Source organism: Rhinoderma darwinii, assembly GCF_050947455.1.
Source record: "Rhinoderma darwinii isolate aRhiDar2 chromosome 5 unlocalized genomic scaffold, aRhiDar2.hap1 SUPER_5_unloc_2, whole genome shotgun sequence".
NCBI lineage: Eukaryota > Metazoa > Chordata > Amphibia > Anura > Rhinodermatidae > Rhinoderma > Rhinoderma darwinii.
The window spans coordinates 1,676,748-1,914,891 of NW_027461776.1; the positions used below are offsets into that span (position 1 = coordinate 1,676,748).

The following is a 238,144-nucleotide window of genomic DNA, read 5'->3' on the forward strand; positions in this document are numbered from 1 at the left end:
TGTGTATGTATGTATGGTACAGGGGGTGTGTATGTATGGTACAGGGGGTGTGTATGTATGTATGGTACAGGGGGTGTGTATGTATGTATGGTACAGGGGGTGTGTATGTATGTATGGTACAGGGGGTTTGTATGTATGGTACAGGGGGTGTGTATGTATGTATGGTACAGGGGGTGTGTGTGTATGTATGGTACAGGGGGTGTGTGTGTATGTATGGTACAGGGGGTGTGTGTGTATGTATGGTACAGGGGGTGTGTGTGTATGTATGGTACAGGGGGTGTGTATATATATATGTATGGTACAGGGGGTGTGTATATATATGGTACAGGGGGTGTGTGTGTATATATATATATGTATGGTACAGGGGGTGTGTATATGTATGTATGGTACAGGGTGTGTGTGTGTGTGTGTGTGTGTGTGTGTATGGTACAGGGGGTGTGTGTGTGAGTGTGTGTCTATATATATATATATATGTGTGTGTGTATATGGTACAAGTGGTGACGTGGTGGTGTCGGGTGGTCTTGATGACTGGTATCGGTAGTGACGTGGTGGTGATGGGTGGTCTTGATGACTGGTATCGGTAGTGACGTGGTGGTGGAGGGTGGTCTTGATGACTGGTATGGGTAGTGACGTGGTGGGTGGTCTTGATGACTGGTATGAGTAGTGACGTGGTGGATGGTCTTGACTGGTATCGGTAGTGACGTGGTGGTGGGTGGTCTTGTTGACTGGTATGGGTAGTGACGTGGTGGTGGGTGGTCTTCATGACTGGTATCGTTAGTGACGTGGTGGTGGGTGGTCTTGATGACTGGTATCAGTAGTGACGTGGTGTCGGGTGGTCTTGATGACTGGTATCAGTTGTGATGTGGTGCTGGTGGGTGGTCTTGATGACTGGTATCAGTAGTGACGTGGTGGTGGGTGGTCTTGATGACTGGTATCGGTAGTGACGTGGTGTCGGGTGGTCTTGATTGGTATGAGTAGTGACGTGGTGGGTGGTCTTGATGACTGGTATCAGTAGTGATGTGGTGCTGGTGGGTGGTCTTGATGACTGGTATCAGTAGTGACGTGGTGCTGGTGGGTGGTCTTGATGACTGGTATCAGTAGTGACGTGGTGCTGGTGGGTGGTCTTGATGACTGGTATGGGTAGTGACGTGGTGCTGGTGGGTGGTCTTGATGACTGGTATGGGTAGTGACGTGGTGCTGGTGGGTGGTCTTGATGACTGGTATCAGTAGTGACGTGGTGGTGGGTGGTCTTGATGACTGGTATCAGTAGTGATGTGGTGCTGGTGGGTGGTCTTGATGACTGGTATGGGTAGTGACGTGCTGGTGGGTGGTCTTGATGACTGGTATGGGTAGTGACGTGGTGGTGGGTGGTCTTGATGACTGGTATCAGTAGTGACGTGGTGGTGGGTGGGCTTGATGACTGGTATCAGTAGTGACGTGGTGGCCTTGATGACTGGTATCAGTAGTGACGTGGTGGTGGGTGGTCTTGATGACTGGTATCAGTAGTGACGTGGTGGTGGGTGGTCTTGATGACTGGTATCAGTAGTGACGTGGTGGTGGGTGGTCTTGATGACTGGTATCAGTAGTGACGTGGTGGTGGGTGGTCTTGATGACTGGTATCAGTAGTGACGTGGTGTCGGGTGGTCTTGATGACTGGTATCAGTAGTGACGTGGTGTCGGGTGGTCTTGATGACTGGTATCAGTGACGTGGTGGTGGGTGGTCTTGATGACTGGTATCAGTGGTGTCGGGTGGTCTTGATGACTGGTATCAGTAGTGACGTGGTGGTGGGTGGTCTTGATGACTGGTATCAGTAGTGACGTTGGGTGGTCTTGATGACTGGTATCAGTAGTGACGTGCTGGTGGGTGGTCTTGATGACTGGTATCAGTAGTGACGTGGTGGTGGGTGGTCTTGATGACTGGTATCTGTAGTGACATGGTGGTGGTGGGTGGTCTTGATGACTGGTATCAGTAGTGACATGGTGGTGGTGGGTGGTCTTGATTACTGGTATCAGTAGTGACATGGTGGTGGTGGGTGGTCTTGATGACTGGTATCAGTAGTGACATGGTGGTGGTGGGTGGTCTTGATGACTGGTATCAGTAGTGACGGTGGGTGGGCCTGATGACTGGTATCAGTAGTGACATGGTGGTGGTGGGTGGTCTTGATGACTGGTATCAGTAGTGACATGGTGGTGGTGGGTGGTCTTGATGACTGGTATCAGTAGTGACGTGGTGGTGGGTGGTCTTGATGACTGGTATCAATAGTGACGGTGGGTGGTCTTGATGACTGGTATCAGTAGTGACGGTGGGTGGTCTTGATGACTGGTATCAGTAGTGACGGTGGGTGGTCTTGATGACTGGTATCAGTAGTGACGGTGGGTGGTCTTGATGACTGGTATCAGTAGTGACGTGGTGGTGGGTGGTCTTGATGACTGGTATCAGTAGTGACGTGGTGGTGGGTGGGCTTGATGACTGGTATCAGTAGTGACGTGGTGGTGGGTGGTCTTGATGACTGGTATCAGTAGTGACGTGGTGGTGGGTGGTCTTGATGACTGGTATCAGTAGTGACGTGGTGGTGGGTGGTCTTGATGACTGGTATCAGTAGTGACGTGGTGGTGGGTGGTCTTGATGACTGGTATCAGTAGTGACGTGGTGGTGGGTGGTCTTGATGACTGGTATCAGTAGTGACGTGGTGTCGGGTGGTCTTGATGACTGGTATCAGTAGTGACGTGGTGTCGGGTGGTCTTGATGACTGGTATCAGTGACGTGGTGGTGGGTGGTCTTGATGACTGGTATCAGTGGTGTCGGGTGGTCTTGATGACTGGTATCAGTAGTGACGTGGTGGTGGGTGGTCTTGATGACTGGTATCAGTAGTGACGTGGTGGTGGGTGGTCTTGATGACTGGTATCAGTAGTGACGTGCTGGTGGGTGGTCTTGATGACTGGTATCAGTAGTGACGTGCTGGTGGGTGGTCTTGATGACTGGTATCTGTAGTGACATGGTGGTGGTGGGTGGTCTTGATGACTGGTATCAGTAGTGACATGGTGGTGGTGGGTGGTCTTGATGACTGGTATCAGTAGTGACATGGTGGTGGTGGGTGGTCTTGATGACTGGTATCAGTAGTGACGGTGGGTGGGCCTGATGACTGGTATCAGTAGTGACATGGTGGTGGTGGGTGGTCTTGATGACTGGTATCAGTAGTGACATGGTGGTGGTGGGTGGTCTTGATGACTGGTATCAGTAGTGACGTGGTGGTGGGTGGTCTTGATGACTGGTATCAATAGTGACGGTGGGTGGTCTTGATGACTGGTATCAGTAGTGACGGTGGGTGGTCTTGATGACTGGTATCAGTAGTGACGGTGGGTGGTCTTGATGACTGGTATCAGTAGTGACGGTGGGTGGTCTTGATGACTGGTATCAGTAGTGACGTGGTGGTGGTGGGTGGTCTTGATGACTGGTATCAGTAGTGACATGGTGGTGGTGGGTGGTCTTGATGACTGGTATCAGTAGTGACATGGTGGTGGTGGGTGGTCTTGATGACTGGTATCAGTAGTGACGTGGTGGTGGGTGGTCTTGATGACTGGTATCAGTAGTGACATGGTGGTGGTGGGTGGTCTTGATGACTGGTATCAGTAGTGACATGGTGGTGGTGGGTGGTCTTGATGACTGGTATCAGTAGTGACGTGGTGGTGGGTGGTCTTGATGACTGGTATCAGTAGTGACATGGTGGTGGTGGGTGGTCTTGATGACTGGTATCAGTAGTGACGGTGGGTGGTCTTGATGACTGGTATCAGTAGTGACGTGGTGGTGGGTGGTCTTGATGACTGGTATCAGTGACGTGGTGGTGGGTGGTCTTGATGACTGGTATCAGTAGTTACGTGGTGGTGGGTGGTCTTGATGACTGGTATCAGTAGTGACGGTGGTGGTGGGTGGTCTTGATGACTGGTATCAGTAGTGACATGGTGGTGGGTGGTCTTGATGACTGGTATCAGTAGTGACATGGTGGTGGGTGGTCTTGATGACTGGTATCAGTAGTGACATGGTGGTGGTGGGTGGTCTTGATGACTGGTATCAGTAGTGACATGGTGGTGGTGGGTGGTCTTGATGACTGGTATCAGTAGTGACATGGTGGTGGTGGGTGGTCTTGATGACTGGTATCAGTAGTGACATGGTGGTGGTGGGTGGTCTTGATGACTGGTATCAGTAGTGACGGTGGGTGGGCCTGATGACTGGTATCAGTAGTGACATGGTGGTGGTGGGTGGTCTTGATGACTGGTATCAGTAGTGACGTGGTGGTGGGTGGTCTTGATGACTGGTATCAGTAGTGACGTGGTGGTGGGTGGTCTTGATGACTGGTATCAGTAGTGACATGGTGGTGGTGGGTGGTCTTGATGACTGGTATCAGTAGTGACGGGTGGTCTTGATGACTGGTATCAGTAGTGAGTGGTGGTGGGTGGTCTTGATGACTGGTATCAGTGACGTGGTGGTGGGTGGTCTTGATGACTGGTATCAGTAGTTACGTGGTGGTGGGTGGTCTTGATGACTGGTATCAGTAGTGACGGTGGTGGTGGGTGGTCTTGATGACTGGTATCAGTAGTGACATGGTGGTGGGTGGTCTTGATGACTGGTATCAGTAGTGACATGGTGGTGGTGGGTGTCTTGATGACTGTATCAGTAGTGACATGGTTGGTGGGTGGTCTTGATGACTGGTATCAGTAGTGACATGGTGGTGGTGGGTGGTCTTGATGACTGGTATCAGTAGTGAGGGTGGGGTGGGACCTGAGACTGGTATCAGTAGTGACATGGTGGTGGTGGGTGGTCTTGATGACTGGTATCAGTAGTGACATGGTGGTGGTGGGTGGTCTTGATGACTGGTATCAGTAGTGACATGGTGGTGGTGGGTGGTCTTGATGACTGGTATCAGTAGTGACATGTGGTGGGTGGTCTTGATGCCTGGTATCAGGACTAGTGACGGTGGGTGGTCTTGATGACTGGTATCAGTAGTGACGGTGGTTGGTCTTGATGACTGGTATCAGTAGTGACGTGGTGGTGGGTGGTCTTGATGCCTGGTATCAGTAGTGACGTGGTGGTGGGTGGTCTTGATGACTGGTATCAGTAGTGACGGTGGGTGGTCTTGATGACGGGTATCAGTAGTGACGGTGGGTGGTCTTGATGGCCTGGTATCAGTAGTGACGGTGGGTGGTCTTGATGCCTGGTATCAGTAGTGACGGTGGTGGGTGGTCTTGATGACTGGTATCAGTAGTGACGTGGTGGTGGTGTGGTCTTGATGACTGGTATCAGTAGTGACTGGTGGTGGTGGTGGTCTTGATGACTGGTATCAGTAGTGACGGTGGTGGTGGGTGGTCTTGATGACTGGTATCAGTAGTGACATGGTGGTGGGTGGTCTTGATGACTGGTATCAGTAGTGACATGGTGGTGGTGGGTGGTCTTGATGACTGGTATCAGTAGTGACATGGTGGTGGTGGGTGGTCTTGATGACTGGTATCAGTAGTGACATGGTGGTGGTGGGTGGTCTTGATGACTGGTATCAGTAGTGACATGGTGGTGGTGGGTGGTCTTGATGACTGGTATCAGTAGTGACATGGTGGTGGGTGGTCTTGATGACTGGTATCAGTAGTGACAGTGGTGGTGGGTGGTCTTGATGACTGGTATCAGTAGTGACATGGTGGTGGGTGGTCTTGATGACTGGTATCAGTAGTGACATGGTGGTGGTGGGTGGTCTTGATGACTGGTATCAGTAGTGACATGGTGGTGGTGGGTGGTCTTGATGACTGGTATCAGTAGTGACATGGTGGTGGTGGGTGGTCTTGATGACTGGTATCAGTAGTGACGGTGGGTGGGCCTGATGACTGGTATCAGTAGTGACATGGTGGTGGTGGGTGGTCTTGATGACTGGTATCAGTAGTGACGTGGTGGTGGGTGGTCTTGATGACTGGTATCAGTAGTGACATGGTGGTGGTGGGTGGTCTTGATGACTGGTATCAGTAGTGACGGTGGGTGGTCTTGATGACTGGTATCAGTAGTGACGTGGTGGTGGGTGGTCTTGATGACTGGTATCAGTGACGTGGTGGTGGGTGGTCTTGATGACTGGTATCAGTAGTTACGTGGTGGTGGGTGGTCTTGATGACTGGTATCAGTAGTGACGGTGGTGGTGGGTGGTCTTGATGACTGGTATCAGTAGTGACATGGTGGTGGGTGGTCTTGATGACTGGTATCAGTAGTGACATGGTGGTGGTGGGTGGTCTTGATGACTCGTATCAGTAGTGACATGGTGGTGGTGGGTGGTCTTGATGACTGGTATCAGTAGTGACATGGTGGTGGTGGGTGGTCTTGATGACTGGTATCAGTAGTGACATGGTGGTGGTGGGTGGTCTTGATGACTGGTATCAGTAGTGAGGGTGGGTGGGCCTGATGACTGGTATCAGTAGTGACATGGTGGTGGTGGGTGGTCTTGATGACTGGTATCAGTAGTGACATGGTGGTGGTGGGTGGTCTTGATGACTGGTATCAGTAGTGACATGGTGGTGGTGGGTGGTCTTGATGACTGGTATCAGTAGTGACGGTGGGTGGTCTTGATGCCTGGTATCAGTAGTGACGGTGGGTGGTCTTGATGCCTGGTATCAGTAGTGACGGTGGTTGGTCTTGATGACTGGTATCAGTAGTGACGTGGTGGTGGGTGGTCTTGATGACTGGTATCAGTAGTGACGTGGTGGTGGGTGGTCTTGATGACTGGTATCAGTAGTGACGGTGGGTGGTCTTGATGACGGGTATCGGTAGTGACGGTGGGTGGTCTTGATGCCTGGTATCAGTAGTGACGGTGGGTGGTCTTGATGACTGGTATCAGTAGTGACATGGTGGTGGGTGGTCTTGATGACTGGTATCAGTAGTGACATGGTGGTGGGTGGTCTTGATGACTGGTATGGGTAGTGACGTGGTGGTGGGTGGTCTTGATGACTGGTATCAGTAGTGACGTGGTGGTGGGTGGTCTTGATGACTGGTATCAGTAGTGACGTGGTGGTGGGTGGTCTTGATGACTGGTATCAGTAGTGACATGGTGGTGGTGGGTGGTCTTGATGACTGGTATGGGTAGTGACGTGGTTTATTATCTCTTTACAGTGTGACCTCCATGGCCCTGATTGAAGGTGTCGGTGATGAGGTTACTGTACTTTGTGCGTCACTTTTTCTGCTGTCTGTGATTGTCTTGGCTTGGATTTCAACCCACACTGAAAGGAGGTCGTCTCCGGGGTCGTCTCCGGGAGAGAGTTCATCTGCTAGACATGGAGAGGAGCAGAATCTGGGACCCCTGTCGGCCGGCGCGCAGCTCCCTGGCAGTATCGATGATTCTCATGCAGCTTCTTCCTCGAATATCCGGACGTGTCCCATCAATCCTGAGCGCAGCCGCACATCAGAAGACCCCTCCCCGAGTAATGTCACCCCGAGTAACGACCCCTCCACCAGCTCCGACACCCCCACTGTCAGGCACAGACCCCCGACCCAGGACGGCCCCGCAGAAAGTCACCCCACAATAACGCTGCGACTAAAGTTCATGAATGAAACGGAGCGTGCGATGACGGTGCGGCTGACGGACTCCGTCCTGGACATTAAGAGGTAAGAGAGCGGCTATTGTCCCACCGCGGCCCTCCAACGGGTCATCAACGCCTTTCTATCAGTAATTAGGGATTGTGTCATGTATGTGGGGGCAGGAGTTATCCAGCTACATCCTAGGCTGCTGCACACAAGAGCACTCCTCCTGTACCTCCTCCTCACTGCCCCACGTGATAAGCTGCACACAAGAGCACTCCTCCTGTAGCTCCCCCTCACTGCCCCCACGTGATATGCTGCACACGAGAGCACTCCTCCTGTACCTCCCCCTCACTGCCCCCACGTGATAAGCTGCACACAAGAGCGCTCCTCCTGTACCTCTCCCTCACTGCCCCCACGTGATATGCTGCACACGAGAGCACTCCTCCTGTACCTCTCCCTCACTGCCCCCACGTGATATGCTGCACACGAGAGCACTCCTCCTGTACCTCCCCCTCACTGCCCCCACGTGATATGCTGCACACGAGAGCACTCCTCCTGTACCTCCCCCTCACTGCCCCCACGTGATATGCTGCACACGAGAGCACTCCTCCTGTACCTCCCCCTCACTGTTCCCACGTGATATGCTGCACACGAGAGCACTCCTCCTGTACCTCCCCCTCACTGCCCCCACGTGATATGCTGCACACGAGAGCACTCCTCCTGTACCTCCCCCTCACTGCCCCCACGTGATATGCTGCACACAAGAGCGCTCCTCCTGTACCTCCTCCTCACTGCCCCCACGTGATATGCTGCACACGAGCGCTCCTCCTGTACCTCCCCCTCACTGCCCCCACGTGATATGCTGCACACGAGCGCTCCTCCTGTACCTCCCCCTCACTGCTCCCACGTGATATGCTGCACACGAGAGCACTCCTCCTGTATCTCCCCCTCACTGCTCCCACGTGATATGCTGCACACGAGAGCACTCCTCCTGTATCTCCCCCTCACTGCTCCCACGTGATATGCTGCACACGAGCGCTCCTCCTGTACCTCCCCCTCACTGCTCCCACGTGATATGCTGCACACGAGAGCACTCCTCCTGTACCTCCCCCTCACTGCCCCCACGTGATATGCTGCACACGAGAGCAGTCCTCCTGTACCTCCCCCTCACTGCCCCCACGTGATATGCTGCACACGAGAGCACTCCTCCTGTACCTCCCCCTCACTGTTCCCACGTGATATGCTGCACACGAGAGCACTCCTCCTGTACCTCCCCCTCACTGCCCCCACGTGATATGCTGCACACGAGAGCACTCCTCCTGTACCTCCCCCTCACTGCCCCCACGTGATATGCTGCACACAAGAGCGCTCCTCCTGTACCTCCTCCTCACTGCCCCCACGTGATATGCTGCACACGAGCGCTCCTCCTGTACCTCCCCCTCACTGCCCCCACGTGATATGCTTCACACGAGAGCACTCCTCCTGTAGCTCCCCCTCACTGCCCCCACGTGATATGCTGCACACGAGAGCGCTCCTCCTGTACCTCCCCCTCACTGCCCCCACGTGATATGCTGCACACGAGAGCGCTCCTGTACCTCCCCCTCACTGCTCCCACGTGATATGCTGCACACGAGCGCTCCTCCTGTACCTCCCCCTCACTGCTCCCACGTGATATGCTGCACACAAGAGCACTCCTCCCGTACCTCCCCCTCACTGCCCCCACGTGATATGCTGCACACGAGAGCACTCCTCCCGTACCTCCCCCTCACTGCCCCCACGTGATATGCTGCACACAAGAGCGCTCCTCCTGTACCTCCCCCTCACTGCCCCCACGTGATATGCTGCACACAAGAGCGCTCCTCCTGTACCTCCTCCTCACTGCCCCCACGTGATATGCTGCACACAAGAGCACTCCTCCTGTACCTCCCCCTCACTGCTCCCACGTGATATGCTGCACACAAGAGCACTCCTCCCGTACCTCCCCCTCACTGCCCCCACGTGATATGCTGCACACGAGAGCACTCCTCCCGTACCTCCCCCTCACTGCCCCCACGTGATATGCTGCACACGAGAGCACTCCTCCCGTACCTCCCCCTCACTGCTCCCACGTGATATGCTGCACACGAGAGCACTCCTCCTGTACCTCCCCCTCACTGCTCCCACGTGATATGCTGCACACAAGAGCGCTCCTCCTGTATCTCCCCCTCACTGCCCCCACGTGATATGCTGCACACGAGAGCACTCCTCCTGTATCTCCCCCTCACTGCCCCCACGTGATATGCTGCACACGAGAGCGCTCCTCCTGTACCTCCCCCTCACTGCTCCCACGTGATATGCTGCACACAAGAGCACTCCTCCTGTACCTCCCCCTCACTGCCCCCACGTGATATGCTGCACACGAGAGCAGTCCTCCTGTACCTCCCCCTCACTGCCCCCACGTGATATGCTGCACACAAGAGCACTCCTCCTGTACCTCCCCCTCACTGCCCCCACGTGATATGCTGCACACGAGAGCAGTCCTCCTGTACCTCCCCCTCACTGCTCCCACGTGATATGCTGCACACAAGAGCGCTCCTCCTGTACCTCCTCCTCACTGCCCCCACGTGATATGCTGCACACGAGCGCTCCTCCTGTACCTCCCCCTCACTGCCCCCACGTGATATGCTTCACACGAGAGCACTCCTCCTGTAGCTCCCCCTCACTGCCCCCACGTGATATGCTGCACACGAGAGCGCTCCTCCTGTACCTCCCCCTCACTGCCCCCACGTGATATGCTGCACACGAGAGCGCTCCTGTACCTCCCCCTCACTGCTCCCACGTGATATGCTGCACACGAGCGCTCCTCCTGTACCTCCCCCTCACTGCTCCCACGTGATATGCTGCACACAAGAGCACTCCTCCCGTACCTCCCCCTCACTGCCCCCACGTGATATGCTGCACACGAGAGCACTCCTCCCGTACCTCCCCCTCACTGCCCCCACGTGATATGCTGCACACAAGAGCGCTCCTCCTGTACCTCCCCCTCACTGCCCCCACGTGATATGCTGCACACAAGAGCGCTCCTCCTGTACCTCCTCCTCACTGCCCCCACGTGATATGCTGCACACAAGAGCACTCCTCCTGTACCTCCCCCTCACTGCTCCCACGTGATATGCTGCACACAAGAGCACTCCTCCCGTACCTCCCCCTCACTGCCCCCACGTGATATGCTGCACACGAGAGCACTCCTCCCGTACCTCCCCCTCACTGCCCCCACGTGATATGCTGCACACGAGAGCACTCCTCCCGTACCTCCCCCTCACTGCTCCCACGTGATATGCTGCACACGAGAGCACTCCTCCTGTACCTCCCCCTCACTGCTCCCACGTGATATGCTGCACACAAGAGCGCTCCTCCTGTATCTCCCCCTCACTGCCCCCACGTGATATGCTGCACACGAGAGCACTCCTCCTGTATCTCCCCCTCACTGCCCCCACGTGATATGCTGCACACGAGAGCGCTCCTCCTGTACCTCCCCCTCACTGCTCCCACGTGATATGCTGCACACAAGAGCACTCCTCCTGTACCTCCCCCTCACTGCCCCCACGTGATATGCTGCACACAAGAGCACTCCTCCTGTACCTCCCCCTCACTGCCCCCACGTGATATGCTGCACACGAGAGCACTCCTCCTGTATCTCCCCCTCACTGCCCCCACGTGATATGCTGCACACGAGAGCACTCCTCCTGTACCTCCCCCTCACTGCCCCCACGTGATATGCTGCACACGAGAGCACTCCTCCTGTACCTCCCCCTCACTGCCCCCACGTTATGATATGCTGCACACGAGAGCACTCCTCCTGTACCTCCCCCTCACTGCCCCCACGTGATATGCTGCACACGAGAGCACTCCTCCTGTACCTCCCCCTCACTGCCCCCACGTGATATGCTGCACACAAGAGCACTCCTCCTGTACCTCCCCCTCACTGCCCCCACGTGATATGCTGCACACAAGAGCACTCCTCCTGTATCTCCCCCTCACTGCTCCCACGTGATATGCTGCACACGAGCGCTCCTCCTGTACCTCCCCCTCACTGCTCCCACGTGATATGCTGCACACGAGAGCGCTCCTCCTGTACCTCCCCCTCACTGCCCCCACGTGATATGCTGCACACGAGAGCACTCCTCCTGTACCTCCCCCTCACTGCCCCCACGTGATATGCTGCACACGAGAGCACTCCTCCTGTACCTCCCCCTCACTGCTCCCACGTGATATGCTGCACACGAGAGCACTCCTCCTGTACCTCCCCCTCACTGCCCCCACGTGATATGCTGCACACGAGAGCACTCCTCCTGTAGCTCCCCCTCACTGCCCCCACGTGATATGCTGCACACAAGAGCGCTCCTCCTGTACCTGCCCCCACGTGATATGCTGCACACGAGAGCACTCCTCCTGTACCTCCCCCTCACTGCCCCCACGTGATATGCTGCACACAAGAGCACTCCTCCTGTACCTCCCCCTCACTGCCCCCACGTGATATGCTGCACACGAGAGCACTCCTCCTGTATCTCCCCCTCACTGCCCCCACGTGATATGCTGCACACGAGAGCACTCCTCCTGTACCTCCCCCTCACTGCCCCCACGTGATATGCTGCACACGAGAGCACTCCTCCTGTACCTCCCCCTCACTGCCCCCACGTTATGATATGCTGCACACGAGAGCACTCCTCCTGTACCTCCCCCTCACTGCCCCCACGTGATATGCTGCACACGAGAGCACTCCTCCTGTACCTCCCCCTCACTGCCCCCACGTGATATGCTGCACACGAGAGCACTCCTCCTGTATCTCCCCCTCACTGCCCCCACGTGATATGCTGCACACGAGAGCACTCCTCCTGTACCTCCCCCTCACTGCCCCCACGTGATATGCTGCACACGAGAGCACTCCTCCTGTACCTCCCCCTCACTGCCCCCACGTTATGATATGCTGCACACGAGAGCACTCCTCCTGTACCTCCCCCTCACTGCCCCCACGTGATATGCTGCACACGAGAGCACTCCTCCTGTACCTCCCCCTCACTGCCCCCACGTGATATGCTGCACACAAGAGCACTCCTCCTGTACCTCCCCCTCACTGCCCCCACGTGATAAGCTGCACACAAGAGCACTCCTCCTGTATCTCCCCCTCACTGCTCCCACGTGATATGCTGCACACAAGAGCACTCCTCCTGTATCTCCCCCTCACTGCTCCCACGTGATATGCTGCACACGAGCGCTCCTCCTGTACCTCCCCCTCACTGCTCCCACGTGATATGCTGCACACGAGAGCGCTCCTCCTGTACCTCCCCCTCACTGCCCCCACGTGATATGCTGCACACGAGAGCACTCCTCCTGTACCTCCCCCTCACTGCCCCCACGTTATGATATGCTGCTTCCGTATCTCCAGTAGAAGTGATTGTCCGTTACTGGTGGAGTGGACCTCGCTGAGCTTTGCTGTTTTTGTAAGTTCTGACAATCTAATCCGGAAGCAGCAGGAGCCGAGAGATGCAGAGTCGGGTTTAGGGGGCCTCGTTCTAGAGGTGGGACCCCCAGTGGTGAGAGCCGCATCTATCGGACGCCATAAAACTCCAAAAGTGACCGCAGCGTCATCCAAACATAGTAGTAGAGGATAACCCAATGTAACCAGATCCTATCGCAGCAAGTAACGGGCGTCCCCCGATCCTGCGGACCGCCGATGAGTGACCGTTCTGGTGTTACGGGACGTCCACAATTCCCTATTAAACGCTCCTCTAGACTTCATTCCCTGCGCACCGGACGCGCCTCCACCTGTTCCCTCAAATGTGAGCGGCGGGATCCGGCTCTGTTTGGCCTTGTTCACATGGCGCTGGAAAAACCTGAGTGTGAACGCGCCCATAAATTCTAGTGTTTCTGTAAAGCGCTGTTTAGGATCCAGGCGTTTTTCACGTGTTTTGTGTGCAGGTTTCGGTGCGTAGTTAGGACCCCCATTGGCTGTAGGAGTTGGGCGTGTCTTGTGTGCGGGTTTCGGCGCGTAGTTAGGACCCCCATTGGCTGTAGGAGTTGGGCGTGTTTCGGCGTGTAGTTAGGACCCCCATTGGCTGTAGGAGTTGGGCGTGTTTTGTGTGCGGGTTTCGGCGTGTAGTTAGGACCCCCATTGGCTTTAGGAGTTAGGCGTGTTTCGGCACATAGTTAGGACTCCCATTGGCTGTAGGAGTTGGGCGTGTTTCGGCGTGTAGTTAGGACCCCCATTGGCTGTAGGAGTTGGGCGTGTTTCGGCGTGTAGTTAGGACCCCCATTGGCTGTAGGAGTTGGGCGTGTTTTGTGTGCGGGTTTCGGCGCGTAGTTGGGACCCCCATTGGCTGTAGGAGTTGGGCGTGTTTTGTGTGCGGGTTTCGGCGTGTAGTTAGGACCCCCATTGGCTGTAGGAGTTGGGCGTGTTTTGTGTGCGGGTTTCGGCGCGTAGTTGGGACCCCCATTGGCTGTAGGAGTTGGGCGTGTTTTGTGTGCTGGTTTCGGCGCGTAGTTGGGACCCCCATTGGCTGTAGGAGTTGGGGGTGTTTTGTGTGCGGGTTTCGGCGCGTAGTTGGGACCCCCATTGGCTGTAGGAGTTGGGCGTGTTTTGTGTGCGGGGTCGGCGCGTATTTAGGACCCCCTTTGGCTGTAGGAGTTGGGCGTGTTTCGGCGTGTAGTTAGGACCCCCATTGGCTGTAGGAGTTGGGCGTGTTTTCTGCGCGGGTTTCGGTGCGTAGTTAGGACCCCCATTGGCTGTAGGAGTTGGCCGTGTTTCGGCGCGTAGTTAGGAACCCCATTGGCTGTAGGAGTTGGGCGTGTTTCGGCGCGTAGTTAGGACCCCCATTGGCTGTAGGAGTTGGGCGTGTTTTGTGCGCGGGTTTCGGCGCGTAGTTAGGACCCCCATTGGCTGTAGGAGTTGGGCATGTTTCGGCGTGTAGTTAGGATCCCCATTGGCTATAGGAGTTGGGTGTGTTTTGTGTGCCGCTTTCGGCGCGTAGTTAGGACCCCCATTGGCTGTAGGAGTTGGGCGTGTTTTGTGCGTGGGTTTCGGCGCGTAGTTAGGACCCCCATTGGCTGTAGGAGTTGGGCGTGTTTCGGCGTGTAGTTAGGACCCCCATTGGCTGTAGGAGTTGGGCGTGTTTTGTGCGCGGGTTTCGGTGCGTAGTTAGGACCCCCATTGGCTGTAGGAGTTGGGCGTGTTTCGGCACATAGTTAGGACCCCCATTGGCTGTAGGAGTTGGGCGTGTTTTGTGCGCAGGTTTCGGCGTGTAGTTAGGGCCCCCATTGGCTGTTGGAGTTGGGCGTGCTTTGTGTGCGGGTTTCGGCGCGTAGTTAGGACCCCCATTGGCTGTAGGAGCTGGGCATGTTTCAGCGTGTAGTTAGGACCCCCACTGGCTGTAGGAGTTGGGCGTGTTTTGTGTGCGGGTTTCGGCGCGTAATTAGGACCCCCATTGGCTGTAGGAGTTGGGCGTGTTTTGTGCGCGGGTTTCGGCGTGTAGTTTGGACCCCCATTCGCTTTAGGAGTTGGGCGTATTTCGGCGTGTAGTTAGGACCCCCATTGGCTGTAGGAGTTGGGCGTGTTTCGGCGTGTAGTTAGGACCCCCATTGGCTGTAGGAGTTGGGCGTGTTTTGTGTGCGGGTTTCGGCGCGTAGTTAGTTCCCCCATTGGCTGTAGGAGTTGGGCGTGTTTTGTGCGCGGGTTTCGGCGCGTAGTTAGGACCCCCATTGGCTTTAGGAGTTAGGCGTGTTTTGTGTGCAGGTTTCGGCGCGTAGTTAGGACCCCTATTGGCTGTAGGAGTTGGGCGTGTTTTGTGTGCGGGTTTCGGTACGTAGTTAGGACCCCCATTGGCTGTAGGAGTTTGCCGTGTTTCGGCGTATAGTTAGGACCCCCATTGGCTGTAGGAGTTGGGCGTGTTTTGTGCGCGGGTTTCGGTACGTAGTTAGGACCCCCATTGGCTGTAGGAGTTGGGCGTGTTTCGGCGCGTAGTTAGGAACCCCATTGGCTGTAGGAGTTGGGCGTGTTTCGGCGTGTAGTTAGGACCCCCATTGGCTGTAGGAGTTGGGGCGTGTTTTGTGCGCGGGTTTCGGCGTGTAGTTAGGACCCCCATTGGCTGTAGGAGTTGGGCATGCTTTGCGTGCGGGTTTCGGCGCGTAGTTAGGACCCCCATTGGCTGTAGGAGTTGGGCATGTTTCGGCGTGTAGTTAGGACCCCCATTGGCTGTAGGAGTTGGGTGTGTTTTGTGTGCGGGTTTCAGCGCGTAGTTAGGACCCCCATTGGCTGTAGGAGTTGGGCGTGTTTTGTGCGCGGGTTTCGGCGTGTAGTTAGGACCCCCATTGGCTATAGGAGTTGGGCGTGTTTCGGCGTGTAGTCAGGACCCCCATTGGCTGTAGGAGTTGGGCGTGTTTCGGCGCGTAGTTAGGACCCCCATTGGCTGTAGGAGTTGGGCGTGTTTCGGCGTGTAGTTAGGACCCCCATTGGCTGTAGGAGTTGGGCGTGTTTTGTGTGCGGGTTTCGGCGCGTAGTTAGGACCCCCATTGGCTGTAGGAGTTGGGCGTGTTTTGTGCGCGCGTTTCGGCGTGTAGTTAGGACCCCCATTGGCTTTAGGAGTTGGGCGTGTTTCGGCGTGTTGTTAGGACCCCCATTGGCTGTAGGAGTTGGGCGTGTTTTGTGTGCGGGTTTCGGCGCGTAGTTAGGACCCCCATTGGCTGTAGGAGTTGGCCGTGTTTTGTGTGCGGGTTTCGGCGCGTAGTTGGGACCCCCATTGGCTGTAGGAGTTGGGCGTGTTTTGTGTGCGTGTTTCGGCGTGTAGTTAGGACCCCCATTGGCTGTAGGAGTTGGGCGTGTTTTGTGCGCGGGTTTCGGCGTGTAGTTAGGACCCCCATTGGCTTTAGGAGTTGGGCGTGTTTCGGCGTGTAGTTATGACCCCCATTGGCTGTAGGAGTTGGGCGTGTTTCGGCGCGTAGTTAGGACCCCCATTGGCTGTAGGAGTTGGGCGTGTTTTGTGTGCGGGTTTCGGCGCGTAGTTAGGACCCCCATTGGCTTTAGGAGTTGGGCGTGTTTTTGGCGTGTAGTTAGGACCCCCAGTGGCTGTAGGAGTTGGGCGTGTTTTGTGTGCAGGTTTCGGCGTGTAGTTAGGACCCCCATTGGCTGTAGGAGTTGGGCGTGTTTTGTGCGCGGGTTTCGGCGCGTAGTTAGGACCCCCATTGGCTTTAGGAGTTGGGCGTGTTTTTGGCGTGTAGTTAGGACCCCCAGTGGCTGTAGGAGTTGGGCGTGTTTTGTGTGCAGGTTTCGGCGTGTAGTTAGGACCCCCATTGGCTTTAGGAGTTGGGCGTGTTTTTGGCGCGTAGTTAGGACCCCCATTGGCTGTAGGAGTTGGGCGTGTTTTGTGTGCGCGTTTCGGCGTGTAGTTAGGACCCCCATTGGCTGTAGGAGTTGGGCGCGTTTCGGCGTGTAGTCAGGACCCCCATTGGCTGTAGGAGTTGGGCGTGTTTCGGCGCGTAGTTAGGAACCCCATTTGCTGTAGGAGTTGGGCGTGTTTCGGCGTGTAGTTAGGACCCCCATTGGCTGTAGGAGTTGGGCGTGTTTTGTGTGCGGGTTTCGGCGCGTAGTTAGGACCCCCATTGGCTGTAGGAGTTGGGCGTGTTTTGTGTGCGCGTTTCGGCGTGTAGTTTGGACCCCCATTGGCTGTAGGAGATGGGCGTGCTCTGACTTGACCTGGCGCTTCTTTTGTTACACGACGCGTTCTTAAACCCGCGCATCAAAGAACCGCGGCACATGCGCTACAGTGCGCTTTCCCGTTTAAGTCAATGGGAGTCTTAAACAAAAAATGTGACTACCTGCCGTGTGAACAAGGCCTTACTTGTCCCAACACGTTTCTTCAAGGCTTAGCCAATGGATCTGCGGGAGGCGGAGCTGGGAGCGCAGCGGGATTTAAGGAACCCCTTAGAGGATGTTCTTTACCTGATATTGACAAAAAGACAAGTTTGTGTCAGCGGCTCACAGCAGCGCTATAACCACGGGCCACAATGTGTGATGACATCATCGTCTAAGCTGCCCCTGGTGCCATGTGATGTCATCTTGCTGCCTCCCGATCACCACTGGGGCGGGCCCGGCCACGGGGTTGCCTGGAAACAAGGGAAGCTTGCTGCCCGGTGCCTCTGTGGCGTCATCAGTAAGAAGCGGGGCGCAGCGGCAGTCTATAGACTGATCCTCTGTGGGGGGGGGGGGGGATCTGCTGAGCTGCGGTGTTACACGGGGAGCGCGAGGTCATGGACATCAGAGGAGTGTAGGAAATCGGTGACGTCTCCACCCGGCGATCTGCAGGATCGGGTGTGACGGCCGTTTCTTGCTGTGAGGAGGTTCTTACGTTGTATCCTCTGTGCCGTCCTCCCGCTTGTTTGGATATCGCTGCGGTCCCTTTTGTGCTTTTTATCATTAACCCCTTCTCTCTCCAGACGTTTCTCGTTTCTTCATTTTCGCTTTTTCCTCCCCACCTTCCAATCTCCTTTTTATATTTTCCGTTGATCGCCGGATCAGGGCTCGTTTGTCTGCGGGACGAGTTGTAGATTTTCACAGCACCATTTATTGTACCATAGAATGTAGGGGGAAACTGGGAAGAATACACGGTAGAGATTAGGAAGGGGTTAAAAGTGGTTGGTGAAGGGGGGAGGGGACGGAGGGTGATGTAGGACGTCCGGTGAAACACTTGGGATTTATAATCAGACCTCCGTTACTTCCGGTCTAGTCCTGTTGACAGCTCTGGCGCAGGGTCCTGAGCAGTGTTGTTAGTCGGCCTCTCCTGGTATAAGGATTACATTCTGAGCATGAGCTGGACACTGCAGGAGTGCTGCCCCATTGTAGTGATGAACGTTCATCATTTATTACATCACCGCTCTGGCCCCTTCTTATAATGTGAGGGTCACCACTAGTCCCCTGCAGAGGTATTGACTGAGTGGTCCCGTTCTCCCTGGGGGTGGTCCCGTTCTCCCTGGGGGTGGTCCCGTTCTCCCTGGGGGTGGTCCCGTTCTCCCTGGGGGTGGTCCCGTTCTCCCTGGGGGTGGTCCCGTTCTCCCTGGGGGTGGTCCCGTTCTCCCTGGGGGTGGTCCCGTTCTCCCTGGCTGTTTTATAACTTCTTGTCTTCCCTGGTTTTTAGGAGTCAGTTTCCGGGCCAGGAGCCTCGTGTTCGCCTCATTTACCAGGGGCAGCTCCTCCGCGATGATTGTCAGACTGTGGCGTCGCTCCGGCTCCCTGACGGCTGTGTTCTTCATTGTCACCTCTCCCAGCATACCGCAGCCCCTGGGGGTCCTGAACCGTCACAAGACTCTGTAAACATTGGCAGCCTGATGGTCCCGTTGTTCCTGCTCCTGCTGGGCGTGCTGTGGTACTGCCAGTTTGAGTACCCCCAAGTGTTTAATGCGACTGCCACCACATGTCTGGGGGTCCTGACCCTCTTTGTGGTGGTCCTTGTGTTCTCCTCGTACCGTAGATAATCCTGCTCTCACCACATGGTTTACCATACAAAGAGGACAGAGCCGCGTCATCACCTGTGGGGGCCTCGACATCACCTGTGGGGGCCTCGACATCACCTGTGGGGGCCGCTCGCCATCAGGAGGGGACCGTGACGACCTCAACTGAAGCCGCCGCGTCCTGGACCTCCCGCGGTGATCGTTGATGTGTTCAGGAGGATTGGAGAGTACACGCTGCCCGGGGGACCTCTACTGCAGGGGTCAGACCGCCGGTGTGTGGAGGGGGAGCTACTGGATGTCAGAGAGCAGGAATAGACCACGTCCACCATACAGCGCTGCAGGGCTCGTCACAGGGTCCTCCGAGGCAATAACCGGACGGCCGCTGCTTTTGTGTATGAGATATTGGCGGTTTTCTGTGTTGTTGACATTCGTGATCTGATGATAAAACGCTCGTTCATCTAAGTAAAGTATGACGGCCGCTGCGCTCACGGGGCTGCCTCTCATTTCTTGCTAATAACACATATGTAGCAGAGCTGGACGTGTCTTTGTATAATTCTGAGTGCAGATGACTGTTGTTTTCCCGCTGGCCCATGTTACTGTGTGAACAAGTCCGTGTGCGCCCAGTTCATTCACACGTGGTGGTTGTGGTGGGATTAGACCCTTAAAGGCCACGTGCACCTTCAAATATGCGGTTTAGTTTTTTTAGTCAGTTTTGTGTGATTTTAAACCTCTCTTACAGCGTACCCGCAATGACACGGCCTTTCACCACCATTCCCCCGCTGCCGCTATCCTGCAGATACTTCCTCCTAGGTCCGGCCGTTCTACATGTCCGGCAGTAAGGCTCTGTTCACACGCGCTGACCATAAACATCTCACAATACGCAGCTGGTTTCAAGTGAAAACGGTTCCTGATTTGCAGACGTTTTTCGCGGCGTATTTTTCGGACGTTATTGGATTTATTCTTCAATGAAAAACTCCTCTAAAAACGTCCCAAGCAGTGACCTGCGCTTCTTTTTCGCGGGCGTCTTTTTATGCGCTGCTTTTTTAAAACGACGCGTAGAATTAAGCCACGTGGGAACAGAACGCCGTAAAACCAATTGCAAGCGGTGAGCAGATGTTTGGAGGCGTAAACGGCCGTATTACACTGAGAACCGTGCGTGTGAACAAACCCTAAATGTGAAGTCTTCTCTCGCTGCTTCATGAAACGGGCGACACTTCCTGTGACATCAGCGCCGGGAACTGAGGCCAGAGCTGAGCCCTTATATCCCAGCATGCTTTGCTTTTAATTCATGCACGAGCAAATCAGCTCAGCCAATCAGGTTACAGAATCTCCTCCTGCAATCTCTCCACGGCATATAACATGTATAGACATATTCTGCAAGGCAAGAGACAGACCAGCACTGGATCCCTGCATCGTGCTGATGTATAGCGGGTGTGTGTGTGTACAGTGTGTGTGTGTGTGTACAGTGTGTGTGTGTGTGTATACAGTGTGTGTACAGTGTGTGTACAGTGTGTGTGTGTGTGTACATATCATATATGGAAAGAGGAATCTTGCAGCTCCAGTGTGAAGAAATGGTGGTTTATTCAGTCAAACACAAAGTGACGTTTCCCTCCTACAATACGAGCTTTATCAGGGACACGTCAGATGCTGCAACATATACAGGGCAGAGGCTCATTTACAGAATTATGTATACACACACACACACACACACTGTACACACGCACACATGCTGCAAGATTCCTCTTTCCATATATGATATGTACACACACACACACACACACACACATACACTGTATACACACACACACACTGTACACACACACACACACACACACTGTACACACACACACTGTACACACACACACACACTGTACACACACACACACGCTGCAAGATTCCTCTTTCCATATATGATATGTACACACACACACTGTACACACACACACTGTATACACACACACACTGTACACACGCACACACGCTGCAAGATTCCTCTTTCCATATATGATATGTACACACACACACACACACACACACACTGTACACACACACACACACTGTATACACACACACACACACACACACTGTACACTCGCACACGCACACACGCTGCAAGATTCCTCTTTCCATATATGATCTTCCATCCTAGGATCAGGACCACTTGCTGGGCACCCGTACAACAGTGTTTCGTGAGTGCTGCTTCTCCCTCTCCCAAAATCCAGAACCTTTTTTTTTTTCCGTTGATCGCCGGATCAGGGCTCGTTTTTTGCGGGACAAGTTGTAGATTTTTATGGCACCATTTATTGTACCATAGAATGTACTGGGATGCTGAAATAAAAATATTTGTGGGGTGGCATAGGAAAAAAAACAGCGACTCCTCAATCTTTTGGGTGGTTTCCCTGTTTCCAGTCACTGAAATGCTGCGGTCACTATTTACCGTGGCATTTAACAGGTTAAACCAGTGGGAACGCGCTGAAGTGACGGCTATAACACCCAGCTGATAGGCTTGTTCTATGAAGAGGGCTCAGCCTGTGACCCCATCCCACGTCCCCCTCCCCTATATATATCGGGAAGGGGATATACGCGTGTTAAACGGTTTTTATTTGTTACTAATGGTTTTTTTGTGTTTGATTTTTATACGGGTTCGGTTGTTGGTTTACTTCAGAGTCGAGGACTTTTTCCATGAAAGTGTTTGTTTGCGGGGGGGGGGGGGGGGGGGGAGACTTTATTTCAATAAAATATTTTTTGTGTGTGTCTGTTTTTAAGACTTTATTACTACCGCCTTAGTAAGAGCTACCGGCTGATTGACGGCGTCCATTACTAAGGCGGGGCTTAATGTTATGCCGGTGAAAATGCTAACACTAACCCCCATTATTACCCCAGTGCCACCAAGAGTGCCAGAAAGAACCGGGTACGATCCAGTAACTGATCATCTGTAGTGATGGTCAGGCACCGGGGCGGCCACAGGCTGGTATTATTAGGCTGGGAAGGTCCAAATACCATGGTAATGCCAGGCTGCTGCTATTATGTTGTATCTGGCTGGTTATGGAAAATGGGGGGACTCCCACATCGTTATTTTTAAAAATAAATGACTGAAAAAAAAAAAAAAACCTTGTGGGAGTCCCCCCATTTTCCATAACCAGCCAGATACAACATAGCAGCAGCCTGGCATTACCATGGTGTTTGGACCTTCCCAGCCTAATAATACCAGCCTGCAGCCGCCCCGGTGCCTGACCATCACTACAGACGGTTGGGTACTGGATTGTACCTGACTTTTCCCAGTACCCCTGGTGGCGATGGGGGGGGGGGTTAGTGGTTTCACCGGCTAACACTAAGCCCTGCCTTAGTAATGGACACAGTAATGGCTACTGTCTGATTGACAAAGGCAGTGGTAATAAAGTTTTTAAAAAGAACAGACAGAAAAAATATTTTATTGAACTAAAACCCGCCCCCCCCCCCCCACGCGACCGTCCTTAACCATTTTATTATTAAAAAAAAAAAAACGTCATTGAAGGAGTCCTCAAATCCAAAGTACTCCGAAAACCAAACCTATAAAAAATTAGTAGTCAAAAGAGTTGGAAATAGCGTAGTCGACGACACAACTCCATCCTGAGGGATTTCATCAAAAAAAATATACCACACAGTAGACGTCTTTTTAACATAAGAGACTTTAGGTGACTGATGCCACTTTGTGGCATCCTTTACAGGTTAACCGTATACCTCTGGGAGCTCCCGACATCATTGTCCATATAAGGACCGTGATGTCAGGGGTTTCCTCATTTGCAAATCCCCAGGGAGTGAGCTAAAAGAGACTCTGCCCCAGGACTCTGGCCCTGGGAAAGCTCCTGGAGTCCCTGTCCATGTATGTTAGGAGCGGAGCAGGAGTCCCAGGCAGGGCTCTGGGGTTGCCCCTGGCATCGTTGGCTATATATATATAGATAGATAGATAGACACTAGACACAGACAGACCGACATGTTAGAGCCAGCGCCTCTACTATCGCTCTGCCCGGGACTTGGACATCACTATCCATATATGAACAGTGATGTCGGGAGCGGTGGTGTGAATAGGGCCTGCAGTGAGGAGGCTCGGGCATGTCGGCCTCTGTTCTGCATAGCGTCTGATGTTGCTGGCTATGGATTCCAACGTAGAAGAGACCGAGGCGCAGCAAAAGGGGGAAGAAGATTACAGCACAGCAGGCTGACGCTCGCAGAAAGGTAAGTGGAATATATTGAAACGTTTTTGATCTTTACAGGTAAACTTTAAATTGACTCTTATTGGAAAAAAAAAGTTTTACGTTTGAAGATTCTGCTTCTGTGCATCGTGTGCGTCTCAAAACCGCGGCCGTCATTTCAGTGGCGTTATAAATGTATACGTGATCGATAACCGCTGGATCCTGTGTCAGAAACACGTGACCCGCTCTCAGCCGTGCCGTCAGGCTTGCTGGCCTTACGGATTTGGCTCTGATCGCCATATACAGCTTCTATTTATCCAGAATACGAAGAAGCCGGATCTAAAAATAATAAGAATTAATTAAAAAGTTGTATTAAATCCCATAATAAGTTGTATTATTAAAACAAAAATCTGTGCAAAGGTTTATATCGGCTATAAAGGGAACCGGCCCCCAGCATTTCACCCTGCACGGGCCGCTGCTGCTAAACGTTCATTGGCGGCGTCCCCTCTCCGAAACTTCTCTCACCGTAAATAACCATTTGCAAACATTTTGTGCCTTTTGAGGTAATAATCCGCCAGTCTTGTTCGTTCCTCTTTTTATGCCCTCCTACCGCCTAAAAGTGGGCCGCCCCAAATTCAGAAATCTTGTCCTGTACGGTGCGACACCCTTCCTGGCCGGGCCTCAATTCTAGTTACGCACCAGAACAAGTACATCGATGCGTAAGCGCAAGATTTCGTGTGTGCGGGTACAGGTGAGGAGCTGTAAATCAAAAGTGGGGAGGGGTAACTCTGAAAGGCTTGTGTAATGAAGATATGAATACTATAGGAACAGAGCAACTTAGAAGATAATTATGGGTTATATAGAAATGATTATTCACCCACCACCACCAGGTGTCGCTGGTCTAATAGGTGAAATGCTGGTGACAGGTTCCCTTTAAGGTTCGCCTCTATGTTTGGTGTATAGGTCGGAATGGTCACCCCCCCCCGTATACATCTTATGTTAGTTTCATTAGCCCAGACTGTTACAGTTTATTAGTTCAAAATTCTAAATCTAAAATCTGCAACAATTATACCTCTAAAAATGAGCTGACACTGCTGACCCCGCCTGCTAATGATAATGAGATGACCGTGCTGACCCCGCCTGCTAATGATAATGAGATGACACTGCTGACCCCGCCTGCTAATGATAATGAGCTGACACTGCTGACCCTGCCTGATAATGAGATGACACTGCTGACCCCGCCTGCTAATGATAATGAGATAAAACTGCTGACCCTGCCTGATAATGAGATGACCGTGCTGACCCCGCCTGATAATGATAATGAGATGACACTGCTGACCCTGCCTGATAATGAGATGACACTGCTGACCCCGCCTGCTAATGATAATGAGCTGACACTGCTGACCCCGCCCGCTAATGATAATGAGCTGACACAGCTGACCCCGCCCGCTAATGATAATGAGATGACACTGCTGACCCCGCCTGCTAATGATAATGAGCTGACACTGCTGACCCTGCCTGATAATGAGATGACACTGCTGACCCCGCCTGCTAATGATAATGAGATAAAACTGCTGACCCCGCCTGATAATGAGATGACCGTGCTGACCCCGCCTGCTAATGATAATGAGATGACACTGCTGACCCTGCCTGATAATGAGATGACACTGCTGACCCCGCCTGCTAATGATAATGAGATGACACTGCTGACCCCGCCTGATAATGAGATGACCGTGCTGACCCCGCCTGCTAATGATAATGAGATGACACTGCTGACCCTGCCTGATAATGAGATGACCGTGCTGACCCCGCCTGCTAATGATAATGAGATGACCGTGCTGACCCCGCCTGCTAATGATAATGAGATGACACTGCTGACCCCGCCTGATAATGAGATGACCGTGCTGACCCCGCCTGCTAATGATAATGAGCTGACACTGCTGACCCCGCCCGCTAATGATAATGAGCTGACACTGCTGACCCCGCCTGCTAATGATAATGAGCTGACACTGCTGACCCCGCCCGCTAATGATAATGAGATGACACTGCTGACCCCGTCCACTAATAATGAGCTGACACTGCTGACCACCGCCCACTAATGATAATGAGATGACACTGCTGACCCCGCCCGCTAATGATAATGAGCTGACACTGCTGACCCCGCCTGATAATGAGATGACCGTGCTGACCCCGCCCGCTAATGATAATGAGCTGACACTGCTGACCCGCCCTCTAATGATAATAAGCTGACACTGCTGACCCCGCCCTCTAATGATAATGAGCTGACACTGCTGACCCCGCCTGCTAATGATAATGAGATGACCGTGCTCACCCCGCCCGCTAATGATAATGAGCTGACACTGCTGACCCGCCCGCTAATGATGAGATGACACTGCTGACCCCGCACGCTAATGATAATGAGCTGACACTGCTGACCCCGCCCGCTAATGATAATGATATGGCACTGCTGATCCCGCCCGCTAATGATAATGACATGACTACTGACCCCGTCCTCTAATGATAATGAGATAAAACTGCTGATCCCGTCCTCTAATGAGAAAGAGATGACTACTAACCCGTCCCCTAATAATAATGAGATGACTACTGACCGCATCCTCGAATGAGATGACTACTGACCCCTTCCTCTGATAATGAGATGACTACTGACCCTGCCCTCTAATGATAATGAGATGACTACTTAACCTGCCTTCTAATGGTAATGAAATGGCTACTGACCCCGCCCTCTGATGATAATGAGATGACTACTGACCCCACCCTCTGATGATAATGAGATGACTACTGACCCCGCCCTCTAATAATAATGAGATGACTACTGACCCCGCCCTCTGATGATAATGAGATGACTACTGACCCCGCCCTCTGATGATAATGAGATGACTACTGACCCTGCCCTCTAATGATAATGAGATGACTACTTAACCTGCCTTTTAATGGTAATGAAATGGCTACTGACCCCGCCCTCTGATGATAATGAGATGACTACTGGCCCCACCCTCTGATGATAATGAGATGACTACTGACCCCGCCCTCTAATAATAATGAGATGACTACTGACCCCGCCCTCTGATAATGAGATGACTACTGACCCCGCCCTCTAATAATAGTGAGACGACTACTGACCCGCCCTCTAAAAATAAGATGACTACTGACCCCGCCCTCTGATGATAATGAGATGACACTGCACAGTATAATGATATCTAGTACCTCACACTACACTGTATAATGATATCTAGTACCTCACACTGCACTGTATAATGATATCTAGTACCTCACACTACACTGTATAATGATATCTAGTACTTCACACTACACTGTATAATGATATCTAGTACCTCACACTACACTGTATAATGATATCTAGTACCTCACACTACACTGTATAATGATATCTAGTATCTCAGGCTACACTGTATAATGATATCTAGTACCTCACACTACACTGTATAATGATATCTAGTACCTCACACTACACTGTATAATGATATCTAGTACCTCACACTGCTACACTGTATAATGATATCTAGTACCTCACACTACGCTGTATAATGATATCTAGTACCTCACACTACACTGTATAATGATATCTAGTACCTCACACTACACCGTATAATGATATCTAGTACCTCACACTACACTGTATAATGATATCTAGTACCTCACACTACGCTGTATAATGATATCTAGTACCTCACACTACACTGTATAATGATATCTAGTACCTCACACTACACTGTATAATGATATCTAGTACCTCACACTACACTGTATAATGATATCTAGTACCTCACACTACACTGTATAATGATATCTAGTACTTCACACTACACTGTATAATGATATCTAGTACCTCACACTACACTGTATAATGATATCTAGTACCTCACACTGCACTGTATAATGATATCTAGTATCTCAGGCTACACTGTATAATGATATCTAGTACCTCACACTACACTGTATAATGATATCTAGTACCTCACACTACACTGTATAATGATATCTAGTACCTCACACTACACTGTATAATGATATCTAGTACCTCACACTGCTACACTGTATAATGATATCTAGTACCTCACACTGCACTGTATAATGATATCTAGTACCTCACACTACACTGTATAATGATATCTAGTACCTCACACTGCACTGTATAATGATATCTAGTATCTCAGGCTACACTGTATAATGATATCTAGTACCTCACACTACACTGTATAATGATATCTAGTACCTCACACTACACTGTATAATGATATCTAGTACCTCACACTGCACTGTATAATGATATCTAGTACCTCACACTACACTGTATAATGATATCTAGTACCTCACACTACACTGTATAATGATATCTAGTACCTCACACTACACTGTATAATGATATCTAGTACCTCACACTACACTGTATAATGATATCTAGTACCTCACACTACACTGTATAATGATATCTATTACCTCACACTACACTGCATAATGATATCTAGTACCTCACACTACACTGTATAATGATATCTAGTACTTCACACTACACTGTATAATGATATCTAGTACCTCACACTACACTGTATAATGATATCTAGTACCTCACACTACACTGTATAATGATATCTAGTGCCTCACACTGCACCGTATAATGATATCTAGTACCTCACACTACACTGTATAATGATATCTAGTACTTCACACTACACTGTATAATGATATCTAGTACCTCACACTACACCGTATAATGATATCTAGTACCTCACACTACACTGTATAATGATATCTAGTACCTCACACTACGCTGTATAATGATATCTAGTACCTCACACTACACTGTATAATGATATCTAGTACCTCACACTACGCTGTATAATGATATCTAGTACCTCACACTGCACTGTATAATGATATCTAGTACTTCACACTACACTGTATAATGATATCTAGTACTTCACACTACACTGTATAATGATATCTAGTACCTCACACTGCACTGTATAATGATATCTAGTACCTCACACTACACTGTATAATGATATCTAGTACCTCACACTACACCGTATAATGTTATCTAGTACCTCACACTACACCGTATAATGATATCTAGTACCTCACACTGCTCCACTGTATAATGATATCTAGTGCCTCACACTACACTGTATAATGATATCTAGTACCTCACACTACACTGTATAATGATATCTAGTACCTCACACTACGCTGTATAATGATATCTAGTACCTCACACTGCACTGTATAATGATATCTAGTACCTCACACTACACTGTATAATGATATCTAGTACCTCACACTACACTGTATAATGATATCTAGTACCTCACACTACACTGTATAATGATATCTAGTACCTCACACTGCACTGTATAATGATATCTAGTACTTCACACTACACTGTATAATGATATCTAGTACCTCACACTACACTGTATAATGATATCTAGTACCTCACACTGCACTGTATAATGATATCTAGTACCTCACACTACACCGTATAATGATATCTAGTACCTCACACTACACTGTATAATGATATCTAGTACCTCGCACTGCTACACTGTATAATGATATCTAGTACCTCACACTACACTGTATAATGATATCTAGTACCTCACACTACACTGTATAATGATATCTAGTACCTCACACTACACTGTATAATGATATCTAGTACCTCACACTACACTGTATGATGATATCTAGTACCTCACACTACACTGTATAATGATATCTAGTACCTCACACTACACTGTATAATGTTATCTAGTACATCACACTACACTGTATAATGATATCTAGTACCTCACACTACACTGTATAATGATATCTAGTACCTCACACTACACTGTATAATGATATCTAGTACCTCACACTACACTGTATAATGATATCTAGTACCTCACACTACACTGTATAATGATATCTAGTACCTCACACTACGCTGTATAATGATATCTAGTACCTCACACTGCACTGTATAATGATATCTAGTACCTCACACTACACTGTATAATGATATCTAGTACCTCACACTACACTGTATAATGATATCTAGTACCTCACACTACACTGTATAATGATATCTAGTACTTCACACTGCACTGTATAATGATATCTAGTACCTCACACTACACTGTATAATGTTATCTAGTACATCACACTACACTGTATAATGATATCTAGTACCTCACACTACACTGTATAATGATATCTAGTACCTCACACTACACTGTATAATGATATCTAGTACCTCACACTACACTGTATAATGATATCTAGTACCTCACACTGCACTGTATAATGATATCTAGTACCTCACACTACACTGTATAATGATATCTAGTACCTCACACTACACTGTATAATGATATCTAGTACCTCACACTACACTGTATAATGATATCTAGTACCTCACACTACACTGTATAATGATATCTAGTACCTCACACTACACTGTATAATGATATCTATTACCTCACACTACACTGCATAATGATATCTAGTACCTCACACTACACTGTATAATGATATCTAGTACTTCACACTACACTGTATAATGATATCTAGTACCTCACACTACACTGTATAATGATATCTAGTACCTCACACTACACTGTATAATGATATCTAGTGCCTCACACTGCACCGTATAATGATATCTAGTACCTCACACTACACTGTATAATGATATCTAGTACTTCACACTACACTGTATAATGATATCTAGTACCTCACACTACACCGTATAATGATATCTAGTACCTCACACTACACTGTATAATGATATCTAGTACCTCACACTACGCTGTATAATGATATCTAGTACCTCACACTACACTGTATAATGATATCTAGTACCTCACACTACGCTGTATAATGATATCTAGTACCTCACACTGCACTGTATAATGATATCTAGTACTTCACACTACACTGTATAATGATATCTAGTACTTCACACTACACTGTATAATGATATCTAGTACCTCACACTGCACTGTATAATGATATCTAGTACCTCACACTACACTGTATAATGATATCTAGTACCTCACACTACACCGTATAATGTTATCTAGTACCTCACACTACACCGTATAATGATATCTAGTACCTCACACTGCTCCACTGTATAATGATATCTAGTGCCTCACACTACACTGTATAATGATATCTAGTACCTCACACTACACTGTATAATGATATCTAGTACCTCACACTACGCTGTATAATGATATCTAGTACCTCACACTGCACTGTATAATGATATCTAGTACCTCACACTACACTGTATAATGATATCTAGTACCTCACACTACACTGTATAATGATATCTAGTACCTCACACTACACTGTATAATGATATCTAGTACCTCACACTGCACTGTATAATGATATCTAGTACCTCACACTACACTGTATAATGATATCTAGTACCTCACACTACACTGTATAATGATATCTATTACCTCACACTGCACTGTATAATGATATCTAGTACTTCACACTACACTGTATAATGATATCTAGTACCTCACACTACACTGTATAATGATATCTAGTACCTCACACTGCACTGTATAATGATATCTAGTACCTCACACTACACCGTATAATGATATCTAGTACCTCACACTACACTGTATAATGATATCTAGTACCTCGCACTGCTACACTGTATAATGATATCTAGTACCTCACACTACACTGTATAATGATATCTAGTACCTCACACTACACTGTATAATGATATCTAGTACCTCACACTACACTGTATAATGATATCTAGTACCTCACACTACACTGTATGATGATATCTAGTACCTCACACTACACTGTATAATGATATCTAGTACCTCACACTACACTGTATAATGTTATCTAGTACATCACACTACACTGTATAATGATATCTAGTACCTCACACTACACTGTATAATGATATCTAGTACCTCACACTACACTGTATAATGATATCTAGTACCTCACACTACACTGTATAATGATATCTAGTACCTCACACTACACTGTATAATGATATCTAGTACCTCACACTACGCTGTATAATGATATCTAGTACCTCACACTGCACTGTATAATGATATCTAGTACCTCACACTACACTGTATAATGATATCTAGTACCTCACACTACACTGTATAATGATATCTAGTACCTCACACTACACTGTATAATGATATCTAGTACTTCACACTGCACTGTATAATGATATCTAGTACCTCACACTACACTGTATAATGTTATCTAGTACATCACACTACACTGTATAATGATATCTAGTACCTCACACTACACTGTATAATGATATCTAGTACCTCACACTACACTGTATAATGATATCTAGTACCTCACACTACACTGTATAATGATATCTAGTACCTCACACTGCACTGTATAATGATATCTAGTACCTCACACTACACTGTATAATGATATCTAGTACCTCACACTGCTACACTGTATAATGATATCTAGTACCTCACACTACACTGTATAATGATATCTAGTACCTCACACTACACTGTATAATGATATCTAGTACTTCACACTGCACTGTATAATGATATCTAGTACCTCACACTACACTGTATAATGTTATCTAGTACATCACACTACACTGTATAATGATATCTAGTACCTCACACTACACTGTATAATGATATCTAGTACCTCACACTACACTGTATAATGATATCTAGTACCTCACACTACACTGTATAATGATATCTAGTACCTCACACTGCACTGTATAATGATATCTAGTACCTCACACTCCACAGTATAATGATATCTAGTACCTCACACTGCTACACTGTATAATGATATCTAGTACCTCACACTATACTGTATAATGATATCTAGTACCTCACACTCCACTGTATAATGATATCTAGTACCTCACACTGCTACACTGTATGATATCTAGTACCTCACACTACACTGTATAATGATATCTAATACCTCACACTACACTGTATAATGATATCTAGTACCTCACACTGCTACACTGTATAATGATATCTAGTACCTCACACTATACTGTATAATGATATCTAGTACCTCACACTACACTGTATAATGATATCTAGTACCTCACACTACACTGTATAATGATATCTAGTACCTCACACTGCACTGTATAATGATATCTAGTACCTCACACTACACTGTATAATGATATCTAGTACCTCACACTGCACTGTATAATGATATCTAGTACCTCACACTGCTACACTGTATAATGATATCTAGTACCTCACACTGCTACACTGTATAATGTTATCTAGTACCTCACACTACACTGTATAATGATATCTAGTACCTCACACTACGCTGTATAATGATATCTAGTACCTCACACTACACTGTATAATGATATCTAGTACCTCACACTACGCTGTATAATGATATCTAGTACCTCACACTGCACTGTATAATGATATCTAGTACTTCACACTACACTGTATAATGATATCTAGTACTTCACACTACACTGTATAATGATATCTAGTACCTCACACTGCACTGTATAATGATATCTAGTACCTCACACTACACTGTATAATGATATCTAGTACCTCACACTACACCGTATAATGATATCTAGTACCTCACACTACACCGTATAATGATATCTAGTACCTCACACTGCTCCACTGTATAATGATATCTAGTGCCTCACACTACACTGTATAATGATATCTAGTACCTCACACTACACTGTATAATGATATCTAGTACCTCACACTACGCTGTATAATGATATCTAGTACCTCACACTGCACTGTATAATGATATCTAGTACCTCACACTACACTGTATAATGATATCTAGTACCTCACACTACACTGTATAATGATATCTAGTACCTCACACTACACTGTATAATGATATCTAGTACCTCACACTGCACTGTATAATGATATCTAGTACTTCACACTACACTGTATAATGATATCTAGTACCTCACACTACACTGTATAATGATATCTAGTACCTCACACTGCACTGTATAATGATATCTAGTACCTCACACTACACCGTATAATGATATCTAGTACCTCACACTACACTGTATAATGATATCTAGTACCTCGCACTGCTACACTGTATAATGATATCTAGTACCTCACACTACACTGTATAATGATATCTAGTACCTCACACTACACTGTATAATGATATCTAGTACCTCACACTACACTGTATAATGATATCTAGTACCTCACACTACACTGTATGATGATATCTAGTACCTCACACTACACTGTATAATGATATCTAGTACCTCACACTACACTGTATAATGTTATCTAGTACATCACACTACACTGTATAATGATATCTAGTACCTCACACTACACTGTATAATGATATCTAGTACCTCACACTACACTGTATAATGATATCTAGTACCTCACACTACACTGTATAATGATATCTAGTACCTCACACTACACTGTATAATGATATCTAGTACCTCACACTACGCTGTATAATGATATCTAGTACCTCACACTGCACTGTATAATGATATCTAGTACCTCACACTACACTGTATAATGATATCTAGTACCTCACACTACACTGTATAATGATATCTAGTACCTCACACTACACTGTATAATGATATCTAGTACTTCACACTGCACTGTATAATGATATCTAGTACCTCACACTACACTGTATAATGTTATCTAGTACATCACACTACACTGTATAATGATATCTAGTACCTCACACTACACTGTATAATGATATCTAGTACCTCACACTACACTGTATAATGATATCTAGTACCTCACACTACACTGTATAATGATATCTAGTACCTCACACTGCACTGTATAATGATATCTAGTACCTCACACTCCACAGTATAATGATATCTAGTACCTCACACTGCTACACTGTATAATGATATCTAGTACCTCACACTCCACTGTATAATGATATCTAGTACCTCACACTGCTACACTGTATGATATCTAGTACCTCACACTACACTGTATAATGATATCTAATACCTCACACTACACTGTATAATGATATCTAGTACCTCACACTGCTACACTGTATAATGATATCTAGTACCTCACACTATACTGTATAATGATATCTAGTACCTCACACTACACTGTATAATGATATCTAGTACCTCACACTACACCGTATAATGATATCTAGTACCTCACACTACACTGTATAATGATATCTAGTACTTCACACTACACCGTATAATGATATCTAGTACCTCACACTACACTGTATAATGATATCTAGTACCTCACACTACACTGTATAATGATATCTAGTACTTCACACTACACTGTATAATGATATCTAGTACTTCACACTACACTGTATAATGATATCTAGTACCTCACACTACACTGTATAATGATATCTAGTACCTCAAACTGCTACATGGTATAATGATATCTAGTACCTCACACTGCACTGTATAATGATATCTAGTACCTCACACTATACTGTATAATGATATCTAGTACCTCACACTACACTGTATAATGATATCTAGTACCTCACACTAGACTGTATAATGATATCTAGTACCTCACACTGCACTGTATAATGATATCTAGTACCTCACACTACACTGTATGATGATATCTAGTGCCTCACACTACACTGTATAATGATATCTAGTACCTCACACTATACTGTATAATGATATCTAGTACCTCACACTACACTGTATAATGATATCTAGTACCTCACACTACACTGTATAATGATATCTAGTACCTCACACTACACTGTATAATGATATCTAGTACCTCACACTGCACTGTATAATGATATCTAGTACCTCACACTACGCTGTATAATGATATCTAGTACCTCACAGTACACTGTATAATGATATCTAGTACCTCACACTACACTGTATGATGATATCTAGTACCTCACACTACACTGTATAATGATATTTAGTACCTCACACTACACTGTATAATGATATCTAGTACCTCACACTGCACTGTATAATGATATCTAGTACTTCACACTACACTGTATAATGATATCTAGTACCTCACACTACACTGTATAATGATATCTAGTACTTCACACTACACTGTATAATGATATCTAGTACCTCACACTACACCTTATAATGATATCTAGTACCTCACACTACACTGTATAATGATATCTAGTACCTCACACTACACTGTATAATGATATCTAGTACCTCACACTGCTACACTGTATAATGATATCTAGTACCTCACACTACACCTTATAATGATATCTAGTACCTCACACTGCACTGTATAATGATATCTAGTACCTCACACTGCACTGTATAATGATATCTAGTACCTCACACTACACTGTATAATGATATCTAGTACCTCACACTACACTGTATAATGATATCTAGTACCTCACACTGCTACACTGTATAATGATATCTAGTACCTCGCACTGTATAATGATATCTAGTACCTCACACTACACTGTATAATGATATCTAGTACCTCACACTACACTGTATAATGATATCTAGTACCTCACACTACACTGTATAATGATATCTAGTACCTCACACTACACTGTATAATGATATCTAGTACCTCACACTGCACTGTATAATGATATCTAGTACCTCACACTACACTGTATAATGATATCTAGTACCTCACACTGCACTGTATAATGATATCTAGTACCTCACACTACACTGTATAATGATATCTAGTACCTCACACTACACTGTATAATGATATCTAGTACCTCACACTACACTGTATAATGATATCTAGTACCTCACACTACACTGTATAATGATATCTAGTACCTCACACTGCTACTGTATAATGATATCTAGTACTTCACACTACACTGTATGATGATATCTAGTACCTCACACTACGCTGTATAATGATATCTAGTACCTCACACTACACTGTATAATGATATCTAGTACCTCACACTACACTGTATAATGATATCTAGTACCTCACACTGCTACACTGTATAATGATATCTAGTACCTCACACTACACTGTATAATGATATCTAGTACCTCACACTACACTGTATAATGATATCTAGTACCTCACACTACACTGTATAATGATATCTAGTACCTCACACTACACTGTATAATGATATCTAGTACCTCACACTACACTGCATAGTGATATCTAGTACCTCACACTACACTGTATAATGATATCTAGTACCTCACACTGCACTGTATAATGATATCTAGTACCTCACACTACACTGTATAATGATATCTAGTACCTCACACTGCACTGTATAATGATATCTAGTACCTCACACTGCACTGTATAATGATATCTAGTACCTCACACTACACTGTATAATGATATCTAGTACCTCACACTGCACTGTATAATGATATCTAGTACCTCACACTACACTGTATAATGATATCTAGTACCTCACACTACACTGTATAATGATATCTAGTACCTCACACTACACCGTATAATGATATCTAGTACCTCACACTACACTGTATAATGATATCTAGTACCTCACACTGCTACACTGTATAATGATATCTAGTACCTCACACTACGCTGTATAATGATATCTAGTACCTCACACTACACTGTATAATGATATCTAGTACCTCACACTGCACTGTATAATGATATCTAGTACCTCACACTGCACTGTATAATGATATCTAGTACCTCACACTACACTGTATAATGATATCTAGTACCTCACACTACACTGTATAATGATATCTAGTACCTCACACTGCACTGTATAATGATATCTAGTACCTCACACTGCACTGTATAATGATATCTAGTACCTCACACTACACTGTATAATGATATCTAGTACCTCACACTACACTGTATAATGATATCTAGTACCTCACACTACACTGTATAATGATATCTAGTACCTCACACTACACTGTATAATGATATCTAGTACCTCACACTACACTGTATAATGATATCTAGTACCTCACACTACACTGTATAATGATATCTAGTACCTCACACTACACTGTATAATGATATCTAGTACCTCACACTGCTACACTGTATAATGATATCTAGTACCTCACACTACACTGTATAATGATATCTAGTACCTCACACTACACTGTATAATGATATCTAGTACCTCACACTACACTGTATAATGATATCTAGTACCTCACACTACACTGTATAATGATATCTAGTACCTAACACTACACTGTATGATGATATCTAGTACCTCACACTACACCGTATAATGATATCTAGTACCTCACACTACACTGTATAATGATATCTAGTACCTCACACTGCACTGTATAATGATATCTAGTACCTCACACTATACTGTATAATGATATCTAGTACCTCACACTGCACTGTATAATGATATCTAGTACCTCACACTACACTGTATAATGATATCTAGTACCTCACACTACACTGTATAATGATATCTAGTACCTCACACTACACTGTATAATGATATCTAGTACCTCACACTGCACTGTATAATGATATCTAGTACCTCACACTACACTGTATAATGATATCTAGTACCTCACACTACACTGTATAATGATATCTAGTACCTCACACTATACTGTATAATGATATCTAGTACCTCACACTATACTGTATAATGATATCTAGTACCTCACACTACACTGTATAATGATATCTAGTACCTCACACTATACTGTATAATGATATCTAGTACCTCACACTACACTGTATAATGATATCTAGTGCCTCACACTACACTGTATAATGATATCTAGTACCTCACACTACACTGTATAATGATATCTAGTACCTCACACTACACTGTATAATGATATCTAGTACCTCACACTGCTACACTGTATAATGATATCTAGTACCTCACACTACACTGTATAATGATATCTAGTACCTCACACTGCTACACTGTATAATGATATCTAGTACCTCACACTGCTACACTGTATAATGTTATCTAGTACACCCCCCGGCATGATTTAATAATAGTACTTTTGTCTACACATATAATTGCCTTTGTCAGACATGGATATTTTTATTTGCTATTTTTGGTTATATACTTCTACTGTATACAACGACTTCACAATTTGAACAGTTTCCTTCTATGACAGATAAAACCGACATTTAGAATTGGGGTAATGCAAAATTAAGGAACACGCGGATCTGCGATTGTCAAACTAAGTAATACATTCTAAAGCGCATGAGACCTCGGGGAGAAAGGTCTGAGGATCTCAGTAGTTGCCCGGCGTCTTTATCCGGGGTAACTTGCTGCTTTCTTGTGGTAACCACAGTTTCTGAGGCAGAATAATGGTCGGTGGGCGCAGTATGGAGCTCTGATATTGGGTGTCACATCTGTGTAATAATACTGACCACCTTTATACTGATCCTGCTGCTAATATATTCCACTGTCCCCGTACGTGTGGAGGCAGCTCATTGGAGCACTGTATTCTTACTGCAGTAATGTACAGAACAGAAACTTCCAGCTGAGGCCGAGTGCTGGCAGCAAATAATATCCAGGGACTGTGGCGTGCTTCACCCTACAACAACAGGAGTCCAATATAACTAAATGTAACAGTAATGTCTCTAACAGATGTCACTGGCAAGTTTATTGTCTGTATCTAAATAAACAGATGCATCCAGGACAGCTCCGCCTCTGCAGAACGGAATCTACTGTATGCCCCTCCCACGAGGAGCACAACACTTCCTGCTCCTGATATTGCTTCTATGTTTGATTGCAGGGAGATTGAAATTCCATATGTGAGTCTGCCATGTAGAGGCTGCACGCTGTTCTGGTTATGACCATGTTATCCAAGGGACAGGGATACACTTATACCGGCATCGGCATCTCATTATATTCATCAACCCCCTCCTGCTCATCAAATATCGGCTGCACATCATTAGCATCCAACTGTGGAGACAGAAGCAACAATAAAGTATAGACACATCCTGACTATCATCATCTGTTATCTCACCTATCACCCTTTATTATACTGTATTACCTCTGACCCTGCTGTACACTGGGGAATTATACCTCACCTGTGATCTTATATTACACTGTATACTGGGGGAATTATACCTCACCTGTTACCTCACCTGCCACCCTGTATTATACTGTATATAGTGATATATTCTATACTGGGATATTACACCTCTCCTGTTATCTCACCTGTCACCCTGTATTATACTGTATATAGTGATATATTCTATACTGGGATATTACACCTCACCTGTTATCTCACCTGTAATCCTGTATTATACTGTATATAGTGATATATTCTATACTGGGATATTACACCTCACCTGTTATCTCACCTGTCACCCTGTATTATACTGTATATAGTGATATATTCTATGCTGGGATATTACACCTCACCTGTTATCTCACCTGTCACCCTGTATTATACTGTATATAGTGATATATTCTATACTGGGATATTACACCTCTCCTGTCACCCTGTATTATACTGTATATAGTGATATATTCTATACTGGGATATTACACCTCTCCTGTCACCCTGTATTATACTGTATATAGTGATATATTCTATACTGGGATATTACACCTCTCCTGTTATCTCACCTGTCACCCTGTATTATACTGTATATAGTGATATATTCTATACTGGGATATTACACCTCTCCTGTTATCTCACCTGTCATCCTGTATTATACTGTATATAGTGATATATTCTATACTGGGATATTACACCTCACCTGTTATCTCACCTGTAATCCTGTATTATACTGTATATAGTAATATATTCTATACTGGGATATTACACCTCACCTGTTATCTCACCTGTCACCCTGTATTATACTGTATATAGTGATATATTCTATACTGGGATATTACACCTCACCTGTTATCTCACCTGTAATCCTGTATTATACTGTATATAGTGATATATTCTATACTGGGATATTACACCTCACCTGTTATCTCACCTGTCACCCTGTATTATACTGTATATAGTGATATATTCTATACTGGGATATTACACCTCACCTGTTATCTCATCTGTCACCCTGTATTATACTGTATATAGTGATATATTCTATACTGGGATATTACACCTCTCCTGTCACCCTGTATTATACTGTATATAGTGATATATTCTATACTGGGATATTACACCTCACCTGTTATCTCACCTGTAATCCTGTATTATACTGTATATAGTAATATATTCTATACTGGGATATTACACCTCACCTGTTATCTCACCTGTCACCCTGTATTATACTGTATATAGTGATATATTCTATACTGGGATATTACACCTCACCTGTTATCTCACCTGTAATCCTGTATTATACTGTATATAGTGATATATTCTATACTGGGATATTACACCTCACCTGTTATCTCACCTGTAATCCTGTATTATACTGTATATAGTAATATATTCTATACTGGGATATTACACCTCACCTGTTATCTCACCTGTCACCCTGTATTATACTGTATATAGTGATATATTCTATACTGGGATATTACACCTCACCTGTTATCTCACCTGTCACCCTGTATTATACTGTATATAGTGATATATTCTATACTGGAATATTACACCTCACCTGTTATCTCACCTGTCACCCTGTATTATACTGTATATAGTGATATATTCTATACTGGGATATTACACCTCACCTGTTATCTCACCTGTCACCCTGTATTATACTGTATATAGTGATATATTCTATACTGGGATATTACACCTCACCTGTTATCTCACCTGTCACCCTGTATTATACTGTATATAGTGATATATTCTATACTGGGATATTACATCTCTCCTGTTATCTCACCTGTCACCCTGTATTATACTGTATATAGTGATATATTCTATACTGGGATATTACACCTCTCCTGTTATCTCACCTGTCATCCTGTATTATACTGTATATAGTGATATATTCTATACTGGGATATTACACCTCTCCTGTTATCTCACCTGTCACCCTGTATTATACTGTATATAGTGATATATTCTATACTGGGATATTACACCTCTCCTGTTATCTCACCTGTCATCCTGTATTATACTGTATATAGTGATATATTCTATACTGGGATATTACACCTCTCCTGTTATCTCACCTGTCATCCTGTATTATACTGTATATAGTGATATATTCTATACTGGGATATTACACCTCACCTGTTATCTCACCTGTAAGCCTGTATTATACTGTATATAGTGATATATTCTATACTGGGATATTACACCTCACCTGTTATCTCACCTGTCACCCTGTATTATACTGTATATAGTGATATATTCTATACTGGGATATTACACCTCACCTGTTATCTCACCTGTCACCCTGTATTATACTGTATATAGTGATATATTCTATACTGGGATATTACACCTCACCTGTTATCTCACCTGTAATCCTGTATTATACTGTATATAGTAATATATTCTATACTGGGATATTACACCTCACCTGTTATCTCACCTGTCACCCTGTATTATACTGTATATAGTGATATATTCTATACTGGGATATTACACCTCACCTGTTATCTCACCTGTCACCCTGTATTATACTGTATATAGTGATATATTCTATACTGGGATATTACATCTCACCTGTTATCTCACCTGTAATCCTGTATTATACTGTATATAGTGATATATTCTATACTGGGATATTACACCTCACCTGTTATCTCACCTGTCACCCTGTATTATACTGTATATAGTGATATATTCTATACTGGGATATTACACCTCACCTGTTATCTCACCTGTCACCCTGTATTATACTGTATATAGTGATATATTCTATACTGGGATATTACACCTCTCCTGTCACCCTGTATTATACTGTATATAGTGATATATTCTATACTGGGATATTACACCTCACCTGTTATCTCACCTGTCACCCTGTATTATACTGTATATAGTGATATATTCTATACTGGGATATTACACCTCACCTGTTATCTCACCTGTAATCCTGTAGTATACTGTATATAGTGATATATTCTATACTGGGATATTACACCTCACCTGTTATCTCACCTGTAATCCTGTATTATACTGTATATAGTAATATATTCTATACTGGGATATTACACCTCACCTGTTATCTCACCTGTCACCCTGTATTATACTGTATATAGTGATATATTCTATACTGGGATATTACACCTCACCTGTTATCTCACCTGTCACCCTGTATTATACTGTATATAGTGATATATTCTATACTGGGATATTACACCTCACCTGTTATCTCACCTGTCACCCTGTATTATACTGTATATAGTGATATATTCTATACTGGGATATTACATCTCTCCTGTTATCTCACCTGTCATCCTGTATTATACTGTATATAGTGATATATTCTATACTGGGATATTACACCTCACCTGTTATCTCACCTGTAATCCTGTATTATACTGTATATAGTGATATATTCTATACTGGGATATTACACCTCACCTGTTATCTCACCTGTCACCCTGTATTATACTGTATATAGTGATATATTCTATACTGGGATATTACACCTCACCTGTTATCTCACCTGTCACCCTGTATTATACTGTATATAGTGATATATTCTATACTGGGATATTACACCTCACCTGTTATCTCACCTGTCACCCTGTATTATACTGTATATAGTGATATATTCTATACTGGGATATTACACCTCACCTGTTATCTCACCTGTAATCCTGTATTATACTGTATATAGTGATATATTCTATACTGGGATATTACACCTCACCTGTTATCTCACCTGTCACCCTGTATTATACTGTATATAGTGATATATTCTATACTGGGATATTACACCTCACCTGTTATCTCACCTGTCACCCTGTATTATACTGTATATAGTGATATATTCTATACTGGGATATTACACCTCACCTGTTATCTCACCTGTCACCCTGTATTATACTGTATATAGTGATATATTCTATACTGGGATATTACACCTCTCCTGTTATCTCACCTGTAATCCTGTATTATACAGTATATAGTGATATATTCTATACTGGGATATTACACCTCTCCTGTTATCTCACCTGTCACCCTGTATTATACTGTATATAGTGATATATTCTACACTGGGATATTACACCTCACCTGTTATCTCACCTGTAATCCTGTATTATACTGTATATAGTGATATATTCTATACTGGGATATTACACCTCACCTGTTATCTCACCTGTCACCCTGTATTATACTGTATATAGTGATATATTCTATGCTGGGATATTACACCTCTCCTGTTATCTCACCTGTAATCCTGTATTATACTGTATATAGTGATATATTCTATACTGGGATATTACACCTCACCTGTTATATCACCTGTCACCCTGTATTATACTGTATATAGTGATATATTCTATACTGGGATATTACACCTCACCTGTTATCTCACCTGTCACCCTGTATTATACTGTATATAGTGATATATTCTATACTGGTATATTACACCTCACCTGTTATCTCACCTGTCACCCTGTATTATACTGTATATAGTGATATATTCTATACTGGGATATTACACCTCTCCTGTTATCTCACCTGTAATCCTGTATTATACTGTATATATTGATATATTCTATGCTGGGATATTACACCTCTCCTGTTATCTCACCTGTCACCCTGTATTATACTGTATATAGTGATATATTCTATACTGGTATATTACACCTCACCTGTTATCTCACCTGTAATCCTGTATTATACTGTATATAGTGATATATTCTATGCTGGGATATTACACCTCACCTGTTATCTCACCTGTCACCCTGTATTATACTGTATATAGTGATATATTCTATACTGGGATATTACACCTCTCCTGTTATCTCACCTGTCACCCTGTATTATTCTGTATATAGTGATATATTCTATACTGGGATATTACACTTCACCTGTCACCCTGTATTATACTGTATATAGTGATATATTCTATACTGGGATATTACACCTCACCTGTTATCTCACCTGTCACCCTGTATTATACTGTATATAGTGATATATTTTATACTGGGATATTACACCTCACCTGTTATCTCACCTGTAATCCTGTATTATACTGTATATAGTGATATATTCTATGCTGGGATATTACACCTCTCCTGTTATCTCACCTGTCACCCTGTATTATACTGTATATAGTGATATATTCTATACTGGTATATTACACCTCACCTGTTATCTCACCTGTAATCCTGTATTATACTGTATATAGTGATATATTCTATGCTGGGATATTACACCTCACCTGTTATCTCACCTGTCACCCTGTATTATACTGTATATAGTGATATATTCTATACTGGGATATTACACCTCTCCTGTTATCTCACCTGTCACCCTGTATTATACTGTATATAGTGATATATTCTATACTGGGATATTACACTTCACCTGTCACCCTGTATTATACTGTATATAGTGATATATTCTATACTGGGATATTACACCTCACCTGTTATCTCACCTGTCACCCTGTATTATACTGTATATAGTGATATATTCTATACTGGGATATTACACCTCACCTGTTATCTCTCCTGTCACCCTGTATTATACTGTATATAGTGATATATTCTATACTGGGATATTACACCTCACCTGTTATCTCACCTGTAATCCTGTATTATACTGTATATAGTGATATATTCTATACTGGGATATTACACCTCACCTGTTATCTCACCTGTAATCCTGTATTATACTGTATATAGTGATATATTCTATACTGGGATATTACACCTCACCTGTTATCTCACCTGTCACCCTGTATTATACTGTATATAGTGATATATTCTATGCTGGGATATTACACCTCTCCTGTTATCTCACCTGTCACCCTGTATTATACTGTATATAGTGATATATTCTATACTGGGATATTACACCTCACCTGTTATCTCACCTGTCACCCTGTATTATACTGTATATAGTGATATATTCTATACTGGGATATTACACCTCTCCTGTTATCTCACCTGTCATCCTGTATTATACTGTATATAGTGATATATTCTATACTGGGATATTACACCTCACCTGTTATCTCTCCTGTCACCCTGTATTATACTGTATATAGTGATATATTCTATACTGGGATATTACACCTCACCTGTTATCTCTCCTGTCACCCTGTATTATACTGTATATAGTGATATATTCTATACTGGGATATTACACCTCACCTGTTATCTCTCCTGTCACCCTGTATTATACTGTATATAGTGATATATTCTATACTGGGATATTACACCTCACCTGTTATCTCACCTGTAATCCTGTATTATACTGTATATAGTGATATATTCTATACTGGGATATTACACCTCACCTGTTATCTCACCTGTCACCCTGTATTATACTGTATATAGTGATATATTCTATGCTGGGATATTACACCTCTCCTGTTATCTCACCTGTCACCCTGTATTATACTGTATATAGTGATATATTCTATACTGGGATATTACACCTCTCCTGTTATCTCACCTGTCATCCTGTATTATACTGTATATAGTGATATATTCTATACTGGGATATTACACCTCACCTGTTATCTCACCTGTAATCCTGTATTATACTGTATATAGTAATATATTCTATACTGGGATATTACACCTCACCTGTTATCTCACCTGTCACCCTGTATTATACTGTATATAGTGATATATTCTATGCTGGGATATTACACCTCACCTGTTATCTCACCTGTAATCCTGTATTATACTGTATATAGTGATATATTCTATGCTGGGATATTACACCTCACCTGTTATCTCACCTGTCACCCTGTATTATACTGTATATAGTGATATATTCTATACTGGTATATTACACCTCACCTGTTATCTCACCTGTCACCCTGTATTATACTGTATATAGTGATATATTCTATACTGGTATATTACACCTCTCCTGTTATCTCACCTGTCACCCTGTATTATACTGTATATAGTGATATATTCTATACTGGGATATTACACCTCACCTGTTATCTCACCTGTAATCCTGTATTATACTGTATATAGTGATATATTCTATACTGGGATATTACACCTCACCTGTTATCTCACCTGTCACCCTGTATTATACTGTATATAGTGATATATTCTATACTGGGATATTACACCTCACCTGTTATCTCACCTGTCACCCTGTATTATACTGTATATAGTGATATATTCTATACTCGGATATTACACCTCTCCTGTCACCCTGTATTATACTGTATATAGTGATATATTCTATACTGGGATATTACACCTCACCTGTTATCTCACCTGTAATCCTGTATTATACTGTATATAGTGATATATTCTATACTGGGATATTACACCTCACCTGTTATCTCACCTGTAATCCTGTATTATACTGTATATAGTAATATATTCTATACTGGGATATTACACCTCAACTGTTATCTCACCTGTCACCCTGTATTATACTGTATATAGTGATATATTCTATACTGGGATATTACACCTCACCTGTTATCTCACCTGTCACCCTGTATTATACTGTATATAGTGATATATTCTATACTGGAATATTACACCTCACCTGTTATCTCACCTGTCACCCTGTATTATACTGTATATAGTGATATATTCTATACTGGGATATTACACCTCACCTGTTATCTCACCTGTCACCCTGTATTATACTGTATATAGTGATATATTCTATACTGGGATATTACACCTCACCTGTTATCTCACCTGTCACCCTGTATTATACTGTATATAGTGATATATTCTATACTGGGATATTACATCTCTCCTGTTATCTCACCTGTCACCCTGTATTATACTGTATATAGTGATATATTCTATACTGGGATATTACACCTCTCCTGTTATCTCACCTGTCATCCTGTATTATACTGTATATAGTGATATATTCTATACTGGGATATTACACCTCACCTGTTATCTCACCTGTAAGCCTGTATTATACTGTATATAGTGATATATTCTATACTGGGATATTACACCTCACCTGTTATCTCACCTGTCACCCTGTATTATACTGTATATAGTGATATATTCTATACTGGGATATTACACCTCACCTGTTATCTCACCTGTCACCCTGTATTATACTGTATATAGTAATATATTCTATACTGGGATATTACACCTCACCTGTTATCTCACCTGTCACCCTGTATTATACTGTATATAGTGATATATTCTATACTGGGATATTACACCTCACCTGTTATCTCACCTGTAATCCTGTATTATACTGTATATAGTGATATATTCTATACTGGGATATTACACCTCACCTGTTATCTCACCTGTCACCCTGTATTATACTGTATATAGTGATATATTCTATACTGGGATATTACACCTCACCTGTTATCTCACCTGTCACCCTGTATTATACTGTATATAGTGATATATTCTATACTGGGATATTACACCTCTCCTGTCACCCTGTATTATACTGTATATAGTGATATATTCTATACTGGGATATTACACCTCACCTGTTATCTCACCTGTAATCCTGTATTATACTGTATATAGTAATATATTCTATACTGGGATATTACACCTCACCTGTTATCTCACCTGTCACCCTGTATTATACTGTATATAGTGATATATTCTATACTGGGATATTACACCTCACCTGTAATCCTGTATTATACTGTATATAGTGATATATTCTATACTGGGATATTACACCTCACCTGTTATCTCACCTGTAATCCTGTATTATACTGTATATAGTAATATATTCTATACTGGGATATTACACCTCACCTGTCACCCTGTATTATACTGTATATAGTGATATATTCTATACTGGGATATTACACCTCACCTGTTATCTCACCTGTCACCCTGTATTATACTGTATATAGTGATATATTCTATACTGGGATATTACACCTCACCTGTTATCTCACCTGTCACCCTGTATTATACTGTATATAGTGATATATTCTATACTGGGATATTACATCTCTCCTGTTATCTCACCTGTCATCCTGTATTATACTGTATATAGTGATATATTCTATACTGGGATATTACACCTCACCTGTTATCTCACCTGTAATCCTGTATTATACTGTATATAGTGATATATTCTATACTGGGATATTACACCTCACCTGTTATCTCACCTGTCACCCTGTATTATACTGTATATAGTGATATATTCTATACTGGGATATTACACCTCACCTGTTATCTCACCTGTCACCCTGTATTATACTGTATATAGTGATATATTCTATACTGGGATATTACACCTCACCTGTTATCTCACCTGTCACCCTGTATTATACTGTATATAGTGATATATTCTATACTGGGATATTACACCTCACCTGTTATCTCACCTGTAATCCTGTATTATACAGTATATAGTGATATATTCTATACTGGGATATTACACCTCACCTGTTATCTCACCTGTCACCCTGTATTATACTGTATATAGTGATATATTCTATACTGGGATATTACACCTCACCTGTTATCTCACCTGTCACCCTGTATTATACTGTATATAGTGATATATTCTATACTGGGATATTACACCTCACCTGTTATCTCACCTGTCACCCTGTATTATACTGTATATAGTGATATATTCTATACTGGGATATTACACCTCACCTGTTATCTCACCTGTCACCCTGTATTATACTGTATATAGTGATATATTCTATACTCGGATATTACACCTCTCCTGTCACCCTGTATTATACTGTATATAGTGATATATTCTATACTGGGATATTACACCTCACCTGTTATCTCACCTGTAATCCTGTATTATACTGTATATAGTAATATATTCTATACTGGGATATTACACCTCACCTGTTATCTCACCTGTCACCCTGTATTATACTGTATATAGTGATATATTCTATACTGGGATATTACACCTCACCTGTTATCTCACCTGTAATCCTGTATTATACTGTATATAGTGATATATTCTATACTGGGATATTACACCTCACCTGTTATCTCACCTGTAATCCTGTATTATACTGTATATAGTAATATATTCTATACTGGGATATTACACCTCAACTGTTATCTCACCTGTCACCCTGTATTATACTGTATATAGTGATATATTCTATACTGGGATATTACACCTCACCTGTTATCTCACCTGTCACCCTGTATTATACTGTATATAGTGATATATTCTATACTGGAATATTACACCTCACCTGTTATCTCACCTGTCACCCTGTATTATACTGTATATAGTGATATATTCTATACTGGGATATTACACCTCACCTGTTATCTCACCTGTCACCCTGTATTATACTGTATATAGTGATATATTCTATACTGGGATATTACACCTCACCTGTTATCTCACCTGTCACCCTGTATTATACTGTATATAGTGATATATTCTATACTGGGATATTACATCTCTCCTGTTATCTCACCTGTCACCCTGTATTATACTGTATATAGTGATATATTCTATACTGGGATATTACACCTCTCCTGTTATCTCACCTGTCATCCTGTATTATACTGTATATAGTGATATATTCTATACTGGGATATTACACCTCACCTGTTATCTCACCTGTAAGCCTGTATTATACTGTATATAGTGATATATTCTATACTGGGATATTACACCTCACCTGTTATCTCACCTGTCACCCTGTATTATACTGTATATAGTGATATATTCTATACTGGGATATTACACCTCACCTGTTATCTCACCTGTCACCCTGTATTATACTGTATATAGTAATATATTCTATACTGGGATATTACACCTCACCTGTTATCTCACCTGTCACCCTGTATTATACTGTATATAGTGATATATTCTATACTGGGATATTACACCTCACCTGTTATCTCACCTGTAATCCTGTATTATACTGTATATAGTGATATATTCTATACTGGGATATTACACCTCACCTGTTATCTCACCTGTCACCCTGTATTATACTGTATATAGTGATATATTCTATACTGGGATATTACACCTCACCTGTTATCTCACCTGTCACCCTGTATTATACTGTATATAGTGATATATTCTATACTGGGATATTACACCTCTCCTGTCACCCTGTATTATACTGTATATAGTGATATATTCTATACTGGGATATTACACCTCACCTGTTATCTCACCTGTAATCCTGTATTATACTGTATATAGTAATATATTCTATACTGGGATATTACACCTCACCTGTTATCTCACCTGTCACCCTGTATTATACTGTATATAGTGATATATTCTATACTGGGATATTACACCTCACCTGTTATCTCACCTGTAATCCTGTATTATACTGTATATAGTGATATATTCTATACTGGGATATTACACCTCACCTGTTATCTCACCTGTAATCCTGTATTATACTGTATATAGTAATATATTCTATACTGGGATATTACACCTCACCTGTCACCCTGTATTATACTGTATATAGTGATATATTCTATACTGGGATATTACACCTCACCTGTTATCTCACCTGTCACCCTGTATTATACTGTATATAGTGATATATTCTATACTGGGATATTACACCTCACCTGTTATCTCACCTGTCACCCTGTATTATACTGTATATAGTGATATATTCTATACTGGGATATTACATCTCTCCTGTTATCTCACCTGTCATCCTGTATTATACTGTATATAGTGATATATTCTATACTGGGATATTACACCTCACCTGTTATCTCACCTGTAATCCTGTATTATACTGTATATAGTGATATATTCTATACTGGGATATTACACCTCACCTGTTATCTCACCTGTCACCCTGTATTATACTGTATATAGTGATATATTCTATACTGGGATATTACACCTCACCTGTTATCTCACCTGTCACCCTGTATTATACTGTATATAGTGATATATTCTATACTGGGATATTACACCTCACCTGTTATCTCACCTGTCACCCTGTATTATACTGTATATAGTGATATATTCTATACTGGGATATTACACCTCACCTGTTATCTCACCTGTAATCCTGTATTATACAGTATATAGTGATATATTCTATACTGGGATATTACACCTCACCTGTTATCTCACCTGTCACCCTGTATTATACTGTATATAGTGATATATTCTATACTGGGATATTACACCTCACCTGTTATCTCACCTGTCACCCTGTATTATACTGTATATAGTGATATATTCTATACTGGGATATTACACCTCACCTGTTATCTCACCTGTCACCCTGTATTATACTGTATATAGTGATATATTCTATACTGGGATATTACACCTCTCCTGTTATCTCACCTGTAATCCTGTATTATACAGTATATAGTGATATATTCTATACTGGGATATTACACCTCTCCTGTTATCTCACCTGTCACCCTGTATTATACTGTATATAGTGATATATTCTACACTGGGATATTACACCTCACCTGTTATCTCACCTGTAATCCTGTATTATACTGTATATAGTGATATATTCTATACTGGGATATTACACCTCACCTGTTATCTCACCTGTCACCCTGTATTATACTGTATATAGTTATATATTCTATGCTGGGATATTACACCTCTCCTGTTATCTCACCTGTAATCCTGTATTATACTGTATATAGTGATATATTCTATACTGGGATATTACACCTCACCTGTTATATCACCTGTCACCCTGTATTATACTGTATATAGTGATATATTCTATACTGGGATATTACACCTCACCTGTTATCTCACCTGTCACCCTGTATTATACTGTATATAGTGATATATTCTATACTGGGATATTACACCTCACCTGTTATCTCACCTGTAATCCTGTATTATACTGTATATAGTGATATATTCTATACTGGGATATTACACCTCTCCTGTTATCTCACCAGTCACCCTGTATTATACTGTATATAGTGATATATTCTATACTGGGATATTACACCTCACCTGTTATCTCACCTGTAATCCTGTATTATACTGTATATAGTGATATATTTTATACTGGGATATTACACCTCACCTGTTATCTCACCTGTAATCCTGTATTATACTGTATATAGTGATATATTCTATGCTGGGATATTACACCTCTCCTGTTATCTCACCTGTCACCCTGTATTATACTGTATATAGTGATATATTCTATACTGGTATATTACACCTCACCTGTTATCTCACCTGTAATCCTGTATTATACTGTATATAGTGATATATTCTATGCTGGGATATTACACCTCACCTGTTATCTCACCTGTCACCCTGTATTATACTGTATATAGTGATATATTCTATACTGGGATATTACACCTCTCCTGTTATCTCACCTGTCACCCTGTATTATACTGTATATAGTGATATATTCTATACTGGGATATTACACTTCACCTGTCACCCTGTATTATACTGTATATAGTGATATATTCTATACTGGGATATTACACCTCACCTGTTATCTCTCCTGTCACCCTGTATTATACTGTATATAGTGATATATTCTATACTGGGATATTACACCTCACCTGTTATCTCACCTGTAATCCTGTATTATACTGTATATAGTGATATATTCTATACTGGGATATTACACCTCTCCTGTTATCTCTCCTGTCACCCTGTATTATACTGTATATAGTGATATATTCTATACTGGGATATTACACCTCACCTGTTATCTCACCTGTCACCCTGTATTATACTGTATATAGTGATATATTCTATACTATGATATTACACCTCACCTGTTATCGCACCTGTCACCCTGTATTATACTGTATATAGTGATATATTCTATACTATGATATTACACCTCACCTGTTATCGCACCTGTCACCCTGTATTATACTGTATATAGTGATATATTCTATACTGGGATATTACACCTCTCCTGTTATCTCACCTGTAATCCTGTATTATACTGTATATAGTGATATATTCTATACTGGGATATTACACCTCACCTGTTATCTCACCTGTCACCCTGTATTACACTGTATATAGTGATATATTCTATACTGGGATATTACACCTCACCTGTTATCTCACCTGTCACCCTGTATTATACTGTATATAGTGATATATTCTATACTGGGATATTATACCTCACCTGTTATCTCACCTGTAATCCTGTATTATACTGTATATAGTGATATATTCTATACTGGGATATTACACCTCCTGTTATCTCACCTGTCACCCTGTATTATACTGTATATAGTGATATATTCTATACTGGGATATTACACCTCACCTGTTATCTCACCTGTCACCCTGTATTATACTGTATATAGTGATATATTCTATACTGGGATATTACACCTCACCTGTTATCTCACCTGTCACCCTGTATTATACTGTATATAGTGATATATTCTATACTGGGATATTACACCTCACCTGTTATCTCACCTGTCACCCTGTATTATACTGTATATAGTGATATATTCTATACTGGTATATTACACCTCACCTGTTATCTCACCTGTCACCCTGTATTATACTGTATATAGTGATATATTCTATACTGGGATATTACATCTCTCCTGTTATCTCACCTGTCATCCTGTATTATACTGTATATAGTGATATATTCTATACTGGGATATTACACCTCACCTGTTATCTCACCTGTAATCCTGTATTATACTGTATATAGTGATATATTCTATACTGGGATATTACACCTCACCTGTTATCTCACCTGTCACCCTGTATTATACTGTATATAGTGATATATTCTATACTGGGATATTACACCTCACCTGTTATCTCACCTGTCACCCTGTATTATACTGTATATAGTGATATATTCTATACTGGGATATTACACCTCACCTGTTATCTCACCTGTCACCCTGTATTATACTGTATATAGTGATATATTCTATACTGGGATATTACACCTCACCTGTTATCTCACCTGTAATCCTGTATTATACTGTATATAGTGATATATTCTATACTGGGATATTACATCTCACCTGTTATCTCACCTGTCACCCTGTATTATACTGTATATAGTGATATATTCTATACTGGGATATTACACCTCACCTGTTATCTCACCTGTCACCCTGTATTATACTGTATATAGTGATATATTCTATACTGGGATATTACACCTCACCTGTTATCTCACGTGTCACCCTGTATTATACTGTATATAGTGATATATTCTATACTGGGATATTACACCTCACCTGTTATCTCACCTGTCACCCTGTATTATACTGTATATAGTGATATATTCTATACTGGGATATTACACCTCTCCTGTTATCTCACCTGTAATCCTGTATTATACAGTATATAGTGATATATTCTATACTGGGATATTACACCTCTCCTGTTATCTCACCTGTCACCCTGTATTATACTGTATATAGTGATATATTCTATGCTGGGATATTACACCTCTCCTGTTATCTCACCTGTAATCCTGTATTATACTGTATATAGTGATATATTCTATACTGGGATATTACACCTCACCTGTTATCTCACCTGTCACCCTGTATTATACTGTATATAGTGATATATTCTATGCTGGGATATTACACCTCTCCTGTTATCTCACCTGTAATCCTGTATTATACTGTATATAGTGATATATTCTATACTGGGATATTACACCTCTCCTGTTATCTCACCTGTAATCCTGTATTATACTGTATATAGTGATATCTTCTATACTGGGATATTACACCTCACCTGTTATCTCACCTGTCACCCTGTATTATACTGTATATAGTGATATATTCTATACTGGGATATTACACCTCTCCTGTTATCTCACCTGTCACCCTGTATTATACTGTATATAGTGATATATTCTACACTGGGATATTACACCTCACCTGTTATCTCACCTGTAATCCTGTATTATACTGTATATAGTGATATATTCTATACTGGGATATTACACCTCACCTGTTATCTCACCTGTCACCCTGTATTATACTGTATATAGTGATATATTCTATACTGGGATATTACACCTCTCCTGTTATCTCACCTGTAATCCTGTATTATACTGTATATAGTGATATATTCTATGCTGGGATATTACACCTCTCCTGTTATCTCACCTGTAATCCTGTATTATACTGTATATAGTGATATATTCTATACTGGGATATTACACCTCTCCTGTTATCTCACCTGTAATCCTGTATTATACTGTATATAGTGATATCTTCTATACTGGGATATTACACCTCACCTGTTATCTCACCTGTTATCTCACCTGTAATCCTGTATTATACTGTATATAGTGATATATTCTATACTGGGATATTACACCTCTCCTGTTATCTCACCTGTAATCCTGTATTATACTGTATATAGTGATATATTCTATACTGGGATATTACACCTCTCCTGTTATCTCACCTGTAATCCTGTATTATACTGTATATAGTGATATCTTCTATACTGGGATATTACACCTCACCTGTTATCTCACCTGTAATCCTGTATTATACTGTATATAGTGATATATTCTATGCTGGGATATTACACCTCTCCTGTTATCTCACCTGTCACCCTGTATTATACTGTATATAGTGATATATTCTATACTGGTATATTACACCTCACCTGTTATCTCACCTGTAATCCTGTATTATACTGTATATAGTGATATATTCTATGCTGGGATATTACACCTCACCTGTTATCTCACCTGTCACCCTGTATTATACTGTATATAGTGATATATTCTATACTGGGATATTACACCTCTCCTGTTATCTCACCTGTCACCCTGTATTATACTGTATATAGTGATATATTCTATACTGGGATATTACACTTCACCTGTCACCCTGTATTATACTGTATATAGTGATATATTCTATACTGGGATATTACACCTCACCTGTTATCTCACCTGTCACCCTGTATTATACTGTATATAGTGATATATTTTATACTGGGATATTACACCTCACCTGTTATCTCACCTGTAATCCTGTATTATACTGTATATAGTGATATATTCTATGCTGGGATATTACACCTCTCCTGTTATCTCACCTGTCACCCTGTATTATACTGTATATAGTGATATATTCTATACTGGTATATTACACCTCACCTGTTATCTCACCTGTAATCCTGTATTATACTGTATATAGTGATATATTCTATGCTGGGATATTACACCTCACCTGTTATCTCACCTGTCACCCTGTATTATACTGTATATAGTGATATATTCTATACTGGGATATTACACCTCTCCTGTTATCTCACCTGTCACCCTGTATTATACTGTATATAGTGATATATTCTATACTGGGATATTACACTTCACCTGTCACCCTGTATTATACTGTATATAGTGATATATTCTATACTGGGATATTACACCTCACCTGTTATCTCACCTGTCACCCTGTATTATACTGTATATAGTGATATATTCTATACTGGGATATTACACCTCACCTGTTATCTCTCCTGTCACCCTGTATTATACTGTATATAGTGATATATTCTATACTGGGATATTACACCTCACCTGTTATCTCACCTGTAATCCTGTATTATACTGTATATAGTGATATATTCTATACTGGGATATTACACCTCACCTGTTATCTCACCTGTAATCCTGTATTATACTGTATATAGTGATATATTCTATACTGGGATATTACACCTCACCTGTTATCTCACCTGTCACCCTGTATTATACTGTATATAGTGATATATTCTATGCTGGGATATTACACCTCTCCTGTTATCTCACCTGTCACCCTGTATTATACTGTATATAGTGATATATTCTATACTGGGATATTACACCTCACCTGTTATCTCACCTGTCACCCTGTATTATACTGTATATAGTGATATATTCTATACTGGTATATTACACCTCACCTGTTATCTCACCTGTCACCCTGTATTATACTGTATATAGTGATATATTCTATACTATGATATTACACCTCACCTGTTATCGCACCTGTCACCCTGTATTATACTGTATATAGTGATATATTCTATACTGGGATATTACACCTCACCTGTTATCTCACCTGTCACCCTGTATTATACTGTATATAGTGATATATTCTATACTGGTATATTACACCTCTCCTGTTATCTCACCTGTCACCCTGTATTATACTGTATATAGTGATATATTCTATACTGGTATATTACACCTCACCTGTTATCTCACCTGTCACCCTGTATTATACTGTATATAGTGATATATTCTACACTGGGATATTACACCTCACCTGTTACCTCACCTGTAATCCTGTATTATACTGTATATAGTGATATATTCTATACTGGGATATTACACCTCACCTGTTATCTCACCTGTCACCCTGTATTATACTGTATATAGTGATATATTCTATACTGGGATATTACACCTCACCTGTTATCTCACCTGTCACCCTGTATTATACTGTATATAGTGATATATTCTATACTGGGATATTACACCTCTCCTGTCACCCTGTATTATACTGTATATAGTGATATATTCTATACTGGGATATTACACCTCTCCTGTCACCCTGTATTATACTGTATATAGTGATATATTCTATACTGGGATATTACACCTCTCCTGTTATCTCACCTGTAATCCTGTATTATACTGTATATAGTGATATATTCTATACTGGGATATTATACCTCTCCTGTTATCTCACCTGTCACCCTGTATTATACTGTATATAGTGATATATTCTATACTGGGATATTATACCTCACCTGTTATCTCACCTGTCACCCTGTATTATACTGTATATAGTGATATATTCTATACTGGGATATTACACCTCACCTGTTATCTCACCTGTAATCCTGTATTATACTGTATATAGTGATATATTCTATACTGGGATATTATACCTCTCCTGTTATCTCACCTGTCACCCTGTATTATACTGTATATAGTGATATATTCTATACTGGGATATTATACCTCACCTGTTATCTCACCTGTCACCCTGTATTATACTGTATATAGTGATATATTCTATACTGGGATATTACACCTCACCTGTTATCTCACCTGTAATCCTGTATTATACTGTATATAGTGATATATTCTATACTGGGATATTACACCTCACCTGTTATCTCACCTGTCACCCTGTATTATACTGTATATAGTGATATATTCTATACTGGGATATTACACCTCTCCTGTTATCTCTCCTGTCACCCTGTATTATACTGTATATAGTGATATATTCTATACTGGGATATTACACCTCACCTGTTATCTCACCTGTAATCCTGTATTATACTGTATATAGTGATATATTCTATACTGGGATATTATACCTCTCCTGTTATCTCACCTGTCACCCTGTATTATACTGTATATAGTGATATATTCTATACTGGGATATTATACCTCACCTGTTATCTCACCTGTCACCCTGTATTATACTGTATATAGTGATATATTCTATACTGGGATATTACACCTCATCTGTTATCTCACCTGTAATCCTGTATTATACTGTATATAGTGATATATTCTATACTGGGATATTATACCTCTCCTGTTATCTCACCTGTCACCCTGTATTATACTGTATATAGTGATATATTCTATACTGGGATATTATACCTCACCTGTTATCTCACCTGTCACCCTGTATTATACTGTATATAGTGATATATTCTATACTGGGATATTACACCTCACCTGTTATCTCACCTGTCACCCTGTATTATACTGTATATAGTGATATATTCTATACTGGGATATTACACCTCTCCTGTTATCTCACCTGTCACCCTGTATTATACTGTATATAGTGATATATTCTATACTGGGATATTACACCTCTCCTGTTATCTCATCTGTCACCCTGTATTATACTGTATATAGTGATATATTCTATACTGGGATATTACACCTCACCTGTTATCTCACCTGTCACCCTGTATTATACTGTATATAGTGATATATTCTATACTGGGATATTACACCTCTCCTGTTATCTCACCTGTAATCCTGTATTATACTGTATATAGTGATATATTCTATACTGGGATATTACACCTCTCCTGTTATCTCACCTGTAATCCTGTATTATACTGTATATAGTGATATATTCTATACTGGGATATTATACCTCACCTGTTATCTCACCTGTAATCCTGTATTATACTGTATATAGTGATATATTCTATACTGGGATATTACACCTCACCTGTTATCTCACCTGTCACCCTGTATTATACTGTATATAGTGATATATTCTATACTGGGATATTACACCTCACCTGTTATCTCACCTGTCACCCTGTATTATACTGTATATAGTGATATATTCTATACTGGGATATTACACCTCACCTGTTATCTCACCTGTCACCCTGTATTATACTGTATATAGTGATATATTCTATACTGGGATATTATACCTCACCTGTTATCTCACCTGTCACCCTGTATTATACTGTATATAGTGATATATTCTATACTGGGATATTACACCTCTCCTGTTATCTCACCTGTCACCCTGTATTATACTGTATATAGTGATATATTCTATACTGGGATATTACACCTCACCTGTTATCTCACCTGTAATCCTGTATTATACTGTGTATATAGTGATATATTCTATACTGGGATATTACACCTCACCTGTTATCTCACCTGTCACCCTGTATTATACTGTATATAGTGATATATTCTATACTGGGATATTACACCTCACCTGTTATCTCACCTGTCACCCTGTATTATACTGTATATAGTGATATATTCTATACTGGGGTATTACACCTCACCTGTTATCTCACCTGTCACCCTGTATTATACTGTATATAGTGATATATTCTATACTGGGATATTACACCTCTCCTGTTATCTCACCTGTAATCCTGTATTATACTGTATATAGTGATATATTCTATACTGGGATATTACACCTCACCTGTTATCTCACCTGTCACCCTGTATTATACTGTATATAGTGATATATTCTATACTGGGATATTACACCTCACCTGTTATCTCACCTGTCACCCTGTATTATACTGTATATAGTGATATATTCTATACTGGGATATTACACCTCACCTGTTATCTCACCTGTCACCCTGTATTATACTGTATATAGTGATATATTCTATACTGGGATATTATACCTCACCTGTTATCTCACCTGTCACCCTGTATTATACTGTATATAGTGATATATTCTATACTGGGATATTACACCTCATCTGTTATCTCACCTGTAATCCTGTATTATACTGTATATAGTGATATATTCTATACTGGGATATTACACCTCACCTGTTATCTCACCTGTCACCCTGTATTATACTGTATATAGTGATATATTCTATACTGGGATATTACACCTCTCCTGTTATCTCACCTGTCACCCTGTATTATACTGTATATAGTGATATATTCTATACTGGGATATTACACCTCTCCTGTTATCTCATCTGTCACCCTGTATTATACTGTATATAGTGATATATTCTATACTGGGATATTACACCTCACCTGTTATCTCACCTGTCACCCTGTATTATACTGTATATAGTGATATATTCTATACTGGGATATTACACCTCTCCTGTTATCTCACCTGTAATCCTGTATTATACTGTATATAGTGATATATTCTATACTGGGATATTACACCTCTCCTGTTATCTCACCTGTAATCCTGTATTATACTGTATATAGTGATATATTCTATACTGGGATATTATACCTCACCTGTTATCTCACCTGTAATCCTGTATTATACTGTATATAGTGATATATTCTATACTGGGATATTACACCTCACCTGTTATCTCACCTGTCACCCTGTATTATACTGTATATAGTGATATATTCTATACTGGGATATTACACCTCACCTGTTATCTCACCTGTCACCCTGTATTATACTGTATATAGTGATATATTCTATACTGGGATATTACACCTCACCTGTTATCTCACCTGTCACCCTGTATTATACTGTATATAGTGATATATTCTATACTGGTATATTACACCTCACCTGTTATCTCACCTGTAATCCTGTATTATACTGTATATAGTGATATATTCTATACTGGTATATTACACCTCACCTGTTATCTCACCTGTCACCCTGTATTATACTGTATATAGTGATATATTCTATACTGGGATATTACACCTCACCTGTTACCTCACCTGTAATCCTGTATTATACTGTATATAGTGATATATTCTATACTGGGATATTACACCTCACCTGTTATCTCACCTGTAATCCTGTATTATACTGTATATAGTGATATATTCTATACTGGGATATTACACCTCACCTGTTATCTCACCTGTCACTCTGTATTATACTGTATATAGTGATATATTCTATACTGGGATATTACACCTCACCTGTTATCTCACCTGTCACCCTGTATTATACTGTATATAGTGATATATTCTATACTGGGATATTACACCTCACCTGTTATCTCACCTGTCACCCTGTATTATACTGTATATAGTGATATATTCTATGCTGGGATATTACACCTCTCCTGTTATCTCACCTGTAATCCTGTATTATACTGTATATAGTGATATATTCTATACTGGGATATTACACCTAACCTGATATCTCACCTGTCACCCTGTATTATACTGTATATAGTGATATATTCTATACTGGGATATTACACCTCACCTGTTATCTCACCTGTCACCCTGTATTATACTGTATATAGTGATATATTCTATACTGGGATATTACACCTCACCTGTTATCTCACCTGTAATCCTGTATTATACTGTATATAGTGATATATTCTATACTGGGATATTACACCTCACCTGTTATCTCACCTGTAATCCTGTATTATACTGTATATAGTGATATATTCTATGCTGGGATATTACACCTCACCTGTTATCTCACCTGTCACCCTGTATTATACTGTATATAGTGATATATTCTATACTGGTATATTACACCTCACCTGTTATCTCACCTGTCACCCTGTATTATACTGTATATAGTGATATATTCTATACTGGGATATTACACCTCACCTGTTATCTCACCTGTCACCCTGTATTATACTGTATATAGTGATATATTCTATACTGGGATATTACACCTCACCTGTTATCTCACCTGTCACCCTGTATTATACTGTATATAGTGATATATTCTATACTGGTATATTACACCTCACCTGTTATCTCACCTGTCACCCTGTATTATACTGTATATAGTGATATATTCTATACTGGGATATTACACCTCACCTGTTATCTCACCTGTCACCCTGTATTATACTGTATATAGTGATATATTCTATACTGGGATATTACACCTCACCTGTTATCTCACCTGTAATCCTGTATTATACTGTATATAGTGATATATTCTATACTGGGATATTACACCTCACCTGTCACCCTGTATTATACTGTATATAGTGATATATTCTATACTGGGATATTACACCTCACCTGTTATCTCACCTGTCACCCTGTATTATACTGTATATAGTGATATATTCTATACTGGGATATTACACCTCACCTGTTATCTCACCTGTCACCTTGTATTATACTGTATATAGTGATATATTCTATACTGGGATATTACACCTCTCCTGTTATCTCACCTGTAATCCTGTATTATACTGTATATAGTGATATATTCTATACTGGGATATTACCCCTCACCTGTCACCCTGTATTATACTGTATATAGTGATATATTCTATACTGGGATATTATACCTCACCTGTTATCTCACCTGTAATCCTGTATTATACTGTATATAGTGATATATTCTATACTGGGATATTACACCTCACCTGTTATCTCACCTGTCACCCTCTATTATACTGTATATAGTGATATATTCTATACTGGGATATTACACCTCTCCTGTTATCTCACCTGTCACCCTGTATTATACTGTATATAGTGATATATTCTATACTGGTATATTACACCTCACCTGTTATCTCACCTGTCACCCTGTATGATACTGTATATAGTGATATATTCTATACTGGGATATTACACCTCACCTGTTATCTCACCTGTAATCCTGTATTATACTGTATATAGTGATATATTCTATACTGGGATATTATACCTCACCTGTTATCTCACCTGTAATCCTGTATTATACTGTATATAGTGATATATTCTATACTGGGATATTACACCTCTCCTGTTATCTCACCTGTAATCCTGTATTATACTGTATATAGTGATATATTCTATACTGGGATATTATACCTCACCTGTTATCTCACCTGTAATCCTGTATTATACTGTATATAGTGATATATTCTATACTGGGATATTACACCTCTCCTGTTATCTCACCTGTCACCCTGTATTATACTGTATATAGTGATCTATTCTATGCTGGGATATTACACCTCACCTGTTATCTCACCTGTCACCCTGTATTATACTGTATATAGTGATATATTCTATACTGGAATATTACACCTCACCTGTTATCTCACCTGTAATCCTGTATTATACTGTATATAGTGATATATTCTATACTGGGATATTACACCTCTCCTGTTATCTCACCTGTCACCCTGTATTATACTGTATATAGTGATATATTGTATACTGGGATATTACACCTCACCTGTTATCTCACCTGTAATCCTGTATTATACTGTATATAGTGATATATTCTATACTGGGATATTACACCTCACCTGTTATCTCACCTGTCACCCTGTATTATACTGTATATAGTGATATATTCTATACTGGGATATTACACCTCACCTGTTATCTCACCTGTCACCCTGTATTATACTGTATATAGTGATATATTCTATACTGGGATATTACACCTCACCTGTTATCTCACCTGTCACCCTGTATTATACTGTATATAGTGATATATTCTATACTGGGATATTACACCTCTCCTGTTATCTCACCTGTCACCCTGTATTATACTGTATATAGTGATCTATTCTATGCTGGGATATTACACCTCACCTGTTATCTCTCCTGTCACCCTGTATTATACTGTATATAGTGATATATTCTATACTGGGATATTACACCTCTCCTGTTATCTCACCTGTAATCCTGTATTATACTGTATATAGTGATATATTCTATACTGGGATATTACACCTCACCTGTTATCTCACCTGTCACCCTGTATTACACTGTATATAGTAATATATTCTATACTGGGATATTACACCTCACCTGTTATCTCACCTGTAATCCTGTATTATACTGTATATAGTGATATATTCTATACTGGGATATTACACCTCACCTGTTATCGCACCTGTAATCCTGTATTATACTGTATATAGTGATATATTCTATACTGGGATATTACACCTCACCTGTTATCTCACCTGTCACCCTGTATTATACTGTATATAGTGATATATTCTATACTGGGATATTACACCTCACCTGTTATCTCACCTGTAATCCTGTATTATACTGTGTATATAGTGATATATTCTATACTGGGATATTACACCTCACCTGTTATCTCACCTGTCACCCTGTATTATACTGTATATAGTGATATATTCTATACTGGGATATTACACCTCACCTGTTATCTCACCTGTCACCCTGTATTATACTGTATATAGTGATATATTCTATACTGGGGTATTACACCTCACCTGTTATCTCACCTGTCACCCTGTATTATACTGTATATAGTGATATATTCTATACTGGGATATTACACCTCTCCTGTTATCTCACCTGTAATCCTGTATTATACTGTATATAGTGATATATTCTATACTGGGATATTACACCTCACCTGTTATCTCACCTGTAATCCTGTATTATACTGTGTATATAGTGATATATTCTATACTGGGATATTACACCTCACCTGTTATCTCACCTGTCACCCTGTATTATACTGTATATAGTGATATATTCTATACTGGGATATTACACCTCACCTGTTATCTCACCTGTCACTCTGTATTATACTGTATATAGTGATATATTCTATACTGGGATATTACACCTCACCTGTTATCTCACCTGTCACCCTGTATTATACTGTATATAGTGATATATTCTATACTGGGATATTACACCTCACCTGTTATCTCACCTGTCACCCTGTATTATACTGTATATAGTGATATATTCTATACTGGGATATTACACCTCACCTGTTATCTCACCTGTCACCCTGTATTATACTGTATATAGTGATATATTCTATACTGGGATATTACACCTCTCCTGTTATCTCACCTGTCACCCTGTATTATACTGTATATAGTGATATATTCTATACTGGGATATTACACCTCTCCTGTTATCTCACCTGTAATCCTGTATTATACTGTATATAGTGATATATTCTATACTGGGATATTACACCTCACCTGTTATCTCACCTGTCACCCTGTATTACACTGTATATAGTAATATATTCTATACTGGGATATTACACCTCACCTGTTATCTCACCTGTAATCCTGTATTATACTGTATATAGTGATATATTCTATACTGGGATATTACACCTCACCTGTTATCTCACCTGTAATCCTGTATTATACTGTATATAGTGATATATTCTATACTGGTATATTACACCTCTCCTGTTATCTCACCTGTCATCCTGTATTATACTGTATATAGTGATATATTCTATACTGGGATATTACACCTCACCTGTTATCTCACCTGTAATCCTGTATTATACTGTATATAGTGATATATTCTATACTGGGATATTACACCTCACCTGTTATCTCACCTGTCACCCTGTATTATACTGTATATAGTGATATATTCTATACTGGGATATTACACCTCACCTGTTATCTCACCTGTCACCCTGTATTATACTGTATATAGTGATATATTCTATACTGGGATATTACACCTCTCCTGTTATCTCACCTGTAATCCTGTATTATACTGTATATAGTGATATATTCTATACTGGGATATTACACCTCACCTGTTATCTCACCTGTAATCCTGTATTATACTGTATATAGTGATATATTCTATACTGGGATATTACACCTCACCTGTTATCTCACCTGTAATCCTGTATTATACTGTATATAGTGATATATTCTATACTGGGATATTACACCTCACCTGTTATCTCACCTGTAATCCTGTATTATACTGTATATAGTGATATATTCTATACTATGATATTACACCTCACCTGTTATCTCACCTGTCACCCTGTATTATACTGTATATAGTGATATATTCTATACTGGGGTATTACACCTCACCTGTTATCTCACCTGTCACCCTGTATTATACTGTATATAGTGATATATTCTATACTGGGATATTACACCTCTCCTGTTATCTCACCTGTAATCCTGTATTATACTGTATATAGTGATATATTCTATACTGGGATATTACACCTCTCCTGTTATCTCACCTGTCACCCTGTATTATACTGTATATAGTGATATATTCTATACTGGGATATTACACCTCACCTGTTATCTCACCTGTAATCCTGTATTATACTGTATATAGTGATATATTCTATACTGGGATATTACACCTCTCCTGTTATCTCACCTGTCACCCTGTATTATACTGTATATAGTGATATATTCTATACTGGGATATTACACCTCTCCTGTTATCTCACCTGTAATCCTGTATTATACTGTATATAGTAATATATTCTATACTGGGATATTACACCTCACCTGTTATCTCACCTGTCACCCTGTATTATACTGTATATAGTGATATATTCTATACTGGGATATTACACCTCACCTGTTATCTCACCTGTCACCCTGTATTATACTGTATATAGTGATATATTCTATACTGGTATATTACACCTCTCCTGTTATCTCACCTGTCATCCTGTATTATACTGTATATAGTGATATATTCTATACTGGGATATTACACCTCACCTGTTATCTCACCTGTCACCCTGTATTATACTGTATATAGTGATATATTCTATACTGGTATATTACACCTCTCCTGTTATCTCACCTGTCATCCTGTATTATACTGTATATAGTGATATATTCTATACTGGGATATTACACCTCACCTGTTATCTCACCTGTCATCCTGTATTATACTGTATATAGTGATATATTCTATACTGGGATATTACACCTCACCTGTTATCTCACCTGTAATCCTGTATTATACTGTATATAGTGATATATTCTATACTGGGATATTACACCTCACCTGTTATCTCACCTGTCACCCTGTATTATACTGTATATAGTGATATATTCTATACTGGGATATTACACCTCACCTGTTATCTCACCTGTAATCCTGTATTATACTGTATATAGTGATATATTCTATACTGGGATATTACACCTCTCCTGTTATCTCACCTGTCACCCTGTATTATACTGTATATAGTGATATATTCTATACTGGGATATTACACCTCACCTGTTATCTCACCTGTCACCCTGTATTATACTGTATATAGTGATATATTCTATACTGGTATATTACACCTCTCCTGTTATCTCACCTGTCATCCTGTATTATACTGTATATAGTGATATATTCTATACTGGGATATTACACCTCACCTGTTATCTCACCTGTCACCCTGTATTATACTGTATATAGTGATATATTCTATACTGGGATATTACACCTCACCTGTTATCTCACCTGTCACCCTGTATTATACTGTATATAGTGATATATTCTATACTGGGATATTACACCTCTCCTGTTATCTCACCTGTAATCCTGTATTATACTGTATATAGTGATATATTCTATACTGGTATATTACACCTCTCCTGTTATCTCACCTGTCATCCTGTATTATACTGTATATAGTGATATATTCTATACTGGGATATTACACCTCACCTGTTATCTCACCTGTAATCCTGTATTATACTGTATATAGTGATATATTCTATACTGGGATATTACACCTCACCTGTTATCTCACCTGTCACCCTGTATTATACTGTATATAGTGATATATTCTATACTGGGATATTACACCTCACCTGTTATCTCACCTGTCACCCTGTATTATACTGTATATAGTGATATATTCTATACTGGGATATTACACCTCACCTGTTATCTCACCTGTCACCCTGTATTATACTGTATATAGTGATATATTCTATGCTGGGATATTACACCTCACCTGTTATCTCACCTGTCACCCTGTATTATACTGTATATAGTGATATATTCTATGCTGGGATATTACACCTCACCTGTTATCTCACCTGTAATCCTGTATTATACTGTATATAGTGATATATTCTATACTGGGATATTACACCTCTCCTGTTATCTCACCTGTAATCCTGTATTATACTGTATATAGTGATATATTCTATACTGGTATATTACACCTCACCTGTTATCTCACCTGTCACCCTGTATTATACTGTATATAGTGATATATTCTATACTGGGATATTACACCTCACCTGTTATTTCACCTGTAATCCTGTATTATACTGTATATAGTGATATATTCTATACTGGGATATTACACCTCACCTGTTATCTCACCTGTCATCCTGTATTATACTGTATATAGTGATATATTCTATACTGGTATATTACACCTCTCCTGTTATCTCACCTGTCATCCTGTATTATACTGTATATAGTGATATATTCTATACTGGGATATTACACCTCACCTGTTATCTCACCTGTAATCCTGTATTATACTGTATATAGTGATATATTCTATACTGGGATATTACACCTCACCTGTTATCTCACCTGTAATCCTGTATTATACTGTATATAGTGATATATTCTATACTGGGATATTACACCTCTCCTGTTATCTCACCTATCACCCTGTATTATACTGTATATAGTGATATATTCTATACTGGGATATTACACCTCACCTGTTATCTCACCTGTCACCCTGTATTACACTGTATATAGTAATATATTCTATACTGGGATATTACACCTCACCTGTTATCTCACCTGTCACCCTGTATTATACTGTATATAGTGATATATTCTATACTGGGATATTACACCTCACCTGTTATCTCACCTGTCACCCTGTATTATACTGTATATAGTGATATATTCTATACTGGTATATTACACCTCCTGTTATCTCACCTGTAATCCTGTATTATACTGTATATAGTGATATATTCTATACTGGGATATTACACCTCACCTGTTATCTCACCTGTCACCCTGTATTATACTGTATATAGTGATATATTCTATACTGGGATATTACACCTCACCTGTTACCTCACCTGTAATCCTGTATTATACTGTATATAGTGATATATTCTATACTGGGATATTACACCTCTCCTGTTATCTCACCTGTCACCCTGTATTATACTGTATATAGTGATATATTCTATACTGGGATATTACTCCTCACCTGTTATCTCACCTGTCACCCTGTATTATACTGTATATAGTGATATATTCTATACTGGGATATTACACCTCTCCTGTTATCTCACCTGTAACCCTGTATTATACTGTATATAGTGATATATTCTATACTGGGATATTACACCTCACCTGTTATCTCACCTGGTATCTCACCTGTAATCCTGTATTATACTGTATATAATGATATATTCTATGCTGGGATATTATACGTATTTGTAGTTTGCAGTTAGATTAATTGTGGATTGATGTCATGTTTAGTCACTTACGCATTTCAACTCCCGATCAGTGAAGATTCTTCTCAGTAAGAAGAGCCGCAAAGGAACAGTCAGAATGAGAATGAACGGGAATGCGAGAGATGCTGCGGTGGACATAACAGCCCACAGAACAGCCAGACAAACCAGCTGCAGGGCGGTGAAGAGGTGCATCCGGAGAGAGCGTACCTGACAGGGAGAGACAGCGGTTACGTCTATGTATCCTCACATGGTCATCTGGCATATGACACAATCCACACTAGATATCAGAGCTGAAGACGCCCCCACATCCAACCTGCTGTGTGCTGCTTTATGTTCCTTCAAGGTGTGCTATATCTTCAGACATAAAGCCTTCACAGTGGTCCATGACGTGAGCTCTTCCTCTGCCCTTCACTGCTGTATCCCTCAGGTAGTAGAAGGACCACCATTACTGGCACCTGTTCATACACAGGTATGAGACACAAGCATCTGCACTGGCCAGTGAACCTGGTTCCTGGATATATATGACCCACATGGGATAAGCGGCTTCTGGCAACCAAAATTCAAGTGTCCCAACTGATCTCAATACTCATTCTTGAATATGCTAAAAACGGCAGTGACCCTGACTAGTACTGAAAGACTAGACTGTTATATGGGATCATCCTGATATATCAATGATAACGTGCACAGGATTGCTATGAGGACTTACCTTCTTGACATAAATGACATCAGGGTGATGCTTTGGGGGTTTCAGTAAGAGTTTGAAGCGCTCGTAGAACTGGATACCATTGAGTGATGTGACCCCCATGTATAAGAATATCCCAAACAGCACAGCCAATGGGATCTTGCGTAGAAGTTCCCCAATCACGATAGAGAGGCCTGTGAAGTAAGAGACTGAGGTCAACATTGAACATCTTCTACATGGACCATAGAAGCTGACAAGGCATTGGCCCATGAAGAGAGTGCTGCTGTGAGGTGGCAGCGTTGCCCTGTTCCCACTGCCTTTAACCTGCTTAGTCACTCCCAAATGTATTCAATGTATAAATGATGTGTTCAAGAAACAGAAGATACCGGGCTCTACTTGTGACAGACCGTATATGCGACTGCCTGACCGCTATATGTATATACGTAGGCAAAATCCAAATGTTACGGGCTGCAGTACACTGCGCGGTCATTCTACTGACTGAATCTGCCGCAATCTAATTGTGGTTAAGATAAGAAAAAAATATCTTCAATATCTTCTTCTGATATAAGACTGCTAGATGATTTCTTCACTGAAAATTACATTGATAGAACCGTTTGGCAATCTTAACCATAAATATTTCACTGAATGGACAATAGTCCCCAACCAGATATAAAGTGATCCTAGAATTGAATATACAACTTGCATGCTGGATACTGGGTCATCCTGCCGATCTATATCTGGTACCGGGTCATCCTGCCGATCTATATCTGGTACCGGGTCATCCTGCCGATCTATATCTGGTACCGGGTCATCCTGCCGATCTATATCTGGTACCGGGTCATCCTGCCGATCTATATCTGATACCGGGTCATCCTGCCGATCTATATCTGGTACCGGGTCATCCTGCCGATCTATATCTGGTACCGGGTCATCCTGCCGATCTATATCTGGTACCGGGTCATCCTGCCGATCTATATCTGGTACCGGGTCATCCTGCCGATCTATATCTGGTACCGGGTCATCCTGCCGATCTATATCTGATACCGGGTCATCCTGCCGATCTATATCTGGTACCGGGTCATCCTGCCGATCTATATCTGGTACCGGGTCATCCTGCCGATCTATATCTGATACCGGGTCATCCTGCCGATCTATATCTGATACCGGGTCATCCTGCCGATCTATATCTGGTACCGGGTCATCCTGCCGATCTATATCTGGTACCGGGTCATCCTGCCGATCTATATCTGGTACCGGGTCATCCTGCCGATCTATATCTGGTACCGGGTCATCCTGCCGATCTATATCTGGTACCGGGTCTTCCTGCCGATCTATATCTGGTACCGGGTCTTCCTGACAATCTATATCTGGTACCGGGTCATTCTGCCGATCTATATCTGGTACCGGGTCATCCTGCCGATCTATATCTGGTACCGGGTCATCCTGCCGATCTATATCTGGTACCGGGTCATCCTGCCGATCTATATCTGGTACCGGGTCATTCTGCCGATCTATATCTGGTACCGGGTCATCCTGCCGATCTATATCTGGTACCGGGTCATCCTGCCGATCTATATCTGGTACCGGGTCATCCTGCTGATCTATATCTGATACCTTGCTATTCTCCGGATCTATATCTGCTGCTTTGTTATTCTACTGATCTATAACTGGTACCAGATACACAGCTATGTACAGATAGTGAGAGTGGAGTTAAACTGGAAAAGATGAATGGTAAAAATGTACAATATGTATGTAGATTTGGGCAATAATTTCTCACCTACAAGGATGGCCACCAGCAATCCTGTGACTCTCTGCTCTTTTACCTCTTGGATTTTTGGTTTATCTCCAGGGGCAACAGCCTTACTCATAACCGTTAATGCGTTGGCATGTGTGACTGAACGAACAGTTGTAGCCGCCATCCATGGCAACCCAAAGAGTGCGCATATTCCACCCATCGCCACAATGAGAAGTAAGTCAAGATGAAAGCCTGAGCCCTTCACGAGCATCCGCTCCTTCTTACTTATGATTAGCCTGCAGAGAAATGAACAGTTATCTAGGAAATCAGCATATCATATAGAACTTTTACTGGTATAGGAAAAAAATGGAGCAGTGTATCAAATATAAGATGTGGGTTTAAGAGTTGTACGTGAAGACCAAGATGTCAGGACTCACGTTGTGATCTGAGTCTCCATGAAGATCAGAATATAGACCAGAATAGCTGGAAGAACACTGGCAAACATCATCCAGATGGGAAAGGGCTCCATCGATCCTAGGGGGTTGATTACCCAGCCTCTCTTCTCTGGTGATGTCACTTTGAATCCATTAGGAACACTCAGTTTCTGTAGACCCAATTAGACATGAGAACGGTCAGCCCTGGTGTCTCCTGGGATGGTTGGGATGTGATGATGTCGAGACTTGTCTAGAGTGGCCTATTATGGTTGGCTTTACAGTTCTGCATACTCTATATGCCATTGAAGAGTAACCCTTACCTGAGTGTAAGTGTCAGTTATACTGAAGTCAACCAGCACCATGATAAGTATAGCGATGGGAACGCCAAAGTCTCCTATGATACGACGCACCTGAAACCGCATAGTAGTCAATACAGTTAAAGTAACAATGCTATAGAATTATATACAGCAATAGTATAAAGTGGCAGTAGAAACGGAGCAGAGAATTACTGGATCCCTCTCCACACAAGCGTATGGCTGCAATGGATGATCTAGTGTGGAGCAGAGAGTACGAAGTGATTCTTCAGGAAGGTTTTATATGATTGTGGGTGTAATGGAGTGTGAGGAACACAATTGCCCACTCACCTTTCCAGGAAAGAAGTTGCTGTTCTTCAGCTTCCGCAGGAAGAAAGCAATAAAGAAAGTGCCCGCCATAAGGACCAGTGAGAGGAGAGCTGTGTTTGGTTGTCCTGTGATGTTTGTTTGCACCAAGGTCTCCGTCTCATTGAGGTGCAGGCGTTCAGTGACATTGATGAACGCGGACTCTGTTAGGTTCTTGCATATAGTAAGAGGATGCTCCTGAAAGACCTGAGGACCAAAGTAGTGGAAAATCTGCAGTAACAGTAGCTGCAAAGTCGAGGCTCCTGAGTCACATGGAGAACAACTGCTACAAATAAGGTGAAGGTGGGACATGCGCAGACGTGAAACGTGAAGGGTAATTGTGAATCTCACCTTGAACAACTTGTAGAATGTCTCATAGATGAAGATGAGAGAGATTAGGATGGAGAAGATTTCTTGCGTGAAGCGTGAGACAAAGCGGACCAAGAAGCTTCCTTCACAGGCCACAGTGGCCACGACAATCACAATTAGCCAAGCGCCGATCCACACACGGCCAACCAAGTACTCCAAACCATTAGCTGAGCAAAACTGCACAAGAAAAGGTTAAAAGTATGAAGGAAAGTCTTCTAGTGCCCTACCAAGGCTCCATCCATTAGACCTTCCCTGACCATCAGTCATCAAATGCCCCTAAACATGTCCAGGAAGCCCGACTCCATCAAGCTCATACCCGTAAGTAACAGCTCTGAAGGTGGGTGCGTTAGCTGGACCCTGTTTGTAATTGAGATCGGAGATTGCCATTATTTCCCATGAATCCCTTATGAAGCTTTTGTTGTCCTTTGACATTTTATTACGTAACATGAACAGAAAATGACTTCTGCCAAAGTCGAAGTGAATCTCTACGCAGAAAGCATGAGGATTATTAATTACAGATGCATAAATATTCACCCCTCTTATTGACGGAACATCAGCCGGGGAGTCAGAGAAACACCACAAAGACAAAACTATTCTCCAAGTGACAAAGTTATCGAAACCTACTGTACAAATGGGGGGATACAAGGAGACCTCAGTCCCTTCAGGGCAGCTCACGTGGATCTGGTCATAGCCCATGCTACACATTGCCATGGATTCCATATTCAGCTTGGTATCTGATCTGCGATGCCCTTTGGTCTTATGAGGTAATTCAGCTTGTATCATCTACTAGGAACACAGGTCACATCGTCTTCCCTTCCACACCAGTCTATATGGTGAAAGCATTTACAACCCCGGATCTTGATGATTTATTCAAACCTAAGAGGTTGATGAGATCTCGGGGATGTAGGATCCCAGCAGAGAGTGGGGACGTGGGGGAAGTTGGCTCTAATATTGAGAGGTGGAGAAAAACCCTGAATGTAAAAGTTTTCATTACAAGTGAGTTGAGAGGAGGCTGTTAATGGCTTGGGCGATTAATAGGGTCTGTAAATCAGAAGAATGGAGGGACATCTCTTTTTTTAATATAGAATTATTCCTTTGTTGGTTATTAAATACCATAAGAAAATGATATAAGGGAATAGAAACAGAAATGTCTCAAATGAGGGCATTATAAAGCCAGCCTGAAGCCCCATTTCTTGGGATGAGTCCTCCCTGGAACAAGGTCTATAGGGTTTTGGTTATATCTGTTCCATTATGGACAAAGTCGAGAGGGAGGAGTAAGGATTGCTGACATTATCCATATGGTGAAGGCTATCAGCAAATGAATCAATATTTAAGACATTGTGGAATAGAATCTTCCCCATCATTGGAGCAGGTCGTCGTAGAATGAAGACGATTGGCTAAAATAAAAAATCCTATATACTGGTCTGTGTATGTTAGCGGGTGTTTGGAAAATAAATGACATTACAGGGATTGATTATTGTATTATACTGCACCTGTTTTTTTTTACACAAGAAAATCCCACCATCAATTCGTTGTCCCTGTCTGTGTGCGCTTCAACTTTTTATTCATATGCTTTTACATACTTTGTGTTTGACTTACTAAAAAAACATATTTATATATTTTTTCCTGCATAGGTTCCGCTTATTTGGTGTTTATCTATAACACTTTATGATATGTCACTATGTATATTACTATGTATATTACTCTTATATGTTATATTACTATGTTATATGTTACTATGTATATTACTATGTTATATGTATATTATATGTTACTATGTATATTATATGTCACTATGTATATTACTATGTATATTACTCTTATATGTTATATTACTATGTTATATGTTACTATGTATATTACTATGTTATATGTATATTATATGTTACTATGTATATTATATGTCACTATGTATATTACTATGTATATTACTCTTATATGTTATATTACTATGTTATATGTTACTATGTATATTACTATGTTATATGTATATTATATGTTACTATGTATATTATATGTTGAACATTATTTAATATCAAATGTGATTCTATTGTATAAAGTTGCATAAAATGTACAAGGATTGTGAGTACTTTCTATGGACACTATACATGTTCGTCCTCTTGGGTCCATCACAGCTTTTTATATATTCCAAAAACCCTTCTACCAAGCACCCCTTCCAAAAGCCGTTATACAAAACCTCACCGAATAAAATGCTTCTTCAAACACCAACAGTGGTCCAGAAAATCCAACAATCAGTAGTGGTTGTGCCCCCAGAAGACAGAATATCACTCCCTGCAAACAGGTCCCAATGATAAGTTCTGACACCCCAATGAGACCACCCGTCTTCTCACCTGAGGAGGGAACAGCAACATACGGGAATTACATTTAGAAGGATCTGGATGGTTTAGGAGGATGTGTGCAAGAAGACATTGGTCTTTGAAGAAATTATTAAGAAACTGAACATGGAGACATATGATGGAGGACGACCCCTGAATAGATGTGCGAGACTGCGGCCTGGAAACTGCTAAGAGGTGTGTACGCATGTGAGTGGATGTCAAAGAGTTAAGCTGCTATGTGCAAGACTCGAGGTAATGATGATGATGAGGAGGAGACGATGTTCATTGATTAGTAGGACAAAACTTGCTATATACAATATACAGAAGGAAAGCTCACCCAGAAGGCCCCCAAATGTTATTGCAGGAGACAGGGCTGCAAAATAGATGAAAATGACAGCCGCCATGCATTGTGCATTCAGGGCATCACGAAAATCACTTGCGTATTTTGGATAACGCCGCTGGATATCCCGCACAAGACCTCCAAATGGTCTGCCAGTCCTGCGTAAAGGATCATCTCCACCATCATCTGACACTGCTGCTTTAGTCAAAAGAGCTGCAATGGAAAAAGGACATGAGCAGATGCCATTGAGTAAGCGAGGACGTGACCGGGGAATAAGAAAGAGACGGTCACATAAGAGAGAAGAGAATACAGTGTGGAGACAATCTCCATCAACCTTTATCCTGTGGTGTAGCGGCTTCTTCCAGGACCTTCTTCTCCTGGCCTTGGCGTCTTCTTAGCATTTCCCGTTGGAACAGCGCTACGGAACGCAGGAGTTCTTCTCCCATTACTTCAGATGGAGGCAGGACGACACTGCAGTCTAGAAACTCATTAATGGCGTTCAGAAGATCTTGACGGTCATCAGCAAGGTAGGCAGCCTCATGGAATGACTGAGGAGGAGACATACAGGGAGGATCAAAAAGGTGCCACAGGAGAAGGATCACTAGGAAGTCGGATGAGCAGGGTCTGGGCCTAAGCAAAGATAAGGGACCGTGAGGGAGAGTGGGGGGGAGTGGTGGAGAGAGTGGGGGGAGTGGGAGAGAGTGGGGGAGATTGGGGGGATGTGGGGAGGGTGGGAGAGAGTGGGGGGGAGACTGGGAGAGAGTGGGGGGAGTGGGAGAGAGTGGGGGAGAGGGAGAGGTTGGGGGGATGTGGGGGAGGGTGGGAGAGAGTGGGGGGGGAGACTGGGAGAGAGTGGGGGGGAGTGGGAGAGAGTGGGAGAGGTTGGGGGGATGTGGGGGAGGGTGGGAGAGAGTGGGGGGGGGGAGACTGGGAGAGAGTGGGGGGGAGTGGGAGAGAGTGGGAGAGGTTGGGGGGATGTGGGGGAGGGTGGGAGAGAGTGGGGGGGGGGAGAGTGGGAGAGAGTGGGGGAGAGTGGGAGAGGGTGGGGAAGGTTGGGGGGATGTGGTGGGGAGAGAGTGGGGGAGAGTAGGAGAGAGTGGGAGAGAGTGGGGGAGGATGTGGGAGAGAGTGGGGGAGGGTGGAGGGAGTGGGGGAGGGTGGAGGGAGTGGGGGATGGTGGGAGGGAGTGGGAAAGAGTGGGTGGGAGGATGGGGGGGAGGGAGAGAGTGGGGGAGAGTGGGAGAGGGTGGGAGGGGGGTGGGGGAGGGTGGGGGAGGGAGTGGGCGAGAGTGGGGGGGAGAGTGGGGAAGGTTGGGGGGATGTGGGAGGGAGTGGGAAAGAGTGGGGGAGGGTGGGGGAGGGTGGGGGAGAGTGGGGGAGCTGAGGCTTCAGGGAAGGAAACACTACGGAAAAACACATGAAAAGGAAAAAAATAGAAATTGAAAATCAGTCAGGAAGCTCTCCGAGCTGTAGTGCGCAGTGGGGTAACTATAAGAGATGTCAATGTCAGGGGGCTCCTTGGTACAGGGGGTCACATCAAGTCCTTCAGGGCCTGGCACACAAGATTCTGCTGTGGGCTCAGGTAACGACCTGTGTGCTGGGCCTTGAAGACAAGAGAAGCCGGGAGCGAGGAGACGGAAGTAAATAACTGGGGTTTTTTTATCCTGATCTGAGCGCTGCTTAATTTTAGGCTCTGGTTTAGGGGCCTGATCTATTTTAGGGTTCTAATCTGGGGTCTGAATTAATTTTAAAGTCTGGTCTGAGCCCTGAATTAACTTAGGGGTCCGAATGAGTTTAGGGGTCTTGCCTGTGGTGTGAATTATTTAGGAGTCTGGGGTTTGATTGAGGAGTCTGATCTTGGGTCTGAATTATTTTTGGGGTCTGATTTAATTTAGAACTCTGGGGTGTGAATTATTTTCTAGGGTCTGTAATAATTCTCCCATTCCCCCATCCTGCAGTTTTCTATGTATGTGGCGCCATTGTCCCAGTGTGCTGATCATTTGTCAGGTCATGCAGGAAATTTTTACTGAAGTTGTGGTTTCTTGTTTTTTTTTACTTCAACTTGGCCAGCAAGTGTGTCCTCGGCTTATTACATGAAGCTGGTAAGTGCTTGGGGATGGGGCCAAATTCTCTTTAGTTATGCCCCTGCTAGTGCACATTAAAAGAAATTTAGAATATATACGTGTGTGTACGTGTGTGTGTGTGTAGATATATATATATGTCCAGCCACGTCTACAGTCGTCCTTATCCAGCCACGTGTACAGTCGTCCTCATCCAGCCAAGTCTACAGTCGTCCTCATCCAGCCACGTCTATAACCATCATCCAGTCACATCTATAGTTGTCATCATCCAGCCACATCTATAACCATCATCCAGCCATGTCTACAGTAGTCATCATCCAGCCACGCCTACAACCATCATCCACCCATGTATAGAGTAATCAGCCAGCCACGTCTACAGTAGTCATCATCCAGCCACGTCTATAACCACCATCAAGCCACGTCTACAGTAGTCATCATCCAGCCACATGTACAGTCATCCTCATCCAGCCACGTCTACAGTCGTCCTCATCCAGCCACGTCTACAGTTGTCCTCATCCAGCCACGTCTATAACCATCATCCAGTCACATCTATAGTTGTCATCATCCAGCCACATCTATAACCACCATCCAGCCATGTCTACAGTAGTCATCATCCAGCCACATCTACAGTAGTCATCATCCAGCCACGCCTACAACCATCATCCACCCATGTATAGAGTAATCATCCAGCCACGTCTACAGTAGTCATCATCCAGCCACCTCTACAGTCGTCATCCACTATGTATATAGTGATCATCCAGCCACATCTATAACCATCATCCAGCCATGTATATAGTCATCATCCAGCCATGTATATAGTCATCATCCAGCCCCGTCTATAGCCATCATCATCATCTAGCCACGTCTACAGTAGTGATCATCCAGCCATGTCTATAGTCCTAATGCAGCCACGACTACAGTAGTCATCATCCAGCCACATGTATAGTCGTCATCATCCAGTCATGTCTACAACCATCATCCAGCCACATATATAACCACCATCCAGCCACGTCTACAACCATCATCCACTTATGCATATAGTGATCATCCAGCCACGTCTACAGCCATCATCTAGCCACGTCTATAACCGTCATCCAGCCACGTCTATAATCATCATCCAGCCACGTCTATAGTCATCATCATCCAGCCATGTCTATAGCTGTCATCATCCAGTCATGCCTACAACTACCATCCAGCCATGTCTACAGTAGTCATCATCCAGCCACGTCTACAGTAGTCATCATCCAGCCACGTCTACAGTAGTCATCATCCAGCCACATCTATAGTTGTCATCATCCACCATGTATATAGTGATCATCCAGCTACATCTATAACCATCATCCAGCCAGTTTTACAGCCATCATCCAGCCATGTATATAGTCATCATCCAGCCATGTCTACAGCCATAATCCAGCCATGTCTATAGTCATCATCCAGCCATATATATATATATATATATATATATATATATAGTCATCATCATCCAGCCATATCTATAGCTATCATCATCCAGCCATGTCTATAGTCATCATCCAGCCACGTCTGCAATAGTCATGCAGCCACATCTACAGTAGTTATCATCCAGCCATTTATATAGTCATCATCCAGCCACGTCTATAGTTACCATAGTCTATGAAATCTATGCCAGACAGGAGTTAGCATAGATTTCCGCTATAATTTACGCCAGTTTCTGGCCTAAATTAAGTCAAAGTAAATGCGTCAGGCCGTGGTGATCACGCCCCATCTGTTAAGCCCCACCTAATTTTTAAAAAGGGGGCAAGAACAGGGGAATCTACCCAAAAGTCATTATGTTTCCCGGGGGTCTATAAATAGGATTTTGCTTTATGTAGATATATACAGGTTAGTGTGTATTTATGCACCGTGTATGTGTGTGTGTGTGGTTATATATAGTTAGTCTCCCCCGGTTGAGTAGGACACCAGAGCGTCGCAGATACGACTATATAAATAACATGTGAGGTACATTAGAAAGTCACCTTGTCTGACATGAGAGTGGAGATGGACCTTCCTATCTCGTGATAGTCCATATTGGATGTGCTGGGACCCAGCAGGACAAATAAGAATCGCACAGGTACGGGAACTTCCAGGACTGAGTCCAGCTCCACCGCCTCCTGCAGCCGCACAAATGCCATGGTGGGTTGGTCAAGGAATTCCACACAGCCTGAGGAACATAAGAGCCATGATCAACTGACTGACTACAAGGACTTAAAACATGACCCCAAACTTCAGATGTTCCCAGCACACAGTAAAATCTTGTGAAATCTCCATATCAGATACAACCCACCGGCTGCACTCGGGTAACACCGTCAGAAGCAATGACCGTCTTCTCCATGTGGTGGACAGGTCTACAGATCTCTCCTTCTAGATTCCTACCACTCTTCCCACTAGTGTAAATCCTGGCATTGTCATCTGTGATGCTTTCCTAGAGGATGCCCTTCCACGTAGCGATCCCCCTGCCCAGTAACATGAGGGTCTCCATACAGGACACACTAGAAGCTCTGTGTCCGGTTCTGCTACAGACTAGAACCTTTTATAGGGTTTATAATCTGAGGTATACATTTATATTAAAGTGGACATAAGATGTAGTTCTGTAAGGTATTCAAGCATTAGGTAACAGGAAGAAACCAAAAAGTGTCCTCCGAAAGGTTGGAGCCCGGGGTGAAGCATGCCGGGTGGTTATATTACATAGCCTGGGGGTGAAGCATGCTGGGTGGTTATATCACATAGCCTGGGGGTGAAGCATGCCGGGTGGTTATATTACATAGCCTGAGGGTGAAGCATGCCGGGTGGTTATATTACATAGCCTGGGGGTGAAGCATGCCGGGTGGTTATATCACATAGCCTGGGGGTGAAGCATGCCGGGTGGTTATATTACATAGCCTGGGGGTGAAGCATGCCGGGTGGTTATATTACATAGCCTGAGGGTGAAGCATGCTGGGTGGTTATATCACATAGCCTGGGGGTGAAGCATGCCGGGTGGTTATATTACATAGCCTGGGGGTGAAGCATGCCGGGTGGTTATATTACATAGCCTGGGGGTGAAGCATGCCGGGTGGTTATATTACATAGCCTGGGGGTGAAGCATGCCGGGTGGTTATATTACATAGCCTGAGGGTGAAGCATGCTGGGTGGTTATATCACATAGCCTGGGGGTGAAGCATGCCGGGTGGTTATATTACATAGCCTGGGGGTGAAGCATGCCGGGTGGTTATATTACATAGCCTGGGGGTGAAGCATGCCGGGTGGTTATATTACATAGCCTGGGGGTGAAGCATGCCGGGTGGTTATATCACATAGCCTGGGGGTGAAGCATGCCGGGTGGTTATATCACATAGCCTGAGGGTGAAGCATTCCGGGTGGTTATATCACATAGCCTGGGGGTGAAGCATGCCGGGTGGTTATATCACATAGCCTGGGGGTGAAGCATGCCGGGTGGTTATATTACATAGCCTGGGGGTGAAGCATGCCGGGTGGTTATATTACATAGCCTGGGGGTGAAGCATGCCAGTGGTTATATTACATAGCCTGGGGGTGAAGCATGCCAGTGGTTATATTACATAGCCTGGGGGTGAAGCATGCCGGGTGGTTATATTACATAGCCTGGGGGTGAAGCATGCCGGGTGGTTATATTACATAGCCTGGGGGTGAAGCATGCCGGGTGGTTATATTACATAGCCTGGGGGTGAAGCATGCCGGGTGGTTATATTACATAGCCTGGGGGTGAAGCATGCCGGGTGGTTATATCACATAGCCTGGGGGTGAAGCATGCCGGGTGGTTATATTACATAGCCTGGGGGTGAAGCATGCCGGGTGGTTATATTACATAGCCTGGGGGTGAAGCATGCCGGGTGGTTATATTACATAGCCTGGGGGTGAAGCATGCCGGGTGGTTATATTACATAGCCTGGGGGTGAAGCATGCCGGGTGGTTATATCACATACCCTGGGGGTGAAGCATGCTGGGTGGTTATATTACATAGCCTGAGGGTGAAGCATGCCGGGTGGTTATATTACATAGCCTGGGGGTGAAGCATGCCGGGTGGTTATATTACATAGCCTGAGGGTGAAGCATGCCGGGTGGTTATATCACATAGCCTGGGGGTGAAGCATGCCGGGTGGTTATATCACATAGCCTGAGGGTGAAGCATGCTGGGTGGTTATATCACATAGCCTGGGGGTGAAGCATTCCGGGTGGTTATATCACATAGCCTGGGGGTGAAGCATGCGGGTGGTTAGATTACATAGCCTGGGGGTGAAGCATGCCGGGTGGTTATATTACATAGCCTGGGGGTGAAGCATTCCGGGTGGTTAGATTACATAGCCTGGGGGTGAAGCATGCCGGGTGGTTATATTACATAGCCTGGGGGTGAAGCATGCCGGGTGGTTATATTACATAGCCTGGGGGTGAAGCATTCCGGGTGGTTAGATTACATAGCCTGGGGGTGAAGCATGCCGGGTGGTTATATTACATAGCCTGGGGGTGAAGCATGCCGGGTGGTTAGATTACATAGCCTGGGGGTGAAGCATGCCAGTGGTTATATTACATAGCCTGGGGGTGAAGCATGCCAGTGGTTATATTACATAGCCTGGGGGTGAAGCATGCTGGGTGGTTATATTACATAGCCTGGGGGTGAAGCATGCCGGGTGGTTATATTACATAGCCTGGGGGTGAAGCATGCCGGGTGGTTATATCACATAGCCTGGGGGTGAAGCATGCCGGGTGGTTATATTACATAGCCTGGGGGTGAAGCATGCCGGGTGGTTATATTACATAGCCTGGGGGTGAAGCATGCCGGGTGGTTATATTACATAGCCTGGGGGTGAAGCATGCCGGGTGGTTATATTACATAGCCTGGGGGTGAAGCATGCCGGGTGGTTATATCACATACCCTGGGGGTGAAGCATGCTGGGTGGTTATATTACATAGCCTGAGGGTGAAGCATGCCGGGTGGTTATATTACATAGCCTGGGGGTGAAGCATGCCGGGTGGTTATATTACATAGCCTGAGGGTGAAGCATGCCGGGTGGTTATATCACATAGCCTGGGGGTGAAGCATGCCGGGTGGTTATATCACATAGCCTGAGGGTGAAGCATGCTGGGTGGTTATATCACATAGCCTGGGGGTGAAGCATTCCGGGTGGTTATATCACATAGCCTGGGGGTGAAGCATGCGGGTGGTTAGATTACATAGCCTGGGGGTGAAGCATGCCGGGTGGTTATATTACATAGCCTGGGGGTGAAGCATTCCGGGTGGTTAGATTACATAGCCTGGGGGTGAAGCATGCCGGGTGGTTAGATTACATAGCCTGGGGGTGAAGCATGCCGGGTGGTTATATTACATAGCCTGGGGGTGAAGCATGCCGGGTGGTTATATTACATAGCCTGGGGGTGAAGCATGCCGGGTGGTTAGATTACATAGCCTGGGGGTGAAGCATGCCGGGTGGTTATATTACATAGCCTGGGGGTGAAGCATGCCGGGTGGTTATATTACATAGCCTGGGGGTGAAGCATGCCAGTGGTTATATTACATAGCCTGGGGGTGAAGCATGCCAGTGGTTATATTACATAGCCTGGGGGTGAAGCATGCTGGGTGGTTATATTACATAGCCTGGGGGTGAAGCATGCTGGGTGGTTATATTACATAGCCTGGGGGTGAAGCATGCCGGGTGGTTATATTACATAGCCTGGGGGTGAAGCATGCCGGGTGGTTATATTACATAGCCTGGGGGTGAAGCATGCCGGGTGGTTATATTACATAGCCTGGGGGTGAAGCATGCCGGGTGGTTATATTACATAGCCTGGGGGTGAAGCATTCCGGGTGGTTATATTACATAGCCTGGGGGTGAAGCATGCCGGGTGGTTATATTACATAGCCTGGGGGTGAAGCATGCCGGGTGGTTATATCACATAGCCTGGGGGTGAAGCATGCTGGGTGGTTATATTACATAGCCTGAGGGTGAAGCATGCCGGGTGGTTATATTACATAGCCTGGGGGTGAAGCATGCCGGGTGGTTATATTACATAGCCTGAGGGTGAAGCATGCCGGGTGGTTATATTACATAGCCTGGGGGTGAAGCATGCCGGGTGGTTATATTACATAGCCTGGGGGTGAAGCATGCCGGGTGGTTATATTACATAGCCTGGGGGTGAAGCATGCCGGGTTGTTATATCACATAGCCTGGGGGTGAAGCATGCCGGGTGGTTATATTACATAGCCTGGGGGTGAAGCATGCCGGGTGGTTATATTACATAGCCTGGGGGTGAAGCATGCCAGTGGTTATATTACATAGCCTGGGGGTGAAGCATGCCGGGTGGTTATATTACATAGCCTGGGGGTGAAGCATGCCGGGTGGTTATATCACATAGCCTGGGGGTGAAGCATGCCGGGTGGTTATATCACATAGCCTGGGGGTGAAGCATGCCGGGTGGTTATATTACATAGCCTGGGGGTGAAGCATGCCAGTGGTTATATTACATAGCCTGGGGGTGAAGCATGCCGGGTGGTTATATCACATAGCCTGGGGGTGAAGCATGCCGGGTGGTTATATCACATAGCCTGGGGGTGAAGCATGCCGGGTGGTTTTATCACATAGCCTGGGGGTGAAGCATGCTGGGTGGTTATATTACATAGCCTGAGGGTGAAGCATGCCGGGTGGTTATATTACATAGCCTGGGGGTGAAGCATGCCGGGTGGTTATATTACATAGCCTGGGGGTGAAGCATGCCGGGTGGTTATATTACATAGCCTGGGGGTGAAGCATGCCGGGTGGTTATATCACATAGCCTGGGGGTGAAGCATGCCGGGTGGTTATATCACATAGCCTGGGGGTGAAACATGCCGGGTGGTTATATCACATAGCCTGGGGGTGAAGCATGCCGGGTGGTTATATTACATAGCCTGGGGGTGAAGCATGCCGGGTGGTTATATTACATAGCCTGGGGGTGAAGCATGCCGGGTGGTTATATTACATAGCCTGGGGGTGAAGCATGCCGGGTGGTTATATTACATAGCCTGGGGGTGAAGCATGCCGGGTGGTTATATTACATAGCCTGAGGGTGAAGCATGCCGGGTGGTTATATTACATAGCCTGGGGGTGAAGCATGCCGGGGTGGTTATATCACATAGCCTGGGGGTGAAGCATGCTGGGTGGTTATATTACATAGCCTGGGGGTGAAGCATGCTGGGTGGTTATATCACATAGCCTGGGGGTGAAGCATGCTGGGTGGTTATATCACATAGCCTGGGGGTGAAGCATGCTGGGTGGTTATATTACATAGCCTGGGGGTGAAGCATGCCGGGTGGTTATATCACATAGCCTGAGGGTGAAGCATGCTGGGTGGTTATATTACATAGCCTGGGGGTGAAGAATGCCGGGTGGTTATATTATATCGCCTGGGGGTGAAGCATGCCGGGTGGTTATATTACATAGCCTGAGGGTGAAGCATGCCGGGTGGTTATATTACATAGCCTGGGGGTGAAGCATGCCGGGTGGTTAGATTACATAGCCTGGGGGTGAAGCATGCCGGGTGGTTATATTACATAGCCTGGGGGTGAAGCATTCCGGGTGGTTAGATTACATAGCCTGGGGGTGAAGCATGCCGGGTGGTTATATTACATAGCCTGGGGGTGAAGCATTCCGGGTGGTTAGATTACATAGCCTGGGGGTGAAGCATGCCGGGTGGTTATATTACATAGCCTGGGGGTGAAGCATGCCGGGTGGTTATATTACATAGCCTGGGGGTGAAGCATGCCAGTGGTTATATTACATAGCCTGGGGGTGAAGCATGCCAGTGGTTATATTACATAGCCTGGGGGTGAAGCATGCCGGGTGGTTATATTACATAGCCTGGGGGTGAAGCATGCCGGGTGGTTATATTACATAGCCTGGGGGTGAAGCATGCCGGGTGGTTATATTACATAGCCTGGGGGTGAAGCATGCCGGGTGGTTATATTACATAGCCTGGGGGTGAAGCATGCCGGGTGGTTATATTACATAGCCTGGGGGTGAAGCATGCCGGGTGGTTATATTACATAGCCTGGGGGTGAAGCATGCCGGGTGGTTATATTACATAGCCTGGGGGTGAAGCATGCCGGGTGGTTATATCACATAGCCTGGGGGTGAAGCATGCTGGGTGGTTATATTACATAGCCTGAGGGTGAAGCATGCCGGGTGGTTATATTACATAGCCTGGGGGTGAAGCATGCCGGGTGGTTATATTACATAGCCTGGGGGTGAAGCATGCCGGGTGGTTATATTACATAGCCTGGGGGTGAAGCATGCCGGGTGGTTATATTACATAGCCTGGGGGTGAAGCATGCCGGGTTGTTATATCACATAGCCTGGGGGTGAAGCATGCCGGGTGGTTATATTACATAGCCTGGGGGTGAAGCATGCCGGGTGGTTATATTACATAGCCTGGGGGTGAAGCATGCCGGGTGGTTATATTACATAGCCTGGGGGTGAAGCATTCCGGGTGGTTATATCACATAGCCTGGGGGTGAAGCATGCCGGGTGGTTATATTACATAGCCTGGGGGTGAAGCATGCCGGGTGGTTATATAACATAGCCTGGGGGTGAAGCATGCCGGGTGGTTATATTACATAGCCTGGGGGTGAAGCATGCCGGGTGGTTATATCACATAGCCTGGGGGTGAAGCATGCCGGGTGGTTATATCACATAGCCTGGGGGTGAAGCATGCTGGGTGGTTATATTACATAGCCTGAGGGTGAAGCATGCCGGGTGGTTATATTACATAGCCTGGGGGTGAAGCATGCCGGGTGGTTATATTACATAGCCTGGGGGTGAAGCATGCCGGGTGGTTATATTACATAGCCTGGGGGTGAAGCATGCCGGGTGGTTATATCACATAGCCTGGGGGTGATGCATGCCGGGTGGTTATATTACATAGCCTGGGGGTGAAGCATGCCGGGTGGTTATATTACATAGCCTAGGGGTGAAGCATGCCGGGTGGTTATATCACATAGCCTGGGGGTGAAACATGCCGGGTGGTTATATCACATAGCCTGGGGGTGAAGCATGCCGGGTGGTTATATTACATAGCCTGGGGGTGAAGCATGCCGGGTGGTTATATTACATAGCCTGGGGGTGAAGCATGCCGGGTGGTTATATTACATAGCCTGGGGGTGAAGCATGCCGGGTGGTTATATTACATAGCCTGAGGGTGAAGCATGCCGGGTGGTTATATTACATAGCCTGGGGGTGAAGCATGCCGGGTGGTTATATTACATAGCCTGGGGGTGAAGCATGCCGGGTGGTTATATTACATAGCCTGGGGGTGAAGCATGCCGGGTGGTTATATTACATAGCCTGGGGGTGAAGCATGCCGGGTGGTTATATTACATAGCCTGGGGGTGAAGCATGCCGGGTGGTTATATTACATAGCCTGGGGGTGAAGCATGCCGGGTGGTTATATCACATAGCCTGGGGGTGAAGCATGCCGGGTGGTTATATTACATAGCCTGAGGGTGAAGCATGCCGGGTGGTTATATTACATAGCCTGGGGGTGAAGCATGCCGGGTGGTTATATTACATAGCCTGGGGGTGAAGCATGCCGGGTGGTTATATTACATAGCCTGGGGGTGAAGCATGCCGGGTGGTTATATTACATAGCCTGGGGGTGAAGCATGCCGGGTGGTTATATCACATAGCCTGGGGGTGAAGCATGCCGGGTGGTTATATTACATAGCCTGGGGGTGAAGCATGCCGGGTGGTTATATTACATAGCCTGGGGGTGAAGCATGCCGGGTGGTTATATCACATAGCCTGGGGGTGAAGCATGCCGGGTGGTTATATCACATAGCCTGGGGGTGAAGCATGCCGGGTGGTTATATTACATAGCCTGGGGGTGAAGCATGCCAGTGGTTATATAACATAGCCTGGGGGTGAAGCATGCCGGGTGGTTATATCACATAGCCTGGGGGTGAAGCATGCCGGGTGGTTATATCACATAGCCTGGGGGTGAAGCATGCCGGGTGGTTATATCACATAGCCTGGGGGTGAAGCATGCCGGGTGGTTATATCACATAGCCTGGGGGTGAAGCATGCTGGGTGGTTATATTACATAGCCTGAGGGTGAAGCATGCCGGGTGGTTATATTACATAGCCTGGGGGTGAAGCATGCCGGGTGGTTATATTACATAGCCTGGGGGTGAAGCATGCCGGGTGGTTATATCACATAGCCTGGGGGTGAAGCATGCCGGGTGGTTATATCACATAGCCTGGGGGTGATGCATGCCGGGTGGTTATATTACATAGCCTGGGGGTGAAGCATGCCGGGTGGTTATATTACATAGCCTGGGGGTGAAGCATGCCGGGTGGTTATATCACATAGCCTGGGGGTGAAACATGCCGGGTGGTTATATCACATAGCCTGGGGGTGAAGCATGCCGGGTGGTTATATTACATAGCCTGGGGGTGAAGCATGCCGGGTGGTTATATTACATAGCCTGGGGGTGAAGCATGCCGGGTGGTTATATTACATAGCCTGGGGGTGAAGCATGCCGGGTGGTTATATTACATAGCCTGAGGGTGAAGCATGCCGGGTGGTTATATTACATAGCCTGGGGGTGAAGCATGCCGGGTGGTTATATTACATAGCCTGAGGGTGAAGCATGCCGGGTGGTTATATTACATAGCCTGGGGGTGAAGCATGCCGGGTGGTTATATTACATAGCCTGAGGGTGAAGCATGCCGGGTGGTTATATTACATAGCCTGGGGGTGAAGCATGCCGGGTTGTTATATCACATAGCCTGGGGGTGAAGCATGCCGGGTGGTTATATTACATAGCCTGGGGGTGAAGCATGCCGGGTGGTTATATTACATAGCCTGGGGGTGAAGCATGCCAGTGGTTATATTACATAGCCTGGGGGTGAAGCATGCCGGGTGGTTATATTACATAGCCTGGGGGTGAAGCATGCCGGGTGGTTATATCACATAGCCTGGGGGTGAAGCATGCCGGGTGGTTATATCACATAGCCTGGGGGTGAAGCATGCCGGGTGGTTATATTACATAGCCTGGGGGTGAAGCATGCCAGTGGTTATATTACATAGCCTGGGGGTGAAGCATGCCGGGTGGTTATATTACATAGCCTGGGGGTGAAGCATGCCGGGTGGTTATATCACATAGCCTGGGGGTGAAGCATGCCGGGTGGTTATATCACATAGCCTGGGGGTGAAGCATGCTGGGTGGTTATATTACATAGCCTGAGGGTGAAGCATGCCGGGTGGTTATATTACATAGCCTGGGGGTGAAGCATGCCGGGTGGTTATATTACATAGCCTGGGGGTGAAGCATGCCGGGTGGTTATATTACATAGCCTGGGGGTGAAGCATGCCGGGTGGTTATATCACATAGCCTGGGGGTGAAGCATGCCGGGTGGTTATATCACATAGCCTGGGGGTGAAACATGCCGGGTGGTTATATCACATAGCCTGGGGGTGAAGCATGCCGGGTGGTTATATTACATAGCCTGGGGGTGAAGCATGCCGGGTGGTTATATTACATAGCCTGGGGGTGAAGCATGCCGGGTGGTTATATTACATAGCCTGGGGGTGAAGCATGCCGGGTGGTTATATTACATAGCCTGAGGGTGAAGCATGCCGGGTGGTTATATTACATAGCCTGGGGGTGAAGCATGCCGGGTGGTTATATTACATAGCCTGGGGGTGAAGCATGCCGGGTGGTTATATTACATAGCCTGAGGGTGAAGCATGCCGGGTGGTTATATTACATAGCCTGGGGGTGAAGCATGCCGGGGTGGTTATATCACATAGCCTGGGGGTGAAGCATGCTGGGTGGTTATATCACATAGCCTGGGGGTGAAGCATGCTGGGTGGTTATATTACATAGCCTGGGGGTGAAGCATGCCGGGTGGTTATATCACATAGCCTGAGGGTGAAGCATGCTGGGTGGTTATATCACATAGCCTGGGGGTGAAGCATGCTGGGTGGTTATATCACATAGCCTGGGGGTGAAGCATGCTGGGTGGTTATATTACATAGCCTGGGGGTGAAGCATGCCGGGTGGTTATATCACATAGCCTGAGGGTGAAGCATGCTGGGTGGTTATATCACATAGCCTGGGGGTGAAGCATGCTGGGTGGTTATATTACATAGCCTGGGGGTGAAGCATGCCGGGTGGTTATATCACATAGCCTGGGGGTGAAGCATTCTGGGTGGTTATATTACATAGCCTGGGGGTGAAGCATGCCGGGTGGTTATATTACATAGCCTGGGGGTGAAGCATGCTGGGTGGTTATATCACATAGCCTGGGTGTGAAGCATGCTGGGTGGTTATATCACATAGCCTGGGGGTGAAGCATGCTGGGTGGTTATATTACATAGCCTGGGGGTGAAGCATGCCGGGTGGTTATATCACATAGCCTGAGGGTGAAGCATGCTGGGTGGTTATATTACATAGCCTGGGGGTGAAGAATGCCGGGTGGTTATATTATATCGCCTGGGGTGAAGCATGCCGGGTGGTTATATTACATAGCCTGAGGGTGAAGCATGCTGGGTGGTTATATTACATAGCCTGGGGGTGAAGCATGCCGGGTGGTTAGATTACATAGCCTGGGGGTGAAGCATGCCGGGTGGTTATATTACATAGCCTGGGGGTGAAGCATTCCGGGTGGTTAGATTACATAGCCTGGGGGTGAAGCATGCCGGGTGGTTATATTACATAGCCTGGGGGTGAAGCATTCCGGGTGGTTAGATTACATAGCCTGGGGGTGAAGCATGCCGGGTGGTTATATTACATAGCCTGGGGGTGAAGCATGCTGGGTGGTTATATTACATAGCCTGGGGGTGAAGCATGCCAGTGGTTATATTACATAGCCTGGGGGTGAAGCATGCCAGTGGTTATATTACATAGCCTGGGGGTGAAGCATGCCGGGTGGTTATATTACATAGCCTGGGGGTGAAGCATGCTGGGTGGTTATATTACATAGCCTGGGGGTGAAGCATGCCGGGTGGTTATATTACATAGCCTGGGGGTGAAGCATGCCGGGTGGTTATATTACATAGCCTGGGGGTGAAGCATGCCGGGTGGTTATATTACATAGCCTGGGGGTGAAGCATGCCGGGTGGTTATATTACATAGCCTGGGGGTGAAGCATGCCGGGTGGTTATATCACATAGCCTGGGGGTGAAGCATGCTGGGTGGTTATATTACATAGCCTGAGGGTGAAGCATGCCGGGTGGTTATATTACATAGCCTGGGGGTGAAGCATGCCGGGTGGTTATATTACATAGCCTGGGGGTGAAGCATGCCGGGTGGTTATATTACATAGCCTGGGGGTGAAGCATGCCGGGTGGTTATATTACATAGCCTGGGGGTGAAGCATGCCGGGTTGTTATATCACATAGCCTGGGGGTGAAGCATGCCGGGTGGTTATATTACATAGCCTGGGGGTGAAGCATGCCGGGTGGTTATATTACATAGCCTGGGGGTGAAGCATGCCGGGTGGTTATATTACATAGCCTGGGGGTGAAGCATGCCGGGTGGTTATATCACATAGCCTGGGGGTGAAGCATGCCGGGTGGTTATATCACATAGCCTGAGGGTGAAGCATGCTGGGTGGTTATATTACATAGCCTGGGGGTGAAGAATGCCGGGTGGTTATATTATATCGCCTGGGGGTGAAGCATGCCGGGTGGTTATATTACATAGCCTGAGGGTGAAGCATGCTGGGTGGTTATATTACATAGCCTGGGGGTGAAGCATGCCGGGTGGTTAGATTACATAGCCTGGGGGTGAAGCATGCCGGGTGGTTATATTACATAGCCTGGGGGTGAAGCATTCCGGGTGGTTAGATTACATAGCCTGGGGGTGAAGCATGCCGGGTGGTTATATTACATAGCCTGGGGGTGAAGCATTCCGGGTGGTTAGATTACATAGCCTGGGGGTGAAGCATGCCGGGTGGTTATATTACATAGCCTGGGGGTGAAGCATGCCGGGTGGTTATATTACATAGCCTGGGGGTGAAGCATGCCAGTGGTTATATTACATAGCCTGGGGGTGAAGCATGCCAGTGGTTATATTACATAGCCTGGGGGTGAAGCATGCCGGGTGGTTATATTACATAGCCTGGGGGTGAAGCATGCTGGGTGGTTATATTACATAGCCTGGGGGTGAAGCATGCCGGGTGGTTATATTACATAGCCTGGGGGTGAAGCATGCCGGGTGGTTATATTACATAGCCTGGGGGTGAAGCATGCCGGGTGGTTATATTACATAGCCTGGGGGTGAAGCATGCCGGGTGGTTATATTACATAGCCTGGGGGTGAAGCATGCCGGGTGGTTATATTACATAGCCTGGGGGTGAAGCATGCCGGGTGGTTATATCACATAGCCTGGGGGTGAAGCATGCTGGGTGGTTATATTACATAGCCTGAGGGTGAAGCATGCCGGGTGGTTATATTACATAGCCTGGGGGTGAAGCATGCCGGGTGGTTATATTACATAGCCTGGGGGTGAAGCATGCCGGGTGGTTATATTACATAGCCTGGGGGTGAAGCATGCCGGGTGGTTATATTACATAGCCTGGGGGTGAAGCATGCCGGGTTGTTATATCACATAGCCTGGGGGTGAAGCATGCCGGGTGGTTATATTACATAGCCTGGGGGTGAAGCATGCCGGGTGGTTATATTACATAGCCTGGGGGTGAAGCATGCCGGGTGGTTATATTACATAGCCTGGGGGTGAAGCATGCCGGGTGGTTATATCACATAGCCTGGGGGTGAAGCATGCCGGGTGGTTATATTACATAGCCTGGGGGTGAAGCATGCCAGTGGTTATATAACATAGCCTGGGGGTGAAGCATGCCGGGTGGTTATATTACATAGCCTGGGGGTGAAGCATGCCGGGTGGTTATATCACATAGCCTGGGGGTGAAGCATGCCGGGTGGTTATATCACATAGCCTGGGGGTGAAGCATGCCGGGTGGTTATATCACATAGCCTGGGGGTGAAGCATGCTGGGTGGTTATATTACATAGCCTGAGGGTGAAGCATGCCGGGTGGTTATATTACATAGCCTGGGGGTGAAGCATGCCGGGTGGTTATATTACATAGCCTGGGGGTGAAGCATGCCGGGTGGTTATATTACATAGCCTGGGGGTGAAGCATGCCGGGTGGTTATATCACATAGCCTGGGGGTGATGCATGCCGGGTGGTTATATTACATAGCCTGGGGGTGAAGCATGCCGGGTGGTTATATTACATAGCCTGGGGGTGAAGCATGCCGGGTGGTTATATCACATAGCCTGGGGGTGAAACATGCCGGGTGGTTATATCACATAGCCTGGGGGTGAAGCATGCCGGGTGGTTATATTACATAGCCTGGGGGTGAAGCATGCCGGGTGGTTATATTACATAGCCTGGGGGTGAAGCATGCCGGGTGGTTATATTACATAGCCTGGGGGTGAAGCATGCCGGGTGGTTATATTACATAGCCTGAGGGTGAAGCATGCCGGGTGGTTATATTACATAGCCTGGGGGTGAAGCATGCCGGGTGGTTATATTACATAGCCTGAGGGTGAAGCATGCCGGGTGGTTATATTACATAGCCTGGGGGTGAAGCATGCCGGGGTGGTTATATCACATAGCCTGGGGGTGAAGCATGCTGGGTGGTTATATCACATAGCCTGGGGGTGAAGCATGCTGGGTGGTTATATTACATAGCCTGGGGGTGAAGCATGCCGGGTGGTTATATCACATAGCCTGAGGGTGAAGCATGCTGGGTGGTTATATCACATAGCCTGGGGGTGAAGCATGCTGGGTGGTTATATCACATAGCCTGGGGGTGAAGCATGCTGGGTGGTTATATTACATAGCCTGGGGGTGAAGCATGCCGGGTGGTTATATCACATAGCCTGAGGGTGAAGCATGCTGGGTGGTTATATCACATAGCCTGGGGGTGAAGCATGCTGGGTGGTTATATTACATAGCCTGGGGGTGAAGCATGCCGGGTGGTTATATCACATAGCCTGGGGGTGAAGCATTCTGGGTGGTTATATTACATAGCCTGGGGGTGAAGCATGCCGGGTGGTTATATTACATAGCCTGGGGGTGAAGCATGCTGGGTGGTTATATCACATAGCCTGGGTGTGAAGCATGCTGGGTGGTTATATCACATAGCCTGGGGGTGAAGCATGCTGGGTGGTTATATTACATAGCCTGGGGGTGAAGCATGCCGGGTGGTTATATCACATAGCCTGAGGGTGAAGCATGCTGGGTGGTTATATTACATAGCCTGGGGGTGAAGAATGCCGGGTGGTTATATTATATCGCCTGGGGGTGAAGCATGCCGGGTGGTTATATTACATAGCCTGAGGGTGAAGCATGCTGGGTGGTTATATTACATAGCCTGGGGGTGAAGCATGCCGGGTGGTTATATCACATAGCCTGGGGGTGAAACATGCCGGGTGGTTATATTACATAGCCTGGGGGTGAAGCATGCCAGTGGTTATATTACATAGCCTGGGGGTGAAGCATGCCAGTGGTTATATTACATAGCCTGGGGGTGAAGCATGCCGGGTGGTTATATTACATAGCCTGGGGGTGAAGCATGCCGGGTGGTTATATTACATAGCCTGGGGGTGAAGCATGCCGGGTGGTTATATTACATAGCCTGGGGGTGAAGCATGCCGGGTGGTTATATTACATAGCCTGGGGGTGAAGCATGCCGGGTGGTTATATTACATAGCCTGGGGGTGAAGCATGCCGGGTGGTTATATTACATAGCCTGGGGGTGAAGCATGCCGGGTGGTTATATTACATAGCTTGAGGGTGAAGCATGCTGGGTGGTTATATTACATAGCCTGGGGGTGAAGCATGCTGGGTGGTTATATTACATAGCCTGGGGGTGAAGCATGCCGGGTGGTTATATCACATAGCCTGAGGGTGAAGCATGCTGGGTGGTTATATTACATAGCCTGGGGGTGAAGCATGCCGGGTGGTTATATTACATAGCCTGAGGGTGAAGCATGCTGGGTGGTTATATTACATAGCCTGGGGGTGAAGCATGCCGGGTGGTTATATCACATAGCCTGCGGGTGAAACATGCCGGGTGGTTATATTACATAGCCTGGGGGTGAAGCATGCCAGTGGTTATATTACATAGCCTGGGGGTGAAGCATGCCAGTGGTTATATTACATAGCCTGGGGGTGAAGCATGCCGGGTGGTTATATTACATAGCCTGGGGGTGAAGCATGCCGGGTGGTTATATTACATAGCCTGGGGGTGAAGCATGCCGGGTGGTTATATTACATAGCCTGGGGGTGAAGCATGCCGGGTGGTTATATTACATAGCCTGGGGGTGAAGCATGCCGGGTGGTTATATTACATAGCCTGGGGGTGAAGCATGCCGGGTGGTTATATTACATAGCCTGGGGGTGAAGCATGCCGGGTGGTTATATTACATAGCCTGGGGGTGAAGCATGCCGGGTGGTTATATCACATAGCCTGGGGGTGAAGCATGCCGGGTGGTTATATCACATACCCTGGGGGTGAAGCATGCCGGGTGGTTATATTACATAGCCTGGGGGTGAAGCATGCCGGGTGGTTATATTACATAGCCTGAGGGTGAAGCATGCCGGGTGGTTATATTATATAGCCTGGGGGTGAAGCATGCCGGGTGGTTATATTACATAGCCTGGGGGTGAAGCATGCCGGGTGGTTATATTACATAGCCTGGGGGTGAAGCATGCCGGGTGGTTATATCACATAGCCTGAGGGTGAAGCATGCTGGGTGGTTATATCACATAGCCTGGGGGTGAAGCATGCTGGGTGGTTATATCACATAGCCTGGGGGTGAAGCATGCCGGGTGGTTATATTACATAGCCTGAGGGTGAAGCATGCCGGGTGGTTATATTACATAGCCTGGGGGTGAAGAATGCCGGGTGGTTATATTACATAGCCTGGGGGTGAAGCATGCCGGGTGGTTATATTACATAGCCTGGGGGTGAAGCATGCCGGGTGGTTATATCACATAGCCTGGGGGTGAAGCATGCCGGGTGGTTATATTACATAGCCTGGGGGTGAAGCATGCCGGGTGGTTATATCACATAGCCTGAGGGTGAAGCATGCTGGGTGGTTATATCACATAGCCTGGGGGTGAAGCATGCTGGGTGGTTATATCACATAGCCTGGGGGTGAAGCATGCCGGGTGGTTATATTACATAGCCTGAGGGTGAAGCATGCCGGGTGGTTATATTACATAGCCTGGGGGTGAAGAATGCCAGTGGTTATATTACATAGCCTGGGGGTGAAGCATGCCGGGTGGTTATATTACATAGCCTGGGGGTGAAGCATGCCGGGTGGTTATATCACATAGCCTGAGGGTGAAGCATGCTGGGTGGTTATATCACATAGCCTGGGGGTGAAGCATGCTGGGTGGTTATATCACATAGCCTGGGGGTGAAGCATGCCGGGTGGTTATATCACATAGCCTGGGGGTGAAGCATGCCGGGTGGTTATATTATATAGCCTGGGGGTGAAGCATGCCGGGTGGTTATATTACATATCCTGGGGGTGAAACATGCCGGGTGGTTATATTACATAGCCTGAGGGAGTATGGACACCACAAGCTTGCATTGCATCCGGTCTATCTTCATCTTATATCAATCATCATTCGTAGATAACTCGAGGCTCCTTTACAACAATAAGTTATGGTGACACTCTGGAGGAGTTATGACATTGTCTACAGATAAAGTATAGAACATATTAAAGCTTCCAGTGTGGATTGTGGTGGTGGGGGGGGGTGGGGGGGGTGGGGGGGTCAACATTAAAGTTCCCCACCATCACGGTCTATTCCTCCAGCTCATACAAGAAAACCTCATTTCTTAATCATTTTCCAGGCTGAAAAACAGAAATGGTTCTACCTGTAGCGGCTCTACCAGCACAGGACCTACCGCACCTGAACGCCACGCAGGAGTCCATTAATGTTATTAGTGGCAGAACGTGGCCTGGTATCTATGACAAATCCTTACAACACGAGCTGCCGGATTGACTCGTGAGATGGAGCGGATATTGGTTGAGGTTATAAACGTTTGTTTTATTTTTCGGGACCTGGGTTGAGGTGGAGAACAATCATCTTGTGTGATACTTTTTTTTGTTCATTTCATCATTGTTATTTTTTCTTTTGGAGAATTTGAGTAAAGCTAAAAAGCTGCTCATTCAACTACACACATACTGTCCGGTAGAAAGCGCATAAAATCCAGGAACAAGCCCCGGACCAGACATGTCACACTCACCAACCAGCACCACACTGGCCTCCGCGTCCTCTGGGATCTTCTCCATGAGCTTCAATTCATGTTTAGACTTTGAGCGTTGGATTGTGGGTAATGATGGAAGAGATTCCCGCTGGATAATACATAGAGAAGAATACATTGATTGTCTTTTACCTACACATAAATCTGAGCGGCTCTAACCTCAACATGAATCTCACCTCATGATCTATGTCAATTTTGGTTTCCTGTTCTGTGGGGTCTCCACCCATTAGGGGGTCAGTTAAATTGGGTTCACTGTTCTGAGAAACATGATTAGTGCTGTGATGTCCAAGCAAAGAGCCGAGACTGGCAGCTGAAATGTTCCTTGAGAATGAGGAGTCCTTCTCGTCACCTGGGTGGCTAAAAATGCAAAGAATGTGCGTGATTGAGGAGACCCCGATGTGAAGGTATCTGAACATACAAGACGTTCACGTGCTCGTTATACAATACATCATGTACAGTAATGGACCTGTGCTTCAGAAGTAAAGCTCTCAGCACATTGGCTCTGTCCTCCGCCTTTATCTGGTCACTGATGATCATCTGTTCCGCGACCTGATGAGCGATTCCTGGCAGCGTTTTTTGGTCCAGGTCTAGAAGAACAGCACCTGGGGGATGGAGACTCCTTTTTTCACAACCACTTTGACGCGAGATACAGTACAGTAGATGAAATCTTACTTATATATGCCCATTACTGACCCAAACTGCACTCTAGATCTTTCTGGTGCCGCTACCAACCACTTCTCTCTTCCATCACTGAAGACCAGATCACCCAGCACCTCTGCCCATTACCCACCCAGCACTCCTACTCCAGATCTCTCACATTTTTTTAGCCTCAATGCAACGCATGTTTTGTTTTTTTACTCAACCTATGTCAAGCTAGCCCCCATTTTCAGTAAGCTCTGCGCCTCCTAATATACAACTTCTAGTTACCATGTGACAGTGTTCGCCGGAGCTCCAGAAGGCTGCGGAAACTCAGAGAAGCCACATGGGGCTTTCCCCATTGGTCCGTCTCGACTTCAACATCCTCCTCAAACTTTATCCAGCGAGCAGTTTCTTTCCACTGCATCTCCTGATGCTTGTCCAGAACTAACTCATTTAGCTCTACAAATACCTGGGGATTCAGAAGTGAGAAGGAGTATGACACAGAAACACTCTTCATGGACATATTTGAGACACGTGTCATCCTGATCTTGAATAGGGCCCCCAGAGTCTACTATGGGCCCATATCAGGGTTGGACTGGCCCACTGGAGAAACAGAGGGGTTCAGATACTAACACAATTATAGACCTTAAAAGGTCCAGCAGAAAATAACCCCATTTGGAGCTCTTTGAAACCAATCACTTGCCACGAGGGTCTATTTCTTTTGGGATGATTCACAAATGACCTATTAGACCTTATTGATGATATGTCCTGTATGTACAATGATAAGAATAAAAGCTATGATGAAATGAGAAGTGGGCATGTGCATGTTCTATATACATGGGGGGTGGGCCCTCAGAATCATCTCCTCTGGTGGGCCCAAAAAACCCCAGTCCGATGCTGACTCATATTGTACCTTTGTGAAGAAAAGTCATAGCATGTTTCATCGCAAGCCGTATTATGGAGGTACTCCAACTTAGAACTGCCGTTACTAAGGGAGAATAGGGTGCATCACGGATACACCACCAATCATCACACAGGGTGCCCACAGCTCAATAATACAGAATAGCTGCCTGCCTGGGGCCGTAGTGTCACACAACTACCGGCACTAGTCCTCGTCATCAGTTTGTCCTCACCTCATGGGGTTGAAGTGTTACACTCTTCCGATGTGGGTGTCTCTCTTTGTGCTCTTTGTTAATGTGAACCACTTGTCCTTTGGTCTTTCGTACAAGATGTCTACGTACAGCTGGAAGGTCCTCAAAACGATGACCTAAAATAATAAAGAACAAATGGTATAACCATCTTCCTGATGGGACATGCTCTGCTGCCTGTTATGGTATAGACCTTGTAAGAATGAAATACAACAATCATGAGGGGTGAGATGAGTGACGTGAGGGGCAGTAAATAGTCAATTATTATCCATTGTCAGCATGAAGGATTCTCCCGGGCGTGTCATGTAGGATACACTATAGTCATAGATGTCCACCACCCCCACCTCACTCCATAGTCATAGATGTCCATCACCCCCACCTCACTCCATAGTCATAGATGTCCACCACCCCACCTCACTCCACAGTCATAGATGTCCACCATCCCCACCTCACTCCACAGTCATAGATGTCCACCACCCCCACCTCACTCCAGTCATAGATGTAAACCACCCCACCTCACTCCATAGTCATAGATGTCCACCTCCCCCACCTCACTCCACAGTCATAGATGTCCACCTCCCCTACCTCACTCCACAGTCATAGATGTCCACCAGCCCCACCTCACTCCACAGTCATAGATGTCCACCACCCCCACCTCACTCCAGTCATAGATGTCCACCACCCCACCTCACTCCATAGTCATAGATGTCCACCACCCCCACCTCACTCCACAGTCATAGATGTCCACCACCCCCACCTCACTCCATAGTCATAGATGTCCACCATCCCACCTCACTCCAGTCATAGATGTCCACCACCCCCACCTCACTCCACAGTCATAGATGTCCACCTCCCCCACCTCACTCCACAGTCATAGATGTCCACCTCACTCCACAGTCATAGATGTCCACCTCACTCCACAGTCATAGATGTCCACCTCACTCCACAGTCATAGATGTCCACCACCCCCACCTCACTCCACAGTCATAGATGTCCACCACCCCCACCTCACTCCACAGTCATAGATGTCCACCTCCCCATCTCACTCCACAGTCATAGATGTCCACCACCCCCCCACCTCACTCCACAGTCATAGATGTCCACCACCCCCACCTCACTCCACAGTCATAGATGTCCACCACCCCACCTCACTCCACAGTCATAGATATCCACCTCCCCCACCTCACTCCACAGTCATAGATGTCCACCTCCCCACCTCACTCCACAGTCATAGATGTCCACCACCCCCCCACCTCACTCCACAGTCATAGATGTCCACCAACCCCACCTCACTCCACAGTCATAGATGTCCACCACCCCACCTCACTCCACAGTCATAGATGTCCACCACCCCCACCTCACTCCATAGTCATAGATGTCCACCACCCCACCTCACTCCATAGTCATAGATGTCCACCACCCCACCTCACTCCATAGTCATAGACGTCCACCTCACTCCAGTCATAGATGTCCCCCTCTCATGTCTCGCTTCACACTCGGGGATGTCCACAACCCATGCCTCAGAATTATGGGGCTGAATACATTAGTTATAATGTGACATCCCACGTCCCTGACCAGACCAATTCAGGAGCTCCGTTTACGCGTAGTACGTTATATAGGGCACCGGGCTTCTTGATGCTGTGATATAAGGTTCATAGATATGTGGCTGGGGCTTGGATTTGCCATGAAGATCATTTACATCAATAGGGGAAAAGTCACAGGAGGTCAAAGCACTAGAAGATTATTTGGGAGCTTCAAAACACCTTGGTTAGAGGTCTTAGATCAAAGACATACGGGTGAGATCTCATAAGTTTAGAGGTACGTTTCGTGGGACCAGTCAATTTGTTTCAGATGGTAAGATGCGTGTTAACAGGTCTCCCCATGACCCAGCATTCGATGTATGAGCCTCAGTAGTGGGTGAGATGCTATTCAGCATCAATGACATGAAGAGAACATTCCCTCTTCATCAGTATCATGTGTAAGGTCCAGCCCCATCATTTCTGATCTATATTAAGGTCCAGCCCCATCATTTCTGATCTACATTAAGGTCCAGCCCCATCATTTCTGATCTATATTAAGGTCCAGCCCCATCATTTCTGATCTACATTAAGGTCCAGCCCCATCATTTCTAATCTATATTAAAGCTCCGGCCCCATAATTTATGATCTATAGTAAGGCTCCGGCCCCATCATTTATGATCTATATTAAGCTCCGGCCCCATCATTTATGATCTATATTAAGGTCCAGCCCCATCATTTCTGATCTATATTAAGGCTCCGGCCCTATCATTTATGATCTATATTAAGGTCCAGCCCCATCATTTATGATCTATATTAAGGTCCAGCCCCATCATTTCTGATCTATATTAAGGTCCAGCCCCATCATTTCTGATCTATATTAAGGCTCCGGCCCCATCATTTCTGATCTACATTAAGGTCTAGCCCCATCATTTATGATCTATATTAAGGTCCAGCCCCATCATTTCTGATCTATATTAAGGTCCAGCCCCATCATTTCTGATCTATATTAATGCTCCGGCCCTATCATTTCTGATCTATATTAAGGCTCCGGCCCTATCATTTATGATCTATATTATGGTCCAGCCCCATCATTTCTGATCTATATTAAGGTCCAGCCCCATCATTTCTGATCTATGTTAAGGTCCAGCCCCATCACTTCTGATCTACATTAAGGTCCAGCCCCATAATTTCTAATCTATATTAAGGTCCAGCCCCATCATTTCTAATCTATATTAATGTCCAGCCGCATCATTTCTGATCTATAGTAATGTCCAGCCCCATCATTTCTGATCTATATTAATGTCCAGCCCCATCATTTCTGATCTATATTAAGGTCCAGACCCATCATTTCTAATCTATATTAAGGCCCCGGCCCTATCATTTATGATCTATATTAAGGTCCAGCCCCATCATTTCTGATCTATATTAAGGCTCCGGCCCTATCATTTATGATCTATATTAAGGTCCAGCCCCATCATTTATGATCTATATTAAGGTCCAGCCCCATCATTTCTGATCTATATTAAGGTCCAGCCCCATCATTTCTGATCTATATTAAGGCTCCGGCCCCATCATTTATGATCTATATTAAGGTCCAGCCCCATCATTTCTGATCTATATTAAGGTCCAGCCCCATCATTTCTGATCTATATTAAGGTCCAGCCCCATCATTTCTGATCTATATTAATGCTCCGGCCCTATCATTTCTGATCTATATTAAGGCTCCGGCCCTATCATTTATGATCTATATTATGGTCCAGCCCCATCATTTCTGATCTATATTAAGGTCCAGCCCCATCATTTCTGATCTATGTTAAGGTCCAGCCCCATCACTTCTGATCTACATTAAGGTCCAGCCCCATAATTTCTAATCTATATTAAGGTCCAGCCCCATCATTTCTAATCTATATTAATGTCCAGCCGCATCATTTCTGATCTATAGTAATGTCCAGCCCCATCATTTCTGATCTATATTAATGTCCAGCCCCATCATTTCTGATCTATATTAAGGTCCAGACCCATCATTTCTAATCTATATTAAGGCCCCGGCCCTATCATTTATGATCTATATTAAGGTCCAGCCCCATCATTTCTGATCTATATTAAGGTCCAGCCCCATCATTTCTGATCTATATTAAGGCTCCGGCCCTATCATTTATGATCTATATTAAGGCTCCGGCCCCATCATTTATGATCTATATTAAGGTCCAGCCCCATCATTTCTAATCTATATTAAGGTCCAGCCCCATCATTTCTGATCTATATTAAGGCTCCGGCCCTATCATTTATGATCTATATTAAGGCTCCGGCCCCATCATTTATGATCTATATTAAGGTCCAGCCCCATCATTTCTGATCTATATTAAGGTCCAGCCCCATCATTTCTGATCTATATTAAGGCTCCGGCCCTATCATTTATGATCTATATTAAGGCTCCGGCCCCATCATTTATGATCTATATTATGGTCCAGCCCCATCATTTCTGATCTATATTAAGGTCCAGCCCCATCATTTCTGATCTATGTTAAGGTCCAGCCCCATCACTTCTGATCTACATTAAGGTCCAGCCCCATAATTTCTAATCTATATTAAGGTCCAGCCCCATCATTTCTGATCTATATTAAGGTCCAGCCCCATCATTTCTGATCTATATTAAGGTCCAGCTCCATCATTTCTAATCTATATTAATGTTCAGCCCCATCATTTCTGATCTATATTAATGTCCAGCCCCATCATTTCTGATCTATATTAAGGTCCAGCCCCATCATTTCTGATCTATGTTAAGGTCCAGCTCCATCATTTCTGATCTATATTAAGGTCCAGCCCCATCATTTCTGATCTATATTAAGGTCCAGCCCCATCATTTCTAATCTATATTAAGGCCCCGGCCCTATCATTTATGATCTATATTAAGGTCCAGCCCCATAATTTCTGATCTATATTAAGGTCCAGCCCCATCATTTCTGATCTATATTAAGGTCCAGCCCCATCATTTCTGATCTATATTAAGGCTCCGGCCCTATCATTTATGATCTATATTAAGGTCCAGCCCCATCATTTCTGATCTATATTAAGGTCCAGCCCCATCATTTCTGATCTATGTTAAGGTCCAGCCCCATCATTTCTGATCTATGTTAAGGTCCAGCCCCATCATTTCTGATCTACATTAAGGTCCAGCCCCATAATTTCTAATCTATATTAAGGTCCAGCCCCATCATTTCTGATCTATATTAAGGTCCGGCCCCATCATTTCTGATCTACATTAAGGTCCAGCCCCATTATTTCTGATCTATATTAATGTCCAGCCCCATCATTTCTGATCTATATTAAGGTCCAGCCCCATCATTTCTGATCTATATTAAGGTCCAGCCCCATCATTTCTGATCTATATCAAGGTCCAGCCCCATCATTTCTGATCTATATTAAGGTCCAGACCCATCATTTCTGATCTATGTTAAGGTCCAGCCCCATCATTTCTGATCTATATTAAGGCTCCGGCCCTATCATTTATGATCTATATTAAGGTCCAGCCCCATCATTTCTGATCTACATTAAGGTCCAGCCCCATCATTTATGATCTATATTAAGGTCCAGCCCCATCATTTCTGATCTATATTAAGGCTCCGGCCCTATCATTTATGATCTATATTAAGGTCCAGCCCCATCATTTCTGATCTATATTAAGGTCCAGCCCCATCATTTCTGATCTATATTAAGGTCCAGCCCCATCATTTCTGATCTATATTAAGGTCCAGCCCCATCATTTATGATCTATATTAAGGCTCCGGCCCTATCATTTATGATCTATATTAAGGTCCAGCCCCATCATTTCTGATCTATATTAAGGTCCAGCCCCATCATTTCTGATCTATATTAAGGTCCAGCCCCATCATTTCTGATCTACATTAAGGTCCAGCCCCATCATTTCTAATCTATATTAATGTCCAGCCCCATCATTTCTGATCTATATTAAGGTCCAGTCCCATCATTTCTGATCTATATTAAGGCCCCGGCCCTGTCATTTATGATCTATATTAAGGTCCAGCCCCATAATTTCTGACCTATATTAAGGTCCAGCCCCATCATTTCTGATCTATATTAAGGTCCAGCCCCATCATTTCTGATCTATATTAAGATCCAGCCCCAACATTTCTGATCTATATTAAGCAGGGGCGGACATACCGCATGTGCAGCCGGTGCAGCTGCACAAGGGCCCCGCGTGGGAAGGGGGCCCGTTCAGTGGCGTAACTACCACAGTAGCAGCCGTAGCAGCTGCTACGGGGCCCGCGGCATGGGGGGGCCCGTGTCGCCCTGACAGGCACATTACATTTTATGTACCAGGCCTGGCGGCACGGGCCCCCTCATGCCTAGTAGCATCACAACACTAGGCATGAGGGGAGGGAGGGGGCGGGGGCCCGGTGATAGCCGCCACACTGCACTACCAATCGGGAGGGAGGGGGCGGGTGCCCGGGCCCGGTGATAGCCGCTACACTGCACTGCCAATCTGGCACAGATGAATAGGACAGGACGGCGATGCTGGTGGTAGGAGGAGCGCTCAGGCAGGGGAGAGGACAGGGGGCGGTGCGACGTAAGACTTCGGGCGGCTGGACAGTACAGTCAGGACTGCCGGAGAACTCATAGGATGAGCGGAGGACAGACACAGGACGAGTGGAGGACGTGCAGACTGCAGAGGACAGGTAGATGAAGTTAAAAAGTTCATGTCAGAAGGGAGAAGTTTTTATGTAGAAAAATCTGCCTCATAATTCCTTCCGGAATTTTGAGGCATATTTTGACCTGCCGGTAGAACACTTCCCGCGTTTTTCATTGCGTTTTTTTGTGGCGTTTTTCGGCCATCGGGCCGTGGGCAGGGAAACGCAGCAAAAAACGCATTTTCTGCCTGCCATTGTTGTCAATGGGAAGTCAGAGACAGAAACGCCCGAAGAAAGGGCATTGCGCTTCTTTTTCCCGCATGCGGTTTTTACTGCTCGCAGGAAAAATTTCATGGATTTCAATGGGAGGCACTTTCTGACGTTTTTCGCGAAAAAAACCTCAGTGTGAACTCCCCCTAACACAGGGGCGTAACTACTGCTATAGCAGCCGTAGCGGCTGCTACGGGGCCGCGGCATGAGGGGGCCCGCGTCACCTGCCGGCACGGGCCCCCACCTTGGCCGGAATCTCCGCTAGCTGCCGCTATGGCTGCTACAGCGCGATGCCACGGAACACTACGGCAGAGCAGGGAGTATCTCCCCGCTCTGCCATTAAACATAAGACATGTATCCCCTATCCACAGGATAGGGGATACGTGTGTGATCGCTGGCATTGATAGGGAGAACGGGGGACCGAAAGTCCCCTGAAGTTCTCCATCACAAACCTCGGACTTCCGGGGTCTGTGTCGGCAGCTCCGTAGAAATGAATGGAGCGCCGGTCACACTTGAGCTGCGCAGACACCGGAAGTCAGAGGTGAGTGATGGAGAACTTCGGGGGACTTTCGGTCCCCCGCTCTCCCTATCAATGCCAGCGATCACACATGTATCCCCTATCCTGTGGATAGGGGATACATGTCTTTTGTCTTTTCACACTGTAGGTCGCATTTTTTTGAGTGATTGGGGGTGTAAGGCAATCCCTACAGGGGGGGGGCTGTATAGCGTTCCCTACAGGGGGGGGCTGTAAGGCGTTCCCTACAGGGGGGGCTGTATAGCGTTCCCTACAGGGGGGGCTGTATAGCGTTCCCTACAGGGGGGTCTGTATGGCGTTCCCTAAAGGGGGGTCTGTATGGCGTTCCCTACAGGGGGGGGCTGTATGACTTTCCCTACAGACCCCCCCTGTAGGGAACGCCATACAGAACCCCTGTAGATAACGCCATACAGACCCCACTGTAGATAACGCCATAAAGTCCCCCCTGTAGATAACACCATACAGCCCCCTGTAGATAACGCCATACAGCCCCCCTGTAGATAACGCCATACAGCCCCCTCTGTAGATAGCGCCATACAGTCCCCCCTGTAGATAGCGCCATACAGTCCCCCCTGTAGATAGCGCCATACAGTCCCCCCTGTAGATAGCGCCATACAGTCCCCCCTGTAGATAGCGCCATACAGTCCCCCCTGTAGATAGCGCCATACAGTCCCCCCTGTAGATAGCGCCATACAGTCCCCCCTGTAGATAGCGCCATACAGACCCCCCTGTAGATAGCGCCATACAGACCCCTCTGTAGATAGCGCCATACAGTCCCCCCTGTAGATAACGCCATACAGCCCCCTCTGTTGATAGCGCCATACAGTCCCCCCTGTAGATAACGCCATACAGCCCCCTCTGTAGATATCTTGAGATTCAGTCCTGCTTGATAGGTAACAGTGCAGTAAGCTAAGCATGATAAGATCATCTAAATTATTGCATCTCAGTTGCATGAGTGCTTTGTGTTATATTCAATGATTCAATTTAACCTAAGTCTCTAAATGTGGGCAAAGAAAATAAAAAAACTATACTCACCTCCTCCCTCGCCTCCGTTCACCCGCCGCAGCCCCCATCCTCCTGTCTCGGTCTGTGTTACAAGTGTACAAGGCTGCACTGGTGACGCGCTGCCGATGGCACGTGACCGCTGCTGCCAATAACTCCTCATTGGTGTGCTGCTGAGGACAGTAGTTCCACAGCAAATCGCTGTTGAGGGCATTGATTGGCTGCAGCGGTCATGTGCCATCGACCGCGCGTCACCACAGCAGCTTTGTAAACACAGAAAGGGATAGGGGCTGCGGAGGGGGAACGGAGGCGCCGGAGGAGGTGAGTATAGGTTTTTCATTTTCTTTGCCCACATTTAGGGACTTAGTTTAGATAAGAATTTAACCCGGAAAAAAATGTGTTACTTGTGTTCTAAACTGGTAATAAAATGTACAATATAAATCTTCCTTCATAATTTTTATTAGTAAGGTTTATTTTTATATGCATATATATGTTTAGGTAACTTTGTCGGTATTGGGGGGGGGGGGCGGGGGGGCCCTGGCACATTATCTGCACAGGGGCCTTTTGCAGTCTGTGTCCGCCACTGATATTAAGGCTCCGGCCATATCATTTCTGATCTATATTAAAGGTCCAGCCCCATCATTTCTGATCTATATTAAGGCTCCGGCCCTATCATTTCTGATCTATATTAAGGTCCAGCCCCATCATTTCTGATCTATATTAAGGCCCCGGCCCTGTCATTTATGATCTATATTAAGGTCCAGCCCCATAATTTCTGACCTATATTAAGGCTCCGGCCCTATCATTTATGATCTATATTAAGGTCCAGCCCCATCATTTCTGATCTATATTAAGGCTCCGGCCCTATCATTTCTGATCTATATTAAAGGTCCAGCCCCATCATTTCTGATCTATATTAAGGCTCCGGCCCTATCATTTCTGATCTATATTAAGGTCCAGCCCCATCATTTCTGATCTATATTAAGGTCCAGACCCATCATTTCTGATATATATTAAGGTCCAGACCCATCATTTCTGATCTATAATAAGGTCCAGCCCCATAATTTCTAATCTATGTTAAGGTCCAGCCCCATCATTTCTGATCTACATTAAGGTCCAGCCCCATTATTTTCTGATCTATATTAAGGTCCAGCCCCATCATTTCTGATCTATATTAATGTCCAGACCCATCATTTCTGATCTATATTAAGGTTCCGGCCCTATCATTTCTGATCTATATTAAGGTCCAGCCCCATAATTTCTGATCTACATTAAGGTCCAGCCCCATAATTTCTAATCTATGTTAAGGTCCAGCCCCATCATTTCTGATCTACATTAAGGTCCAGCCCCATCATTTCTGATCTATATTAAGGTCCAGCCCCATCATTTATGATCTATATAAATGTCCAGACCCATCATTTCTGATCTATATTAAGGTCCAGACCCATCATTTCTAATCTATATTAAGGCCCCGACCCTATCATTTATGATCTATATTAAGGTCCAGCCCCATCATTTCTGATCTATATTAAGGTCCAGCCCCATCATTTCTGATCTATATTAAGGTCCAGCCCCATCATTTCTGATCTATATTAAGGTCCAGCCCCATCATTTCTGATCTATATTAAGGCTCCGGCCCTATCATTTATGATCTATTTTAAGGTCCAGCCCCATCATTTCTGATCTATATTAAGGTCCAGCCCCATCATTTCTGATCTATATTAAGGTCCAGCCCCATCATTTCTGATCTACGTTAAGGTCCAGCCCCATCATTTCTGATCTATATTAAGGTCCAGCCCCATCATTTCTGATCTATATTAAGGTCCGGCCCCATCATTTCTGATCTACATTAAGGTCCAGCCCCATCATTTCTAATCTATATTAATGTCCAGCCCCATCATTTCTGATCTATATTAAGGTCCAGACCCATCATTTCTGATCTATGTTAAGGTCCAGCCCCATCATTTATGATCTACATTAAGGTCCAGCCCCATCATTTCTGATCTATATTAAGGTCCAGCCCCATCATTTCTGATCTATATTAAGGCTCCGGCCCTATCATTTATGATCTATATTAAGGTCCAGCCCCATCATTTCTGATCTATATTAAGGTCCAGCCCCATCATTTATGATCTACATTAAGGTCCAGCCCCATCATTTCTGATCTATATTAAGGTCCAGCCCCATCATTTCTGATCTATATTAAGGCTCCGGCCCTATCATTTATGATCTATATTAAGGTCCAGCCCCATCATTTCTGATCTATATTAAGGTCCAGCCCCATCATTTCTGATCTATATTAAGGTCCAGCCCCATCATTTCTGATCTATATTAAGGCTCCGGCCCTATCATTTCTGATCTATATTAAGGTCCAGCCCCATCATTTCTGATCTATATTAAGGTCCAGCCCCATCATTTCTGATCTATATTAAGGTCCAGCCCCATCATTTCTGATCTACATTAAGGTCCAGCCCCATCATTTCTAATCTATATTAAGGTCCAGCCCCATCATTTCTGATCTATATTAAGGTCCAGCCCCATCATTTCTGATCTATATTAAGGTCCAGACCCATCATTTCTGATCTATATTAAGGTCCAGCCCCATCATTTCTGATCTATATTAAGGTCCAGCCCCATCATTTCTGATCTACATTAAGGTCCAGCCCCATCATTTCTAATCTATATTAATGTCCAGCCCCATCATTTCTGATCTATATTAAGGTCCAGCCCCATCATTTCTGATCTATATTAAGGTCCAGACCCATCATTTCTGATCTATATTAAGGTCCAGCCCCATCATTTCTGATCTATATTAAGGTCCAGCCCCATCATTTCTGATCTATGTTAAGGTCCAGCCCCATCATTTCTGATCTACATTAAGGTCCAGCGACATAATTTCTAATCTATATTAAGGTCCAGCCCCATCATTTTTGATCTACATTAAGGTCCAGCCCCATCATTTCTAATCTATATTAATGTCCAGCCCCATCATTTCTGATCTATATTAAGGTCCAGCCCCATCATTTCTGATCTATATTAAGGTCCAGACCCATCATTTCTGATCTATATTAAGGTCCAGACCCATCATTTCTGATCTATATTAAGGTCCAGACCCATCATTTCTGATCTATATTAAGGCTCCGGCCCTATCATTTATGATCTATATTAAGGTCCAGCCCCATCATTTCTGATCTATATTAAGGTCCAGACCCATCATTTCTGATCTATATTAAGGTCCAGACCCATCATTTCTGATCTATATTAAGGTCCAGCCCCATCATTTCTGATCTATATTAAGGCTCCGGCCCTATCATTTATGATCTATATTAAGGTCCAGCCCCATCATTTCTGATCTATATTAAGGTCCAGCCCCATCATTTCTGATCTATATTAAGGTCCAGCCCCATCATTTATGATCTATATTAAGGTCCAGCCCCATCATTTCTGATCTATATTAAGGTCCAGCCCCATCATTTCTGATCTATATTAAGGCTCCGGCCCTATCATTTATGATCTATATTAAGGTCCAGCCCCATCATTTCTGATCTATATTAAGGTCCAGCCCCATCATTTCTGATCTATATTAAGGTCCAGCCCCATCATTTCTGATCTACATTAAGGTCCAGCCCCATCATTTTTTAATCTATATTAATGTCCAGCCCCATCATTTCTGATCTATATTAAGGTCCAGCCCCATCATTTCTGATCTATATTAAGGTCCAGACCCATCATTTCTGATATATATTAAGGTCCAGCCCCATCATTTCTGATCTATATTAAGGCCCCGGCCCTATCATTTATGATCTATATTAAGGTCCAGCCCCATCATTTCTGACCTATATTAAGGTCCAGCCCCATCATTTCTAATCTATATTAAGGTCCAGCCCCATCATTTCTGATCTATATTAAGGTCCAGCCCCATCATTTCTGATCTATATTAAGGCTCCGGCCCTATCATTTATGATCTATATTAAGGTCCAGCCCCATCATTTCTGATCTATATTAAGGTCCAGCCCCATCATTTCTGATCTATATTAAGGTCCAGCCCCATCATTTCTGATCTACATTAAGGTCCAGCCCCATAATTTCTAATCTATATTAAGGTCCAGCCCCATCATTTCTGATCTATATTAAGGTCCGGCCCCATCATTTCTGATCTACATTAAGGTCCAGCCCCATCATTTCTAATCTATATTAATGTCCAGCCCCATCATTTCTGATCTATATTAAGGTCCAGCCCCATCATTTCTGATCTATCTTAAGGTCCAGACCCATCATTTCTGATCTATGTTAAGGTCCAGCCCCATCATTTATGATCTACATTAAGGTCCAGCCCCATCATTTCTGATCTATTTTAAGGTCCAGCCCCATCATTTCTGATCTATATTAAGGTCCAGCCCCATCATTTCTGATCTACATTAAGGTCCAGCCCCATCATTTCTAATCTATATTAATGTCCAGCCCCATCATTTCTGATCTATATTAAGGTCCAGCCCCATCATTTCTGATCTATATTAAGGTCCAGACCCATCATTTCTGATCTATATTAAGGTCCAGCCCCATCATTTCTGATCTATATTAAGGTCCAGCCCCATCATTTCTGATCTATGTTAAGGTCCAGCCCCATCATTTCTGATCTACATTAAGGTCCAGCGACATAATTTCTAATCTATATTAAGGTCCAGCCCCATCATTTTTGATCTACATTAAGGTCCAGCCCCATCATTTCTAATCTATATTAATGTCCAGCCCCATCATTTCTGATCTATATTAAGGTCCAGCCCCATCATTTCTGATCTATATTAAGGTCCAGACCCATCATTTCTGATCTATATTAAGGTCCAGACCCATCATTTCTGATCTATATTAAGGTCCAGCCCCATCATTTCTGATCTATATTAAGGCGCCGGCCCTATCATTTATGATCTATATTAAGGTCCAGCCCCATCATTTCTGATCTATATTAAGGTCCAGCCCCATCATTTCTGATCTATATTAAGGTCCAGCCCCATCATTTATGATCTATATTAAGGTCCAGCCCCATCATTTCTGATCTATTTTAAGGTCCAGCCCCATCATTTCTGATCTATATTAAGGCTCCGGCCCTATCATTTATGATCTATATTAAGGTCCAGCCCCATCATTTCTGATCTATATTAAGGTCCAGCCCCATCATTTCTGATCTATATTAAGGTCCAGCCCCATCATTTCTGATCTACATTAAGGTCCAGCCCCATCATTTCTAATCTATATTAATGTCCAGCCCCATCATTTCTGATCTATATTAAGGTCCAGCCCCATCATTTCTGATCTATATTAAGGTCCAGACCCATCATTTCTGATATATATTAAGGTCCAGCCCCATCATTTCTGATCTATATTAAGGCCCCGGCCCTATCATTTATGATCTATATTAAGGTCCAGCCCCATCATTTCTGACCTATATTAAGGTCCAGCCCCATCATTTCTAATCTATATTAAGGTCCAGCCCCATCATTTCTGATCTATATTAAGGTCCAGCCCCATCATTTCTGATCTATATTAAGGCTCCGGCCCTATCATTTATGATCTATATTAAGGTCCAGCCCCATCATTTCTGATCTATATTAAGGTCCAGCCCCATCATTTCTGATCTATATTAAGGTCCAGCCCCATCATTTTTGATCTACATTAAGGTCCAGCCCCATCATTTCTAATCTATATTAATGTCCAGCCCCATCATTTCTGATCTATATTAAGGTCCAGCCCCATCATTTCTGATCTATGTTAAGGTCCAGCCCCATCATTTCTGATCTACATTAAGGTCCAGCCCCATAATTTCTAATCTATATTAAGGTCCAGCCCCATCATTTTTGATCTACATTAAGGTCCAGCCCCATCATTTCTAATCTATATTAATGTGCAGCCCCATCATTTCTGATCTATATTAAGGTCCAGCCCCATCATTTCTGATCTATATTAAGGTCCAGACCCATCATTTATGATCTATATTAAGGTCCAGACCCATCATTTCTGATCTATATTAAGGTCCAGCCCCATCATTTCTGATCTATATTAAGGCTCCGGCCCTATCATTTATGATCTATATTAAGGTCCAGCCCCATCATTTCTGATCTATATTAAGGTCCAGCCCCATCATTTCTGATCTATATTAAGGTCCAGCCCCATCATTTATGATCTATATTAAGGTCCAGCCCCATCATTTCTGATCTATATTAAGGTCCAGCCCCATCATTTCTGATCTATATTAAGGTCCAGCCCCATCATTTCTGATCTACATTAAGGTCCAGCCCCATCATTTCTAATCTATATTAATGTCCAGCCCCATCATTTCTGATCTATATTAAGGTCCAGCCCCATCATTTCTGATCTATATTAAGGTCCAGACCCATCATTTCTGATATATATTAAGGTCCAGCCCCATCATTTCTGATCTATATTAAGGCCCCGGCCCTATCATTTATGATCTATATTAAGGTCCAGCCCCATCATTTCTGACCTATATTAAGGTCCAGCCCCATCATTTCTAATCTATATTAAGGTCCAGCCCCATCATTTCTGATCTATATTAAGGTCCAGCCCCATCATTTCTGATCTATATTAAGGCTCCGGCCCTATCATTTATGATCTATATTAAGGTCCAGCCCCATCATTTCTGATCTATATTAAGGTCCAGCCCCATCATTTCTGATCTACATTAAGGTCCAGCCCCATAATTTCTAATCTATATTAAGGTCCAGCACCATCATTTCTGATCTATATTAAGGTCCGGCCCCATCATTTCTGATCTACATTAAGGTCCAGCCCCATCATTTCTAATCTATATTAATGTCCAGCCCCATCATTTCTGATCTATATTAAGGTCCAGCCCCATCATTTCTGATCTATATTAAGGTCCAGACCCATCATTTCTGATCTATGTTAAGGTCCAGCCCCATCATTTATGATCTACATTAAGGCCCCGGCCCTGTCATTTATGATCTATATTAAGGTCCAGCCCCATCATTTCTGATCTATATTAAGGCCCCGGCCCTGTCATTTATGATCTATATTAAGGTCCAGCCCCATAATTTCTGACCTATATTAAGGCTCCGGCCCTATCATTTATGATCTATATTAAGGTCCAGCCCCATCATTTCTGATCTATATTAAGGCTCCGGCCCTATCATTTCTGATCTATATTAAAGGTCCAGCCCCATCATTTCTGATCTATATTAAGGCTCCGGCCCTATCATTTCTGATCTATATTAAGGTCCAGCCCCATCATTTCTGATCTATAATAAGGTCCAGCCCCATCATTTCTGATCTATATTAAGGTCCAGCCCCATCATTTCTGATCTATGTTAAGGTCCAGCCCCATCATTTCTGATCTACATTAAGGTCCAGCCCCATCATTTCTAATCTATGTTAAGGTCCAGCCCCATCATTTCTGATCTACATTAAGGTCCAACCCCATCATTTCTGATCTATATTAAGGTCCAGCCCCATCATTTCTGATCTATATTAATGTCCAGACCCATCATTTCTGATCTATATTAAGGTTCCGGCCCTATCATTTCTGATCTATATTAAGGTCCAGCCCCATCATTTCTGATCTATGTTAAGGTCCAGCCCCATCATTTCTGATCTACATTAAGGTCCAGCCCCATAATTTCTAATCTATGTTAAGGTCCAGCCCCATCATTTCTGATCTACATTAAGGTCCAGCCCCATTATTTTCTGATCTATATTAAGGTCCAGCCCCATCATTTCTGATCTATATTAATGTCCAGACCCATCATTTCTGATCTATATTAAGGTTCCGGCCCTATCATTTCTGATCTATATTAAGGTCCAGCCCCATAATTTCTGATCTACATTAAGGTCCAGCCCCATAATTTCTAATCTATGTTAAGGTCCAGCCCCATCATTTCTGATCTACATTAAGGTCCAGCCCCATCATTTCTGATCTATATTAAGGTCCAGCCCCATCATTTATGATCTATATAAATGTCCAGACCCATCATTTCTGATCTATATTAAGGTCCAGACCCATCATTTCTAATCTATATTAAGGCCCCGACCCTATCATTTATGATCTATATTAAGGTCCAGCCCCATCATTTCTGATCTATATTAAGGTCCAGCCCCATCATTTCTGATCTATATTAAGGTCCAGCCCCATCATTTCTGATCTATATTAAGGTCCAGCCCCATCATTTCTGATCTATATTAAGGCTCCGGCCCTATCATTTATGATCTATTTTAAGGTCCAGCCCCATCATTTCTGATCTATATTAAGGTCCAGCCCCATCATTTCTGATCTATATTAAGGTCCAGCCCCATCATTTCTGATCTACGTTAAGGTCCAGCCCCATCATTTCTGATCTACATTAAGGTCCAGCCCCATAATTTCTAATCTATATTAAGGTCCAGCCCCATCATTTCTGATCTATATTAAGGTCCGGCCCCATCATTTCTGATCTACATTAAGGTCCAGCCCCATCATTTCTAATCTATATTAATGTCCAGCCCCATCATTTCTGATCTATATTAAGGTCCAGACCCATCATTTCTGATCTATGTTAAGGTCCAGCCCCATCATTTATGATCTACATTAAGGTCCAGCCCCATCATTTCTGATCTATATTAAGGTCCAGCCCCATAATTTCTAATCTATGTTAAGGTCCAGCCCCATCATTTCTGATCTACATTAAGGTCCAGCCCCATTATTTTCTGATCTATATTAAGGTCCAGCCCCATCATTTCTGATCTATATTAATGTCCAGACCCATCATTTCTGATCTATATTAAGGTTCCGGCCCTATCATTTCTGATCTATATTAAGGTCCAGCCCCATAATTTCTGATCTACATTAAGGTCCAGCCCCATAATTTCTAATCTATGTTAAGGTCCAGCCCCATCATTTCTGATCTACATTAAGGTCCAGCCCCATCATTTCTGATCTATATTAAGGTCCAGCCCCATCATTTATGATCTATATAAATGTCCAGACCCATCATTTCTGATCTATATTAAGGTCCAGACCCATCATTTCTAATCTATATTAAGGCCCCGACCCTATCATTTATGATCTATATTAAGGTCCAGCCCCATCATTTCTGATCTATATTAAGGTCCAGCCCCATCATTTCTGATCTATATTAAGGTCCAGCCCCATCATTTCTGATCTATATTAAGGTCCAGCCCCATCATTTCTGATCTATATTAAGGCTCCGGCCCTATCATTTATGATCTATTTTAAGGTCCAGCCCCATCATTTCTGATCTATATTAAGGTCCAGCCCCATCATTTCTGATCTATATTAAGGTCCAGCCCCATCATTTCTGATCTACGTTAAGGTCCAGCCCCATCATTTCTGATCTACATTAAGGTCCAGCCCCATAATTTCTAATCTATATTAAGGTCCAGCCCCATCATTTCTGATCTATATTAAGGTCCGGCCCCATCATTTCTGATCTACATTAAGGTCCAGCCCCATCATTTCTAATCTATATTAATGTCCAGCCCCATCATTTCTGATCTATATTAAGGTCCAGACCCATCATTTCTGATCTATGTTAAGGTCCAGCCCCATCATTTATGATCTACATTAAGGTCCAGCCCCATCATTTCTGATCTATATTAAGGTCCAGCCCCATCATTTCTGATCTATATTAAGGCTCCGGCCCTATCATTTATGATCTATATTAAGGTCCAGCCCCATCATTTCTGATCTATATTAAGGTCCAGCCCCATCATTTCTGATCTATATTAAGGTCCAGCCCCATCATTTCTGATCTATATTAAGGCTCCGGCCCTATCATTTCTGATCTATATTAAGGTCCAGCCCCATCATTTCTGATCTATATTAAGGTCCAGCCCCATCATTTCTGATCTATATTAAGGTCCAGCCCCATCATTTCTGATCTACATTAAGGTCCAGCCCCATCATTTCTAATCTATATTAAGGTCCAGCCCCATCATTTCTGATCTATATTAAGGTCCAGCCCCATCATTTCTGATCTATATTAAGGTCCAGACCCATCATTTCTGATCTATATTAAGGTCCAGCCCCATCATTTCTGATCTATATTAAGGTCCAGCCCCATCATTTCTGATCTACATTAAGGTCCAGCCCCATCATTTCTAATCTATATTAATGTCCAGCCCCATCATTTCTGATCTATATTAAGATCCAGCCCCATCATTTCTGATCTATATTAAGGTCCAGACCCATCATTTCTGATCTATATTAAGGTCCAGCCCCATCATTTCTGATCTATATTAAGGTCCAGCCCCATCATTTCTGATCTATGTTAAGGTCCAGCCCCATCATTTCTGATCTACATTAAGGTCCAGCGACATAATTTCTAATCTATATTAAGGTCCAGCCCCATCATTTTTGATCTACATTAAGGTCCAGCCCCATCATTTCTAATCTATATTAATGTCCAGCCCCATCATTTCTGATCTATATTAAGGTCCAGCCCCATCATTTCTGATCTATATTAAGGTCCAGACCCATCATTTCTGATCTATATTAAGGTCCAGACCCATCATTTCTGATCTATATTAAGGTCCAGACCCATCATTTCTGATCTATATTAAGGCTCCGGCCCTATCATTTATGATCTATATTAAGGTCCAGCCCCATCATTTCTGATCTATATTAAGGTCCAGACCCATCATTTCTGATCTATATTAAGGTCCAGACCCATCATTTCTGATCTATATTAAGGTCCAGCCCCATCATTTCTGATCTATATTAAGGCTCCGGCCCTATCATTTATGATCTATATTAAGGTCCAGCCCCATCATTTCTGATCTATATTAAGGTCCAGCCCCATCATTTCTGATCTATATTAAGGTCCAGCCCCATCATTTATGATCTATATTAAGGTCCAGCCCCATCATTTCTGATCTATATTAAGGTCCAGCCCCATCATTTCTGATCTATATTAAGGCTCCGGCCCTATCATTTATGATCTATATTAAGGTCCAGCCCCATCATTTCTGATCTATATTAAGGTCCAGCCCCATCATTTCTGATCTATATTAAGGTCCAGCCCCATCATTTCTGATCTACATTAAGGTCCAGCCCCATCATTTTTTAATCTATATTAATGTCCAGCCCCATCATTTCTGATCTATATTAAGGTCCAGCCCCATCATTTCTGATCTATATTAAGGTCCAGACCCATCATTTCTGATATATATTAAGGTCCAGCCCCATCATTTCTGATCTATATTAAGGCCCCGGCCCTATCATTTATGATCTATATTAAGGTCCAGCCCCATCATTTCTGACCTATATTAAGGTCCAGCCCCATCATTTCTAATCTATATTAAGGTCCAGCCCCATCATTTCTGATCTATATTAAGGTCCAGCCCCATCATTTCTGATCTATATTAAGGCTCCGGCCCTATCATTTATGATCTATATTAAGGTCCAGCCCCATCATTTCTGATCTATATTAAGGTCCAGCCCCATCATTTCTGATCTATATTAAGGTCCAGCCCCATCATTTCTGATCTACATTAAGGTCCAGCCCCATAATTTCTAATCTATATTAAGGTCCAGCCCCATCATTTCTGATCTATATTAAGGTCCGGCCCCATCATTTCTGATCTACATTAAGGTCCAGCCCCATCATTTCTAATCTATATTAATGTCCAGCCCCATCATTTCTGATCTATATTAAGGTCCAGCCCCATCATTTCTGATCTATCTTAAGGTCCAGACCCATCATTTCTGATCTATGTTAAGGTCCAGCCCCATCATTTATGATCTACATTAAGGTCCAGCCCCATCATTTCTGATCTATTTTAAGGTCCAGCCCCATCATTTCTGATCTATATTAAGGTCCAGCCCCATCATTTCTGATCTACATTAAGGTCCAGCCCCATCATTTCTAATCTATATTAATGTCCAGCCCCATCATTTCTGATCTATATTAAGGTCCAGCCCCATCATTTCTGATCTATATTAAGGTCCAGACCCATCATTTCTGATCTATATTAAGGTCCAGCCCCATCATTTCTGATCTATATTAAGGTCCAGCCCCATCATTTCTGATCTATGTTAAGGTCCAGCCCCATCATTTCTGATCTACATTAAGGTCCAGCGACATAATTTCTAATCTATATTAAGGTCCAGCCCCATCATTTTTGATCTACATTAAGGTCCAGCCCCATCATTTCTAATCTATATTAATGTCCAGCCCCATCATTTCTGATCTATATTAAGGTCCAGCCCCATCATTTCTGATCTATATTAAGGTCCAGACCCATCATTTCTGATCTATATTAAGGTCCAGACCCATCATTTCTGATCTATATTAAGGTCCAGCCCCATCATTTCTGATCTATATTAAGGCGCCGGCCCTATCATTTATGATCTATATTAAGGTCCAGCCCCATCATTTCTGATCTATATTAAGGTCCAGCCCCATCATTTCTGATCTATATTAAGGTCCAGCCCCATCATTTATGATCTATATTAAGGTCCAGCCCCATCATTTCTGATCTATTTTAAGGTCCAGCCCCATCATTTCTGATCTATATTAAGGCTCCGGCCCTATCATTTATGATCTATATTAAGGTCCAGCCCCATCATTTCTGATCTATATTAAGGTCCAGCCCCATCATTTCTGATCTATATTAAGGTCCAGCCCCATCATTTCTGATCTACATTAAGGTCCAGCCCCATCATTTCTAATCTATATTAATGTCCAGCCCCATCATTTCTGATCTATATTAAGGTCCAGCCCCATCATTTCTGATCTATATTAAGGTCCAGACCCATCATTTCTGATATATATTAAGGTCCAGCCCCATCATTTCTGATCTATATTAAGGCCCCGGCCCTATCATTTATGATCTATATTAAGGTCCAGCCCCATCATTTCTGACCTATATTAAGGTCCAGCCCCATCATTTCTAATCTATATTAAGGTCCAGCCCCATCATTTCTGATCTATATTAAGGTCCAGCCCCATCATTTCTGATCTATATTAAGGCTCCGGCCCTATCATTTATGATCTATATTAAGGTCCAGCCCCATCATTTCTGATCTATATTAAGGTCCAGCCCCATCATTTCTGATCTATATTAAGGTCCAGCCCCATCATTTTTGATCTACATTAAGGTCCAGCCCCATCATTTCTAATCTATATTAATGTCCAGCCCCATCATTTCTGATCTATATTAAGGTCCAGCCCCATCATTTCTGATCTATGTTAAGGTCCAGCCCCATCATTTCTGATCTACATTAAGGTCCAGCCCCATAATTTCTAATCTATATTAAGGTCCAGCCCCATCATTTTTGATCTACATTAAGGTCCAGCCCCATCATTTCTAATCTATATTAATGTGCAGCCCCATCATTTCTGATCTATATTAAGGTCCAGCCCCATCATTTCTGATCTATATTAAGGTCCAGACCCATCATTTATGATCTATATTAAGGTCCAGACCCATCATTTCTGATCTATATTAAGGTCCAGCCCCATCATTTCTGATCTATATTAAGGCTCCGGCCCTATCATTTATGATCTATATTAAGGTCCAGCCCCATCATTTCTGATCTATATTAAGGTCCAGCCCCATCATTTCTGATCTATATTAAGGTCCAGCCCCATCATTTATGATCTATATTAAGGTCCAGCCCCATCATTTCTGATCTATATTAAGGTCCAGCCCCATCATTTCTGATCTATATTAAGGTCCAGCCCCATCATTTCTGATCTACATTAAGGTCCAGCCCCATCATTTCTAATCTATATTAATGTCCAGCCCCATCATTTCTGATCTATATTAAGGTCCAGCCCCATCATTTCTGATCTATATTAAGGTCCAGACCCATCATTTCTGATATATATTAAGGTCCAGCCCCATCATTTCTGATCTATATTAAGGCCCCGGCCCTATCATTTATGATCTATATTAAGGTCCAGCCCCATCATTTCTGACCTATATTAAGGTCCAGCCCCATCATTTCTAATCTATATTAAGGTCCAGCCCCATCATTTCTGATCTATATTAAGGTCCAGCCCCATCATTTCTGATCTATATTAAGGCTCCGGCCCTATCATTTATGATCTATATTAAGGTCCAGCCCCATCATTTCTGATCTATATTAAGGTCCAGCCCCATCATTTCTGATCTACATTAAGGTCCAGCCCCATAATTTCTAATCTATATTAAGGTCCAGCACCATCATTTCTGATCTATATTAAGGTCCGGCCCCATCATTTCTGATCTACATTAAGGTCCAGCCCCATCATTTCTAATCTATATTAATGTCCAGCCCCATCATTTCTGATCTATATTAAGGTCCAGCCCCATCATTTCTGATCTATATTAAGGTCCAGACCCATCATTTCTGATCTATGTTAAGGTCCAGCCCCATCATTTATGATCTACATTAAGGTCCAGCCCCATCATTTCTGATCTATATTAAGGTCCAGCCCCATCATTTCTGATCTATATTAAGGCTCCGGCCCTATCATTTATGATCTATTTTAAGGTCCAGCCCCATCATTTCTGATCTATATTAAGGTCCAGCCCCATCATTTCTGATCTATATTAAGGTCCAGCCCCATCATTTCTGATCTACGTTAAGGTCCAGCCCCATCATTTCTGATCTACATTAAGGTCCAGCCCCATAATTTCTAATCTATATTAAGGTCCAGCCCCATCATTTCTGATCTATATTAAGGTCCGGCCCCATCATTTCTGATCTACATTAAGGTCCAGCCCCATCATTTCTAATCTATATTAATGTCCAGCCCCATCATTTCTGATCTATATTAAGGTCCAGACCCATCATTTCTGATCTATGTTAAGGTCCAGCCCCATCATTTATGATCTACATTAAGGTCCAGCCCCATCATTTCTGATCTATATTAAGGTCCAGCCCCATCATTTCTGATCTATATTAAGGCTCCGGCCCTATCATTTATGATCTATATTAAGGTCCAGCCCCATCATTTCTGATCTATATTAAGGTCCAGCCCCATCATTTCTGATCTATATTAAGGTCCAGCCCCATCATTTCTGATCTATATTAAGGCTCCGGCCCTATCATTTCTGATCTATATTAAGGTCCAGCCCCATCATTTCTGATCTATATTAAGGTCCAGCCCCATCATTTCTGATCTATATTAAGGTCCAGCCCCATCATTTCTGATCTACATTAAGGTCCAGCCCCATCATTTCTAATCTATATTAATGTCCAGCCCCATCATTTCTGATCTATATTAAGGTCCAGCCCCATCATTTCTGATCTATATTAAGGTCCAGACCCATCATTTCTGATCTATATTAAGGTCCAGCCCCATCATTTCTGATCTATATTAAGGTCCAGCCCCATCATTTCTGATCTACATTAAGGTCCAGCCCCATCATTTCTAATCTATATTAATGTCCAGCCCCATCATTTCTGATCTATATTAAGGTCCAGCCCCATCATTTCTGATCTATATTAAGGTCCAGACCCATCATTTCTGATCTATATTAAGGTCCAGCCCCATCATTTCTGATCTATATTAAGGTCCAGCCCCATCATTTCTGATCTATGTTAAGGTCCAGCCCCATCATTTCTGATCTACATTAAGGTCCAGCGACATAATTTCTAATCTATATTAAGGTCCAGCCCCATCATTTTTGATCTACATTAAGGTCCAGCCCCATCATTTCTAATCTATATTAATGTCCAGCCCCATCATTTCTGATCTATATTAAGGTCCAGCCCCATCATTTCTGATCTATATTAAGGTCCAGACCCATAATTTCTGATCTATATTAAGGTCCAGACCCATCATTTCTGATCTATATTAAGGTCCAGACCCATCATTTCTGATCTATATTAAGGCTCCGGCCCTATCATTTATGATCTATATTAAGGTCCAGCCCCATCATTTCTGATCTATATTAAGGTCCAGACCCATCATTTCTGATCTATATTAAGGTCCAGACCCATCATTTCTGATCTATATTAAGGTCCAGCCCCATCATTTCTGATCTATATTAAGGCTCCGGCCCTATCATTTATGATCTATATTAAGGTCCAGCCCCATCATTTCTGATCTATATTAAGGTCCAGCCCCATCATTTCTGATCTATATTAAGGTCCAGCCCCATCATTTATGATCTATATTAAGGTCCAGCCCCATCATTTCTGATCTATATTAAGGTCCAGCCCCATCATTTCTGATCTATATTAAGGCTCCGGCCCTATCATTTATGATCTATATTAAGGTCCAGCCCCATCATTTCTGATCTATATTAAGGTCCAGCCCCATCATTTCTGATCTATATTAAGGTCCAGCCCCATCATTTCTGATCTACATTAAGGTCCAGCCCCATCATTTTTTAATCTATATTAATGTCCAGCCCCATCATTTCTGATCTATATTAAGGTCCAGCCCCATCATTTCTGATCTATATTAAGGTCCAGACCCATCATTTCTGATATATATTAAGGTCCAGCCCCATCATTTCTGATCTATATTAAGGCCCCGGCCCTATCATTTATGATCTATATTAAGGTCCAGCCCCATCATTTCTGACCTATATTAAGGTCCAGCCCCATCATTTCTAATCTATATTAAGGTCCAGCCCCATCATTTCTGATCTATATTAAGGTCCAGCCCCATCATTTCTGATCTATATTAAGGCTCCGGCCCTATCATTTATGATCTATATTAAGGTCCAGCCCCATCATTTCTGATCTATATTAAGGTCCAGCCCCATCATTTCTGATCTATATTAAGGTCCAGCCCCATCATTTCTGATCTACATTAAGGTCCAGCCCCATAATTTCTAATCTATATTAAGGTCCAGCCCCATCATTTCTGATCTATATTAAGGTCCGGCCCCATCATTTCTGATCTACATTAAGGTCCAGCCCCATCATTTCTAATCTATATTAATGTCCAGCCCCATCATTTCTGATCTATATTAAGGTCCAGCCCCATCATTTCTGATCTATCTTAAGGTCCAGACCCATCATTTCTGATCTATGTTAAGGTCCAGCCCCATCATTTATGATCTACATTAAGGTCCAGCCCCATCATTTCTGATCTATTTTAAGGTCCAGCCCCATCATTTCTGATCTATATTAAGGTCCAGCCCCATCATTTCTGATCTACATTAAGGTCCAGCCCCATCATTTCTAATCTATATTAATGTCCAGCCCCATCATTTCTGATCTATATTAAGGTCCAGCCCCATCATTTCTGATCTATATTAAGGTCCAGACCCATCATTTCTGATCTATATTAAGGTCCAGCCCCATCATTTCTGATCTATATTAAGGTCCAGCCCCATCATTTCTGATCTATGTTAAGGTCCAGCCCCATCATTTCTGATCTACATTAAGGTCCAGCGACATAATTTCTAATCTATATTAAGGTCCAGCCCCATCATTTTTGATCTACATTAAGGTCCAGCCCCATCATTTCTAATCTATATTAATGTCCAGCCCCATCATTTCTGATCTATATTAAGGTCCAGCCCCATCATTTCTGATCTATATTAAGGTCCAGACCCATCATTTCTGATCTATATTAAGGTCCAGACCCATCATTTCTGATCTATATTAAGGTCCAGCCCCATCATTTCTGATCTATATTAAGGCGCCGGCCCTATCATTTATGATCTATATTAAGGTCCAGCCCCATCATTTCTGATCTATATTAAGGTCCAGCCCCATCATTTCTGATCTATATTAAGGTCCAGCCCCATCATTTATGATCTATATTAAGGTCCAGCCCCATCATTTCTGATCTATATTAAGGTCCAGCCCCATCATTTCTGATCTATATTAAGGCTCCGGCCCTATCATTTATGATCTATATTAAGGTCCAGCCCCATCATTTCTGATCTATATTAAGGTCCAGCCCCATCATTTCTGATCTATATTAAGGTCCAGCCCCATCATTTCTGATCTACATTAAGGTCCAGCCCCATCATTTCTAATCTATATTAATGTCCAGCCCCATCATTTCTGATCTATATTAAGGTCCAGCCCCATCATTTCTGATCTATATTAAGGTCCAGACCCATCATTTCTGATATATATTAAGGTCCAGCCCCATCATTTCTGATCTATATTAAGGCCCCGGCCCTATCATTTATGATCTATATTAAGGTCCAGCCCCATCATTTCTGATCTATATTAAGGTCCAGCCCCATCATTTCTGATCTATATTAAGGCTCCGGCCCTATCATTTATGATCTATATTAAGGTCCAGCCCCATCATTTCTGATCTATATTAAGGTCCAGCCCCATCATTTCTGATCTATATTAAGGTCCAGCCCCATCATTTTTGATCTACATTAAGGTCCAGCCCCATCATTTCTAATCTATATTAATGTCCAGCCCCATCATTTCTGATCTATATTAAGGTCCAGCCCCATCATTTCTGATCTATGTTAAGGTCCAGCCCCATCATTTCTGATCTACATTAAGGTCCAGCCCCATAATTTCTAATCTATATTAAGGTCCAGCCCCATCATTTTTGATCTACATTAAGGTCCAGCCCCATCATTTCTAATCTATATTAATGTGCAGCCCCATCATTTCTGATCTATATTAAGGTCCAGCCCCATCATTTCTGATCTATATTAAGGTCCAGACCCATCATTTCTGATCTATATTAAGGTCCAGACCCATCATTTCTGATCTATATTAAGGTCCAGCCCCATCATTTCTGATCTATATTAAGGCTCCGGCCCTATCATTTATGATCTATATTAAGGTCCAGCCCCATCATTTCTGATCTATATTAAGGTCCAGCCCCATCATTTCTGATCTATATTAAGGTCCAGCCCCATCATTTATGATCTATATTAAGGTCCAGCCCCATCATTTCTGATCTATATTAAGGTCCAGCCCCATCATTTCTGATCTATATTAAGGTCCAGCCCCATCATTTCTGATCTACATTAAGGTCCAGCCCCATCATTTCTAATCTATATTAATGTCCAGCCCCATCATTTCTGATCTATATTAAGGTCCAGCCCCATCATTTCTGATCTATATTAAGGTCCAGACCCATCATTTCTGATATATATTAAGGTCCAGCCCCATCATTTCTGATCTATATTAAGGCCCCGGCCCTATCATTTATGATCTATATTAAGGTCCAGCCCCATCATTTCTGACCTATATTAAGGTCCAGCCCCATCATTTCTAATCTATATTAAGGTCCAGCCCCATCATTTCTGATCTATATTAAGGTCCAGCCCCATCATTTCTGATCTATATTAAGGCTCCGGCCCTATCATTTATGATCTATATTAAGGTCCAGCCCCATCATTTCTGATCTATATTAAGGTCCAGCCCCATCATTTCTGATCTATATTAAGGTCCAGCCCCATCATTTCTGATCTACATTAAGGTCCAGCCCCATAATTTCTAATCTATATTAAGGTCCAGCACCATCATTTCTGATCTATATTAAGGTCCGGCCCCATCATTTCTGATCTACATTAAGGTCCAGCCCCATCATTTCTAATCTATATTAATGTCCAGCCCCATCATTTCTGATCTATATTAAGGTCCAGCCCCATCATTTCTGATCTATATTAAGGTCCAGACCCATCATTTCTGATCTATGTTAAGGTCCAGCCCCATCATTTATGATCTACATTAAGGTCCAGCCCCATCATTTCTAATCTATTTTAAGGTCCAGCCCCATCATTTCTGATCTATATTAAGGTCCAGCCCCATCATTTCTGATCTATATTAAGGTCCAGCCCCATCATTTATGATTTATATTAAGGTCCAGCCCCATCATTTCTGATCTACATTAAGGTCCAGCCCCATCATTTCTAATCTACATTAAGGTCCAGCCCCATCATTTCTGATCTATATTAAGGTCCAGCCCCATCATTTCTGATCTATATTAAGGCTCCGGCCCTATCATTTATGATCTATATTAAGGTCCAGCCCCATCATTTCTGATCTATGTTAAGGTCCAGCCCCATCATTTCTGATCTACATTAAGGTCCAGCCCCATAATTTCTAATCTATATTAAGGTCCAGCCCCATCATTTCTGATCTATGTTAAGGTCCAGCCCCATCATTTCTGATCTATATTAAGGTCCAGACCCATCATTTCTGATCTATGTTAAGGTCCAGCCCCATCATTTCTAATCTATATTAAGGTCCAGCCCCATCATTTATGATCTACATTAAGGTCAAGCCCCATCATTTCTGATCTATATTAAGGTCCAGCCCCATCATTTCTGATCTACATTAAGGTCCAGCCCCATCATTTATGATCTACATTAAGGTCCAGCCCCATCATTTATGATTTATATTAAGGTCCAGCCCCATCATTTCTGATCTTTATTAAGGTCCAGACCCATCATTTCTGATCTATGTTAAGGTCCAGCCCCATCATTTCTAATCTATATTAAGGTCCAGCCCCATCATTTATGATCTATATTAAGGTCCAGCCCCATCATTTATGATTTATATTAAGGTCCAGCCCCATCATTTATGATCTATATTAAGGTCCAGCCCCATCATTTATGATCTACATTAAGGTCCAGCCCCATCATTTCTGATCTATATTAAGGCTCCGGCCCCATCATTTCTAATCTATATTTCTATATTAAGGTCCAGCCCCATCATTTCTGATCTATATTAAGGTCCAGCCCCATCATTTCTGATCTATATTAAGGTCCAGCCCCATCATTTATGATCTATGTTAAGGTCCAGCCCATCATTTCTGATCTATGTTAAGGTCCAGCCCATCATTTTTGATCTATGTTAAGGTCCAGCCCCATCATTTCTAATCTATATTAATGTCCAGCCCCATCATTTCTGATCTATATTAAGGTCCAGCCCCATTATTTCTGATCTATGTTAAGGTCCAGACCCATCATTTATGATCTATGTTAAGGTCCAGCCCCATCATTTATAATCTACATTAAGGTCCAGCCCCATCATTTCTGATCAATATTAAGGTCCAGCCCCATCATTTCTGATCTATATTAAGGTCCAGCCCCATCATTTCTGATCTACATTAAGGTCCAGCCCCATCATTTATGATTTATATTAAGGTCCAGCCCCATCAATTCTGATCTACATTAAGGTCCAGCCCCATCATTTCTAATCTACATTAAGGTCCAGCCCCATCATTTCTGATCTATATTAAGGTCCAGCCCCATCATTTCTGATCTATATTAAGGTCCAGCCCTATCATTTATGATCTATATTAAGGTCCAGCCCCATCATTTATGATCTATATTAAGGTCCAGCCCCATCATTTCTGATCTATGTTAAGGTCCAGCCCCATCATTTCTGATCTACATTAAGGTCCAGCCCCATCATATCTGATCTACATTAAGGTCCAGCCCCATAATTTCTAATCTATATTAAGGTCCAGCCCCATCATTTCTGATCTATATTAAGTTCCAGCCCCATCATTTCTGATCTATATTAAGGTCCAGCCCCATCATTTCTGATCTATATTAAGGTCCAGCCCCATCATTTCTGATCTACATTAAGGTCCAGCCCCATCATTTCTGATCTATATTAAGGTCCAGCCCCATCATTTCTGATCTATATTAAGGTCCAGCCCCATCATTTCTGATCTACATTAAGGTCCAGCCCCATCATTTCTGATCTATATTAAGGTCCAGCCCCATCATTTCTAATCTATATTAAGGTCCAGACCCATCATTTCTGATCTATGTTAAGGTCCAGCCCCATCATTTCTGATCTATATTAAGGTCCAGACCCATCATTTCTGATCTATGTTAAGGTCCAGCCCTATCATTTCTGATCTACATTAAGATCCAGCCCCATCACTTAGGATCTATATTAAAGCTCCGGCCCCATCATTTATGATCTATATTAAGGTCCAGCCCCATCATTTCTGATCTACATTAAGGTCCAGTCCCATCATTTATGATCTACATTAAGGTCCAGCCCCATCATTTATGATTTATATTAAGGTCCAGCCCCATCATTTCTGATCTATGTTAAGGTCCAGCCCCATCATTTCTAATCTATATTAAGGTCCAGCCCCATCATTTATGATCTATATTAAGGTCCAGCCCCATCATTTCTGATCTATATTAATGTCCAGCCCCATCATTTATGATCTATATTAAGGCTCCGGCCCTATCATTTATGATCTATATTAAGGCTCCGGCCCCATCATTTCTAATCTATATTAAGGTCCAGCCGCCCCATCATTTTTGATCTATATTAATGTCCAGCCCCATCATTTAGGATCTATATTAAGGCTCCGGCCCCATCATTTCTAATCTATATTAAGGTCCAGCCGCCCCATCATTTCTGATCTATATTAAGGTCCAGCCCTATCATTTCTGATCTATATTAAGGTCCAGCCCCATTATTTCTGATCTATATTAAGGTCCAGCCCCATCATTTCTGATCTATATTAAGGTCCAGCCCTATCATTTCTGATCTATATTAAGGTCCAGCCCCATTATTTCTGATCTATATTAAGGTCCAGCCCCATCATTTCTGATCTATATTAATGTCCAGCCCCATCATTTATGATCTATATTAAGGCTCCGGCCCCATCATTTCTAATCTATATTAAGGTCCAGCCGCCCCATTATTTCTGATCTATATTAAGGTCCAGCCCTATCATTTCTGATCTATATTAAGGTCCAGCCCCATTATTTCTGATCTATATTAAGGTCCAGCCCCATTATTTCTGATCTATATTAAGGTCCAGCCCTATCATTTCTGATCTATATTAAGGTCCAGCCCCATTATTTCTGATCTATATTAAGGTCCAGCCCCATCATTTCTGATCTATATTAATGTCCAGCCCCATCATTTATGATCTATATTAAGGCTCCGGCCCCATCATTTCTAATCTATATTAATGTCCAGCCCCATCATTTCTAATCTATATTAAGGTCCAGCCGCCCCATTATTTCTGATCTATATTAAGGTCCAGCCCCATCATTTCTGATCTATATTAATGTCCAGCCCCATCATTTATGATCTATATTAAGGCTCCGGCCCCATCATTTCTAATCTATATTAAGGTCCAGCCGCCCCATTATTTCTGATCTATATTAAGGTCCAGCCCTATCATTTCTGATCTATATTAAGGTCCAGCCCCATTATTTCTGATCTATATTAAGGTCCAGCCCCATTATTTCTGATCTATATTAAGGTCCAGCCCTATCATTTCTGATCTATATTAAGGTCCAGCCCCATTATTTCTGATCTATATTAAGGTCCAGCCCCATCATTTCTGATCTATATTAAGGTCTGATCCCCGTCTGTTGAGATTTAGTGAACCGACATTTATCTTGATATTCTCACCTGGAATCCAGAATTCATTATTTCATCAAAAACCAAACAATGCCATGATATGACCGTCGCCATGTCCTGGTTGGCTGGAGGTTCTTATGTGACAATGTAGGGTAACATTTTGGATTTAAGTCAAAAATTTCAATTTGTGACTCATTTGTTCGCAGATTTCCCAGTAGTCTTTTGATTTATCCTCCTGAGTTCTTCTTATTCCGAGTAACCAGGATTACGGTATTTTTTTTGTTTTGTTTTTAGGACTGTGTCCTTATAACCGCAGGGTCATGCCGTTTACTTACACTTCTAATATCTAATGTAGGGTTATCCGTTTTGCTGTGCCCTGTGCTTTTATCAGGTTCTCTTTATATTTGTGATTTAGATAAAGATCTGGTCAAAAACCGGTGTAGCCAGCAGCACACCTCTCCAGAGATGGAGTCAAAAAGGAAAGTTTATTGCGTACAACAAGCAACGTGTCGGACCATATATGTGGGGGGTCCTTCTCAAGCCTTAAGAGAGACCCTCCACATACCTGGGTAGAAAAATTGCTTGTTGTATGTAATAAACTTACCTTCTTGACTTTCTCTGGAGATGTGTGCTGCTGGCCACCTGTTTTTGACGATTTCAACATATCAGACTTGGTTCATCCGATTTTGCCAGCGTGACACCCCCCACCCCTTTGACTCGGGACCGGTGCTGCTTTACTCCCTCTCTTAGATAAAGATCTGAACACATTTTTGGTCAAATTCAGAAGATTCGGAGGGAGCTGTCAAACTTTTATCACCACTTTATAGTAATTGGATGCCTCAGTTAAAAGTCTAAAGTTGGCAAACCACATGGTAGAGATCTCCGGGAATGGGTTGAATATTGGTCTTCAGTGGTCAATTTAATCTCAGTCAGAGATGGCAAAGGAGGTTACAAAATGCCACAAGCTGATGATGAGAATGAAAGGCCGCCCAGGGCTCCACATTACAGTGCCACGGAGGTTTTCTCACTTACTCTTCATGTAGTCCAGGTCGGCTGATGCCAGGGTCTGGGCCTCAGTCTCGTCAGTTGGTATAAGATGGTAGTGTGCATCTTCAGGATGGGTCATGCTGCCAATTCGACGGCGCTCTGTAAGGCTATAGCTGCGATGGGGGGGCTGCCTATGAGGAGGACGTGTGGAGCTGGTCCCCTCTACGGTTGGGGAGGTGCGTGTTTCCTGTTCTTCTCTGCAGACAATGAGCTTATTAGGTAAATGATTATAGGACCAACATTAAAAATAATTTACTAACATGTAACAGAGCAACACCAACTACTAATATCTATCCACTGTACCTGTATCTCAACTAGACCTGTGCAGCCCTGACAACTAGCCTGTATCTGTGCAGCCCTGACAACTACCCTGCATCTGTGAAGCCCTGACAACTATCCTGCATCTGTGCAGCCCTGACAACTATCCTGCATCTGTGCAGCCCTGACAACTAACCTGCATCTGTGCAGCCCTGACAACTAACCTGCATCTGTGCAGCCCTGACAACTATCCTGCATCTGTGCAGCCCTGACAACTATCCTGCATCTGTGCAGCCCTGAGAACTATCCTGCATCTGTGCAGCCCTGACAACTATCCTGCATCTGTGCAGCCCTGACAACTATCCTGCATCTGTGCAGCCCTGACAACTAACCTGCATCTGTGAAGCCCTGACAACTATCCTGCATCTGTGCAGCCCTGAGAACTATCCTGCATCTGTGCAGCCCTGACTACTAACCTGCATCTGTGCAGCCCTGACAACTACCCTGCATCTGTGCAGCCCTGACAACTATCCTGCATCTGTGCAGCCCTGACAACTATCCTGCATCTGTGCAGCCCTGACAACTAACCTGCATCTGTGCAGCCCTGACAACTATCCTGCATCTGTGCAGCCCTAACAACTACCCTGCATCTGTGCAGCCCTGACAACTATCCTGCATCTGTGCAGCCCTGACAACTATCCTGCATCTGTGCAGCCCTGACAACTAACCTGCATCTGTGCAGCCCTGACAACTATCCTGCATCTGTGCAGCCCTGACAACTAACCTGCATCTGTGCAGCCCTGACAACTATCCTGCATCTGTGCAGCCCTGACAACTAACCTGCATCTGTGCAGCCCTGACAACTACCCTGCATCTGTGCAGCCCTGACAACTATCCTGCATCTGTGCAGCCCTGACAACTAACCTGCATCTGTGCAGCCCTGACAACTATCCTGCATCTGTGCAGCCCTGACAACTATCCTGCATCTGTGCAGCCCTGACAACTATCCTGCATCTGTGCAGCCCTGACAACTATCCTGCATCTGTGCAGCCCTGACAACTACCCTGCATCTGTGCAGCCCTGACAACTATCCTGCATCTGTGCAGCCCTGACAACTATCCTGCATCTGTGCAGCCCTGACAACTATCCTGCATCTGTGCAGCCCTGACAACTAACCTGCATCTGTGCAGCCCTGACAACTAACCTGCATCTGTGCAGCCCTGACAACTATCCTGCATCTGTGCAGCCCTGACAACTATCCTGCATCTGTGCAGCCCTGACAACTATCCTGCATCTGTGCAGCCCTGACAACTACCCTGCATCTGTGCAGCCCTGACAACTATCCTGCATCTGTGCAGCCCTGACAACTATCCTGCATCTGTGCAGCCCTGACAACTATCCTGCATCTGTGCAGCCCTGACAACTAACCTGCATCTGTGCAGCCCTGACAACTATCCTGCATCTGTGCAGCCCTAACAACTACCCTGCATCTGTGCAGCCCTGACAACTAACCTGCATCTGTGCAGCCCTGACAACTATCCTGCATCTGTGCAGCCCTGAAAACTACCCTGCATCTGTGCAGCCCTGACAACTATCCTGCATCTGTGCAGCCCTGACAACTATCCTGCATCTGTGCAGCCCTGACAACTATCCTGCATCTGTGCAGCCCTGACAACTATCCTGCATCTGTGCAGCCCTGACAACTATCCTGCATCTGTGCAGCCCTGACAACTACCCTGCATCTGTGCAGCCCTGACAACTACCCTGCATCTGTGCAGCCCTGACAACTATCCTGCATCTGTGCAGCCCTGACAACTACCCTGCATCTGTGCAGCCCTGACAACTACCCTGCATCTGTGCAGCCCTGACAACTATCCTGCATCTGTGCAGCCCTGACAACTATCCTGCATCTGTGCAGCCTGACAACTATCCTGCATCTGTGCAGCCCTGACAACTACCCTGCATCTGTGCAGCCCTGACAACTAACCTGCATCTGTGCAGCTCTGACAACTATCCTGCATCTGTGCAGCCCTGACAACTACCCTGCATCTGTGCAGCCCTGACAACTACCCTGCATCTGTGCAGCTCTGACAACTATCCTGCATCTGTGCAGCCCTGACAACTAACCTGCATCTCTGCAGCCCTGACAACTAACCTGCATCAGTGCAGCCCTGACAACTAACCTGCATCTGTGCAGCCCTGACAACTATCCTGCATCTGTGCAGCCCTGACAACTATCCTGCATCTGTGCAGCCCTGACAACTATCCTGCATCTGTGCAGCCCTGACAACTATCCTGCATCTGTGCAGCCCTGACAACTATCCTGCATCTGTGCAGCCCTGACAACTATCCTGCATCTGTGCAGCCCTGACAACTAACCTGCATCTGTGCAGCCCTGACAACTATCCTGCATCTGTGCAGCCCTAACAACTACCCTGCATCTGTGCAGCCCTGACAACTACCCTGCATCTGTGCAGCCCTGACAACTATCCTGCATCTGTGCAGCCCTGACAACTATCCTGCATCTGTGCAGCCCTGACAACTATCCTGCATCTGTGCAGCCCTGACAACTATCCTGCATCTGTGCAGCCCTGACAACTATCCTGCATCTGTGCAGCCCTGACAACTACCCTGCATCTGTGCAGCCCTGACAACTAACCTGCATCTGTGCAGCCCTGACAACTATCCTGCATCTGTGCAGCCCTGACAACTACCCTGCATCTGTGCAGCCCTGACAACTACCCTGCATCTGTGCAGCTCTGACAACTATCCTGCATTTGTGCAGCCCTGACAACTACCCTGCATCTGTGCAGCCCTGACAACTATCCTGCATCTGTGCAGCCCTGACAACTACCCTGCATCTGTGCAGCCCTGACAACTACCCTGCATCTGTGCAGCCCTGACAACTATCCTGCATCTGTGCAGCCCTGACAACTACCCTGCATCTGTGCAGCCCTGACAACTACCCTGCATCTGTGCAGCCCTGACAACTATCCTGCATCTGTGCAGCCCTGACAACTATCCTGCATCTGTGCAGCCCTGACAACTAACCTGCATCTGTGCAGCCCTGACAACTATCCTGCATCTGTGCAGCCCTAACAACTACCCTGCATCTGTGCAGCCCTGACAACTATCCTGCATCTGTGCAGCCCTGACAACTATCCTGCATCTGTGCAGCCCTGACAACTAACCTGCATCTGTGCAGCCCTGACAACTATCCTGCATCTGTGCAGCCCTGACAACTAACCTGCATCTGTGCAGCCCTGACAACTATCCTGCATCTGTGCAGCCCTGACAACTAACCTGCATCTGTGCAGCCCTGACAACTACCCTGCATCTGTGCAGCCCTGACAACTATCCTGCATCTGTGCAGCCCTGACAACTAACCTGCATCTGTGCAGCCCTGACAACTATCCTGCATCTGTGCAGCCCTGACACTATCCTGCATCTGTGCAGCCCTGACAACTATCCTGCATCTGTGCAGCCCTGACAACTATCCTGCATCTGTGCAGCCCTGACAACTACCCTGCATCTGTGCAGCCCTGACAACTATCCTGCATCTGTGCAGCCCTGACAACTATCCTGCATCTGTGCAGCCCTGACAACTATCCTGCATCTGTGCAGCCCTGACAACTAACCTGCATCTGTGCAGCCCTGACAACTAACCTGCATCTGTGCAGCCCTGACAACTATCCTGCATCTGTGCAGCCCTGACAACTATCCTGCATCTGTGCAGCCCTGACAACTATCCTGCATCTGTGCAGCCCTGACAACTACCCTGCATCTGTGCAGCCCTGACAACTATCCTGCATCTGTGCAGCCCTGACAACTATCCTGCATCTGTGCAGCCCTGACAACTATCCTGCATCTGTGCAGCCCTGACAACTAACCTGCATCTGTGCAGCCCTGACAACTATCCTGCATCTGTGCAGCCCTAACAACTACCCTGCATCTGTGCAGCCCTGACAACTAACCTGCATCTGTGCAGCCCTGACAACTATCCTGCATCTGTGCAGCCCTGACAACTACCCTGCATCTGTGCAGCCCTGACAACTATCCTGCATCTGTGCAGCCCTGACAACTATCCTGCATCTGTGCAGCCCTGACAACTATCCTGCATCTGTGCAGCCCTGACAACTATCCTGCATCTGTGCAGCCCTGACAACTATCCTGCATCTGTGCAGCCCTGACAACTACCCTGCATCTGTGCAGCCCTGACAACTACCCTGCATCTGTGCAGCCCTGACAACTATCCTGCATCTGTGCAGCCCTGACAACTACCCTGCATCTGTGCAGCCCTGACAACTACCCTGCACCTGTGCAGCCCTGACAACTATCCTGCATCTGTGCAGCCCTGACAACTATCCTGCATCTGTGCAGCCCTGACAACTATCCTGCATCTGTGCAGCCCTGACAACTACCCTGCATCTGTGCAGCTCTGACAACTAACCTGCATCTGTGCAGCTCTGACAACTATCCTGCATCTGTGCAGCCCTGACAACTACCCTGCATCTGTGCAGCCCTGACAACTACCCTGCATCTGTGCAGCTCTGACAACTATCCTGCATCTGTGCAGCCCTGACAACTAACCTGCATCTCTGCAGCCCTGACAACTAACCTGCATCAGTGCAGCCCTGACAACTAACCTGCATCTGTGCAGCCCTGACAACTATCCTGCATCTGTGCAGCCCTGACAACTATCCTGCATCTGTGCAGCCCTGACAACTATCCTGCATCTGTGCAGCCCTGACAACTATCCTGCATCTGTGCAGCCCTGACAACTATCCTGCATCTGTGCAGCCCTGACAACTATCCTGCATCTGTGCAGCCCTGACAACTAACCTGCATCTGTGCAGCCCTGACAACTATCCTGCATCTGTGCAGCCCTAACAACTACCCTGCATCTGTGCAGCCCTGACAACTACCCTGCATCTGTGCAGCCCTGACAACTATCCTGCATCTGTGCAGCCCTGACAACTATCCTGCATCTGTGCAGCCCTGACAACTATCCTGCATCTGTGCAGCCCTGACAACTATCCTGCATCTGTGCAGCCCTGACAACTATCCTGCATCTGTGCAGCCCTGACAACTACCCTGCATCTGTGCAGCCCTGACAACTAACCTGCATCTGTGCAGCCCTGACAACTATCCTGCATCTGTGCAGCCCTGACAACTACCCTGCATCTGTGCAGCCCTGACAACTACCCTGCATCTGTGCAGCTCTGACAACTATCCTGCATTTGTGCAGCCCTGACAACTACCCTGCATCTGTGCAGCCCTGACAACTATCCTGCATCTGTGCAGCCCTGACAACTACCCTGCATCTGTGCAGCCCTGACAACTACCCTGCATCTGTGCAGCCCTGACAACTATCCTGCATCTGTGCAGCCCTGACAACTACCCTGCATCTGTGCAGCCCTGACAACTACCCTGCATCTGTGCAGCTCTGACAACTATCCTGCATCTGTGCAGCCCTGACAACTATCCTGCATCTGTGCAGCCCTGACAACTACCCTGCATCTGTGCAGCCCTGACAACTATCCTGCATCTGTGCAGCCCTGACAACTACCCTGCATCTGTGCAGCCCTGACAACTATCCTGTATCTGTGCAGCCCTGACAACTATCCTGCATCTGTGCAGCCCTGACAACTATCCTGCATCTGTGCAGCCCTGACAACTACCCTGCATCTGTGCAGCCCTGACAACTACCCTGCATCTGTGCAGCCCTGACAACTACCCTGCATCTGTGCAGCCCTGACAACTACCCTGCATCTGTGCAGCCCTGACAACTATCCTGCATCTGTGCAGCCCTGACAACTATCCTGCATCTGTGCAGCCCTGACAACTATCCTGTATCTGTGCAGCCCTGACAACTATCCTGCATCTGTGCAGCCCTGACAACTACCCTGCATCTGTGCAGCCCTGACAACTAACCTGCATCTGTGCAGCCCTGACAACTATCCTGTATCTGTGCAGCCCTGACAACTATCCTGCATCTGTGCAGCCCTGACAACTATCCTGCATCTGTGCAGCCCTGACAACTATCCTGCATCTGTGCAGCCCTGACAACTATCCTGCATCTGTGCAGCCCTGACAACTATCCTGCATCTGTGCAGCCCTGACAACTATCCTGCATCTGTGCAGCCCTGACAACTAACCTGCATCTGTGCAGCCCTGACAACTAACCTGCATCTGTGCAGCCCTGACAACTACCCTGCATCTGTGCAGCCCTGACAACTAACCTGCATCTGTGCAGCCCTGACAACTATCCTGCATCTGTGCAGCCCTGACAACTAACCTGCATTTGTGCAGCCCTGACAACTATCCTGCATCTGTGCAGCCCTGACAACTATCCTGCATCTGTGCAGCCCTGACAACTATCCTGCATCTGTGCAGCCCTGACAACTAACCTGCACTTGTGCAGCCCTGACAACTATCCTGTATCTGTGAAGCCCTGACAACTATCCTGCATCTGTGCAGCCCTGACAACTAACCTGCATCTGTGCAGCCCTGACAACTATCCTGCATCTGTGCAGCCCTGACAACTATCCTGCATCTGTGCAGCCCTGACAACTAACCTGCACTTGTGCAGCCCTGACAACTATCCTGTATCTGTGCAGCCCTGACAACTATCCTGCATATGTGCAGCCCTGACAACTATCCTGCATCTGTGCAGCCCTGACAACTATCCTGCATCTGTGCAGCCCTGACAACTAACCTGCATCTGTGCAGCCCTGACAACTATCCTGCATCTGTGCAGCTCTGACAACTATCCTGCATCTGTGCAGCCCTGACAACTATCCTGCATCTGTGCAGCCCTGACAACTATCCTGCATCTGTGCAGCCCTGACAACTATCCTGCATCCGTGCAGCCCTGACAACTACCCTGCATCTGTGCAGCCCTGACAACTAACCTGCATCTGTGCAGCCCTGACAACTATCCTGCATCTGTGCAGCCCTGACAACTAACCTGCATTTGTGCAGCCCTGACAACTATCCTGCATCTGTGCAGCCCTGACAACTATCCTGCATCTGTGCAGCCCTGACAACTAACCTGCACTTGTGCAGCCCTGACAACTATCCTGTATCTGTGCAGCCCTGACAACTAACCTGCACTTGTGCAGCCCTGACAACTATCCTGTATCTGTGAAGCCCTGACAACTATCCTGCATCTGTGCAGCCCTGACAACTAACCTGCATCTGTGCAGCCCTGACAACTATCCTGCATCTGTGCAGCCCTGACAACTATCCTGCATCTGTGCAGCCCTGACAACTAACCTGCACTTGTGCAGCCCTGACAACTATCCTGTATCTGTGCAGCCCTGACAACTATCCTGCATATGTGCAGCCCTGACAACTATCCTGCATCTGTGCAGCCCTGACAACTATCCTGCATCTGTGCAGCCCTGACAACTAACCTGCATCTGTGCAGCCCTGACAACTATCCTGCATCTGTGCAGCTCTGACAACTATCCTGCATCTGTGCAGCCCTGACAACTATCCTGCATCTGTGCAGCCCTGACAACTATCCTGCATCTGTGCAGCCCTGACAACTATCCTGCATCCGTGCAGCCCTGACATTTAACCTGCATCTGTGCAGCCCTGACAACTATCCTGCATCTGTGCAGCCCTGACAACTATCCTGCATCTGTGCAGCCCTGACAACTACCCTGCATCTGTGTAGCCCTGACAACTAACCTGCATTTGTGCAGCCCTGACAACTATCCTGCATCTGTGCAGCCCTGACAACTATCCTGCATCTGTGCAGCCCTGACAACTAACCTGCATTTGTGCAGCCCTGACAACTATCCTGCATCTGTGCAGCCCTGACAACTATCCTGCATCTGTGCAGCCCTGACAACTATCCTGCATCTGTGCAGCCCTGACAACTAACCTGCACTTGTGCAGCCCTGACAACTATCCTGTATCTGTGAAGCCCTGACAACTATCCTGCATCTGTGCAGCCCTGACAACTAACCTGCATCTGTGCAGCCCTGACAACTATCCTGCATCTGTGCAGCCCTGACAACTATCCTGCATCTGTGCAGCCCTGACAACTATCCTGCATCTGTGCAGCCCTGACAACTAACCTGCACTTGTGCAGCCCTGACAACTATCCTGTATCTGTGCAGCCCTGACAACTATCCTGCATATGTGCAGCCCTGACAACTATCCTGCAACTGTGCAGCCCTGACAACTACCCTGCAACTGTGCAGCACTGACAACTACCCTGCATCTGTGCAGCCCTGACAACTATCCTGCATCTGTGCAGCCCTGACAACTATCCTGCATCTGTGCAGCCCTGACAACTAACCTGCATCTGTGCAGCCCTGACAACTATCCTGCATCTGTGCAGCCCTGACAACTATCCTGCATCTGTGCAGCCCTCACAACTATCCTGCATCTGTGCAGCCCTGACAACTAACCTGCATCTGTGCAGCCCTGACAACTATCCTGCATCTGTGCAGCCCTGACAACTATCCTGCATCTGTGCAGCCCTGACAACTACCCTGCATCTGTGCAGCCCTGACAACTATCCTGCATCTGTGCAGCCCTGACAACTAACCTGCATCTGTGCAGCCCTGACAACTAACCTGCATCTGTGCAGCCCTGACAACTATCCTGCATCTGTGCAGCCCTGACAAATATCCTGCATCTGTGCAACCCTGACAACTATCCTGCATCTGTGCAGCCCTGACAACTAACCTGCATCTGTGCAGCCCTGACAACTATCCTGCATCTGTGCAGCCCGGACAACTAACCTGCATCTGTGCAGCTCTGACAACTATCCTGCATCTGTGCAGCCCTGACAACTACCCTGCATCTGTGCAGCCCTGACAACTACCCTGCATCTGTGCAGCCCTGACAACTATCCTGCATCTGTGCAGCCCTGACAACTAACCTGCATCTGTGCAGCCCTGACAACTATCCTGCATCTGTGCAGCCCTGACAACTATCCTGCATCTGTGCAGCCCTGACAACTATCCTGCATCTGTGCAGCCCTGACAACTACCCTGCATCTGTGAAGCCCTGACAACTAACCTGCATCTGTGCAGCCCTGACAACTATCCTGCATCTGTGCAGCCCTGACAACTATCCTGCATCTGTGCAGCCCTGACAACTATCCTGCATCTGTGCAGCCCTGACCACTAACCTGCATCTGTGCAGCCCTGACAACTATCCTGCATCTGTGCAGCCCTGACAACTATCCTGCATCTGTGCAGCCCTGACAACTATCCTGCATCTGTGCAGCCCTGACAACTATCCTGCATCTGTGCAGCCCTGACAACTATCCTGCATCTGTGCAGCCCTCACAACTATCCTGCATCTGTGCAGCCCTGACAACTAACCTGCATCTGTGCAGCCCTGACAACTATCCTGCATCTGTGCAGCCCTGACAACTATCCTGCATCTGTGCAGCCCTGACAACTACCCTGCATCTGTGCAGCCCTGACAACTATCCTGCATCTGTGCAGCCCTGACAACTAACCTGCATCTGTGCAGCCCTGACAACTAACCTGCATCTGTGCAGCCCTGACAACTATCCTGCATCTGTGCAGCCCTGACAAATATCCTGCATCTGTGCAGCCCTGACAACTATCCTGCATCTGTGCAGCTCTGACAACTATCCTGCATCTGTGCAGCCCTGACAACTATTCTGCATCTGTGCAGCCCTGACAACTATCCTGCATCTGTGCAGCCCTGACAACTATCCTGCATCCGTGCAGCCCTGACAACTATCCTGCATCTGTGCAGCCCTGACAACTATCCTGCATCTGTGCAGCCCTGACAACTATCCTGCATCTGTGCAGCTCTGACAACTATCCTGCATCTGTGCAGCCCTGACAACTATCCTGCATCCGTGCAGCCCTGACAACTATCCTGCATCTGTGCAGCCCTGACAACTATCCTGCATCTGTGTAGCCCTGACAACTATCCTGCATCTGTGTAGCCCTGACAACTATCCTGCATCTGTGCAGCCCTGACAACTATCCTGCATCTGTGTAGCCCTGACAACTATCCTGTATCTGCCTTTCACTTACCTCACTGCTCCAGATTTCTGTTCTTTACTTCCAGCATCTACCGATGACACCGACACCACCCCAGAATTTCTCTTTGGGTTATCCTCCTCCACTGGGAAGAACTACAAAAAAACAGGAGACATTAGAAGCTCCTCTCTACAAGTTGTGGATCTTGACATTTGTGTTTTCCCGGTCAATAAAAATGCAGACGTTAATGGACATAAACCACCTTGAAGGCCGTGGTATATCTGCTCCAATGAGATAAAAATAGGATATTCGTTGTGCCCGTAGTGCCTGGTTTATTGCCCGCGTGTGATCAGGGTACAAGTGTCTTCTAACAATGAATGCAAGGCGTCTTACTGAATGGAATTTGAGACTTTAGGTGAGGTTTGTGAATGATACATGGAGGACCACGACATGGGGTGTGTGAAGTGACAACAGCAAGCCTGGTGACCATAAAGCCGGCATCACCTGCATGTCTGCAGCTTCAGGCCCTTCATCCGGGGTTTTTTCCCCATCAGTGTCTTCTTCTTCTTCCCTCTCTTCGATGGTGCCCGGAGTATCTCCAGGAACTGAGGTTCTTCTCCGCCTCTTCTTCTTCTTGTGTTTGCGCGGGTCTCGACTGGAGATATCAGAGGGGAGGTGGGATGACAAAGGATGGTGGATATGATGTGAGGACTGACGGTGGTCTAAAATACAATTAGTAAAACATGCACATATGGTGAGTTATATCATTGGACAATCAGCAGAACTTCACTCATACAACAAGGATCCCATAAATGAGATGCAAAATAATATCTCCTGGACCCTACTCTCCCCCTGTTCCCCTGCCCCCCACTCTCCGCCTGTTCTCCTGCTCCTTATGCACTTCATGTTCCCCTGGCCCTCACTCTCGTGTTCCCCTGTCAAAAACTTTCCACCTTTACCCCTGGCCCTCACTCTCATCGTGTTCTCCTGGCCCTCACTCTCCTCCTGAGTGACACTCACTCTTCTCCTGTTCTCCTCACACTCACTCTTCTCCTGTTCTCCTGACCCTCACACTTCTCCTGTTCCCCTGACCCTCACTCTCATCGTGTTCTCCTGGCCCTCACTCTCATCGTGTTCTCCTGACCCTCACTCTCCTCCTGAGTGACACTCACTCTTCTCCTGTTCCCCTGACCCTCACACTTCTCCTGTTCTCCTGAGTGACACTCATTCTTCTCCTGTTCTCCTGACCCTCACACTACTCCTGTTCTCCTGACCCTCACACTACTCCTGTTCTCCTGACCCTCACACTTCTCCTGACCCTCACACTACTCCTGTTCCCCTGACCCTCACACTTCTCCTGTTCTCCTGTGTGACACTCATTCTTCTCCTGTTCTCCTGACCCTCACACTACTCCTGTTCTCCTGACCCTCACACTACTCCTGTTCTCCTGACCCTCACACTTCTCCTGACCCTCACACTACTCCTGTTCTCCTGACCCTCACACTTCTCCTGTTCTCCTGACCCTCACACTTCTCCTGTTCTCCTGACCCTCACACGTCTCCTGTTCTCCTGTGTGACACTCACTCTCCTCCTGTTCCCCTGACCCTCACACTTCTCCTGTTCTCCTGACCCTCACACTTCTCCTGGTCTCCTGACCCTCACACTTCTCTTGGTCTCCTGACCCTCACACTTCCCCTGTTCTCTTGACACTCACACTTCTCCTGAGTGACACTCACTCTTCTCCTGTTCTCCTGACCCTCACATTACTCCTGTTCTCCTGAGTGACACTCACTTTTCTCCTGACCCTCACACTACTCCTGTTCTCCTGACCCTCACACTTCTCCTGTTCTCCTGACACACACTTCTCCTGTTCTCCTGAGAGACACTCACTCTTCTCCTGTTCTCCTGACCCTCACACTACTCCTGTTCTCCTGACACTCACATTACTCCTGTTCTCCTGACCCTCACACCTCTCCTGTTCTCCTGACCCTCACACTTCTCCTGTTCTCCTGACCCTCACACTTCTCCTGTTCTCCTGACCCTCACACTTCTCCTGTTCTCCTGACCCTCACACTTCTCCTGTTCTCCTGACCCTCACACTTCTCCTGTTCTCCTGACCCTCACACTTCTCCTGTTCTCCTGACCCTCACTTCTCCTGTTCTCCTGACCCTCACACTTCTGTTGACCCTCACACTTCTCCTGTTCTCCTGACCCTCACTCTCCTCCTGTTCTCCTGACCCTAACTCTTCAGCTGCTCTCCTGACCTTCACTCTTCTCCTGTTCTCCTGACCCTCACATTTCTCCTGACCCCCACTCTTCCGCTGCCCTCCTGACCCTCTCACCATGTATTTCCCTGACGCTTCCTCTCCTTGTGTTCTCCTGACCCTCAATCTAATCATGTTCTCTTGACCCTCAGTCTAATCTTGTTCTCCTGATCCTCAATCTAATTGTGTTTTCCTGACCCTCTCTAATCGTGTTCCCCTGACCCTCACTCTAATCGTGTTCCCCTGACCCTCACTCTAATCGTGTTCTCCTGACCCTCACTCTAATCGTGTTCTCCTGACCCTCTCACCATGTATTTCCCTGACGCTTCCTCTCTTTGTGTTCTCCTGACCCTCAATCTAATTATGTTCTCTTGACCCTCACTCTAATCGTGTTCTCCTGACCCTCAATGTAATAGTGTTCTCCTGCCCTTTACTCTCCTCCTGTTATCCAGCCCTTCACTCTCCTTATGTTTACATGTCCAGACTCTTCTCATGTTATCCTGTCCGACACTCTCCTTGTGTTTTGCTGCCCCTCATTGTTCTCCTGCACCTCACTCTCCTCGTGTTCTCATGACTCTCACTCTTTTCATGTTATTCTGACCCTCACTCTCCTCATGTTCTTGTGCTTCTTACTCTCCATGTATTTGCCTGCTCCTCACTCTCCTCATGTTCTCCTAAGCTTCACTCCTTGCTTTCTCCTGGCCCTCACTCCTTGCGTTCTCCTGACCCTCACTCCTTGCGTTCTCCTGACCCTCACTCCTTGCGTTCTCCTGACCCTCACTCCTTGCGTTCTCCTGACCCTCACTCCTTGCGTTCTCCTGACCCTCACTCCTTGCGTTCTCCTGACCCTCACTCCTTGCGTTCTCCTGACCCTCACTCCTTGCGTTCTCCTAACCCTCACTCCTTGCGTTCTCCTGACCCTCACTCCTTGCGTTCTCCTGACCCTCACTCCTTGCGTCCTCCTGACCCTCACTCCTTGCCTTCTCCTGACCCTCACTCCTTGCGTTCTCCTGACCCTCACTCCTTGCGTTCTCCTGACCCTCACTCCTTGCGTTCTCCTGACCCTCACTCCTTGCGTTCTCCTGACTCTCACTCCTTGCGTTCTCCTGACCCTCACTCCTTGCGTTCTCCTGATCCTCACTCCTTGTGTTCTCCTGACCCTCACTCCTTGCGTTCTCCTGACCCTCACTCCTTGCGTTATCCTGACCCTCGCTTTTTTTGTGCTGTCCTTTCTTCTGTCTTCTTTCTGTCCCTAACTTACATTGGAAGTCTTCTTCGCTGTAACTCTTCCCCAACTCAGTTGGACTTCGAGGATGAGCATCCTGTAGAATATCCTCAAATCTCTCCACACCAAGAGCCTGAATGACATCTCCTTCATCTTCATAATGGGAAATCTGGGGAGATAGTTCTGGTGGTGGCTGCAACACACAAACAAAATTGGTCAAAATAAAATAATATTAGGTCCCACCAGAGTTGAAATTAGATCAAAGTCCTGAACTGCCTGTTTTTATAATGTATATCAGGGGCTTCAGTCGGTTTCCTATCGGCAGATGTCATGTTTTATCATTATCATCAATCGTGTTCGATTATTGAAACCAGGGCTAGGTGAGTATAACATTTATTATTTTAATGGGGAATATTTCTGTGTGGGGAGACACTAAGAGGACATTCCTACTGTGCGGGGCAATAAGGGGACATCACTACTATTAGGAACTAAGAGGGCATCATTACTGTCATTACTGTGAGGGAGGCACACATTCTATTTGGGGGCACTAAGGGGGAATTTTACTATGTGGGGGAAGCTAAAGGGGTCTTATAACTCTAAAGGAGCATTAAAGGGTAACTAAACATTCAGTCACCAAACTTCTGACATGTCATAGTGACATGTCAGAAGTTTTGGTCTGTGGGGGTCTGAGCACTGAGACCCCCACCGATAGCTAAAACGAAGCGGCAAAATTACTCATGTGAGCGCTGAGCCGCTTGCTTTCTGTTCGGCTTTTCTTGGAAAGCCGATCAGTTGGTGTACGGACTCAATAGAAAGTTTATGGGCCCATACACCAACTGCTCGGCTTTCCGAGAAAAGCCGAACAGAAAGCAAGCGGCTTGGCGCTCACACGAACGCTTCTGCTGCTTCGTTTTAGTGATCAGCGGGAGATTTAGTGCTCAGACCCCTAGCGATCAAAACTGATGACATGTCACTATGACATGTCAGAAGTTTGTTGAACGTTCAGTTACCCTTGCTATATAAGGGGCACTTAGGGACATCACTACTATTAGGAACTAAGAGGGCATTATTTCTTTCATTACTGTGAGGGAGGCACTAAAGAGGCACACTTTCTATTTGGAGGCACTAATGGGGAATTTTTCTGTGTGGGGAAAGCTGAATGGGTCTTATAACTCTAAAGGAGCATTAAGGGGCATATTTTCTATATAAGGGACACTTAGGGGACATTAGCACTGTGGGAAAACACTAAAGGGGCATCATCATATGTGGGACACTATTCCTGTGTACCACATAAGGAGAGCACTGTGAACGTCTCTAGGGCAGAAAGGGGCACTATTACTGTGTGCTGCACAAAGGGGGGCGCTATGTGTGGGGAAAAGTTTGCCAATATATTTTTTTATGGCCACTTTCTGTGTGGCACTATTTTTGCAGCAGTAGGGCAACGATAAGGAGGCAGCAGGATAGGAGGTTGGGGAGGGTGCTAGAAAAGTGAAGAGCTAAACACGTCTAGGCAGCAAGCTCTGCACAGATGAGTTGTAATCAGGAGAAGTTGTCAAAGAAGTCGGTGTCTGATGGAGAGAAAAGGGGAAAGCGAAAAACTCCAATTGGAGAAAACATCACCTGTGAGTCACCGGATGTAATTGTACCGTATTCATTACATTGTACCCACAGCATGATTATAATCTGCAGAGCTCCAGTGTATAACTTTTATGTGTTATGCAACTATTGCAGATGAAGTTATTCCTGTTATTTATCCTTAAACCCTTTTAAAGACATCTGGACTTCACTGCAGGTCCTCCCCAGGTCGCAGTCCCTTGAGAAGAACCAATAGGCGGAGGTGGCGCAACGTTAAGCAAGATGTAGTCAGGGCCCAGGAGTCATCAATGGTAGTCAGCAAGACAGTAATGAATGTAAAGAGAGGCAGAAAAAAAAGCCATAAACCAAGGCAGTAAGCAACAGGACTGACTGAAAATGTATAGAGCTGAGAAGAGGATAACTGAGAAGCAGCAAAACTCAGGCACAAAATAACCATTGCATTGCTGCATCGCAGTACACAGAAACCAGAGGATGCATCCAATAGCATGTGACCACTTTATAAGCTCTGTATGGTGACATTTTTATTTTTTGTGGCAGATATATGTGGTCATAGTGTGGTGGTATTATTCAGTCACTATGTGGTTATGGTGTATTGGTATTACTCAGTAACAGTATGGAGGTATTATTCAGTCACTATGTGGTTATGGTGTGGAGGTATTATTCAGTAACAGTATGGGGGTATTATTCAGTCACTATGTGTTTATGGTATGGAGGTATTATTCAGTAACAGTATGGGGGTATTATTCAGTCACTATGTGGTTATGGTGTATTGGTATTACTCAGTAACAGTATGGGGGTATTATTCAGTCACTATGTGGTTATGGTGTGTGGGTATTATTCAGTAACCGTATGGGGGTATTATTCAGTCACTATGTGGTTACGGTGTGGAGGTATTAGTCAGTAACAGTATGGGGGTATTAGTCAGTCACTATGTTGTTATGGTGTGGTGGTATTATTCAGTAACAGTATGGAGGTATTATTCAGTCACTATGTGGTTATGGTGTGGTGGTATTAGTCAGTAACAGTATGGGGGTATTATTCAGTAACAGTATGGGGGTATTATTCAGTCACTATGTGGTTATGGTGTGGAGGTATTATTCAGTAACAGTATGGGGGTATTATTCAGTCACTATGTGGTTATGGTGTGGTGGTATTAGTCAGTCACTATGTGGTTATGGTGTGGCGGTATTATTCAGTAACAGTATGGGGGTATTATTCAGTCACTATGTGGTTATGGTGTGGGGGTATTATTCAGTAACAGTATGGTGGTATTAGTCAGTCAGTATGTGGTTATGGTGTGGCGGTATTATTCAGTAACAGTATGGGGGTATTATTCAGTCACTATGTGGTTATGGTGTGGAGGTATTATTCAGTAACAGTATGGGGGTATTAGTCAGTCATTATGTGGTTATGGTGTGGAGGTATTAGTCAGTAACAGTATGGGGGTATTATTCAGTCACTATGTGGTTATGGTGTGGTGGTATTATTCAGTAACAGTATGGGGGTATTATTCAGTCACTATGTGGTTATGGTGTGGAGGTATTATTCAGTAACAGTATGGGGGTATTATTCAGTCACTATGTGGTTATGGTGTGGTGGTATTATTCAGTAACAGTATGGGGGTATTATTCAGTCACTATGTGGTTATGGTGTGGTGGTATTAGTCAGTAACAGTATGGGGGTATTATTTAGTCACTATGTGGTTATGGTGTGGAGGTATTATTCAGTAACAGTATGGGGGTATTATTCAGTAACAGTATGGTGGTATTATTCAGTCACTATGTGGTTATGGTGTGGAGGTATTATTCAGTAACAGTATGGGGGTATTATTCAGTCACTATGTGGTTATGGTGTGGTGGTATTATTCAGTAACAGTATGGGGTATTAGTCAGTCACTATGTGGTTATGGTGTGGAGGTATTATTCAGTAACAGTATGGGGGTATTATTCAGTCACTATGTGGTTATGGTGTGGTGGTATTATTCAGTAACAGTATGGGGGTATTAGTCAGTCACTATGTGGTTATGGAGTGGTGATATTATTCAGTAACAGTATGGGGGTATTATTCAGTAACAGTATGGTGGTAAAATTCAGTAACAGTATGGGGGTATTATTCAGTAACAGTATGGGGGTATTATTCAGTCACTATGTGGTTATGGTGTGGAGGTATTATTCAGTAACAGTATGGGGATATTAGTCAGTCATTATGTGGTTATGGTGTGGTGGTATTATTCAGTAACAGTATGGGGTATTAGTCAGTCACTATGTGGTTATGGTGTGGAGGTATTATTCAGTAACAGTATGGGGGTATTATTCAGTCACTATGTGGTTATGGAGTGGTGGTATTATTCAGTAACAGTATGGGGGTATTATTCAGTAACAGTATGGTGGTATTATTCAGTAACAGTATGGTGGTATTATTCAGTAACAGTATGGGGGTATTAGTCAGTCACTATGTGGTTATGGAGTGGTGGTATTATTCAGTAACAGTATGGGGGTATTATTCAGTAACAGTATGGTGGTATTATTCAGTAACAGTATGGGGGTATTATTCAGTCACTATGTGGTTATGATGTGGGGGTATTATTCAGTAACAGTATGGGGGTATTAGTCAGTCACTATGTGGTTATGATGTGGAGGTAATATTCAGTAACAGTATGGGGGTATTATTCAGTCACTATGTGGTTATGGTGTGGAGGTATTATTCAGTAACAGTATGAGGGTATTATTCAGTCACTATGTGGTTATGGTGTGGTGGTATTATTCAGTAACAGTATGGGGGTATTATTCAGTCACTGTGGTTATGGTGTGGAGGTATTATTCAGTAACAGTATGGGGGTATTAGTCAGTCACTATGTGGTTATGGTGTGGGGGTATTAGTCAGTAACAGTATGGGGGTATTAGTCAGTCACTATGTGGTTATGGTGTGGAGGTATTATTCAGTAACAGTATGGGGGTATTATTCAGTCATTATGTGGTTATTGTGTAGAGGTATTATTCAGTAACAGTATGGGGGTATTATTCAGTCCCTATGTGGTTATGGTGTGGAGGTATTATTCAGTAACAGTATGGGGGTATTATTCAGTCACTATGTGGTTATGGTGTGGGGGTATTATTCAGTAACAGTATGGGGGTATTAGTCAGTCACTATGTGGTTATCGTGTGGTGGTATTATTCAGTAACAGTATGGTGGTATTATTCAGTCACTATGTGGTTATGGTGTGGAGGTATTATTCAGTAACAGTACGGGGGTATTATTCAGTCACTATGTGGTTATGGTGTGGAGGTATTATTCAGTAACAGTATGGGGGTATTATTCAGCAACAGTATTGGGGTATTATTCAGTAACAGTATGGGGTATTATTCAGTAACAGTATGGGGTATTATTCAGGAACAGTATGGGGTATTATGCAGTCACTATGTGGTTATGGTGTGGTGGTATTATTCAGTAACAGTATGGGGGTATTATTCAGTCACTATGTGGTTATGGTGTGGAGGTATTATTCAGTAACAGTATGGGGGTATTATTCAGTCACTATTTGGTTATGGTGTGGAGGTATTATTCAGTAACAGTATGGGGGTATTAGTCAGTCACTATGTGGTTATGGTATGGAGGTATTATTCAGTAACAGTATGGGGATATTATTCAGTCACTATGTGGTTATGGTATGGAGGTATTATTCAGTAACAGTATGGTGGTATTATTCAGTAACAGTATGGGGGTATTATTCAGTCACTATGTGGTTATGGTGTGGAGGTATTATTCAGTAACAGTATGGTGGTATTATTCAGTCACTATGTGGTTATGGTGTGGAGGTATTATTCAGTAACAGTATGGGGGTATTATTCAGTAACAGTATGGGGGTATTATTCAGTCACTATTTGGTTATGGTGTGGGGGTATTAGTCAGTAACAGTATGGGGGTATTATTCAGTCACTATTTGGTTATGGTGTGGGGGTATTAGTCAGTAACAGTATGGGGGTATTATTCAGTCACTATGTGATTATGGTGTGAAGGTATTATTCAGTAACAGTATGGTGGTATTATTCAGTCACTATGTGGTTATGGTGTGGAGGTATTAGTCAGTAACAGTATGGGGGTATTATTCAGTCACTATGTGGTTATGGTGTGGAGGTATTAGTCAGTAACAGTATGGAGGTATTATTCAGTCACTATGTGGTTATGGTGTGGAGGTATTATTCAGTAACAGTATGGTGGTATTATTCAGTCACTATGTGGTTATGGTGTGGTGGTATTATTCAGTAACAGTATGGGGATATTATTCAGTCACTATGTGGTTATGGTGTGGTGGTATTATTCAGTAACAGTATGGGGGTATTATTCAGTCACTATTTGGTTATGGTGTGGGGGTATTAGTCAGTAACAGTATGGGGGTATTAGTCAGTCACTATGTGGTTATGGTGTGGAGGTATTATTCAGTAACAGTATGGGGTATTATGCAGTCACTATGTGGTTATGGTGTGGTGGTATTATTCAGTAACAGTATGGGGGTATTATTCAGTCACTATGTGGTTATGGTGTGGAGGTATTATTCAGTAACAGTATGGGGGTATTATTCAGTCACTATTTGGTTATGGTGTGGAGGTATTATTCAGTAACAGTATGGGGGTATTAGTCAGTCACTATGTGGTTATGGTATGGAGGTATTATTCAGTAACAGTATGGGGATATTATTCAGTCACTATGTGGTTATGGTATGGAGGTATTATTCAGTAACAGTATGGTGGTATTATTCAGTAACAGTATGGGGGTATTATTCAGTCACTATGTGGTTATGGTGTGGAGGTATTATTCAGTAACAGTATGGTGGTATTATTCAGTCACTATGTGGTTATGGTGTGGAGGTATTATTCAGTAACAGTATGGGGGTATTATTCAGTAACAGTATGGGGGTATTATTCAGTCACTATTTGGTTATGGTGTGGGGGTATTAGTCAGTAACAGTATGGGGGTATTATTCAGTCACTATTTGGTTATGGTGTGGGGGTATTAGTCAGTAACAGTATGGGGGTATTATTCAGTCACTATGTGATTATGGTGTGAAGGTATTATTCAGTAACAGTATGGTGGTATTATTCAGTCACTATGTGGTTATGGTGTGGAGGTATTAGTCAGTAACAGTATGGGGGTATTATTCAGTCACTATGTGGTTATGGTGTGGAGGTATTAGTCAGTAACAGTATGGAGGTATTATTCAGTCACTATGTGGTTATGGTGTGGAGGTATTATTCAGTAACAGTATGGTGGTATTATTCAGTCACTATGTGGTTATGGTGTGGTGGTATTATTCAGTAACAGTATGGGGATATTATTCAGTCACTATGTGGTTATGGTGTGGTGGTATTATTCAGTAACAGTATGGGGGTATTATTCAGTCACTATTTGGTTATGGTGTGGGGGTATTAGTCAGTAACAGTATGGGGGTATTAGTCAGTCACTATGTGGTTATGGGGTGAAGGTATTATTCAGTAACAGTATGGTGGTATTATTCAGTCACTGTGTGGTTATGGTGTGGAGGTATTAGTCAGTAACAGTATGGGGGTATTATTCAGTCACTATGTGGTTATGGTGTGGAGGTATTAGTCAGTAACAGTATGGAGGTATTATTCAGTCACTATGTGGTTATGGTGTGGAGGTATTATTCAGTAACAGTATGGTGGTATTATTCAGTCACTATGTGGTTATGGTGTGGAGGTATTAGTCAGTAACAGTATGGGGGTATTAGTCAGTCACTATGTGGTTATGGTGTGGAGGTATCATTCAGTATCAGTATGGGGGTATTAGTCAGTCACTATGTGGTTATGGTGTGGCGGTATTATTCAGTAACAGTATGGGGGTATTATTCAGTCACTATGTGGTTATGGTGTGGTGGTATTATTCAGTAACAGTATGGGGGTATTAGTCAGTCATTATGTGGTTATGGTGTGGCGGTATTATTCAGTAACAGTATGGGGGTATTATTCAGTCACTATGTGGTTATGGTGTAGAGGTATTATTCAGTAACAGTATGGGGGTATTAGTCAGTCACTATGTGGTTATGGTGTGGGGGTATTAGTCAGTAACAGTATGGGGGTATTATTCAGTCACTATGTGGTTATGGTGTGGTGGTATTATTCAGTAACATTATGGGGGTATTAGTCAGTCACTATGTGGTTATGGTGTGGAGGTATTATTCAGTAACAGTATGGGGGTATTAGTCAGTCACTATGCGGTTATGGTGTGGTGGTATTATTCAGTAACAGTATGGAGGTATTATTCAGTCACTATGTGGCTATGGTGTGGAGGTATTATGCAGTAACAGTATGGGGGTATTATTCAGTCACTATGTGGTTATGGTGTGGGGGTATTATTCAGTAACAGTATGGGGGTATTATTCAGTCACTATGTGGTTATGGTGTGGTGGTATTATTCAGTAACAGTATGGGGTATTATTCAGTCACTATGTGGTTATGGTGTGGAGGTATTATTCAGTGACAGTACGGGGGTATTATTCAGTCACTATGTGGTTATGGTGTGGAGGTATTATTCAGTAACAGTATGGGGGTATTATTCAGTAACAGTATTGGGGTATTATTCAGTAACAGTATGGGGTATTATTCAGTAACAGTATGGGGTATTATTCAGGAACAGTATGGGGTATTATTCAGTCACTATGTGGTTATGGTGTGGTGGTATTATTCAGTAACAGTATGGGGGTATTATTCAGTCACTATGTGGTTATGGTGTGGAGGTATTATTCAGTAACAGTATGGGGGTATTATTCAGTCACTATTTGGTTATGGTGTGGAGGTATTATTCAGTAACAGTATGGGGGTATTAGTCAGTCACTATGTGGTTATGGTGTGGAGGTATTATTCAGTAACAGTATGGCGGTATTATTCAGTCACTATGTGGTTATGGTGTGGTGGTATTATTCAGTAACAGTATGGGGGTATTATTCAGTCACTATGTGGTTATGGTATGGAGGTATTATTCTGTAACAGTATGGGGATATTATTCAGTCACTATGTGGTTATGGTATGGAGGTATTATTCAGTAACAGTATGGTGGTATTATTCAGTAACAGTATGGGGGTATTATTCAGTCACTATGTGGTTATGGTGTGGAGGTATTATTCAGTAACAGTATGGTGGTATTATTCAGTCACTATGTGGTTATGGTGTGGAGGTATTATTCAGTAACAGTATGGGGGTATTATTCAGTAACAGTATGGGGGTATTATTCAGTCACTATGTGGTTATGGTGTGGAGGTATTATTCAGTAACAGTATGGGGGTATTATTCAGTAACAGTATGGGGGTATTATTCAGTCACTATGTGGTTATGATGTGGTGGTATTATTCAGTAAAAGTATGAGGGTATTATTCAGTCACTATGTGGTTATGGTGTGGCGGTATTATTCAGTAACAGTATAGGGGTATTATTCAGTCACTATGTGGTTATGGTGTGGGGGTATTATTCAGTAACAGTATGGGGGTATTATTCAGTCACTATGTGGTTATGGTGTGGGGGTATTATTCTGTAACAGTATGGGGGTATTATTCAGTAAAAGTATGGGGGTATTATTCAGTCACTATGTGGTTATGGTGTAGCAGTATTATTCAGTAAGAGTATGGGGGTATTAGTCAGTCACTATGTGGTTATGGTGTGGCAGTATTATTCAGTAACAGTATGGGAGTATTATTCAGTCACTATGTGGTTATGGTGTGGAAGTATTATTCAGTAACAGTATGGGGGTATTATTCAGTCACTATGTGGTTATGGTGTGGTGGTATTATTCAGTAACAGTATGGTGGTATTATTCAGTCACTATGTGGTTATGGTGTGGGGGTATTATTCAGTAACATTATGGGAGTATTATTCAGTCACTATGTGGTTATGGTGTGGAGGTATTATTCAGTAACAGTATGGGGGTATTATTCAGTCACTATGTGGTTATGGTGTGGCGGTATTATTCAGTAACAGTATAGGGGTATTATTCAGTCACTATGTGGTTATGGTGTGGGGGTATTATTCAGTAACAGTATGGGGGTATTATTCAGTCACTATGTGGTTATGGTGTGGGGGTATAATTCAGTAACAGTATGGGGGTATTATTCAGTAACAGTATGGGGGTATTATTCAGTCACTATGTGGTTATGGTGTAGCAGTATTATTCAGTAACAGTATGGGGGTATTAGTCAGTCACTATGTGGTTATGGTGTGGCAGTATTATTCAGTAACAGTATGGGAGTATTATTCAGTCACTATGTGGTTATGGTGTGGAGGTATTATTCAGTAACAGTATGGGGGTATTATTCAGTCACTATGTGGTTATGGTGTGGTGGTATTATTCAGTAACAGTATGGTGGTATTATTCAGTCACTATGTGGTTATGGTGTGGGGGTATTATTCAGTAACATTATGGGAGTATTATTCAGTCACTATGTGGTTATGGTGTGGAGGTATTATTCAGTAACAGTATGGGGGTATTATTCAGTCACTATGTGGTTATGGTGTGGTGGTATTATTCAGTAACAATATGGGGGTATTATTCAGTCACTATGTGGTTATGGTTGTGGTGGTATTATTCAGTAACAGTATGGCGGTATTATTCAGTAACAGTATGGGGGTTTTATTCAGTCACTATGTGGTTATGGTGTGGAGGTATTATTCAGTAACAGTATGGGGGTATTATTCAGTCACTATGTGGTTATGGTGTGGTGGTATTATTCAGTAACTGCATGGGGGTATTAATCAGTCACTATGTGGTTATGGTGTGGGGGTATTATTCAGTAATATTATGGGGGTATTATTCAGTCACTATGTGGTTATGGTGTGGTGGTATTATTCAGTCACTATGTGGTTATGGTGTGGCGGTATTATTCAGTAACAATATGGGGGTATTATTCAGTCACTATGTGGTTATGGTGTAGGTGTTATTCAGTAACAGTATGGAGGTATTATTCAGTAACAGTATGGGGGTATTAGTCAGTCACTATGTGGTTATGGTGTGGTGGTATTATTCAGTAACAGTATGGGGGTATTATTCAGTAACTATGTGGTTACGGTGTGGTAGTATTATTCAGTAACAGTTTGGTGGTATTATTCAGTCACTATGTAGTTATGGTGTGAAGGTATTATTCAGTAACAGTATGGGCGTATTATTCAGTAACAGTATGGGGGTATTATTCAGTGACAATGTGGTTATGGTGTGGAGGTATTAGTCAGTAATAGTATGGGGGTATTATTCAGTCATTATGAGGTTATGGTGTGGCAGTATTATTCAGTAACAGTATGGGGGTATTATTCAGTCACTATGTGGTTATGGTGTGGTGGTATTATTCACTAACAGTATGGGTATATTACTCAGTCACTATGTGGTTATGGTGTGGTGGTATTATTCAGTAACAGTATGGGGGTATTATTCAGTCACTATGTGGTTATCGTGTGGTGGTATTATTCAGTAACAGTATTGTGGTATTATTCAGTCACTATGTGGTTATGGTGTGGTGGTATTATTCAGTAACAGTATGGTGGTATTATTCAGTCACTGTGGTTATGGAGTGGTGGTATTATTCAGTAACAGTATGGTGGTATTATTCAGTCACTATGTGGTTATGGTGTGGGGGTATTATTCAGTAACAGTATGGGGGTATTATTCAGTCACTATGTGGTTATGGTGTGGCGGTATTATTCAGTAACAATATGGGGGTATTATTCAGTCACTATGTGGTTATGATGTATCGGAATTTTTCAGTAACAGTATGGGGGTATTATTCAGTCACTATGTGGTTATGATGTATCGGTATTATTCAGTAACAGTATGGGGGTATTATTCAGTCACTATGTGGTTATGGTGTGGAGGTATTATTCAGTAACAGTATGGGGGTATTATTCAGTCACTATGTGGTTATGGTGTGGAGGTATTATTCAGTAACAGTATGGGGGTATTATTCAGTAACTATGTGGTAACGGTGTGGTAGTATTATTCAGTAACAGTTTGGTGGTATTATTCAGTCACTATGTGGTTATGGTGTGGAGGTATTATTCAGTAACAGTATGGGGGTATATTATTCAGTCACTATGTGGTTATGGTGTGGAGGTATTATTCAGTAACAGTATGGGGGTATTATTCAGTCACTATGTGGTTATGATGTAGAGGTATTATTCAGTAACAGTATGGGGGTATTATTCAGTCACTATGTGGTTATGGTGTGGTGGTATTATTCAGTAACAGTATGGGGGTATTAGTTAGTCACTATGTGGTTATGGTGTGGAGGTATTATTCAGTAACAGTATGGGGGTATTATTCAGTCACTATGTGGTTATGGTGTGGAGGTATTATTCAGTAACAGTATGGTGGTATTATTCAGTCACTATGTGGTTATGGTGTGGAGGTATTATTCAGTAACAGAATGGGGGTATTATTCAGTCACTATGTGGTTATGGTGTGGAGGTATTATTCAGTAACAGTATGGGGGTATTATTCAGTCACTATGTGGTTATGGTGTGGTGGTATTATTCAGTAACAGTATGGGGGTATTATTCAGTCACTATGTGGTTATGGTGTGGCGGTATTATTCAGTAACAGTATGGGGGTATTATTCAGTAACAATATGGGGGTATTATTCAGTCACTATGTGGTTATGGTGTAGGTGTTATTCAGTAACAGTATGGCGGTATTATTCAGTAACGTTATGGGGGTTTTATTCAGTCACTATGTGGTTATGGTGTGGAGGTATTATTCAGTAACAGTATGGTGGTATTATTCAGTCACTGTGGTTATGGTGTGGAGGTATTATTCAGTAACAGTATGGGGGTATTATTCAGTCACTATGTGGTTAAGGTGTGGAGGAATTATTCAGTAACAGTATGGTGGTATTATTCAGTCACTATGTGGTTATGGTGTGGTGGTATTATTCAGTAACAGTATGGGGGTATTATTCAGTCACTGTGGTTATGGTGTGGAGGTATTATTCAGTAACAGTATGGGGGTATTATTCAGTCACTATGTGGTTATGGTGTGGAGGAATTATTCAGTAACTCTATGGTGGTATTATTCAGTCACTATGTGGTTATGGTGTGGAGGTATTATTCAGTAACAGTATGGGGTATTATTCAGTCACTGTGGTTATGGTGTGGAGGTATTATTCAGTAACTCTATGGTGGTATTATTCAGTCACTATGTGGTTATGGTGTGGAGGTATGATTCAGTAACAGTATGGGGGTATTATTCAGTCACTATGTGGTTATGGTGTGGAGGTATTATTCAGTAACCGTATGGGGGTATTATTCAGTAACAGTATGGGGGTATTATTCAGTAACAGTATGGTGGTATTATTCAGTCACTATGTGGTTATGGTGTGGTGGTATTATTCAGTAACAGTATGGAGGTATTAGTCAGTCACTATGTGGTTATGGTGTGGGGGTATTATTCAGTAACAGTATGGTGGTATTATTCAGTCACTGTGGTTATGGTTTGGTGGTATTACTCAGTAACAGTATGGGGGTATTATTCAGTCACTGTGGTTATGGTGTGGTGGTATTATTCAGTAACAGTATGGGGGTATTATTCAGTCACTATGTGGTTATGGTGTGGAGGTATTATTCAGTAACAGTATGGTGGTATTATTCAGTCACTATGTGGTTATGGTGTGGGGGTATTATTTAGTAACAGTATGGGGGTATTATTCAGTCACTATGTGGTTATGGTGTGGGGGTATTATTCCGTAATAGTATGGGGGTATTATTCAGTCACTATGTGGTTATGGTGTGGTGGTATTATTCAGTAACAGTATGGGGGTATTATTCAGTCACTATGTGGTTATGATGTGGAGGTATTATTCAGTAACAGTATGGGGGTATTATTCAGTCACTATGTGGTTATGGTGTGGAGGTATTATTCAGTAACAGTATGGTGGTATTATTCAGTCACTATGTGGTTATGGTGTGGGGGTATTATTTAGTAACAGTATGGGGGTATTATTCAGTCACTATGTGGTTATAGTATGGGGGTATTATTCAGTCACTATGTGGTTTTGGTGTGGTGGTATTATTCAGTAACAGTATGGGGGTATTATTCAGTCACTATGTGGTTATGATGTATCGGTATTATTCAGTAACAGTATGGGGGTATTATTCAGTCACTATGTGGTTATGGTGTGGAGGTATTATTCAGTAACAGTATGGGGGTATTAGTCAGTCACTATGTGGTTATGGTGTGGCGGTATTATTCAGTAACAGTATGGGGGTATTAGTCAGTCACTATGTGGTTATGGTGTGGAGGTATTATTCAGTAATAGTATGGGGGTATTATTCAGTCACTATGTGGTTATGGTGTGGTGGTATTATTCAGTAACAGTATGGGGGTATTATTCAGTAACTATGTGGTTATGGTGTGGTAGTATTATTCAGTAACAGTTTGGTGGTATTATTCAGTCACTATGTGGTTATGGTGTGGAGGTATTAGTCAGTAATAGTATGGGGGTATTATTCAGTCACTATGTGGTTATGGTGTGGTGGTATTACTCAGTAACAGTATGGGGGTATTATTCAGTCACTATGTGGTTATGGTGTGGCGGTATTATTCAGTAACAGTATGGGGGTATTATTCAGTCACTATGTGGTTATGGTGTGGTGGTATTATTCACTAACAGTATGGGTATATTATTCAGTCACTATGTGGTTATGGTGTGGAGATATTATTCAGTAACAGTATGGGGGTATTATTCAGTAACAGTATGGGGGTATTATTCAGTCACTATGTGGTTATGGTGTGGGGGTATTATTCAGTAACAGTATGGGGGTATTATTCAGTCACTATGTGGTTATGATGTAGAGGTATTATTCAGTAACAGTATGGGGGTATTATTCAGTCACTATGTGGTTATGGTGTGGCGGTATTATTCAGTAATAGTATGGGGGTATTAGTCAGGCACTATGTGGTTATGGTGTGGAGGTATTATTCAGTAACAGTATGGGGGTATTATTCAGTCACTATGTGGTTATGGTGTGGGGGTATTATTCAGTAACAGTATGGGGGTATTATTCAGTCACTATGTGGTTATGATGTAGAGGTATTATTCAGTAACAGTATGGGGGTATTAGTCAGTCACTACGTGGTTATGGTGTGGTGGTATTATTCAGTAACAGTATGGGGGTATTAGTTAGTCACTATGTGGTTATGGTGTGGAGGTATTATTCAGTAACAGTATGGGGGTATTAGTCAGTCACTATGTGGTTATGGTACGGGGGTATTATTCAGTAACAGTATGGGGGTATTATTCAGTCACTATGTGGTTATGGTGTGGAGGTATTATTCAGTAACAGTATGGTGGTATTATTCAGTCACTATGTGGTTATGGTGTGGTGGTATTATTCAGTAACAGTATGGGGGTATTCGTCAGTCACTATGTGGTTATGGTGTGGTGGTATTATTCAGTAACAGTATGGGGTATTATTCAGTCACTATGTAGTTATGGTGTGGGGGTATTATTCAGTATCAGTATGGTGGTATTAGTCAGTCACTATGTGGTTATGGTGTGGTGGTATTATTCAGTATCAGTATGGTGGTATTATTCAGTCACTATGTGATTATGGTGTGGTGGTATTATTCAGTAACAGTATGGGGGTATTATTCAGTAACAGTATGGGGGTATTATTCAGTCACTATGTGGTTATGGTGTGGTGGTATTATTCAGTAACAGTATGGGGGTATTAGTCAGTCACTATGTGGTTATGGTGTGGAGGTATTATTCAGTAACAGTATGGGGGTATTATTCAGTCACTATGTGGTTATGGTGTAGGTATTATTCAGTATTAGTATGGGGGTATTATTCAGTCACTATGTGGTTATGGTGTGGGGGTATTATTCAGTAACATTATGGGGGTATTATTCAGTCCCTATGTGGTTATGGTGTGGAGGTATTATTCAGTAATAGTATGGAGGTATTATTCAGTCACTATGTGGTTATGGTGTGGAGGTATTATTCAGTAACAGTATGGGGGTATTCGTCAGTCACTATGTGGTTATGGTGTGGTGGTATTATTCAGTAACAGTATGGTGGTATTATTCAGTCACTATGTGGTTATGGTGTGGAGGTATTATTCAGTAACAGTATGGGGGTATTAGTCAGTCACTATGTGGTTATGGTGTGGAGGTATTATTCAGTAACAATATGGGGGTATTAGTCAGTCACTATGTGGTTATGGTGTGGAGGTATTATTCAGTAACAATATGGGGGTATTATTCAGTCACTATGTGGTTATGGTGTGGTGTTATTATTCAGTAACAGTTTGGTGGTATTATTCAGTCACTATGTGGTTATGGTGTGGTGGTATTATTCAGTAACAGTATGGGGGTATTATTCAGTAACAGTATGGGGGTATTATTCAGTCACTATGTGGTTATGGTGTGGAGGTATTATTCAGTAACAGTATGGGGGTATTATTCAGTCATTATTTGGTTATGGTGTGGAGGTATTATTCAGTATTAGTATGGGGGTATTATTCAGTCACTATGTGGTTATGGTGTGGGGGTATTATTCAGTAACATTATGGGGGTATTATTCAGTCACTATGTGGTTATGATGTGGTGGTATTATTCAGTAACAGTATGCAATGGCGGATTATAATGTGGGCGTTTCGGGCGGTCGCCCGGGGCCCGAGGCTGCCAGGGGGCCCATCGGGGCCCGAGGCTGCCCGGGGGCCCATCGGGGCCCGAGGCTGCCAGGGGGCTCATTGCGGCCCGAACCGCACACAAACTTAAAAAACTATGCAGCGCTACCGCGCTGCCTGCTTCCGACTGAATCTGCATCCGCAGGACGCAGATTCAGTTGGGTTGAATGCTGGAGCCTCGCTCCAGCATTCACTCTGCCGTGAGCGGCTCGGTGCAGGCAGGCGCGATGTAGTGACGTCATCGCGCCTGTCTGCACGGAGTCACTCACAGCACAGCACAGTGCAGAGGAGGAGAAGCATCGCATCCCCCACCGTCGTGGGAACCGGAATAGGTAAGCAATTATGTTTTCTTTTTTTATTAGGTACGTACATATGGGGCATTATGCTGTGTCAGCTATGGGGCATTATACTGTGTCACCTCTATGGGGCATTATGCTGTGTCAGCTATGGGGCATTATACTGTGTCACCTCTATGGGGCATTATACTGTGTCAGCTATGGGGCATTATACTGTGTCAGCTATGGGGCATTATACTGTGTCAGCTATGGGGCATTATACTGTGTCAGCTATGGGGCATTATACTGTGTCAGCTATGGGGCATTATACTGTGTCAGCTATGGGGCATTATGCTGTGTCAGCTATGGGGCATTATACTGTGTCACCTCTATGGGGCATTATACTGTGTCAGCTATGGGGCATTATACTGTGTCACCTCTATGGGGCATTATGCTGTGTCAGCTATGGGGCATTATACTGTGTCAGCTATGGGGCATTATGCTGTGTCAGCTATGGGGCATTATACTGTGTCAGCTATGGGGCATTATACTGTGTCAGCTATGGGGCATTATACTGTGTCAGCTATGGGGCATTATGCTGTGTCAGCTATGGGGCATTATACTGTGTCAGCTATGGGGCATTATACTGTGTCAGCTATGGGGCATTATACTGTGTCAGCTATGGGGCATTATGCTGTGTCAGCTATGGGGCATTATACTGTGTCAGCTATGGGGCATTATACTGTGTCAGCTATGGGGCATTATACTGTGTCAGCTATGGGGCATTATACTGTGTCAGCTATGGGGCATTATACTGTGTCAGCTATGGGGCATTATGCTGTGTCAGCTATGGGGCATTATGCTGTGTCAGCTATGGGGCATTATACTGTGTTGCGGCTATGGAGGCATTATAATGTGTAGCAGCTATGGGGGCAATATAATGTGTCACAGCTATGGGGGCAATATAATGTGTCACAGCTATGGGGGCATTATACTGTGTCGCAGCTATGGGGGCATTATACTGTGTCAGCTATGGGGCATTATACTGTGTTGCAGTTATGGGGGCATTATACTGTGTCACATCTATGGGGCATTATACTGTGGGGGCAGCTATGGGTGGCAATATACTGTGTCTCAGCTATGGGGCATTATACTGTGTTGCAGTTATGGGGGCATTATACTGTGTCACATCTATGGGGCATTATACTGTGTCACATCTATGGGGCATTATACTGTGGGGGCAGCTATGGGTGGCAATATACTGTGGGGGCAGCTATGGGGGACATTATACTGAGCAATAACAAGAGCTGCAGGTCCAAGGGGGGAGACGCTGTGTAGCACAATATACAAGGGGGGATTGTTGTATAGCACTATATAGAAGGGAGCGCTGTGTATCACTATATCTAAGGGGGATTTCTGTGTAGCACTATATACAAGAGGGGGAGGGCTATGTGACGCTATTTACAGAAGGGGAGGACTGTGTAGCGCTATTTACAGGGGGCTGTGTGTGGTGCTATCTACAGTGTTTGGCACAATTATATTCAGGGGCGCAGTCTATGGTGCTATAATATTTAGGGGCACAGTGTTTGTACTATTTTATTCAGGGGCGCAGTGTTTGGTGCTATTATATTTAGGGGCACAGTATGTGGCACCATGATAATATTATCTTTGTTTATAGGTGTGGAAATGTTGGAAAAGTGAGGAGCCAAAGACATCTGAGTGGCAAATTCTGCAGAAATGGGTCATGGCCGGGAAAAGTCGTCATGAAGTCTGGACTGGATGGAGAAGAGGAAAAAAACTACGTCGTCACCTGTGAGTCACTAGATTTATAGAGAATCTGTCATCTCTACTGACATGTTTATTATAGGAAATCCTTGTATTTCACAAAAAGTCTTTCTGCAGTCCAGGACTGATAGACAATTCCCCTTGTCAGGAGGATGTGTCCCTGCACAGTGTGATACTGTCAGTATGTAGGGACACCGCGCTGTGACAAGGGGAATCGTAACACTGTTAATGCTTGCCCCAAAAAGTAGTGTTAAAAATAGTTACGGTGCGGCAGGGCGGCGGTGAGGAAGGGGGGCCCAAGTTTGGGTAACAGCCCAGGGCCCATGGTCTACTTAATCCGCCACTGACAGTATGGGGGTATTAGTCAGTCACTATGTGGTTATGTTGGAGGTATTATTCAGTAACAGTACGGGGGTATTATTCAGTCACTATGTGGTTATGGTGTGGAGGTATTATTCAGTAACAGTATGGTGGTATGTCAGTCAGTATGTGGTTATGGTGTGGAGGTATTATTCAGTAACAGTATGGCGGTATTATTCAGTCACTATGTGGTTATGGTGTGGTGGTATTATTCAGTAACAGTATGGGGGTATTATTCAGTCACTATGTGGTTATGGTGTGGAGGTATTATTCAGTAACAGTATGGGGGTATTATTCAGTCACTATGTGGTTATGGTGTGGTGGTATTATTCAGTAACAGTATGGTGGTATTATTTAGTCACTATGTGGTTATGGTGTGGTGGTATTATTCAGTAACAGTATGGGGGTATTATTCAGTCACTATGTGGTTATGGTGTGGAGGTATTATTCAGTAATAGTATGGGGGTATTATTCAGTCACTATGTGGTTATGGTGTGGAGGTATTATTCAGTAACAGTATGGGGGTATTATTCAGTCACTATGTGGTTATGGTGTGGAGGTATTATTCAGTAACTGTATGGGGTATTATTCAGTCACTATGTGGTTTTGGTGTGTGGGTATTATTCAGTAACATTATGGGGGTATTATTCAGTCACTATGTGGTTATGGTGTGGCGGTATTATTCAGTAACAGTATGGGGGTATTATTCAGTCACTATGTGGTTATGGTGTGGTGGTATTATTCAGTAACAGTATGGGGGTATTATTCAGTCACTATGTGGTTATGGTGTGGGGGTATTATTCAGTAATAGTATGGGGGTATTATTCAGTCACTGTGGTTATGGTGTGGAGGTATTATTCAGTAACAGTATGGGGGTATTATTCAGTAACAGTATCGGGGTATTTTTCAGTCACTATGTGGTTATGGTGTGGAGGTATTAGTCAGTAACAGTATGGGGGTATTATTCAGTCACTATGTGGTTATGGTGTGGTGGTATTATTCAGTAACAGTATGGGGGTATTATTCAGTCACTATGTGGTTATGGTGTGGTGGTATTATTCAGTAACAGTATGGGGTTATTATTCAGTCACTGTGTGGTTATGGTGTGGAGGTATTATTCAGTAACAGTATGGGATATTATTCAGTCACTATGTGGTTATGGTGTGGTGGTATTATTCAGTAACAGTATGGGGGTATTATTCAGTCACTATGTGGTTATTGTGTGGAGGAATTATTCAGTAACAGTATGGGGGTATTATTCAGTCACTATGTGTTTATGATGTGGAGGTAATATTCAGTAACAGTATGGGGGTATTATTCAGTCACTATGTGGTTATGGTGTGGAGGTATTATTCAGTAACAGCATGGGGGTATTAGTCAGTCACTATGTTGTTATGGTGTGGTGGTATTATTCAGTCACTATGTGGTTATGGTGTGGCGGTATTATTCAGTCACTATGTGGTTATGGTGTGGAGGTATTATTCAGTAACAGTATGGGGGTATTATTCAGTCACTATGTGGTTATGGTGTGGAGGTATTATTCAGTAACAGCATGGGGGTATTAGTCAGTCACTATGTTGTTATGGTGTGGTGGTATTAGTCAGTAACAGTATGGAGGTATTATTCAGTAACAGTATGGGGGTATTAGTCAGTCACTATGTGGTTATGTTGGAGGTATTATTCAGTAACAGTATGGGGGTATTATTCAGTCACTATGTGGTTATGGTGTGGTGGTATTATTCAGTAACAGTATGGGGGTATTATTCAGTCACTATGTGGTTATGGTGTGGAGGTATTATTCAGTAACAGTATGGGGGTATTATTCAGTCACTATGTGGTTATGGTGTGGAGGTATTATTCAGTAACAGTATGGTGGTATGTCAGTCAGTATGTGGTTATGGTGTGGAGGTATTATTCAGTAACAGTATGGGGGTATTATTCAGTCACTATGTGGTTATGGTGTGGAGGTATTATTCAGTAACAGTATAGCGGTATTATTCAGTCACTATGTGGTTATGGTGTGTGGGTATTATTCAGTAACATTATGGAGGTATTATTCAGTAACAGTATGGTGGTATTATTCAGTCACTATGTGATTATGGTGTGGAGGTATTATTCAGTAACAGTATGGGGGTATTATTCAGTCACTATGTGATTATGGTGTGGAGGTATTATTCAGTAACAGTATGGGGGTATTATTCAGTCACTATGTGGTTATGGTGTGGAGGTATTATTCAGTAACAGTATGGGCGTATTATTCAGTCACTATGTGGTTATGGTGTGGCGGTATTAGTCAGTAACAGTATGGGGGTATTATTCAGTCACTATGTGGTTATGGTGTGGCAGTGTTATTCAGTAACAGTATGGGGGTATTATTCAGTCACTATGTGGTTATGGTGTGGGGGTATTATTCAGTAACAGTATAGGGGTATTATTCAGTCACTATGTGGTTATGGTGTGGCAGTGTTATTCAGTAACAGTATGGGGGTATTATTCAGTCACTATGTGGTTATGGTGTGGTGGTATTATTCAGTAACAGTATGGGGGTATTATTCAATCACTATGTGGTTATGGTGTGGAGGTATTATTCAGTAACAGTATGGGGGTATTAGTCAGTCACTATGTTGTTATGGTGTGGTGGTATTAGTCAGTAACAGTATGGAGGTATTATTCAGTCACTATGTGGTTATGATGTGGGGGTATTATTCAGTAACAGTATGGGGGTATTAATCAGTCACTATGTGGTTATGGTGTGGGGGTATTATTCAGTAACAGTATGGGGGTATTAGTCAGTCACTATGTGGTTATGGTGTGGAGGTATTATTCAGTAATAGTATGGTGGTATTATTCAGTCACTATGTGGTTATGGTGTGGTGGTATTATTCAGTAACAGTATGGGGGTATTATTCAGTCACTATGTGGTTATGGTGTGGAGGTATTATTCAGTAACAGTATGGGGGTATTATTCAGTCACTATGTGGTTATGGTGTGGTGGTATTATTCAGTAACATTATGGGGGTATTAGTCAGTCACTATGTGGTTATGTTGGAGGTATTATTCAGTAACAGTATGGGGGTATTAGTCAGTCACTATGTTGTTATGGTGTGGTGGTATTAGTCAGTAACAGTATGGAGGTATTATTCAGTCACTATGTGGTTATGATGTGGGGGTATTATTCAGTAACAGTATGGGGGTATTATTCAGTCACTATGTGGTTATGTTGGAGGTATTATTCAGTAACAGTATGGGGGTATTATTCAGTCACTATGTGGTTATGGTGTGGAGGTATTAGTCAGTAACAGTATGGGGGTATTATTCAGTCACTATGTGGTTATGGTGTAGAGGTATTATTCAGTAACAGTATGGGGGTATTATTCAGTCACTATGTGGTTATGGTGTGGAGGTATTAGTCAGTAACAGTATGGGGGTATTATTCAGTCACTATGTGGTTATGTTGGAGGTATTATTCAGTAACAGTATGGGGGTATTATTAAGTCACTATGTGGTTATGGTGTGGGGGTATTATTCAGTAACAGTATGGGGGTATTATTCAGTCACTATGTGGTTATGGTGTGGAGGTATTATCAGTAACAGTATGGGGGTATTAGTCAGTAACTATGTGGTTATGGTGTGGAGGTATTATTCAGTAACAGTATGGTGGTATTATTCAGTCACTATGTGGTTATGGTGTGGAGGTATTATTCAGTAACAGTATGGGGGTATTATTCAGTCACTATGTGGTTATGGTGTGGTGGTATTAGTCAGTAACAGTATGGGGGTATTATTCAGTAACATTATGGGGGTATTAGTCAGTCACTATGTGGTTATGTTGGAGGTATTATTCAGTAACAGTATGGGGGTATTCGTCAGTCACTATGTGGTTATGGTGTGGTGGTATTATTCAGTAACAGTATGGGGGTATTAGTCAGTCACTATGTGGTTATGGTGTGGGGGTATTATTCAGTAACAGTATGGTGGTATTAGTCAGTCACTATGTGGTTATGGTGTGGCGGTATTATTCAGTAATAGTATTGGTGTATTATTCAGTCACTATGTGGTTATGGTGTGGAGGTATTATTCAGTAATAGTATTGGGGTATTATTCAGTCACTATGTGGTTATGGTGTGGTGGTATTATTCAGTAACAGTATGGGGGTATTATTCAGTCACTATGTGGTTATGGTGTGGAGGTATTATTCAGTAACAGTATGGGGGTATTATTCAGTCACTATGTGGTTATGGTGTGGAGGTATTATTCAGTAACAGTATGGAGGTATTATTCAGTAACAGTATGGGGGTATTATTCAGTCATTATGTGGTTATGGTGTGGTGGTATTAGTCAGTAACAGTATGGGGGTATTATTCAGTCACTATGTGGTTATGGTGTGGTGGTATTATTCAGTAACAGTATGGGGTATTATTTAGTCACTATGTGGTTATGGTGTGGTGGTATTATTCAGTAACAGTATGGGGGTATTATTCAGTCACTATGTGGTTATGGTGTGGAGGTATTATTCAGTAATAGTATGGGGGTATTATTCAGTCACTATGTGGTTATGGTGTGGAGGTATTATTCAGTAACAGTATGGTGGTATTATTCAGTCACTATGTGGTTATGGTGTGGTGGTATTATTCAGTAACAGTATGGGGGTATTATTCAGTCACTATGTGGTTATGGTGTGGCGGTATTATTCAGTAACAGTATGGGTTTATTATTTACTCACTATGTGGTTATGGTGTGGAGGTATTATTCAGTAACAGTATGGGGGTATTATTCAGTCACTGTGGTTATGGTGTGGTGGTATTATTCAGTAACAGTATGGGAGTGTTATTCAGTCGCTATGTGGTTATGGTGTGGCGGTATTATTCAGTAACAGTATGGGGGTATTATTCAGTCACTATGTGGTTATGGTGTGGAGGTATTATTCAGTAACAGGATGGCGGTATTATTCAGTCACTATGTGGTTATGGTGTGGAGGTATTATTCAGTTACTATGTGGTTATGGTGTGGTGGTATTATTCAGTCACTATTTGGTTATGGTGTGGAGGTATTATTCAGTAACAGTATGGGGGTATTATTCAGTCACTATGTGGTTATGGTGTGGAGGTATTAGTCAGTAACAGTATGGGGGTATTAGTCAGTCACTATGTGGTTATGGTGTGGAGGTATTATTCAGTAACAGTATGGGGGTATTATTCAGTCACTATGTGGTTATGGTGTGAAGGTATTATTCAGTAACAGTATGGGGGTTTTATTCAGTCACTATGTGGTTATGGTGTGGTGGTATTATTCAGTAACAGTATGGTGGTATTATTCAGTCACTATGTGGTTATGTTGGAGGTATTATTCAGTAACAGTATGGGGGTATTATTCAGTCACTATGTGGTTATGGTGTGGGGGTATTATTCAGTAACAGTATGGGGGTATTATTCAGTCACTATGTGGTTATGGTGTGGAGGTATTATCAGTAACAGTATGGGGGTATTAGTCAGTAACTATGTGGTTATGGTGTGGAGGTATTATTCAGTAACAGTATGGTGGTATTATTCAGTCACTATGTGGTTATGGTGTGGAGGTATTATTCAGTAACAGTATGGGGGTATTATTCAGTCACTATGTGGTTATGGTGTGGTGGTATTAGTCAGTAACAGTATGGGGGTATTATTCAGTCACTATGTGGTTATGGTGTGGTGGTATTAGTCAGTAACAGTATGGGGGTATTATTCAGTAACATTATGGGGGTATTAGTCAGTCACTATGTGGTTATGTTGGAGGTATTATTCAGTAACAGTATGGGGGTATTCGTCAGTCACTATGTGGTTATGGTGTGGTGGTATTATTCAGTAACAGTATGGGGGTATTAGTCAGTCACTATGTGGTTATGGTGTGGGGGTATTATTCAGTAACAGTATGGTGGTATTAGTCAGTCACTATGTGGTTATGGTGTGGCGGTATTATTCAGTAATAGTATTGGTGTATTATTCAGTCACTATGTGGTTATGGTGTGGAGGTATTATTCAGTAATAGTATTGGGGTATTATTCAGTCACTATGTGGTTATGGTGTGGTGGTATTATTCAGTAACAGTATGGGGGTATTATTCAGTCACTATGTGGTTATGGTGTGGAGGTATTATTCAGTAACAGTATGGGGGTATTATTCAGTCACTATGTGGTTATGGTGTGGAGGTATTATTCAGTAACAGTATGGGGGTATTATTCAGTCATTATGTGGTTATGGTGTGGTGGTATTAGTCAGTAACAGTATGGGGGTATTATTCAGTCACTATGTGGTTATGGTGTGGTGGTATTATTCAGTAACAGTATGGGGTATTATTTAGTCACTATGTGGTTATGGTGTGGTGGTATTATTCAGTAACAGTATGGGGGTATTATTCAGTCACTATGTGGTTATGGTGTGGAGGTATTATTCAGTAATAGTATGGGGGTATTATTCAGTCACTATGTGGTTATGGTGTGGAGGTATTATTCAGTAACAGTATGGTGGTATTATTCAGTCACTATGTGGTTATGGTGTGGTGTTATTATTCAGTAACAGTATCTTCGTATTTTTCAGTCACTATGTGGTTATGATGTGGAGGTATTATTCAGTAACAGTATGGGGGTATTATTCAGTCACTATGTGGTTATGGTGTGGTGGTATTATTCAGTAACAGTATGGGGGTATTATTCAGTCACTATGTGGTTATGGTGTGGCGGTATTATTCAGTAACAGTATGGGGGTATTATTCAGTCACTATGTGGTTATAGTTTGGTGGTATTATTCAGTCACTATGTGGTTATGGTGTGGAGGTATTATTCAGTAACAGTATGGGGGTATTACTCAGTCACTATGTGGTTATGGTGTGGTGGTATTATTCAGTAACAGTATGGGGGTATTAGTCAGTCACTATGTGGTTATGGTGTGGAGGTATTATTCAGTAACAGTATGGTGGTATTATTCAGTCACTATGTAGTTATGGTGTGGTGGTATTAGTCAGTAACAGTATGGGGGTATTATTCAGTCACTATGTGGTTATGGTGTGGTGGTATTAGTCAGTAACAGTATGGGGGTATTATTCAGTCACTATGTGGTTATGGTGTGGTGGTATTATTCAGTAACAGTATGGGGTATTATTTAGTCACTATGTGGTTATGGTGTGGTGGTATTATTCAGTAACAGTATGGGGGTATTATTCAGTCACTATGTGGTTATGGTGTGGCGGTATTATTCAGTAACAGTATGGGTTTATTATTTACTCACTATGTGGTTATGGTGTGGAGGTATTATTCAGTAACAGTATGGGGGTATTATTCAGTCACTGTGGTTATGGTGTGGTGGTATTATTCAGTAACAGTATGGGAGTGTTATTCAGTCGCTATGTGGTTATGGTGTGGCGGTATTATTCAGTAACAGTATGGGGGTATTATTCAGTCACTATGTGGTTATGGTGTGGAGGTATTATTCAGTAACAGGATGGCGGTATTATTCAGTCACTATGTGGTTATGGTGTGGAGGTATTATTCAGTTACTATGTGGTTATGGTGTGGTGGTATTAGTCAGTCACTATGTGGTTATGGTGTGGAGGTATTATTCAGTTACTATGTGGTTATGGTGTGGTGGTATTATTCAGTCACTATTTGGTTATGGTGTGGAGGTATTATTCAGTAACAGTATGGGGGTATTATTCAGTCACTATGTGGTTATGGTGTGGAGGTATTATTCAGTAACAGTATGGGGGTATTATTCAGTCACTATGTGGTTATGGTGTGAAGGTATTATTCAGTAACAGTATGGGGGTTTTATTCAGTCACTATGTGGTTATGGTGTGGTGGTATTATTCAGTAACAGTATGGTGGTATTATTCAGTCACTATGTGGTTATGTTGGAGGTATTATTCAGTAACAGTATGGGGGTATTATTCAGTCACTATGTGGTTATGGTGTGGGGGTATTATTCAGTAACAGTATGGGGGTATTATTAAGTCACTATGTTGTTATGGTGTGGAGGTATTATCAGTAACAGTATGGGGGTATTAGTCAGTCACTATGTGGTTATGGTGTGGAGGTATTATTCAGTAATAGTATGGTGGTATTATTTAGTCACTATGTGGTTATGGTGTGGTGGTATTATTCAGTAACAGTATGGGGGTATTATTCAGTCACTATGTGGTTATGGTGTGGAGGTATTATTCAGTAACAGTATGGGGGTATTATTCAGTCACTATGTGGTTATGGTGTGGTGGTATTATTCAGTAACATTATGGGGGTATTAGTCAGTCACTAAGTGGATATGTTGGAGGTATTATTCAGTAACAGTATGGGGGTATTAGTCAGTCACTATGTTGTTATGGTGTGGTGGTATTAGTCAGTAACAGTATGGAGGTATTATTCAGTCACTATGTGGTTATGATGTGGGGGTATTATTCAGTAACAGTATGGGGGTATTATTCAGTCACTAAGTGGTTATGGTGTGGAGGTATTATTCAGTAACAGTATGGGGGTATTATTCAGTCACTATGTGGTTATGGTGTGGAGGTATTATTCAGTAACAGTATGGGGGCATTATTCAGTCACTATGTGGTTATGGTGTGGAGGTATTAGTCAGTAACAGTATGGGGGTATTATTCAGTCACTATGTGGTTATGTTGGAGGTATTATTCAGTAACAGTATGGGGGTATTATTCAGTCACTATGTGGTTATGGTGTGGTGGTATTATTCAGTAACAGTATGGGGGTATTATTCAGTCACTATGTGGTTATGGTGTGGAGGTATTATTCAGTAACAGTATGGGGGTATTATTCAGTCACTATGTGGTTATGGTGTGGTGGTATTAGTCAGTAACAGTATGGGGGTATTATTGAGTAACATTATGGGGTTATTAGTCAGTCACTATGTAGTTATGTTGGAGGTATTATTCAGTAACAGTATGGGGGTATTCGTCAGTCACTATGTGGTTATGGTGTGGTGGTATTATTCAGTAACAGTATGGGGGTATTAGTCAGTCACTATGTGGTTATGTTGGAGGTATTATTCAGTAACAGTATGGGGGTATTCGTCAGTCACTATGTGGTTATGGTGTGGTAGTATTATTCAGTAACATTATGGGGTTATTAGTCAGTCACTATGTGGTTATGTTGGAGGTATTATTCAGTAACAGTATGGGGGTATTCATCAGTCACTATGTGGTTATGGTGTGGTGGTATTATTCAGTAACAGTATGGGGGTATTAGTCAGTCACTATGTGGTTATGGTGTGGTGATATTATTCAGTAACAGTATGGTGGTATTAGTCAGTCAGTATGTGGTTATGGTGTGGTGATATTATTCAGTAACAGTATGGGGGTATTATTCAGTCCCTATGTGGTTATGGTGTGGAGGTATTATTCAGTAACAGTATGGGGGTATTATTCAGTCACTATGTGGTTATGGTGTGGTGGTATTAGTCAGTAACAGTATGGTGGTATTATTCAGTCACTATGTAGTTATGGTGTGGTGGTATTATTCAGTAACAGTATGGGGGTATTATTCAGTCACTATGTAGTTATGGTGTGGAGGTATTATTCAGTAACAGTATGGAGGTATTATTCAGTCACTATGTGGTTATGGTGTAGAGGTATTATTCAGTAACAGTATGGGGGTATTATTCAGTCACTATGTGGTTATGGTGTGGAGGTATTAGTCAGTAACAGTATGGGGGTATTATTCAGTCACTATGTGGTTATGGTGTGGTGGTATTAGTCAGTAACAGTATGGGGGTATTATTCAGTAACATTATGGGGGTATTAGTCAGTCACTATGTGGTTATGTTGGAGGTATTATTCAGTAACAGTATGGGGGTATTAGTCAGTCACTATGTGGTTATGGTGTGGGGGTATTATTCAGTAACAGTATGGTGGTATTAGTCATTCACTATGTGGTTATGGTGTGGCGATATTATTCAGTAACAGTATGGGGGTATTATTCAGTCACTATGTGGTTATGGTGTGGTGGTATTATTCAGTAACAGTATGGGGTATTAGTCAGTCACTATGTGGTTATGGTGTGGAGGTATTATTCAGTAACAGTATGGGGATATTATTCAGTCACTATGTGGTTATGTTGTGGATGTATTATTCTGTAACAGTATGGGGGTATTACTCAGTCACTATGTGGTTATGGTGTGGTGGTATTATTCAGTAACATTATGGGGGTATTATTCAGTCACTATGTGGTTATGGTGTGGTGGTATTATTCAGTAACAGTATGGGGGTATTATTCAGTCACTATGTGGTTATGGTGTGGTGGTATTATTCAGTAACAGTATGGGGGTATTATTCAGTCACTATGTGGTTATGGTGTGGTGGTATTATTCAGTAACAGTATGGGGGTATTATTCAGTCACTATGTGGCTATGGTGTGGAGGTATTATTCAGTATTAGTATGGGGGTATTATTCAGTAACTATGTGGTTATGGTGTGGAGGTATTCAGTAACAGTATGGGGGTATTATTCCGTAACAGTATGGAGGTATTAGTCAGTCACTATGTGGTTATGGTGTGGAGGTATTATTCAGTAACAGTATGGGGGTATTATTCAGTAACAGTATAGGGGTATTATTCAGTCACTATGTGGTTATGGTGTGGTGGTATTCAGTAACAGTATGGGGGTATTATTCAGTCACTATGTGGTTATGGTGTGGCGGTATTAGTCAGTAACAGTATGGAGGTATTATTCAGTCACTATGTGGTTATGATATGGCGGTATTATTCAGTAACAGTATGGGGGTATTATTCAGTCACTATGTGGTTATGGTGTGGAGGTATTATTCAGTAACAGTATGGGGGTATTATTCAGTCACTATGTGGTTATGGTGTGGAGGTATTATTCAGTAACAGTATGGGGGTATTATTCAGTCACTATGTGGTTATGGTGTGGAGGTATTAGTCAGTAACAGTATGGGGGTATTATTCAGTCACTATGTGGTTATGTTGGAGGTATTATTCAGTAACAGTATGGGGGTATTATTCAGTCACTATGTGGTTATGGTGTGGTAGTATTATTCAGTAACAGTATGGGGGTATTATTCAGTCACTATGTGGTTATGGTGTGGAGGTATTATTCAGTAACAGTATGGGGGTATTATTGAGTAACATTATGGGGTTATTAGTCAGTCACTATGTGGTTATGTTGGAGGTATTATTCAGTAACAGTATGGGGGTATTCGTCAGTCACTATGTGGTTATGGTGTGGTGGTATTATTAGGTAACAGTATGGGGGTATTAGTCAGTCACTATGTGGTTATGTTGGAGGTATTATTCAGTAACAGTATGGGGGTATTCGTCAGTCACTATGTGGTTATGGTGTGGTAGTATTATTCAGTAACATTATGGGGTTATTAGTCAGTCACTATGTGGTTATGTTGGAGGTATTATTCAGTAACAGTATGGGGGTATTCGTCAGTCACTATGTGGTTATGGTGTGGTGGTATTATTAGGTAACAGTATGGGGGTATTAGTCAGTCACTATGTGGTTATGTTGGAGGTATTATTCAGTAACAGTATGGGGGTATTCGTCAGTCACTATGTGGTTATGGTGTGGTAGTATTATTCAGTAACATTATGGGGTTATTAGTCAGTCACTATGTGGTTATGTTGGAGGTATTATTCAGTAACAGTATGGGGGTATTCGTCAGTCACTATGTGGTTATGGTGTGGTGGTATTATTCAGTAACAGTATGGGGGTATTAGTCAGTCACTATGTGGTTATGGTGTGGTGATATTATTCAGTAACAGTATGGTGGTATTAGTCAGTCAGTATGTGGTTATGGTGTGGTGATATTATTCAGTAACAGTATGGGGGTATTATTCAGTCCCTATGTGGTTATGGTGTGGAGGTATTATTCAGTAACAGTATGGTGGTATTATTCAGTCACTATGTAGTTATGGTGTGGTGGTATTATTCAGTAACAGTATGGGGGTATTAGTCAGTCACTATGTAGTTATGGTGTGGAGGTATTATTCAGTAACAGTATGGAGGTATTATTCAGTCACTATGTGGTTATGGTGTAGAGGTATTATTCAGTAACAGTATGGGGGTATTATTCAGTCACTATGTGGTTATGGTGTGGAGGTATTAGTCAGTAACAGTATGGGGGTATTATTCAGTCACTATGTGGTTATGGTGTGGTGGTATTAGTCAGTAACAGTATGGGGGTATTATTCAGTAACATTATGGGGGTATTAGTCAGTCACTATTTGGTTATGTTGGAGGTATTATTCAGTAACAGTATGGGGGTATTAGTCAGTTACTATGTGGTTATGGTGTGGGGGTATTATTCAGTAACAGTATGGGGGTATTATTCAGTAACAGTATGGCGATATTACTCAGTCACTATGTGGTTATGGGTGGTGGTATTATTCAGTAACATTATGGGTGTATTATTCAGTCACTATGTGGTTATGGTGTGGTGGTATTATTCAGTAACAGTATGGGGGTATTATTCAGTCACTATGTGGTTATGGTGTGGTGGTATTATTCAGTAACAGTATGGGGGTATTATTCAGTCACTATGTGGTTATGGTGTGGAGGTATTATTCAGTAACAGTATGGCGGTATTACTCAGTCACTATGTGGTTATGGTGTGGTGGTATTAGTCAGTAACAGTATGGAGGTATTATTCAGTCACTATGTGGTTATGGTGTGGTGGTATTATTCAGTAACAGTATGGGGGTATTATTCAGTCACTATGTGGTTATGGTGTGGAGGTATTATTCAGTATTAGTATGGGGGTATTATTCAGTAACTATGTGGTTATGGTGTGGAGGTATTATTCAGTAACAGTATAGGGGTATTATTCAGTCACTATGTGGTTATGGTGTGGTGGTATTCAGTAACAGTATGGGGGTATTATTCAGTCACTATGTGGTTATGGTGTGGCGGTATTAGTCAGTAACAGTATGGAGGTATTATTCAGTCACTATGTGGTTATGATATGGCGGTATTATTCAGTAACAGTATGGGTTTATTATTTAGGTCACTATGTGGTTATGGTGTGGAGGTATTATTCAGTAACAGTATGGGGGTATTATTCAGTCATTATGTGGTTATGGTGTGGTGGTATTATTCAGTAACAGTATGGGGGTATTAGTCAGTCACTATGTGGTTATGGTGTGGTGATATTATTCAGTAACAGTATGGTGGTATTAGTCAGTCAGTATGTGGTTATGGTGTGGTGATATTATTCAGTAACAGTATGGGGGTATTATTCAGTCCCTATGTGGTTATGGTGTGGAGGTATTATTCAGTAACAGTATGGGGGTATTATTCAGTCACTATGTGGTTATGGTGTGGAGGTATTATTCAGTAACAGTATGGGGGTATTATTCAGTCACTATGTGGTTATGGTGTGGTGGTATTAGTCAGTAACAGTATGGTGGTATTATTCAGTCACTATGTAGTTATGGTGTGGTGGTATTATTCAGTAACAGTATGGGGGTATTATTCAGTCACTATGTAGTTATGGTGTGGAGGTATTATTCAGTAACAGTATGGAGGTATTATTCAGTCACTATGTGGTTATGGTGTAGAGGTATTATTCAGTAACAGTATGGGGGTATTATTCAGTCACTATGTGGTTATGGTGTGGAGGTATTAGTCAGTAACAGTATGGGGGTATTATTCAGTCACTATGTGGTTATTGTGTGGTGGTATTAGTCAGAAACATTATGGGGGTATTACTCAGTCACTATGTGGTTATGTTGGAGGTATTATTCAGTAACAGTATGGGGGTATTAGTCTGTCACTATGTGGTTATGATGTGGTGGTATTATTCAGTAACAGTATGGGGGTATTAGTCAGTCACTATGTGGTTATGGTGTGGGGGTATTATTCAGTAACAGTATGGTGGTATTAGTCAGTCACTATGTGGTTATGGTGTGGCGATATTATTCAGTAACAGTATGGGGGTATTATTCAGTCACTATGTGGTTATGGTGTGGTGGTATTATTCAGTAACAGTATGGGGGTATTAGTCAGTCACTATGTGGTTATGGTGTGGGAGGTATTATTCAGTAACAGTATGGGGATATTATTCAGTCACTATGTGGTTATGTTGTGGATGTATTATTCTGTAACAGTATGGGGGTATTACTCAGTCACTATGTGGTTATGGTGTGGTGGTATTATTCAGTAACATTATGGGGGTATTATTCAGTCACTATGTGGTTATGGTGTGGTGGTATTATTCAGTAACAGTATGGGGGTATTATTCAGTCACTATGTGGTTATGGTGTGGTGGTATTATTCAGTAACAGTATGGGGGTATTATTCAGTCACTATGTGGTTATGGTGTGGTGGTATTATTCAGTAACAGTATGGGGGTATTATTCAGTCACTATGTGGTTATGGTGTGGAGGTATTATTCAGTAACAGTATGGGGGTATTATTCAGTCACTATGTGGTTATGGTGTGGAGGTATTATTCAGTAACAGTATGGGGGTATTATTCAGTCACTATGTGGTTATGTTGGAGGTATTATTCAGTAACAGTATGGGGGTATTATTCAGTCACTATGTGGTTATGGTGTGGTGGTATTATTCAGTAACAGTATGGGGTTATTATTCAGTCACTATGTGGTTATGGTGTGGAGGTATTATTCAGTAACAGTATGGGGGTATTATTCAGTCACTATGTGGTTATGGTGTGGTGGTATTAGTCAGTAACAGTATGGGGGTATTATTGAGTAACATTATGGGGTTATTAGTCAGTCACTATGTGGTTATGTTGGAGGTATTATTCAGTAACAGTATGGGGGTATTCGTCAGTCACTATGTGGTTATGGTGTGGTGGTATTATTCAGTAACAGTATGGGGGTATTAGTCAGTCACTATGTGGTTATGTTGGAGGTATTATTCAGTAACAGTATGGGGGTATTCGTCAGTCACTATGTGGTTATGGTGTGGTAGTATTATTCAGTAACATTATGGGGTTATTAGTCAGTCACTATGTGGTTATGTTGGAGGTATTATTCAGTAACAGTATGGGGGTATTCGTCAGTCACTATGTGGTTATGGTGTGGTGGTATTATTCAGTAACAGTATGGGGGTATTAGTCAGTCACTATGTGGTTATGGTGTGGAGGTATTATTCAGTAACAGTATGGAGGTATTATTCAGTCACTATGTGGTTATGGTGTGGTGGTATTATTCAGTAACAGTATGGGGGTATTATTCAGTCACTATGTGGTTATGGTGTGGAGGTCAGTACAGTATGGCGGTATTACTCAGTCACTATGTGGTTATGGTGTGGTGGTATTAGTCAGTAACAGTATGGTGGTATTATTCAGTCACTATGTGGTTATGGTGTGGGGGTATTATTCAGTAACAGTATGGGGGTATTAGTCAGTCACTATGTGGTTATGGTGTGGAGGTATTATTCAGTATTAGTATGGGGGTATTATTCAGAAACTATGTGGTTATGGTGTGGAGGTATTATTCAGTAACAGTATAGGGGTATTATTCAGTCACTATGTGGTTATGGTGTGGTGGTATTCAGTAACAGTATGGGGGTATTATTCAGTCACTATGTGGTTATGGTGTGGCGGTATTATTCAGTAACAGTATGGGTTTATTATTTAGTCACTATGTGGTTATGGTGTGGAGGTATTATTCAGTAACAGTATGGGGGTATTATTCAGTCATTATGTGGTTATGGTGTGGAGGTATTATTCAGTAACAGTATGGCGGTATTATTCAGTCACTATGTGGTTATGGTGTGGAGGTATTATTCAGTTACTATGTGGTTATGGTGTGGTGGTATTATTCAGTAACAGTATGGGTTTATTATTTAGTCACTATGTGGTTATGGTGTGGAGGTATTATTCAGTAACAGTATGGAGGTATTATTCAGTCACTATGTGGTTATGATATGGCGGTATTATTCAGTAACATTATGTGTTTATTATTTAGGCACTATGTGGTTATGGTGTGGAGGTATTAGTCAGTAACAGTATGGAGGTATTATTCAGTCACTATGTGGTTATGGTGTGGAGGTATTAGTCAGTAACAGTATGGGGGTATTATTCAGTCACTATGTGTTTATGGTGTGGAGGTATTAGTCAGTAACAGTATGGGGGTATTTTTCAGTCACTATGTGGTTATGGTGTGGGGGTATTATTCAGTCACTATGTGGTTATGGTGTGGTGGTATTAGTCAGTAACAGTATGGGGGTATTAGTCAGTCACTATGTGGTTATGGTGTGGAGGTATTAGTCAGTAACAGTATGGGGGTATTATTCAGTCACTATGTGTTTATGGTGTGGAGGTATTATTCAGTAACAGTATGGGGGTATTATTCAGTCACTATGTGGTTATGGTGTGGAGGTATTAGTCAGTAACAGTATGGGGTATTATTCGGTCACTATGTGGTTATGGTGTGGCGATATTATTCAGTATCAGTATGCGGGTATTATTCAGTCACTATGTGGTTATGGTGTGGAGGTATTATTCAGTAACAGTATGGGGGTATTAGTCAGTCACTATGTTGTTATGGTGTGGTGGTATTAGTCAGTAACAGTATGGAGGTATTATTCAGTCACTATGTGGTTATGATGTGGGGGTATTATTCAGTAACAGTATGGGGGTATTATTCAGTCACTATGTGGTTATGTTGGAGGTATTATTCAGTAACAGTATGGGGGTATTATTCAGTCACTATGTGGTTATGGTGTGGAGGTATTATTCAGTAACAGTATGGGGGTATTATTCAGTCACTATGTGGTTATGGTGTGGAGGTATTAGTCAGTAACAGTATGGGGGTATTATTCAGTCACTATGTGGTTATGTTGGAGGTATTATTCAGTAACAGTATGGGGGTATTCGTCAGTCACTATGTGGTTATGGTGTGGTGGTATTATTCAGTAACAGTATGGGGGTATTAGTCAGTCACTATGTGGTTATAGTGTGGAGGTATTATTCAGTAACAGTATGGGGGTATTATTCAGTCACTATGTGGTTATGGTGTGGAGGTATTATTCAGTAACAGTATGGTGGTATTATTCAGTCACTATGTAGTTATGGTGTGGTGGTATTATTCAGTAACAGTATGGGGGTATTAGTCAGTCACTATGTAGTTATGGTGTGGAGGTATTATTCAGTAACAGTATGGAGGTATTATTCAGTCACTATGTGGTTATGGTGTGGAGGTATTATTCAGTAACAGTATGGGGATATTATTCAGTCACTATGTGGTTATGTTGTGGATGTATTATTCTGTAATAGTATGGGGGTATTATTCAGTCACTATGTGGTTATGGTGTGGTGGTATTATTCAGTAACAGTATGGGGGTATTATTCAGTCACTATGTGGTTATGGTGTGGAGGTATTATTCAGTAACAGTATGGCGATATTACTCAGTCACTATGTGGTTATGGTGTGGTGGTATTATTCAGTAACATTATGGGGGTATTATTCAGTCACTATGTGGTTATGGTGTGGTGGTATTATTCAGTAACAGTATGGGGGTATTATTCAGTCACTATGTGGTTATGGTGTGGTGGTATTATTCAGTAACAGTATGGGGGTATTATTCAGTCACTATGTGGTTATGGTGTGGAGGTATTATTCAGTAACAGTATGGCGGTATTACTCAGTCACTATGTGGTTATGGTGTGGTGGTATTAGTCAGTAACAGTATGGAGGTATTATTCAGTCACTATGTGGTTATGGTGTGGTGGTATTATTCAGTAACAGTATGGGGGTATTATTCAGTCACTATGTGGTTATGGTGTGGAGGTATTATTCAGTATTAGTATGGGGGTATTATTCAGTAACTATGTGGTTATGGTGTGGAGGTATTATTCAGTAACAGTATGGAGGTATTATTCAGTCACTATGTGGTTATGGTGTGGTGGTATTATTCAGTAACAGTATGTGGGTATTATTTAGTCACTATGTGGTTATGGTGTGGTGGTATTATTCAGTAACAGTATGGGGGTATTATTCAGTCACTATGTGGTTATGGTGTGGAGGTATTATTCAGTAACAGTATGGGGGTATTATTCAGTCACTATGTGGTTATGGTGTGGTGGTATTATTCAGTAACATTATGGGGGTATTAGTCAGTCACTAAGTGGTTATGTTGGAGGTATTATTCAGTAACAGTATGGGGGTATTAGTCAGTCACTATGTTGTTATGGTGTGGTGGTATTAGTCAGTAACAGTATGGAGGTATTATTCAGTCACTATGTGGTTATGATGTGGGGGTATTATTCAGTAACAGTATGGGGGTATTATTCAGTCACTATGTGGTTATGTTGGAGGTATTATTCAGTATCAGTATGGGGGTATTATTCAGTCACTATGTGGTTATGGTGTGGAGGTATTATTCAGTAACAGTATGGGGGTATTATTCAGTCACTATGTGGTTATGGTGTGGAGGTATTAGTCAGTAACAGTATGGGGGTACTATTCAGTCACTATGTGGTTATGTTGGAGGTATTATTCAGTAACAGTATGGGGGTATTCGTCAGTCACTATGTGGTTATGGTGTGGAGGTATTATTCAGTAACAGTATGGGGGTATTAGTCAGTCACTATGTGGTTATGGTGTGGAGGTATTATTCAGTAACAGTATGGGGGTATTATTCAGTCACTATGTGGTTATGGTGTGGAGGTATTATTCAGTAACAGTATGGTGGTATTATTCAGTCACTATGTAGTTATGGTGTGGTGGTATTATTCAGTAGCAGTATGGGGGTATTAGTCAGTCACTATGTAGTTATGGTGTGGAGGTATTATTCAGTAACAGTATGGAGGTATTATTCAGTCACTATGTGGTTATGGTGTAGAGGTATTATTCAGTAACAGTATGGGGGTATTATTCAGTCACTATGTGGTTATGGTGTGGAGGTATTAGTCAGTAACAGTATGGGGGTATTATTCAGTCACTATGTGGTTATGGTGTGGTGGTATTAGTCAGTAACAGTATGGGGGTATTATTCAGTAACATTATGGGGGTATTAGTCAGTCACTATGTGGTTATGTTGGAGGTATTATTCAGTAACAGTATGGGGGTATTAGTCAGTCACTATGTGGTTATGATGTGGTGGTATTATTCAGTAACAGTATGGGGGTATTAGTCAGTCACTATGTGGTTATGGTGTGGGGGTATTATTCAGTAACAGTATGGTGGTATTAGTCAGTCACTATGTGGTTATGGTGTGGCGGTATTATTCAGTAACAGTATGGGGGTATTATTCAGTCAATATGTGGTTATGGTGTGGTGGTATTATTCAGTAACAGTATGGGGGTATTAGTCAGTCACTATGTGGTTATGGTGTGGAGGTATTATTCAGTAACAGTATGGGGATATTATTCAGTCACTATGTGGTTATGTTGTGGATGTATTATTCTGTTACAGTATGGGGGTATTATTCAGTCACTATGTGGTTATGGTGTGGTGGTATTATTCAGTAACAGTATGGGGATATTATTCAGTCACTATGTGGTTATGGTGTGGTGGTATTATTCAGTAACATTATGGGGGTATTATTCAGTCACTATGTGGTTATGGTGTGGTGGTATTATTCAGTAACAGTATGGGGGTATTATTCAGTCACTATGTGGTTATGGTGTGGTGGTATTATTCAGTAACAGTATGGTGGTATTATTCAGTAACTATGTGGTTATGGTGTGGAGGTATTATTCAGTAATAGTATGGGGGTATTATTCAGTAACTATGTGGTTATGGTGTGGGGGTATTATTCAGTAACAGTATGGGGGTATTATTCAGTAACAGTATGGGGGTATTAGTCAGTCACTATGTGGTTATGGTGTGGAGGTATTATTCAGTAACAGTATGGTGGTATTATTCAGTCACTATGTGGTTATGGTGTGGAGGTATTAGTCAGTAACAGTATGGGGGTATTATTCAGTCACTATGTGGTTATGGTGTGGAGGTAATATTCAGTAACAGTATGGCGGTATTACTCAGTCACTATGTGGTTATGGTGTGGTGGTATTAGTCAGTAACAGTATGGAGGTATTATTCAGTCACTATGTGGTTATGGTGTGGTGGTATTATTCAGTAACAGTATGGGGGTATTATTCAGTCACTATGTGGTTATGGTGTGGAGGTATTATTCAGTAATAGTATGGGGGAATTATTCAGTAACTATGTGGTTATGGTGTGGAGGTATTATTCAGTAACAGTATAGGGGTATTATTCAGTCACTATGTGGTTATGATATGGCGGTATTCAGTAACATTATGGGTTTATTATTTAGTCACTATGTGGTTATGGTGTGGAGGTATTATTCAGTAACAGTATGGGTGTATTAGTCAGTCACTATGTGGTTATGGTGTGGTGGTATTATTCAGTAACAGTATGGGTTTATTATTTAGTCACTATGTGGTTATGGTGTGGAGGTATTATTCAGTAACAGTATGGGGGTATTATTCAGTCACTATGTGGTTATGGTGTGGAGGTATTATTCAGTAACAGTATGGGGGTATTATTCAGTCACTATGTGGTTATGGTGTGGCAGTATTATTCAGTAACAGTATGGGGGTATTATTCAGTCACTATGTGGTTATGGTGTGAAGGTATTATTCAGTAACAGTATGGGGGTTTTATTCAGTCACTATGTGGTTATGGTGTGGTGGTATTATTCAGTAACAGTATGGTGGTATTATTCAGTCACTATGTGGTTATGTTGGAGGTATTATTCAGTAACAGTATGGGGGTATTATTCAGTCACTATGTGGTTATGGTGTGGGGGTATTATTCAGTAACAGTATGGGGGTATTATTCAGTCACTATGTGGTTATGGTGTGGAGGTATTATCAGTAACAGTATGGGGGTATTAGTCAGTCACTATGTGGTTATGGTGTGGAGGTATTATTCAGTAATAGTATGGTGGTATTATTTAGTCACTATGTGGTTATGGTGTGGTGGTATTATTCAGTAACAGTATGGGGGTATTATTCAGTCACTATGTGGTTATGGTGTGGAGGTATTATTCAGTAACAGTATGGGGGTATTATTCAGTCACTATGTGGTTATGGTGTGGTGGTATTATTCAGTAACAGTATGGGGGTATTAGTCAGTCACTATGTTGTGATGGTGTGGTGGTATTAGTCAGTAACAGTATGGAGGTATTATTCAGTCACTATGTGGTTATGATGTGGGGGTATTATTCAGTAACAGTATGGGGGTATTATTCAGTCACTATGTGGTTATGTTGGAGGTATTATTCAGTAACAGTATGGGGGTATTATTCAGTCACTATGTGGTTATGGTGTGGAGGTATTATTCAGTAACAGTATGGGGGTATTATTCAGTCACTATGTGGTTATGGTGTGGAGGTATTAGTCAGTAACAGTATGGGGGTATTATTCAGTCACTATGTGGTTATGTTGGAGGTATTATTCAGTAACAGTATGGGGGTATTATTCAGTCACTATGTGGTTATGGTGTGGAGGTATTATTCAGTAACAGTATGGGGGTATTATTCAGTCACTATGTGGTTATGGTGTGGTGGTATTATTCAGTAACAGTATGGTGGTATTATTCAGTAACTATGTGGTTATGGTGTGGAGGTATTATTCAGTAATAGTATGGGGGTATTATTCAGTAACTATGTGGTTATGGTGTGGGGGTATTATTCAGTAACAGTATGGGGGTATTATTCAGTAACAGTATGGGGGTATTAGTCAGTCACTATGTGGTTATGGTGTGGAGGTATTATTCAGTAACAGTATGGTGGTATTATTCAGTCACTATGTGGTTATGGTGTGGAGGTATTAGTCAGTAACAGTATGGGGGTATTATTCAGTCACTATGTGGTTATGGTGTGGAGGTAATATTCAGTAACAGTATGGCGGTATTACTCAGTCACTATGTGGTTATGGTGTGGTGGTATTAGTCAGTAACAGTATGGAGGTATTATTCAGTCACTATGTGGTTATGGTGTGGTGGTATTATTCAGTAACAGTATGGGGGTATTATTCAGTCACTATGTGGTTATGGTGTGGAGGTATTATTCAGTAATAGTATGGGGGAATTATTCAGTAACTATGTGGTTATGGTGTGGAGGTATTATTCAGTAACAGTATAGGGGTATTATTCAGTCACTATGTGGTTATGATATGGCGGTATTCAGTAACAGTATGGGTTTATTATTTAGTCACTATGTGGTTATGGTGTGGAGGTATTATTCAGTAACAGTATGGAGGTATTATTCAGTCACTATGTGGTTATGATATGGCGGTATTATTCAGTAACATTATGGGTTTATTATTTAGTCACTATGTGGTTATGGTGTGGAGGTATTATTCAGTAACAGTATGGGTGTATTAGTCAGTCACTATGTGGTTATGGTGTGGTGGTATTATTCAGTAACAGTATGGGTTTATTATTTAGTCACTATGTGGTTATGGTGTGGAGGTATTATTCAGTAACAGTATGGGGGTATTATTCAGTCACTATGTGGTTATGGTGTGGAGGTATTATTCAGTAACAGTATGGGGGTATTATTCAGTCACTATGTGGTTATGGTGTGGCAGTATTATTCAGTAACAGTATGGGGGTATTATTCAGTCACTATGTGGTTATGGTGTGAAGGTATTATTCAGTAACAGTATGGGGGTTTTATTCAGTCACTATGTGGTTATGGTGTGGTGGTATTATTCAGTAACAGTATGGTGGTATTATTCAGTCGCTATGTGGTTATGTTGGAGGTATTATTCAGTAACAGTATGGGGGTATTATTCAGTCACTATGTGGTTATGGTGTGGGGGTATTATTCAGTAACAGTATGGGGGTATTATTCAGTCACTATGTGGTTATGGTGTGGAGGTATTATCAGTAACAGTATGGGGGTATTAGTCAGTCACTATGTGGTTATGGTGTGGAGGTATTATTCAGTAATAGTATGGTGGTATTATTTAGTCACTATGTGGTTATGGTGTGGTGGTATTATTCAGTAACAGTATGGGGGTATTATTCAGTCACTATGTGGTTATGGTGTGGAGGTATTATTCAGTAACAGTATGGGGGTATTATTCAGTCACTATGTGGTTATGGTGTGGTGGTATTATTCAGTAACAGTATGGGGGTATTAGTCAGTCACTATGTTGTGATGGTGTGGTGGTATTAGTCAGTAACAGTATGGAGGTATTATTCAGTCACTATGTGGTTATGATGTGGGGGTATTATTCAGTAACAGTATGGGGGTATTATTCAGTCACTATGTGGTTATGTTGGAGGTATTATTCAGTAACAGTATGGGGGTATTATTCAGTCACTATGTGGTTATGGTGTGGAGGTATTATTCAGTAACAGTATGGGGGTATTATTCAGTCACTATGTGGTTATGGTGTGGAGGTATTAGTCAGTAACAGTATGGGGGTATTATTCAGTCACTATGTGGTTATGTTGGAGGTATTATTCAGTAACAGTATGGGGGTATTATTCAGTCACTATGTGGTTATGGTGTGGAGGTATTATCAGTAACAGTATGGGGGTATTAGTCAGTCACTATGTGGTTATGGTGTGGAGGTATTATTCTGTAACAGTATGGTGGTATTATTCAGTCACTATGTGGTTATGGTGTGGTGGTATTATTCAGTAACAGTATGGGGGTATTATTCAGTCACTATGTGGTTATGGTGTGGAGGTATTATTCAGTAACAGTATGGGGGTATTATTCAGTCACTATGTGGTTATGGTGTGGTGGTATTAGGCAGTAACAGTATGGGGGTATTATTGAGTAACATTATGGGGGTATTAGTCAGTCACTATGTGGTTATGTTGGAGGTATTATTCAGTAACAGTATGGGGGTATTCGTCAGTCACTATGTGGTTATGGTGTGGTGGTATTATTCAGTAACAGTACGGGGGTATTAGTCAGTCACTATGTGGTTATGTTGGAGGTATTATTCAGTAACAATATGGGGGTATTAGTCAGTCACTATGTGGTTATGGTGTGGTGGTATTATTCAGTAACAGTATGGGGGTATTAGTCAGTCAGTATGTGGTTATGGTGTGGTGATATTATTCAGTAACAGTATGGGGGTATTATTCAGTCCCTATGTGGTTATGGTGTGTAGGTATTATTCAGTAACAGTATGGGGGTATTATTCAGTCACTATGTGGTTATGGTGTGGAGGTATTATTCAGTAACAGTATGGTGGTATTATTCAGTCACTATGTAGTTATGGTGTGGTGGTATTATTCAGTAACAGTATGGGGGTATTAGTCAGTCACTCTGTAGTTATGGTGTGGAGGTATTATTCAGTAAAAGTATGGAGGTATTATTCAGTCACTATGTGGTTATGGTGTGGTGGTATTATTCAGTAACAGTATGGGGGTATTAGTCAGTCACTCTGTAGTTATGGTGTGGAGGTATTATTCAGTAACAGTATGGGGGTATTATTCAGTCACTATGTGGTTATGGTGTGGAGGTATTAGTCAGTAACAGTATGGGGGTATTATTCAGTCACTATGTGGTTATGGTGTGGTGGTATTAGTCAGTAACAGTATGGGGGTATTATTCAGTAACATTATGGGGTTATTAGTCAGTCACTATGTGGTTATGTTGGAGGTATTATTCAGTAACAGTATGGGGGTATTAGTCAGTCACTATGTGGTTATGGTGTGGTGGTATTATTCAGTAACAGTATGGGGGTATTAGTCAGTCACTATGTGGTTATGGTGTGGGGGTATTATTCAGTAACTGTATGGGGGTATTAGTCAGTCACTATGTGGTTATGGTGTGGAGGTATTATTCAGTAACAGTATGGGGATATTATTCAGTCACTATGTGGTTATGGTGTGGAGGTATTATTCAGTAACAGTATGGGGGTATTATTCAGTCACTATGTGGTTATGGTGTGGAGGTATTATTCAGTAACAGTATGGGGGTATTATTCAGTCACTATGTGGTTATGGTGTGGAGGTATTATTCAGTAACAGTATGGGGGTATTATTCAGTCACTATGTGGTTATGGTGTGGTGGTATTATTCAGTAACAGTATGGGGGTATTATTCAGTCACTATGTGGTTATGGTGTGGGGGTATTATTCAGTAACAGTATGGGGGTATTATTCAGTCACTATGTGGTTATGGTGTGGAGGTATTATTCAGTAATAGTATGGGGGTATTATTCAGTAACAGTATGGGGGTATTATTCAGTCACTATGTGGTTATGGTGTGGTGGTATTATTCAGTAACAGTATGGGGGTATTATTCAGTCACTATGTGGTTATGGTGTGGAGGTATTATTCAGTAACAGTATGGGGGTATTATTCAGTAACAGTATGGGGGTATTATTCAGTCACTATGTGGTTATGGTGTGGTGGTATTATTCAGTAACAGTATGGGGGTATTATTCAGTCACTATGTGGTTATGGTGTGGAGGTATTATTCAGTAACAGTATGGGGGTATTATTCAGTCACTATGTGGTTATGGTGTGGCGATATTATTCAGTAACAGTATGGGGGTATTATTCAGTAACAGTATGGTGGTATTATTCAGTCACTATGTGGTTATGGTGTGGAGGTATTATTCAGTAACAGTATGGGGGTATTATTCAGTAACAGTATGGGGGTATTATTCAGTCACTATGTGGTTATGGTGTGGGGGTATTATTCAGTAACAGTATGGAGGTATTATTCAGTCACTATGTGGTTATGATGTGGGGTTATTATTCAGTAACAGTATGGGGGTATTATTCAGTCACTATGTGGTTATGGTGTGGGGGTATTATTCAGTAACAGTATGGAGGTATTATTCAGTCACTATGTGGTTATGGTGTGGTGGTATTATTCAGTAACAGTATGGGGGTATTATTCAGTCACTATGTGGTTATGGTGTGGCGGTATTATTCAGTAACAGTATGGGGTATTATTCAGTCACTATGTGGTTATGTTGGAGGTATTATTCAGTAACAGTATGGGAGTATTATTCAGTCACTATGTGGTTATGGTGTGGTGGTATTATTCAGTAACAGTATGGGGGTATTAGTCAGTCACTATGTGGTTATGGTGTGGCGGTATTATTCAGTAACAGTATGGTGTTTAGCAGTGCAGCTACTGGACAGGGCAGAAACTCAGGTTTTAAGCAACCAGGGAGCATGTACAGCAGAGAGGGTTTTCTCTGCTGGTGCTTGGGTTGTCTGATTAGCCTAGTTATTCTCCACCTGAGGTGGCTCTTTATATCAGGTGTGTACAGTCCACACAGGGCTCTCAGTCTGGGGAAGACAGGCCTGCTAGCCTGTGAGAGTCACCACCGTGTGAGGTAAAACTGAAGGTTTTGAGGTGCTGGGCGCAAGGCTCAGTGTCACATAGTGAGGGACACTGAATGTGTTAGTTAGAGGCTGGACGGCCTAGGGTTTATTTTGTATGTTTATTGTTGTACCACTGATTGCTGTTGTGAAGACAATAAAGCTAGCTGCGGCTGGTTTAAACCTTTTCTCAAGGAGTTGGAGTGAACTTTCTATGTGTGCCAACCATCTCACCCGGGAGATGGCGATCCCATGAGCTAAGTGGTCCCCAAGTTGTCACAGGTGGTATTATTCAGTAATAGTATGTGGGTATTATTCAGTAACAGTATGGGGGTATTAGTCAGTCACTATGTGGTTATGGTGTGGAGGTATTATTCAGTAACAGTATGGAGGTATTATTCAGTCACTATGTGGTTATGGTGTGGTGGTATTAGTCAGTAACAGTATGGGGGTATTAGTCAGTCACTATGTGGTTATGGTGTGGTGGTATTATTCAGTAACAGTATGGGGGTATTAGTCAGTCACTATGTGGTTATGGTGTGGTGGTATTATTCAGTAACAGTATGGAGGTATTAGTCAGTCACTATGTGGTTATGGTGTGGAGGTATTATTCAGTAACAGTATGGAGGTATTATTCAGTCACTATATGGTTATGGTGTGGAGGTATTATTCAGTAACAGTATGGGGGTATTATTCAGTCACTATGTGGTTATGGTGTGGAGGTATTATTCAGTAACAGTATGGGGGTATTATTCTGTCACTATGTGGTTATGGTGTGGCAGTATTATTCAGTAACAGTATGGAGGTATTATTCAGTCACTATGTGGTTATGGTGTGGTGGTATTATTCAGTAACAGTATGGGGGTGTTATTCAGTCATTATGTTGTTATGGTGTGGTGGTATTATTCAGTAACAGTATGGGGGTATTATTCAGTCACTATGTGGTTATGGTGTGGTGGTATTATTCAGTAACAGTATGGGGGTATTATTCAGTAACAGTATGGGGGTATTATTCTGTCACTATGTGGTTATGGTGTGGCGGTATTATTCAGTAACAGTATGGGGGTATTATTCAGTCACTATGTGGTTATGGTGTGGAGGTATTATTCAGTAACAGTATGGGGGTATTAGTCAGTCACTATGTGGTTATGGTGTGGAGGTATTAGTCAGTAACATTATGGGGGTATTATTCAGTCACTATGTGGTTATGGTATGGGGGTATTATTCAGTCACTATGTGGTTATGGTGTGGAGGTATTATTCAGTAACAGTATGGGGGTATTATTCAGTCACTATGTCGTTATGGTATGGGGGTATTATTCCCTAACAGCATGGGGGTATTATTCAGTCACTATGTGGTTATGGTGTGGTGGTATTATTCAGTAACAGTATGGGGTATTATTCTATTCAATATGTGGTTATGATGTGGTGGTATTATTCAGTAACAGTATGGGGGTATTAGTCATTCACTATGTGGTTATGGTGTGGAGGTATTATTCAGTAACAGTATGGGGGTATTATTCAGTCACTATGTGGTTATGGTGTGGAGGCATTATTCAGGATCAGTTTGGGGGTATTATTCAGTATCAGTATGGGGGTATTATTCAGTCATTATGTGGTTATGGTGTGGTGGTATTACTCAGTAACAGTATGGGGTATTATTTAGTCACTATGTGGTTATGGTGTGGTGGTATTATTCAGTAACAGTATGGGGGTATTATTCAGTCACTATGTGGTTATGGTGTGGTGGTATTACTCAGTAACAGTATGGGGGTATTATTCAGTAACTATGTGGTTATGGTGTGGTGGTATTATTCAGTAACAGTATGGGGGTATTATTCAGTCACCATGGGGTTAAGGTGTGGTGGTATTATTCAGTCACTGTGGTTATGGTGTGGAGGTATTATTCAGTAACAGTATGGGGGTATTAGTCAGTCACTGTGGTTATGGTGTGGCGGTATTATTCAGTAACAGTTTGGGGGTATTATTCAGACACTATGTGGTTATGATGTGGATGTTTTAATCAGCAATAGTTTGGGGGATTTATTCAGTCACTATGTGGTTATGGTGTGGTGGTATTAGTCAGTCACTATGTGGTTATGGTGTGGTGGTATTATTCAGTAACAGTATGGTGGTATTATTCAGTCACTATGTGGTTATGGTGTGGTGGTATTATTCAGTAACAGTATGGGGGTATTATTCAGTCACTATGTGGTTATGGTGTGGAGGTATTATTCAGTAACAGTATGGGGGTATTATTCAGTCACTATGTGGTTATGGTGTGGTAGTATTATTCAGTAACAGTATGGTGGTATTATTCAGTAACAGTATGGTAATATTATTCAGTAACAGTATGGGGGCATTATTCAGTCACTATGTGGTTATGGTGTGGAGGTATTATTCAGTAACAGTATGGGGGTATTATTCAGTCACTATGTGGTTATGGTGTGGTAGTATTATTCAGTAACAGTATGGGGGTATTACTCAGTCACTATGTGGTTATGGTGTGGAGGTATTATTCAGTAACAGTATGGCGGTATTACTCAGTCACTATGTGGTTATGGTGTGGTGGTATTAGTCAGTAACAGTATGGAGGTATTATTCAGTCACTATGTGGTTATGGTGTGGTGGTATTATTCAGTAACAGTATGGGGGTATTATTCAGTCACTATGTGGTTATGGTGTGGAGGTATTATTCAGTATTAGTATGGGGGTATTATTCAGTAACTATGTGGTTATGGTGTGGAGGTATTATTCAGTAACAGTATGGAGGTATTATTCAGTCACTATGTGGTTATGGTGTGGTGGTATTATTCAGTAACAGTATGTGGGTATTATTTAGTCACTATGTGGTTATGGTGTGGTGGTATTATTCAGTAACAGTATGGTGGTATTATTCAGTCACTATGTGGTTATGTTGGAGGTATTATTCAGTAACAGTATGGGGGTATTATTCAGTCACTATGTGGTTATGGTGTGGAGGTATTATTCAGTAACAGTATGGGGGTATTATTCAGTCACTATGTGGTTATGGTGTGGCGGTATTATTCAGTAACAGTATGGGGGTATTCTGTCACTATGTGGTTATGGTGTGGAGGTATTATTCAGTAACAGTATGGAGGTATTATTCAGTCACTATGTGGTTATGGTGTGGTGGTATTATTCAGTAACAGTATGGGGGTATTATTCAGTCACTATGTGGTTATGGTGTGGTGGTATTATTCAGTAACAGTATGGGGGTATTATTCAGTCACTATGTGTTTATGGTGTGGTGATATTATACGGTAACAGTAAGGGGGTATTATTCAGTCACTATGTGGTTATGGTGTGGTGGTATTATTCAGTAACAGAATGGGGGTATTATTCAGTCACTATGTGGTTATGGTGTGGTGGTATTATGGGGGTATTATTCAGTCACTATGTGGTTATGGTGTCGAGGTATTATTCAGTAATAGTATGGGGGTTATTAGTCAGTCACTATGTGGTTATGGTGTGGGGATATTATTCAGTAATAGGATGGGGGTATTATTCAGTCACTATGTGGTTATGGTGTGGGGGTATTCATGAATAGTATTGGGGGATTATTTAGTCACTATGTGGTGGTAGTATTTGATGAAGTGGTGGAGGTATTATGCAGTATCACTATGGGGGTATAATTAAGTCACTATGTGGTTATGGTGTGGCGGTATTATTCAGTAACAGTATGGGGGTATTATTCAGTAACAGTATGGGGGTATTAGTCAGTCACTATGTGGTTATGGTGTGGAGGTATTATTCAGTAACAGTATGGTGGTATTATTCAGTCACTATGTGGTTATGGTGTGGAGGTATTATTCAGTAACAGTATGGGGGTATTAGTCAGTCACTAGGCTGTTATGGTGTGGAGGTATTATTCAGTAACAGTATGGTGGTATTATTCAGTAACTGTACGGGGGTATTACTCAGTAACTATGTGGTTATGGTGTGGAGGTATTATTCAGTAACTGTATGGGGATATTATTCAGTCACTATGTGGTTATGGTATGGGTATTATTCAGTAACAGTATGGGGGTATTATTCAGTCACTATGTGGTTATGGTGTGGAGGTATTAGTCAGTAACAGTATGGGGGTATTATTCAGTCACTATATGGTTATGGTGTGGGGGTATTATTCAGTAACAGTATGGGGGTATTAATCAGTCACTATGTGGTTATGGTGTAGAGGTATTATTCAGTAACAGTACGGGGGTATTATTCAGTCACTATGTGGTTATGGTGTGGCGGTATTATTCAGTAACAGTATGTGGGTATTATCAGTCACTACGTGGTTATTGTGTGGGGGTATTATTCAGTTACAGTATGGGGTTATTATTCAGTCACTATGTGGTTATGGTGTGGAGGTATTATTCAGTAACTGTATGGGTTATTATTCAGTCACTATGTGGTTATGGTGTGGTGATATTATACGGTAACAGTAAGGGGGTATTATTCAGTCACTATGTGGTTATGGTGTGGTGGTATTATTCAGTAACAGAATGGGGGTATTATTCAGTCACTATGTGGTTATGGTGTGGTGGTATTATGGGGGTATTATTCAGTCACTATGTGGTTATGGTGTCGAGGTATTATTCAGTAATAGTATGGGGGTTATTAGTCAGTCACTATGTGGTTATGGTGTGGGGATATTATTCAGTAATAGGATGGGGGTATTATTCAGTCACTATGTGGTTATGGTGTGGGGGTATTCATGAATAGTATTGGGGGATTATTTAGTCACTATGTGGTGGTAGTATTTGATGAAGTGGTGGAGGTATTATGCAGTATCACTATGGGGGTATAATTAAGTCACTATGTGGTTATGGTGTGGCGGTATTATTCAGTAACAGTATGGGGGTATTATTCAGTCACTATGTGGTTATGGTGTGGCGGTATTATTCAGTAACAGTATGGTGGTATTATTCAGTCACTATGTGGTTATGGTGTGGAGGTATTATTCAGTAACAGTATGGGGGTATTAGTCAGTCACTAGGCTGTTATGGTGTGGAGGTATTATTCAGTAACAGTATGGTGGTATTATTCAGTAACTGTACGGGGGTATTACTCAGTAACTATGTGGTTATGGTGTGGAGGTATTATTCAGTAACTGTATGGGGATATTATTCAGTCACTATGTGGTTATGGTATGGGTATTATTCAGTAACAGTATGGGGGTATTATTCAGTCACTATGTGGTTATGGTGTGGAGGTATTAGTCAGTAACAGTATGGGGGTATTATTCAGTCACTATATGGTTATGGTGTGGGGGTATTATTCAGTAACAGTATGGGGGTATTAATCAGTCACTATGTGGTTATGGTGTAGAGGTATTATTCAGTAACAGTACGGGGGTATTATTCAGTCACTATGTGGTTATGGTGTGGCGGTATTATTCAGTAACAGTATGGGGTTATTATTCAGTCACTATGTGGTTATGGTGTGGAGGTATTATTCAGTAACTGTATGGGTTATTATTCAGTCACTATGTGGTTATGGTGTGGTGGTATTATTCAGTAACAGTATGGTGGTATTATTCAGTCACTATGTGGTTATTGTGTGGGGGTATTATTCAGTTACAGTATGGGGTTATTATTCAGTCACTATGTGGTTATGGTGTGGAGGTATTATTCAGTAACTGTATGGGTTATTATTCAGTCACTATGTGGTTATGGTGTGGTGGTATTATTCAGTAACAGTATGGTGGTATTATTCAGTCACTATGTGGTTGTGGTGTGGCCAGTATTATTCTGTAACAGTATGTGTGTATTATCAGTCACTATGTGGTTATGGTGTGGGGGTATTATTCAGTAACAGTATGGGGGTATTATTCAGTCACTATGTGGTTATGGTGTGGGGGTATTATTCAGTAACAGTATGGAGATATTATTCAGTCACTATGTGGTTATGGTATGGGGGTATTATTCAGTAACAGTATGGCGGTATTATTCAGTCACTATGTGGTTATGGAGTGGTGGTATTATTCAGTAACAGTATGGGGGTATTAGTCAGTCACTATGTGGTTATGGTGTGGTGGTATTATTCAGTAACAGTATGGTGGTATTATTCAGTAACCGTATGGTGGTATTATTCAGTAACAGTATGGGGGTATTAGTCAGTCACTATGTGGTTATGGTGTGGAGGTATTATTCAGTAACAGTATGCTGGTATTATTCAGTCACTATGTGGATATGGTGTGGTGGTATTATTCAGTATCAGTATGGGGGTATTATTCAGTCACTATGTGGTTATGGTGTGGCAGTATTATACAGTAACAGTATGGGGGTATTATTCAGTCACTATGTGGTTATGGTGTGGTGGTATTATTCAGTAACAGTATGGTGGTATTATTCAGTCACTATGTGGTTATGGTGTGGAGGTATTATTCAGTAACAGTATGGGGGTATTAGTCAGTCACTATGTGGTTATGCTGTGGTAGTATTATTCAGTAACTGTATGGGGGTATTAGTCAGTCACTATGTGGTTATGGTGTGGTGGTATTATTCAGTAACAGTATGGGGGTATTATTCAGTCACTATGTGGTTATGGTGTGGTAGTATTATTCAGTAACAGTATGGGGGTATTATTCAGTCACTATGTGGTTATGGTGTGGTAGTATTATTCAGTAACAGTATGGGGGTATTATTCAGTCACTATGTGGTTATGGTGTGGCGGTATTATTCAGTAACAGCATGGGGGTATTATTTAGACACTATGTGGTTATGGTGTGGAGGTATTATTCAGTAACTATGTGGTTATGGTGTGGCGGTATTATTCAGTAACAGTATGGGGGTATTATTCAGTCACTATGTGGTTATGGAGTGGTGGTATTATTCAGTAACTGTATGGGGGTATTATACAGTAACAGTATGGGGGTATTATTCAGTCACTATGTGGTTATGGTGTGGTAGTATTATTCAGTAACAGTATGGGGGTATTAGTCAGTCACTATGTGGTTATGGTGTGGTGGTATTATTCAGTAACAGTATGGGGGTATTATTCAGTCACTATGTGGTTATGGTGTGGTAGTATTATTCAGTAACAGTATGGGGGTATTATTCAGTCACTATGTGGTTATGGTGTGGCGGTATTATTCAGTAACAGCATGGGGGTATTATTTAGACACTATGTGGTTATGGTGTGGAGGTATTATTCAGTCACTATGTGGTTATGGTGTGGCGGTATTATTCAGTAACAGTATGGGGGTATTATTCAGTCACTATGTGGTTATGGAGTGGTGGTATTATTCAGTAACAGTATGGGGGTATTAGTCAGTCACTATGTGGTTATGGTGTGGTGGTATTATTCAGTAACAGTATGGTGGTATTATTCAGTAACAGTATGGTGGTATTATTCAGTAACAGTATGGGGGTATTAGTCAGTCACTATGTGGTTATGGTGTGGAGGTATTATACAGTAACAGTATGGGGGTATTATTCAGTCACTATGTGGTTATGGTGTGGTAGTATTATTCAGTAACAGTATGGGGGTATTATTCAGTCACTATGTAGTTATGGTGTGGGGGTATTATTCAGTAACAGTATGGAGGTATTATTCAGTCACTATGTGGTTATGGTGTGGTGGTATTATTCAGTAAAAGTATGGGGGCATTATTCAGTCACTATGTGGTTATGGTGTGGCGGTATTATTCAGTCACTATGTGGTTATGTTGGAGGTATTATTCAGTAACAGTATGGGGGTATTATTCAGTCACTATGTGGTTATGGTGTGGAGGTATTATTCAGTAACAGTATGGGGCGTATTATTCAGTCACTATGTGGTCATGGTTAAAAGTTTGGGGTATAATTTAGTCACTGTGTGGTAATGGTGTGGTGGTATTATTCAGTAACAGTATGGGGGTATTAGTCAGTCACTATGTGGTTATGGTGTGGTGGTATTATTCAGTAACAGTATGAAGGTATTATTCAGTCACTATGTGGTTATGGTGTAGAGGTATTAGTCAGTAACAGTATGGATGTATTATTCAGTCACTATGTGGTTATGGTGCGGTGGTATTATTCAGTAATAGTATGGGGGTATTTTTCAGTCATGGTGTGGTGGCAGGGCCGCCATGAGGGCAATACTATTGGTACTGCCATCAGGGGCCCGGTTAAATGGCTGTAAAGAAGGGGCTCAACCGACATGCTCCACAATCTCCTCACATGTAGAGATGTATGGAGGGGACAGGTTATGGACAGGAGATTACATGTGAGGGGTATCAGGAGATTAGGGTAGAGATGTATGGAGAGGACAGGTTGTAGACAGGAGATTACATGCGTGGGTATCAGGAGATTAGGGTAGAGATGTATGAAGGGGAGAGGTTGTGGACAGGAGATTACATGTGGGGGGTATCAGGAGATTAGGATAGAGATGTATGGAGAGGACAGGATGTGGGCAGGAGATTACATGTGGGGGGTATCAGGAGATTAGGGTAGAGATGTATGGAGGGGACAGGTTGTGGACAGGAGATTACATGTGGGGAGGTATCAGGAGATTAGGGTAGAGGTGTATGGAGAGGACAGGTTGTGGACAGGAGATTACATGTGGGGGGGTATCAGGAGATTAGGGTAGAGATGTATGGAGAGGACAGGTTGTGGACAGGAGATTACATGTGGGGGGGTATCAGGAGATTAGGGTAGAGATGTATGGAGAGGACAGGTTGTGGACAGGAGATTACATGTGGGGGGGTATCAGTAGATTAGGGTAGAGATGTATGGAGAGGACAGATTGTGGACAGGAGATTACATGTGGGAGGTATCAGGAGATTAGGGTAGAGATGTATGGAGGGGACAGGTTGTGGACAGGAGATTACATGTGGGGGGGTATCAGTAGATTAGGGTAGAGATGTATGGAGAGGACAGATTGTGGACAGGAGATTACATGTGGGAGGTATCAGGAGATTAGGGTAGAGATGTATGGAGGGGACAGGTTGTGGACAGGAGATTACATGTGAGGAGGTATCAGGAGATTAGGGTAGAGATGTATGGAGAGGACAGGAGATTACATGTGGGGAGGTATCAGGACATTAGGTTAGAGATGTATGGAGGGGACAGTTTGTGGACAGGAGATTACATGTGGGGAGGTATCAGGAGATTAGGGTAGAGATGTATGGAGAGGACAGGTTGTGGACAGATTACATGTGAGGAGGTATCAGGAGATTAGGGTAGAGATGTATGGGGAGGACAGGTTGTGGACAGGAGATTACATGTGAGGAGGTATCAGGATATTAGGGTAGAGATGTATGGAGAGGACAGGTTGTGGACAGGAGATTACATGTGAGGAGGTATCAGGAGATTAGGGTAGAGATGTATGGAGAGAACGGGTTGTGGACAGGAGATTACATGTGAGGAGGTATCAGGAGATTAGGGTAGAGATGTATGGAGAGGACAGGTTGTGGACAGGAGATTACATGTGAGGAGGTATCAGGAGATTAGGGTAGAGATGTATGGAGAGAACGGGTTGTGGACAGGAGATTACATGTGAGGGGTATCAGGAGATTAGGGTAGAGATGTATGGAGAGGACAGGTTGTGGACAGGAGATTACATGTGAGGAGGTATCAGGAGATTAGGGTAGAGATGTATGGAGAGGACAGGTTGTGGACAGGAGATTACATGTGAGGAGGTATCTGGAGATATGGGTAGAGATGTATGGAGAGGACAGGTTGTGGACAGGAGATTATATGTGAGGGCGTATCAGGAGATTAGGGTAGAGATGTATGGAGAGGACAGGTTGTGGACAGGAGATTACATGTGAGGTATCAGGATATTAGGGTAGAGATGTATGGAGAGGACAGGTTGTGGACAGGAGATTACATGTGAGGAGGTATCAGGAGATTAGGGTAGAGATGTATGGAGAGGACAGGTTGTGGACAGGAGATTACATGTGGGGGGTATCAGGAGATTAGGGTAGAGATGTATGGAGGGGACAGGTTGTGGACAGGAGATTACATGTGGGGAGGTATCAGGAGATTAGGGTAGAGATGTATAGAGAGGACAGGTTGTGGACAGGAGATTACATGTGAGGAGGTATCAGGAGATTAGGGTAGAGATGTATGGAGAGGACAGGTTGTGGACAGGAGATTACATGTGGGGGGTATCAGGAGATTAGGGTAGAGATGTATGGAGGGGACAGGTTGTGGACAGGAGATTACATGTGAGGAGGTATCAGGAGATTAGGGTAGCGATGTATGGAGAGGACAGGTTGTGGACAGGAGATTACATGTGGGGGGTATCAGGAGATTAGGGTAGAGATGTATGGAGAGGACAGGTTGTGGACAGGAGATTACATGTGAGGAGGTATCAGGAGATTAGGGTAGAGATGTATGGAGAGGACAGGTTGTGGACAGGAGATTACATGTGAGGAGGTATCAGGAGATTAGGGTAGCGATGTATGGAGAGGACAGGTTGTGGACAGGAGATTACATGTGGGGGGTATCAGGAGATTAGGGTAGAGATGTATGGAGAGGACAGGTTGTGGACAGGAGATTACATGTGAGGAGGTATCAGGAGATTAGGGTAGAGATGTATGGAGAGGACAGGTTGTGGACAGGAGATTACATGTGAGGAGGTATCAGGAGATTAGGGTAGAGATGTATGGAGAGGACAGGTTGTGGACAGGAGATTACATGTGAGGAGGTATCAGGAGATTAGGGTAGAGATGTATGGAGAGGACAGGTTGTGGACAGGAGATTACATGTGAGGAGGTATCGGGAGATTAGGGTAGAGATGTATGGAGAGGACAGGTTGTGGACAGGAGATTACATGTGGGGAGGTATCAGGAGATTAGGGTAGAGATGTATGGAGAGGACAGGTTGTGGACAGGAGATTACATGTGGGGAGGTATGAGGAGATTAGGATAGAGATGTATGGAGAGGACAGGTTGTGGACAGGAGATTACATGTGGAGGTATCAGGAGATTAGGGTAGAGATGTATGGAGGGGACAGGTTGTGGACAGGAGATTACATGTGAGGAGGTATCAGGAGATTAGGGTAGAGATGTATGGGGAGGACAGGTTGTGGACAGGAGATTACATGTGAGGAGGTATCAGGAGATTAGGGTAGAGATGTATGGAGGGGACAGGTTGTGGACAGGAGATTACATGTGAGGAGGTATCAGGAGATTACATGTGGGGAGGTATCAGGAGATTACATGTGGGGGGATATCAGGAGATTAGGGTAGAGATGTATGGAGGGGACAGGTTGTGGACAGGAGATTACATGTGGGGAGGTATCAGGAGATTAGGGTAGAGATGTATGGAGAGGACAGGTTGTGGACAGGAGATTACATGTGGTGGTATCAGGAGATTAGGGTAGAGATGTATGGAGGGGACAGGTTGTGGACAGGAGATTACATGTGGTGGTATCAGGAGATTAGGGTAGAGATGTATGGAGGGGACAGGTTGTGGACAGGAGATTACATGTGAGGAGGTATCAGGAGATTAGGGTAGAGATGTATGGAGAGAACGGGTTGTGGACAGGAGATTACATGTGAGGAGGTATCAGGAGATTAGGGTAGAGATGTATGGAGAGGACAGGTTGTGGACAGGAGATTACATGTGAGGAGGTATCAGGAGATTAGGGTAGAGATGTATGGAGAGAACGGGTTGTGGACAGGAGATTACATGTGAGGGGTATCAGGAGATTAGGGTAGAGATGTATGGAGAGAACGGGTTGTGGACAGGAGATTACATGTGAGGGGTATCAGGAGATTAGGGTAGAGATGTATGGAGAGGACAGGTTGTGGACAGGAGATTACATGTGAGGAGGTATCAGGAGATTAGGGTAGAGATGTATGGAGAGGACAGGTTGTGGACAGGAGATTACATGTGAGGAGGTATCTGGAGATATGGGTAGAGATGTATGGAGAGGACAGGTTGTGGACAGGAGATTATATGTGAGGGCGTATCAGGAGATTAGGGTAGAGATGTATGGAGAGGACAGGTTGTGGACAGGAGATTACATGTGAGGTATCAGGATATTAGGGTAGAGATGTATGGAGAGGACAGGTTGTGGACAGGAGATTACATGTGAGGAGGTATCAGGAGATTAGGGTAGAGATGTATGGAGAGAACGGGTTGTGGACAGGAGATTACATGTGAGGGGTATCAGGAGATTAGGGTAGAGATGTATGGAGAGGACAGGTTGTGGACAGGAGATTACATGTGAGGAGGTATCAGGAGATTAGGGTAGAGATGTATGGAGAGGACAGGTTGTGGACAGGAGATTACATGTGAGGAGGTATCAGGAGATTAGGGTAGAGATGTATGGAGAGGACAGGTTGTGGACAGGAGATTACATGTGAGGAGGTATCAGGAGATTAGGGTAGCGATGTATGGAGAGGACAGGTTGTGGACAGGAGATTACATGTGGGGGGTATCAGGAGATTAGGGTAGAGATGTATGGAGAGGACAGGTTGTGGACAGGAGATTACATGTGAGGAGGTATCAGGAGATTAGGGTAGAGATGTATGGAGAGGACAGGTTGTGGACAGGAGATTACATGTGAGGAGGTATCAGGAGATTAGGGTAGAGATGTATGGAGAGGACAGGTTGTGGACAGGAGATTACATGTGAGGAGGTATCAGGAGATTAGGGTAGAGATGTATGGAGAGGACAGGTTGTGGACAGGAGATTACATGTGAGGAGGTATCGGGAGATTAGGGTAGAGATGTATGGAGGGGACAGGTTGTGGACAGGAGATTACATGTGAGGAGGTATCAGGAGATTAGGGTAGAGATGTATGGGGAGGACAGGTTGTGGACAGGAGATTACATGTGAGGAGGTATCAGGAGATTAGGGTAGAGATGTATGGAGGGGACAGGTTGTGGACAGGAGATTACATGTGAGGAGGTATCAGGAGATTACATGTGGGGAGGTATCAGGAGATTACATGTGGGGGGATATCAGGAGATTAGGGTAGAGATGTATGGAGGGGACAGGTTGTGGACAGGAGATTACATGTGGGGAGGTATCAGGAGATTAGGGTAGAGATGTATGGGGAGGACAGGTTGTGGACAGGAGATTACATGTGAGGAGGTATCAGGAGATTAGGGTAGAGATGTATGGAGGGGACAGGTTGTGGACAGGAGATTACATGTGAGGAGGTATCAGGAGATTAGGGTAGAGATGTATGGAGAGGACAGGTTGTGGACAGGAGATTACATGTGGGGAGGTATCAGGAGATTAGGGTAGAGATGTATGGGGAGGACAGGTTGTGAACAGGAGATTACATGTGGGGAGGTATCAGGAGATTAGGGTAGAAATGTATGGAGGGGACAGGTTGTGGACAGGAGATTACATGTGAGGAGGTATCAGGAGATTAGGGTAGAGATGTATGGAGAGGACAGGTTGTGGACAGGAGATTACATGTGGAGGTATCAGGAGATTAGGGTAGAGATGTATGGAGGGGACAGGTTGTGGACAGGAGATTACATGTGAGGAGGTATCAGGAGATTAGGGTAGAGATGTATGGGGAGGACAGGTTGTGGACAGGAGATTACATGTGAGGAGGTATCAGGAGATTAGGGTAGAGATGTATGGAGGGGACAGGTTGTGGACAGGAGATTACATGTGAGGAGGTATCAGGAGATTACATGTGGGGAGGTATCAGGAGATTACATGTGGGGAGATATCAGGAGATTAGGGTAGAGATGTATGGAGGGGACAGGTTGTGGACAGGAGATTACATGTGAGGTATCAGGAGATTAGGGTAGAGATGTATGGAGGGGACAGGTTGTGGACAGGAGATTACATGTGGGGAGGTATCAGGAGATTAGGGTAGAGATGTATGGGGAGGACAGGTTGTGGACAGGAGATTACATGTGAGGAGGTGTCAGGAGATTAGGGTAGAGATGTATGGAGGGGACAGGTTGTGGACAGGAGATTACATGTGAGGAGGTATCAGGAGATTAGGGTAGAGATGTATGGAGAGGACAGGTTGTGGACAGGAGATTACATGTGGGGAGGTATCAGGAGATTAGGGTAGAGATGTATGGAGAGGACAGGTTGTGAACAGGAGATTACATGTGAGGCGGTATCAGGAGATTAGGGTAGAAATGTATGGAGGGGACAGGTTGTGGACAGGAGATTACATGTGAGGAGGTATCAGGAGATTAGGGTAGAGATGTATGGAGGGGACAGGTTGTGGACAGGAGATTACATGTGAGGAGGTATCAGGAGATTAGGGTAGAGATGTATGGAGAGGACAGGTTGTGGACAGGAGATTACATGTGAGGAGGTATCAGGAGATTAGGGTAGAGATGTATGGAGAGGACAGGTTGTGGACAGGAGATTACATGTGAGGAGGTATCAGGAGATTAGGATAGAGATGTATGGAGGGGACAGGTTGTGGACAGGAGATTACATGTGGGGGGGGGGGTATCAGGAGATTAGGGTAGAGATGTATGGAGGGGACAGGTTGTGGACAGGAGATTACATGTGGGGGGGTATCAGGAGATTAGGGTAGAGATGTATGGAGGGGACAGGTTGTGGACAGGAGATTACATGTGGGGGGGTATCAGGAGATTAGGGTAGAGATGTATGGAGAGGACAGGTTGTGGACAGATTACATGTGGGGGGTATCAGGAGATTAGGGTAGAGATGTATGGAGAGGACAGGTTGTGGACAGGAGATTACATGTGAGGAGGTATCAGGAGATTAGGATAGAGATGTATGTAGAGGACAGGTTGTGGACAGGAGATTACATGTGGGGGGGGGGTATCAGGAGATTAGGGTAGAGATGTATGGAGGGGACAGGTTGTGGACAGGAGATTACATGTGGGGGGGTATCAGGAGATTAGGGTAGAGATGTATGGAGGGGACAGGTTGTGGACAGGAGATTACATGTGGGGGGGTATCAGGAGATTAGGGTAGAGATGTATGGAGAGGACAGGTTGTGGACGGTCTTGTTTGTCATGACAGAAATTAGAAGTAGATTCGCTGGTTGATGGATTGTTAAACGAGGACTGGTTATGCGTAGACGAGTTAGAGGAACAGACAATGGGTCAATCATTAGGCCGGATCCCGCATTAAACTGAGGTTTGAATAATTTTTCAGTCTAATTTGAGGAAATCTGCAACGGAGGCTCCAACGTAGAATGGAAAACAGTTTTAGACAAGAACCAATATCGAGCTGATAAATGGGAAGAAGTGAGCGGGTGACATTTTGGATGGTGACGTGTGGGGTCTATGGTGGGGATTAGAGCAGATTAGAAGGCAGAGCAGTGACGGGAACGTTTCGAGAACGTGTCTTACCTGAGTCATGGTGGTGGAGAGGAATAACCGCGGGGACCGATCACTTACAGTGGAGGGACCGTGAGGAGGCGCCACACACAGGAGTTATGTATTTGGAGGAAGGGTTGACATTGTGCGGACGATTCTTATCAGGTTATGAGATTGTAGAACAGACACAAGGACGTGGCGACATTAAGACTTATCAAACTTTCTGCCACCTCAAATATTGACAAACTCAACAATGTCACGTGTGACACCAGAACTCAACACACGTGCAGATCATATGTACAGGGCCGTCAGCTGTCCGACAACACACAGGGCGCAGAGACCACAACACACAGGGCGCAGAGACCACAACACACAGGGCGCAGAGACCACAACACACAGGGCGCAGAGACCACAACACACAGGGCGCAGAGACCACAACACACAGGGCGCAGAGACCACAACACACAGGGCGCAGAGACCACAACACACAGGGCGCAGAGACCACAACACACAGGGCGCAGAGACCACAACACACAGGGCGCAGAGACCACAACACACAGGGCGCAGAGACCACAACACACAGGGCGCAGAGACCACAACACACAGGGCGCAGAGACCACAACACACAGGGCGCAGAGACCACAACACACAGGGCGCAGAGACCACAACACACAGGGCGCAGAGACCACAACACACAGGGCGCAGAGACCACAACACACAGGGCGCAGAGACCACAACACACAGGGCGCAGAGACCACAACACACAGGGCGCAGAGACCACAACACACAGGGCGCAGAGACCACAACACACAGGGCGCAGAGACCACAACACACAGGGCGCAGAGACCACAACACACAGGGCGCAGAGACAACAACACACAGGGTGAGGGATGTGGATGAGGAGGGTCACTGATTGGGGGGGATGTGAATATAAAGGGTCACAGGGTGAGGGATGTGGATGAGGAGGGTCACTGATTGGGCGATGTGACTATAAAGGGTCACAGGATGAGGGATGTGGATGAGGAGGGTCACTGATTGGGGGATGTGAATATAAAGGGGCACAGGGTGAGGGATGTGGATGAGGAGGGTCACTGATTGGGGATGTGAATATAAAGGGTCACAGGGTGAGGGATGTGGATGAGGAGGGTCACTGATTGGGGATGTGAATATAAAGGGTCACAGGGTGAGGGATGAGGAGGGTCACTGATTGGGGGATGTGAATATAAAGGGTCACAGGATGAGGGATGTGGATGAGGAGGGTCACTGATTGGGGGATGTGAATATAAAGGGTCACAGGGTGAGGGATGTGGATGAGGAGGGTCACTGATTGGGGGGATGTGAATATAAAGGGTCACAGGGTGAGGGATGTAGATGAGGAGGGTCAATGATTGGGTGATGTGAATATAAAGGGTCACGGGGTGAGGGATGTGGATGAGGAGGGCCACTGATTGGGGGATGTGAATATAAAGGGTCACAGGGTGAGGGATGTGGATGAGGAGGGTCACTGATTGGGGATGTGAATATAAAGGGTCACGGGGTGAGGGATGTGGATGAGGAGGGTCACTGATTGGGGGGGATGTGAATATAAAGGGTCACGGGGTGAGGGATGTGGATGAGGAGGGTCAATGATTGGGGATGTGAATATAAAGGGTCACTGGGTGTGGGATGTGGATGAGGAGGGTCACTGATTGGGGGGGATGTGAATATAAAGGGTCACGGGGTGAGGGATGTGGGTGAGGAGGGTCAATGATTGGGGATGTGAATATAAAGGGTCACCCGGGTGTGGGATGTGGGTGAGGAGGGTCACTGATTGGGAGGGATGTGAATATAAAGGGTCACAGGATGAGGGATGTGGATGAGGAGGGTCACTGATTGGGGGATGTGAATATAAAGGGTCACAGGGTGAGGGATGTGGATGAGGAGGGTCACTGATTGGGGGATGTGAATATAAAGGGTCACAGTGTGAGGGATGTGGATGAAGAGGGTCACTGATTGGGGGATGTGAATATAAAGGGTCACAGGGTGAGGGATGTGGATGAAGAGGGTCACTGATTGGGGGATGTGAATATAAAGGGTCACAGGGTGAGGGATGTGGATGAGGAGGGTCACTGATTGGGGGATGTGAATATAAAGGGTCACAGTGTGAGGGATGTGGATGAAGAGGGTCACTGATTGGGGGATGTGACTATAAAGGGGCACAGGGTGAGGGATGTGGATGAAGAGGGTCACTGATTGAGGGGGATGTGAATATAAAGGGTCACAGGGTGAGGGATGTGGATGAGGAGGGTCACTGATTGGGGGATGTGAATATAAAGGGTCACAGTATGAGGGATGTGGATGAAGAGGGTCACTGATTGAGGGGGATGTGAATATAAAGGGTCACAGGGTGAGGGATGTGGATGAAGAGGGTCACTGATTGGGGGATGGGAATATAAAGGTCACAGGGTGAGGGATGTGGATGAGGAGGGTCACTGATTGGGGGATGTGAATATAAAGGGTCACAGGGTGAGGGTGTGGATGAGGAGGGTCACTGATTGGGGGATGTGAATATAAAGGGTCACAGGTTGAGGGATGTGGATGAGGAGGGTCACTGATTTGGGATGTGAATATAAAGGGTCACAGGGTGAGGGGTGTGGATGAGGAGGGTCACTGATTGGGGGATGTGAATATAAAGGGTCACAGGTTGACGGATGTGGATGAGGAGGGTCACTGATTTGGGATGTGAATATAAAGGGTCACAGGGTGAGGGGTGTGGATGAGGAGGGTCACTGATTGGGGGATGTGAATATAAAGGGTCACAGGGTGAGGGATGTGGATGAGGAGGGCCACTGATTGGGGGATGAGAATATAAAGGGTCACAGGGTGAGGGATGAGGAGGGTCACTGATTGGGGGATGTGAATATAAAGGGTCACAGGATGAGGGATGTGGATGAGGAGGGTCACTGATTGGGGGATGTGAATATAAAGGGTCACAGTGTGAGGGATGTGGATGAGAAGGGTCACTGATTGGGGGGATGTGAATATAAAGGGTCACAGGGTAAGGGATGTGGATGAGGAGGGGTCACTGATTGGGGGGGATGTGAATATAAAGGGTCACGGGGTGAGGGATGTGGGTGAGGAGGATCAATGATTGGGGATGTGAATATAAAGGGTCACAGGGTGAGGGATGTGGATGAGGAGGGTCACTGATTTGGGATGTGAATATAAAGGGTCACAGGGTGAGGGATGTGGATGAGGAGGGCCACTGATAAGGGGATGTGAATATAAAGGGTCACTGGGTGAGGGATGTGGATGAGGAGGGTCACTGATTGGGGGATGTGAATATAAAGGGTCACAGGGTGAGGGATGTGGATGAAGAGGGTCACTGATTGGGGGATGTGAATATAAAGGGTCACAGGGTGAGGGATGTGGATGAGGAGGGTCACTGATTGGGGGATGTGAATATAAAGGGTCACAGGTTGAGGGATGTGGATGAGGAGGGTCACTGATTTGGGATGTGAATATAAAGGGTCACAGGGTGAGGGGTGTGGATGAGGAGGGTCACTGATTGGGGGATGTGAATATAAAGGGTCACAGGTTGAGGGATGTGGATGAGGAGGGTCACTGATTTGGGATGTGAATATAAAGGGTCACAGGGTGAGGGGTGTGGATGAGGAGGGTCACTGATTGGGGGATGTGAATATAAAGGGTCAAAGGTGAGGGATGTGGATGAGGAGGGCCACTGATTGGGGGATGAGAATATAAAGGGTCACAGGGTGAGGGATGAGGAGGGTCACTGATTGGGGGATGTGAATATAAAGGGTCACAGGATGAGGGATGTGGATGAGGAGGGTCACTGATTGGGGGATGTGAATATAAAGGGTCACAGTGTGAGGGATGTGGATGAGAAGGGTCACTGATTGGGGGGATGTGAATATAAAGGGTCACAGGGTAAGGGATGTGGATGAGGAGGGTCACTGATTGGGGGGGATGTGAATATAAAGGGTCACGGGGTGAGGGATGTGGGTGAGGAGGATCAATGATTGGGGATGTGAATATAAAGGGTCACAGGGTGAGGGATGTGGATGAGGAGGGTCACTGATTTGGGATGTGAATATAAAGGGTCACAGGGTGAGGGATGTGGATGAGGAGGGCCACTGATTGGGGGATGAGAATATAAAGGGTCACAGGGTGAGGGATGTGGATGAGGAGGGTCACTGATTGGGGGGGATGTGAATATAAAGGGGCACAGGGTGAGGGATGTGGATGAGGAGGGTCACTGATTGGGGGGGATGTGAATATAAAGGGGCACAGGGTGAGGGATGTGGATGAGGAGGGTCACTGATTGGGGGGGATGTGAATATAAAGGGGCACAGGGTGAGGGATGTGGATGAGGAGGGTCACTGATTGGGGGATGTGAATATAAAGGGTCACAGGTTGAGGGATGTGGATGAGGAGGGTCACTGATTGGGGATGTGAATATAAAGGGTCACTGGGTGAGGGATGTGGATGAGGAGGGTCACTGATTGGGGGATGTGAATATAAAGGGTCACAGGGTGAGGGATGTGGATGAAGAGGGTCACTGATTGGGGGATGTGAATATAAAGGGTCACAGGGTGAGGGATGTGGATGAGGAGGGTCACTGATTGGGGGATGTGAATATAAAGGGTCACAGTGTGAGGGATGTGGATGAAGAGGGTCACTGATTGGGGGCTGTGACTATAAAGGGGCACAGGGTGAGGGATGTGGATGAAGAGGGTCACTGATTGAGGGGGATGTGACTATAAAGGGTCACAGGGTGAGGGATGTGGATGAAGAGGGTCACTGATTGGGGGATGGGAATATAAAGGGTCACAGGGTGAGGGATGTGGATGAGGAGGGTCACTGATTGGGGGATGTGAATATAAAGGGTCACAGGGTGAGGGGTGTGGATGAGGAGGGTCACTGATTGGGGGATGTGAATATAAAGGGTCACAGGGTGAGGGGTGTGGATGAGGAGAGTCACTGATTGGGTGATATGAATATAAAGGGTCACAGGGTGAGGGATGTGGATGAGGAGGGTCACTGATTGGGGGATGTGAATATAAAGGGTCACAGGGTGAGGGGTGTGGATGAGGAGGGTCACTGATTGGGGGATGTGAATATAAAGGGTCACAGGGTGAGGGGTGTGGATGAGGAGGGTCACTGATTGGGGGATGTGAATATAAAGGGTCACAGGGTGAGGGATGTGGATGAGGAGGGTCACTGATTTGGGATGTGAATATAAAGGGTCACAGGGTGAGGGATGTGGATGAGGAGGGCCACTGATTGGGGGATGTGAATATAAAGGGTCACAGGGTGAGGGGTGTGGATGAGGAGGGTCACTGATTGGGGGATGTGAATATAAAGGGTCACAGGGTGAGGGATGTGGATGAGGAGGGTCACTGATTGGGGGGGGATGTGAATATAAAGGGTCACAGGGTGAGGGATGTGGATGAGGAGGGTCACTGATTGGGGGGGATGTGACTATAAAGGGTCAAAGGATGAGGGATGTGGATGAGGAGGGTCACTGATTCGGCGATGTGAATATAAAGGATTACAGGGTGAGGGATGTGGATGAGGAGGGTCACTGATTGGGGGGATGTGAATATAAAGGGGCACAGGGTGAGGGATGTGGATGAGGAGGGTCACTGATTTGGGATGTGAATATAAAGGGTTACAGGGTGAGGGATGTGGATGAGGAGGGTCACTGATTGGGGATGTGAATATAAAGGGTCACAGGGTAAGGGATGTGGATGAGGAGGGTCACTGATTGGGGGATGTGACTATAAAGGGTCACAGGGTGAGGGATGTGGATGAGGAGGGTCAATGATTGGGGATGTGAATATAAAGGGTCACTGGGTGTGGGATGTGGATGAGGAGGGGTCACTGATTGGGGGATGTGATTATAAAGGGTCACGGGGTGAGGGATGAGGAGGGTCACTGATTGGGGGGGATGTGAATATAAAGGGTCACGGGGTGAGGGATGTGGGTGAGGAGGGTCACTGATTGGGAGGGATGTGAATATAAAGGGGCACAGGGTGAGGGATGTGGATGAGGAGGGTCACTGATTGGGGGATGTGAATATAAAGGGTCACAGGTTGAGGGATGTGGATGAGGAGGGTCACTGATTGGGGATGTGAATATAAAGGGTCACAGGGTGAGGGATGTGGATGAGGAGGGTCACTGATTTGGGATGTGAATATAAAGGGTTACAGGGTGAGGGATGTGGATGAGGAGGGTCAATGATTAGGGATGTGAATATAAAGGGTCACTGGGTGTGGGATGTGGATGAGGAGGGTCACTGATTGGGGGATGTGAATATAAAGGGTCACGGGGTGAGGGATGTGGATGAGGAGGGTCACTGATTGGGGGGGATGTGAATATAAAGGGTCACGGGGTGAGGGATGTGGGTGAGGAGGGTCACTGGGGATGTGAATATAAAGGGTCACCGGGTGTGGGATGTGGGTGAGGAGGGTCACTGATTGGGAGGGATGTGAATATAAAGGGTCACAGGGTGAGGGATGTGGATGAGGAGGGTCACTGATTGGGAGGGATGTGAATATAAAGGGTCACAGGGTGAGGGATGTGGATGAGGAGGGTCACTGATTGGGAGGGATGTGAATATAAAGGGTCACAGTATGAGGGATGTGGATGAAGAGGGTCACTGATTGGGGGATGTGAATATAAAGGGTCACAGGGTGAGGGATGTGGATGAAGAGGGTCACTGATTGGGGGATGTGAATATAAAGGGTCACAGTATGAGGGATGTGGATGAAGAGGGTCACTGATTGAGGGGGATGTGAATATAAAGGGTCACAGGGTGAGGGATGTGGATGAAGAGGGTCACTGATTGGGGGATGTGAATATAAAGGGTCACAGGGTGAGGGATGTGGATGAGGAGGGTCACTGATTGGGGGATGTGAATATAAAGGGTCACAGGGTGAGGGGTGTGGATGAGGAGGGTCACTGATTGGGGGATGTGAATATAAAGGGTCACAGGTTGAGGGATGTGGATGAGGAGGGTCACTGATTTGGGATGTGAATATAAAGGGTCACAGGGTGAGGGATGTGGATGAGGAGGGTCACTGATTGGGGGATGTGAATATAAAGGGTCACAGGATGAGGGATGTGGATGAGGAGGGTCACTGATTGGGGGATGTGAATATAAAGGGTCACAGGGTGAGGGATGTGGATGAGGGGGGTCACTGATTGGGGGGGATGTGAATATAAAGGGTCACAGGGTGAGGGATGTGGATGAGGAGGGTCACTGATTGGGCGATGTGACTATAAAGGGTCACAGGGTGAGGGATGTGGATGAGGAGGGTCACTGATTGGGGGGATGTGAATATAAAGGGTCACAGGGTAAGGGATGTGGATGAGGAGAGTCACTGATTGGGGGATATGAATATAAAGGGTCACAGGGTGAGGGATGTGGATGAGGAGGGTCACTGATTGGGGATGTGAATATAAAGGGTCACAGGGTGAGGGATGTAGATGAAGAGGGTCACTGATTGGGGGATGTGAATATAAAGGGTCACAGGGTGAGGGATGTGGATGAGGAGGGTCACTGATTGGGGGGGATGTGAATATAAAGGGTCACAGGGTGAGGGATGTGGATGAGGAGGGTCACTGATTGGGGGGGATGTGAATATAAAGGGGCACAGGGTGAGGGGTGTGGATGAGGAGGGTCACTGATTGGGGGATGTGAATATAAAGGGTCACAGTATGAGGGATGTGGATGAAGAGGGTCACTGATTGAGGGGGATGTGAATATAAAGGGTCACAGGGTGAGGGATGTGGATGAGGAGGGTCACTGATTGGGGGGGATGTGAATATAAAGGGGCACAGGGTGAGGGATGTGGATGAGGAGGGTCACTGATTGGGGGGGATGTGAATATAAAGGGGCACAGGGTGAGGGATGTGGATGAGGAGGGTCACTGATTGGGGGGGATGTGAATATAAAGGGGCACAGGGTGAGGGATGTGGATGAGGAGGGTCACTGATTGGGGGGGATGTGAATATAAAGGGGCACAGGGTGAGGGGTGTGGATGAGGAGGGTCACTGATTGGGGGATGTGAATATAAAGGGTCACAGGGTGAGGGATGTGGATGAGGAGGGTCACTGATTTGGGATGTGAATATAAAGGGTCACAGGGTGAGGGATGTGGATGAGGAGGGTCACTGATTGGGGGATGTGAATATAAAGGGTCACAGGGTGAGGGATGTGGATGAGGAGGGTCACTGATTGGGGGATGTGAATATAAAGGGTCACAGGGTGAGGGATGTGGATGAAGAGGGTCACTGATTGGGGGATGTGAATATAAAGGGTCACAGGGTGAGGGATGTGGATGAAGAGGGTCACTGATTGGGGGATGTGAATATAAAGGGTCACGGGGTGAGGGATGAGGAGGGTCACTGATTGGGGGGGATGTGAATATAAAGGGTCACGGGGTGAGGGATGTGGGTGAGGAGGGTCACTGATTGGGGATGTGAATATAAAGGGTCACAGGGTGAGGGATGTGGATGAAGAGGGTCACTGATTGGGGGATGTGAATATAAAGGGTCACTGGGTGAGGGATGTGGATGAGGAGGGTCACTGATTGGGGGGGATGTGAATATAAAGGGGCACAGGGTGAGGGATGTGGATGAGGAGGGTCACTGATTGGGGGATGTGAATATAAAGGGTCACAGGGTGAGGGATGTGGATGAGGAGGGTCACTGATTGGGGGATGTGAATATAAAGGGTCACAGGGTGAGGGATGTGGATGAGGAGGGTCACTGGGGATGTGAATATAAAGGGGCACAGGGTGAGGGATGTGGATGAGGAGAGTCACTGATTGGGGGATGTGAATATAAAGGGTCACAGGGTGAGGGATGTGGATGAGGGGGGTCACTGATTTGGGATGTGAATATAAAGGGTCACAGGGTGAGGGATGTGGATGAGGAGGGTCACTGATTGGGGGATGTGAATATAAAGGGTCACAGGGTGAGGGATGTGGATGAGGAGGGTCACTGATTGGGGGATGTGAATATAAAGGGTCACAGGGTGAGGGATGTGGATGAGGAGGGTCACTGATTGGGGGGGATGTGAATATAAAGGGTCACAGGGTGAGGGATGTGGATGAAGAGGGTCACTGATTGGGGGATGTGAATATAAAGGGTCACAGGGTGAGGGATGTGGATGAGAAGGGTCACTGATTGGGGGATGTGAATATAAAGGGTCACAGTATGAGGGATGTGGATGAAGAGGGTCACTGATTGAGGGGGATGTGAATATAAAGGGTCACAGGGTGAGGGATGTGGATGAGGAGGGTCACTGATTGGGGATGTGAATATAAAGGGTCACAGGGTGAGGGATGTGGATGAGGAGGGTCACTGATTGGGGGATGTGAATATAAAGGGTCACAGGGTGAGGGATGTGGATGAGGAGGGTCACTGATTTGGGATGTGAATATAAAGGGTCACAGGGTGAGGGATGTGGATGAGGAGGGCCACTGATTGGGGGATGTGAATATAAAGGGTCACAGGGTGAGGGATGTGGATGAGGAGGGTCACTGATTGGGGGATGTGAATATAAAGGGTCACAGGATGAGGGATGTGGATGAGGAGGGTCACTGATTCGGGGATGTGAATATAAAGGGTCACAGGGTGAGGGATGTGGATGAGGAGGGTCACTGATTGGGGGGATGTGAATATAAAGGGTCACAGGGTGAGGGGTGTGGATGAGGAGGGTCACTGATTGGGGGGATGTGAATATAAAGGGTCACGGGGTGAGGGATGTGGGTGAGGAGGGTCACTGATTGGGGGATGTGAATATAAAGGGTCACAGGGTAAGGGATGTGGATGAGGAGAGTCACTGATTGGGTGATATGAATATAAAGGGTCACAGGGTGAGGGATGTGGATGAGGAGGGTCACTGATTGGGGGATGTGAATATAAAGGGTCACAGGGTGAGGGATGTGGATGAGGAGGGTCACTGATTTGGGATGTGAATATAAAGGGTCACAGGGTGAGGGATGTGGATGAGGAGGGTCACTGATTGGGGGATGTGAATATAAAGGGTCACAGGGTGAGGGGTGTGGATGAGGAGGGTCACTGATTGGGGGATGTGAATATAAAGGGTCACAGGGTGAGGGATGTGGATGAGGAGGGTCACTGATTTGGGATGTGAATATAAAGGGTCACAGGGTGAGGGATGTGGATGAGGAGGGCCACTGATTGGGGGATGTGAATATAAAGGGTCACAGGGTGAGGGGTGTGGATGAGGAGGGTCACTGATTGGGGGATGTGAATATAAAGGGTCACAGGGTGAGGGATGTGGATGAGGAGGGTCACTGATTGGGGGGGGATGTGAATATAAAGGGTCACTGGGTGAGGGATGTGGATGAGGAGGGTCACTGATTGGGGGGGATGTGACTATAAAGGGTCAAAGGATGAGGGATGTGGATGAGGAGGGTCACTGATTCGGCGATGTGAATATAAAGGATCACAGGGTGAGGGATGTGGATGAGGAGGGTCACTGATTGGGGGATGTGAATATAAAGGGTCACAGGATGAGGGATGTGGATGAGGAGGGTCACTGATTTGGGATGTGAATATAAAGGGTTACAGGGTGAGGGATGTGGATGAGGAGGGTCACTGATTGGGGATGTGAATATAAAGGGTCACAGGGTAAGGGATGTGGATGAGGAGGGTCACTGATTGGGGGATGTGACTATAAAGTGTCACAGGGTGAGGGATGTGGATGAGGAGGGTCAATGATTGGGGATGTGAATATAAAGGGTCACTGGGTGTGGGATGTGGATGAGGAGGGTCACTGATTGGGGGATGTGAATATAAAGGGTCACGGGGTGAGGGATGAGGAGGGTCACTGATTGGGGGGGATGTGAATATAAAGGGTCACGGGGTGAGGGATGTGGGTGAGGAGGGTCAATGATTGGGGATGTGAATATAAAGGGTTACCGGGTGTGGGATGTGGGTGAGGAGGGTCACTGATTGGGAGGGATGTGAATATAAAGGGGCACAGGGTGAGGGATGTGGATGAGGAGGGTCACTGATTGGGGGATGTGAATATAAAGGGTCACAGGTTGAGGGATGTGGATGAGGAGGGTCACTGATTGGGGATGTGAATATAAAGGGTCACAGGGTGAGGGATGTGGATGAGGAGGGTCACTGATTTGGGATGTGAATATAAAGGGTTACAGGGTGAGGGATGTGGATGAGGAGGGTCAATGATTAGGGATGTGAATATAAAGGGTCACTGGGTGAGGGATGTGGGTGAGGAGGGTCAATGATTGGGGATGTGAATATAAAGGGTTACCGGGTGTGGGATGTGGATGAGGAGGGTCACTGATTGGGGGATGTGAATATAAAGGGTCACGGGGTGAGGGATGAGGAGGGTCACTGATTGGGGGGGATGTGAATATAAAGGGTCACGGGGTGAGGGATGTGGGTGAGGAGGGTCAATGATTGGGGATGTGAATATAAAGGGTTACCGGGTGTGGGATGTGGATGAGGAGGGTCACTGATTGGGGGATGTGAATATAAAGGGTCACGGGGTGAGGGATGTGGATGAGGAGGGTCACTGATTGGGGGGGATGTGAATATAAAGGGTCACGGGGTGAGAGATGTGGGTGAGGAGGGTCAATGATTGGGGATGTGAATATAAAGGGTCACCGGGTGTGGGATGTGGGTGAGGAGGGTCACTGATTGGGAGGGATGTGAATATAAAGGGTCACAGGGTGAGGGATGTGGATGAGGAGGGTCACTGATTGGGAGGGATGTGAATATAAAGGGTCACAGGGTGAGGGATGTGGATGAGGAGGGTCACTGATTGGGAGGGATGTGAATATAAAGGGTCACAGTATGAGGGATGTGGATGAAGAGGGTCACTGATTGGGGGATGTGAATATAAAGGGTCACAGGGTGAGGGATGTGGATGAAGAGGGTCACTGATTGGGGGATGTGAATATAAAGGGTCACAGTATGAGGGATGTGGATGAAGAGGGTCACTGATTGAGGGGGATGTGAATATAAAGGGTCACAGGGTGAGGGATGTGGATGAAGAGGGTCACTGATTGGGGGATGTGAATATAAAGGGTCACAGGGTGAGGGATGTGGATGAGGAGGGTCACTGATTGGGGGATGTGAATATAAAGGGTCACAGGGTGAGGGGTGTGGATGAGGAGGGTCACTGATTGGGGGATGTGAATATAAAGGGTCACAGGTTGAGGGATGTGGATGAGGAGGGTCACTGATTTGGGATGTGAATATAAAGGGTCACAGGGTGAGGGATGTGGATGAGGAGGGTCACTGATTGGGGGATGTGAATATAAAGGGTCACAGGATGAGGGATGTGGATGAGGAGGGTCACTGATTGGGGGATGTGAATATAAAGGGTCACAGTATGAGGGATGTGGATGAGAAGGGTCACTGATTGGGGGGGGATGTGAATATAAAGGGTCACATGGTGAGGGATGTGGATGAGGAGGGTCACTGATTGGGCGATGTGACTATAAAGGGTCACAGGGTGAGGGATGTGGATGAGGAGGGTCACTGATTGGGGGGATGTGAATATAAAGGGTCACAGGGTAAGGGATGTGGATGAGGAGGGTCACTGATTGGGGATGTGAATATAAAGGGTCACAGGGTGAGGGATGTAGATGAAGAGGGTCACTGATTGGGGGATGTGAATATAAAGGGTCACAGGGTGAGGGATGTGGATGAGGAGGGTCACTGATTGGGGGGGATGTGAATATAAAGGGTCACAGGGTGAGGGATGTGGATGAGGAGGGTCACTGATTGGGCGATGTGACTATAAAGGGTCACAGGATGAGGGATGTGGATGAGGAGGGTCAGTGATTCGGCGATGTGACTATAAAGGGTCACAGGGTGAGGGATGTGGATGAGGAGGGTCACTGATTGGGGGGATGTGAATATAAAGGGTCACAGGGTGAGGGATGTAGATGAGGAGGGTCAATGATTGGGAGATGTGAATATAAAGGGTCACAGGGTGAGGGATGTGGATGAGGAGGGTCACTGATTGGGCGATGTGACTATAAAGGGTCACAGGGTGAGGGATGTGGATGAGGAGGGTCACTGATTGGGGGGGATGTGAATATAAAGGGTCACGGGGTGAGGGATGTGGGTGAGGAGGGTCAATGATTGGGGATGTGAATATAAAGGGTCACAGGGTGAGGGATGAGGATGGTCACTGTTTGGGGATGTGAATATAAAGGGTCACAGGGTGAGGGATGTGGATGAGGAGGGTCACTGATTGGGGGATGTGAATATAAAGGGTCACAGGATGAGGGATGTGGATGAGGAGGGCCACTGATTGGGGGATGTGAATATAAAGGGTCACAGTATGAGGGATGTGGATGAGGAGGGTCACTGATTGGGCGATGTGACTATAAAGGTTCACAGGGTGAGGGATGTGGATGAGGAGGGTCACTGATTGGGCGATGTGACTATAAAGGGTCACAGGGTGAGGGATGTGGATGAGGAGGGTCACTGATTGGGGGGATGTGAATATAAAGGGTCACAGGGTGAGGGATGTGGATGAGGAGGGTCACTGATTGGGGGATGTGAATATAAAGGGTCACAGGATGAGGGATGTGGATGAGGAGGGCCACTGATTGGGGGATGTGAATATAAAGGGTCACAGTATGAGGGATGTGGATGAGGAGGGTCACTGATTGGGCGATGTGACTATAAAGGTTCACAGGGTGAGGGATGTGGATGAGGAGGGTCACTGATTGGGCGATGTGACTATAAAGGGTCACAGGGTGAGGGATGTGGATGAGGAGGGTCACTGATTGGGGGGATGTGAATATAAAGGGTCACAGGGTGAGGGATGTGGATGAGGAGGGTCACTGATTGGGGATGTGAATATAAAGGGTCACAGGGTGAGGGAAGTGGGTTATGGTTACTATTGTTTAACCCTTGCATGGCCTTAGTTTCTTTCTTACCTTATTCAGAAGAAAATCCATTGAGCGTGACTATGTGGACAAGGCGTCACAACACAGGGACGATTAACCCCTCCATAACAATGGAACACGTAATCTGTAGCTTTAACTGTTTCTTGACTGTAGTAAATACTGCAAACGGCCGGGTAACCAGGGAGGGAGTCCCTGAATATCCACATTAACCAGATCCCACCCGGGGACTCAGCTGTGTATCCAGGAGCGACTGCAGTTACTGATTAACCAGGGCGCAAACAGATGGAATCCGAAAGATAGAGGCAGGAAGTCATAAAAACAGGGACACCTGCACCCAACAAATACAGGCGCTCCCTACCTAATATCACACATGTCATACAGACGCTCCCCACGTAATATCACACATGTAATACAGACGCTCCCTACCTAATATCACACATGTAATACAGACGCTCCCTACCTAATATCACACATGTAATACAGACACTCCCCACGTAATATCACACATGTAATACAGGCGCTCCCTACCTAATATCACACATGTCATACAGACGCTCCCCACGTAATATCACACATGTAATACAGACGCTCCCTACCTAATATCACACATGTAATACAGACGCTCCCTCCGTAATATCACACATGTAATACAGGCGCTCCCTACCTAATATCACACATGTAATACAGACGCTCCCTACCTAATATCACACATGTAATACAGACGCTCCCTCCGTAATATCACACATGTAATACAGGCGCTCCCTACCTAATATCACACATGTAATACAGGCGCTCCCTACCTAATATCACACATGTAATACAGGCGCTCCCTACCTAATATCACACATGTAATACAGACGCTCTCTACCTAATATCACACATGTAATACAGACGCTCCATCCGTAATATCACACATGTAATAAAGACGCTCCCTCCGTAATATCACACATGTAATACAGGCGCTCCCTCCGTAATATCACACATGTAATACAGGCGCTCCCTACCTAATATCACACATGTAATACAGACGCTCCCTACCTAATATCACACATGTAATACAGACGCTCCCCACGTAATATCACACATGTAATACAGGCGCTCCCTACCTAATATCACACATGTCATACAGACGCTCCCTACCTAATATCACACATGTAATACAGGCGCTCCCTACCTAATATCACACATGTAATACAGACGCTCCCCACGTAATATCACACATGTAATACAGGCGCTCCCTACCTAATATCACACATGTAATACAGACGCTCCCCACCTAATATCACACATGTAATACAGACGCTCCCTACCTAATATCACACATGTAATACAGACGCTCCCTCCGTAATATCACACATGTAATACAGGCGCTCCCTACCTAATATCACACATGTAATACAGACGCTCCCTACCTAATATCACACATGTAATACAGACGCTCCCTCCGTAATATCACACATGTAATACAGACGCTCCCTACCTAATATCACACATGTAATACAGACGCTCCCTACCTAATATCACACATGTAATACAGACGCTCCCTACCTAATATCACACATGTAATACAGACGCTCCCTACCTAATATCACACATGTAATACAGACGCTCCCTACCTAATATCACACATGTCATACAGACGCTCCCTACCTAATATCACACATGTAATACAGACGCTCCCTACCTAATATCACACATGTAATTCAGGCGCTCCCTACCTAATATCACACATGTAATACAGACGCTCCCTACCTAATATCACACATGTAATACAGGCGCTCCCTACCTAATATCACACATGTAATACAGACGCTCCCTACCTAATATCACACATGTAATACAGGCGCTCCCTACCTAATATCACACATGTAATACAGACGCTCCCTACCTAATATCACACATGTCATACAGACGCTCCCTACCTAATATCACACATGTAATACAGACGCTCCCTACCTAATATCACACATGTAATACAGGCGCTCCCTACCTAATATCACACATGTAATACAGACGCTCTCTACCTAATATCACACATGTAATACAGACGCTCCGTCCGTAATATCACACATGTAATAAAGACGCTCCCTACCTAATATCACACATGTAATAAAGACGCTCCGTCCGTAATATCACACATGTAATAAAGACGCTCCCTCCGTAATATCACACATGTAATACAGACACTCCCTACCTAATATCACACATGTAATACAGACGCTCCCTACCTAATATCACACATGTAATACAGACGCTCCCCGTGTAATATCACACATGTAATAAAGACGCTCCCTCCGTAATATCATACATGTAATAAAGACGCTCCGTCCGTAATATCACACATGTAATACAGACGCTCCCTACCTAATATCACACATGTAATACAGACCCTCACCCGCGTAATATCACACATGTAATAAAGACACTCCCTACCTAATATCACACATGTAATACAGACGCTCCCTACCTAATATCACACATGTAATACAGACGCTCCCTCCGTAATATCACACATGTAATACAGACGCTCCCTCCGTAATATCACACATGTAATACAGACGCTCCCTCCGTAATATCACACATGTAATACAGACGCTCCTGTGTAATATCACACATGTAATACAGGCGCTCCCTACCTAATATCACACATGTAATACAGACGCTCCCTCCGTAATATCACACATGTAATACAGACGCTCCCTACCTAATATCACACATGTAATACAGGCGCTCCCTACCTAATATCACACATGTAATACAGACGCTCCCTACCTAATATCACACATGTAATACAGACGCTCCCTCCGTAATATCACACATGTAATAAAGACGCTCCCTACCTAATATCACACATGTAATACAGACGCTCCCTACCTAATATCACACATGTAATACAGACGCTCCCTCCGTAATATCACACATGTAATACAGACGCTCCGTCCGTAATATCACACATGTAATACAGACGCTCCCCACCTAATATCACACATGTAATACAGACGCTCCCTACCTAATATCACACATGTAATTCAGGCGCTCCCTACCTAATATCACACATGTAATACAGGCGCTCCCTACCTAATATCACACATGTAATACAGACGCTCCCTACCTAATATCACACATGTAATACAGACGCTCCCGTGTAATATCACACATGTAATACAGACGCTCCCTCCGTAATATCACACATGTAATACAGACGCTCCCTACCTAATATCACACATGTAATACAGACGCTCCCTCCGTAATATCACACATGTAATACAGACGCTCCCTCCGTAATATCACACATGTAATACAGACGCTCCCTCCGTAATATCACACATGTAATACAGACGCTCCCTACCTAATATCACACATGTAATACAGACGCTCCCTCCGTAATATCACACATGTAATACAGACGCTCCCTACCTAATATCACACATGTAATAAAGACGCTCCGTCCGTAATATCACACATGTAATAAAGACGCTCCCTCCGTAATATCACACATGTAATAAAGACGCTCCGTCCGTAATATCACACATGTAATACAGACGCTCCCTACCTAATATCACACATGTAATACAGACCCTCACCCGCGTAATATCACACATGTAATAAAGACACTCCCTACCTAATATCACACATGTAATAAAGACGCTCCCTACCTAATATCACACATGTAATACAGACGTTCCCTACCTAATATCACACATGTAATACAGACGCTCCCTCCGTAATATCACACATGTAATACAGACGCTCCCTCCGTAATATCACACATGTAATACAGACGCTCCCTCCGTAATATCACACATGTAATACAGGCGCTCCCTACCTAATATCTCACATGTAATACAGACGCTCCCTCCGTAATATCACACATGTAATACAGACGCTCCCGTGTAATATCACACATGTAATACACACGCTCTCTACCTAATATCACACATGTAATACAGACGCTCCCTACCTAATATCACACATGTAATACAGGCGCTCCCTACCTAAATCACACATGTAATACAGACGCTTCCTACCTAATATCACACATGTAATAAAGACGCTCCCTACCTAATATCACACATGTAATAAAGACGCTCCCTACCTAATATCACACATGTAATACAGACGCTCCCTACCTAATATCACACATGTAATACAGACACTCCCCACGTAATATCACACATGTAATACAGGCGCTCCCTACCTAATATCACACATGTAATACAGACGCTCCCTACCTAATATCACACATGTAATAAAGACGCTCCCTACCTAATATCACACATGTAATACAGACGCTCCCTCCGTAATATCACACATGTAATAAAGACGCTCCCGTGTAATATCACACATGTAATACAGACGCTCCCCGTGTAATATCACATGTAATACAGACGCTCCCTACCTAATATCACACATGTAATACAGACGCTCCCTACCTAATATCACACATGTAATACAGACGTTCCCTCCGTAATATCACACATGTAATACAGACGCTCCCCGTGTAATATCACACATGTAATACAGACACTCCCCATGTAATATCACACATGTAATAGACACTCCCTATGTAATATCACACATGTAATACAGACACACCCTACCTAATATCACACATGTAATACAGACGCTCCCTACCTAATATCACACATATACTACAGACGCTCCCTCCGTAATATCACATGTAATAAAGACGCTCCCTCCGTAATATATCACACATGTAATACAGACGCTCCCTACGTAATGTCACACATGTAATACATACGCTCCCCGCGTAATATCACACATGTAATACAGACGCTCCCCATGTAATATCACACATGTAATAAAGACTCTCCCTACCTAATATCACACATGTAATACAGACGCTCCCCGTGTAATATCACACATGTAATAAAGACGTTACCCTACCTCAGGGGTGGGATCCGGCCTGTTCGCTCCGGTACTCCCGAAGCGGTTGTTTAAATTTACAGCCGTTTCACAGAACCGGGTGAAGCAGGAAGCCGGAACCGGTCCCCTGCACTCAAATGTACCAACGTCGTTAGGACGCGGATACACTTGAGTAGCCTAGTGCTGCCCTTCGGCGCTTTAGTGATGATGCAGTATGACGTCATCGCGCCGCTGCATCATTCCGCTGGAGGACTGGCGCCGCTGGAGGTTGGCGCGAGAACGGGACAGGTAATAATATAATGTGTTTTTTTGCCTTTTCCTTCTACTATGGGCAGCGTTGGGAGCCTTATCTATAGGGGACTATACAAGCAACAGTAACTACAGAGGACAATACATAGGTAGTAACTATAGTGGACAATACATAGGGAACAGTTACTACAGGGGACTATATAGGTAACAGTAACTACAGGGGACAAGACATAGGTAACACTAACTACAGGGGATTATATAGGGAACACTAATTACAGGGGACTATATAGGGAACAGTAACTACAGGGGACTATATAGGGAACTAACTACAGGGGTCTGTAGGAAACAGTAACTACAGGGGACTATATAGGGAACAGTAACTGCAGGGGACTATATAGGGCTCACTAACTACAGGGGACTATATAGGGCTCACTAACTACAGGGGACTATATAGGGAACACGAACTACAGGGGACTATATAGGGAACAGTAACAATAGCGGACAATATAGGGAACAGTAACTACAAGGGACTAAGTAGGGAACAGTAACTACAAGGGACTAAGTAGGGAAGAGTAACTACAGGGGACTACATAGGGAACAGTAACTACAGGGAACTATATAGGGAACAGTAACTACTGGGGACTATATAGGGATCACTAACTACAGTGGACTATATAGGGAACAGTAACTACAGGGGACTATATAGGGAACTAACTACAGGGGTCTGTAGGAAACAGTAAAAACAGGGGACTATATATGGAACAGTAACTGCAGGGGACTATATAGGGATCACTAACTACAGGGGACTATATAGGGAACACTAACTACAGGGGACTATATAGGGAACACTAACTACAGGGGACTATATAGGGAACAGTAACTACAGGGGACTACATAGGGAACAGTAACTACAGGGGACTATATAGGGAACAGTAACTACAGGGGACTATATAGGGAACAGTAACTACAGTGGACTATATAGGGAACAGTAACTACAGAGGCTATATAGGGAACAGTAACTACAGGGTACTATATAGGGAACAGTAACTACAGGGTACTACATAGGGAACACTAACTACAGGGGACTATATAGGGAACATGAACTACAGGGGACTATATAGGGGCCCTTATCTACAGGAAATTCCACAGGGGGCCCTACCTAGAGAGAATGCGACATGGGGCCATATCTACAGGGAACGCCACAGAGGGCCCTATCTACAGGGGACACTACAGGGAATGCTACAGTGAATGCCACAGGGGGCTCGATCTACAGGGAACACTACTACCTACAGAAGGCTCTACTGGGGGCACTATCTACAGAGGGCTCTATGGGGAGAACTATCTATAGAGGGCTCTACTGGGAGCACTATCTACAAGGGGCACTGTATGTGGTGCATTACTTTACAGTGTTTGACAATTTTATTCAGGAGCACAGTGTATAGTACTATTATATTCAGGAGTACAGTGTATAGTACTATTATATTCAGGAGCGCAGTGTATAGTACTATTATATTCAGGAGCGCAGTGTATAGTACTATTATATTCAGGAGTACAGTGTATAGTACTATTATATTCAGGAGTACAGTGTATAGTACTATTATATTCAGGAGCACAGTGTATAGTACTATTATATTCAGGAGCGCAGTGTATAGTACTATTATATTCAGGAGCGCAGTGTATAGTACTATTATATTCAGGAGTACAGTGTATAGTACTATTATATTCAGGAGTACAGTGTATAGTACTATTATATTCAGGAGCGCAGTGTATAGTACTATTATATTCAGGAGCGCAGTGTATAGTACTATTATATTCAGGAGTACAGTGTATAGTACTATTATATTCAGGAGTACAGTGTATAGTACTATTATATTCAGGAGCGCAGTGTATAGTACTATTATATTCAGGAGTACAGTGTATAGTACTATTATATTCAGGAGTACAGTGTATAGTACTATTATATTCAGGAGCGCAGTGTATAGTACTATTATATTCAGGAGCGCAGTGTATAGTACTATTATATTCAGGAGTACAGTGTATAGTACTATTATATTCAGGAGCACAGTGTATAGTACTATTATATTCAGGAGCACAGTGTATAGTACTATTATATTCAGGAGCGCAGTGTATAGTACTATTATATTCAGGAGTACAGTGTATAGTACTATTATATTCAGGAGTACAGTGTATAGTACTATTATATTCAGGAGCGCAGTGTATAGTACTATTATATTCAGGAGCGCAGTGTATAGTACTATTATATTCAGGAGTACAGTGTATAGTACTATTATATTCAGGAGTACAGTGTATAGTACTATTATATTCAGGAGCACAGTGTATAGTACTATTATATTCAGGGACACAGTGTATAGTACTATTATATTCAGGAGTGCAGTGTATAGTACTATTATATTCAGGAGCACAGTGTATAGTACTATTATATTCAGGAGCGCAGTGTATAGTACTATTATATTCAGGAGCGCAGTGTATAGTACTATTATATTCAGGAGCGCAGTGTATAGTACTATTATATTCAGGAGCACAGTGTATAGTACTATTATATTCAGGGGCGCAGTGTATAGTACTATTATATTCAGGAGCGCAGTGTATAGTACTATTATATTCAGGAGTGCAGTGTATAGTACTATTATATTCAGGAGCGCAGTGTATAGTACTATTATATTCAGGAGCGCAGTGTATAGTACTATTATATTCAGGAGTACAGTGTATAGTACTATTATATTCAGGAGCGCAGTGTATAGTACTATTATATTCAGGAGCGCAGTGTATAGTACTATTATATTCAGGAGTGCAGTGTATAGTACTATTATATTCAGAAGCGCAGTGTATAGTACTATTATATTCAGGAGCGCAGTGTATAGTACTATTATATTCAGGAGCGCAGTGTATAGTACTATTATATTCAGGAGCGCAGTGTATAGTACTATTATATTCAGGAGTACAGTGTATAGTACTATTATATTCAGGAGTACAGTGTATAGTACTATTATATTCAGGAGTGCAGTGTATAGTACTATTATATTCAGGAGCACAGTGTATAGTACTATTATATTCAGGGGCGCAGTGTATAGTACTATTATATTCAGGAGTACAGTGTATAGTACTATTATATTCAGGAGTACAGTGTATAGTACCATTATATTCAGGGACACAGTGTATAGTACTATTATATTCAGGGACACAGTGTATAGTACTATTATATTCAGGAGTGCAGTGTATAGTACTATTATATTCAGGAGCGCAGTGTATAGTACTATTATATTCAGGAGCGCAGTGTATAGTACTATTATATTCAGGAGCGCAGTGTATAGTACTATTATATTCAGGAGTACAGTGTATAGTACTATTATATTCAGGAGTACAGTGTATAGTACTATTATATTCAGGAGTGCAGTGTATAGTACTATTATATTCAGGAGCACAGTGTATAGTACTATTATATTCAGGGGCGCAGTGTATAGTACTATTATATTCAGGAGTACAGTGTATAGTACTATTATATTCAGGAGTACAGTGTATAGTACCATTATATTCAGGGACACAGTGTATAGTACTATTATATTCAGGGACACAGTGTATAGTACTATTATATTCAGGAGTGCAGTGTATAGTACTATTATATTCAGGAGTACAGTGTATAATACTATTATATTCAGGAGTACAGTGTATAGTACTATTATATTCAGGAGTACAGTGTATAGTACTATTATATTCAGGAGTACAGTGTATAGTACTATTATATTCAGGAGTACAGTGTATAGTACTATTATATTCAGGAGTGCAGTGTATAGTACTATTATATTCAGGAGCACAGTGTATAGTACTATTATATTCAGGGGCGCAGTGTATAGTACTATTATATTCAGGAGTGCAGTGTATAGTACTATTATATTCAGGAGTACAGTGTATAGTACCATTATATTCAGGGACACAGTGTATAGTACTATTATATTCAGGGACACAGTGTATAGTACTATTATATTCAGGAGTGCAGTGTATAGTACTATTATATTCAGGAGCGCAGTGTATAGTACTATTATATTCAGGAGCGCAGTGTATAGTACTATTATATTCAGGAGCGCAGTGTATAGTACTATTATATTCAGGAGTACAGTGTATAGTACTATTATATTCAGGAGTACAGTGTATAGTACTATTATATTCAGGAGTGCAGTGTATAGTACTATTATATTCAGGAGCACAGTGTATAGTACTATTATATTCAGGGGCGCAGTGTATAGTACTATTATATTCAGGAGTACAGTGTATAGTACTATTATATTCAGGAGTACAGTGTATAGTACCATTATATTCAGGGACACAGTGTATAGTACTATTATATTCAGGGACACAGTGTATAGTACTATTATATTCAGGAGTGCAGTGTATAGTACTATTATATTCAGGAGTACAGTGTATAATACTATTATATTCAGGAGTACAGTGTATAGTACTATTATATTCAGGAGTACAGTGTATAGTACTATTATATTCAGGAGTACAGTGTATAGTACTATTATATTCAGGAGTGCAGTGTATAGTACTATTATATTCAGGAGCGCAGTGTATAGTACTATTATATTCAGGAGTACAGTGTATAGTACTATTATATTCAGGAGCGCAGTGTATAGTACTATTATATTCAGGAGCACAGTGTATAGTACTATTATATTCAGGAGTACAGCGTATAATACTATTATATTCAGGAGCACAGCGTATAGTACTATTATATTCAGGAGTACAGTGTATAGTACTATTATATTCAGGAGTACAGTGTATAGTACTATTATATTCAGGAGTGCAGTGTATAGTACTATTATATTCAGGAGTGCAGTGTATAGTACTATTATATTCAGGAGTGCAGTGTATAGTACTATTATATTCAGGAGCACAGTGTATAGTACTATTATATTCAGGAGCACAGTGTATAGTACTATTATATTCAGGAGTACAGTGTATAGTAATATTATATTCAGGAGTACAGTGTATAGTACTATTATATTCAGGAGTACAGTGTATAGTACTATTATATTCAGGAGCGCAGTGTATAGTACTATTATATTCAGGAGTGCAGTGTATAGTACTATTATATTCAGGAGCGCAGTGTATAGTACTATTATATTCAGGAGCACAGTGTATAGTACTATTATATTCAGGAGTACAGTGTATAGTACTATTATATTCAGGAGTACAGTGTAAAGTACTATTATATTCAGGGGCGCAGTGTATAGTACTATTATATTCAGGAGTACAGTGTATAGTACTATTATATTCAGGAGTACAGTGTATAGTACCATTATATTCAGGGACACAGTGTATAGTACTATTATATTCAGGGACACAGTGTATAGTACAATTATATTCAGGAGTGCAGTGTATAGTACTATTATATTCAGGAGCGCAGTGTATAGTACTATTATATTCAGGAGCGCAGTGTATAGTACTATTATATTCAGGAGCGCAGTGTATAGTACTATTATATTCAGGAGTACAGTGTATAGTACTATTATATTCAGGAGTACAGTGTATAGTACTATTATATTCAGGAGTGCAGTGTATAGTACTATTATATTCAGGAGCGCAGTGTATAGTACTATTATATTCAGGGGCGCAGTGTATAGTACTATTATATTCAGGAGTACAGTGTATAGTACTATTATATTCAGGAGTACAGTGTATAGTACCATTATATTCAGGGACACAGTGTATAGTACTATTATATTCAGGGACACAGTGTATAGTACTATTATATTCAGGAGTGCAGTGTATAGTACTATTATATTCAGGAGTACAGTGTATAATACTATTATATTCAGGAGTACAGTGTATAGTACTATTATATTCAGGAGTACAGTGTATAGTACTATTATATTCAGGAGTACAGTGTATAGTACTATTATATTCAGGAGTGCAGTGTATAGTACTATTATATTCAGGAGCGCAGTGTATAGTACTATTATATTCAGGAGCACAGTGTATAGTACTATTATATTCAGGAGCGCAGTGTATAGTACTATTATATTCAGGAGCACAGTGTATAGTACTATTATATTCAGGAGTACAGCGTATAGTACTATTATATTCAGGAGCACAGTGTATAGTACTATTATATTCAGGAGCGCAGTGTATAGTACTATTATATTCAGGAGCGCAGTGTATAGTACTATTATATTCAGGAGCACAGTGTATAGTACTATTATATTCAGGAGCGCAGTATATAGTACTATTGTATTCAGGAGTACAGTGTATAGTACTATTATATTCAGGAGCGCAGTGTATAGTACTATTATATTCAGGAGCACAGTGTATAGTACTATTATATTCAGGAGTACAGTGTATAGTACTATTATATTCAGGAGTACAGTGTATAGTACTATTATATTCAGGAGTACAGTGTATAGTACTATTATATTCAGGAGCGCAGTGTATAGTACTATTATATTCAGGAGTGCAGTGTATAGTACTATTATATTCAGGAGCGCAGTGTATAGTACTATTATATTCAGGAGCGCAGTGTATAGTACTATTATATTCAGGAGTACAGTGTATAGTACTATTATATTCAGGAGTACAGTGTAAAGTACTATTATATTCAGGAGCGCAGTGTATAGTACTATTATATTCAGGAGCACAGTGTATAGTGCTATTATATTCAGGAGTATAGTGTATAGTACTATTATATTCAGGGGCGCAGTGTATAGTCCTATTATATTCAGCACAGTGTATAGTACTATTATATTCAGGAGCGCAGTGTATAGTACTATTATATTCAGGAGCACAGTGTATAGTACTATTATATTCAGGAGTACAGTGTATAGTACTATTATATTCAGGAGTGCAGTGTATAGTACTATTATATTCAGGAGTGCAGTGCATAGTACTATTATATTCAGGAGCGCAGTGCATAGTACTATTATATTCAGGAGTGCAGTGTATAGTACTATTATATTCAGGAGCGCAGTGTATAGTACTATTATATTCAGGGGCGCAGTGTATAGTACTATTATATTCAGGAGTACAGTGTATAGTACTATTATATTCAGGAGTACAGTGTATAGTACTATTATATTCAGGAGCGCAGTGTATAGTACTATTATATTCAGGAGTACAGTGTATAGTACTATTATATTCAGGAGCACAGTGTATAGTACTATTATATTCAGGAGCACAGTGTATAGTACTATTATATTCAGGAGTGCAGTGTATAGTACTATTATATTCAGGAGCGCAGTGTAATAGTACTATTATATTCAGGAGCGCAGTGTATAGTACTATTATATTCAGGAGCACAGTGTATAGTACTATTATATTCAGGAGTACAGTGTATAGTACTATTATATTCAGGAGCGCAGTGTATAGTACTATTATATTCAGGAGTGCAGTGTATAGTACTATTATATTCAGGAGTGCAGTGTATAGTACTATTATATTCAGGAGTACAGTGTATAGTACTATTATATTCAGGAGTGCAGTGGTATAGTACTATTATATTCAGGAGTACAGTGTATAGTACTATTATATTCAGGAGTGCAGTGTATAGTACTATTATATTCAGGAGCACAGTGTATAGTACTATTATATTCAGGAGCGCAGTGTATAGTACTATTATATTCAGGAGCGCAGTGTATAGTACTATTATATTCAGGAGCACAGTGTATAGTACTATTATATTCAGGAGCACAGTGTATAGTACTATTATATTCAGGGGCGCAGTGTATAGTACTATTATATTCAGGAGCACAGTGTATAGTACTATTATATTCAGGAGCACAGTGTATAGTACTATTATATTCAGGAGCACAGTGTATAGTACTATTATATTCAGGAGCGCAGTGTATAGTACTATTATATTCAGGAGCGCAGTGTATAGTACTATTATATTCAGGAGCGCAGTGTATAGTACTATTATATTCAGGAGTACAGTGTATAGTACTATTATATTCAGGAGTACAGTGTATAGTACTATTATATTCAGGAGTACAGTGTATAGTACTATTATATTCAGGGGCGCAGTGTATAGTACTATTATATTCAGGAGTGCAGTGTATAGTACTATTATATTCAGGAGCACAGTGTATAGTACTATTATATTCAGGAGCACAGTGTATAGTACTATTATATTCAGGAGTGCAGTGTATAGTACTATTATATTCAGGAGCGCAGTGTATAGTACTATTATATTCAGGAGTGCAGTGTATAGTACTATTATATTCAGGAGTACAGTGTATAGTACTATTATATTCAGGAGTACAGTGTATAGTACCATTATATTCAGGACACAGTGTATAGTACTATTATATTCAGGGACACAGTGTATAGTACTATTATATTCAGGAGTGCAGTGTATAGTACTATTATATTCAGGAGTACAGTGTATAATACTATTATATTCAGGAGTACAGTGTATAGTACTATTATATTCAGGAGTACAGTGTATAGTACTATTATATTCAGGAGTACAGTGTATAGTACTATTATATTCAGGAGTGCAGTGTATAGTACTATTATATTCAGGAGCGCAGTGTATAGTACTATTATATTCAGGAGCACAGTGTATAGTACTATTATATTCAGGAGCGCAGTGTATAGTACTATTATATTCAGGAGCGCAGTGTATAGTACTATTATATTCAGGAGTGCAGTGTATAGTACTATTATATTCAGGAGTACAGTGTATAGTACTATTATATTCAGGAGCGCAGTGTATAGTACTATTATATTCAGGAGTACAGTGTATAGTACTATTATATTCAGGAGTGCAGTGTATAGTACTATTATATTCAGGAGTGCAGTGCATAGTACTATTATATTCAGGAGCGCAGTGCATAGTACTATTATATTCAGGAGCGCAGTGTATAGTACTATTATATTCAGGAGCGCAGTGTATAGTACTATTATATTCAGGAGCGCAGTGTATAGTACTATTATATTCAGGAGCGCAGTGTATAGTACTATTATATTCAGGAGCGCAGTGTATAGTACTATTATATTCAGGAGCGCAGTGTATAGTACTATTATATTCAGGAGTGCAGTGTATAGTACTATTATATTCAGGAGTACAGTGTATAGTACTATTATATTCAGGAGTGCAGTGTATAGTACTATTATATTCAGGAGTACAGTGTATAGTACTATTATATTCAGGAGTGCAGTGTATAGTACTATTATATTCAGGAGTACAGTGTATAGTACTATTATATTCAGGAGCGCAGTGTATAGTACTATTATATTCAGGAGTGCAGTGTATAGTACTATTATATTCAGGAGCGCAGTGTATAGTACTATTATATTCAGGAGTGCAGTGTATAGTACTATTATATTCAGGAGCACAGTGTATAGTACTATTATATTCAGGGGCGCAGTGTATAGTACTATTATATTCAGGAGTGCAGTGTATAGTACTATTATATTCAGGAGCACAGTGTATAGTACTATTATATTCAGGAGCACAGTGTATAGTACTATTATATTCAGGAGTACAGTGTATATACTATTATATTCAGGAGCGCAGTGTATAGTACTATTATATTCAGGAGCGCAGTGTATAGTACTATTATATTCAGGAGCGCAGTGTATAGTACTATTATATTCAGGAGTACAGTGTATAGTACTATTATATTCAGGAGTACAGTGTATAGTACTATTATATTCAGGAGTACAGTGTATAGTACTATTATATTCAGGAGCGCAGTGTATAGTACTATTATATTCAGGAGTACAGTGTATAGTACTATTATATTCAGGAGCACAGTGTATAGTACTATTATATTCAGGGGCGCAGTGTATAGTACTATTATATTCAGGAGCGCAGTGTATACTACTATTATATTCAGGAGTGCAGTATATAGTACTATTATATTCAGGAGCGCAGTGTATAGTACTATTATATTCAGGAGTCCAGTGTATAGTACTATTATATTCAGGAGCGCAGTGTATAGTACTATTATATTCAGGAGCACAGTGTATAGTACTATTATATTCAGGAGCACAGTGTATAGTACTATTATATTCAGGAGCACAGTGTATAGTACTATTATATTCAGGAGTACAGTGTATAGTACTATTATATTCAGGGACACAGTGTGTGATACTATTATATTTGGGGGCATAGAGTGTTGTAGCATAAGAATTTGCTCTTCGTTTATAGGTACAGAAATGTTGAAAAAGTGAGCTTCTGAAGACGTCTGAGCAGCAAATTGACCCATTTCCGCAGGAAATGGGTCATGACCAGGAGGCATCATGGAGTTCTGGACCAGATGGAAACATAAAGAGAACGACTAGAATCTGAGAAGTCGTCACCGGTGAGTCACTAAATGTAAATGTTTATTCTCCCTGTGACTGCTCAGTACTGTAGTCACTGTATGATCTGCAGCAAGATGATTTGTGTATCGTTCTTTTTTGTGAAACTTCAACTCCCAGCATATCCTTACTATCATTCTGGCTATACTGGGAGCTGTAGTTTTATGCCGTACAAACTTATATGGCAGGGGTTAAACTAAATTAGCAAATTATCTCTGTACTGAGCACTTTGTACTGGTGCTGTATATATGTAGCGAGCTTGGTTCTGGTGCTGTAAATATATGTACTGAGCTTTGTTCTGGTGCTGTATATATATATATATGTACTGAGCCTTGTTCTGGTGCTGTATATATGTACTGAGCTTTGTTCTGGTGCTGTATATATATATATATATGTACTGAGCCTTGTTCTGGTGCTGTATATATGTACTGAGCTAGGTTCTGGTGCTGTAAATATATGTATTGAGCCTTGTTCTGGTGCTGTATATATGTACTGAGCTTGGTTCTGGTGCTGTATATATATGTCCTGAGCTTTGTTCTGGTGCTGTATATATATATGTCCTGAGCTTTGTTCTGGAGCTGTATCTATTTACTGAGCTTTGTTCTGGTGCTGGAAATATATATACTGTGCTTGGCTCATGTTATATTTAGGTACTGAGCTTTGTTCTGGTGCTGTATATTTGTACTGAGCTTGGTTCTGGTGCTGTCTATATATGTACTGAGCTTGGTTCTGGCATTGTATTTAGGTACTGAGCTTGGTCCTGGCACCATATCTGTGCATTAGCTGCCAGATCCGTTGTAGCTTACTGTGCACACCGCACTGTCCTCCACCCTTCTCACAGTGCACAGTGTAACTAAATGGGCTGAGCACGCTTAAGATATTGAATGTGCGCATATAGGTCTATACGTAATGGGTGAGTTTAATATAATGTGTGGGTAGGTCTCTACGCTTATGTAATTATATATATATAGTATGGCAATCCACACTAAAACATTCTGGTCAGGGAATTCCTTTATTTAGAGTTCACCTTAATGTAGAGGGTATTTGGAATATCATAATTGTTTTATTTCATTATTAGAATCATTTTCATTGGCGCGATACACCGCAAAGTACAGTGAACCCCCCCCCCCCCCCCGCGGCGCGTATGTCTTTGTCCACAAAACAGGGAACCTGTTGTTAAAAATTTGAATCCCACCCCTGCCCTACCTAATATCACACGTAATAAAAACGCTCCCTACATAATATCACACATGTAATACAGACGCTCCCCGTGTAATATCACACATGTAATACAGACGCTCCCCGTGTAATATCACACATCATAAAGACGCTCCCTACCTAATATACCACATGTAATAAAGATGCTCCCTACGTAATATCACACATGTAATACAGACGCTCCCTACCTAATATCACACATGTAATACAGGCGCTCCCTACCTAATATCACACATGTAATACAGAGCTTTCCCTGTGTAATATCACACATGTAATACAGACACTCCCTACCTAATATCACACATGTAATACAGACGCTCCCTACCTAATATCACACATGTAATACAGAGCTTTCCCTGTGTAATATCACACATGTAATACAGACACTCCCTACCTAATATCACACATGTAATACAGATGCTCCCTACGTAATATCACACATGTAATACAGGCGCTCCCGTGTGTAATATCACACATCATAAAGATGCTCCCTACCTAATATACCACATGTAATAAAGATGCTCCCTACGTAATATCACACATGTAATACAGGCGCTCCCTACCTAATATCACACATGTAATACAGACGCTCCCTACCTAATATCACACATGTAATACAGACGCTCCCTACCTAATATCACACATGTAATAAAGACACTCCCTACCTAATATCACACATGTAATAAAGATGCTCCCTACGTAATATCACACATGTAATACAGAGCTTTCCCTGTGTAATATCACACATGTAATACAGACACTCCCTACCTAATATCACACATGTAATACAGATGCTCCCTACGTAATATCACACATGTAATACAGGCGCTCCCGTGTGTAATATCACACATCATAAAGATGCTCCCTACCTAATATACCACTGTAATAAAGATGCTCCCTACGTAATATCCACACATGTAATACAGGCGCTCCCTACCTAATATCACACATGTAATACAGACGCTCCCTACCTAATATCACACATGTAATACAGACGCTCCCTACCTAATATCACACATGTAATAAAGACACTCCCTACCTAATATACCACATGTAATAAAGATGCTCCCTACGTAATATCACACATGTAATACAGGCGCTCCCTACCTAATATCACACATGTAATACAGGCGCTCCCTACCTAATATCACACATGTAATACAGACGCTCCTTACCTAAATATCACACATGTAATAAAGATGCTCCCTACGTAATATCACACATGTAATACAGAGCTTTCCCTGTGTAATATCACACATGTAATACAGACACTCCCTACCTAATATCACACATGTAATACAGATGCTCCCTACGTAATATCACACATGTAATACAGGCGCTCCCGTGTGTAATATCACACATCATAAGATGCTCCCTACCTAATATACCACATGTAATAAAGATGCTCCCTACGTAATATCACACATGTAATACAGGCGCTCCCTACCTAATATCACACATGTAATACAGAGCTTTCCCTGTGTAATATCACACATGTAATAAGACGACTCCCTACCTAATATCACACATGTAATACAGACGCTCCCTACCTAATATCACACATGTAATACAGACGCTCCCTACCTAATATCACACATGTAATAAAGACACTCCCTACCTAATATCACACATGTA

General features: G+C 43.4%; 2 protein-coding genes across 2 annotated transcripts; one reads left to right on the forward strand and one right to left on the reverse strand.

Moving 5' to 3' along the window:
* Window positions 1-7,124: 7,124 nt before the first annotated feature.
* LOC142687184 (transmembrane and ubiquitin-like domain-containing protein 1) lies at window positions 7,125-19,551 on the forward strand. Its single transcript, XM_075847550.1, has 2 exons — window positions 7,125-7,627; window positions 18,706-19,551. Exons 1-2 carry the CDS (start codon window positions 7,146-7,148, stop codon window positions 19,040-19,042), a joined length of 819 nt encoding a protein of 272 aa, XP_075703665.1. The 5' UTR covers window positions 7,125-7,145; the 3' UTR covers window positions 19,043-19,551.
* Window positions 19,552-38,287: 18,736 nt separating this feature from the next.
* On the reverse strand, window positions 38,288-219,962 carry SLC4A2 (solute carrier family 4 member 2). The gene is made up of 22 exons (XM_075847551.1): window positions 219,866-219,962; window positions 145,752-145,908; window positions 142,731-142,948; window positions 142,281-142,381; window positions 131,965-132,176; window positions 99,679-99,812; window positions 98,834-99,014; window positions 98,373-98,508; window positions 98,083-98,263; window positions 97,889-97,997; window positions 80,586-80,770; window positions 76,845-77,058; window positions 76,508-76,723; window positions 76,037-76,185; window positions 73,817-74,011; window positions 73,451-73,672; window positions 73,127-73,216; window positions 72,810-72,976; window positions 72,415-72,668; window positions 70,662-70,831; window positions 69,989-70,162; window positions 38,288-39,171 (listed from the first exon to the last, which is right to left on the reverse strand). The coding sequence occupies exons 1-22, from the start codon at window positions 219,884-219,886 to the stop codon at window positions 39,091-39,093; spliced, it is 3,567 nt and encodes a 1,188-aa protein (XP_075703666.1). The 5' UTR covers window positions 219,887-219,962; the 3' UTR covers window positions 38,288-39,090.
* Window positions 219,963-238,144: the final 18,182 nt, after the last annotated feature.

What these genes read in the sequence shown, in the direction of transcription:
- LOC142687184 (XM_075847550.1), top strand. Translation starts at nt 7,146, where the DNA reads ATGGCCCTGATTGAAGGTGTCGGTGATGAGGTTACTGTACTTTGTGCG. An exon ending in TCCGTCCTGGACATTAAGAG is followed by an intron (nt 7,628 to 18,705) that starts GTAAGAGAGCGG and finishes CCTGGTTTTTAG; the next exon opens with GAGTCAGTTTCCGGGCCAGG.
- SLC4A2 (XM_075847551.1), bottom strand. Translation starts at nt 219,886, where the DNA reads ATGGATTTTCTTCTGAATAAG. An exon ending in TAACACTTCAACCCCATGAG is followed by an intron (nt 99,015 to 99,678) that starts GTGAGGACAAAC and finishes CTGAATCCCCAG; the next exon opens with GTATTTGTAGAGCTAAATGA. An exon ending in CGCTACACCACAGGATAAAG is followed by an intron (nt 76,724 to 76,844) that starts GTTGATGGAGAT and finishes TTTCCATTGCAG; the next exon opens with CTCTTTTGACTAAAGCAGCA.